The 288,358-nt window shown below is 32.6% G+C and overlaps 1 protein-coding gene, 1 long non-coding RNA gene and 1 pseudogene across 10 annotated transcripts; 1 reads left to right on the top strand and 2 right to left on the bottom strand.

Annotated features, from left to right (window-relative positions):
* Positions 1–11,909: 11,909 nt before the first annotated feature.
* On the bottom strand, positions 11,910–237,398 carry LOC127735303 (sacsin-like). Of its 9 annotated transcripts, none has more exons than XM_052245437.1 (8): positions 237,325–237,398; positions 227,948–228,010; positions 227,590–227,739; positions 226,460–226,561; positions 225,948–226,095; positions 223,577–225,082; positions 211,667–217,359; positions 11,910–13,463 (listed from the first exon to the last, which is right to left on the bottom strand). In XM_052245437.1, the coding sequence occupies exons 3-8, from the start codon at positions 227,707–227,709 to the stop codon at positions 13,392–13,394; spliced, it is 7,641 nt and encodes a 2,546-aa protein (XP_052101397.1). In that variant the 5' UTR covers positions 227,710–227,739; positions 227,948–228,010; positions 237,325–237,398; the 3' UTR covers positions 11,910–13,391. The 9 variants fall into 8 exon arrangements, 8 of the variants coding, with proteins under 8 accessions (XP_052101397.1, XP_052101398.1, XP_052101401.1 ...); XM_052245436.1 differs by lacking the exon at positions 11,910–13,463 and adding an exon at positions 207,501–209,133 and having other exon boundaries at positions 227,590–227,720; XM_052245433.1 differs by lacking the exon at positions 11,910–13,463 and adding an exon at positions 207,501–209,133.
* LOC127735308 (uncharacterized) lies at positions 146,365–150,043 on the bottom strand. Its single transcript, XR_007998231.1, has 2 exons — positions 149,541–150,043; positions 146,365–147,635 (listed from the first exon to the last, which is right to left on the bottom strand). It is a non-coding gene; the product is annotated as an uncharacterized LOC127735308 (long non-coding RNA).
* A 14,496-nt stretch (positions 237,399–251,894) lies between the features above and the next one.
* LOC127733678 (complement C1q-like protein 2) lies at positions 251,895–264,903 on the top strand (annotated as a pseudogene).
* Positions 264,904–288,358: the final 23,455 nt, after the last annotated feature.

A 288,358-nucleotide genomic window follows, 5' to 3' on the forward strand; every position in this document is an offset into this window, starting at 1 on the left:
CAATTTTGTAAGAAAACATCTTTAAGACTAGTCCAAATAATTATGACGTTTTGCAAGTGCAAGGCTATTTTACTTTTTTCTGTGACGCCTTCGTAGGAAGACGTCACAGAAAAAAAATTGCTAGACGTCATAATTATTTGGACTACTCTTAGACTATGAATTAAATTTCTTGTGTGACTTGATATGCTAGTTTTTGCACTTATTACTGTAGCTTATTTAATAAAGTCAGAGATAATCATATAAGCGTGGTTTTTAACTTATAAGTATAATTAACTGACCTTCATTTCCTTTTTCATATGATTTTTTCCTCCAGAAATTTTGCAAGGCATCTTCTCTTGCTATTTTTTGTTTTGTTTTTGTCCATTCATTGATTTGTCAGATTTCAATGACGTAGTTTCAAACACAATTAAGATGATCTTTGTTTCACTTTTCCAATGTGTTAATTTTTACTATGCACATGACCCTGGCACATATTTTGTTAACGTTATAAGACGTATGTTGAAAAAAGAAAACAATGTCACCGTCAATTTGTGTAGGGGATCAAGAAGGGTTTTAGTCACTTTGAAATGGAGGTATCGTATGGAATTGTGAAAAACAACAATTCTGAATTACAATTTCATTCATATCTCTAATAAAATCAGTATTTTAGAGTACTTTGGAAACAGGTACAATGAAAAGAAGCTGAACATTCACTGTTTTTAACAAGAAAATCTGTCAAAACAAGCTACAAATTGACATGACTGGTGGTCACTAAAATTGTTGTATTAGAGTAAAAAATGATGGCTTCATAATTGTGTAGAAATTTGAAATAGGTTACCCGGTTTCATTTAAGATTTTTAACGTTCTATTCCGTATTTGGATACGCAAACGTCAAGTTATATAAATTCGATGTTTTTGGCGAACAAAAAAGATGGCTGATAATTTTTAAAACGGACAGGATAAAGTAATAGCAAATAAAAGTTATTTTCAACAATGTTTCAATGTCGTATTGAAACTATATTGTTCACAAAATCTACAAACTTTAAAAATCAATTATAATAAAAGCATGACAAGTTGAAAAAATAGTTTACACGTCGATTTTTTAGCCGATTTATTTCGCGGACTTTTTGACCGTCACCGACGACTGTAGCGCCACCTAATTATTTTCCCTACTATTGTTGCTGATAGAGCTTGACGACAACGGACGTTTCCAAGGACTTGCTTTCCAACTGAGCAGGGGCAGATAATAACGTTTTTAAAACTTTTCATGTTGTTTTCGCGACGTTGTTAAAAAGAACGTTGTCATTTCCCGATGTTTCTGATAAGAACGTTAACATTTCGCGACGTCGCTTTAAACGAAGTCACATTTTCGCAGAAAATTCACTGACGTCATAAATCCGGTTGCGCGATTTTCAAAAAAGTACCTGCTAAAAAAAGCAGCCATGCCGTTTCTAAAAGAAGGAGAAATCCGCCGAAGAGCAGGGAGATCAAAGGAAATACTTGAGATGAACAATAAGAAATTAATTACAACGTTGCCTGACAAAACAGAAGAAATTATGATAGACACAGAAGAAAACACTGATACGATTACAAGGAAAGACGGAAGAAGAATTGTGGAGCTTTTCAGTCTAGCAAAATCGTTGAATAATTGTCAAAACAAAACTGCACGGCCCAGCTGAATGTTCTCAACGTATAGAAATAAAAAAATGCAAGGATTTGGGAGCTCACTTGCTATTCGCTGTTTAAACTGCAACTTGATAAATAACATACTTACAAATAAGACTCATTACGGAACAAAAGGACCTGCTATTTTTGACATCAACACAAAAGCTGCCATAGGTAATTATGAGTTTTGATAGTTGCTTAACGTCCAGCGGCAAATATTATAAAATGCATATTTATGACGTCTACATGTTATTTTAATGAGACAACAAATAAATTCCCTGCTTTGTACAAGATCAACACACTGAGTATATTTTATGTGCTTCTCACAAGATAATACCAGTAGTTCGTGGGAATAAAGACGTTTCACTCTACTCGGACATATTATTATAACTCCGAACTGAGCAGTCATTGTTTATAAATACCATTTAAAAAGTATTGGTTTGAAGAAGCCGAGTTACGAACAATTATGGATAGAAAACCCAATTACAAATACCCACCATAAAATAAGAAGATAAGTGTAAGAATACATGTAAATGGTACTGAAAGAATGTCCATAACGGTCAAAGCAACGATGAAGTACGGCAACATGCTAAAGGAGTAGGCCCGGTAAGACCCCTTTTTCGCACCAGACTAAAGAATTTTTGAAATTGTTAAAAAATGGGCACGCATCAGGCGCTAGCATCATTTATTCATGAAAAAGTACTGTACACAATTTTAGCATTTGTGCTAATTTTAAGACGTTTTTTGTCTAAAACGGAAGTGGCCGTACTTGTGTTCAGTCTTAATATTTAAATACATGTTGTATTTGATGATGGTACATAACATATATTAAGGGGACACGATTGCGGTCACTTACATTTTAGACAAAAACCGTCTGAAAAGTGACGTTTTATGGCATATTTGATAGATATTTCATACTTAATCTTAACTTTGAGCGTCTTTAATGACCAAATCAGCTCAAATCTTTTACATAAACTTATTGAATCGATTGAAGTAGACACTTAAGTGTTAAAAAAAATGTCAAAAATCATTCATCAGATATACTTCGAATTTTAGGCCAAAATTAGCCCATACCGGACCTTCTCCTTTACAAACATTTTCTTCGATTCATGGTTTAAGAATCTGATGCATTGTGGAGGATGAAATTTTATAATTTTCGAATTGATTGACATCGTGTCATACATATTTACAAATTTCATTATATAAATTTTGGCCTTGTAAATATTCGCATGCTTATTCAAGAGTTCTAGAAATTATTGGTAGTTTTGAGATCCACAATTACCTTTTGGATGCTTCCTGCGGTAAAAACATACAAACATACACATAAATAAAACACATATTCTGCGTCTCTTTATCTTTACGCACAAAACTATTGATTTGTATACAGTATACAGTTTACATATAAATTTGTGTTGTCGGGTTTTTGTGTCATTAATGCAAACTAAAAAAACACCATTAAGTAATTATTTGCAGGTATGATTGAGGCTGGCATTGGTCCTATACAACTTAATAAGTTTGTTACAGCGCTTGGAATTTCAGGAGCTACAGCCAAGACTCTAAATAAACGGGAACGGGAGATTCAAAAGCCGATGTCGGAGATTGCAAAAACATCATGTGTCAATGCAATTCAATAGGAGATTGAGAAAACAAGGTAAATTAATATGTAAACGGATGCATAATGGATATAACTTCGTATCTCGACATTTTTTGTTGTTGAAAACCGCCATTAAGACCTCTAGATATCCTTTCTATTTTGTGTTGTCGGGTTTTTGTCTCATTAATGCAATCCCTATACATCCGTTTATTCATAACGGTACACAGAACTATTTGTACAAGTTTGGTAATTTTTCCTTTGATCTCCGAGTGAGTTAACTTCTGTTATTTTTAGAGGAGTGAATTAACTGAATAGGTTTTTAGTTATTGCACTATCCGATACCACCATTAACTGCTTGTCATAGGAAAAGCATAGAATGGACGGAGCTTTGACGAGTGCATTAACTTCCATCTCAGAAGTTCTTATTGCACTGTCTGGGCTCCGCCTCCTTGGACTAGTAATTAATGAAGGAATAAAACAAAATGTAATATTTCCATATAAATTTAAATAAAATGCATACACAACAAATTATCGTTCATACATAAATTGGTTTGAGGGGGGGATGAGGGGGGGGGGGGGGTGAGAGGGGCTTTAAACTGACATGCTAAACCTAACAATAGTAGTCTAATTAAAAAACCTATAAACCTTTATCTAAACAGGGTTCCATAATGAATGGCCGAGAGGAGATACAAAAGAAAAACACGGTCTATAAACGGAGAGGCGATATTGATAAATTGATTTTTAATAATTTCAAAATTCTAGAAATAACAAAACCTAAATACAGATAAAAAGGTCGCACATACCTAAACATATTATTAAAGGAAAACCATGTCCTCGTTTATTTTCCTTTTCCTAGCGACCGCTCAGTATATTTAAAGGTGAAATTGATATACCTGTTTTTATCGTGTCAGAAAAAATATATGTCACCGGATGTTTAAAGTCATTTCCTACACTTTACAAAGGTCTTTCTCTGTGAAGTAACCATGCTTCAAATATTTTTCCCTGGACCATATGCAATCAAGAACCAATCAATTAGTAGATCTTTTTCCTGTTGTTGGGAATGGAAGAATACCTTCACAATTAAATTTGAAAAATGCTTCCTCTTATCACAACCTTACACTCCTCTGAAACTATATTCTTGTTTTGAAAGCAGGTATACATCAAAAAAGATTTTGCATCTATCCCCTCAAGAACACTATTCAATAACACATAAATCGATTTCGAGTCTGTAAACCTCATTGTAAATCCCACGGCAACAATTAACTTACATGTATCTGAAATACAAATCCTATTGGAACAGATGGACGGACAGACAATGGATGATATTTCTAGTGAATATGTGTTTTTTTTTATGAAATGGATTATACATTTGTTTTTGTTTTCCTTCAATTATAGGGAGCAGCCTACTGTAGAAAACTCAAATGACACTAACATTCCTAAATTAACGGCTAAATACGACATGTGTTGGCAAAAAAGAGGCTCCGGTCGGTCATACAGTAGTCACTCAGGTGTTAGATCTGTAATTGGACAATACACTGGAAAGGTTTTAAATTTCAAAGTATGTTCAGACCACTGTCGGATATGTATAAAAGCAAAGCAATTAGGGAAAGAACCAGATAACCATGAATGCCAGACAAACTGGAATAAATCACCTTAAGCAATGGAGGCACATACTGGAGCTGAACTTCTAAAGATATTAGAAGATATTGGGGGAGTACAAGTCGGTGTATTGCTTATGGATGATGATTCCGCCACACTTTCACAAGTAAAGGAACGCTTGTGACATCCAGTGGAAAAGTGGAGTGACATTAATCATTCAAGGAAAACGGTTGGAAACTCAATGTACAATACACTTCAGAAGAAACACAAAACTTTAACTACTGCTGTCATAAAATACTTTTAAAAACGCTTCTCATATGCAATATCACAAAACAGAACCCAATAAACACACTTAGGGAAACACTTACCGCCATAGTTCCTCACGCTTTCGGTCATCATGAAAAATGTGGACATTGGTGCAAAGCGGGAAATGAAAATTACAGCTTCAAATCCCTTCATGGTGGAAAACCTTTATCTGGTGCCAATCTTTACGATGATTTGTATATTGTGTTTGAGACAATGTCAAATAACTCACACAAACTTGCCCCAGGTGGTTCAACAAAAGATGTTGAGTCTCTCAATGGTATGTTTGCGTCAAAGACACCAAAGAGAATATGTTATAGCGCCAGTGAGAGTTTAAACAACAGAGTTGCCGCTACAGTCGGACAGAAAAACATTGGATATCATTACATTTCAGAACTTCATTTAGAGGCTGGGTTATCGCCTAACAAAATAACAAAGAAACAAAGCGAATGTTTTTTAAAAGAGCGAAAGCGGCAACTGATTTATAGCCAACAACCAGAGGTGAAAAGAAGGAGAATAAAAACGAATAATGAAAAACAAACAGAAATAGCAAAGAAAGAGAAAGTAGAAGGGACAACGTATAAGAGTGATGTTGCGCTGCCACTTGTCACTGAAATAAATTATATACCCGGGATTCGATATCGTCCTTACATAGAAACCGTGTCCAATTTTTATGGGAATTTTGCTATTTTTGATTTAGAGACCAGTTCGTTACAAGAGGACTTTGAAATTCTGCAGATTGCGAGTAAATGAAACGATAATGAATTCAGTTGTTACATACAACCAACCAAGCCTATTTCAAAGATGAGTAACAAATGAAGGGGTGTCCTTTTCCACAACGATAAACCAATCCGAGCAATCAACAGAGAAGCAGCATTTCAAAGTTTTGTACTTTGGCTTAGTCAATACAAACCTGTAATACTAATTGGTCAAAATGCCAAGTTATTTGACTCTAAACGTCTAATTTTGAATATTTTAAAGAATTTTACATGTTTTGCTGAATTCAAATCAGTCGTAAAGGGATTTGTCCATACCTTACCTTTTTAAAAAAAAATTTCCGGGTTTTCCAAACTATAAGCAGACCACTGTGTATGAAAATGTTTGTGGAGGACAGTTTGATGCTCACAACGCAATAGGAGATGTTTCAGCATTGGACTGTATAATAAAAAAAATCAGACATTGGTAAGAAAAAATTCCTTTTACATTCTTTTAGTATTGAATCCCTAATAGAGCAACAGAAATTTGACACAGAAACTAAAAGAAATGAGAAAACGCTTGAACCAGTCATTAATGACAAATTGTTAACAAAATCTATGGCGGGTAGGGTGGCTGAATCGGGTCTGGTGTTGGAAGACTTGAAATCAATATATAGAAGTCATAACTACCGTGGTGTACAGCAGATCTTCACTGAAAAACGTCGAAATGGAACTCCAAGAGTAACAGAAAAAACAACAAATTTGTGCAATATTTCTCATGACGAGAACAGTTATTTTCATTCATTGATAATGAAGTCAATAATATTATCTTGAATTTAAAAAAAATCAGAATCAAAATTTATAATTTTGTGTGTTTTTAATTTTTCTTATATATGACATAAATGAAAAGATGTAAATAATAATACGTCAATGGGAAAGAAGCCTATTTACGCAAAAAGACCAGTATAGGTAATTTATGTATCAACGTACTGTCTTCATCAATATATATAGTATCTATACCAGTTGGCAAACTCTAAATTGTATGGAGAATTGTCATTGTACGGATAAATTTAACAGACCATCAACAAAATAACAAAACTGACCTTGAGAGACCCTCATGGGTAGACAAGGTCGTTAGACACCCTCTATTCGTAAATAAAATAATAAAATAAAGAGAGCGCCTCATCCTGTTCCTGCCTTGGAATAGGTACGTTAAAAATTGCGGAGTTTAACTGATTTAAAAAAAAAAATCCAATGGAATATATATGTGTATGTAGAAAAACTGTCAAAAGTCATTTAAAAAGACACAGTTATATCAAACTGGATATAATAGACCAAAACAAGAACACATCCGTTGACGTGCTGTCAGGAGCCTGTAATTCGGTGGTTGTCGTGTGTTGCTGTATATCATATTTGTTTTTCGTTCATTTTTTGTACTTAAATCAGGCCGTTAGTTTTCTCTTTTGCATTTCATTGTTCTACATCTGTCATTTCGGGGCCTTTTATAGCTGACTATGCGGTATGGGTTTGCTCATTGTTGAAGACCGTCGTTAACTTCTATGTCATTTGGTGTCTGGTTGAGAGTTGTCTCATGGGCAATCATACCACATCTTCTTATTTTTATAAGAATATCCTTATTGTACTTCAACATGTTGAGAAATAAAAATCAAAGTATTGACACTCAAAAATTGAGTATCTGACAGATCAGAAAAGTGTACACATTAAAACTCAACGCTGTCCAGCTGCTACGCAAATATGAAGTCAAACAGTTAGCTATAGGTCGTTTCTGCGAAGAGTAACAAAATATTTGTTGGACGATCGGACAGACGGACAAACATGGTGGTTGAAATATAGCTCATCTCCTAGACAAACAAGTAAGTCAATAATCATATATATATATATTGTATGGCTTTCCAAATACTGTTTCGATTCCTAACATCACTGAAAAGACATTAATTGTCGAAATCCGGATATAGTGTACAAAAACCTTTGCACCTTTTGTTTGCGGTATACCATCTTTTCCGCAAGTTTATCGTTTTCTGATTAGTATTAAATTTATAATTAAGATCCATTTATTACATCGGTGATCCGTTTATTTGGCAATCGCCAATGGCAGTCAGCAGGGTTTAAGAACATTTTTTGTTCGACCTGTTAGTCAAATGCGTTTTGTTAAAATATACTTTTTCACTTTTTTGGTCTTTTGGAAAATGTTGTTTGTGCTGTATTTAGACTCCTCTAACAAGAAATTTGTTTTGCATGCACACGTATAAAAATTGCGGTTTTTATCCAACGCAATCATAAGTTTGAACGTAGTTTTCAATTTAGACTTGTTTATCATTTTTCGTTTGGGCTTGTATTATATTTGCCTTCGGGTTTATATGATCCGTTCATCCTATTTTGACTTCTCAAAATTCAAGAGTCTATCCTAAATTGAGGTAAATTATATGGCTTTCCAAATACCGTTTCGATTCCTAACATCACTGAAGAGACATTAATTGTCGAAATCCGGATATAGTGTACAAAAACCTTTGCCCCTTTTGTTTGCGGTATACCATCTTTTCCGCAAGTTTATCGTTTTCTGATTAGTATTAAATTTATAATTAAGATCCATTTATTACATCGGTGATCCGTTTATTTGGCAATCGCCAATGGCAGTCAGCAGGGTTTAAGAACATTTGTTGTTCGACATGTTAGTCAAATGCGTTTTGTTAGAATATACTTTTTCACTTTTTTGGTCTTTTGGAAAATGTTGTTTGTGCTGTATTTAGACTCCTCTAACAAGAAATTTGTTTTGCATGCACACGTATAAAAATTGCGGTTTTTATCCAACGTTATCATAGGTTTGAACGTTGTTTTCAATTTAGATTTGTATATATATATATATATATATATATATATATATATATACCGTATTAAAGATTACACTGAAGACAAGATAAGGTAACTTATCTATTGATATAAAAATCATGCAATATTATGCTCTAATACCTGCTGCTGTACTTCCTATGAAATGTTATACTACAGCGTCATGTTCTATTGAGGCAATTGTGACATGAAATTGCACGAAACAGCTCTAAATATAAAAATAAGAAGATGTGGTATTATTGCCAATGAGACAACTCTCCACAAGAGACTAAATGACACAGAAATTAACAACTAGAGGTCACCGTTTGAATATTCACTAAATATTAACTTTTTAAACATGTTCAGAGTAGTTTCTAAGCTATCCCCAGTTAATGTTGGTTTGGTTGCGCGTAGGGATAAAATTTACCATTCATGCTCTCATATTCTGATTTTTTTCAGGAAAATTTGTCAACTAAATAAATGTATGTGTTGTTATTGTTTAATAACATGCATATCTTTTATTTTGATAATTCTGCATTTAAAGTACAATGTAGCATGACTTTATATCAATCGAAGGCTAGGAATTCAACATTATCAATGGGTAACTAATTTCGTTGACTCCGTTTGAAAAGGAAAACCAGCAATTCAGCAAACTTATATTTCTTTTTAGGCTGCTATGCATGCAGAATTTGTCAAAACCGCGAGATCAAGTGTCCACATATATTCGTTTTAACCTCAATTCACGTAACTTAATCAATCTACACTACCAAGTTTCCGAAGATGAACATTTTAGTTGATTTATATCTTTTTCTCTCCTTGTAATTAAAGTTTGAAAGATGATTGTCTTTTAAATGTAAAAGAAAAGATTCAACGGATAAAGAAGTTCATACAGGAAACGTAGCTGACTATACGTGGGTTTTGTCATTTTACAAAGTAATCTACTCAATGATGATCAAACATGAGAAAGAAAACAGTCTGTTATAGCAAAACAAAGTATGATATGAATAGCCTTAAACGATAGGCGGAACTCGAAAAAAACCTGGCAATGTCATGCCAAAAAAAAGAAAAACGATCAAAAGACACACAACAGTATACAAAACACAACATACTTGATTATTTAACATTGGAGTATAAGGTAAATGAAATGATTAATTATAATAGGATAATATACAATTATTGACTTTTGATGAAGTTCAGTGATACAATGATTTATCAATCCTAGAGAAACCCGTCTTAAAGAAATAATCCACAATGCTTTCCTCCATAAAAAAAGGTTTTATACGCTACAAATTTATTGTTTTTGGATATGATATAATTCTACGTATTTTGTTAAAAATGAGCCCGAAATTAAACAATTCCACACAGAAAAGCAAGTGATCAGTAGGCTGGAGTTTGTCATTGACAACATATTACGTAGTAATAAATAAACGGTACCAATTTTTCTACACTAGATGAACATTTCGACAATTAATGTCTCTTCAGTGATGCTCGAGGCCAAAATATTTGAAAATCCAAAGCTTATTAAAAAGATGAAGAGCTATAAACCAAAAAGGACAAAAAAGTATAGCCAAAGTCGATCAAGGAATCAGATCTTTGCATTAGAGAGATATATTCCTTCATTTAAAATAACTTCCACAATTTTGTAACAGCAAATTTTAATTACACAAAATCCGTATTTTCATGCCAGTACCGATGTACTAGCTACTGATACCCTCGGGGGACTATCAGTCCACCAGTAGGGTTATCGAATTTATCAACAGCAGTCATCTCAGTTCAAGAGTTAATGACAAACAAGACGATTATTAATTTTGAAATTATAAGTTTTGCTAACCTTAGCAGCAATATATCAACTTTAACCGCATATGGAGTAATAATTTATTAACTCATACGATATTCAACAGTTTGCAGCTGTTACTCAGACTTTGTAAAACGTCATCGGTCTCTGAGCAAAACATTTATGAGCCATGTTTTTGTAAAATAACGTCTGGTCCTTTTTTCTCGAAAGGTTCATTGAAGAGTGATATATATATATATATATTGAGATTCTACTTCACAAAGATGCTGAATTTGTGTATCTTTTTTTTTTACTTTAGTTTCCTCGTTATTTGTCTTCGTGGTAAAATGTTTTTTTTTTGTTTTTGTTGTTGTATGACTTTTGACGTGACTAAATATTTATGCATCCCACAAGCGGGTTTTGACTTTTTAACTTTGAACATGTCATGTGCAGGTGGGTCCTGAGAAGAGATTCAGCCACAAAGGGTTTTTACAGTGTTGTTTCTTTATTGTTTACCCTTGTTTATTGATATTTACTCTCTTTTTACTTTTTGAGAACATGTATAATCTATCAACGACAAAAACCTTTTTGTTGTTGACGTCACTGTCAAATTTACCTATTATGTTTGTATGTTTTGCTCACTCGTTGTTGTCAATATAACGGAATTTTATGCGACTGCCATACAAGTGAGAGGTTTAGCTAGCTATCAAACCAGGTTTAATCCACCATTTTCGACATAAAGAAACGACTTTGCCAATTCAGGAATAAGACAGTTGTTTTCCAATCGTTTGAGCTTTTGATTTTGCAATTTGGTAAGGGTGTTTAGTTTTGAATTTTCCTTGAAGTTCGGTGTTTTTGTTATTTTACTTTTTAAACCTTTTTATCTGCGTCTTTGCACATTAATATGTATGTTTGTTTGAATTTTTTGGTCAGTTGTGATGTATTTCTGTGGTGTATGTTTACACAGTTTTGGCTGCTGTATCCCAATTATTGTTCCATTAACCAATAATGTCTGAACAGCAGTATATACTACTGTTGCCTTTATTGCTCACCCAATTTTGTCAATATAACGGAACTATAAACAACTGTCATACCATGAGCTATAAAACCAGGTTTTAACCACCATTTTCGTCGAAAAATGCCTGTACCAAGCCAGGAATACAGCAGTTGTTTTTCATTTGATCCGTTGATTGGGAGGGTTTGATTTTGTCAGTTGTTATGGACATCCCCCTTTTGAATTTGCCTTTGAGTTTGGTATTTTTGTTATACTATTTTCGAATATAATAATTATTTATTGTAAATTGTCATTATTTATTGTAACGTTTTTTTTGTATCAATTTTCCAGAAAACGAACCAAAAGAACGATCAGATCATGATACGACGAGAGCATAATTTGTCCTTGTTAAGTAAGACAAGACAAGATCACAAACATATTATTCGTTAACAACAATTTAAACGCATTGGTACACATAATTTAATTTTATATATTACAAAATGATATATTACAAAGTCTTGCACAATCAAGATGAATAGGTTCATTTTTTACCCATTAAATATTAGTATAATGTTATATTTATAACCAGAAGGATCAATTTGTGAATTTACAAATTTGATTATTTTTAATATTATCATAGCTTATATGGTTTACAATTTTCAATGAGAACCATTTAAAAAAGAATTGAAAATTTTGAGAAACAAATATTCATTTAAAGCAGCAAACAACATTTTTGTTTGGTGAGAATTAACAATTTATTTCCTTTGTTTGCAATAAATAAATCATGAAACATATTCAATTGACCTTAATGGTCTTCTGATGATTCGGGCATGAACAAATAATGTTATGTTTAAACTCAGCTGATTTTCTATTTCATCTGTTATACAAGTCAGCCATTTACATTATGAACTGGAAAAATTACTCAAAATTATCTCCACAGTTAAAACAAAAAGGAAAAAAAATGCAGAACACAAAAGTTATAAGCCGAATATTTAGATTTAGACATATACATATTAAAATTGTTATTGTTGTTTATAACATTACACAGTTATTTATTTAACAGACTGCTTCGCCTAACAGTGCCAAAGGCTTTTGGGCACTCTATAAGGGAAAACGTTTTCTTTTTTTTTGATGTTCTTAAATAGACATATACTAGTAAGATTAACAAAGAAATTGGCATTAGTTCCATGACCACTTAAAAAACTTGTTTTGTTTTCACAAATTCAATTACATGCAGATTCATTAAAATTCTTTTTAAGTCTGTTATTCAAAACAGATGTCAATAACTTGCCAAAGCAGTTGATGATAGTAATGGGGTCTAGGCTATCTCCTTTAATTTTGAAAATAGGCATATCATGGAGGACAAGCGTTAAACAATATTCCACTGTTAAATATTATTTTACCGAGTTTTACATAAACATCATAAGACACCTTTCTGAATGAATATTGGATAAACTCAAGTTTTAGATTCCAGTCCCTACAAAAGTTATTACAAGTTTCGTAACTGAAAAATACAATACGAGAGTTATAAATGTACATTTGCAGTTGCGCAAGGAATGTTTTCTTTGTATCATTCAAATGATCCAAACTTTACCATATGATGTGTTGTCTTTTCCATTGGCACTTCGTATATTTTTACTTTTATTTATATAAACAAACATTCAGACATCCTTTTTTTATCAGAAGTTACAAAAACATAATACTGTTCATGTCTATGTTGCAATTTCAAACAATCAAAATTCTATTACGGAAAATATTTCAGGGATACATAATTAACAATTTCGTTTGATATTTGCAAAGCTTTCCTAACTGTGTCTCGTGGATACCTATCTGCTGGAATGCCTTGAAAATCTGGATATCTCAAACGATTAACGTTTCCACATATGTCGTCTAATTGTAGGGCTAAATCTCTCAGTTTCCCATCAAAATCGGGTACATTGGCAGTTAGACAGTGTGAAAGCCCAAATGAACAGCATTTGTGGCATATCTTGCACTTTTAATTGCCTTTTCTGCAGCCTGTAATGGGATAATTTGAAATATAGAATTTTTTGAAAAATTTGTGAAATCACAACAACCATAAAATAACATATAAATAGTTGTTAAAACACTTTGTCCGACGAATATCACCTCTTACAACTAAAAAGAGTTATAAAAGTTTTGTTACATCCAAATTTGTTCCAAAAATCCCGCATATTCGAAACAATGTTCGACGGGAAGACTTCTTCTTTTGTAACCAAGAGAGAAAACACCAAAACAATTATACCAAACGCATAGATGTTGTAAAAAAGTTATAGACAATTAATTATTGAATACCTATAATATGTCCTACAGGTAGTAACCTCGCTAGATGACTCTAGTGTGGGGTTTTAAGAATCCGAAAAAGTGATAATTCCTTTTTCTCTGTTAAGCACGCGGCATACAGAATAACAGCAAAGGCGATTTGGTCGAAGTCAGAATAGAAACATTACATACCAGTTTCATTTTGCAAATCAAACGGATTTCTTCTACATCTTTCATCAGGTTTAGTCAGACAAAAAGCCAAATAAATTTAACTTTATGGTACACCCAAAGCAAATTGCACAATCTGTCAGATTTAATAAATGTACGATTTACAGTTTATAATTTGAAATTCCGGTAAAATGAACTCTATATATATATATATATATACAGAAATAGTGAATGATAATTAGGAGCAGAAATGAATCAGTAGTTATATCGATCCAGTGATAGACTTCGAATACAAATGAACGATTGTAATTTTACTGCGCAAGACACTTATTTCAAGAAAAAAACAACATCCTCTAAAATGAAATGAAAAATCTACTTTATCCTCATAACGGTATCATTGTGAGACAGAACGACGATTTTTCAATCCAGCAAGGAATTTTGTTCTTGTACAACTCAAAGTTACTATCAATACACATAAATAAGTAATGGCTTCAAAATTTGCCCGATCAATTTAAAACCTCAACCCACTGGTCCATCAATCTATATCATGTATTAATGAACAGTGCATCTGATCAATGTAACAAATTTTTTAAACAAGATAACATAAATATAAACCAACAAATCAAAGATTCAAATTAGCAGTTTCCAAAAAATGATGCTGAAGCAATTGATAAATATATCAAAGGAATTTTGAAATACTTGTAAATCGAAAAATAAATAAATGTAAAATAGGAGGAGAAACCTTAAATCAACTCCATGAATAAACACAAAAAACGTCATGCAGCAGATTTCCAAAATGTTTAGAGGTTTTAAGGATCTGTGTCGAAAACTGTAGGTGAAGTTGAATACCGAAATAAGTACCATCTCTTTAATTTTTTACCAAAAAATTACTTGAAAAAAGGAAAAAAATCCTGATACAATTCCAAAATAGCATGTGTACAACTTTAATATATGTGTAACCAATTTATGCAGTTTCTTGTATTTTTGTTTGAAAATGAAATTGATTAGTACTCTATTGTTAATTCTGGCGGATAATGTCTAAGTTCTCAAGTCAGGAAAATATGAAGAAAATCCTCAAACAATTCTATATTAGCAGGTTCACATTTTCAATATTTGTGTTAATTATTTTTCATTCTTTTTGTGAAGTGTGTAAAATGAAAACTGTGGGAACTGTTGAGCACATAAATTAAGTGCCCATTTCCCCGTGATCCCGACCGCCCGACGTTATCATACTTTTTTGTATCAAGTTTTGCCCTGTGTTTAACCGGACCAAAAACCGAAAATGTGTTTTTAGAGTAAGATTTATGTATGGTTCTTCGCCGCACAAACATATACGTGTATGTGTGGTTCCGTTGGTGTTAAATTATATTTGGCATCGGTATTTATATATTGTAAAAAAAAACGGCAAAAATAAATTCATTTTTTTGGGTAAATAATTACCTGTTGACACTGAATGCAAACCCAGTTATAACCCTTGAAGGGATCGCTCTCTATTCCATCGAATGTAATTGTACCAGTCTTGTAGTCATATATTGCTTGTTCAAGCAACTTATGTCCCGATTGGATTTGAGGATTTGATTTTCCGCTGCTACGAAAACTTCTTGCAGAATTTGAAGTGCTTTGGTAACTCGAACTATATGTATATGATGATGACGATGACGCTGACGACTTTTTGCTATCCTGCTTGGTTTCATTCTCAGAACATCCTGTATCAATTTCAAGAATTTTGTCCTGCTGAATGGATTCTAATCCATTCACCTTATCACCGGCATTAACACTGTAAAACAATATTCCAGATTTATTTGAAATATCTGCAATAATTACATATATATATTGAAAATATTCGTCCTCGTCAAAATTGTTCGTAGGATATTTCATTACTGCATATTCTTTGACTGTAATTGGTTGTAACGCCTTACGAATAAATGAATACAAGTCTACTGGGACAAACGACCCCGGACTAGGCAACCACGCTTCATTTATAACCGCATCTTCAATAAAAGGCATTCCGATGTTTGTTAATCTCTCTTGGATCACATTTAATTGAGCATGCATATTATAAAGGATTTTTAGTAAACTTCCACGCAAAATCTTATAATTGCAAATAATCCGAATCACTTCTTCAAGTTGAACATCATAAGTTTGTAACCAATCATTTGTTCTTAAGGTTCTGTCATCAATATACATCAAATCATCGGGTTCCAAGTAGAAACATACTTTTTCTATGCTCGAGCACTCTAGCCCATCTCCATCTACCAATGATATTTTTAACTCTGATACTGCTATTAGGCGTATACGTCTTAGCCTTGCAAAGACAGTTTTCTTTGTATTTGTACTGAAGTCTTTTTTCAACAACTGCTGGTCATGTTTAACAAATCTTAAAACAGCAGTGATAAAAGTGTCACTTGTGAGACATTCCTGAAGATCCAAGACAGTTTGACTCTCTTTTGTAGCAAACGATGTCAATTTTTCTGTAAGAATTGACTTAATTGATATTGGGCGATGTTTTTCTGGCAACATTGAGAACAAATCTGGTAACTCAGCTACGTTAAAGCCGAGACATTCAAGTTTTGCTATAAAATATAAGTTTGCGTTTCCTTTCAAACTCTCTCGAGGAATTTCTAAGCTGTCGTAATATAAGTTATTCGATGGCATTAAAAGATTATTTTCTGACAACAGGTACAAAACGTTCACTTCAAGCTCTGTAAAAGGACTTTCGAGATTTTGTAATGACTTCATTAGTCCCTGCATTGCTTTTTTCGTACATTCAATTTCTTTAGGGCTTAGATGTCTTTCTTTGGTATGCTGGTAAATTTGTTCTAATACTTTACAGTACGAATTTATATTTGGATCAGTCTTCATACCAAGTTTTGCAAATAGTTCATGGTAAGTTCCATATTCAATTGGCAATTTAACCAAATAAGGAACGATCTCATCATTTTCTACCAAATTTACGATTAACTGGTTAGCTCTAACAAATGTCTTATATTTTCTAACATGCACAATCGGAATGTAGTAAACAGTATCAATTTTGTCGAGATGTTTGCAGAAATATTTGTATACAGAGCTCAAAACATCTTTAATAAAATTCTGATCATGTTCCTCACAAGTCTTCACTAACGTCCAGCATATTTTTGTAGCGTGTTGTACAACAGTTTGAAAAGCAGGTTCCCTAATATTTAAATGGTTTCCAATTTTGCTATTATATGGCATTGCATAACTTGGTAAAATGTCCGCTGACGTCCACGCCAGATTAAGAAAATGATAGGAAATAGCAGTATTATATGAAACTAGTCTAAGACCGGTTCTGTAAGACGGATGAATACTTTCATAACGGTCCTCGTTTTTCTCTACTGCTATGAATTCTATAACGGATAGTTCAGATAAACAATGAACATTTATTTTACTTGTTTGTACATGATTAAGGAATGCTTTCACTATCATTTTACTTCGGTTGTATGTGTCTTCTTGCAAACCGGATTCATCAATTCTTGTCGCAAAGCGACATATAATGTCGCCAGATATCTGAATTTTCATGCCAGCACTGATCATGAAATTTCTCCAGCGTTTGTTGCAAAATGGATGTGGAGGAAACTCAGATATTGTACACATGGCAACAAATAACTCATTTTCCCTGTCAAAAAAATCACTGGCCTTTTTGAAACAACTTCCGTTGAAAATAACACTTGCTGAGGGTAAACGAGATTTTAAATCATAATCATCGAGAAGGTTGTCTCTAATAAATTCCAAGTGAACAATTCTATTACTCTCATCTGATAAATAATTGAAATATCTCAAAATGTAACTACCATACAGAGTACCTGCATCTATTCTCTCACATTCGAGAAGTTGATATAAGAATGAAACAGAAATGTTTTCAGAATCTTGGAGCACTATCAATTTCTCTTTTTCAAACAAATATGCTAATTCATTTGTCGGTATCGTAATTTTATTATCAAATATTAAGATTTTCTTTCCTGTCACGGATACTGTATCCCCATGTAAAGTTGGGAACAGTGGTAAGTCTGTTAATTTCCGAATTTTCTCTTTTTCATTGGCGCGAACACCTTTAACGAGGTACGAAAGAACAATCAAGCATTGTTCCCTCGTTAAGGTCGAATCGGGATTAATTTGATTTTGCCAGAAACTGAGACAGGCCAGTGTTGTTTCTATGTCACGGTATTTTGCTTGAAGATTCCTCAAAACTGTAGACTCTATATCGGATGTTGGTAAAAACATTGCAGATAAAACTGACTGAAGTTCCGGGTTCGCGCCGAAGCTGTTGATGTTAATTGTAAGACTACACATTTTAATTGGAAAGAGATATTCGGTCGACTTCCAGTTCACAGGTAATAAACACCACGGAAACAGATCCGTAAGAGGCAAACGTTCAAAATCGATATATTTCCAAAAATCATGAAACCATATGCGAGGAAAACTTTCAACCATGCGTATCGGTCTACCAAGTTTAAATGTACTACTGTCTAGAGATTTTGGTAGAAGTTCAACAAATTGTTTGATATTAAAAGCTATAAAACGATCTTTGTAAATCCTTAAAATATCTACTAGCGATTCATGAACGAACTTATCAGGAGACTTTAGAAGTAAATAATAAAAATCCGTCAATATAAGTTCATTTCTGTCCTTTATCTCTAAAATGTCATCCTTTTGACTCAATAGCAAAGGAGCACCACAAAGTATGTATATCTGATTTCTCTTAAACAATATTTAAAAACTTGTTTAATCTGGTTGACTGGTTTTGATTTATTGAACCTGTGTATGTCAAATCTCCCTCGTATGTTATGCTTATATGATTTGAAAAAGTCCAATGTGGCTTTTGGAGATATGCTTTCAATGCAAATGCAAGTTTTTGCGTCTGGAATATGACTAGAAACATATTGTTTAGCATACTTTTTATGATAAAAATTACATGCGTGCATCACGGACTTTTTCACAAAGCTTGGAGAGCAAGTCAACTTCATTCCTAATTCAACACAAGTTGTTCTTAAACTACAGGCGTCCTCATGTTTTATTTGATCGGACAAATCGTCAATTAATATGGGCATCTCCCCTTTAATATGCAGACATGTCCAACTAGCTGTTTTTAATTCTTCATCAATATTTGACATTTCTTCCCCTCTAGATGAAATACTTGGACAAATGGGAAATATTTCCAATCTACGTACTTTGCTTTGTAGAAAAAAGTGATAAATAAGCTCTTTCCAAAAGTCATTTTTAGCTTCATTGAAATCGGGAACAAATTTGAAGTATTGTCGAATATCATACTGAACATTTTCTCTGTTAGAAAAGAACAATTCTGTCGTGTACTCAATGCAACTTGCGTATGCAAATGCTATATTAGAACGAATTAGCTCTACGTTCCAAATACCACGGACATCGCTTGAAACGTCTGCATCAGAACCCCAAAGCTTATTTCTCGACATGTCAACACAAAAAGACCCATTCACGTGACAAGTGAGTCCCGTTTCTATATCAAGTGGAAGCAAACAAAATGCTTTTGATTTAAATTCTTTTATACATGATGCTGGCCTTATTTTAATAGCAACGCCACCCCTTGGGATTATCGAAATTTCTTTCTCTTTCAGACTTAATGCTAACCGATGATCTATCATTTCTGGTTCGCTGAAACCTAATGTTTGTACAGCCAACCATTTTGAGGATTCTTTGCTTTTAAAATTTTCTACTTGGTGAAGATATCGAAACTCCTCTAAGACAAATGACCGAATATCACACGTTGGCTGCTTAATAAGATCATTATATTCTTCAAAACGTTTCTTAAAATTAAGATTTGTCCTTTGTATATCTTCGGGACCCAACAGATCTACTCTATTCAAAATATCATGTTTTCCTAGCTGATTTACACGTGACACCGTTATTCTTTTTATGTTTAGTAGAAAAAGCAAACTTTCTTCCATGTCGCAACTCATTTCTTCTAATAAGTATTCCATGTCATTCGAGGTGAATGGCGTTTTTCGTATGTCAGATTTTCTAGCCATTTCATCATTCCTTAAAGGCAGGCGAAACCAAGTACCATGTTCACTTTTCAACTCCCCAGTAGTAAGGAAAGCATCAAAAACATCAGGGTATTTTTCTTTCAGAATGCTCACCTGAAGACATAAAGGTAGGTACGTCTGTTATGTGGTAAACTGCATTAAAGCCAATTCCAAATTGTCCTATTTTTGTTGCTTCCTCGGTTTTACTTCCAACACCAAGGTCTTCTATTCCCACCACATCATTCGCAGTAAAACATGCATCATTGAAAACACATAAGGAAGGCCCTTGAAGGGGTTTCCAATCATCGCTGAATATGTATCTAGTCTGATGGTAACGCATATCGTACAAAAAAGACTATACATAAAGGTTTTGTAAGATTTCTTTGTTCTATTTTGAAAAGATTTCGTCTTTCATACTTTGTGTATTATCTGATGAACATTATATTCTTTCTGCTTATACCTTTTGTCTACTTGAGATAAAAAAAAAATAGAAGGGACAAAATAGCATTATATTGTGAAAATTATTCTGATAAAAAACAAAAATAGAAAGTGGACAAAATCATTATATTGTTAGCATTGCGCGAAAATTTCAGAATATTGTAATAAGGAATAAAGGTTAAGGTTTTGTTACTGATATACAATGGGTATCTCAAACTAGAGGCTCCAAAGAACCTGTGTCGCTCACCTTGGTCTATGTGCATATTCAAAAAAGGACACTCGCCAACATTTGTGTAGACGAGAAAAGAATTCATGACAAAAATCTCTGTTTTGTTGATCTTGTATTGCTGATGATTCCGCCTGTTTAGTTTCTCTCCATCTTTTTTAGTTTTTGCACAAAACACAAAAGAGGGTAAAAAAAATCCTCATTTAAGGGCAATCACTCCTATAAAGTGATAGTCTACTTATTATATCGGCAAAATTTGACTTGTTAAGAGATCTTGCCTTGCTGATCATTTTTGTGATTTAAAGTGTCTATTTATCTATTATAATTTTTATGATATAAGGCAAAATGCAAACAAAATTGTAAAAATCGTCATTAAAGGGCAATAACTCCAATAAGGAGATGGCAGACGATTTCCTCCATATGTCTTAATTGTAGATCTTGTCTTGCTGATCATTTTTGCTTATTTAAGTTTCTATCTATCTATTATAATTTTTAAGATATAAAGCAAAAACGCAAAAAATTGTTAAAATCATCCTCAAAGGGCAATAACTCTAATAAGGAGTCGACTGACGATTTTGACCATCATATTTATTTGTAGATCTTGTCTTGTTGATCATTTTTGCAATTTAAAGTTTCTCTCTATTTATTATAGTTTTCAAGATATTAGGCAAAAATGAAAAAAAAATGGTAAAATTTGTCATTTAAGGGAAATAACTCTGATAAGAAGTCGTCTGACAGTTTTGACGTATATAGACAATTGGTAGAGCTCAACACTGTGAACATTTTTGTTCTGTCAGATTTTCTGTATTTATAACGATTTTCAAAATAATAGACAAAACTTGCATTTTATCCCTATGTTCTATTTTTAGCCATGTCGGCCACCTTGGTTGGCAGGTGGGGTCATCAGACACATTTTTAAACTAGATACCCTGTGATGATTGTGGCCATGTTTGGTTAAATTTGGTCCAGTAGTTTCAGTGGAGATTTTTGTAAAAGTTAACGGACGACGACGGACGACTGACGCCAAGTAATGAGAAAAGCTCACTTGGCCCTTTGGACCAGGTGAGCTAAAAAGCAATGGCAAAGTCCATGCTTTGGAAAGTAATTATGATAAGAAAATCTTTATAGGAAGTGCACAACGGTTTTATATGATTTAGATTGTGAAAACGATTCAATTAATTGTAATAAGGAGTAGTTGCGGACACAAATTGGGTACTCCTACCAAAATAAAAGCAACGCCAAAGTTCATGCTTTCGGAAGAGAAACCCCAAAATTAATTCGGACCATGAAACAAAATAGGAGATGCACAATGTCATTATATGGAAAAGTTTTTAAGAAAGTGTCATTAAATTATGATTAAGGAGTGGAAAATCGGTAAAATACTGTTGATTCTTATTAAATTTAACTATATTATTTTTCAATATTTTAGTCATGATTACGACATTACACAAAAGCTAGGTGGAAAATTACATCTAATATTTATTTTGTTACCCTTACATTTATATAGCACATGCTGGTAACGACTGTAAAATTCATTGAACTTATTCAAAAGTAACTTGTATACGAAAGAGTAACCCTTTTTAATGCCAGAATGCGCTCGTTAAGTCAGGTTCATAGGAAAATATTCTATCAATGTGTACAAGTTCTTAAATGTACACGCCATAGGATGCGGCAGCAAGAACATCCTTTCCAAAAGGGGAAAGTTTATTATGACAAAGTTGAAAAGTGCGCAATGGAAGACGTACATCAATTGTCGTCTCCAAAAAATATCAGCAGAAATGGCTATGTTTATGCTCTGATGTTGGATACCCGAAAAACAGCTCAGAGCATATAGCATGTTCACAATGTCATGCCCTTACGAAGAATCTAAGAAAGTTTGGTTGAATTCTGACAAGCCAAGCTAATCCAGGGAGTTGCGGTTTATCACACTGATATAATCAGGAATTGTTAAGAATGTTCGCTGCTCTGTTTCAAAATAACGGACTTTTTAAAAGACTGTTATAAATTTGATAGTCTATGTATTACGGAACTAAAACAGCAGAAAAAAATGCATGGTCCGTGTCCTTGTTTTTTGAGATATAAGTTATTAAAATTCTGGAGGAAAATGATTCTCTCTAGATTTTCGGTATCTTTTTTTTTTTTGAAAAACCAAGAAAAAATAACACAGATTTCATACGATTTTCAAAAAAAAAAATGTTTAGCTATATGAAATGAAATTATGAAAAGTAAAGTAGGAATTAGCGGGCAAAATATTTATTGGCACCTCATGGATAAATCCAGAAGATTCCGAAAACTGGATAAGCGAACATCTTTAAGTCGATGTTTTGGTAAGAAATTAACATATATCACTCAGATCAAAAATTGGAACTTCAAGTCTTGAATCTGTGCAAGTTTGGTTTCATATTTCCTAGGCTTTTTAAATGAGTTTTGGATTAATACAAAATATGACATGGACGACGATGACGATCCAGGACGACAGTAACCATCCCAATGTGTCGCTAACTACAGGTTAACGCTTTCAAGTGACATAATAAGAAAAACTCTATTAGATAAAAATGAGTGGAAATGTAGTGTTGATAGTCGAACAGTTATATATGTTAATCGAATTAAAAGGACCATTAAAAGCATGTAATATATAGATGTTTTTACTCTCCAAAAATTAAAAATTCCATTATTTTGAAATTCCTCATTTAAACAAAATAATGATGATTAAGTTCTTAAATAGAAGTCAGGAAACTAGATAAAATAACAGAACGATTATTTGTGGAATACTTACTAGAAGCGGAGATGAAACGATGTTTGTTGTGTTTTGTGTAGTTCAAGAAAAATATATAATAGGGACCTTCAAAAGTTTGGAGGAGGCCTTAAGCTTATAAGATGCTGTAATGCTATAATTGTCTACTATTTGACTCTCCATGGAGCGCCAAACATTGATTGTAGAAGAATTCATAATTTCATTCTCAGAAATTATCATGTAGAATTCACGTCATACCACTACCGCATGGTTGGCTGCTTTTAGATCCATACGAACATAAAATGCTCTCCGAGTACTTGAAGTTTATTTTTAATCTAAGCAATGGACGTATTATTAACCCTTTTATTAATACCTAAATCATTTTAGAATTATATATATTTTCTACATTTTTTTTTATATATGTAAGAGTCAAGTAATTTTTAAACCAATTTTTTACACCAATGTTTAAACAAGGCATCTTTAATTAATTAGCGACACTTTTTCCAATTTATTTTCGATGTTGGAAGATATTTTATAGGTCCTTTTTCCAGATAAATTATAAACTTTCGGTTTTAAGTTTAAATTATTGCCTTTGGTTTTATAAATAGGAGAAGATATGATAAGTGCAACATCATCACTTCAAAAAAAAACCTGCCATATATGATATCACTGTGACATCATAAACATGTTATTATTGACAACGTGACCAGAATGCTTTACTACCTTTTTAGTAACATAAATTACTCCAAAACGTTATTTATCCCGTTGATGAGAAAGGCGTCTCTTTGAAACTTTAATACATGGATAAAATGAGATGTTGGGTATACGCAATGAGACAGCGACCTAACAACATGACAAAACAAAAGTAATTTAGATGTCAACAGAGAGTTTCGAAGAATATCGAAGCTACAATTTTAAATAAACCACTGATATGAATCTATACAATATGCTTAGCTCCAAATTATTCAGAATTTAAAAAGGGTTGTGAATAAACTAATCAAAGATCTGCAATCAGCATCTAATTCTGAACAATCATACAGATATTTACAAAATACAATATAAATGTCTTGTTGAAATCATATTAAATTGCTTATTGTTTTGTATATACACTAGATCAGGGGGCCTGTAACCAACTTTCACAATTTAAAATTGAAATACTTTCTTTTTCATGTGTGACTGATGTTAGATGACAAGACAGTAAAGTAAAACAAATCATGTCTAAACGTTCCGTTTTCTAGATTAACCTAAAAGATTATAAATTCTTCATAATCATTGTGCCATTATATACTTACTTTTTGATGCCATTAACTTTAGACTTTTAAATAATCCGTCAGGCAGGTCTTGTGAGATGAATCTATGTTCAGCACCAGTAAATAGATTAACTTCTTCAGATCTGTGTACAAATACTTTTTCTGCTTCTTCGTTGAACGTTGTAAACTTACAACAATGTAATGGTAACAGTTCCAGTCCTTGGAACTCTTTTCTTGGGTCGCAAATTAAATAATTAAGGAGCGCAACTTTATTTTCCCATTGCAGATTCAAATATGATAGTGAACTGTTTCTTATCAAAGTAACTAATTCACAAGGCAAAGTCTGTCTTAAATTTCCCTTTTTAACCAAAACCATCATGTTTTGTCGAACATCCACTACAGCTTTTTGTAGATTAAGCAAAACATCTTTAACTGTGGTTTTAATTCTTTGCTGTTGGTCAGGGGAACAGTTCAACATTCCGTCTATATTACATGTGATGGCTTCTTTTTTTGTCACCCACGTTCCATTATGGCCAAGATCAGAAAAGAAAACTGGCTTCTCAATTATTTTCAAGTATATCCTGTCTACTAGTGTCTGCCATATTTCTTCTGTAACGTCCAAATTGGGTAAGCATTTATAAACGTCATTAATTAGTTCTTCTGTATTTTCATTTCTCCGACTTTTTTCAATGAGATCACCTATCAAAGTCATGAACGATTCGGATAAAACTTCTTCAATTAAACCCTCGTTCCATTTAATGCACTTATCGGCAGATCGTCCGTCGGATAATTTCAAATGTCTTCGATTCTGACTTAAAGCAAAGTTTCCGTTTACATGAACAGGAAGATGAGTTTTACATGTAGCTGGCAATGGCAGAAGGTTAAAAACTCTCCCCGAATGGCAGACAGCTAATGACTTCTTATATGCCAGGCCAACATATGGGAGACACGCAACTTCTTTGTCACTTGCTAGTTGGCTTAATTCAAAGGACATATCAGAATGACTTGCATGATAGTGGCATATAGTCCATTGTTCTATCTTTGCCCCTAAAATTGTGGATATATGTATATCGGCGTCAAATACGATGGAAAATGTTCCAGTTGCTCTGTCTTTAGTTTCTGCATTTTTTTCAATACTCTTCCAAAACGATTGTAATTCAGATCTTTTTTCATTTTGCACACAGTACATTTTGATATTTATGCAAGTGTTTGACAACTGTGTAGAATTATGAATTTTGATATTTGTTAGATATTTCATAAAAAGTAAAATAATAGCTGCATCTTCTTCGAACAATGATAAAATCTGTGTCATTTTGACGTCGGTGCAAACGTTTTCAGATAATTTACTTCCTTTTGTTCTAAGTGGAAACCAGAAAAGAGTTGCCGGGTAAAACCCATCTTTGATAGAATTACAATTAAAGCCAAAGGATTCAAATATCCCAGTATTGTTGATGTCTCCAATTTCAGATAAGGATACACTGGCACATTCTTCATTGACCTCTAAAGGTTCAAGGATCAACATGGTGTCACCACTGACAACTACAGGGTTATCTATATAAGTAAAATAACAAACTGGGTTAATAAAAAAAGATTGTGACTTCCTACGTCTTGTATATTATCTTACGTTGTTTCTGTACAATATAGTTTACTCTAGGGATTCCCAAGTTTTATACCAGGCCCAAATATTCAAATTCATCGTAGCTTGTTAAAATATGTGGATAATACATGCCGAAACATGTCATAAAGACATCAACTAAATGTATTCAATTTCTCTGAATCAAATTAATCCGTTAAGAAAAACTTCACTTTAAGTGTTGTGTCTAAATATGTTAAGATATAAATCCTCACAAGTCCAAACAAGTAGTGAAGATATTTTGACAAAAGCTGAGCTCAAGCCTTGTTTTACATGGGATTAATTAGTGAAAAGATGTTAATATATTTGTGAGTGAGATACATTTGTTCGATTGTTTTTCTTGTATTTTATAAAATTTGACACAAATTGTGTTATCATAGGTTTACAAGATCGAATCGGTTCGCAGTAGCGCACAATTATACCAGATGTTTTTACGGTATCAATCCACCATTTCACAAATATGTACTCTATCGAAAAGTTCAGTACCATGACAATTTTCCGCTAGGGTTTTCTAAAACTTAATGTAACTCTAATCTGTTGCATTAGCCATGCAAAAACTTTAATGTTGTTTTCCATTGGCACAAACATTACATAATTTGTTCCCCACGGAATAAAGGGTATAGGATATGTGTCCCTACAGGAACAGATATTATGGCATTGTTTATAACAAAGTTTCCAGGGGAACTCCTGTTAGGCGGAACAAATATACGTTGACAGGTGAATATTTTTTATAAAATTTAGTTTTTAAGCGCCATACTATACGATTTAGTAATGCTAAATAAAGATAAAGTTCATAGACATTCGTTGCAATATTACCTCCAAAATGTAGTTAAAATAATTTTCACGAAATTGTATATACGGTAAACCGATGTTAACTTTCAACAAATTTGTTTAAGTTCAACTTTACAAATTCATTGTTTTTTATTCAATTGAGCAGGGAAATTACAAGATTTCTTTTTTATCATTTGCATTTTTCTTTTCATCTTACCATGTAACAGTAACACGTGATATTAAAATTCGTTTTAAGTGGAAATTTTGATGATTTAGTAGATCGATCAATAAGTGACGGTAACTGTGCTGGTATCTAGAAAATTTCACGTAAAAAAACGGTAACAGCCTCGTTTTGGAATTGTATAATTGTAGAATATATTACGCTTATTGTATGTGGACGAAGTCCTCAAAAACCGTAGAAAAATCAATAAAAGGAAAAATCAATATACTAACGAATAAAAAATCTTTCAATTTCAGTTATCAGACTTTTGCATTTGCGCAGAAATCCTTTCCGGAATTGTTTCTCTCGGGTAATTTGCGTAAAATATAAGAAAGGAGCATAGTGATTCCTGTAATTTTGAATATCTGATTACATAGTACCAACATGTAATTTGAGGCATCTGCTTCCTTGGAAAAAGGTCAAATATTATGTGTGTTTACAAAAAAATGCGTCTTTTAATCTAATGCTTTAATGCTGATTCAATTAAAAGTTTTATATACAAAATGAGGTATTAGAGAATTTATAAGATGTAGTGGATTCGTAAACGATAATCAACGAGCGAATTTAGTCGCAAGTTGATTATCATTTACGAATTCACTACTTCTTATAAATTCTCTAGCTTAACCAATTTCTAGTAAAATGACTGTCTGTTTTACATTTTGGCAATAAATCAACGGAATTGCATAACGATAATTTCATATTTTGTCTATAATAGTTGGAAATTATATTATATCCACACGGTTCACATCTATATTTAGGCATTCGACAAGATAACAAAAGTTAAATATAACTTAGAATTTCAAACATCTGTTACGGGTTGATTCTGCAATTGTTCAGAGATTAATTTCAATCATAGCTGTAAATCATTTCGTATAACCAAGATTTAAGTCCCAATTTCATATTTGTTAATGAACATTTCATTTAATGTTTAATTATTACAAATTATTTAAATTGAATAGATTTTGGTATTTATAATAAAATTGAGAATGGAAATGGGGAATGTGTCAAAGAGACAACAACCCGACCAAAGAGCAGAAACATCCCAAGGTCACCATATAGCTTTCAAAAATAAGCAAAACTAATACCGAGTAGGCTCCGAATGGCAAAATGATTGAATGCTAATCCCGGTTTGAATTGTGAAATTGCGGAAATTTGTTTTTCAATCAATTGATCAAGCAAAACACATTATCGTCCTGAATGTTCGTATAATGGACCTTGGTCATGAATTCTTATCATCTGAAATCAACCTTTCTAAATTTAAAAGTAAAGATCACGCACCCTTATTGTTCAGATTGATAAAGTCTTTTGCATCCGTCATCATTATCTTCGATTAAAGATCTGATAACGATAACCACAGTGACTGTGCATGTATACTTTAACGACCGGGGTAGTTTTCTTATAAGTTTTAAAAAGTAGTAACCTCCCTTGTTAATGTGATGTTGTAATCAATCTATTGATTTGTACCATCTTTATATAATATTATATTGTACAATTTAAATTTATGATTCGTTTAATATTTAAATATAATAATTTATTTTCTATTAAAGATATCAAAAAGGTAATTTGAAAGGCTTTGATTCATTTATCACCGTAGTTCAATTCATAAGTCAGGCGGTCTATTTTGTCTACATTATATTGAAAGAACACCGGGGTGTTTACATTGGCATTACTTACTATCAATGACTGTGAAACAAGAAAGGAAAACATTGTACATTATAAAACGAGAAATAATTAAAATTAAATACAAAATTCTTGTTTAGTGAAATCAAAAACGAAAAACGGACACTTTAGATTTTCATTTTGGTTTAAGAGAAATCAAAAACAAAAAATGAAAACACTTTCGTTTTCCGTTTTGGTTTTTGAGAAATCAAAAACGAAAAATGAAAACACTCTCGTTTTTTGTTTTTTGTTTTTGATATTTCAAAATGAAAAACGAATGGACGCAAATATACACGGACCCTACTAGCAGTTACTGACATGCCAGCTCCAGACCTCAATTAAACTGATTGAAAGATTATGTCTTCATCATATGAATATCAAGCACAATCCCTCCCGTAAGGGTTTAGTATTATTCCATCATAAAATATATGAGAAGAACATTACTCGTATCATGCCAACAACTGGTTTTAGAATAAATGTGTTTATTTCCGATGCAATAATTCCAAAATATGCCATCTTTAATGACCTGACAACAGTATCGCAACTATATCCCTTCTGAATAAGTCTGTTTAAAGGTGAATGACGACATTTTTGATCTTTGTATAGAATGTTACCATAAAAGATTGGATGTGAAATACCTTAACGTATAAGATGTCTGCATGTTGATTTATATTTACGAATGATGTCCTTGTACCGATGATAAACTTTAGTAAATGTTTTGACTAGTTTGTGATATCGAAAACCCTGGTGTAATAATTTTTCAGTAAAACAGTATAAATGTATTTATAAAGACATTTATTATTATAAAGATTTTATTTATCTTGTTTTGAAATTTTTTTTAAATATTGATGACCGAAATTTAGAACCATTGAAATTTGTATATGTTGTATTAAGCTATCTCTTTTATGCCTTACCGACCGTGCAAGACCCTCATGGGTAGTCACGGTCGTTAAAAAAACCCTCGTCATTAATGCTTGCCAGCTAGTCAAGGTCGTTAAAAACCACCAGATAGTTATTCATGTCGTCCGACCATGCGAAATATTCATGGGTAGTCAAGGTAGTTAAATATTTAAAAAAAAAACCCTAGTAGTAGTATGAAATTGTAAACGATATCCGGAATAAACTCATTTTTACATATAAAGAAAATATTTTATTCCTATGTCTCTCGTTGTCATTCTATAATTTCATATTGCTATATGATTATACTCAAGAACGTTCAAATGTCGAACAAAATCTTCCTTAAAAATAATACCCAAAATAAAACAAATCAAAAAAATTTGAAAAGAACATGAACAAACGAAGACTTTATATTTCATAAATTACAGAAGCTTATTTACAATGAGACAGAAATCTAGTTTATTGACATGTATTGACAGTTATAATTTAAATATTGATTTATGTAAGCATTCGTGGTCTAGTGGTATCATGAATAGACTGAAGCCTAATGATTTGTGATGAAAATACGCGCAAGTTCGAACCCTTCATATGAAACTCGTTTTTGAGAGGATAAAAGATCGTAAGTTAAAAGTTATATATAGTATCTTAACTTAACACAGTGATCAGTGGATTCTTAAAAAATAATCTACAGTTAGAACAATAGACAGCCGTCAGCGAAATGGGTTACTTTCAGGATTTTTTTGTTTTTGTTTTTTTTTTGGGGGGGGAGGGGGTAAATAAAGATTGACGACAATAAATACCGAGTGTCTATGTTTTCATAGACAATAACGTCATGAGTAAACTGCTTTTAAAAAAAAACTTAACGAGCAACGGGGGCAATTCCGAATCACAGCTTGTTTTCAACAGAAACTTTGCAAGACATTTGGTAAACCTGGTTATTTTATTATTAAGGCCTAAATTATAAAGACAATGACATATTGATTATCCACTTTCTTATTTCTAGTTATTGCATATGATTTTTGAAATGTCATTATGATAGGTTTGTTTTTTTTTATTTTAAAACGCTCTTTGCAAGTTGTTTTTTTTTTTGCTTTTGTGTTAAAAAATATTTTGTTCTGATTTTGTTTTCCTGTTTGAAAGATACAACATCATTGTTTCTATTCTGAATTGATATTTTCTTTCGGTTGGGACTCAACACCGCTTCGCACTTTCTAATAATGTGTCATTCAAATAAGACATACTTTGGTGGGAGAAATTGTTTGATTACAGATGCTAAAGTGTCTAGGGACATCATTTGTTTACTTTTTTGTTTAATTGAGTCACAATTTAATGTAACAGGTCATTTAAGAATGTTACAAGACTAGTGTCTGTATTTTTACTTCTTTGGGTTCGTGCCGCTAAATTGTTTAATCTGTAATATTCTGAGTAATGCTGTTTGGACCTCTAATCGATTTGTCTTCGTCCATACTGTCATCTGCTATTGTTTGATTTGCGGTTTCTGATAGCCACTTTGTATCTTTACAAGGTTCAAGATGATGTGATTTGGATATATTCATATTCAGATTAAATTTTCAATCACATTAATTTTGAAATGTAATTTAAAAGTATATTTTCTAAAAAAGCTTTAAAACCTGCTATCGATTTTCTGTGAAAATATACCCTATGGAATTTGTAGTGATATATTTTAATAAAATACAGAGTTCTTCTACATTTAGGGGAAGAAAAAAAATCTCAATAACACATAACTGTCACTTAAAGTATTAAAAAAAACACTTTGATAATATTATTACCGATGTAAATGCATTAAATAATTACAAAAAATATTATGAAAAGCAGTACACAGACCATTATGCATAAAATACAGTACTAGCATTTAAAACTAGATTAGTGTGTTAAAAAGAAATATAATATGAAAAAAGGTAGAGGATAATTTAAATGTTAACAGCATATAGGATAAAATCTAAGCTTTTGTAATGTCAATATTCTTAAACACGAGCGAGATATCAGAAGTCCATTCAATGACATAACTGTACCTGTAAGATGAAACACAGATTTAAACCCCTGTCCAAATCGTCCGATTTTGTCCGTTTTTTCCTCTTTATGACTGAGACAAACACTTTGAATTCCATCCCAATCTTCCTCATCAAACACACGATCATTATATACACAGAGAGCGGGTGACTGAAATAAAAATGGTAAGCTATATGTATGTGTCTGGGAATAATGTACGCATGACAAGAGCTAATAGTAAGTGTTATACGGACTTTTTTATGTGAGTCTATGATTAAATTTGCACTGCACTGCAAACGAACATGCAACCGTAAACTATGACGAGAGAGAGAGAGAGAGAGAGAGAGAGAGAGAGAGAGAGAGAGAGAGAGTTTGCTTCTTCTATGAGTTGGATATCTTATAATTAAAAAAAGAAGTTAATCATTCGTTCATCTATATTATATGAACAAAGATTGAAACAGATCTAAAGTAGTAAATGTCACAAGTCTAGTCTATTTACTGAAATTTTCTGAATCACTTATATTTCCAAGAGACATGAAAAATACCCCCATTTTTGACAAGAGTACAGAGAAAATATGAATAATATGTAAATACCAAAGGCCAAACAAATTGATCATGTGTTTATCATCTATTGCTTTCAAAATTCCAAAAGCGTTTAATTGTCGTATGTTACCCATTTTTGTACCCGAGATCCAAATCAGTTAAAAAGATATATGTAAATTCAAAACATGTTAAGTTTCCAATATTTCCTGCCTGGTGGAACATAAGAATAAAGGGCATCATTTAAACATTACTGTTATTGTAATATCGTATGGAATGGAGCTAGAATACATCAAATTGTTTTGAGGGCTTCAAGGAAGATTAATTTTATAGCTAATTGTGTAACCCTCTTTCAATAAATGATAATAATAATAATAATAATTATTATTATTATTATTGAATAAGTGAAAGTAAGTTAAGATATGAAAGAATATATTCTAAAATATTTAAAACACAAAACAAATATATATATTCCACATACACCTTTAGAAAGATAGTAATAACTGAATACCAAAGGCTCATGATTCCAGATAGGATCATACTATATCATGTACCCTGTGGACACAACGGTCGCGCTCCTATTGGAGTTCATTCGATTCCCTCAGTTTTTGTTTGTTCCTCTAAAATTCGTTTTATGATATTTGAGCATCGGTAAAATACTTTTGTCAAAAATTAAACATGTGTGTGAGCGTTCAACCCAATATAGGACACTTCATTGCTAATTTTATCCCCTAGCCATTATCAGTTAGTTTAAATAAAACATGAGTTAACAGTAAAGATTTGTGTGTACTATAGAAAATAATATAACTGCAATACAGTGATTTAAGAATTTTCAGGAACTCTTTTTTTTCAAAAAACAATGTATAAATTTTCTATTTATATATGTGTTGGCGGTCGGATGTTCTTTGGAGTCGTGAGGTAATTTTTTTTTTACACGAGGGTGTCATCAGCTCAGTAGTTAGTACTTCGGTACTGGCATCATTTATAACATACATTTCTTAAATTGTCCGTTTCTAAATTGATAAAATATCGAGAAACTAATGTTCCTACTCCACCAGGGAAAGTTGACCTTGGATTGATCTTGCTATTATTTTCAGTTTATTCTTGTTCATAACTCTCTTTGTCTGTTTTCGGTTTTCATATATCCTTGGCTTTCAAACATTGGGCTTTTAGCATTCCTAGTGAAGTTACATGATCCAGAAAAGCACTTCGAACGCATACATTTTTTTTTTCATTTTTGTTTTATTAAAATATATGTACGATATTAACTGTTGCAGTATACAAAAGTCACCTGTAAAAATTTCCCTAAGTCACCAGGAGGATTTATCTGACGCCTGTCATACATTATCTCCATAACTGACGCTTTAGCATCTTCTGCATTCTGTACGAGCTCCTGAAAGTCGGAAAAATGGACAGGTAATTCGAGTTTCTTTTTTTTTTTTGTCTTTGTAGTCGAGACCGGATTGTTCACCGTCGATCTCTTTCAGTAAATGAAATATTTACTTTTTTTGTTTGTAATAATGTCATGTTGTTTCCTTTGTGAATTAGAGATTTTTTCTGATAAGTTTTTAATTATCGTTTGCTTTTATTTATTGTTTCCCTTTTGGCTTTTCATGAAGGATTATGGCGAGGCTCGCAAACCGATATACATAACTGATTCTGTCAAAATCAAGAATGATAAATATCATTGTTATATATTTTGTATTCTTATTGTTAAAATTGTTGTGATATTTACTTCTGGCTAAGTTATCAACTTTGCTTCTACCGTCTTTCAGATTCACAGCTCATGTTGAGCATTGATTATCATACGTTAAGACCTAATTCGATTATATTCTATATACTTAAGGATGAACCCTATCTGAAAGATATGTAAATATAACAATCATTTCATAAACCAAATATAGTTGACCTATTGATTATAGTATCTGAGAACAGGAGAAAACTAGGGAAGATTTACTTTGATCAATAAACCATGCAATTGAGGTCAATGCTACATGGTAAATGCCAGACAGACATGTACTCTTTACAAAATTGCAATCACCAAATATAGTTTACCTACTGCTAAGAGTATCAGAACAGACCTAATTACGTAAAATTTATCTTGATCCATAAAATGAGGTTGAAATCAAATGAACCCTGTCTGATGGATATGTTGATATTACAAGGTTCCCATATACCAAATATTATTATCCTATTACACATAATAAATGTAAAAAGAGGCGAAAGATACCAAAGTGTCATTCAAACTCACAAGTCGAAAATAAACTGACAACGCAATGGCAAAAAACGACCAAAAGACAACCAACAGCATACAAAACTAAAGACTGAGCAACACGAACTCCACCAAAAATCGGGGCTGATCTCAGAAAAATTCGATTTTGTTCATTCGCTGAACAATGAAAATGAGGTCTAGGACAAATGATTTATAAACAAGGTTTGAAGCAATAAAGAATTTTACCTTCTGAATTATAAAGCTTTATAAGGAACCTGATGTTCAGTGGTTGTCGTTTGTTGATGTGGTTCTTAAGTGTTTCTCGTTTCTCGTTTTTTATATAGATTAGACCGTTGGTTTTCTCACACTAGTCGTTTTTGGGGCCCTTTATAGCTTGCTTTTCGGTGTGAGTCAAGGCTTCGTGTTGAAGGCCGTACTTTGACCTATAATGGTTTACTTTTACAAATTGTGACTTGGATGGAGAGTTGTCTCATTGGCACTCATACCACATCTTCTTATATCTATTATACAAAAATTTTACGAAGCCGCCGTCGGATTAGCATCCCTATGTGTCGCATTCTTCGACTCTCGTCTCATGCGAGACAATAAATACAAAAGAGACTAAGTACCGATCAAAGAGTTCAAAGAGTACTCGCAGTTACTGAAAACAAGTTCAAAGCCAATCCAAGACATCAATAAGTGTACAGGGATTGTAACTAAATTGCGTGTAATTTTGATGACTGAGATATATAGTTAATGAAATATGTTTTTTATGAGTAATAATGAATTAATAAAAAAAAACGAACATGAAGAATTTGAGCATCTCTTGGGTATTCCCGCATTATATATTGAATGCTTTGTAGTAATGTGCGTTGCTTCATTGGACAGCGCCTTATTCGGACACTCTTAGAACTATCGTAAGCCATCCTGCAGTATCCTGAAAAAAAAAATTGTATGTCGAAAAAAAACCCATTATACAACAAATGTGGTTATGTTAAACAAAAAACATTCCATGCTGGCACTTCTTACTACCTTTTGAAATGAAAGCAGCATGTGTATACGGATTACAATTTTGAAATGTATTCAACTTTTTCTCAGCGGTTGCGAAGCACCTTTTCCAAAACAATTTAGTTTTAAATCAAGATGACACAGTCACTATAGAAGAGTAAATAGTAAATAGCCTTTTGATGTTCTAAGACAATGTCACAAAACTATGACAATGTAATTTACACTGTTCAAGCATCACCGCACGTCAAACTTTGTACAGCAGAAAAGCTGAATTAGTGACAATGTATGGAACGCCACAGCTGTCTTATGTGGAACTCTGATATTACTTTATGTTGTTTTATTATTACTTGATGATATTTTGTCTTTACTTAATATGGTTTTGACATTACTTAATGATGTTTTGATATAACTCAATATGGAATAGTCATTACTTAATGATATTTCGATATTACGCGATATGGTTTCGTATTGACTTGATATAGTTTTGTCATTACTCAATATGGTTTTGTCATTACTCGATGTGGTTTCACCATTATTTAATGTGGTTGTGTCATTAGTCAATGTGGTTTTAACATTACTGAATGTGAATGTGACTTAACGTTATGTAGTTGTTTCATCACATGATGTGGTTTTGTTATTTCATAATGATGATTTGCCTATTCTTTATATGGTTTTAACATTACGTAATGATGTTTCAAAATTTGACAATTTTACACTACATGATGTGTTTGTTTCATTATTTGATGTGGTCCTGTCATTCTTTGATGTGGTTATCCCATTACTTGATGAGGTAAAATCACGTGACCATATCGGAAAAAATATGTTCTATTTTTAAACAGATTTCAATATATCGTTTGTTTAATGTGCTTTGGATATCGCTATCCATTGAGTTAAAGTTCAAATTAAAGTTCGAGTGGTTGTTCAGAGTTATTTGGTATGAAAAAGGGGAACGGCAGACAATAATAAAAAAAAAGTATTAAAAAGTTTACAGTATTTCGGACATCATTGGGATATCCCCAAACCACTTGGTCCTGTTGTTTTTATCCTAAGTTCTCAAACGGAAGCAGTATTTTTGTAATAAATTTGTAAAATATTCCACGGAACCCCGTGTCTCGCCTGATATTGCTGCTGTAAGTGTAAAAGTGGCATGTTGATCGGCTGTACATTTATCTATACATTTATCGGTAAAAAAAAATTAAAAAAAAATGTTTTTCTGTAGATGCTTTTTCTTGAAATTGAGGAATAACTCCTATACAAGTTTTAAAACACTTCATGGAGGTTTACAAATTTATCATGTCAAAACAGTTTAATTCGGTTTTATTTAACTAAAACAAAACTGTATGGTTTTCAACAATGAGCAAAACCCATACCCTATAGTAAGCTATAAAAGGTCCCGAAATGAAAAATGTAAAAAACTAGAAACCTAACGATCTATAGATAGATAGATAGATAGATAGATACTTTATTCTCTAAAAACTAAATACAAGTTTACAGAGAAACATACAATATAAATACAGATACAATAGTCGAGGTAAACAAATACAGTATGATATTCTAAAAGTACAAAATTATGATGGCATACATGTTTAGTAACATGTATAATGAAAGGTTAAACTCAATAGAAATAAAAAAAATGGAGATGGAGACGCCGACGCCACTATCGACGACGAAATATAGGTTTGTTGTGTCTCACTGCCGCTACATTGATGTCGCAGGCTCGACACAAATCAAAAGACTTGAACTTTATTGTTAACAAATGAAACACTTCAAATCAACTCACACTAAAGTCAGGGAAACGGGGGGAGGGGGCTCGGACTAAGCGACAAAGCACCAATACTATAAAATAAGAATTCACCGAATTTTTTTTAGCGTAAATGATCATTTGAACTTATACGAATATCAATCTTTTATTTGTTATCAATTGAATTCCCAGATCTACCTCGCACTAATTGAAAAATAAACTTTTTGGAATATGTGACGACGGACATGTTCCAGTGGTCGTAAACATAATACCGTCATCTTTTCCTTGAATGTAAACTACCAAGTAAAACCAAATCACTGGGTTGGTACTTTCTCGAATAACACGACGGGTGCCTTTCTGGAGCATCCGAGATCACCCCGATGGATTTATATTACCCAGTCATACCGATCTATTGAATCAGCCAAAATGAAACTGTTTTGTATGCCACCGCAACTGAAAGTTGGGGGGCATATTGTTTTACCCCTGTCCGTCCGTCCGTCCGTCCGTCTGTCCGTCCCATTATGGGTATATAGTTATTCCGCATAACTCCTCCTACAGTTTGAATCCTAGGAAGTTTTCTCTTTACTGTCTGTTTGTACATAACTTTTTTTTTTCATTTTTGGGGTATAAGCGGTTAAATGAGTGCGGGGGCATCGCTTTGTCTAGTTTAAATTTTTTTTTCTCGTGTTGTGCTGTTACACAACTGTAACAGTCCGATGTAAGGTTAGGATTTAGCGCTCACATACATGTAAAACGCCGCCACGTGCACTTTCTTTATGTACCTGCCCCAAGTCAGGAGCATGAAGTTCAATTGTTGTCGTTGTATAAATGTGTGTCATTTTTTTTTTGTAGATTGTTTATTTATAAATAAGACCGTTTGTTTTTTCGTTTGAATTTTTTCACATGGTGCATGGTGGCCTTTTTTAGCTGACTATACGGTGTGTTGAAGGCTGTACGGTTGCCTATATATGATTTCTTACATCCACTGCATTTAAACTCTGGTGGATAGTTATCTCATTGTCAATCACACCACATCTAACTTTATTTCAACTTCTATGTTACGTTTTGTATACTGTTACATTGTTTATCTTTTGTACGCATACCCAGGAGCCCTCTTTTTGGAAGCCCGAGCAAAAGTCCTTGTTCCGCGATAGAAAATTTAATTACGAACTCATATAAGATAGCTCGAATTTCAACTCAAAATCTTAATTTCTAAATGAGACTTAAATTCGAATCTTACTCAAACTCTACCTCAAAAAGTGACTCAAATTTAATGTTGTAACTAGAACTCTACCTTTAAATGTGACTCAAACTCGAAGTCCAACTCGAAACTCAATGCTAGCTAAAACTTTAATTCTAATAATGACTTGAATTCGAAATCGAAGACTAACTCAAAGTTTAACTCAAACAGTAACCCGAACTTTAATTTGAACTCTAATTCGATGGATGGCCACACTCATCCAAGGCACATACAACATGTAAATCTATCTAAAAATAAAAGTTTTTTCCGAAATAGTCACGTGATTTTACCTCATCAAGTAATGGAATAACCACATCAAAGAATGACAGGACCACATCAAATAATGAAACAAACACATCATGTAGTGTAAAATCGTCAAATTTTGAAACATCATTACGTAATGTCAAAACCATATAAAGAATAGGCAAATCATCATTACAGAATAACAAAACCACATCATGTAATGAAACAACTACATAACGTCAAGTCACATTCACATCAAGTAATGTTAAAACCACATTGACTAATGACACAACCACATTAAATAATGGTGAAACCACATCGAGTAATGACAAAACCATATTGAGTAATGACAAAACTATATCAAGTCAATACGAAACCATATCGTGTAATATCGAAATATCATTAAGTAATGACTATTCCATATTGAGTTATATCAAAACATCATAACGTAATGTCAAAACCATATTAAGTAAAGACAAAATATCATCAAGTAATAATAAAACAACATAAAGTAATATCAGAGTTCCACATAAGACAGCTGTGGCGTTCCATAACAATTTGTCACGCCCTCATGAATGGGCATCCTATCAACGACCTTCAGTAAGCATTCATTAAAATTATTTCATACACAAGTTACAGTATTTTCTAAACAAAACAAAAATTTTAATACAATTCATTTTGCATTGAACATGTAACGAAGCCACCGATTCATAACCTTAAAAAATGTTTCACTAACGGATGATAAAATGTAGTAAGTCTGAATAGAAATATAAAAATTATGTCCTATACGCGTTTAAAAACGTGCCCTATTCGGACATTTTAAGATGTTTCAGTGCTGTACTTGTGTTGTGTGTAAAGAATTGTAGAGGTCAATTGGACAATCAGTTGGATTTTCAATTTCAATCAAAGATGTGTTGGGTTTTCTTCTTCTTTTTTTAAAATTTATATCATTATTCTCTGATATTTCCCATTATCTTCTGAAATTTTGTTTTGAAGGTGAATGATTTAACATATTTATACCAAGCAATTAAAATTTTACTCTTGGTTTTTAAATACCATTGAAAGTACAATACCTAACAAAAGATAAACATTGCTAGAAGAAAATGAGCCACTCATTCTCAGGTTGAGATGGAATATGTCCGTCATTTGATTTTATGAGGTAAACGAAAAGTGGTGAAACTGAACTTCCAACAACGAGCGATGATTTCTAATCATACAGTACTCTTGCAATGGAATTTTTTAAATGCAATTTAAAATTTATCAATTTAGACATTTTTATCCCGAATTACTTCTTTGTTAAAATTATAATACATTATTTCATGGTACACCGACTAGAGAAGTAAAATGAAATATGGTAATTGTTTCATGATATATTTTGGCCATCATTTGTGACTTTCAACAAGTGGCATTCCCTTTTGGTCACTTAAAACACTGCACAATGTTCATTTAACATATACGTTTATACATGAGATTTAGAATGATCGAAAATGAAAGAAAACAAAAACGAATTGCAAAATGTTAACATTTTGTTTTTATAAGGCTTAATTTTATCTAAATTCTAAAAGTTGTGGTTTACTTAAGACTTAGAATAATTCTATTCAGAGTATAATTTAATTAAATACTTGTAATTCGAAAAGCAAAGTAAAATTTCAATTTCAGAATGTCAAAAACTACAGTTTTCAAGAATCAAAACTTCATTTATAATTTTAGCTATTGACTTTAAGTGGCTAATTTTTCTGCGTATAAATTGAAAAAAGTTTGAAATACAAATTAAGCAGGCCTCAAAGTGTGTCTTTCAGATGAAAAACAGCAATAAAGGCACTGTTCCTAAGCCTTTGGAATTGCCAATTGCTTGTAGGGATTTTGCGTTGTGGATTAATTATTTATACACCATGCATGGTCCTTCTTTTCCAGTCAATAATTATTCAGATTTGAGTAATAATATACACGTAAATTGAAGTTTGTTCGTTTTGTTTTACATCGAATAATTCATGTGCCATGGAAGCAGTTTGGGCCATATATTATTGATTAATTTAGCCAGTTAAACATACATATTTTCCTTCGATTCCAAGGAGAATGGAAATTGGGTCTGTATTTTGATTAGGTTGTTTTACTACTAAATAAAGTAATTCGTTCCAATCGAAATTGTCTACCACATCTGCTTATTTTTATATTAAAAAAAAAAACAAAACTAATGTTTCGCTTGCTCGTACTTCTTTCTGTCGTCCATAGAACATTTTGTTTTTCAAATTAATTAAATTTCAAGATTTGAACAATTTCATAACTCCGGGCATATCAGAAAAAAAAATTCAAGCTATTTTGTACTTGCGGTCATTCTTGTCGAGCTTGCTAAATTTATTTCGCGAAAGCGAGACAAAGCGATCCTAGATTCCGTCGTCGGCGTCGGCGTCGGCGACGTCAACATTTAGGTTCAGTCTGTGGTTAAAGTTTTTTTGGACATCAATAACTTTGTCAAACATACATGGAATTTTATTAGATAGGGACAGAAGCTTATTTCCGTATTTTACTAATAATGGACTTAGTCTTTTTAACAGTTAACTACAGATTTTGTCTGAGGTGAAAGTTTTTCAGTCATCAATAACTTTTTCAAACCTTCATGGAATTTTATAAAATTTGGACAGAAGCTTGTTTATGACCAAAAGACAATATCCAGAGCAAAATTTTAAAAATGTTTATTTTCATTTTTCCGTATTTTACTGATAAATGGACTGAGCTTTTTAAAAGTTAACACTCAAGCTCAGTCTGAAGTTAAAGTTTTTCAGTCATCAATAAGTTTGTCAAACTTCATGGAAATTTTGGCAGAGCTGACTTATTTGTAGATCTTATTTTGCTAAAATCTTTTTTATTTTTTTCTCTAACTATCATAGCTTCTGCAAAAAAACAAGAAACGAGTAAAATTGTTCTTTCAAGGACAATAATGTCCGATAAAAGGCCAATTGAAGATTCGTTCATTTGACTTATTTGTAGATAATATTTTATTTGACATTTTTACCATTGGAAGATTTGACACAGTTGTTTTATTCCCATTTTAATGAACAGTTTTACTCAATTCATGTTGCAATATTCTAAATGGTGCCAGGTTAAGCAACTCGTAAACTACATCAAAATTAGACATATGGATGATCGGCACCACAGTCCAGATTTGCGCGCAACACAGAAATTAAAATACTTATTTGAGATGTGAGATACATACCAGTTAGGACAAATTTCTCGTGTAATCTTTTAAAATTCGTTGGGGTTCATGTCAAAACAGATCTGTGAAGACTTTGTGTGTCCCGACTTTGTGTGTCCCATATGTTTTTATTGAACTTTAAGCTATATATGAATATATAAATGTGAGATGATATTTTGGATATTAAATATCTTTTAAACTTTTAACCACATGACTTTTTTCCGAAAACACCACAGCTCATATGTTATGGTGAAAAAGCGCAAATGTCCTGTAGAAAAAGCAAAAATGTCCTTTCTGTAAAAACGCAAATATCTAAAAAATTGAAGTGCAAATATGCTACTAAAAAGTACAACTTCCCGAGCCGGAAATTAACATCGTACATGTATATGTCTTTAATTATAAACACGCAATGTCTGTTCTTAAGTCTTTGTTTTGAATCGGCACTCGAAGCAAGCATGTTATGAGGCAATCTTGGAGATACAATTGTGTGTCCGGATGAGTAACTTCAGACACAGTGCTACCTAGTAGGCAAGGACGTTAATACATAGATATAGAACATAACAAGAACTCTGTTACCCCGTATAATATTTAGTTTTAGTTTTTAAAGTGGTTTAAACATTGCCCGGTTTTCTGTGTGTCGGTTATTGTTTGCAAATAGTTTATGTCATTTTTGGAGTCAGACTGAAATGATATCACGATCGCAAGTGTGTTGTCTTCTCGATTTCCGACTTTTTATTATCTGCTTCTCATATTTTCCTTGGTGTATTTAGAACCCGATACAATGATTCTGAGTGATTGATTTCCGTTACTTAATTTAAACTCGAAATTATAAGAGGTATATACTTACTTATCCCTTTAATTCATTATTTCTGTTTCTTCTTAGGGCGTACCTAAAAATACAACCAACAAACATTTTAATACATTTTCTACTATAACAAATAATATAAACCGAAATTGCCCAGGGACGACCATTAGATAATCCGTTTGGGGGCAGCATGATTTTTTATTTATTGACTATTTATTTTCATCTATCATTGTTTGTGCATGCCCTTTTAACTTTTGTACACATCTGTTTCTTGCGTCTTGTGTTGCAGAATACTCAATTTTATCCTGTCATATGTGAATCCTGGTATCTATAATAAGTTTATGTAAGGGTATTTATTTTCAGCTCATACAAGCTGGCCAGAATATTAATTTTCAAAATCATCCTGACATTTAAGACTCTTTAGACCTAAGTTTGGTCCTCTGCTGAAGACAAACCATGAGTTGCCCACCTGGGCCTTTTGGCCCATTGGATCTTAGACCTTGACCTATAATTTGAACCTAGTGTGTAAACAAGTATTTCCGTAGGGTATTTTTGACAGACTTTGAGAATGGGGGTAGGCATTTAAAACTCTTTTTTACAAACCTAACGTTGGACCTATGGTGAAGACAAACCATGATTTGCCCCACCTGGGCCTTTCAGCCCAATAGACCTTAGACCTTTAACTATCATTTGCACCTAGTGTGTAAAAAAGTATTGCCGTAGGGAATTTTTGACAGAATTTGAAAAATAGGGAGGGGGGTAGGCATCTAAGAATCTTTAGATCTAAGTTTGGACCTATGGTGAAGACAAACCATGTATTGCAGAAGGGATTTTTGACAGACTTCGAAAAATATGGGGTAAGCATTTAAGAATCTTTAAACCTAACTTTGGACCAATGGTGAAGACAAACCATGAGTTGTCCCACTTGGACCTTTTGGTCCAATGGACCTTAGTCCTCAACCTATCATTTGCACCTAGTGTGTAAAAAAGTATTGCCGAAGGGAATTTTTGACAGACTTTAAACATTAGGGGGTAGGCATCTAAGACTCTTTAGACCTAAGTTTGGTCCTCTAGTGAAGACAAACCATAAGTTGTCCCAACTGGGCCTTTTGGCTCAATGGATCTTAGACCTTTAACTATCATTTCACCTAGTGTGTAAAAAAGTGTTGCCGTAGGGAATATTTGACAGATTTTGAAAAATAAGGGGGTAGGCATCTAAGGCTCTTTAGATCTAAGTTTGGATCTATGGTGAAGACAAACCATGAGTTGTCCCACCTGGGATTTTTGGTCCATTGAACCTTAAACCTTTACAAATCATTTGAACCTATTGTGTAAAAAAGTGTTGCCGTAGGGAGTTTCGACAGAGTTTGAAAGATGGGGGGGGGGGGGGGGGGGGGGAAGGGTAGGCATCTCATACTCTTTTAACTTAACTTTGAACCTATGGTGAAGACAAACCACGAGTTGTCCCACCTTGGCCTTTTAGCCCAATAAACATAAGACCTTTACCTATCATTTGCACCGAATTTGCAAAATAGTATTGCCGTAGACAATTATTGAAATATTCTAGAAGATAGAGGGTAAGCATGTTTGACTTGTTAATACATGTGTAATATGTTCTTCTGTGATGGTTGAATAAATTGGATATCTTGTGAATAGTCACCTTGCCTATTGAAGTAAGGTAAAAGTATTGTCTTCTTAATAACTGATGAAATTATGTATTGATAAGGAAGAAAATTGTTTAATTTTCATTCTCGGTCATTTTAAAGATTTACCTAGGGGGAAATCATGTCATTTAATACTAGTGTGAAGTTAGCCGGCGTTAATATTCATGAGATGAGACCGCGTTCGATGAAATGGTGTGGTTAATTAATAGATTATGACAATAAAATTACTTTTTGCTGTAAAAATCCAATATGGTTCTACTATTTATAGCAATATAAAATCTTAAAAATATAGGTGTCTTCTGCAAGGTCTACGTCTTTTAACACCATTTAAAATGAAAGTAAATAAAAAGGTTATAATGCCTCAATAGACATAAAACCAAAAAACGATTCATTGAAATTCTGTGATAAGTGAAATAATGTAAACTGAAATTACAATAAAAAAAAAAAGGATGATTAAATATAGAAATTTAGCGATAACTGTAAATAAAGAAATTGATCAAAAGCGATGACATATGCATATGCTTCTTCAAAATGGGTCATACACTCAAACAAGCCATATAAATACAGTTCTTATAAATAATTATCATCTTTGACTTCTCGAATTGTTTAAATATTTGACATAAGTGATTTAACAAATATAATTTACACATACACTGAAAGGAATTAAAAGGAAATAAATGTCATATGATCTGTGTTAGTCCCAATATATAGTCCCATCTCAAAATACTACATGCCATAAATACGACCGTATATCTTCGATTTTAAACAGATCAGACTATCAAGAAGCTTAAGATTAACAATTAATGAAAAATAAAAACTATCAGTTACTATTTCAATGACATATTATTTTTTCAAAACTACGGAGATCAATCAGAGTCTTTAATCTCAACATTATCGCAAAATGATAGTTAAAGGTATAACGTCAAATGGGCCAAAAGGACCAAATGGGACAACTCATGGTTTGTCTTTACCATAGGTCCAAACTTAGATCTAAAGAGTCTTAGATGCCCACCCCCTTATTTTTCAAAGTCTGTCAAAAATTCCCTACGTCAATCCTTTTTTACACACTAGGTGCAAATGATAGTTAACGGTCTAAGGTCCATTGGACCAAAGGCCCAGGTGAGACAACCCCCATCTTTCACGTCTGTCAAAAATTCCATAAGGCAATACTTTTTTACACACTAGGTTCAAATGATAGGTTAAAGTCTAAGGTTCACTGGGCTTAAAGGCCCAGGTGGGACAGCTAATGGTTTGTCTTCACCATAGGTCCAAACTTAGATCTGAAGAGTCTAAGATGCCTACCCCCCTATTTTTCAAATCTGTCAAAGATTCCCTACGGCAATACTTTTTTTACACACTAGGTGCAAATGATAGTTAAAGGTCTAAGATCCAATGGGCCAAAAGGCCCAGGTGGGCAACTTATGGTCTGTCTTCACCAGAGGGCCAAACTTAGGTCTAAAGAGTCTTAAATGCCTACCCCTAACTCCACCCACATCATTCAAAGTCTGTCAAAAATTCCCTACGGCAATAATAAGTACTATTTCTAACCCTTACAATGAGCAACACAATTGGACGATTCGGTTATCCCGTAGTTATCATTATTCTTCGATGAGGAACATGTATACCTTGAAAAGGCAATTAAAATATATAATTATTCATTTAACATCTTCTTCTTCTTAATTTTACAATTGCATAGCTTGATATATTTTAAAAACAATTCTGTTGAGTTTGAATCTTATGCATCTTTTGGGTTTTTAGATTTATCTTAAAAGTGGCTGCTAGCGTAGTGGCTGCTAGTGAGTGGCTGCTAGCTTGAGCTGGTTAAAACAAATAGGTGAAAAGTAGTCTGGACTTATGTTCCATACTGATCTTAGCCTACCAAACATGACAACCCACAAAAAGTCGATATCAAATCAATATTACGTAACATAAAATGCTTGACAACAGTTCTGTTAGTCAATTTTTAAAAATTAAATTTGCGTGTTCTTACAGATAAAAAAAAGGCAAATGCATATTTTATGTTCTATTGTGAAAGAAGATCACCGCCATATGCATTATCTTCTTTTTTATATTTTTATTATTCTATATACCTTAATGGTATTTCTGCCAGCATGTTGCTTGTCTTAAGGCTTTGTGCATTTGACTTTTGATGATTTTCTTTGCTGCTTATTTTGTTTGTGATTTGATGATCGAATGATATTATATATTAGTCCTTAATATTTATACTGCAAAACGCCGAATGTTTATTGTTTCATTATGACGACAGTGGACATAACGTGTAAATAAATGATTCTTGTCTGGTCCGTCAATCTTACTAATAACAACTCAAATATAAACAACAAAATGTAAACTCGTAACCACAGATAAATATATGCATATACAGAAAAAGAGAAAGAAGATACAAAGAAGTCAATGAAATTTATAAGTCGAAGAAGGAAAGAAAACATGTCGACAAACCAGCCGAATAACACTGTGGTGGTATACAGGTGCTCTATGAGGGTACTAAGCTGTCCCTGCACCACCAGTGTGGCTCATGACAAGTTTAAATTGGGCGATGGGGAACATATATATCCGTTATTCAACCAAAATCATGATTGCGTCGGTAAATCTTTCAAAGATATGACTTCAAAATCAAATTAGAATCGATTGAAGAAAATTTGCAAAACATTATTAATGCCCAATTTATCTCTTATTGGCCTAGTTGTTTCAGAGAGGAATATTTTTCTATAGAGTTTTAGAGGGAAATATATGCAACCAAATGCCGCCACGTTTGCCAACCGATCAAAGTTTAAGGTCTCCTAATACCAATCTTGTAAAGTTTCAAAACGTGTAGCCATTTAGTTTCATAGGAGATCCTTCGTCAGAAAATTAGCTAATACTAATCAATAATTGCCATTGGCGGCCATATTATCTGTTGTCATCTGTGACACAGATGTTCAATAATGAACAACCAAAAGCATCATTGCGTAACAAAAAGTTTCAAAGGTATGACTTCAACTATAACATCAAACCCTTAGTTTCACACTGTTAACCTTCATGAGTTGGTAATGATCATAATGGCTGAAGTCTGAGATCAAAACCAAACGAGGATAGTTTAGAGAGAACGTACCAAACTTCATTCCTGTCAAGTTTATTTTAGATTGGTTTAATTGGTTTCAAGGACGATGATGAAATTTAAAGGTTATTTTCCTTTGAGTTTCAAATGTGCTTTTGTAAATCATTACTATTCTGAGATACTTCCGGGAAATGTATCTAAATTAGAATTACATTCTTTTAAAATTCAATTAAGGAATGACTGTAATAATTTTTCTGTTTATTAAGAAATAACATTAAAAATGTAGTGCACACGCGTAGCGGGTTATTTTAAAGTGTGCACCACATTTCTAGGTTATTTCGAATAGACAGAATAGACAGAAAAAATATTCCAGTAGTTCCTTATAATTTGATTTTAAATTCTATTTTTAAGGGGTAAGTCATGTTCCACGTTTCAAAAATGAATGGTTACTAAGTAGTTGTCTTCAAAAATTGTGGGCCTGATAGTCTTTAAAGAAATTTACCAAATTGGAAATGAAAGAGCAGTTGTATTGCATGAATTATTTGTTTCACGATACCAAGTATAAACCTGTGAAAATTGGTACTGATTGAGGCAGGAAGGAATTATAATAAGACGTAACATTGTATAATATTTTGAAAACAGTCTGAAAAAGTATATTTTAAGTTTCAATAATACAACCCTACCTATTTCGATCTCTCCAAAATACACATCAAAAGCAATAGTGGATGTCATCCCAAATTTGTAGTTTCTATAGCAAGAAAGGTCATTTAAAACGTTTAAAACACTAAAAGATACATAGAGGCATGACGGGTCAAATTTCTATAGTATTTCATTAAATTTATAACATTTTTCAATTTTTCACACTTTTCCTGTTTCCATGGCAACGGTGGCCATTTTGACAAGAAGAAGAAGAAGACTTTACATTATTCATCACAAACAGTACGTCTAGCAGAAAACAACTCTTCTTTTACTTCTAACAAAAAATATCGGACCCATGATGCTTCTGTAATTTAAACACATTTAATGCTGCTTTTCATCCACTTGGCAATGTCAAACGAAAACAAGACTTTAAAAACAGTTGTATCCTTTAACAATTATATTTGAATGCGGCTTAATTAAACGTTTTGAATAAAATAAATTCTTAGGTGAAAAATAGTCTGTACTTACCTTCCATATTGATTTGACGGTATTGTTTATTTCTTAGAAATGCAAACCATGACAACCCACAAAAAGTCGATATCAAATCAATATTACGTAACATTAAATGCTTGACAACAGTTCTGATAGCCGATTTAAGTTAACATTGCGTGTTCTTATAGATACAAAATGCAAATGCATATTTTATCTTGTATTGTATAAGATCACCGCCATATGCATTATCTTCTTTTTTATATTTTTATTTTTCTATATACCTTTATGGTATTTCTACCAGCATGTTGCTTGTCTTAGTGCTTTGTGCATTCGTAGTTTTGGGGATTTACTTTGCTGCTTATTTTGTTTGTGACTATATGATCGAATGACATTGTATATAATTAGTCCTTAACATTTTTACTGAACAAAGTTGAATGGAAACATGTAATGTTTAGCGTTTCATTATGACGACAAATGATGGAAACGTTGTTGTAAATAAATGCTCCTTGTCTGGTCCGTCAATCTAATCAATAACAACTCAAATGTAAACAACAAAATGTAAACTCGTAACCACAGACAAATATATGCATATACAGAAAAGGAGAAAGAAGATACAAAGAAGTCAATGAAATTTATAGTTGAAGAAGGACAGAAAACACGTCGACAAAGCAGCCGAAACACACTGGTGGTATGCATGTGCTCTACGAGGGTAAGCTGTCCTTGCACCACCAGTTAGGCTCATGAAAAGTTCAAATTGGGCGATGGGGAACATAAGTGTCCGTTGTCAACAAAAATATTCAATAATGTTCAACCAAAATCATGATTGCGTCAATAAAACTTTCGAAGATATCACTTTAAAATCAAATAAGAATCGATTGAAGAAAATTTGCGAAACAACATTAATGCCAAGTTTATCTCTCATAGGCCTAGATCTTTCAGACAGGAAAATTTTCTATAGAGTTTTAGAGGAAAATATATGCAACCAAATGCCGCCACGTTTGCCACCCGACCAACGTTAAATATAAAAATAAGAAGATGTGGTATAATTGACAGTGAGACAAATATTCACAAGAGATCAAGGGACACAGAAATTAGCAACTATAAGTCACCGTACGGCCTCAAACAATGAGCAAAACCCATACTGCATAGTGAGCTATAAAAGGCCCGGATATGACAAATATAAAACAATTCAAACCAGAAAACTAACGGCCTAATTTATGTACAAAAAAATTAACGAAAAACAAATATGATAGCCAAAAACAAACGAAAACCACTGAATAACAGGCTCCTGACTTGAGACAGGCACATAAAGAATCTGGCGGGGTTAAACATGTTAGCGGGCGCCCAACCCTCCCGCTAACCTGGGGCAGTGGTGTAACAGTACAACATAAGAACAAACTATGAAAATCAGTTAAAAAAGGCTTAACCCATCAGATGGATACAAATAGAAAGAGATCTAACAAAAACACAGAGTAGACTTGGCAGGGTACTTACACATCCCCACAACAAAAAGACACTTTAGTTTCCCATGTTACGTTTTGTGTATCATTGTTTGTCTTTTTCTTTTTGAGCCATGGCGTTGTTAGTTTATTTTCGACTAATGATTTTGAATGTCCCTTTGGTAGCTTTCGTCTCTCTTTTCTGAGTACAGATCTGAGAGTACTCGCAGTTACTGACAGCTAGTTCAAAGCCAATAACAACTAATAAAACAAATTATGCATCTAAGACTAAAATATCAATCAGTACACATCCAACATCCAATGGATTTAGTGTAAAGACGTCATTAACAGTTGGAGAAAAACATGACCTTGTGCAATGCCAAGATAAACGTATCAACAGATTGTAGAGCCATGAATGTGCATATGTATATAAAAATAATATTTAGTTTGATTTTAATTTACTGATAACAAATTCAATATTAATACCAATAAAAACAATATTTAAATATATAATTACAGTGTTGAATTGGTAACCTTTTAGAATAAGTTTATTTAAAGGATCGATAAGTTTACCTGGATCGTATCTTAATTTCCGGGCTCGGCAAACAACATCTCCGTGAAAATTAGGATGTGCTATCCCGTTTTAAAAAAAGTAAAATCACAAAAATAATAAATTTTCTACAGGTAGAACCAAACTTCAAAACCAAATCTTTATATCTATGGAACGATTTAGTAAAGGTTTTAAGTAATTTGTGGTAACGAAATCCCTGACTTAATAATTTACCAGTAATACATAGATTAGGTTCATTGAAATCCAAACGTCACAACAGACACGCGCGAACGAGTTGTGATATATAATCACCGTAAGATGGTGCCAAAGGAACATCACCGTCCCAAAAAGGAAAATTAGCAATAGGGAACGAAAAATTGTCCCTTTTGTCGTAAATTTTAGTGTAGAGTTTCCCGTGTAAATCTGAAATATATAAATCTAGGAAAAGACATTTATTACCGTTTAAATTTGATTTATTTTAAGTAAGTTCCTTTGGGTAAATTTCGGCAGTATATTTAGAAAAATGTTGATTATTTAACGAAAAAATACCATCAAGATAACGGTTAGTGTTGTTGTATTTATCAAAAAAATACAATATAGACGGGTCTTTACTGAGTTTGGTCATCAACTGTGGTTTATAACAGTACAATAACAATTCTGTTATTAAAGGGGCACAGTTAGTGCCCATAGGAATACCTACAACCTGTCGATAAACTTTATTGCCGAAATGTGCATAAATAATAACAAGGAGAAAAAATAACAGCCTCAATCATCTCATCACACCTCCAGTAAGTATATCTAGCGTAGTTACATTTCTCATTGGAGAAGAAGGCTTTAAAGGAGTTGCAGCAAATATATGTGCATTCATATTTACCAAACGACCATTTAATAACACAGGAAAACATTTATAAAGGGTCTCCTAAAAATAATCTTGTAAATTTTCAAAACGGGAGGCAATTTAAGTTCATAGGAGGTCCTTCGTTAAAAATTCGCTTATAAAATTAACGATTGCCTTTGGCGGCCAAATTATCTGTGGTCATCTGTGAAAAAGATGTTCAATAATGAACAACAAAAAGCATCATTGCGTACAAAAAATTTCAAATATATGACTTCAACTATACCATTCAAACCCTTAGTTTCACACTACTAACCTACTTGAGTTGGTAATGATCAGAATGGCTGAAGTCTGAGATCAAAACCAAACGAGGACAGTTTAAAGAGAGCATACAAAACTGCATTCCTGTCAAGTTAATTTTAGATAAGCTTAATTTGTTTTAAGGTCGATGACATTTGCAAATCATTAATATTCAGAGAGACTTCCGGGAAATTTATCTAAACTAGAATCACATATTTTTGAAATTCAATTGTTCATTTTGCTATTTCCAAGGCAACAATGGCCATCGTGAACATGTTGAAGGTTTTACGTTACAGGTAACATGTAAAAAGTAAAATAACAAAAAATATCAAACACTCCAAGGAAAATTCAAATCGGAAAGTCTTTTATCAAATGGCAAAAAGTTTCAGTGATCTGGGTAGAAAATTGTAAGGGAATCGATCATAAAAAAATGTGTACCTTTTTGGTAAATTTTGTTGAAAAATACCTTTTTTCCAAAAAGTCTTGAAAAATGGGGAAAATATCCTCAACCAATTCTTCATTTACATAACAAAAGGTGTAAACTATATTGTATATGTATGTATTCTTTCTGTGAAGGTTCAAGGATGTTGATTATTCAAAAAAAAAGTGATTTATTCAAAAAAGATACCAACTTTCCACTTGATTTGTGTTTTATCTGCTAATTATTTGTTGCTTTATTAAAGAATTTGGAAGAATACAAATACATGTAGAAGATAAGTAGTTTGGACTTACCTTCACATTTTGATTTAATGAAGTTCTATATTTGCTAGCAACCCTTACCTTAACAACCCGACAAAACACTAAACAAATTACTCAGTATAAATAGTAAATGTTGACTCAACTGTGCCAAGGGCATACATGACTTCCGAACAATGCAATGTTCGTTTAAAATGAAAGTGTAATACGGGTCAATATTGCATTGACAAAATTAATTGTTAAATACTTAACAAATTTCTGCCAATATAAATGAGAATAGTTGATATACGTATTCAACATTTTAAAGATCATTTTACTCCTAACAACAACCATAATAGCCCAATTTCCCGTATCAAACATAAGCTAAAAGAACTCACCAAGGAATATCTTTTCGTCCCGGCTGATAAAGCTGCTAACAATATCATTATTGTTTGACGTAAATTTTACATTGATGTTCTACAAAAGGAAATCACGAATTCACCAACATTCCAACTGACTCCATTTTCGGAAAATGACATCAGTAATAAACATAAACTTTTAGCTACAAGTACAATGAAAGTTTCAACTATGTACTGGCTTCCAAAGCTGCATAACACTCCTTACAAATATAGATTTATTTCGTCTTCAAGCCACTGTTCCACTATTAAACTATCTATTCTACTTACAAGTACACTTGGTACAATAAAAAACCTGGTAATAAATTAAGACCTGAAAAATTATTACACCAGGGTTGTCGATATCACAAACTAGTAAAAACATTTACTAAATTTTATCATCGGTACAAGGACATCGTTCGTAAATATAAATCAACATGCAGACATTTTATACGTTCAGGTATTTCACATCCAATATTTTATGGTAATATTCTTTACAAAGCACAAAAATGTCGGCATTCACCTCAAAAGCTAACCAAACCTTTAAACAGACTTATTCGGAAAGGATATAGTTACGATACTGTTGTCAAGTCATTAAGGATTGCATATTTTGGTATTAATATTGATTCACTCATAGGGTCTTTGCATCGGAAATAAACACATTTATTCTAAAACCAGTTGTTGGCATGATACGGGTTATTTTCTTCTCATATATTTTATGACTGTATGATACTGAAAACCTTACGGTAGGTATTGTACTTGATTTTCATATGACGAAGACCTAATATTTCAATCAGTTTAATTGAGGTTTGGAGCTGGCATGTCAGTAACTGCTAGTAGTCCTTTGTTTATTTATGTATCATTGTCATTTTGCCTAGTTTCTTTTGTTACCTATTCTGACATTGGACTCGGACTTCTTTTAAATTGAGTTTTACTGTGCGTATTGCTATGTGTTTCTTTATTCTACTTTGGCTAGAGGTATAGGGGAGGGTTGAGATCTCACAAAACATGTTTAACCCCGCCGCATTTTTGCGCCTGTCCCAAGTCAGGAGCCTTTGGCCTTTGTTAGTCTTGTATGTTTTTTAATTTTAGTTAATTTATATGTTTTGGAGTTAAGTGTGACATCCATTTTCACTGAACTAGCACACAATTTTATTTAGGGGCAAGCTGAGGATCACCTCCGGGTGCGGGATTTTCTCGCTGCATTGAAGACCCATTGGTGGCCTTCGGCTGTTGTCTGCTCTTTGGTCGGGTTGTTGTCTCTTTGACATATTCCCTATTTCCATTCTCAATTTTATTGTATGTTCCTATAGAAAAGGGACAAATGCAAGTGATCTCTTCTATATAGCGAAATTTTCAATTGCATTTTTTCCAACTTCAGTTTCTAAATTCTATTTACATTTACTTAAGGTCATTCTGTTACTTTAAAAAGTCTACTTATTTTAGTGTTGTGTGCCCGTGATGTTTATTCAGCGTTCAGGCATTTGTTGGGATTTTTTATTCATTCTGTATTGACAAATTATATATAGAATATATTGGTACTAAACGTGTACAAACAGCACAAAGTCGAATACAAAGGTAAATAATGAAATGATTCGTGTCTCATTATAAAACTAGTGTGTGGAAAAAGTGTTGTAAATAAAATGATCCACGACTGATCTGTCTGATTTCCCAATAAGGTCCCAAAAATATTACTAGTACTATAGATTTGCTATGCATTAAAAGATTTTTGGGTTTTTAGCTTCGCAGTTTAATCTTAAATAATCAACAAAATGTCCAAACGCTGTCGGGGCCTTAAAATAACCGACAATACGGTATGGTTTTTCTCATTATTGAGGGTCGTAAAGTTGCCTATAAGTGCTTACATCCACTTTATTTGAACTTATGTGGATACTTGTAATATTGTCAATCATACCACATCACCTTATTTTTATACTTCTATAGAAAAACCAAAAACTTGGATATATACTATATTTGCAAATATCCTTAATTTCTAGGTCAACATAAAAAATATTTCGTAGAATATGAGAATTAAGTGCAAGACTAAAGAAGGGTTTGCAGGTCATACGTAAAATCGTGAAATTCGTATATTAAAAAAACGATCTAGTGAAATTATAATTGTTAATTTACAAAGATTTAAGATATATTTACATAAACGTACCACCCCCTCCAAAAAAAACAACAACAACAAAAAAACTAATTTCCAACATTATCTAACGTTTACGCGCTGAATCCTACGAACGAGCTATCGATTTGACATGTTCTGAATATGATTCGTTTCTTTTCAGTTATTCTCATGACCAGGAAGATGTAACGAAACTGGCTTTATGTAAACCGATGAGTATATGAAAATTGAGTGTAACACATTGTGGTATCTTTATTACATATTCGTTACATTTTTCAATACTACATGTAGTTTTCCGTATTACACGGCGTTACAGGCTGAATTTTCTGATACAGTGAAACCAACTATCGTCATTAAATTCAAAATGCTAAGTAGAAAATTGGTTCTTTCTCTCATTTGTCTAATTATGTAGGAAGTATGATCCCAATACAAGAATTTGACACCTTTCGCTGGAAATAATCCTTTAAAAAGCACACATCGATTATTATCCTTCAAATTGTCTCTTTATATTGATAGCTGTTTTTCTATAGCATTGAAATACTAGTAAATGAAACCAAAAATCGATCAATTTGATTTTGCTTGCCTACCCACTAGAGGCAAACATTTCACGAATATTGATTTTTTTCAGAAAATGTCGACAAACCAGCCTCCTTTGCATTCTTGGAGAATCCTGCAGTTACGTCATCAGGCAGAGAAGTTATCACGTTTTACGATGTAGAGTTTAACAAAGGGAACCACTACAAACCAACAGCGGGCATGTTTACCGCACCAAGAGAGAGAATTTACCAGATATGATGTACTATTGTCGGATTAGATACCCACGCGTTCCAGTATCATATTACATTAAAAGGCACCCCATATACTTTGGGCAACACAAGCAGTGGAGGAGCATGGAATTCTCAAACTTCTATAGTTTTGATGGATTTGAAGAAAGGGGACCAAGTGTATGTGGAACATTGGGGTCCATCCCAGTAAGTTCATGGTCACACCAATTCTTATTTCTCGTGTTATTTATTGCAATAAATAGTTCTAAAAGATGAAATGTTCGTCTTATTTTCATCAAATGGCATAAAAGATGATACTACATTTAGTGCAACAATTTATTTTTTTGTTCCTTTATTCAACAATAATAAAGCAAGATGTTACAGTACCCTGTTTATGCTTAATCGGTGTTGTATAAAGATTATTGATATTGTCATTAGTATGATAGTCTGAATGTCTTGTATTGGAGATATTTGTCATGTCTTGTGAGTAAGGGACACCTGGCATTTCAGACGACAAGAGCATTACAGAAAGAAGCATTCAATTCTTAAGACGTATGTTCCAAAGGGTTTAAGTGAACTCATGTATCTCAGCAAGTTGCATACTAAGGATAAGGATAACATGTTGAGTTTGTGTTTTTCTTTAAAAAGGGTGAATGTACATATATCTTAATAATATTTCCAACTATAAAGGCAACTTTTCTTATTTTTCAATAAATAGGGGTTTCTTTATTTCATAATTTTATGTAGATTGTATTTTTGAAAAACCATTCTTGGAAGATAACTGTATTGAATATTAGTGCAAATTAACCCCTTTTTGGATTATATAAAAAAAATATATCAGGAAACAACAGTATCTACCTTTATTATTAATTTTATTCACTTAATGTGACCAGTCGTAAGAATGTACAAGAATTTCAATTCTATCTTCAAGATTTTGTTTTAAGAAGGTCACATGATACTTTACAAATCATAAACTAGAACTATGAACTTGAAAACAAACCTGTTTAGGATTTAGTTTTCACGTAAACAACGAGTCCCCCACTAATCTATATGAAACCTGATATTCTGAAAGAAATACCTACCGATAATAATTAAATTAAATTTCAAATGAATACGGGCCGCTTACGCTATTGGTTTAGCAAAATTAAAGAATAATATATCGCATATATGTATAACAGTGTCTATCCGCTACTATTGATTTAATCATTCAAATATACATATCGTACTGAATGTACATGTAAGTTTTAATTTATATAATGATTCTTCGGCTGTAAACAATGATTGTTTGTGTGCATGTATAATATATAAACATGTTTATATTTATTAAAAAAACAAAAACATTTATTTGCTAAAGGTTGTTTTAAACAATAATCTTAATATTTTAAAGGTTTAAAGGCTACTGCTTTTCCAATTGCTATCTGTAAAATGGTAATTGTTTTACAAATCTGTCAGTTGTTACATGTTTATAATGTCAGAGACATCAAAATGACATATCTGTTAGTTATAAAATGTTCATAATGTCCAAGACATCACAACTGACAAATATGTTAGTTATGACATGTTCATAATGTCAGACACATCACAAATGACAAATCTGTTAGTTATGACATGTTCATAATGTCAGAGACATCACAAATGACATATCTGCATAAATATTTTAAGACTTTGCCATCATGCTGTCACGACTCATTTGATAAGGCGTTACAGAAAAGAATAAAACCAACATTTTACTTAATGAAGTATATTTTACGAAAGAGAGGCTGGGATATTCAAACTCATAAGTCGAAAACGAACTGACAATGTCATGGCAAAAATCGAAAAACTTCCAAAAGACAAATAACAGTCTACAAAATAACAAAATAGAAAACTAAAGACTGAGAAAAACGAACCTCATCAAACAACCTAACAATCTAGATATGAAGCAGACCTTCTTGGGCCAGTATTTTCCTTAATGTCACGTTAAAATGAATATATGAGATGTAAGCACAATGAAATGTGAGCTATTGAGTGAAGACCTCACCGGACTACCTTTACTAAAACATAAAATTAAAGAACCTGGTGAGATGCTTTTCTTTTAATCTTTGCGAAGGTTTTGTATGAGTTCTGCTCCATATGAAAACAAAACTGGTCAGCCTGTAGGGATGCAAAATTGTTACGATATGAAATATCAGTCCACTAAACTCGACAAATTTGTGTTCGATCATGATATTCAGCATTTTGATGATAAAGTTTTTGGTGTATTTGTTGTTGTAATTAGATACATAATTCGATGTCTCTAATAAGGATTATGACAACCTCTGGCCTGACTTAATTTTTGGTCGATTTTTTTCAGTTGGTTTGTGAAATTTACAAAGATATATAAGATATTTTTCTTTTGAAATCTACATCTTTTATTTTTGAATCTAGAAATTTCATACTTTTGTTTGTCAATTTAAACCAAATAGTCCAGCGGATATCGAAAAAATTGGGTCAAAAGTAAAATAACAAAAATACTGAACTCTAAGGAAAATTCAAAACGGAAAGTCACTTATCAAATGACAAAATCAAAAGCTCAAACACATCAAACGAATGGAAAACAACTGTCATATTCCTGACTTGGTACAGGCATTTCATTATGTAGAAAATGGTGGATTAAACCTGGTTTTATAGTTAGCTAAACCTTTTACTTGTATGACAAACTCAAAGAGATCTGACGATTCATTATAGGAGTTTATGCCCCTGAAATATCCGACTTGGCTATTTTTAGCTATTTTCTTGAAAACTATAGAAGGTAGCTTGTTAATGTAAATTGTAGATATTACCAGCAAATGTTCATCAAAATCGGACTACCGATCAATGATAGCTGATCAATTTCATTGCAAAAATGATCATTGTGACAAGTTCTACAAATGGTCAGCAAAATCGGACTATCGTTGTAAAAGTGATGATTCCTGAAATATCCAGTTTTTTCAGTTATTAGATCATTGCTATTTCTAGAAATGATCAGCATGGGGAGTCCTACCTGTCTACAAATTTAAAGTAAAATTATACTACCATTGTAGAAGTTATGGTCCCTGAAATGTCCGAATAGGCTACTTTTGACTATATTCTTTAAAAAAAATTGAGATACATGTAGCATATCAATGTTAATTGCTTCATTTAATTCGCATGACAAATTCATCCTTTCTTCCAATTTTTAGCAAAACTGGAATACCTTTGTAGGAGTTATGGCACCTGAAATGTCCAACCAACTTTTCTGTTTTTTTTTTTTTGCTATTATCTTGAAAACTATTGAAGATAGCTTATCGATTATCAATTACAAACATGATCAACATGATGAGTTTTAAGTGTCCACTAATTTGAATAACAAGACTGCTTAGAGCTTACTCATTCTAGGTGAGCAATTCAGGCTCCTGGTAGCCTCTAGTTTGAAGTCGGCAAACTAGATTCAACAATATGGGTTCGGCCGTCTGGGAATGTCGGTAAAAATTCAAAATAACGAAACTGTCGGCAAACTGGAACTCGGCTATATGGACTCGCCAATTTGGGAATCGACAATATGGCATTCGGCTATCTGGCACGAATTCGGCAGACTCCCTCAACAAAAGAATGTGTTTTCATAAAAGTAGCTTGGTTTTTTTTTCACACAAATTTCCACATTTATTTTTCGCTCTTTTGGAATGTCATTTCGCTGGGTAGAGTATGGTTACATTGTTTGTTTTAAATGCATCTCTTCCTTTTGTATTGATATTTATTCGGACTTGAATCTCCGGTGAATATATTAACCATTCACATGCATTTGACTTGTAATTTCACTTAGTACTAGTTAATGTTACAGTAAACCTTTCATATGATCTTTTTGACGAATCTATGGCTCAATTCTAACTTACTTATCTCTATAAGTTTGAAATTTTCGTTTGTCACACTAGAAACCAATTTGTCACTATAAGCTAATCCGAAAAGAATTCATTACTTGTCGTTTTATATGTTGTATTTTTGGAGTTTTATTTTGGGTCTGTTAGGTGGCGACCATTTGATTCTGATGTGGGGGCCTTTATTGCTTGATATCTATTCGAGTTATTTGATATCAATAAAATAATAAACGAGCATTTGGCGAGTTTATTAATTTATTTGTTATTGAAATTGAATAACGAGAGTTAATAACAAGCGATAATCAATTTTTACGAGTTAATAAACCTTTTTCTCTTATGAAAATTATCTTTGTGTAAAAAAATCCGCAAGATATTGTTCTTTTCATTTGTACCTAAACGTGTTGATCTCATAAGTACGCTTACGATGTCAAGCATTCACATCAGGCAAGGAAAACGTATTCCTTTGTGACCTTTGAAAGTCATCATTGACCTGACGAATAGTCAATGAAATGTTGCAATTTCAATATACATTGCAAATGAATGACAGACTTAACATTTTGAAGTGTAAATTTGGATCCAGACGCGGACCTGCATTGGACCATTGCTTTAAGAAGAAAAAACTTTACAACACGCGATGAATCTGACGAACGAGCTATCGATTTAGCGTCCCCTGAACATGGTTCGTTTCTTTTCAGTTTTTGTCATGCCATGGAAGAAGAAACGACACTGGCTTAATGCAAACAAACTTGTAGCAGAATTATGAAGCTGATTATTGTTCAACATTTATTTGAAGTTGTCAACAACTAAACTTCATCTTATTTTGTCAATAATCCTCAAAACAGCACACGTGCAGGTCACAAAAGAAATTATTCGCTTTCTTATTCTGCACAAATGTTCCCAGTATTTACATCTATAAATTTAAATAGAGCTTCAAAATCAGATAAAAAAAGACGATAGACGATTTGAAGGAAGCCAGCAAAATTATATAATAGATAATGATCTGGCTTTTGATATTCTTTATTCATCCAAATGGAAAACAGAAATTTTTCAATTGGGCAAGATTTTACTACTGCTGTATTGAGGACATTCAGATTCATGTCTATTTAAAGAATATAACATCTCACATGTGGTATTGAGACATTTACATTGACAAGTCTGAAAATAATTTCTGTTACACCAAATCGCTTTATTGATGTATTTTATTTACGCCATAACAACATTCCATTTTTTTGTATTATTTCTACTATTTGGAAACTGGAATTTTGAATAATCAGGACATTTTTGAATAGTGGAGGATAAATGCGCTTATCGTACTTGTTCTTTGAATTCATACTGCATATGAATAATCCATTATACGCATTTTTGTTCTACCGACCAGTATACAATGTATCTGTTGATAGATTAACTCTTAATGTTGTAACAACGGTTATGTTATCTGTAATATTCATCATTTTTAATTTTAATAAAAGAAACATTTTAAGAGATCAATTCTCTTGCAAAATTTACTTTTTTATAATTGTAACGCAGATATCTTTCTGTTTAATCGTTTCAAAGATGTACATTTCATTTGATAGCATTTTTTTCTATGTCTTATTTAACAAAAATACGTTTTAAAAATTTAATGGTATGGCACAAATACGATTTGTAATAATTTCATTTAGCATTCATCCGAAATTAATTCCCCCACAACAGTAGTAAAATATCAAACAGATGGGTTAAAAAAAATTTTATTTAATGTTGCCAGGTCAAAGACTATATCTCCGTAATATGAGTATATGTCATATTCAATTGGACAATAAGCAACCAAATAGTAACCAATGTAATCAGTTCTAAAATTACAAGGTGCATGACAATTGAGTGTAACATATTTGGGTATTTCTATTACATATTCACGGAATTTTCCAATCTTACATGTAGTTTTCCGTACTAAACGGCGAAAACGGCTGCATTTTCTGATACAGTGAAAACAACTATCGTTAGCAAACGCTAAGTAGAAGATTGGTTCTTTCGCTCATTGTCTATCAGTTGAATTTGGTAAGCAATTTCACGTTTCATAATTTTAATTGTTTTAGTTCAATCGTTTCGTTTGTTTTTCATTCGTTTGATGTGTTTGAGCTTTCAATTTTGCCATTTGAGAAGGGACTTTTTGTTTGGAATTTTCATTGGAGTTCAGTATTTTTGTTATTTTACCTTTTGTTGAAAAGTGAAGCATTGTTTTATCTATAACCTTTCATTTATCTTTTGTTGTAGGCTTAAAGGTGTCTTGTATCAGGGAAGATCCAATTCGAAAATTTCTGGCGACAAAGAGGCCATGTAAAACAGGTAATGATTTTTTTTTTAAATGTTTAAATAAGCCTTTTTTTTAGTGATTTCAAGTGAGTTCTTCTGAGCTTAATCATTTATTAGTATGCCTGTGGGGTGTTGAACCCTCTTCTCGCCTGTTTGGTTATCTCCCGGCTAGTATTTTGTGTCGATATAAGGGTGAGTTATATGATAAATTATGTCAGCAAAAATCAAGTTCATTTAGGTATATGTAACTTTAATAACACAAAGGTTACAACTTCATCAGTCAAAGTTGTTTGTCTTTTCTGATTTTGGTCCTTTGGGACTTCAAAACATTGGGTCTCGTGCTTACCTGATTAAACTCTCAGAAATATGTATTGCGACACGAAAATCGTATTTAACCTTTTTACGTAACACCTTGAAAATTTTTACAAATTACAAATACAGAAATGACTGCAACAACAATCAATGGTAAAAACCTCTATTTTCTTTCTGGAAAAGTAAATTAGATGTTTCCGGTAATTCTATATAATATTCTATAAAGGTTCCTTACCCAGTAGGCAAGAGTTGGAATCACTTTAAATTGAAAGATTGTTTTTATTTAAAGAAACCTGATGTTCTGAATAGTTTTAGATAATTATGAAGAAACATTAATTATGAAATGAAATACTATTAACGAATGAGTGTACACGATTGTCATTTATTTTACGTTAAGATTTACTTAGCATAGGGATTTATTTAGGAAGTATGATCCCAATACAGGAATTAAATTCAACCTTTTGTTGAAAAAAATCCTTTAAAAAGCACAAATCGATTATTATCCTCAAATCGTCTATTTGTATTGATAGCTGTTTTTCTATAGCATTGAAATGAAAAAAACAAAAATCGATCATTTTTTCTTGCTAGCCTTACCACTAGAGGCAAACCTTTCATGGATATTCAGGACGGACAAAACCAAATATTCGGTAGACCACATAGTATACTTATTTTGAAATATTAGTTGAATTGATCGTTTTTTTTTCTTCTTTTTTTTTTTTCATTTCAAAGCTATAGAAAAACAGCTATCAAGACAAAGAATGAAAAACAACTGAAACGATTGAACTAAAACAATTGAAATTATGAAACGTGAAATTACTTACCAAATTCAAATGATAGACAAATGAGAGAAAGAACCAATCTTCTACTTAGCATTTGCTAACGATAGTTGTTTTCACTGTATCAGAAAATGCAGCCGTTTTCGCCGTTTAGTACGGAAAATTACATGTAAGATTGGAAAATTCCACGAGTATGTAACAAAGATACCCCAATATGTTACACTCAATTGTCATGCACCTTGTAATTTTAGAACTGATTACATTGGTTACTATTTGGTTGCTTATTGTCCTATTGAATATGACATATACTCATATTACGGAGATATAGTCTTTGACCTGGCAACATTAAATAAAGTTTTATTAACCCATCTGGTGGATTATTTACTACTGTTCTGGGGAAATCAATTTCGGATGAATGCTAAATGAAATTATTACAAATCGTATTTGTGCCAGACCATTAAATTTTTAAAACGTATTTTTGTTAAATAAGACATAGAAAAAAATGCTGTCAAATGAAATGTACATCTTTGAAACGATTAAACAGAAAGATTTCTGCGTTACAATTATAAAAAAGTAAATTTTGCAAGAGAATTGATCTCTTAAAATGTTTCTTTTATTAAAGTTTAAAATGATGAATATTACAGATAACATAAACGTTGTTACATTATTAAGACCTAGCCTATCAACAGATACATTGTATACTGGTCGGTAGAATAAAAATGCGTATACTGGATTATTCATATGCAGTATGTAAATTCGAATTCAAAGAACAATAAAATTGAGAATGGAAATGGGGAATGTGTCAAAGAGACAACAACCCGACCATAGAACAGACAACAGCAGAAGGTCACCAACAGGTCTTCAATGAAGCGAGAAATTCCCGCACCAGGAGGCGTCCTTCAGCTGGCCCCTAAACAAATATATATACTAGTTCAGTGATAATGAACGCCATACGATAAGCGCATTTATCCTCCATTGCCACTATTCAAAAATGTCCTGATTATTCAAAATTCCAGTTTCCAAATAGTAGAAATAATACAAAACTAGAGGCTCAAAAGAGCCTGTGTCGCTCGCCTTGGTCTATGTGCATATTCAACAAAGGACACTCGCCAATATTGTAGACGAGAATAGAATTCATGACAAAAATCTCTGTTTTGTTGATCTTGTATTGCTGATCATTAAGTCTGTTTAGTTTCTCTCTATATTCTATAGTTTTTGCTCAAAACACAAAAGAGGGTAAAAAAATCCTCATTTAATGGCAATCACTCCTATAAAGAGTGACAGTCTACTAACTATATCGGCAAAATTTGACTTGTTAGTAGATCTTGCCTTGATGACCATTTTTGTGATTTAAAGTGTCTATCTATTATAATTTTTATCATATAAGGAAAAAAACGCAAAAAAAAGGTAAAAATCGTCATTAAAGGGCAATAACTACAATAAGGAGTCGTCAGACGATTTCCTCCATATGTCTTAATTGTAGATTTTGTCTTTCTGATCATTTTTGCTTTTTTAAGTTTCTATCCATCTTTCATAATTTTTAAGATATCAGGCAAAAACGTAAGAAATTAGTAAAAAAATCCTCATCAAAGGGCAATAACTCTAATAAGGAGTCAACTGACGATTTCGACCATTACACTTATTTGTGGAACTTGTCTTGCTGATCATTTTTGCAGTCTAAAGTTTCTCTCTATCAATTATAGTTTACAAGATAAAAGGCAAAAATAAAAAAAAAGGTAAATTTGTCATTTAAGGGAAATAACTCCTATCAGAAGTCGTCTGACAGTTTTGGCGTATATGGAAAATATGTAGAACTCAACATTCTGAACATTCTTGCTCGTGTCTGATTTTCTCTATTTATATCGGTTTTCAAAATAATAGACAAAACTTGCATTTTGCCCCTATGTTCTATTTTTAGCCATGTCGGCCATCTTGGTTGGCAAGCGAAGTCATCGGGTACTAGGTACCGCAATGATGATTGTGGCTAAGTTTGATTTAATTTGGCCTAGTAGTTTCAGAGGAGAAAATTTTTGTAAAAGTTAATGACGACGACGACGGACGACGGACGCCAAGTGCTGAGAAAAGATAACTTGACCTTTTAGGCCAGGTGAGCTAAAATGGAATGTTGTTATGGGGTAATAGAAATACACCAATAAAGCGATTCTGTGAATCAGAAATTATTTTCAGACTTGTCAATGTAATTTCTCAATACCACATGTCAGATGTTATCTTCTTTAAATAGACATGAATCTAAATGTCCTCTATACAGCAGTTGTAAAATATTGCCCAATTGAAATATTTCTGTTTTCTGTTTGGACGAATAAAGAATATCAAAAGCCAGATCATTATCTTTTATAATTTTTTTTTTTTTTGCTTTCTTCAAATCGTTTATTGTCTTTTTCATCTCCTATTGAAGCTCCATTTAAATTTATAGATCTAAATACTGGGATCATTTTTGCAGAATATGAAAGCGAATAAGATTCTTTTGTGACCTGCACGTGAGCTTTTTTGAGGATTATTGACAAAATAAGATGAAGTTTAGTTGTTGGCAACTTCAAATAAATGTTGAACAATAATCAGCTTCATAAATCTGCTACAAGTTTGTTTGCATTCAGCCAGTGTCGTTACTTCTTCCTGGTCATGACAGAAACTGAAAAGAAACGAACCATGTTCAGGGGACGCTAAATCGATAGCTAGTTCGTCGAATTCATCGCGTGTTGTAAAGTTTTTTCTTCTTAAAGCAATGGTCCAATGCAGGTCCGCGTCTGGATCCAAACTTACACTTCAAAATGTTAAGTCCGTCATTCATTTGCAATGTATATTGAAATTGCAACATTTTATTGACTATTCGTCAGGTCAATGATGACTTTCAAAGGTCACAAAGGAATACGTTTCCCTTGTCTGATGTGAATGCCTGACATCGTAAGCGAACTTATGACATCAATCTGTTTAGGTACAAATGAAAAAAAAAACAATATCTTGCGGAATTTTATTTTTTTACACAAAGATAATTTTTTTTAAGAGAAATAGGTTTAAAAACTCGTGAAAATTGGTTATCGCTTGATATTAACTCTCGTTATTCAATTTCAATAACAAATAAATTAATAAACTCGCCAAATGCTCGTTTATTATTTTATTGATAATAAATACCTAGAATAGATATCAAGCAATAAAGGCCCCCACATTAGAATCAAATGGTCGCCCCCTAACAGACCAAAAATAATACTCCAAAAATACAACATATAAAGCGACAAGTAATGAATTCTTTTCGGATTAGCTTCTAGTGACAAATTGGTTTCTAGTGTGACAAACGAACATTTCAACCAATAGAGATAAGTAAGTTAGAGTTGAGCAATGGATTCGTCAAAAATATCATATGAAATGATTGAGTGATAAGGATTACTGTAACAATAGTTACTACTTAGTGAAATTACAAGTCAAATGCATGTGAATTGTTAATATATTCACCGGAGATTCAAGTCCGAATAAATATCAATACAAAAGGAAGAGATGCATTTAAAACAAACAATGTAACTTTACACCACCCAGCGAAATGACAATCCAAAAAAGCGAAAAAAAGTGGACATTTGTGTGAAAGAAAAAAACAAGCTACTCTTATGAAAACACATTCTTTTGTTGAGGGAGACTGCCGAATTCGTGCCAGATTACCGAATGCCAAATTGTCGAATCCCAGTTTGCCAACAGTTTCGTTATTTTGGGTTTTTACTGACATTCCCAGATGGCCGAACCAATATTGTTGAATCCAGTTTGCCGACTTCAAACTAGAGGCTACCAGGAGCCTGAACTGCTCACCTAGAATGAGTAAGTTCTAAGCAGTCTTGTTATTCAAATTAGTGGACACTTGAAACTCATCATGCTGATCATGTTTGCAATTGATAATCGATTAGCTATCTTCAATAGTTTCCAAGATAATAGCAAAAAACACTCAGTAAAGTTTGACATTTCAGGTGCCATAACTCCTACAGAAGTAGCCCAGTTTTGCTGAAAATTGAAATACAGGACGAATTTGCCATGCTGATTAATGAAGCAATTAATATTGATATGCTACATTTATCTCAATCTTTTTTCAAAGAATATAGCCGAAAGTAGCCTATTCGGACATTTCAGGGATCATAATTTCTACAATGGTAGTCTAATTTTACTTAAAATTTGTAGACAGGGAGAACGCCCTATGCTGATCATTTCTAGAAATAACAATGATCTGAAAAACTGAAAAAAACTGGATATTTCAGGAATTATCACTTTTACAACGAAAGTGCGATTTTACTTACCATTTTTCATTTGGTCATACCTGCAATTTACATTAACAAGCTATCTTCTATAGTTTTCAAGATAATAGCTAAAAATAGCCATGTCGGATATTTCAGGGGCATAGACTCCTATAATGAATCGTCAGATCTCTTTGAGATTGTCATACAAGTAAGAGGTTTAGCTAGCTATAAAACCAGGTTTAATCCACCATTTTCTACATAAGGAAATGCCTGTACCAAGTCAGGAATATGACAGTTGTTTTCAATTAGTTTGATGAGTTTGACCTTTTGATTTTGCCATTTGTTCAGGGATTTTCCGTTTTGAATTTTCCTTAGAGTTCGGTATTTTTGTTATTTAACTTTTTCGATATCCGATGGACTATTGGGTTTAAATTGACAAACAAAAGTATGAAATTTATAGATTAAAAAATAAATAAAAGATGTAGATTTCAAAAGAAAAATATCTTATACATCTTTGTACTTCACAAACCAACTGAAAAAAATCAGAACTTTCACAAGAAATTAAGTCAGGCCAGAGGTTGTCATAATCCTTATCAGAGACATCGAATAATGAATCTAATTACAACAACAAATACACCAAAAACTTTATCATCAAAATGCTGGATATCATGATCGAACACAAATTTGTCGAGTTTAGTGGACTGATATTTTATATGGTAACAATTTTGCATCCCTACAGGCTGACCAGTTTTGTTTTCATATGAAGCAGAACTCATACAAAACCTTTGCAAAGATAAAAAGAAAAGCATCTCGCCAGGTTCTTTAATTTCATGTTTTAGTAAAGGTAGTCCGATGAGGTCTTCACTCAATAGCACACATTTCATTGTGCTTACATCTCATATATCCATTTTAACGTGAAATTAAGGAAAATACTGACCCAAGAAGGTCTGCTTCATATCTAGATTGTTAGGTTGATGGTGAGTTTCGTTTTGCTCAGTCTTTAGTTTTCTATAGTTTTTTTTGTAGACTGCTATTTGTCTTTTGGACGTTTTTCGACTTTTGCCATGACATTGTCAGTTCGTTTTCTTCTGATGGGTTTGAATATCCCTTTGTTATCTTCAGTCTCTCTTTCGTAAAATAAACTTCATTAAGTAAAATGTTGGTGTTGTTCTTTTCTGTGACGCCTTATCAAATTAGTCGTGAAAGCATAATGGCAAAGTCTTGAAATATTTATGCAGATATGTCAGTTGTGGTGTCTCTGACATTATGAACATGTCATGACTAACAGATTTGTCCTTTGTGATGTTTTGACATTATGAACATGTCATAGGTAACATATTTGTCAGTTGTGATGTCTTTGACATTATGAACATGTTATAACTAACAGATATGTCATTTTGATGTCTCTGACATTATGAACATGTAACAACTGACAGATTTGTAAAAAAAACTAACCATTTTACAGATAGGAATTGGAAAAGCAGTAGCCTTTAAACCTATAAGATATCAAGATTATTGTTTAAAACAACCTTTAGCAAATTATACAAGTTTTCTTTTATTGATTAAATATATACATGTATATATATTATACGTGCACACAAACAATCATTGTTTACAGCCGAAGAATCATTATATAAATTAAAACTTACATGTACATTCAGTACGATATGTATATTTGAATGATTAAATCAATAGTAGCGGATAGACACTGTTATACATATATGCGATATATTATTCTTTAATTTTGCTAAACCAATAGCGTAAGCGGCCCGTATTCATTCGAAATTTAATTTAATTATTATCGGAAAGTTACTCATTTCAGAATATCAGGTTTCATATAGATTAGTGGGGGACTCGTTGTTTAAGTGAAAACTAAATCCTAAACAGGTTTGTTTTCAAGTTCATAGTTCTAGTTTATGATTTGTTAAGTATCATGTGACCTTCTTAAAATAAGATAAGTTACAGTAACTGTAATAGCAAAGGATAAAAGATAAAATTGAAATTACTGTCGTACATTCTTATGGTTGGTCACATTACGTAAATAAAAATACCAATAAAGGTAGATGCTGTTGTTTCCTGATATTTGTTTTTTGAATAGTCCGAAAAGGGGTTAATTTTCACTAATATTCAATACAGTTATCTACCAAGAATGGTTTTTCCAAAATATAATCTACATGAAATTAGGGGAAATTAAGAAACCCCTATTTATCGAAAAATAAGAAAAGTTGCCTTTATAGTGGGAAATACTATTTAAATATATGTACATTTACCCTTTTTAAGGAAAATTCAAAAGGAGATATAATGTATACATTTTATAGTGTCAATCTATATTATTCATAATCGTCCTGAAATATGTGACACTCGGTACGTTTAGCAAGCATCAACCAACCAATAATTATTTAGAAGACCAGGCAAGTCTACTTACATTCAACCTCTGAAACCACTTACAAGACATAACTATATTTAGGGGCAAAAAATAAGCAAAATCTAGATGCTTCCAAACTTAACACAAACAAAAAATGTTATCCTTACCCTTAGTATGCAACTTGCTGACATACTACTTAAGAATTGAATGCTTCTTTCTGTAATGCTATTGTCGTTAGAAATGCCAGGTGTTGAAAACAAGACATTCAGATCATCATACTAATGACAATAGCAATAATCTTCATACAACACAGATTAAGCATAAATAGGGTACTGTAACATCTTGCTTTGTTATTGTTAAATAAATGAACAAAAAAAATAATTTTTTGCACTAAATGTAGTATCATCTTTTATGCAATTTGATGAAAATAAGACGAACATTTCATCTTTTAGAATTATTTATGGCAATAAATAACCAGAGAAATAAGAATCGATGTTAGCATGAACTGTCTGGGATGGACCCCAATGTTCCACATACACTTGATCCCCTTTCTTCAGATCTATCAAATCTGTAGAAGTTTGAGAATTCCATGATCCTCTACTGCTTGTGTTGCCCAAAGTGTATGGGGTGCCGTTTAATATAATATGATACTGAAACGCGTAGGTATCGAATCCGACAATAGTACATGATATCTGGTATATTTCCTGTCTTGGTGCGGTAAACATGCCCGTTGTTGGGTTGTAGTTGTTCCCTTTGTTAATCTTTACAACTTGATAACTTGTGTACCTGATGAAGTAACATCACTCTTAAGAATGCAAAGAAGGCTGGTTTGTCGACATTTTCTGAAAAAATTCCAATTATTTCAAAATCAGTATATTGTGTGGTCTACCGAATATTCGGTTTTGTCCGTCCTGAATATTCGTGAAATGTTTGCCTGTAGTAGGTAGGCAAGCAAAAACAAATTGATCGATTTTTTGTTTCATTCATTCCAATGCTATAGTAAATCAGCTATCAATACAAAGAGACAATTTGAAGGATAATAATCGATGTGTGCTTTTTAAAGGATTATTTCCAGCGAAAGGTTGTATTGAATTCCTGTATTGGGATCACACTTCCTACATAAATCCTTATGTTTTCTATAAAAGTAAGAAAGAATTGACGAACTTAGTACATTTCTGTAAACCTGTTGTAGATCCTTAACCTATTAGAAAAGCTGAAAAGCTGATAAAACCAAAAAGGAGCAAATGTAAAGCCTAACCCGAGTAATCACAGCTATGCACGAAGGAGATACATACATTAAATTAAGATAATTACCAAATTTCAATAAAAGAGTATCCGTATTTCCATGACTACTGGGCTGGTGATACTCTCGTTTGAGAATACTTTTTGCTAGGTTAATCTTAACGTAAAATAAATAACAATCATATACACTCAATCGTTAATAGTATTTCATTTCGTAATTGGTCTTTCTTCATTGTTTAAAACTATTCAGAACGTCAGACTGGTTTCTTCAAATCAATAATTGATATGAATTTTGAAATGAGCACACATTTTTGATGGATTCTCCATATGATTTAAATGGTCATAATACTATGAACTTAAAACATCCCCCGTAGAATAACAGTGTTTGTAGTTACCTTGAAGTGAGGCTACTCGGCGATGTTTGTATTTAAATTGATTTCATATTATATACCATAATTGTATTTTAGGATACTGGATGCTTTTAGCATAGCTTTTATTATATAAGAAAATGTAAGTAATAAATAAGAGTAGTTTGCCGTTCTTCAAATTTATTTTGAGTATACAAACCAAGAGAAAAGAACATGCGAGGGAATCGCAGGAACTAAAAATGGGGCGAGACCGTGTTCACCACCCGCAATACAAGCTCATTTGACTGCCAGACTCAGAAAATTTGTCGTTAAAGAACCATTGCAACAAGTCTTTGAGGGGTCCGTATGTGGCCTGGTGCAAGGCAAAATTCTGTTCTGATCAAAATCCATTGTGAATATTTCATATACATGTAGCAAGACACCTTGTAAAGAACTAAATTAATTGAGATTGGAAGCTCTTGTTTGTTTTGACCAAGATTTTCTTATTGATTTATTGTTTGTTGTTTGCTTTTAGTCCAGTGTCCACTGTCCATGACGTTAAACACTAAATCCCTGGGATGTGTTTTAGTTGATTTTAGTCTCTAATGCATGATTTTTTATTATTAATTGTTTTTGGCTTTTAACTAGCTTTCAGTAACTGCGAGTACTCTCAAATCGTACTTTCGTGTTAATTTGACCTGTTGATACAATTTGTAATGTATTTTTGTTATTTAATGTTTACTTATTCAGTGTTATATCTAGTCTCACTATTTTTAATATATACCAACTGTTTAGTATGACGATAAATTTTCACTTTTGTTCTCGTACTAGGAACAAAATTATTTATTTTGTAAAAATTATTTCCGTACTCCATGTATATCTTACAACAAAATTATTTTTATTTACCTGTGTACGTTATTTAATTTGGCGGCATTTTGTCCAAGGTTATAGTTGTCTTTTTGATATTGTTTTAAATCTAACCCCCTTGTTTTATTATTTTTGTATTTACATTGTGTCAAAGATCAAATTTATTTGTTCAGTGTATGTTCACTTGTTTTTGTTAATATGTCTTTTGATAGAGTTAAGCCATTTCAATTGATATTTTATAGTGTGTCTTTCTATGTTGTGATGTTACACTATTGTTTCAGGTAGGGTGAAGGTTGGCGCCTATCAAAACGTTTAAACCCGCTGCATTTGTTTGCACCTGTCCTAAGTCGGGAACCTGATGTTCAATGGTTGTCGTTTGTTGATGTGGTATATAAGTGTTTCTCGTTTCTCATATAGATTAGACCGTTGGTTTTCCTGTTTGAATGGTTTTACACTAGTCATTTTTGGGGCCCTTTATAGCTTGTTGTTCGGTGTGAGCCAAGGCTCAGTGTTGAAGGCCGTTCTTTGACCTATAATGGTTTACTTTTACAATTTGTGACTTGGATGGAGAGTTGTCTCATTGACACTCATACCACATCTTCTTATATCTATAAGACCACACATTTGGTCTAAAACACAGACATTGGAAACAAATGTCCTAAAAACCATGTATTTTAGTCAACAGAATGTGACATACATGTATATAATATATTATATTGGATATAGACCATGTATGCGGTCAAATGGTTTTAATTATAGGCCATGGATTTGGTCAGATGCTGTTATTTATAAACCATGTATTTGGACCATGTTTTTGGTCAAATGATTTTAATTATAGACCATGGATTTGGTCAATAGCTGATATTTATAGTCCAGGTATTTGGTCATCATGGTCATTATATGTTAATGATATACCATGTATTTGGTCAAAGACTATGTGTTTGATCAATAGATTTTAATATGGACCTACACTATGGTTTTCATTAACCTAATATAATTATTGAGCTCATTTATTTTGTTATTACCTTGTATATTATCAGGATGCCTCCTAAATGGAAACCCAGTGAGAGACAAGCTAAAAGACAGAGACTTGATCAAAACATACAAGAGAATGTCATGACGAAAGAAGACTCTGCAGCTGTTACTGCCAAAGTTATGGAAAATCTGAAAGACAATGGCATATTGCCGCAGTCTCGTGAGTCAAGCACTATCCCTGTTGATCTGGATGTCCGTGTGCATAACGAAGGTGAATCCTCAATGTCTAACAGTATAAATACATGTGAACTCATACAAAGTTTGTCACACATGACACAAACTTCAAGTTACAATTCACGAGAGAATATGTCAAGTTTTGGCACTCAAAATTCACAGAAAATTTTTCAAATTCCTGCACAGAGCTTGGTTACAGGTTTAAATCAGATTAACTATGGTACAGCAACCTATAAACCATTATCGCACCGCGGGTAAGTTATGACGTTGTGATTGGTTTAGCGCCGTCACGTGGTGACCAAATTTTTTTCATACAGATTTATCCCCAATCTTAAGTCATAACCCAATGAAAAGGACTCATACCTACAACAATGCAAAGCCGTTTCTAAACAGCACCCCTTGGCGATTAATTTGTCACTTGTCGTACCCAGCCAATAAGTCGTATTCAGTTAATGCTGGTATTTCTGACGAATCTGCTGCAGTACATTATGCAGGCTTTACATGCACTCGACTTCAATCTTAATTGACTAGGATTGTCAGAACTCCTCTTATTTTGATTTGAAGATATGTTTTTTATATACTGGGTGATTTAGTTTGATTAATTATGACATTTTTTGCTTAGTTGACCCCTTTTCTAGGCCAAGCTATTGTATTATGTAATATGTTATTATCGTTTTTATGTATTTTCATTCATTATTATCTTGTTGTACAGGTGTATAATATTATGTATTTTGATATGAGAAAATATTTTACGAATAAGTAAAAATTTTGCAATTTACTTTTTGTTTCCATATTCATTTATACATTGCCCGTATAATGTCGAAAGAATTTCTTAATGAATTCTGACAATAATATCTTATCAGATGGTTTATTTCGGTAGGAGGATAACATAAATTATATTAACATTTTCATTTTCATGCTGTACTTCAGCTTATAACAATGAAGTCGAATATCAGCATAGCATCATAGGTATCAAAACGGAATACCAGACACTCATAAAGGATAAACAGCAAGTATCATCATTTATAAAACCTCTACCTTCAGAAAGAAGTCGTATGATGTAAAAAACTTGAAAAACGGACGAGAATTGTTCAACCTACAACAGTTTAGCATGGAAAATTGTACTTAATTTAGCATATTTTTGCTTTTTACCGTTTGTTTTAAACTGTTCTAAAAGTATTTTCCGGTTAAAAGCGGATCCCGAGTAAAACAGTTAAATACCGATGAATCGATCAGGTTTCACATGATGTTGAACAAAATAATGTAGACAGATGTAGACATAGAATATTTTACTGTTGAAATGTGCCAAGTTTATCGAGATTTATAAAAATATTTACTTTCAAGTAATTGATTACGTTATTGAAACTGGATAATTAAAATCGGGATCATAAGTTCGTAAACATGTTAAATTTTTATCTATTTTAAAAAGTGTTTACAATTGAATACTAATATTTATGTAGCACGTTACAGCAAAAAGAAAATCAACCATACAAAACGAGCTTGACGCTATCTGTCTAACCGCAAATTTATTTTATATGAATTTGTTTATGTACAAATTAAAGAATAGAAACGTTTAAAATTGTGAATATTTAATTTGCCTGGTATACACGGAAGACTTGGATTATTCGTATTTAATAAAAGGGGGTCGAAAAATATTTTTTGTACAATCATCTTCTTAACTTTCAGAATGGCTTCTTAATTAACTGGTTTTAAGTATTAAAATTGAAAATGATCCACCCCTTTTCTTAAATTCAATATGTGATAACTGTCGGCCTAAACTATTAAGATCGAAAAAGACATAAATAGGAAAAATAGACTAAAATTAACATTGAACGACTGACTCTATTCGGTAGCGTACAGCAGCGGAATGTAACGAGTGAACTATTCGGGTTACTTCGTACGTACATACGACAACAACTGGTCTATTCGTAATTTTCCGGGAACACGAAAATGACCGAAAAGTGTCAGTGATTTGATCTATCACATGCCGAGAGTCAATTACCATGCCATATATTAAACCAATTAACGAGTTATCGAAAGATGGGCGGTAACGCAGATGAAACCTTTGAACTGGCGTTGTAGTTATTCCTTTCAATATTACTTCCATGGTCAGGCATACAGTTTATGTATACTTTATACTGGTTGTTTGGTCTTGAACTAATTTACTTCTCATTATCTGTTCGATCATAACTTGTTGAAATTTCGTGAAATCTTCTTTTATTTACGTTTACGTATACAGCCATCAGTGCTACAACATTAGCATTAATAAATACTAAAAGGTATGTCATGTCTTGTTAGTGTCTTCTTCTATATAAACCAAGTAACCCAGCAATTGTTGATAATACAGAATAAAGGGGGAATAAGTCATGGAATACATAAGTAGTCAGGTATGACGGTTACACATCGTGCTGCATTAAATAAGGGTAGGTAAATATATTAATTTAAGTTTATCAAAAAGTTTAGATACCCGAGTTCAGAAAAAAAAGTGTGTTTGTCTGTCTCCAAACAGGATGGGAAATTGAGGAAGGGGATATTTAGTTGGTTTTATTATATTTATTCGCAATAGCTACTTATTAGCACATGTCTTACATAGTACTTTATTTTGACATTATTTTATTTTTTCCAATCATGGGCCCTGGTCAGGCAAGATACATAAAAACATCATGATATTAGGATAATTATTATAAAACATGAGATTTTTTAAGTGAAAATACACAATACACAAAGAAATAAAGTAAAATATGAGCAATATAGGATATTTTTAATACAGAATAAAGTGTTAAGTGTAATGAGGTCGATTTTATAAAAATAGATATAAAATATATATTTACAGGAAAATAATAGAACAAGAAATATACTTTCATATTTTGTAGTTCTTCACTTCATGACCAGTGCACAGCAATGAGGAACTTTACTTCACCACATTGCAGAGATCATCAAGGGGCGGTCGTTCAGAACCAGCTACAAATATTATAATAAGAGAGGGACGAAAGATACCAGAGGGACAGTCAAACTCATAGATCGTAAACAAACTGACAACGTCATGGCCAAAAATAAAAAGACAAACAAATAATAGTACAGATGATACAACATAGAAAACTAAAGACTAAGCAACACGAACCCCACCAAAAACTGGGGGTGATCTCAGGTGCTCCGGAAGGGTAAGCAGATCCTGCTCCACATGTGGCACCCGTCGTGTTGCTTATGTTATTACAAATCCGGTAAATAGTCTAATTCGGTAAGTCACATTCGTGAAAAAGGAAAGGTATTGTAATTACGACATAAGGAACATATCCGATATCATCTGTGAAACGGTTATTCCATATAACGGTCAACCAACTCGTGATGGCGTCCGTAAAATTTACGAAGGGATGACTTCAACTTCACCATTTGGAACTCTTGGTTTAATAGCTTCCTTGTGAGCAGCAATCTTCTATCAAGGAAATCATGATAGGAAACACAAGCCCGGGAATATCGTATCAATTGGGAGATATATACTCCGTATGCAGGCGCTGCTGGAATGTTGCTACATAGAAATGGAAAGTTCACAATTGGAAAGCTGAAATCATCTCTTTTGTCGTAAAGTTTTGTTTTCAACCGACCCTCATTGTCAATTTCTAGATGTAAGTCAAGATATGAGGCAGACTTAACTGTATCTGTAGTATCCTTTATCTCTAGTTCGATGGGATAGATTCGTTCAACATAGTCACCAAATTTTGTATTATTTAGTGAGAGAACATCATCTATATAGCGGAACGTAGAGTTAAAGGATATTGCTAACTTCTTATCTCTCTTCCTAAGAAGCTCCTGTATGAAGTCAGCCTCATAATAATAAAGAAACAAGTCGGCAAGAAGAGGGGCACAATTGGTTCCCATTGGAATTCCGACAGTCTGTTGAAAAACACGTCCTCCAAACGTAACAAATATGTTGTCAATCAAGAAATCAAGCATCTTGATAATGTCAGTTTCAGAGATATTATAATAAGATTATCCCCAATAGTGGTTCTCCTCATGACTAATGTACAGCAGCAACGGGTAAGACATTGCTACTGTGCAAGATTCATCAAGGGACGGTGCTCTAGAACTCACTTACGGGAATTTCTAAAGTTCAAGTGATAAGAAAAAGAGAGCGATTATCTTATATTATCGGACATATAGTCACTTTCCAAAAATAAAGGATGCAGACGGATGTGTTTGTTTCAATCCCATCAAAACTTTTCATATTTCTTAATGAATATGCATAATTCTGATAATAGTTTCTCATCTTCATTATTCATTAACCATATCAGGTTTTTGGTGGGGTGTAGACTTTTAAAATTCTTGCAGCAATTATTTATCATTTTTGTCGTATCTTTTCGTTGGTCAGATAGACTATCACAGTTAAAAAGGATGTGTGTTTTACTTCGACCTCATTTCTACAACGTCTTTAACATATTCTATTGTTTCGAGGAATATTATTATATCTACCTCTTTTTATAAGTTAATGGTGAGCAGATATGCGAAATCTTGTTAAACTGTCTTTCTTCAAATTTTTTAACACTTTAAAGATATTTTTCGCAACCATAATTGGATTTAAAAGTAACATATGTGCTTCAGCTGGCCCGTAAACAAAAAATGTGTACTTGTTCATAGTTTATTTATAACTTAACGAGTGTTTATGTGTCAACTGTTCTTATTGGTAGTCCAATGTTTTCTTTATTTCTTGATAGAATCCATGAACTGTCAGTTTTGAAAATTAAATAATTTATCTCTAGACTAATTTTCAGTTTATTTAGCGTCGTAATTAACTGCTGAATTTGACTGAAATTTTCTTAGATTTTCCCCTTGTTATTAGTACAATGATGAATCAGTTTTCGGCTATCAACGGCAGAATGAAAAACTTTAATTCCTTTAAATCACATGTCTATAAAGGAACCAATCAAAATGCATTGTTATGTTATAAAATTCATAACAAGTTGTATCATTAGCTAAAAGTAAAGAACCGAAATAATTCGAACAGTATAAAGTCTATTTCTTTAATCTCCAGTCGCCAATTATATATTTTTAATTAATTAAAAAGAGCACAATGAAAAAAAAATATATACATTCTCCATATAAATAGTTATGTGTGGGAGGGTGGGTTAGCTGCACTAAAAATGAGCTTCAAATGATTATAAACTGTAGCTTGATCAACAAAGAAATCTATTCCCGCTTTTGAAATTCGTCCAACATAAGTTGCAACTTTTAACACAAAATTTAACATAAGTTAAAGATCAAATTTGGATCAATGGTCAATGTTTATTAAAATAAATAAACTCATACACGTGTATAGGCACGTGTATTAGATAACAGGAATAAATACATTTGTATTAAACAAAAAAAATACGGTAATACATAATACAGAGTAAAGAAATAAGAATTATCGATGGAGACGAAACTTACTTTCAAAGAACTTGCTTAAACAAGACTTTCAAAAATGTTCAAAATGCAGACATGAATAAAATTTGTAAGGAATCTTGTATGATTTAGGAAATCAATTATTATTGTGAACTATGTTGTATTCAATATTAGTTTTCAGTTCCGTCGTTATTGAAACATTTTTATTTGCAATCTTTTCTTCAGCAGAAACAGAAGCTATAAATAGACATGTCAGTTTATATATCATGTATACAGAACTACATACGGAAAACAATCTGTTGGCCACTAACACAAATCGGTTTTTTGCGAGTATTTCAAATTTTTTTTCCAGTCATAATATGAGTGTCGGTGATTAACAATGCATATTTATATAAAAAAACGTTTATGTTCATCCCCTTTATCTGTGCATTAAATATAATCCTATCAATATCCAATTGGCTTCTGTGATTTCGCTATGCTTATTACATGTATAAGAGAGACATGATAGATCTGAATTTTGATTGGCGAGATAGTTTTAATAATGCTACTATACATCGCTACTAATTTTATTGTATATCCAATAACCGGACGTTGCTGTTGACACTAAACCAATGCACTGGTCTCTCCAACAACAGAATCACTAAATAGAAATTGAGGAGAAATATACGGATCACCACGATAACACACAGTAGTAAGTGTTTCTGAACTAGCATTATGATAAATAACTTTCTAAAATTCCCCGTTGATAAATTTAAATATTATGAAGAAACTATGGTAACAACTTTGTCAGGCAAAGTTTACCTTAGGTGGATGTAAAGATTCTTTTTATATCACTTTTGTTCACATATATAAATCCTAAAATATTCAGTGATTATATATCCTTTGCTTTAAGTATTGGCGTATGAGTGTCTTGGTTATAGACATTTCATATCTTTTGGATAGTTTTGCGGTGTTTCGTAAATTATACCGTAGCTTTTGTTGTAACCCCCGGTAACAACCTCACGAGATGAAGTCCAGTAAGGTTGCCGAGAGGTTTCAACAAAAATTCTCCCCAAAAATGGAACATCTGTTTTAACCTATCGCATTTTTCGCTGTTTAAAATTTCATAGTTCATATATTTTTTGTTTGTTTACTTTTGAAATAATTTTGATAAGAATCAGTTTAATTATCCTTTTCGGGCCTTACACATAAAGCTCCGCCTACTTTCTAAAATAAGCACGGGGAGAGTGAGTGATGACCAAACATGAATACGACGAAAAGACAAACAACTACACCACCATCTTATTTCAATGGTATGCTAAATCTTCGTGGTCTGTGGAATGAAAAATAGCAATGTGAATCTGTAAAATTGTTCCCAAGACGTCAGTCATTCTATCAGATGTCAGTTTTAAATTTTGAAATCTTCATCTTAATTTGAAATAGCTTAAATGGATGTAAATAATGGTATGTAAGGGGTGAGGGTTTGGATGGGGGTTTATAGAATAGAAAATAATGGGTAAAAAATATAAAGAATAGAGAATAATGGGGTGCTAAAATATAAAGAATAGAGAATAATGGGCAAAAATATAAAGAACAGAGAAAAATGGTTTAAAAAATTAAAGAATACAGAAATGACGGACCCCCATCCATACCCTCAGGGGTCGATGTACGTAAAGATAAGAATACGGATTTTGTTATTTTGTAAAGTCCTGTTGTAATATTAGTTATCTTGGTGTAATCAGGGGTGTACAGAATTTTACACCGTTGTTGAAAATTCATACACCCTGAGGCGCAGCCGAAAGGGTGTATGAATTTTCAACAACGGTTTAAAATTCCGTACACCCCTGATTACACCAAGATAACGAATTTATTTCTTACGAACAATTCCTTTTCTCATTTTAAAACCAGGATGTAAAATTGAAGAATGGTAATGAAAAATTTCCAGTGTAAAATTTTTCAACATCGATGTTGCTGCGCATTGTCAAATACTTTTTTCTTTATTTTGGGGAAAATTCAGAAAATTTTTGTGTTCTTTTGAATTTTCGGGAGAAAAAAAAATTTTAAATATTTTTTTGAATATTTTTTAATTTTTGTCCTCAAATTTATTTATTTTTAATTTTAAACACAAACACATATTACAAGAACTCAGATGCCAATGAAACCAAATTCAATAACTCCGATTTATGTATCTATTATGCTTTTGTCACATATTTTTATTTATCATTTTCACCAACTAACAACAACAATATTTCAACTTTATGGTGTTCAAAACTTGTTTGTACACTACAAAGATTCCTTTCACTTATTCCTTGGGGTCTTTGATAATTCTCAATATAACTACTAGGTAACGATTACGATACCACTAACCATTTATAGTATATTTAAACTTTTCCTGAAATATTTGCTGATGGCCGTAAAAAAGTAAGGAAAAGTTCCTCAGCTGATTTAATTATCTCATAGAGAATTGTTACCGTTTTAAATGTGAGTATAGATTAAAATAAAAAACCAGATGCTAGTGATAATTAAATAAGGAGAAGTAGGATTGCCAATGAAACAACTATATGAGGCGGATTAAAGCATCTTTGTATTGTGCGCTGTTGTCCGTATTTGATTTGACCAATAGCTATATGAAAAATGATTGTTTCTAGTTCAATATGTCAATTATTTCTTCTGAGGGACGCCAGTGGCCAGGTGGCATCACAAACAAAATTTATTTCACTTGTATGCATATATTTATTTATTTATCATAATTTTGAAAGGACGGGAAAATGAGCAATTTCAGTTATCAAATAATGACGTACATCATCCCTCCTCCTTTTTCGTTTTTAAGGTTGCAATTTGTACACTTTTTGAAATGTTTGTAGTAACTGTGTTCTCTGCACATAACTGTGATGTTGGATGGATTGTAGACTACAGCAAATGTTATTTGATTCACTAAAAACTATTAACATGGGATGAAGCTATTGTATATACTTAAAGACTAATTGGTCACTTGCCCGTTTTTGAAACACATGTAATTCCTTGATGTTTTCTCATAGAAATATTCAGCATTTTTAATCAGCTGTTTTAAGTGAGCGCTAAGCGCACAGTTTAAGGACCGGTGTAAAAAAGTGAGTGACCACCGATGTGAAGTTACTTAAGTTCAGCTTATTGACAAGCAATGAAACATTAATATGAAAACGGTAAGCAAACTCTGACATGCATAGATACCATAAATTTATGATGCCAATATATAGGCCAGAAAAATCACATGGTGTTTAACATTGTTTTTGTTAAACATATTCAAATTTGAAAAATACGATTTGTTTCATTTTTTTTTTTATCATTGAAGTATAGTTGTACGTTAATCACATTTTCCCGCTTTATTGTCAGTATCGTGGAGGGCATCTTGCAAACATTGAAACAGAACAGGAAAGAGGTCTGATTCAATCAATAATGGAAAGATATAATAGGAGTATAGGTGTTCTTTCTCTTTCAAAAGCTAGTTAATGCTGTTATTTAATTGTAGCTAAAAACATATGTGAATATAACAATATGGAATCTGCAATCACCAAGTCTATATTTCCCGAGAGCTTTAAAAATGTTACCTGCTAAAATTGAAAGAAAAAAAATCAAATGAAATCGAATCAATTTTAATATCTTTATGTATTGTTACCAAAGTTTTTTTTAGGATCATTGAGAATTGAAAAAAGTATTGCATCAAATTGTCTTCAACAGAATTATCTTACACTCTTTATAGCATTTGAGATCTTCAACATGCTTATTATGTTTATAAGCCTTTTTACCGTTTATAATCGGTTGTTATTGGGCATAATTATCACTCTATCCTGGAAGAAGGAATACGGTTCATGGTTTTCTTTTAAATTCTAGATTTTCTTTGAAATTAATGATCGGTGAATTGTCCGCAGATGTAAACTCGGTATTTACACACTAAAGCTAGCGAATAATAGCTTGACTCAAGCAAAACTTAATGCAAACGTGTGTCTTGCACTATCAAAGATTTACAGCATATGTAGAATGATAGGGTGTTGTATAGATCGGTTGCGCGGAAGCGAACGTCATAATTGAGGAGACGTTGTCATTGTGACGGCACCTTCCTTCACTACAGAGTTTCATCTGTACCATGACCGTTCGAAGTTATTAGAAAAGAAGCGAACATAATTGAATTATTTCAGTCCGTGTTTACAAGAAGTCACAGAAGAAAAAATGAAGAATCATCGGTATGCATATTTAGCCTAATTTAAGTTAATATCCATTTAATATAACGTTATGTAGTATCAATTGTGTCTATTATTGACGGACGACAACAGTTACACTGGATGTTCGAAATGTTACACTTATAGCACATTTATATCATTGCCATTAGTATAACTAATTGAATATTGTAAATACAGCCTGCAGTCAAACAAGGTTAGAAATACCAAATGGATTGTACACAAGTTATGACAACATACACCAGATTTTCTCAAGTAACAAAAAACAAGCAAAAAGACTTATAAGACTGACAAATTCTAAAGATAAGAAAGTATGTCTGTGTTGCAGTTGTTATTTTTGTGTCAAGGACCTTTTATATTATTGTTTATGGAATTCAGATGTGGCCAGAAAAAGAAAGTTAGACACACATTTTTGCGTATCCTGTGCTAATAAGTAAACAATTGTATCGGCTGCACTAAAGCCGTAGTTTTATTTTAAGAATAATATTGCATGTAATTGATTTTCCGCACAACAGTCCTACAGAAATAAGATGTAATTGCTATTCCGCAAAATATAGTTCTATGTTGGTCAACGAAAAGAACGTGGTCGAAATTTGACTCGATTTAACTTTCCTATATAGGTATATGGGTATCGACATTTATATGCTACATGTAACTAGCAGTATCTTTCGATCCCACATTTAACAAAAAATACACGTAACATGTTATACCCTTGAGATATACCACATCCAATTACCGGCTGTTGGTACTGCGGAGGCAATAGGTAACACAGATCAAAATAATTATGCTGTACTCAATTGCAAAATCTTTTGTATTGTAATGGCAATTGGAAATAAAGACCAAAATCTGCGGTACACGTTAGCATAAACAATAGTGTTTAATGATGGAAATGTAAAACACAAATCCTATAGAAACTGTCGTTGTGATAACTAGTATTAGGGTATGTATACGTCCATGAGATATATATACATCAATGTTTAAAAGTTACAAACCATTGTTTTAGGCGGTATCTAGCTAAACCTGACGTATTTCAGCCAATTTGGAAAATACTTGTTTTTTTTTTGTAGTGATCATGTAGAAAATATTATACCTAAAATGCAACTTGGGATCAAGAAGTCACAAGAAAAAAGTAAGTTGAAAAAGCGTGTATTGTAAATTCTTCGATATTTTAGGCCATTTTGAATAACTAGAGGATATTTTTTTATTGGATACCGACTTTATGAGCAAGTTACTTTCAAAAGGGAACATTAGAACACGAGAGGCCTATATTTTCACTTTTTTAGTATTTTAATCTCGGAATAGTTGCATGAACTTTTTTTGCCTAATTAGGTAGCCGCTACAACATTTCGCCAAAAATTGTTTTCATCGGGAGACGAGTGTAATGTATATAAATTTGAAAATAAGGTCATAGTTGATAGGACAAAACATGCGTTACAAGAGACCACGAGCGTTTGTTTGTAAAGGACCTACAAGAAAAGTCCAATAATTAAAGTTTTTAAACCTGATTTATATGATTATCATTATTGCAAAATACTATAAGTACTTTTATGTACATTAGGTTGGACTAAATCTAAATAAATTTGAGATAAGAACACTATTGTGTTACTCGGGGATCATAGTTCTAATTTATTTCATTTTGCAGAACACCTTAATAATCTTAACTTATTTATTTAACGGTCAAAGGACATAAGAGTTATAGCTTTTGTCGCTTGTTTTAACTATGAGTTGAACTTCATAAATATAAATTGAAAAAGATCAGTACCATGATTTCTTTCTTTCTATTTCTTTTTTTTTGGGAAAGGGGGGGGGGGGGGGGGGGGGGGTTGGGTTGCTGTCTCGTGGACATTCTCCAAAATTTCGCTATAATAAAGCAGAAGTATTTTGTTTTCAACATAGGCTACGATCATGGCGTGAGCAATGGGACTTTTAAGATTCAACACTGATATATATAGTTACATATTTCGATGTTGTCATGATAAAAGAGATGATTTTTCATTTCCTATTGTTAATTATCCATTTTAGATGGTGACGTTCCCTTGTCACCATCTTATGGTGTTTATATATCTCAACTTGTTCGATTCGCTCGTGTATGTAACAGCGTATTTGATTTTAAAGAAAGAAATCTCTGTATTACTGAAAAATTATTACACCAGGGTTTTCGCTATCACAAACTAGTCAAAACATTTACTAAATTTTATCATCGGTACAAGGACATCATTCGTGAATATAAATCAACATGCAGACATCTCATACGTTCAGGTATTTCACATCCAATCTTTTATGGTAATATTCTTTACAAAGCACAAAAATGTCGGTATTCACATCAAAAGCTAACCAAACCTTTAAACAGACATATTCAGAAGGGATATAGTTACGATACTGTTGTCAGGTCATTAAGGATTGCATATTTTGGTATTAATATTGATTCACTCATAGGATCTTTGCATCGGAAATAAACACATTTATTCTAAAACTAGTTGTTGGCATGATACGGGTTATGTTCTTCTCATATATTTTATAATGGTATGATACTAAACCCCTAACGGGAGAGATTGTGCTTAATTTTCATATGATGAAGACATAATCTTTCAATCGGTTTAATTGAGGTCTGGAGCTGGCATGTCAGTAAATGCTAGTAGTCCTTTGTTATTTTATGTATCATTGTCATTTTGCTTAGTTTCTTTTGTTACCTATTCTGACATCGGACTTGGACTTTTTTTAAACTAGGTTTTACTGTGCGTATTGCTGTGTGTTTCTTTATTCTACATTGGCTAGAGGTATAGGGGGAAGGGTTGAGATCTCACAAAACATGTTTAACCCCGCCGCATTTTTGCGCCTGTCCCAAGTCAGGAGCCTCTGTCCTTTGTTAGTCTTGAACTTTTTTTCAATTTTAGTTCATTTATATGTTTTGGAGTTTAGTATGACGTCCATTTTCACTGAACTAGTCAGTACACATTTTTATTTAGGGGCCAGCTGAGGCCCACCTCCGGGTGCGGGATTTTCTCGCTGCGTTGAAGACCCATTGGTGGCCTTCGGTTGTTATCTGCTCTTTGGTCGGGTTGTTGTCTCTTTGACATATTCCCTATTTCCATTCTCAATTTTATTCGATAAATACTTACGGATATTACTGCTCAATCTTTCACATAGCACGTCCGCTCAGTGATGATATAGCTTCTTTTGATTTTTGTCGGATCGATCTTTGTTGTCCATCTATCCAGCTAGTGAATGTTCTCAATGTACGATATAACCAACAAAATGTTTTCATTTGAAATGCATGGTTTATTTATGAATACTAATTCAACTTGAATTAAACAAAGACTGGCAATGGAATGAAAAGCTTCAGATCTTCAAAACAAAAAAAGAAAGAAAAAGAAATGGGAGGACGAAATGCAGAATATTTTAGTTGGTGAAGGAACATTTGAACATTGATCGACATATTTAACTTTGTCTGCAATCAGCAATTTTGCTATACAAATAAAGGTTGGCAAATAAATTTATGCAATATTCGTACATTATACAATATGGATTTCTTGGATTTATTGAACTTTCAGCTTGCTTTCGGTAACAGGAAGTTTTTTAAAGGTTTAATGTAATATTGTTTTACTTATACATGTAATTATGTTGTCTGTCATACCGTATTTGAAAATTAATTGCTTTTTTAACTGATTTTTATTGTATATTCTATACAATTTTTATTGATCCACTGATCATACTGCATTCTTTTCTGAAACAAATCTTTGTGTTTTTGAAGTCACGTCAAGGAGCAAGAACCTCAGGATAGATTATGATACATTTGACATAGTAGACAAGAAAGGAAAAGAGTAAGTTTTATGTAGTTTGCATAAAAAAAAGGGATAGAATATAAGACAATATTAAAATATTTACCGAGTAAATAAAATCTAAATTATGAAGTCCTGCAAAATACAGCTTCGCATGCAATGTATTCAACTAAAGCAAGCTCCCACGCCTCATAAATTTCAAGCTATGTGATTTCTATAAAGCCTTACTAAAAAGAAACGCTGGTGAATATCACCAACAAAAGGCGAGAAACACAAATATTGGCAAATAACATTTGAAACTGGTTTAATTTAAAGTTCAAAGATTTGTTCGAGAGAAAATAATAAACAATGTAGGACTTAAACATGGCATAGAACAAAGATAGTAAATCGTTTGGTAACAGGCAAAAAATAATATGTCATCAGTAAATAATATGTGTTGTCCTTATATCAGGGTCATGAACTGATGGTCTTATGATTTTGTAAATATAGCCACTGAATACTGATTTTGTTAAAATGTTTTATTAATACTTTACAATGAATTCTTGTAAAACATGAAGAAATAATCCATTTTTTTAAAGTGACATTTTCATGTAAAGAATTATCTTTTGAATTATTTTTACGATGAAAGAGACTTTTTCAGTAAAACTCTGTAAATATTTACACTAAGCAATAATACAATATTGTTTTAGGTTGCTTTCCAATTGGAAGTTATTACTTGAAGAAAAGGAGCACGCTATCGAAACAACCTTTAACAGACTATATAATATGCAGCCAAGCAAACTATCAGATAATAGAACCAGGCAAGAAATAGAACAACACATAGATTTTCATCAGGCTGACAGGCATGTTATGAAGAAATGCATGAACCATCTGCAATGTTCAATGAAAGACCGGCTTAACTACTTAAGAAAACAGAAAAAGTTTCTTCTTGATTATCAGAATACCCTAGAAAATATATTTTACACAATTGAAAAAAGCAAGCGTTCAAGAATTCCAGATCCATTTCCAAAATTCATTCTTGATGTTAAACTCAATCATTACCATAAGTTCAACGAAGAACTTCTTATTTCATCCAACGAACGCACAAAGAAGAATGCCAGACGTCTACTAGAGCCCAACACTATCAGCATCGGAAATACCAATGTATATATGGGGAAAACGGGCAGAGCAAATGTTATGACACCGATTCACGAAAATGAATTTGAATTGGATAAATGTTTAACAGGCCAGTGTTTCGAACCTCACTGTACATGCTATCGGTCTGACTCAGAACTTAGTTTTGAAAACCATGAATTTAATATTGAATATAAGATGTATGAAGCTGAAGAAGATAGCAAACGAAATGAAAATATTTCTAAAAAGGAGATGCTTACAAACGTGTTGCAAAAACAAGTTCGGAAATCAAAAATTCCGATTCCCGTAAAACAACCATCACATTTAACTAAATATAAACCACTGTTACCAAATAAAGAAATAAATCACATGAATGAATCCTCCTCCACTCAACTGAAACTACCACCACTATTACCAAACAAAAATGTGAAATATGCGGAAGAATCGTCCTCCGCACTTCTGAAATCACCACCATTGCTACGAAATAAGATGATAAAATCCTGCCGGACACCTCTGAAACTACCACCGTTGTTGCCGGATCGACAGCAAAATTTCAAGGAAGAAAAATCCTTCACTTATCGCTCTGTTACTCCAAAAATGCTTCAACCTTTAAAGATGTTGCCACAAAACTTGACAAGGTCTTTAATCATAAATAAGGTCAGGGACGAAAAGAAAAAGAAAAGCAAAGTCATGTCAAAGAAATCAAGGCCTAAATCAGCCCAGCAACAGACTGCTGATACATCAGCTTCCAATGACATTTTAAACGTAGGCTCAGAATTAGCTTTAGATTTAGTAAGCTGGAACAATGTGCCCCGTGAGAGAAATTATCGATATTCCAGGCTTCAAAAGGCCTCGACTAAAGATTGCTTTATCCCTAAGGGTCCAAGTGATAAAGTCAGCAAAGTCATTTATGAAAGATACATCAACACAATAAAACAAAATAGCAATGCCAGGAAGCAAACAGAAAGGGAAAAATCGGATAGCTACCTAGCATCCGACCAATATCCTACTAAACTGGATATAGAAGTCGCTGATAGATATGCGGTCGAAGACATTTTTGACAAGCTGTACGACCAGCGTACCACAACTGTTCAAAGCAAAGGTAGTGACGTGAATGATTTTCAGGATACGACAGAACAATCTCTTTTTTCTGAATGTCAAGTAATAAACATCGGCTCTGAAATAGAAACTAAGACACGATTTCGTCCTATGCCACCTAAAACACCAAAACCCAAAACACCAAACTCCAGACTTAATCAATACAAAAGGAAAACAATATGATTATGATGATACATGTAACAGCATTTTTCAAGAAACTTAAACAAGTATAGTGATTATTCAATCTATCAATAGAAGATATGTGATGCACACCTGAAAACATGTTTGGTTAGCTCATTGACAAGTAAACCAGTTTGGCTAGCTAAAGTAAATCAGTTGTGTTATAAGGATTCGTCTGCCATTCTACATATCTTGTAATAAGTAACTTTACTAATCTGTTTGAAGTAATGAAAACAAGGGCTGAAACAAATAGGAAGGACCAAATTATATGCATGGCAAGCATATCTATTATAGTGATGGCATATAAAACAACTCATTGACTTTAGATTATTATCTGTAATAACAACAAAAAGACAATCATATTGCTCATGTGAACATAGAACTAACATAGTTTTGGACTCAAACATCAGTACCCACTATTGTTCCCATTGTCTCACTGTAAATAACTTAATAAATAATTATGTAAATAAAGTATGATATGTTCTTCTTCTTTGGTTATATTCAACAACATCCTATTCGATTAACTAATTCATATCAGCGGCTTAGCTAGCAAAACATCACAGAGGTGGTTTTAGGGCAGGTGGTTTTGGGACCCCCCAAGGCTCACAGAAGCTCTTAACTAAATAATACAAAATCCTGTTATCTAAACATTTCCCAGCATTTGAACTAATGCCAGAAATAAAACATTTCAAGGACAACATCTTGGGTTCTGAAAAATTAAATATTAAGTGGGGACATTCTTATAAATGCATGTAATTCATCACTAGTCATTGTGATACCTATAACCACAATGCACGATTCTTAAAGACAGTTTAGCCACTAAAAAGACATTAAAGATACAAATGTAAGACCAGCAAGGTTCACATGGATTCCCTGTCTCATGTCTCATCAGCAGTCGCACCCGAATCTCAATGAATAAGTTGTTCATTTAATAAGGCTTAGCTCAAACATGACATGTGGAAATTTAATAAATAACCTTTATTACATCCTTATTGTTATAAGAATACTCGATTTATTATGTTATATCCCAGCAGGCACACAACATTGATTAAACATTGAATCAATGTTTATTTTCTATGTTGAATCAATGTTGAATTATTATTAGATTTTGCAAATTTGTATCAACGTTGAAATCCTACGTTGAATCAACGTTGATGTTCAACTTTGAATCAATATTGAATAATGGTTGCTTCAACATTGTTTCAACCAATAACTTAATTTGAATTCAGATTGAATTCAGGGTGAATACCATACTCAACACGGAATCAAAATTGGTTAGTGGTTGTGTTCAACTGTGTTTCCACCTAAAACTTTAGTTTCATTCATTCTGTATTTTCTATTTGTTGCATTCCATTATTTTATACTGTAGCAATATTCAAGCTAGTGTCTTCTCAAGGCACTCAACATGCTAAATGTCATAGCAACATTCTGCCGCAGGAAACTTTATTCAATAACTGCTCCATCAGACAAAAGTATAAAAAATAATCTCAGAAAAAAATTGATGAACTGTAAATAAAATCATTGTCTGGTCATATTTGACATGGTGTGGAATTTTGCTCATTGTTGAAGACTGTGGTGACCCAAAGATATATAAATAATGTTCTTTGGTTGATGGTTGTCTTGATAACAATAGGTAACAACAAAAAGTGGATGGGTGAATAGATGCCATTGACCGTCAATTACTCGTAGAAGATCAGTTATTTTCAACAATTAAACTGAGTGACAACATTCTTGTGATGAGAGCATGGCTTGACCATGATGATGTCAACAACCAATCAACTGAATAACAAATATGTGTGTTTAGAGCTTTCCTACGAACCATAATTTTACCCCTAGATTGTTTTAACATTTAACGATATGCATATGAAAACACAAATTATCATCCCAGAGAAATATTGAAAAAATCAGAAAAAATAAAAATAAAAAAGTATTTCCAATATTGACCTATCCTAATTTTTGAAAGCACACCACCCTTAATACACATATTTGTTTCCCAATGTCTATTTTAAATATCTGAGTGATCTAAATATAAAACAAAGTTTATTGTTCCTACCCCATGTATTCTACTGTCCAACCACTGATTATAGAGAAATATTCAATACAATAAAATTGAATTAAATTTGTTTATTAATAGTGAAAACTTCAACTTCTTTCTTCTTCCACCCTGTCTTTTTGGGGCCCATTTTTGAAAGTTTGTTGTTTTGTCAGACACTTGTTGTTCCGTGATTCCATATACATAGGTCTTCATGATGACATCTACAAAATCAAAAGTTATAACATTGTTAAGTTTAATTCTGTTCAACACATTTAACTATTAATAATTTCATAATGATGATATTTAAAGTATATATAAATCAAAAGCATAAGGCCAAAAAAAATAATACATGTGTTTCCGCTAACCCTACCTACCCTAACACTTTTTATGCCAATTTGGAACAAACACTGTTAAAGTCCAACTGTTTCCCTAGTAGTAACCAGCTAAAAAATGTTTGTAACATAAAATATTGACTACCTACCTACCCTTTTTTCAGCATGTTAGCAGATACACATGTATTATTTATTTGGGCATAAGAACTTGTGTAAAAGCTAAATGATTGTTAAACTTCCATCAAAGTCTCTAAATACATTTCCTTTTATATAGACCAGAAGGTATAATCTGCAAGAAAATCCTGAACAAATTGAAGGTTTATCCACTTATGTCTTTTTCTGTATTACTTGTGCTGCTGCATGGATATCTGTCTAATTGACATATACGAGGGTGGTAAAGAGGGGTTCTTATTACAGAAACACCTGAGGTAAAAATCCCCCAAAACATTGCACGGAAAATAAAACTTGGAATAAACGAAGAAATAAAATCGTAAATGTTAAGGAAAGAGTACTAGAAGTTATTACTCAGTCGTTCTTGGAGATCACACAGTCATGATAATGGACTTAAAGACCCTGCGGTCACCTTTTAGCTTCCGCTAGTAGCATCCGATTGGGAAAAAAAATAAAATTATTCATATCTTGATAGCAATTAATATCCTGGGAACACATAACTTAAAACACTTGGAATTTAGTCCCAGTTTACTTTTTTATCAAATGTGGGACAAGCACGAGAAATAAGAGTACCAACACGAAACACGGAAAATAAATAAGGGGAAACACAAATAAAGCATGTCGAACCAAATACAAGAAAACGAGAAATAAAACGTCAAAACATGTGAAATAAAAAGGCCAAAAACGTTGCAAACAAATAACTCTTTACCACCCTCATATAAACCCTTCATCTTAGATTACCTTTCCAAAACACTACTTCAATTTTGACAGTAAAATATTAAAGGTCCAACCAACATGGTGAGCCATATAGTTTATGACCTTTCTATCCCAATTTTGGGAACAAGCCCCCTTTTTATGAGATTTCGTGTTACTGAATTAAACAGGTAAATAACGATAACATTTCTTTTTACTTTTGATTCAATCATGATGAATTCAAATAGTCAATGATAAAATTCATGAGACATTGCAAGGTAAATTGGGAATGGTAACATCCCCCTTTTCCTCGTGTAAAATTTCAACTTTTCAACAGTTTTCATAACAACCTGATATGCTCACACTTATTAAATGCGATACTGTATTTACTGTAATCACAACAATTTATATATACTTACGATAAAAATGTTAAAGCTGTAATGTATACAGGAAAGATATTGATAAAAACTCTGTAGAATCGCCTTGAGGTCTCGAAAGCGGATATTCAAACTTTGGCAACAAAAACAACTGCGCATGCGCATATCTGAATTTGTCTTAAAATAGAAATGTTAAAAATGCCGCGAAAATTTAAATCACTATTCCAATAGATCTATCAGTTGTTTATATTACAAGTTGTCAACCATTGATTATGTGCTGGTGTACACGTCTTTTCTTTAGATTGATAAAAAGAATAGAAAAGAAAAAAGGAATGAAAACAAGATATTTGACATCAGCAGCCACGGAAAAAGGGGGGCATGATATTTTTAGGGGAAGGGGTTATTCACAAATATTTATGTTTACTGTATGATCCTGTATGCCTGCTGGTTCTATTGTTATGTTTTGGGGTGGGGGTGAAATTTGGGAATTTCTAGTATTTGGGGTGCAAATTCATGAATAATTTATGCTGATATACACTGCGATTGTTTTATATATAATTATGGGACTATTATACTAGTATAATAGTCCCAGTATAATTCTATAATCACCACGACAATTAGTGATAAATCTACTGAATATTCTATTTTATGTGAATATCGTTGTCAATTTAAAAAGAATTGTGATGTGCTCAATACTTCTTTTTTGACAATTCTGGTATCTACAACTACTGGGTTTTATATATAGTTTAGCCAACGTTGATTCAATGTTGGTATTTCAACACAATGTTAATTCAACGTTGAAACAATGTACTAATTTCAACGTTGAATTGTTAACGTTGAATCAATGTTGAATATTTGTTGATCAATGTATAAACTAAAATCAACAAAGATTCAACGTTGATTCAACAAAGTGTGCCTGCAGGGATGTACAAATGGCTTTGATCCGACAATTAAAACTCGATGGTGACAAACGAAACAATTTTCGATAACACAACGGATCTTTTATTTTACTAATTTGAATATTCCATGGAAATCTAATATAATTTGTTCAAAGCATTCGTTTTTATTCGTACGACGTGTGGACGGACAGAAGAAGAGACGGGCATATGGACGGACAGACAATTAACTTTTCCAAATTAAAACTCTTTTGTTACAATTAAAATTTGGTGCAACTGAAGGTTAATTTATTATAATTTCAGTAAGTGTTCTATTCATACAAATACTGAGTCTCTTTTGTTGGATGAAAGACGAATCATTTGAATCTGTCATATGATTTAATTTCGTATGAAAACATCGCATGCCGTATAAATGCAACCTATGCTGTATGAAAGTAACCCAAGATTGTAGAGTTATTAGCTCCGTCTACCTTATAAATAAACATGTTTTTTTACATTGTTCGTGTACTTCGTATGTTTCAACCAGGAGCAAACTATAACTTTCCGAAAAGAAATACGCAGAAAAGAACAGACTGCTTCAGAAAAATTGGCTGATTCGATATGACTTCAAAAGAAGAGATTGTGCTCTATTTAGGGTTGACAATTTAGGAACCCTAGCATACAAACCATCAACTGATATGGCACATGCTTGTACTAGACTAAACGAACAGGGAGTTCAAACTATGTTAAACAGCCATGCTGAGGTAAAAGCCAAATCAATATTGAGAAAAAGACGGTCGATTAACAAACTTTTATTGATGCATTGAAACACGTGCATTATAATTTACATTTAGAACATGATGTCATCGTTGGCACGTTTGCACACAGCAATCCACGAAAAAAATGAAATTGAAATTAATTGTATCAGTCCTGTTTAACCATTTGCTGTAATTGTTACTATTTTCATAACATTATTATCAATAAAACAAAATTCATACAAATTTTATATAAGTTCGTAAGGTGACCTCCCCCCTGATAAAATTTTGGATCCGCCCCTTGTACAGGTGCACACCGAATTTAAATGTTCAACGAAGAACAAATGATCTATAGGCCTGTATGCAGACATTTGCAAAACCATGAAATCAAATATCCACGAGTATGCAAGTTTTCCTGAATTCACGAAAATTGGTACTCACGAAAATAAATGATTCCGCCTTGAAGAACAAATTATTTCGCCGATTATAAGAATTGAAGTCTGATAAAGTAAGTTAAAGGCAAAATAGAGAAATATATGACCTGCCTCAAAGTTGAAACATTGACGGTCTGTTAGATGCATTACCATCCTTACCCTCAGAGGCCACAGCAAAATTGTATTACTATTGAATTATTTACTTCCTGTACTCTAATTCATCAACAGCTTTTTCATATCCAGCGACCTTAACCATGACAGATGGCGTTAGAAATTCGTAAGTACAAGGGGCAATCCGTGATAAAACACATGTGGATAAAATATAAGTCTTAATTGATTTTGAAGGAAAATCATTTAACAACTGTTATGACAAAATTAAGTTAACAAATAGGAAGGCAAGGAAAATAATAAAAAAACAAAAATAAAAATAAATATCGCTCTTCATGTATCATCTGATCTTATAGTATGCCCGTGCTCCATGATTCTGTGTTGATTGTGTATCATGGTCACGATCGATAAACTTCGTCACTAAAGTCCGAAAGCTAATTAGCAGGCAAAGCTATCAACAATCACCGAATGAAATACCTTTCGTCGATTATACGTTATAGATTCGTCATAAATTGAACAAACGGTGTACAGAGGACTTAGTTTAGTATATAATATTATGCATGCATTGGTTCATTATTTCCTTAACACTGTAATAACCAGAAACTTGCTTCATTTGACTTGAACAGAATTAACGATTGGTTATTTCTACATATTCACTAAGTGATCAAGTTTAACAATAAACTTTCTCTTTTTTTTTTTTGGGGGGGGGGGGGGGGGGGGGTAAATAATCTGAAATATCGGATATAGTCTTTTACACCAGTCCACAGAGATGATACTTATCCTATATCTCTTTTTGCAAAACCCTTTCTAATTGGGGTTTGTTGTCAAAATAGACTTAAAATATGAACGTAAACCGTCTTTACGTACTACTATACAAGACCGTTAGTAAGGAAGTATCCTCTGTGGTTTGTATGGGGTGAAATATCGGTGCCAATACCTCTTATATTCCATTTCGAAACAAATCATGTATATATATTTTTAGGAAATCGTATACTTTCAACATGATAGCCTCCGTTAACAGGGGGTATACAAGTACAAGTTGTAAAAAGATTAAAGATTTTGGATTTACTAGGTAACGTATATATTGTTATATTTTTGTGAACTTCGTCCTCTATTTAAAATTATTTATGTATATACATGTATATAAAAAAAAAACATACATAAAATATGTCATTCTACATGTAATGTAGAAAAAGAAAGAAAGATGCACTTATATATTACTTATAAGTAAATATACTGTCTTACAGTCTGACTGTGATTGTCCTGATTTTGACTATTTTATGATAGTTATGATTTTAAGTCTTTACCATCAGGACCCATTTTTAGGGTTGCGAAGGTATCTAAGGATTATGACGTTCTAAGATGGCCTGCATATGAATTGTTATTTTTTTACATTTTCATGATGAAATAGCTGTAATGAATTTAGAAAAGAGGGGCGAAAGATACCAGAGGGACATTCAAACTCATAAATCGAAAATAAACTGACAACGGCATGGCCAAAAAAAAAAAAGAGAAACAGACACACAATAGTACACAAAACACAACATAGAAAACTAAAGACTAAGCAACACGAACACCACCAAAAACTGGGGGTGAACTCAGGTGCTCCGGAAGGATAAGCAGATCCTGCTCTACATGTGGCATCCGTCGTGTTGCTCATGTTAGTACAAACCCGGTAAATAGTCTAATACGGTAGGTCACATTCGTGAAAAGGGAACGGGATTGTAATTACGACATTAGGAATATATCCGCTATCATCTGTGAAACGGATATTCCATAAAGGTCAACCAACTCGTGATGGCGTCCGTAAAATTTACGAAGTGATGATTTCAACTTCACCATTTGAAACTCTTGGTTTAATAGCTTCCTTGTGAGCAGCAACCCTCTATCAAGGAAATCATGATAGGAAATACAAGTTCGGGAATATCGTATCAATTGGGAGATACATACTCCGTATGCAGGCGCTGCGGGAATGTTGTTACATAGAAATGGAAAGTTCACAGTTGGGAAGCTGAAATCATCTCTTTTGTCGTAAAGTTTTGTTTTCAACCGACCCTCATTGGTGAGCAACTTCACATAACTCACACACAAACTTTTTGTAGTAAGAGACAACACTTTTTTTAATATTCAGGCTAAAAGTATATTTTAGTATTTGTGACTTTGAACTCAGAGGTGTTGACCTCAAAATCTATATGAATCTTTGTCTCATTATTATGTGATCAATGAAAAATTAATAAGAATTAAAGAGAAATTTTGCCTTGTATCACTTACCTACGAAATCTTTAATGAATTGTTGAAATAGTTCTTAAACGTGTAGAAGGCTTTGCTTTCTACCTACAAGAAGCATTGGATTTAACGTCCAAATGAAATGGTACGATTTTGGACAAAAATGGCCTAAAACCAATCATATTTACTATTTTCATGAAATTAGCCTACGTTGTTCTAAAATTGGATAAATTGTTACTATGTCGTCAAAACTAAAGGCTAATCTAGTATTTTCAATTCAATAAAGGCTATCATTCAGCAGATTAAAATTGTAACTAATAATAATCTCATCCAATCATTTTATTTTCGATTCATTTACAGAGCCAAAATACAGCCCTTAATCGTCCTTCCAATCGGACGTGACTGCGTATCTATACATCACATAGAATCGCCAAACGGACACCCCTCTATGCAGTTACCATGACAACAGTGCTATACGTTTTACGGAACTTTTGCACTGGTATTATTTTACTTTGATATGAGTTTGGTAGGTTTCCTCCACTACTAAAAACCGCCGCCATAATATAGCCAAGTGTGTTAAAAGTGGCATTATAAAAACCAACAATCAATCGATAAAAAAATACTACTTTTGGATTTCCAGGGTTTTGGTTTGCAACACCACTGATGAGAAATTCTCATACTTTTGGCATCTTGCAATTCATATTTCAATCTCAATACCCACTCAGGAGGGAAACTATGTACATATGTTACTTTTAAATCCAATGTTGGTTTGAAAAAATATCTTGATATTGTTACAACATTTGAAGAAAGACAGATTCTACATGTAACAAGATTATCTGCTCACCATTTACTTATAAAGAGAGGTAGATAAAATTATACTCCTCGACCGAATAGAGTATGTCAAAGATGTTTTAGTAATGAGGTCGAAGATGAAACACATTTTCTTTTAAACTGTGATAGTCTATCTGACCAACGAAAAGATATGATAACAATGATAAATAACTGCTGTAAGAATTTTAAAAATCTGAACCCACTCGCATGTTCTGTAATAATTATTGTGCTGTGATGTTTATATATCTTGCCTGACAAGATCCCATGATTGGTAAATAAAAATAATGTCTAGTGTCTATTTCATAGAATTTTGCATGCATCTGGTCTGTATGTCTGTACTTCTTTCTTAACCCTACCAGGATATTCATGAAAAAGTGCGTGATAAGTATCAGTTAACACTCATTGATGCATGGTTAGAATAATGTATGTGAAGTTAGCGGCCGGTTCATTATTCGTCATTCGATATTCAAATTTCATAGTTGAAAATGAAAAAAAAAAAAAAAAATCGATAACACTAAAAGCATGATAGTCATAGTTAAAAGGAGTAAATAAATTTGTAGGAAATCGTTTTATGACCCTTTCAAGCTGTCGCAAGTTCCCGTTTTACTCAAATATAAACCCTTATGTAAATCGCACATTTGTCTTTATGAAGTATAGATTTTATCAATAAAATACAATAAAAGTAGTACTTTTATACATGATATTTCTAGAAACAAAAACAAACGATCACTTTAGTAACATTTAAAAATACTTAAACACATCCGCGAAATCGCGGGCATTTAGAGCGTGGTTGAAAGTATGTAAACTGTTGTAGGATGAATTTTTGTAAAAGATTTTATGACTGGAGAATTTCAGGAAAGGTATCAAAAGTCATAGGTACTTGGGGACAGGACAATTTTTTTAGCCCTCCCCCTTTTTTTCAAAATCCGTTATTTTTTCTATTAATTTTAATTATTTTCGCGTTTTTCTGTATTCTATGAACAGACATATACAATAATTTATATATAATATATGACCGCCGTTGATAGTAAACTTGGAATTGATAGTAAATAGCAAATACACTTTATTATAGTATATTTATGTTCATAGTATACAGAAAAAGCGAAAATTTTTTGTCCTGTCCCCAAGTACCTATGAAAATTATGTTTAATTTAAAACAGTCCTAAACGGAAGTCTTGTCTATGACTTAAAAGTCCGTCCGATGCAGAAACAATATCCGGACGCCTTTATTTTCGTTTTCCTCCCAAAATAACCCAAACGGAATAATCATAAGCGAGGATGACAAATGCTACTATGCATGGTACCTATAGGACACAAAGGCATGATGATTAAATCATTATGGAAGGAAGAGAAGCGACACACAAAATGAGGTCTTCTCATTTAATAGTATAGATAATAGTTATGGAAAGCATATCAAAACGAAATTGTTGAAAATTCAGGTAAAAGGACACAAGGCGATGGCTAGACCCCCTGATCTCTCAATCTTCATAAAATTATGCAGATAGTTAGTAAATATAATGATACTAATGACACCAAAAGGAATTTCAGTAAACTTCTTGTCTTCTATGTTTACAGAGGGCTCAAAGTGCCAGTTTGATATTCAAAATATACATAGTGAAAACCTAACGGAGACCGCTTAAATGACGGTGAGACCCTCCTGGTCTTTCAATGTCCATAACATTGAATGATCTTTTAGACTATGTATATATACAGATCGTAGTAAAAAGCATTTCCAGAATAATGTCATCTTCAATATCTACGGAGGGCTTAAATTGTCACTTTTCAGCTAAAAATTGACGAAAATTCAGGTAAAAGGGCACAGGACGATGGCTATACCCCCTGATCTCTCAATCTTCGTAACATTATGCAGATAGTTAGTAAATATAAAGATACAAATGACACCAAAAGGAATTTGGGTAAACTTCTTGTTTTCTATGTTTACGGAGGGCTCAATGTGCTAGTTTGATATTCAAAATATATAGTGAAAACCTACAGGAGACCGCTTAAATGACGGTGAGACCCACCATGTCGTGCAGTGTCCCTCCCGGCATTTCTCTGTTCATAAAATTAAATGATCTTTTAGACTATGTATATAAACAGATCGTATCCAAAGGATTTCCCAGAATAATGTCATCTTCGATTTCTACGGAGGGCTTAAATTGTCACTTTTTAGCGAAAAATCGTCGAAAAGTTATGGTAAAAGGGCATAGGGCGATTGCTAGACCCCCTGATCTCTCAATCTTCATAAAATTATTCAGATAGTTAATAAATATAAAGATATACAAATGACACCAAAAGGAATTTGGGTAAACTTCCTGTCTTCTATGTTTACGGAGGGCTCAAAATGCCAGTTTGATATTCAAAATATATAGGTAAAGCCTACCGCAGACCGCTTAAATGACGGTGAGACCCTAGCTCCTGGTGTTTTCATTGTCCATAAATTTTGCATGATCTTCTAGAATAAGTATATATACAGATCGTATCAAAAGGATTTCCCAGAATAATGTCATCTTCGATATCTACGGAGGGCTTAAATTGTCACTTTTCAGCTAAAAATCGTCGTAAATTCAGGTAAAAGGGCACAGGGTGATGGCAAGACCCCCCTGATCTCTCAATCTTCATAAAATTATGCAGATAGTTAGTAAATATAAAGATATACAAATGACACTTAAAGGAATTTGGGTAAACTTCTTGTCTTCTATGTTTATGGAGGGCTCAAAGTGCCAGTTAGAAATTCAAAATATGTAGTGAAAACCTAGCGGAGACCGCTGAATTGACGTTGAAACCTTCCCGGTATTTCAATGTCCATAACATTTAATATTCTTTTAGACCACGTATATATACTGATCGTATCAAAAGGATTTCCCGGAATAATGTCATCTTCGATATCTACGGAGGTCTTAAATTATCACTTTTTAGCTAAAAATTGTCGAAAAATTAGGTAAAAGGGCACAGGACGATGGCTAGACCCCCTGATCTCTCAATCTTCATAAAATTATGCAGATAGTTAGTAAATATAAAGATATACAAATGACATCAAAAGGAATTTGGGTAAACTTCTTGTCTTCTATGTTTACGGAGGGCTCAAAGTGCCAGTTTGATATTCAAAATATATAGTGAAAACCTTCCGGAGACCGCTTAAATGACGGTGAGACCCACCATGTCGTGCAGTGTCCATAAAGTTGAATGATTTTTGAGACTTATCTATATATACAGATCGTTTTAAAAGGATTTCCTAGAATAATGTCATCTTCGATATCTACAGAGGGCTTAAATTGTCACTTTTGAGCTATAAATAGTCGAAAATTCAGGTAAAAGGGCACAGGGCGATGGCTAGACCCTCCTGATCTGTCAATCTTCATAAAATTATGCAGATAGTTAGTAAATATAAAGATACAAATGACACCAAAAGGAATTTGGGTGAATTTCTTGTCTTTTATGTTTATGGAGGGCTCAAATTGCCAGTTTGATATTCAAAATATATAGTGAAAACCTACAGGAGACCGCTTAACTGACGGTGAAACCCTCCTGGTCTTTCAATGTCCATTAAATTTAATGACTTTTTAGATTATATATATATACAGATTGTGTCAAAAGTATTTTCTAGAACAATGTCATTTTCGATATCTACGGAGGGCTGAAATTGTCACTTTTCAGCTAAAAATCGTCGAAAATTCAGGTAAACACCAAAAGGAATTTGGGTAAACTTCTTGTCTTCTATGTTTATGGAGGGCTCAAACTGCCAGTTTGATATTCAAAATATATAGTGAAAACCAACAGGAGACCGCTTAAATGACTGGTGAAACCCTCCTGGTCTTTCAAGGTCCATTAAATTAAATGATCTTTTAGACTATGTTTATATACAGATCGTATCAAAAGGGTCTCCCAGAAAAATGTCATCTTCGATATCTACGGAAGGCTTAAATTGTCACTTTTCAGCTAAAAATCGTCAAAAATTCAGGTAAAAGGGCATAGGGCAATGGCTAGACCCCCCAGATCTCTCAATCTTCATAAAATTATGGAGATAGTTAGTAAATATGTAGATATAAATGACACCAAAAGGAATTTGGGTAACCTTCTTGTCTTCACTTCTTGTTCTCTATGTTTATGGAGGGCTCGAGGTGCTAGTTTGATATTCAAAATATATAGTGAAAACCTACTGGAGACCGATTAAATAACGGTGAGACCCTCCTGGTCTTTCAATGTCCATAAAATTAAACGATCTCTTAGACTTTGTATATATACAGATCGTATCAAAAGGATTTCCTAGAATAATGTCATTTCGATATCATCGGAGGGCTTAAATTGTCACTTTTCAGCAAAAAATTGTCGAAAATTCAGGTAAACACCAAAAGTAATTTGGGTAAACTACTTGTCTTCTATGTTTATGAAAACACTTGAAAGCTATGGAAGCACAGCACCAATATGATGACAGTTATGCTAAAGAGAAGTATTACAAGTCTAGTACTTCAGACAATCCAAGTGAAAAGACGAAGAGACAGCCTATATGTAAAACATGTGGCAAACCCATGAAAGGACATAAAAAACAAACTTACCGATTAAATCAAAGTTAATGATATAAAGACAAACATTTTCAAATATTTTTAGTGAACACATTTCTTTCTCTTTTCAAATCTAAATAAGTTACAATTGTTTTATTGTGTATCAATATCAATTTATTTTCTCCACTGAATGTTTTTTTCTCAGCCACAATACTGCAGAAAATCTCCATTGTCACAGGAAATGCATCCTACAAAAAAAAAAAAAAAATAAAAAAAATCACTATTTAACAAAAATAAATTTGTTCATTTATTTCTTCTTTTTTTCAACTTGTTAAATTTGAACTAAAATATACAAAATGTGAGTGAACTTATTAAATGTTCGTAATAGATTTGAAAGGGGGTTCAATTTGCATTTATAATTTCAAATAAAGTACATGTACATTATAACATATTATATTTAGCTGTGATATAAATGTCAGTGTCAGCTGTGGATAGGGTAAACATGTCCTGCTGTCCCACTAATACTATTTTGATACAATGTAAAGAGATAATTTTATCCATAGATCTACATTTCAGCCACAAATCAGTTTATCATCTCACATTTTTTATCTTTCCTTTGATGTCTAGTGGTGCTAGAGAACGAAGATGGTTTAGCACCACCTTTGGCCATGCAATTGAGCATCGTCTGGTCCAATTTCAAAATCCTGTTGTATAACAAACAAATTATATAAATGAATTAAAATATTAAATGAGATTTAAGAAAACAATAGTGTTCTAATAAAAAGATATTAACAACACAAGCCCGGCGTAAGTAAAGAAGGAATAACAAAACGGGCAAAACAAACCATAATAAAATTAAATTTACTAAGTCAAAGGCAAACAGACAAACTACCTGAACCCCACACGCTCCTTTTCCACGATAATGATATTTTTTTCAATTTAATTGCTTTTAGCATTAGAGTTCTATGAATGCTGAAAAGTCAAAGAAAGACTTATTGAACAGTTAGACAATCTACTCATTTTGCAAGTTACTTGATAATTAAAACTTTTAAAAAAGTAACAGAGTCTTATCTTCAAAGCAAAAGCCCAGTGACAGTGTGTAACCCATCTTAATTTTCTGTCCCCCCTATTTCTTCTCTCTGTGATTACACCTCCTCTTGTGGCAAGTTGGCAAACATTTCCCCATCATATCCAAGAAACATTTTTATATAGTTATTTTTCTATTTAATATCATAATTAATCAATAAATGAACATTATCATTAGATACTAGCATCATTAACAATTGTGCTCACATGTAGTTTAAACTGTTTTACTTATAAATTGAAAAAAACAAACATTAAAAAGTTAAAGTAACTTACCCAACATTTCTTACTGCCAGTATAAATTCTTCTCTTTGCTCTTCTACATTTAAATGATGAGCATGTCTTCTGTTAGGAGTTTTAGGCATTTTAACCATTAAGTTTTTGTGAAATTTTTCAATTTCCATAGCTCAAAAATCATGTGGGACAGTCTATTTTCAGGAAGAGGATGACTTGATATTGTCTTTTTATGAACATATCTTTTATTGCACAATTTTAATGTTCTAGCTAATTTTATAGCATATTTCTTTTTAAACAACAAAATTGATAAATATTATTCTTTATAGTGAGAATGATGATGATACATATTGATTATATGCAGCTGGTCATTCCTGTTATTCTCTTATCTTAGACTGTCTGGACAGAGGCGGAGCTTTGCCTATATTTAAATACTACATAACAGATGTTGGTAAAATCTATGACGTCAAACTCCCGCCAAATGCCAAGTTAGTGTTGGACAGTGCACAAATAATTCAAAATTTACTGTCTAAGAGTATCAAAGACACAACACTGTGTAGTTCTATTGATAGAATAATGGTGTCAGAACACTCCTGTGGTGTTTTCAGTGGAATTTTTATATTTATGTTGCATTGATAGGGGTTCTTAGGGGGAAATTCAGTTTTTATGTGATTTTTCAGTATAATTTTTAATGAGAATTGTTAGCAAAAAATGAAAATAGAAACATTATGGGTACCCCCTTTGTTTTGGCTGTGATGTATGTGATTAAAGGGAGCATTTAGTACAAAACTATGTCCCAGTTTTCGAATAATTTGTTTCTTAACGAATTTATGGGTCTCAAAAGATGAAAAGTGAAATGAGGTATGGCACTCAGCAGTTAAATCAATATATCTTCTAACTAGAGGCATATATCAAAAATCTGAGACACAGTTTTGTAGCTTGTGTTAGAAGACCATTTTTTTGGAAATTAATGAGCTATATTTTAAAATAAATCATATCAAAAATAAACTTATCTATAGATTCAGAAAGAGACATATTTCAGCTTTAAAATGAATCAAAGATTTTAAAAATCCTTTGATTAGTTTTGAAGAAATTAATCTTTAAAGACTGTTGGTTGGAGTCAGAAAACTCTGAATGTAGTGTTACCTGAAGCGGTGTCTGGTAGGTTTTCACTATATATTTTGAATATCAAACTGGCACTTTAAGCCCTCCGTAAACATAGAAGACAACAATTTTACCTAATTCCTTTTGGTGTCATTTGTATCTTTAGATTTACTAACTATCTGCATAATTTTATGAAGATTGAGAGACCAGGGGGGTCTAGCCATCGCTCTGTGCCCTTTTACCTGAATTTTCGACGATTTTTTGCTGAATGTGACAATTTAAGCCCTCCTTAGATATCAAAGATGACATTATTCTGGGAAATCCTTTTGATACGATCTGTATATATACATAGTCTAAAAGATCATTTAATTTTATGGACATTGAAAGACCAGGAGGGTCTCGCCGTCATTAAAGCGGTCTCCGGTAGGTTTTCACTATATATTTTGAATATCAAACTGGCACTTTGAGCCCTCCGTAAATATAGAAGACAAGAAGTTTACCCATATTCCTTTTGGTGTCATTTGTATCTTTATATTTACTAACTATCTGCATAATTGTATGAAGATTGAGAGATCAGGGGGGTATAGCCATCGCCCTGTACCCTTTTACCTGAATTATCGACGATTTTCTTTTTTTTTTTGGCTTTCTATAATTATTTCTTTTTATATTTTTAAATGTTACTAAAGTGATCGTTTGTTTTTGTTTCTAGAAAGATCATGTATAAAAGTACTACTTTGATTGCATTTTATTGAAAAAATCTATATTTCATAACGACAATTGCGATTTACATAAGGGTTTTTATTGGGAATTTGCGAAACTTTGAAGGGGTCATAAAACGATTTCCTACATATCTTTTTACTCCTTTTATCTATGACTATCATGTTTTAAATCTTATCGAATATTTAGATTTTTATTATTTTCTACTAATAAATTAAAATATCTGCTAGCAGCAGGTTGGATATTGAATATCGAATAACGAATAACGAATAACGAATAACGAACCGGCCGCTAACTTCACATACATGCTTGTGCAATGCAATGCAAAAATATAAGTAAACAGTATCGACAAAATGTAGGATCATACAAAATCATAACTGTACATATATAGCAATATATATTTAAATAAGATGTGGTATGAGTGCCAATGAGACAACTATCCATTCAAGTCACAATGTGTAAAAAGTAAACAATTATAGGTCAAAGTACAGCCTTCAACACGGAGCCTTGGCTGACACTGGACAGCAAGCTATAAAGGGCTCCAAAATGACTAGTGTAAAACAATTCAAACAGGAAAACTAACGGTCTTATCTATATAAAAAACGAGAAACGCGAATCATTTGTGAACCACACAAACAAACGACCACCACTGAACAACAGGCTCCTGACTTAGAACAGGTGTATACAAATGCAGCGGGTTTACACGTATTAACAGGCGCCAACCGTCACCCAAACCTGATAACAGTAGTGTAACATAATGTTTAGTTATATTTCAATTTATCAAAAACAAAATCCATGTTAGTGCCGATAAAACAATATTGAAAGAAATAACAACGGTGTTTAATGATAACCTTTAAGAATAAGTTTATTCAAAGGATCAATGCGTTTACATGGATCGTATCTAAATTTACGGACTTTATTAACAATATCAGCGTAATATTTAGGGTGTGGTATCCAGTTTTTAATCAGATTTCTACAGGTTCAGCCAAGCTTCCTTACCAAATCTTTATATCTATGGACAAATTTAGTAAAAGATTTAATAAATATGTGGTAACGAAATCACTGACTTAATAATTTACCAGTTAAACATAAATTACGTTTATTGAAATCTAAAAGGCGACTACAGACACTGGCATAACGAACAAATTGTGAAACATACACACCGTATATAGGAACATCATCGTCCAAAAACGGGAAATTAGAAATAGTAAACGAAAAATCGTCTCTTTTTGTCATGGAAGGTATTAGCTTTTTCAATGAAAATCGATTCTAAAATGATATAAGTGGTAACTGTAAAAAAAATAAGAGGAATGCACGAGAAATGATGCAACATTTGACAATAGTTATTTATGAATTTGTCAATAAGAAAGCACACGAATTGACTTGCATTTTGTGATTGAATATAAAATAAGAAGATGTGGTACGATTGCAATTAGACAACTATCCAACAGAGTCAAACTGACAGTGATTTAAGCAATCCATTTCCCTCGATACAAGGAATTTCTGAAAACAAGCAATGTATGCATTTACTTTTGCAAAAAAAATCAATTTTGCATCTGATGAAATCTATTATTATGTTTTTTCCTTAAAACGCTGATAAAGTTTAGATAGAATAATTCATGTTCAATATGGTATGAGTATCACTGTGAATTTTAAATCTGTATCTATGTTTATGATGGAGAATAATAATCCGTTTTTTCACGATTAAATACGTGCGTTAGATAATATTTATATCGAAGAAAGGAATTATCTTTCTCTTAGTGCACACTTAAAATGTTGTAATTGCTCAAGTTTCAAATGATCTCTTGATTGGTTTTGATCAAGCATATACTTATTGGTCACCGTTAGTGCAATGTATTTGAGTTCCTGCTTATCCACTTCAGTTATGAAATGGTCATAGAAATTTCTGACAAGAATATAAGAAGTTCCTATGACCACTTTATAACTGAAATTTGAAAAATTGTGTTGAGACATTAAATTACACAAAAGAACTATTGAATAATTCAAAACTTAAAAACTACATATCAACCCTTAGTATATATATAGTACATTGCACTCTCAACACGAGGCATCAGATATAACATGCATTCTAATAAAAAGTTAGAAACATTAACTAATCCGATTCTAATGTCTTTATAAATTAGGATGTCATGAAAGAGTGACCAATTTTTCTTAAAAACAAGGACGAGACAAATCCAATTCAGCGTATCCTCCTAGTCCAAAGCGTGTTTAGTTTTTCATTTTCATTTTCGTTCTTAAATTGACGTGTCTTTCGAAACCCTTTTTTGTACAGATTATTTTCTAGAATAGTCAACAAAACTAATAAGTGTCTTTGCATGAATTTTTTCATCTCATTTGTAAATGCTTCGATGGTCTCGTGTTAGCATGCTCGCCCTGAGTGCGGGAGGTTGCAGGTTCGATATTACCCTGCTGAGACTTAGAAAATGGTGTATGCTGCTTCTCCTCTAGTAACGCGTATTTAGAAGTAGAGGGAAGACTGGTCAGCTAGGAGTCAGAATAATGTGTTAGAGTTAGGTGATATGTCTTCCAACGGACTGTTGCCTGGTGAATTAGAACGTTAAACATCCGGCTCAACATGTAGGTTTAGTACACAGCAGCTGGGTTCATATTCATTTCGCATTAACATAACTGAATATGAATTAATTTTTCAATTAGTCGTTAAACAGCCATCAATCATTATCATCATCTTCATATTTGTATGAATGTCCACGGTCTGAAATCTATGGACGGTTCAAATATGTCTAAGTAGATAAGGTAAACAATTCAAGGGACAGCATGAAAGCTACTTATGTTTTTTTTTCTCATTACCGTGCATGTTTGCGGTTGAAAATTAAAACGCACACTGAATAATTGAATAGATTTGTAATACCTGTAATTACAAAATCCACATTTCTTGGTAATGATGTACTAAACATATTATTTTATAAGATAATACGGCTTGCGACGCACAGTTCATAATTCTATTATGCTGTATTTGTGTACTGTCGTAAATTAATTTTAGGTGTTCGTTGTTATTCAGTGGTTTACATGTCGAAATGTACTTATATATTATTTATTTATGTATTTCTCTGTCCTGAGTGTTTTTGTATTTATTTGTATTGTATTCCTGTCACGTAAAGATGTCATTTTAACGGTATTTTTAACATTGCCTTATAAGCGGGAGGTTTTGCTAGCCATAAAACCAGGTTCAACCCAACATATTTTCTTAAAATGTCCTGTACCAAGTCAGGAATATGGCAGTTGTCATCCAATAGTTCGTTTTTATGTATGTTGCATTGGCGTTTGTTTTTGTTACACTTCAGTGTTTCTGTTGTTCCGTTGTTTTCCTCTTATAGTTGATGTGTTTCACTTGGTTTTGGCTTGTAACCTGCATTTGTTTTCTCTCAATCGATTAATGACTTTTGAACAGCGGTATACTACTGTTGCCTTTATTTATTACGCACCAGACTGTTACACAATTTACTCCAATCTAATCATTTTCTGCGTTATTACATGCTTATTGAGCGAAAGTATTGTGAGATAATTGGGAAGAAATCAAGGTAAAATTCATTATTTTTTATGTTCACTAGGTTCCTTAAATTGAGAAAAAAAAGCCATATATTTAATGTATCTTAAAGAAATTAAACAGTATTTGCCATTTTAACGAAGAAAACTTTTATTTCTATAATAAATATATTTGTTTCTTTGTTGTCATAAATCCATCCATCCAACCTACGAGATTATATTCTGAAGTAGTATTATTTTCTCCTAATTTAACATTATTGATTTTGTTATGCATCTGTAGCAAAATATTTCTTCACTGCTACAATTGAAGATGTTTTCAAGTTAAGGCAAAATTTATTCTCTTTTATTATGAAAAAAAGTAAAATAACAAAAATACCGAACTCCAAGGAAAATTCAAAACGGAAAGTCCCTTATCAAATGGCAAAATCAAAAGCTCAAACACATCAAACGAATGGACAACTGTCATATTCCTGACTTGGTACAGCATTTCCTTATGTAGAAAATAAACCAACTACCGGTATCTGATTGTCCCTTAGGGTAGGAGTATGTAGTAAGGGGTTTCATCCACCATTTTCTTTTGATTTTGCCGTTTGTTAAGGGACTTTCCGCTTTGAATTTTCCTTGGAGTTCGGTATTTATGTTATTTTACTTTTTATTAAGGTGTTTTAATTTTCAAAATTTAACTTAGGCAGGAAAAGAGTCGTGTTGTTCTTATTTCAGGGTCTTTTTTCACTTTTTAAAGGGACGTGATTGTCACCTACGCTCAAACAGCTTTTTGCTATATGTTTAAAGGATTTAAATCGTGGTGTCCTTATATTTCTTAAAGTGTATAATAAGAACATTGTATTAATGACTTTTATTATATCAAAAAGTAAAATGTAAAATGAATAATAAAAAGTCATAGATAACAAATTAATAAAAGCGTTACTTGAATAGAACACCGTACATATTAATATACCCAATCAATGCAAGTTAAAAAGAAAAAAAAACGTCTTTTCAGGGAAAAGAGAAAGACCTGATCTATAAATGACAACCAGCATTATATTCTTGTGCATGGTATCAATAGAATAGTGAAACACAAACACTTTACAGTAGAATCAAACACACTCAAGTATCTATGACTGATCTACACATTGATGTATCCTTTGGACTGCTGTTTAGTAAAAAGTTTTAATTAGCTTACACAAAAACCTAATCTGTCTATCAATGTCAGCTTTTTTCTTTAAACTCTTGATAAGTAGTTCTTTCGATAATTTTAAAATGAATGTGAATCCTCAGTAAACCTTATCACAAGCCGAAAATCTCTTCATGTAATACACATACGATGGATAAACGATACTTAAAAATGTCAAATATATTAAAATATCGGTTTATTTACCTTGAATACAAAGTCATGAGGGGTGAATAGGTTGGTCCTCTATCCGACACGTCTTAGAAATTTGACCAAGGACTCTAACATGTGCACGCGTCATGGGCTCGAGTCATGGGGTTCTTTACGGAAAGTAATAGACACAAAAAAAATGAAGGCCATATATATGGAACGCCACAGCTGTCTTATGTGTAACTCTGATATTACTTTATGTTGTTTTATTATTACTTGGTGATATTTTGTCTTTACTTAATATGGTTTTGACATTACGTAATGATGTTTTGATATAACCCAATATGGAATAGTCATTACTTAATGATATTTCGATATTACACAATATGGTTTCGTATTGATTTGATATAGTTTTGTCATTACTCAATATGGTTTTGTCACTACTCGATGTGGTTTCACCATTATTTAATGTGGTTGTGTCATTAGTCAATGTGGTTTTAACATTACTTGATGTGAATGTGACTGAACGTTATGTAGTTGTTTCATTACATGATGTGGTTTTGTTATTTCGTAATGATGATTTGCCTATTCTTTATATGGTTTTAACATTTCGTAATGATGTTTCAAAATTTGACAATTTTACACAACATGATGTGTTTGTTTCATTATTTGATGTAGTCCTGTCATTCTTTGATGTGGTTATCCAATTACTTGATGAGGTAAAATCACGTGACCAATTCGGAAAAAAATATGTTCTATTTTTAAACAGATTTCAATATATCATTTGTTTAATGAGCTTTGGATGGGAATCGCTATCCATTGAGTTCAAGTTCAAATTAAAGTTCGAGTGGTTGTTCAGAGTTATTTGGTATGAAAAAGGGGAACGGCAGACAATAATAAGAAAAAAAGTATTAAAAAGTTTACAGTATTTCGGACATAATTGGGATATCCCCAAACCACTTGGTCTTGTTGTTTTTATCCTAAGTTCTCAAACGGAAGCAGTATTTTTGTAATAAATTTGTAAAATATTCCACGGAACCCTGTGTCTCGCCTGATATTGCTGCTGTAAGTGTTAAAGCGTCATGTCGATCGGCTGTACATTTATCTATTCATTTATCGGTAAAAAGAAAATTAAAAAAAAAATGTTTTTCTGTAAATGCTTTTTCTTGAAATTGAGGAATAACTCCTATACAAGTTTTAAAACACTTCATGGAGGTTTACAAATTTATCATGTTAAAACAGTTTAATTCGGTTTTATTTAACTAAAACAAAACTGTATGGTTTTCAACAATAAGCAAAACCTTTACCTTATAGTAAGCTATAAAAGGTCCCGAAATGAAAAATGTAAAAAACCAGAAACCTAACGATCTATAGATAGATAGATTGATACTTTATTTTCTAAAAACTAATTACAAGTTTACAGAGAAACATACAATACAGATACAATAGTCGAGGTAAACAAATACAGTATGATATTCTAAAAGTACAAAATTATGATGGCATACATGTTTAGTAACATGTATAATGAAAGGTTAAACTCAATAGAAATTAAAAAAAATTGAGATGGTGACGCCGACGCCACTATCGACGACTAAATATAGGTTTCTTGTGTCTCACTGCCGCTACATTGATGTCGCCGGCTTGACACAAATCAAAAGACGTGAACTTTATTGTTAACAAATGAAACACTTCAAATCAACTCACACTAAAGTTACAGGGAAACGGGGGGAGGGGGCTCAGACTTAGCGACAAAGCATAAATACTATAAAAAAAGAATTCTCCGATTTTTTTTTTAGCGTAAATGATCATTTGAACTTATATGAATATCAATCTTTTATTTGCAATCAATTGAATTCCCTGATCTACCTTGCACTAATTGAAAAATAAACTTTTTGGAATATCTGTTTCACATGTGACGACGGACATGTTCCAGTGGTCGTAACCATAATACCGTCATCTTTTCCTTGAATGTGAACTACCAAATAAAACCAAATCACTGGGTTTGTACTTTCTCGAAAAACACGACGGGTGCCTTTCTGGAGCATCCGAGATGACTCCGATGGATTTATATTACCCAGTCATACCGATCTATTGAGTCAGCCAAATGAAACTGTTTTGTATGCCACCGCAACTGAAAGTTGGGGGCATATTATTTTACCCATGTCCGTCCGTCCGTCCGTCCGTCTGTCTGTCCCATTATGGATATATAGTTATTCCGCATAACTCCTCCTACAGTTTGAATCCTAGGAAGTTTTCTCTTTACTGTCTGTTTGTACATATATTGAAGGTGTGCATGTGGTCAGGGTTTAATGTTTATTAATATTTGCTCTTTTGGGAGATAGTTGAACTTTTTTTTGTAATTTTTTGGGAAATTTACTTTGCATCAGAAGAGCGTTTCCAGATATCTCCTCCTACAGTTTGAATGCTAAGATGTTTTCACTCTTCTGGCTGTTTTTACAATTATTGAAGGTGTGCATGTGGTCCGGTTTTTTATTTTTTATTATCTTTTACTCTTTTTGGAGATTGGAGATAATTGAACTTTTTTGTCATTTTTGGGGTATAAGCGGTTAAATGAGTTGAGAGCGGGAGCATCACTTTAAATTTTTTTTTCGTTTTGTGCTGTTACACAACTTTAACAGGCCGATGTAAGGTTAGGATTTAGCGTTCACATACATGTTAAACTCCGCCACGTGCACTTTCTTTATGTACCTGCCCCAAGTCATGAGCATGAAGTTCAATTGTTGTCGTTGTATAAATGTGTGTCATTTTTTTTTTGTAGATTGTTTAAATATAAATAAGACCGTTTGTTTTGTTGTTTGAATTTTTTCACATGGTGCATGGTGGCCTTTTGTAGCTGACTATACGGTGTGTTGAAGGCTGTACGGTTGCCTATATATAATTTCTTACATCCACTGCATTTAAACTCTGGTGGATAGTTGTCTCATTGTCAATCACACCACATCTAACTTTATTGCAACTTCTATGTTGCGTTTTGTATACTGTAACATTGTTTATCTTTTGTACGCATACCCGGAGCCCTCTTTTCGGAAGCCCGAGCAAAAGTCCTTGTTCCGCGATAGAAAATTTAATTACGAACTCATATAAGATAGTTCGAATTTCAACTCAAAATCTTGATTAATCTGAATGAGACTTACATTCGAATCTTACTCAAACTCTAAAAGTGACTCAAATTTAATGTTGTAACTAGAACTCTACCTTTAAATGTAACTCAAACTCGAAGTCCAACTCGAAACTCAATTCTTACTAAAACTTTAATTCTAATAATGACTTGAATTCGAAATCGAAGACTAACTCAAAGTATAACTCAAACAGTAATCCGAACTTTAATTTGAACTCTAATTCGAGGGATAGCCACACTCATCCAAGGCACATACAACATGGAAATCTATATAAAAATAGAACATGTTTTTCCGAATTGGTCACGTGATTTTACCTCATCAAGTAATGGGATAACCACATCAAAGAATGACAGGACCACATCAAATAATGAAACAAACACATCATGTAGTGTAAAATCGTCAAATTTTGAAACATCATTACGTAATGTTAAAACCATATAAAGAATAGGCAAATCATCATTACAAAATAACAAAACCACATCATGTAATGAAACAACTACATAACGTTAAGTCACATTCACATCAAGTAATGTTAAAACCACATTGACTAATGACACAACCACATTAAATAATGGTGAAACCACATCGAGTAATGACAAAACCATATTGAGTAATGACAAAACTATATCAAATCAATACGAAACCATATTGTGTAATATCGAAATATCATTAAGTAATGATAATTCCACATTGAGTTATATCAAAACATCATTACGTAATATCAAAACCATATTAAGTAAAGACAAAATATCATCAAGTAATAATAAAACAACATAAAGTAATATCAGAGTTCCACATAAGACAGCTGTGGCGTTCCATACATATACGTCAATAAATATGTGACCCATTACCTCAATAACTATAACCCACAATAACCCTCTAAAGGGCAAGATACGGTCTACCTAAATAGACATGTGTCTCTTTCCTGTAAATACATGTATATGGCACTGAGGATTATATGCTTTTAGTCATATGGTGACTCATATTTCTATATAATAGATAAATTGCAAAAGCATTCGGAATTATATGCAAACTTTTATACAGAGTGAATAAAGGTTTTTATTTCCACAATTGTCATCTTCTCATATTTGCAGCAGTAACATGCACTCTGCCCAATCTGGTGTAAACATATTGCAATTAATACGTTATGCTCAAGCATGTTCACACTATGCGAACTTCATGCACATGGGTGTGCTCCTTACACAGAAACTGCTCCTAAACAGTTATATAAAGAACGAACAACTGAAATCGACACTACAGAAGCATGGTGATTGGACTGTTAATATCAAATTGTTAAAAAGAGATCTTTAAATGTTGCAGTATTTGCTATATTCATTTTCCTATCTTCGCATCTGACCGACTAATGTTTTGTGAACATCTCACGTCCATTCCAATATATTAACAAACATTTTATTTTCTAAGATACATGTATGGTTTCAAGTGAAATAAACAGACCATTTTGCACCATACCAATACGTTTTGTTTTACGCAAAACAACCAACGACTTAACTTGTTGCTTACATTTACAGAAATATTCCATTAGTATGGCAAAATATGAAACAATTCAATCAAGAAAACCAAGACAAGACTAGTTATGAACCACAGCATCATCAAATCATTCCATATAATAAGTCTAAAAAATGGATATGCCAAAAAGATGCTAAAATACTTTGTTCAGAAAAGACTTACGACAATTATCGTTCTTCTTATATTTTAGAAATGAATATAATTTAGTAAAGATCGGGATTGTAAAGAAGAAAGCAATCTACCTTATAATACAGTGACAGACTATTTTGGCATTTTTAACTGTTTTGCATTTATGTAAGAAGTGTGAAGCCCTAATGCCAATCTGTAAGACAAAATTCAAGATATAAATACTAATATCCGACGAACTAAAATCTTATGGATATCTGAAGAATGTTATTTTAGAATGTTATTTGGTAGACTAATAATACTTTTAGATTTTCGAATCCAAGGGGATAAATGTGGCCTTGCAATAAAGAGAAAATTACACTTTATACATTGTATACGTATAAGTGCTTTTCTGGATTAATCTTTATCAGGGAATCTCGAAGCCAAATATTTTAACGCCAAGAATGTATAAGTACATGAACACTTGTGACCTATAAAGATCGAGACATATTGTTTCCTGCTATTTCAAAATCTAAGATGACGGAGACACCAGATCTCCATAAAGAGCCTTTGAGAACCAGATGTGAGCATCGGCTTGCCAACTTGTGTCTTTATTCCTATGCGTATGAGGAGGACTTCATACAAAAGCTTCTCGTGAATAATGAAACAGTATTATCCTTTGAATTCACTTTCCACTACAAAGATGATGTCCTATCACTTAAGTTTGGTGACTATGTTGAACATAACTATCACATCGAACTTGAATTCTATCGCATATCTTAATTTCAATCTAGAGAATGAAAATAAGGGGCGATCCAGAACAACGCCTCTACATGGAGTACATATCCCAGGTGATACGATATTTCATGTATTTCGCTTCCTATTATGATTTTTTTGATATAGGGTTGCTGCTTATGCTTACATGGAAGGTATTGAATCAAGGTTCCCAAGAGGTAACGGTGAACTCAATCCCCAAAAACATTTTATGGAGGACATCACGAGTTGATTGACCGTTATGGAATATCTGTTTCACAGATGACCACGGATTTGTTTAAATTATTTTCACCACGATCTTGTCTTCTTTTCCTTGACTGAGACATCACCGATTGAGACTAATCATCAGATTTTTAATTACCATACGCAACACGTTTGGCACAGGATAGATCAGGATCTAATGTTCCTTTCGGAGCAACCGAGATCATCCTAAGGGTTCCTGATGCACCCTTGCCTTATTTTTTTTCTTTGTTGACATATTTGTTTGTGTTTATAGTGATTAAGAATATAACACAATGTTGACTGCTGTACCCACTATTTTTGACATGTTTACCTATTATGTCTGTTTGTTTTGTTCACACATTGTTGTCATTATAATGGAATTTGTTGCTACTGTCATACAAGTGAGAGGTTTAGCTAGCTATAAAACCAGATTTAATCTACCATTTTCTACATAAGAAAATGCCTGTACCAAGTCAGGAATATGACAGTTGTTATCCTTTCGTTTGATGTGTTTGAGCTTTTGATTTTGCCATTTGATTAGGGAATTTTCCTCGGAATTCGGTATTTTTGTTATTTTTACTTTTTGCATGTTTTCTATGTAGTTTTTTGTGACTTTGTTTGTCTTTTCATTGTCTCCGGTTTTTCTCCTTGATGTTTTCGGTTTCTCTTAACCTATAAGTTTAAACGAGCCCTTGCTATCTTCTGTCTCTTTTAAATATGCGTGATCACTTCTCACGACGACACTGGAATGGACTAAAAATTTCATTACAATTTTACATTCTGTAATTTTATTTTCTCTCATGAAAGACAATTTCCCCATTTCTGTTTTGTTCAGACCTAAAGGGTGAAGTGAGCTTATGTCTTTAATTGGCGTCTGTCATCCGTCGTCTGTTAATCATTTACCAAAATCTTCCCCCAGAAATTACTAGGCAAATTACAACCAAATTTGGACACAACCAACATTGGGTATCTTGCAATTGTAACATTTGTCTATTATCTTGAATAATAAAGATATAGAAATCATTCAATTAGGTCGAAATCGTTAGACTCCTAATAATATAGGCTCCTTATAATATTTTTTGCTCTTAAATATAAAATTTTATAATTTTATGGGGGCATTTTTGCCTATTGTCTTGAAAACTATATTAGATAGAGAGAAACTTTACGAAAAAAAATGATCAGCAATGCCAGGAGGTTTGGCATGCCACAAAACCAGGTTCAACCCACCATTTTTTTCTTAAAATGTCCTGTACCAAGTCAGGAAAATGGCCATTGTTATATTATAGTTCGTTTCTGTGTGTGTTACATTTTAATGTTGTGTTTTTGTTGTGTCGTTGTTCTCTTATATTTGATGCGTTTCCTTCAGTTTTAGTTTGTAACCCGGATTTGTTTTTATCTCTATCGATTTATGAGTTTCGAACAGCGGTATACTACTGTTGCCTTTCTTTATCCAGAACTTCAATAAGTTTTTACATTCCCTTACTCAGTCGACTATTTATTTCCTTTAATTGATGATTTTATACAAATTTTGTGTATCGTCTATTATCTTGAAATTTTAATAGACAGGTAGATAGATAGAAACTTTGAAAGCAAAAATTGATGAGCAAGACAAGATCTATAACTAAGTCCGAATGATAGAAATCGCCCGACGACTGCCTATTGATATTTTGTTCATTTTTGCCTGTCGTCTTGAAAACTATAATAGAATAAAGAGAAAACTCCAGAAACTTTATATAGCAAGACAAGCTCTACAAATAATGTGATATTGCCAAATGCATTAGACGGCTCATAATAAGAGGTATTGGGTTCGACGTTTACCAATTGTTTTTTGCATTATTGCCTGTTATCATGAAATTTTAATAGAAAGATAGAAGCTGTAAATAGGAAATATGACCAAGAAGACCAGGAGATTTACTTGAAGATCTGGAGTCGGTTTCACAAAAAACTTACGACTGAGATTGATCGTACGTCAATGAACAATTCAGTATACTTACGATCAATCTTAGTCGTAAGTTTTTCTGTGAAACCGACTCCAGATCTTCAAGTAAATCAAACATGGCCAAAATCGTCATATTACTTTTTATAGTTAATGTTCTTGATGATTTTCACAAATTGTTGAGGTTTATTTTTTTGCATTTATCCAGAAAATTACAAAAAAGTCAACATAACCGGAATTGTCAATCGACTCTTAAAGGACAATTAATGACGATTTTTACGCTTTTTTGAGTTTTGGGTAAAACTATAGAAGAAAGAGAGAAATTGTAACAAATTGTAACAGAAAAACTGCACAGACATTAAAAAAACAAATCAGCACAAAATACGACACTGAACACTCAAACAACTGTACAACGAAATCCCCTTAAAACGAAACCGGAACTCTAAAAGAAGCGAGACCGTGAAGGAGTTTCCTGTTTGCATTAACAATAGAAAAGTGTCAAAAAATAAGTGTTATTCGAGATTTTACAAATTTAGGAATAACATGACAATCTTTCATGCAATCTAACTATGATTTGTACAATGCAATCTATTAACATGACATATTATTTTTCGGATATCATACTTTAACTATGACAAGGACAAATTACAGTTCTAATCATTTTATATCACAGTGCATAATTGCATGTACATGTAATTTCTTTGATGAACCAAAGCCTGTAAAATGCCACGATTTTTATTGTTGTTTCATTTCTAATATACCATGGAGCAGTATGTGTGCACGCTTTTCTCCTGGACACAAGTACTCCGGGAAAATCTGTAAGCGGATCTGTTTTTAACGTGAGCACCGACACTATTCTGCAGTTATTGAACTTTTAATGGACAAATGGATTTCCAGACCACAGGACTATTCAGTTGTTAACTAGCAGGACTTGACCTTATTTCTGTCACAATCAGCTCGCATACAAACGGAACAGCTATCTTTTACAATAGCTCTGATATAGTACAGACATATACGTATGACAAAGAAAGTAGCATTCTAGAGACCACAACAGTACAGCAGTATCAGCACTTGTCCTGAATGTAGGCGATACTGTCAGTGTTAGAGCAGGTGAATCTTCTTTATATGAAATGCAAGACTATACTCAACAATAAATAAATCAGCAAAGTTCGACTTGCTTGAGAAACCGATTCATCCTTGGAAGAATATTCTTTAATGAAACTCTATTCTAAAATAAAAGTAATGGAAAACAGTATAGAGATTAAAGTGTGTACACTTGAAATGATCGTTAATTTAACAATTAATTTATTTGATTTTATCAATGAAAAAGCACAGGGTTGTACATGTATTTTGTGATTAAAGCCCTTTTCTTCAATACATATCCTAATACAAATGAGTAGGAAGGTATTTAACAAATACACATGTTTAATGCAGAAATACACTAGTCCTGTCTTTATACATGTTATATTGTATGTTTCATTAAAATTACCAAAAATTACGTAACTTGGTTAAGTTGATGTCAATAATTTTTCAATTTCTATATCTAAAATTTACATTTCCTTTAAATCGAGTCCAGAATTTCTAATTGATAATTTATTCTCGATAAACCGAATGGCAGACGCGTCGAGGGGCAACGTTTTTTGGTCTATAGTAGTTAATAAATATCTTCCTGAATTTTGTCACACAAATAAATGAATATACCTAGCTATGAGCAAACCCGTGACATCTGATGTAAAAGTTGAATATAGTAATCTGTTTAATAAAACACTACCTTTCAATAAAATGTAAAATAACAAAAACTGTGAAACAATCAGCTGTATTATTAAAAGGCGGAAAAAACCTGAAAAATCAAATATATCTGCTCAAATAGTTCAATATTTTGATTAGTATCTGTGAAAAATCAAAGTTTTAAAGTTCTCCGATTTTACAAAAATAAATAAAGCAACTTGCTTATCATCATTTCGTTGACAATAAACATACACACACACATGAATATTTGCAAATATATAGAAATTACCATTTTTTACTTTTCTTTTCACATTTTCCATTAATATCGTTCATATGGCTCTTAAAACTATTTTATGATTTGTTTATTCACAAAGTTTGGAAAATTGGAATATTTATATGAATTTGAAATTTCGGTTCGTTAAAGATATCTACCGCATTTTGATGATCGTGAACAGCATCGTAAAAGATCAGATGCCGATTATATTACTTTGCCAAAACTCTTGAAAGAATTCAAATCATTCTCTTATTTAAAGATTATGTATCATTATGATTTGTATTCACTTTTTTGGGAGTAGGGCTATGAGTTTTCTTAACGCTGTTAGATCTGGTTCATTAATAAATCCACTCAGAAAAGTCGCTGTTGCTCTATAGAAATCGCCAAATGTCTGTCCGTCCGTCAAAACTTTAATAGCGTATAATAAAAAAAATAGCCTTATCTATAAGCATAACGCCTATATCTATAAATAAAAGGCCCATATCGATTTGTGTCAAAATTAGAAATTGTTGTGGTTAAAACTGATATTCTTTTGATAAAAAATAATCACAACTTTTGAAAAATATCTTTAATGGTGTTTCGGTGAAAGTGAAATTTAGGTAAAAAATGCTTTTTCAATTTGATTCTTGGAATGACACGACATGTGAAAATTGGGGGAAAACGTGGTAAAAACTTGGTTTGGAAAATAGCACAAATTATACGAAACATCTTTGTGTGCTAGGATTTCAAGAAGAAAAAAATATATTTAGGGAGCACCTGAGATCACCCCCAGTTTTTGGTGGGGTTCGTGTTGCTTAGTCTTTAGTTTGCTATGTTGTGTCTTGTGTACTATTATTTGTCTTTTTATTTTTTAGCCATGGCGTTGTCAGTTTATTTTCGATCTATGAGTTTGACTGTCCCTCTGGTATCTTTCGCCCCTCTTCTTTTTTTAGACACGTTTCTGATTATTGATTCTGGTCACTCACAGTCTTTGACAATCAAAATAATGCGTTGCCTCACCTTTCGTGGTAAAGTTTTATAAAACATATATGCAATATTGTATTTTTTCAAATAAAAACTTAACCTTTTCAAGGAAAATCTACATTTACATTTTACTGTACTATCTGATATACTAAAGATTTCGTTTCAAATACATCATACAATATTGGAATGTTACCATTATAGATTGATTCAATACGTGTTTTTCTTTAATAATTCGCAACGGATAATGTGTTGCATTTTTTATTTTCTTAAAACTTACTGCAGCTTTCTTTACCTTAGTTCTCAGTCAAATTGAGGAATACAAATACATTTGATAGACTCAATTCTTTTTTTCATTTTTTTCCGCAGGAAGAACTGTTTTTAATTGCATTTACGATCCGATACCAGATCTTTCACGATCCGAAAAATACTTAACCACCTTAACTCATTCTTTCAAAATCATTTTTCTCGATATACCGAGAAAATCCGTGCTCAGACTATAATAGTCTGACATTGTATCATTTTACTGTAGCTAGTTCCAGTTTTAGGCCGTATTGGATTCCATACTAACTGATCAGTCCCCCAGACGTTACAAAACCGGCTCAAAGTTTAGTTCAATGCGGGTTTCATTTTCATTTCTTCAGCTTCAAAATGTCTTAGTATGAGTTTTTGAAATTTACCACTGTTTGTGAAACAGCCATACACGATTCTCATCATTTATTTGTAAGAAGTGCAGTTTCTGAAATCATTGTAAGGTGCAATATGTCCAAGTTGTTTAGATAAAAAAAGTTAGGGACTCACTGAATTTGAAAAGTAGTCATGTTTTCCTCAGTACCATGCATATATACGGTTGGAAATCAAAATTTGAAAAGATTTGTAATACCTGAAATTACAAAATCTTCATTTCTCTGTGACCTTAATTGTTTAATGATACAATGTATAACATACATATTTTTATATGCTTACATAGACATAAAAATCTGGATCATATGTTGTCTTTGGAAATTCTCCAGATACATATGCGTTTTAAATTGACCGACCTCTCTTAGTATGATTATATATGATTTGTATTGTTCTCGCAAGTTGATTCTTTGTCGATTAGATTTATATTTTGTAAAATGATCATGCATGATCGTAATTTACTATAACTTCAGTTTATTAAACAAAAACGAAAATAATTGTGTATTGTCCTCTTACAGAACCTCGGTGTTCCAACTTAAAAAGATCTGTTCTCAACAGTTAATGTATATAATTGTGTAATCTTTCGCTTGTCTGAGTTGTGATTTATAATTGTTTTTCCACAATTGATTGTCGCTCACGTTACGTTTTCGATTGTCACTTCTCTATGATTTATTTGTCTTTTCAAACTTTTGCTGGAACATTATCCAAAATCTTACATAATTCACAATATCATTGTTTGTTATTAAATGTATTATATCTAATTACCGAACCTCAACATTTCAGCCTAAGGGGACAATTTCCCAATTGCTAATGTAGTTATAATTTCTATATTAATAACACAAAACAATCGTAGTAGAAAGTAAAATAACAAAAATACCGAACTCCAAGGAAAATCAAAACGGAAAGTCCTTTATCAAATGGCAAAATCAAAAGCTCAAACACATCAAACGAATGGAAAAGAACTGTCATATTCCTGACTTGGTACAGGCATATCCTTATGTAGAAAATGTAGTACAGTTGTTTCAGTATTTTGTTATATAAACCATAGGTCTAATATAGATATAACCTTATGGTGGCACTGTAGTATTTACATTCCGGAATTTAGGTTGCTCTATTGTGTACCTTACTTAAGTCAATGTTCAAGTTCAAGTTCAAAAGCTTTATTTATAGACGAAATCAGTATACAGTAAACATAAGCTCTATTGAGCTTTTATATCGTCTTATTACAAACATGCACATTTAAAACATGCACATTTAAAACAAAGCAATCATGCTACATACACAAGAGCTACGCAAAGCAAATCATTACATTGAAGCATACATATACAATATTAATGATATGAAGAAGTTAAATATGTTATACTATGCAGAAATATTATAAGTACCGTAAGAAATCAATATTAAAAGCATATAAAGCACTTTAAAGCACATAAGCAATTATAGCACATTAAGCAGAAAAAAGCACTAAAAATCAAAATCATTAATTATTTGCAGGCATTGCATTGGCATGAACTACCATTCCAGGTAACAATAAGTTTAGAAAATTGGAAAAAATGTTTTCTTCTCTAAAACTCTGGCGGCGTTTTACGTTTCTGCATTTTGCCACTACGTTTCCGCATTAAAATTCCTACGTTTCCGCATTTTTATAGTACTCTTTTCCGCATTGTTTTTACATTGATTTTGTTAAAGGTTATTTACGTTTCCGCATTTTAATTTTTAATGTATGCCTCTTCCGTTTGCCAGGTAAACCTGTTGCCCCCTGCTCACCAAGGGGAGGTGGAAGTAGGACTTCGAGCAGGATAAGTCTTTATGATTAAAATGAAACTATCAACTTAAAGTAATAAAAATCATACATGGTCATATATCAATTAAAAGTCAATGTTCAGCACTGAAAGTTTATATATACAGATCATACATGGTCATATATCGATTAAAAGTCAATGTTTAGCATTCAAAGTTTTCCAAGCTGGGGAATGAATCAGGTGTAGAAAAATATAAAATAATTTAACATGCAGATCAGAGGCGTAGCTTCCTTTGTGGCAATGAGGCAACTGCCTCACTTAGTGTTTTTACCAAAAATAATAATAAGAAAGATGAAACGTACAATTTGTATTTCGTAGAATAGGATGATTATAAACATTTGCCTTCTCTAATGTTTATACATTTATTTCCTTCTAAACGTAAGAAAGATTGAAAGAATTAGTTCAACTTTTTAAATAAAAGATACAACGTCGATACTAGTATTTCGATAGCAAGGGACATATACCTAATAAATACCACTAAAACAAGAAGTTCTTTAAAACAGACATCATAAAGAAGCCACTGTTCATTCACAACAAATGGATTCGTTTGGTCGACGTGTTGTATGACACATACTTCATACAGAGGCTTCTAAAAAAGAATGCAAATGAAACTAGCTGCATTATCCTTAGTATGTTGATCGCATATTTCACTTTGAAATTGAAATAAACGATCCCAAATATACAGTAAGGACTCTTTCTTATCTTAACTTATAGAATTTGACAGAACAATTGAGAACTAAACTTTATGACAAACGAGACGATTTCTTATTTTCATTTTGTGATCATTCCGTTTTGAAGCATTCTTTAGGCACCTGAGTATGGAGTATATATCTCCAATTTATATGATAGTCAACAGCTTGTTTTTCTCATTAAATTTTGTTATTTCCAATGGAGCTGCTGAACCCGGGCTTCTTAATTGTAAATTTTGAGTAATAGTTTTTTTTCTGACACCATCATGATTTGAATAATACTTATAAACAGGGCTTTAATTGCCTTGAACAACACGATATGTGTCATTACTGGAGCAGAAACTACCTACCGTACCAATGCACCTGTTAGATTGTCATTTTTTGGTGTGATTCGTGTTGCTCATTCTTTCTTTTTCTAGTTTTTGGTTGCCAATTGGTATCGTCACGCCTTTTTTGTTTGTTTATATACGACTGTTTGTTTCCCTTTAACTTCACTTCAGTTAAAAAAGCAAATGCATATCCTTATTTAAAAAAAAACGACGAATGTCATAAAAAATAGTTTTTTTTAAATGAAAGCATTCATTTTTCTTGACAGATAGGTCAATGAAACATTACAGCAACTTCTTTGCTGTATGATGCAATGCATTTGAATGCAACATCATGCACAGTTAAAAGGGCAAAAATGAAAGATAAAAAGAAAGCAAAATGTCACCAGAAAAAAATTAAGATTGAAATCTTGATTCCAACCTCATCTATCTAAAAATAAGAAGATAATATTGTATGATTGCCAATAAGACAACTCTCCACCGGAGACCGAATGACGTCAAAATTAGCAACTATAGGTCACCGTACGGCTTTCAGCAATGATCAAAACCCATACCGCAATAAGCTATAAAAGGCCCCGAAATGACAAATGTAAAACAATTCAAACGAGGAAACTATCAATTGTGATTTATGCTACTTGTTCTGAAAGTCCGAAAAGTCCACCTTGCAAAAAATAATGATTTTTTCATTGTAAAATAAATTGTAAGCATATCTTTAGTGTAAATGCATCAGTGCAGACAATGGACCACAATGCTGCTTTTGGAGGGGATGATTCAATAGCAAAACCCTCGCCCCAAAAGAGTTCTAAGCATTTATAGATAAAAAGGATGATGTGTAACTCGGTAAACGTCTAGCGGCAAACATTCCGTGCATATTCAGGACTAGAACAAATTAACAAAAAATCCATAAGGTAGGCTCTTAATGAAATGTCCTCATTCTGACCAGAAGTGTTTGTGTATTCATAATTCCATTCGCATAGCCAAGTATGGGTTTACCTCCGGGCGGATTGCCATATTTTTATACCGAACTCCATCCACATTTGGAATCAGTATCATACTAAAGATAATGCGAACAAGTTATTCTATCATGAACAATCATTAATTTTTGCAAGGTGGACTTTTCTGACTTTTAACAACAAGTAGCATGATCTAAGTTGTTAATTTCCTCGTTTGAATTGTTTAACATTTGTCATATCGGGGCCTTTTAGGCGTGACGATACCAATTGGCAATCAAAAACCAGAAAAAGAAAGAATGAGCAACACGAACCACACCAAAAAATGACATTCAAACAGGTGCATCGGTACGGTAGGTAGTTTCTGCTCAACTAATGACACCTATCGTGTGGTTTAAGGCAATCAAACCCCGGTTATAAGTATGATTCCTTGGATAAAAAATTGTTGTCATAGACAGTTAAAACACCCTTGGCCATATGTGAGAAAATATTCCATAACGGTTAATCAAATCATGATGGTGTCAGAAAAAAAAATTATGACTAAAGATTTACAATTAAGAAGAATTTTTAGAAGCCTCTGTATGGAGTATGCGTCATACAACACGTCGACCAAACGAAACCAATTTGTTGTCAATGAACAGTGGGATCTTTGTGATGTCTGTTTTGAAGAACTTCTTTTTTTAGTGGTATTTATTAGGTATATGTCCCTTGTTATCGAAATATTAGTATCGACGTTGTATCTTTTATTAAAAAAGTTGAACTAATTATTAGGTCTTTCCACCTTTCTGTGGAAAGACCTATTGGTTTTCTTCTGATTATTTTTTTTTTTCTTCCGCCTAATTTTTTTCTTGCGGTGTATTTTTGTTTCAAAAGATGTCGCTTAGTTTTTTGGTATATGATATCATACAGTCTATACGCTTTTGAAACTGACCCTGTTTAACCGAACACTTTTCTTTGTAAGAGTTATCTCCCCAAACACTGTTTTTCTTGTTATGAGATCTCCTCCGCAACCGTAAAAGAAAGCGACAAATTTATTTTTCCAAATTGCTCGTTATATCCTCAGGATGTTAGGTTTTATTTAGACCGAAGCTTTACGAAGACTCCATATGAGAGTTATTTCCCCTTTTGTATTTGATATATGTGAAATGTATTTGTAACTGGAAAACCATAAGTGATAGAGGCGTAGGGTCTTTTGATTTGAGGTCCTTGGTCCATAAAAATGAAAATGAGGTCAAGGTCAAAGGTCAAGGTCATGTTAAAATTTTGATTTTGGCTTGTTATCACTAATTTTCAGAAATCTTATAAGATATCGACAACATATTTTTATAGAATTGTTAGTTGCGACATGTCGTAACACGTAAATTTTAGTTGAAAGGGTACGTAGACATTTAATGGGAGTTTTCGCCCCTTTTATATCTAATATTAGCTGTATGGTAATATAACTCATTAACAATATATAGTAGAGACCTAGAGTGTTTTGATTTGAGGCCCTTGTTTCATGACCTTGAAATTGGGGTCAAGGTCATGTACACAGAGGCAAATTATGTGTTTTTGGCACTATTTAAAGAGTTTGATTGTGTTTTAATGCTTTTGTAGGTTGACATTGACCTTTAACCTTACAACTTGTTAAGTGATCTCTCAAAAGATAAATCCCATGTGTTTAGATATATAGTATCTAGGCTTTCAATTCCGTTTTTGCAGGATCCAAGTGGATCCGTTCTCTGTGTTAATCAACTAACTAACCAACCAACCAACCAACCAACCAACCAACCAACCAACCAATCAATCATTGCACGCCTGCATGTTTCCGTCTCATGTGTTTAATATGGGGTCCAAGATCTTTTCGCTTGTTTCAAGAGACCATATCCCACATGTTAAATTAATCAATCAATCAATCAATCAACCAACCAACCAACCAAGCAATCATTCATTGTATGCATGTTTCCGTCTCATGTGTTTAATACGGGGTCCAAGATTTCCTTTGTTTCTTTTTTTCGCTTGTTTCAAGAGACCCTATCCCACGTGTTTAATCAACCAACCAACCAATCAACCAACCAATTCAATCAATTAATTAATCAATCAATCAATCAATAAACCAACCAACCAATCAATCGTTCATTGTATGCATGTTTCCGTCTCATGTGTTTAATATTGTATTTACATCTCTTCTGAAGAAAAAAAATCCACATGCTTGTTATCAGATGTTCTAAGAAACTACATGTCCAATTGACCCCAAATTTTGCAGTCAGCAGAGTATAGTATACATGTATTGAATCTTCATAAAACAACGTGGTGCAGATATCTCTCAAGAATTTTCCTAGAGAAAAGAAATTGCAATGCCGTAAAAATCGCTTGCTAGTTCCGTAAATCTCAGTGAAATCCTACAATAAAATGTCCGCTCCTAGATTGAAATACAAATCTGTGTTACAAACTGCTGCTGAAAAATGTACATTGTATGAAAATAATCGATAAACGTGTTTTAAAGTTACACAGGATCAATTAAATCCAAAGCATGCACTGCTCGTGAACTGTGATCGAAACGTCAATTACCTACAATGACAAAAGAAATACATTGTGTGTATTCCGTCGCTATACATGTTGTCTGTCCAACGTCCCCACCTAAAAAGAAATAAAAATACTAAGTTTTCGCTAATATAAAGCCTCGTCACGTGACGCCACAACCTGGCGCGAGACAAAGACGCGCGCGGACCCTGAAATAGAATAAAAACTTTCCAAACTAAATATAGAAACTTAACCAACACACTAATATGGACCCTTTAAAGAAAGAAAAAAAAAAACCAAACAAACAAACAAACAAATAAACAAACAAACAAAACAAACATACAAATATATCAGTCAATCATGTTTCAGGTGGGGGAAAGACCGTTTACAATTGCTTTTTAAAGCAATTGATTTATATTTTCAATCTGTCTTACGTTTAGAAGGAAAAATTTGTGTAAACATTAGAGAAGGCAAATGTTTATAATCATCCTATTCTACGAAATACAAATTGTATATTTTAACTTTCTTTTTATTATCTTTGGTAAAAATATTAAGTGAGGCAGTTGCCTCATTGCCTCAAGGGAAACTACGCCTCTGAAATGCGCTACGGTACATGTCTTTATAACATGAATTGTAATGTCCGAGTGAGTTAACTTCGTTTATTTTTAGAGGAGTACATTGACTAGACGTTTTTTTTAAAGTTATTGCACTATCCAATCCCGCGAAGCGAAGGGATGGAGGCTTTAAAATAAAACTACCGAATACCTTACCCTTATACTAGTTCATAAGTTAATACACGTTTCCCTAAACTTAAAGCAAATGAGAGTCCGAGGGGAGCTACCAAAAGAAAAAACGATGAGGCGATATTGATAAATTCCTCTATCAACTACTTCGAAATATTATTAGTTACATAGTGTGCTAGTGACCTAATACGGTATATATGGGGTCAGTAAATTCTATATGGGGTGAGAGCGAAACCCCATATGGAATTTACTGACCCCATATATACCGTATTACGTCACTAGCACACTATGTAACGAATTTATCTTACCGACTATCTTAACGTGTGAAATTTAGAGTAGTGACCTATCAAAATAAGCAAGTCTTCAATACCGTTAGTATTAAGAGCCTACTTCCATTGGTCCTACAAAAACAGATGCTAACAATAACAACTTGTTAGGTTTAAATGTGTTTTATGAATTTATTTCAATCTTCATCATCAATTTCTTCGTCTGTTGAAACCTTTAAGATTTTTTCTCAGTACCGTTTTGTTTTTATAAAGGGACGTAACACCACTACTAACCGTGTATGAAATAAGCCCCGCCTCCCTACTAACCTAATATGGAATATACACGGTCTCCACGCGGACGCTTTTAACCAATCATATTCCTAGAAATGTATAGGAGGTAAGATAACTAGAAATATCAAAACCTTGATTCAGATAAATAAGTCGCACGTACCTAAAAATAATTTTTAAGGGAAACCATGCCCTCATTTTTCTTTCCCTCTTCCTAGCGACATCATCAGTGTATTAAAAGGACAAACAGATCTCCATCCGTCCTTTTTTGGTTGGATACCTATTTGTATCGTATTAGAATAAATATTCCAAAAAATATGTCACTGGATGTTCAGTCATGTCATTTCCTCCTATTTTCGAAGGTCTTTCTCCGTGAATTGAGCATGCTTAAAATATTTGTTCCTGGACCTTCCGCAATCAATAACCCATCAATTAATGAATCTTTTTCCTGGTGTTGGGAAAGGAACAATACCTTCACAATTGGTATTGGAATAACAAAATTGTTTCCTCCTGATCACAACGGTTAACTCTTCTAAAACTACACGTCTTGTCTGTTTCAAATGCATGCAACAAAATATTCATGTATAAAAAAATACTTCTGTAAAATTCTGCCATTGTAAGCGCCAATTTTTATGGACAAATCACCGATGATGTTTGTTAAATTAGTAAATACAGCTGCTTGTTTGTCTAATTAATTATTTCCAGAGAAATGTTATACAAATGTAGAGCATACGTATGTACAGAAAATATTCCAAATATTTTTTTATAAAACCCTCTTGTGTTTATCTTTTGAGACAAACAAGTAAGGTATGTCTGTCCAATGGATCGAAATTTAAAAAGAACCAAAAATTTTGAGTAAATATCTAAAATTTATAATTTCTTCTTCCCTTCAAAATTAATTTATATCAGCATTGTGATGATGACAAGTGAATGCAGTCAACTTGGTTTGTATGAAAGTTTGCTTTGTCGTCTTTCAGTTTTGGAAGACGTTAGATATTTGTTCCAATATTACTTTTTTTTTCTGAATTCCCACGGAGTACAATTTAGGGAAAAGTAAGCAAATCGACATATAAAAAATAAATAGCCTAACGAACTTAGCGCATGATATGAAATGCTCCAAGCTTACATGCCTTCATAAACTATAAATTACCAAATAGGATTATTTTACTTTTTGCCAAGATTTTTCCCAAAATGACCTTGTTCTCCACAATCTAATTTAATGTTTCAATATATCAAGAAAGCTGCAGATGTTTTTCAATACACAAGTTGAGGATAAATAATAAATATTCATCTTAAAGCAATAAATGTGCACTTGAAATTAGTAAAATATATTCGAATTTAGAAATGTCATTGTGTTCTGATTTATATCTTTAAAACTATTTCTTCTCTCTTTTTTTTTTGTATATATTAAAGTAAACATACACCAGAAACTTAGTATATATTACAAATACCACTTTTTGATTGAATTAGTACAATAACCGAGTCACCGGGGTCAGGAAAATGAATAATCAATACCAGTGTCTATGACGAGATGATTTCAATTTTGAAAATATAAATTTTCCTCACCAAAACATCAATTTATCAACTTCATCTGCGTATGGAGTATACATTTCTCAACTCATACGATTTTCAGGAGCTTGCAGCTTCTACTCAGAGTTTGTAAAACGTTATCAGTGCCTAAGCATAAATTCAAACAAATGCGCACGACTTACAAAATAGTGTTCATGACTTTCAAACTTGTGTGCACGAGTTTCAAAGTCGTGCGCACCAGTTCTTGTAAGTCATGCGCAGCACAGTTTGAAAGTCATGCGCATCATTTTTAAAAGTCGTGAGCATGAGTTTGAAAGTCATGCGCACCAGTTTGAAAGTCGTTCGTTCCATTTTAAAAGATATGCGCACCAGTTTGAAAGTCATGCTTACAAGTTTGAAAGTCGTGCTAATGAGTTTCAAAGTCGTGCGAACGAGTTTCAAAGTCCTGCGCACGATTTTGCAAACTGGTGCACACCAGATTAAATCTCCGGCAAACCAAAAAATATATATTTACATGGCACTTAAGGGGCTCCGTAATTATGCTTTACTTTACTGACTATCATCAACTACAAAAACTTTTTTGTTGGCGTCTTTGTTTGATTTATTTGCAAGTGTGTAACTTTGTACTTCTTTGGCTTTATAACTATTTTGATCTGAGCGTCACTGATGAGTCTTATGTAGACGAAACGCGCGTCTGGCGTATTAAATTATGAGCCTGCTACCTTTGATAACTATTGGAACGTTAAAATCAGTTGTGTTATATGTCTGCGATGTATGTTTACACAGTTTTGGCTGCTGGATCCTAGATATTGCCACGTTAATCAATTACATCTGTTTAGGTTGCTCACCCGATTTTGCAATATTACGGAACATTAAACAACTATCATATAAGTGGGCGTATTAGCTAGCTAGAAAACAAGATTTAACCCACCATTTTCATAGAAAAATGTCTATGCCAAGTCAGGAATATGACAGTATTTCCTGCATTTAAAATTGAGAATGGAAATGGGGAATATGTCAAAGAGACAACAACCCGACCAAAGAGAGCAGACAACAGCCGAATTTATTTGTCAAACAATGTTTTCTCTCTCCATTTTTGTACAAAAATCAACAATGATCTTCGTTTTATAGATATTACTGTGCATAAAAATTAATGGAAATCAGATGAGACAATCTTAACTTTTCAAACGACATAAAACTTATGCAGGACGGATAGACGGACTTATATTGTTATAAGAAAACTAGTCGGTGTGGTATTATCAAATAATCAGATCCAATGGCATTTAACCATCATATCCTATTCACAAACAAAAGTGAAGCGGAATAAGTCATTCAAATCCAATCTTTTGTTAAACCAATTACAAATAAAAATTATCATGTGTTTAAAGAAGGATTTGATCGTTTTCGTGGATTATTGCAATTACAAATAAACGGCAACAGATCTTTAACGATCCTTTTCACGATCATCAAAATGCGGTATCCGATCTTTCACGATCCGAAATATCAAATGTTTACAAAGATTACCATTTTTGCAAAATTGTTGATTAAACTGAAGCAACATAACTTTAAGAACTATTTTAAACAGTAATATTGAACGATATTTTTTAAGAGAAAAGCAGTTTATGCATTAGAAATTTGAAAAAAAATATGTTTGTTTACATTTTTATTTCTTTGAAATTTCGAAGAGCAATCTGATTTTTGTTGTTCTGTAAAAACGGTGTACGTTTGAGCCTTGCTTTTTCTCGAATACTGATCATAATGTTGAACAGATAGTTTTATTTTTCTAATATTTGTCATTATAATTGATTAAATTAGATTATTTACTGACGTTGCATGTGTCTTCTCGATAACATTTCATTCACGTCCTATACCAGATCTTTCACGATCGAATCGCAATGCTTGACTACTGTCACTTGTTCTTTCACGATCATTTTTCTCGATATACCGAATGAAAACCGTCATAAGGCAATCAATTAATCAGACAATCTTTCATTCACTTAAAAAAATATTCATTGCACACACATACACAATTTATATTACGCAACTATATAATAACACAGCAAGATATAATATTTGAACTAAGTTCGTATAATTTATGTCAAAATTATCCATGTGGTATGCAGTTAAGCAGTTAAAGTAAACAGATCAAAAAATGGATCTTGGAACACTTTTGATATGCACTTCTTATCGTTAAATAACTATGTTGCAAATGACAAGTTCTACCACGATGAAAATCTCTGGGTATTTGTAACGACAAAGATACAAATATAGTGAGATATAAATTTTGAGATTAACATTTTGATAATTATACAAAAGTAAAGGAATAAAACGTTTTTTTGTTCTTATAACTGTGCCTTTCGATAAACTTTTTTGTATAGGTTGTTGTTCCCTCACAATAATCGACACAGCTTATGCATGACAATGAGGAAAACATGAATAGCTTTCATAGAGTCAGTCCCTCAGTTTTTTGCCTTAACTGCTTGGACACATGTTGCGCTATGCAAAGATTTCTGGCATTGGACTTATAAACTGGATAACAAAAAATCATTAAAAAGCAATTATTCATTTTTGCGGTTGGAAATTAATACCTGGAATTACAAAATCCACACTTCTTGGTGTTCTGAATTATTCAATGATATACTTAACTATATTATATTTTAAAAAAAATCGGTTTCAAAATAGTCTGTTTAATAATATACTTCAATCTAATCATTTTCAGCATTATTGCTTGCTCATTCACTGTTTTTAAGGTGGGTCATTGGTATATATTTCCTCAGATAGAATTTTCTTTTACTTTGCCAAAATGTAGATTTAACCATGCTTTTTCAAAAATATAATAAAAAGTATGGGTCACCGTGCTATTATGCAAGCTATAAATCGTGCAAAATTTACCAATTTTGCTTAGATTATTCATGAAAAAACACTATTTTGTGAAAAAAAATCTAATAGATGGAATTTAAAAAAATATATATATAAAAAGACAGGTTTTATAAAATGCTTTAAGAAAATGAAAAGAAATATGGTGTCACCGCACTTGATTTCTTGCTACAAGTAAAAAAATGAAAATTTCTTAACTTTTCTTTATAACATTTTTACTATAAGAGTTGTCTCCCCTGATATGACTAAGTTGAAAAATTGATTCGAACAAAAACAAATATTCGGTATTTGCTACAACAGTCTGAATACTGCAACAAATCACTTATTTTTATTGGATTGAATAAATAGTCTTACATATTAATAGCCAATCTGTCTCAAAATTTGCAGATTGAAGCAAAGAACTAGACCGATTGTGTACTGCTGTTTTACAATCCCAGATGGCAGTATATAGATAATCTACCTTAAACTATCCCTGCAAAATTGCTTGGACTCAATAGTATTTGATATCCAGTACAATGACGGACCACTTACAATGCTCCACCATTTTCTACATAAGGAAATGCTTGTACCAAGTCAGGAATTTGACAGTTGTTATCCATTCGTTTGATGTGTTTGACATTTTGATTTTGCCATTTTATGAAGGACTTTCCGTTTCGAATTTCCCTTGGAGTTTTGTATTTTTTGTTGTTTCACTTTTTACAGACAGAAAACATGTAGGATTTCTGTTAAATTATTTGGTATTTGTGTAAAATTGTAGAAAACATAAACACATAATACTGTTTTCGTTTACGACAGCGACAAATATCACATTAATAGTGTAACATTAGATCATTGAACATTAAGGAAGATATACACAAGCGGAAAAGATTTTGAAATGATATAGTAGTATGGTATTATTATTTATTATTGAATAAATGGTAATAAGAAAATGTTATGAACAATGTACTTATAAAGAAAACACGGGGAAAAACATTTTTGTTTTCACTAAAATTTCAAGTTTTTAAAGACAGAGATGAGATAAAATAGGCAAAAGTACCAAACATTATGTTGCCGAATAATATAAGTAATTCTTACGTCTAAGCGATAAACTTATGATATTTCATATCTGATTCTAAAAAACATATATAATATAAATTCAGTATAGATTTAGACTGGTAAATGCTCCCATACATAGTTTGACGTAACGTTATTAGTTAACGACGTTTTTCTCACAATGACGTTATACCTCCATAAACCTGGAAATGTCATGGCGGATCACATACATGTAAGGTGAGATAGTGAGGAAATTGAAGGTCATGGGATTAATTTGGTCTAAAACTGAACATGGCTATAAGATTACGATTCCTAAAGAAAAGATTTAACATATTGTTAAACATTTATGACACATTTCATCTGACAGAAACCGTGACAAAAATGGAAGCAAATGAATGAGTTGATTCAATGAAAACTCACGTGTCTTAATAGTATTGGACTTTGAACAACGCCAAACAGCCATATTGAGCCTGGATTTATGTGATGTTTCGTGGGGGAAATTGTAAAACACATAGACATAGACATCACGAGATATTACCTTCTGACATTGACAAGATGATAGTTCAAATGTATCAAAACATACACTTGACCAACGTCAAAAAAATATATAAACATTATTCAATGCACGATAATCAAGAACCGTTTATTTTTTGCCCATTATTCTCTATTCTGTATATTTTAGCACCCCTTTCTTCTCTATATTCCTTATTTTGTTGGTCCATTTTTCTCTATTCTTTATATTTTTTTCCCATTAATCTCTATTCTGTAAACGTACTTTAATTTGCGTTATATTCTTGTTGTAGAGCCTATTAACCATAACAGATACATTGCAAAACATTACGCATAAGTTATGTTACTAAGACAATTGCAGCATATCCGGGGATATATGTAACACGGATATTTCACAACCGTCAACAACCAAATCATCATTGCGTCGGAAAAACATTCACAATGATGACTATAACTTTACAATTAAGAATCCTTGGTTCAAAGCCCATGTGTAGGCATCAACCCTTTTTTGATGAAATCTTCAAAGGAAATTAAAAAGTTGCCACCATTTCGTCAAAGGTAGAAGTAGGGATGTCTGTCAAATGGAATAAGCAATTACAAGTCTTATATTCATAAAAAAAAATCTATTAAAGTTCTAATGAGATTTTAAAATCGACCAAAAAATATAACACCACATTTCGGCATGCACATTCAAATTAATGTATACATTACATCTAAAGACAGAATGATGTAACTAACAATGACGTTTTTTTTCAATTTACTAGTAGTCACTGGAATATTGACGTATACCCAACATCTTCTTTATCAATTTCAAACTTCATCAGTAGTCTACTGGTAGCCAGCTAGACTCTTGTGCAGACAGTCGGATGTCAATTTATATATCTGTTGAACAGAAAGGCTTTATACTTTGTGATTGCTGTCTATTTTTCAACAACAACACAGGGTTTAGGCATCTGCGGATAGTATGCTCTCTAGAGAAATATCTAATATATACATTTATGAAGGCAATTTGCTGTGCCGAAATACATGTCAGTACGATATCACGTCATCTTATTCGTAGAGTTCGTTATCTTTAACGTTGCACAAATCGTTACACTTGTCTAATGGTTTCCCTCCTCGTAAATTAAGACGACCCAATACATATTACATTGACTGATTTGTTGTTTTCTTTTTATCACATATAAATGCATGTTTTATGGGAACGGCTTTTTCTTATTTCCTTGAATTTAAGTCGCCAATGTAAAGAAGCCACTTTAAGTTTCACAATTTATAACTTGTGATAGTTGAAAACTTTGAATAAATATCTATATATACATACGTTATAGCAACAATCAACGTTTACAGAGTGAATGGTGATGTGTATTATTAACCCTTAAAACCTTGATACCTAAATGTTTATAGTTTCTCTCCGATTTATTGTCTGCTGCTGGGGTCAAACATGTCGATTACCTGGATCGGACTATGTATATGAATCCCAAGAATGTCCCGGCTGGGCCACAGGAAATTGTTCGTCAAATCCTTTATTGGAACGGCTACACCTTTGGGAAAATAAACTAGCATCAACTAGTTATCTATGTAAAATACAAGAATAGTCTGTAATCAAAGAAATATATCTTAAAATAGAAACCACAATTACATCTTACAAAGTTATCAAATGTCTAAACACGTATCGATATAGAGAAAATATTCACAAAAATTCCTCAAAATCACATATTTACCTGTCACACTGAGTTAACTGCTTTACACAGTTAAGTTGGTTCAAATGAAAATGGCATTCACTATTTTGTAAACAGTTACAGATCACCACAGTTATAACAAAATAATATAACGGCGTTGTTTTAAGTAACGCAACCATACAAAATGCTTTCAAAGTTGTTGGACACCAAGGGTGAATGGGGGAAAGAAATATAGATATAATGAATACTTTTGATCTTCTTCCGACCGGCAGTAAAACCCTTGGCAAAATGGGCCGTCTACTTGGCTGTGCTGGATGTAAAAAAAAAGCAGCCACGTCTGGTCATAATGAGAACGTTACCTCCGATGCCTTGTGAGGAGAGAGTGACATGTGAACAATTGCAACAATCCTTGACGGATCCGAAGTTAGTTGTTGCAAGTCTTAATTTCTGACCCTATCAAATATACCCACATTTTCCAGTGGCAGCCAAAATATCCCGCCCTTAATCCCGGTCGTCCCCATTTACAGGACCTACCTATTGTCCTTTTTGTCAATTTGTATGCAGTTTTTGGCACTAGACGTAAAGCAATGACAACCAATCAATCAATCAAATTCTTTTGTCGAACTGGTTGGCGTCTCCTTGAGTGTTGACACACACCTTCTTTGATTCTTATAAGGAAAATAGTTGATATGTTCTGTTTATAAGAAAGATAACTTCATATGCAAACGACGAACAAAACAAAATGTGAAGATGTTATTCGAAATTTTTTGAACCAAATCAATACAAACAAGGGGTATTTATTCTTCAGTAAAGGAATAACGATTTTTGAATTTGCAATATATACAATTTTACTTCATCAGATTTTAATATACATTTCATGTTTTGAGATGATTCCTGCATTTGAACTGTCAATAAAATCACATGACATTCGGAATAGCATTATGTTACTTGTTTAATGGTATTTAAATCTTACAGGCGAAAATGACATATACTTTTTAATGCATTGCATGTGCATAAAACATTCACATAAAACGTACCCGGTTAGCGATTTCATTTAACAAAATGTCCAAAGATTGTGATTGTATAAAGTTAGATGAACATTTTGACCTATTATCAGGCTTGTTATCTTTTTTTTGGAAAACAATTCAAATGTTTTGGAGATCGTCATAATCTAAATGTTACAGGTTTACGTCTTATAGTTACTGCCATTGATAGTATAGCTGAACTTATACTTTTGTGCGTGCAGAATTCAGACTCCTTTTTAACCAGCACGGCATCGAAATGTCTTTTTGGAGCTATTGTTGGTTTGAACGTCTTTTTTTGTATAATAGTGATCTGCATTGCTGCTCATTGGCCAAATGAGGACATTATTACTAATGGAATTCATATCTCGTTCTTTTATAAAATTGCCGGTTTTGTGATTGGAGTATTGATGGCTGTTTACGCAGGTATTTTATGGGCTAGTTTCGAAGGAAGCACATTCGTGTTTGCAGTTGCTTTGATTGACACAATTTTGGATCTGATGGAAATAGCGTTGATGTTTATCCATTTATTATTGAACCATGAATCAAAAGTAGGAACAGAAAATGGTCAGAAAAATGAGCATCACTTCACAGGATAGAATTTACAAGGCTACAAAAGGAAACATATAGTGCTTTGTGAGGTCATCTTTATAAAGAATTTTCAAAGCCATACGCAAGGTCTGACTTATAGCACCATACTGTTACGTGCAATTGATTTGACCGCTTATATTGTCACTGTGGTTTTAATTTGTGTAAATAACATAGTTGTGTTATATTTTTCCCGTGGTCTTCGATCCACACTTGATACATGCACATGTCCGTTGATGTGTCTGTTAAATATTTTTCAGAAGGAATTATAGCTTACTTGGATCTAACATTATTAAATGACTTCGTTTAACCTACGTATCAACTTTAATCATGAGTGTAACTGTTATTTGTTGTATTTGTTTATATTTACTTTCATGGTAACGCGTAAATATAACGTTATGTGTTACTGTTCTTGTTTATTACTAACTGTTGTATTACATCGCCAGTAAATTCGACTTAAGTATACTAGTAAGTAGCGGAACGCATGTTCCAAATTGGAAATTCAATCTATGATTTGCGGCACCAATTGGCAATACTTGGTGTAAATATTTAAAACATGATTATCAAAATGCTGACATATAGTTTGCTCGGGTGAGCTATTTACTATGAACTCAATATGCTGAGTATTGGAATCAAATGCTACAAGTAGATTTTTTTAACCGAGTGGTAGTGGATACTTTTATTAAACTCTTATAGGAACAAATAAATCTTTAGTTATTATAATATTGATCTCTTTTCGTGTGTTTTATGAACCACTATACATGGTATATTGATAATTACTCATGCAGCACATACTTCAATATATAAACTTCAATTATGAATTTATTATTATTTTTTTCACCGGAGGCCCACATAAGCAAAGCCGGGAAACCCAACTCGAAAACTCAGGAATGTTAAAATAAATAACTTATCCTTTAATATATTTATAGGTAAGTATACGGTATAAGTTTTGTTCATTGTAGAAGGCCGTACGATGACCTATAATTAATTTGATCCACGTTATGTAGACTTAGTTGGATATTTGTCTTCTTGACAATCATACCACAACTACTTATTTTATATATAAACATGTAAAGCGCTTCGACAAGCTCATTATTCATATTTTACGATGTATTTGTTACCTCTCGCTTAACATATATATATATATATTTTGATGAAATGTTCGTCTTAGACACACATCGTCGCTTGGGTCGTGTTTTTGTACTTTGTTAGATTTCCTATTTACATTTTGATTGACCCTCTGTGCATAAATACACAATTTTTATTCTATTATATAATTATGATTACAATTGAAAAGCAAAGACATATGTTCTGTCAGGGCCCTTTTTGGCCCCGAATATTAAGTCCATTGTTTCAAGATAAAAAAAGTGTTTCAAGTGGATGAATAGTCGTGTAAGAAAGTGAAATAGAGTTATTTGTGTCGGGCTTTTCTAATAAAGTGTTGATATCTACACCCGAAATAGGGCAACATGGCCATTCTGGAGAAAGTTGACCAAGTCCTTTGGATTTAAACCCCATTTTGTCTAGGAAACATAAAGCACAGTGTTCGACACACAGTAAGAAATGTAATTTGACATAACAAACATAATGTCAAAAGACCTTTTTTGAAGACGCAAAACGTCTGACCTGTATGTTTCCGGTCCTAAAACGCATAGAAAATGACCTGTTTTCATTGAATTTCAAAAATTCAACCAAGTGTGCTATTTTTGGCGTCATACACAAGTGCACATATATATTACTGAATTTTTCAAATTCATAAGTTGCTCCAGCGTTTTGTGGTTTGCACGTGTCATGTATTTCTGTCATTGTTTAAATTAAAGTAACGTTTATGTTTTCTTTCATGATTTTAATATCATTAATCTAATGAAAATCCAAATCCAAATCCAGAGATCAGCTGGATGTCGACACCAATATCATTGAGGGTGCATGGAAGCACTGCAAAACTATTGCGAGGTTATTTTTATACATTTAGTACATATATCTGATAAAAACAGTACATGATAATATATCCTTAAATAAACCAGTTAACATTAATTCTCAATCGGTAAAACAGAATCTCATATGAATGTTTGATAAATAGCATGAAAGCGTATAACTGCCGTACTATAAAAAATATCTTATATTTAAACAGTGCAAGTGCAAATTCTTCAAAATCTCTCAGACACTCTCAATAGTTTTATAAGGTGTTACAAGGTATCATTTGTGTAACGAATTCCTCTACCATAACGAAGAATGGCAAATAGATTTCGTGACGTCATCAGCGTTGCTAAAAAGCCCCTTTTTAACCAAAAATCACGTAACCTGAATAATAAAATCAACCCAATTATGAAATGTAATTATCGATTGTAATTGGGAGCGAAGAATATATTTTGAACTTTTTAAACTTTGGTTGCTAAAGGATGCCAAGTTTGCCAATAAATGGTTTACATTACAGATTTTACAGCATGGTAAATTTTTGTAATTCATTTGTTTTTATAGTAAATTCTATCAAACTCAGTTGTTTCAAAACGATGAAAAATTTAGAACATTCTTTTTTTATGACCACTTCCCCAATCATGGCTTTAAATTAAAATATTGTACGTTTCGCCAGGAATATTATAGGATAAGGCATCGGCTAACAAAAGACAAAACTAATTGGTCGATGCATCAAATATGACTTTCATGCTTCAATTGAACCATAAACAATGCATTTTTATATCTTCATTTCTCCTAAAATTTTATTATAATAAACCAATCATTTTTGTATTTCCTATACGATTATTGCTGTATGGAAAGTCTTTAAACAAAGGCTAAGTTGACAAAAATCACGATAATTGTCTAGATTTCTAATCATCTCTTATATCCGAATGTATCGGATAAATCAAACGTTTTCAAGTACAATTTGAAAACTTGTGTATTTGCATAGTCCAAATTATTTGAGTGTGTTATGTCTTTTGCTAATATCTGGGTTTCTTCGACATAATTGATGATGTTATAAAAAGTTTACAGCTACATCACTGTTAACCGAAAACAAACCTCATCTTATTTAGAAAAATCATTGATGATCTTAAACGGTTCACCTCATAATGTTATATAGGAATTAATGTTTGCATATTTTGCCATCTTATCGCTCCAATGTTTTAAACGACTTTAATAAAATATTCTATAAATTCAAAAGTAAACAATACGTTGAAAACTGATATCTTAACTGAAACTACTTGGCTAAATTTAACCAAACTCTGCCATAACCAGCAATGGGGTATCTAGTGTTACAAATTTGTCCGATGACACCACCTGCTGACAAACATGGCCGACATGGCTACAAATCTGACGTAGCAAAATGTTCAGACTTATAAGATCTACCTTTTGTCTGTTGACACCAAAACTGTCTCGATAATTATAACAGATATACAGAAACTTGAAATAACAAAAATGATCAACAAGACAAAATCTACAAATAAGTACTTGAAATGCCTTGTATCTTGAAAACTATAACAGAAAGATAGATAGAAATTTTAAACATCAAAAATGATTCGCAAGACAAGATCTACAAATAATCTATCATAGCCGAAATCTTCAATCGACTCGTTATTGGAGTTATTGCCCTTAAATCATAATTTTTACAATATGTTGCATTCTTTTTCTTGATATCTTGAAAACTATAATAGATAAATAGAAACTTTAAAAATGAAAAATGATTAGCAGGATAAGATCTACAAATGCGTCAACATGACTTAAATTGTCAACTCTTAACAGAGTTATTCCCATTTAATGATGATTTTTACTCTAAAGTGACCTTTGTTGAGGATGCAGGTGAACGACACGGGTTCTTTAGAGCCTTTTGGTTTATTCCACGTTAATAATGTATTATGAAGTTATTTGTGACAAGACTGTTCAATTATGTCCTAGTTAAAATACTTTTAATTTAATGCAATAATTTTTATTATTTGCATACTGCTTCTATTAAATCACTTATTCAGACTATAACCGCTACCCAAATAAGAGAGAGTTTCACCGTTCTCGTCTTTGTGATTATAGTAAGTATCCAACATTTAAAGTAAGACATAGGAAAACGATAAAAACATAGATATGGTTATCGGTACAAAAATAATCTTGTTCTTGAACACAACATAAGAAAACTAAACAGTTCAAATGAAGAGAAGGACAACTATTTTTGTCGATATAATATTTATTCAAGGCCAGTTCCAAATGATTTATTTACCCAGTATGATTAAAGGATTCATAGAGAATTCTTGATAAATAAAAGCAAAAATATCGTCAAGGTTATCATGAGTGGTATTGCCTTTTACAAATAAATGGAATTAATATAGTCCGGCAGATTGGTGAAAAAATTGTGGGTTTGATTAAAGCACCAAATGTGGCATGGTAGTAGTCCTGGGTATTTCAAAAAATTCTTTTTCCAAGAGGGCCGCCATAAAACATCGAAATCAGCATATATCACTTATATAAGTTCAACATCTTGGCCAAATTTGGCATGACAGTAGTGTGGGGTGTTTCAAAAATATAAGCTATGGACCCACCTTGCAATTTCAGTATGGCGGCTTTTTCAAAGATGGCCGGCATAAAATATCAAAATCAACAATTTTTTTTTAATATCACTTATACAAGTTAAAATTTAGAATTTTAGTAGTGCTGGATGTTTCAAACAATATTACCTATGGACCAAAGTTGAAATTTCAAAATGGCGGCTTTTTCCAAGATGGCCGCCATAAGATATCAAAATCAACACATATACCTTATATAAGGTTAAAAAGTGTTTTGGTTTTACGTACCATAAGTAACACTAAGTGCCCTATGTGTATGCAAAATATGTACCCAAACAACATCAAAACATTTTAGAAGAAGATATTGAAAATCGTAACTACGGTACCATTTTTGCTGAAAGGTAGTCTACAACGAGGGATCACGTGTAGATACTGGCGTTATTCCAATATTTAAGCTAGCTTAGACTTAACTAGAATGAAAGCTTCTCGATTTGAACAGATTTCTTTATGATTACTTAGAAGGTGGAAGAGGACATAGTAATAATCTAAACAAAATTGCAATAATCTGAAGCAATTATACAAGCAACCGCAACACTATGCTTGTATGACAACGATACGTAAATAAGCTGCGCATACAGATACAAAAAGACATAATGTAGGCTTTCACACAGTCATCAAAAAACATTACTTGAATATCGTTTGGGCAAATATTCAAATGCACTCAAATTATTCCATTTAGACAAATACGACGCTATCTATTTCGGAATTACTTCTATTTTATTCTTTTATAATACTACATTCAACTCAGGCCGCACTTAAACATATTTTGGTTTGCCCAAACCCTACCCAAAAGGAGAGACAGTGGGTAGGTAGGTAGGCATTTTCTTTTTTTCAGCAAGGAGAAATTGAAGTGTCAGATGTATTTTAGTCTTCACGCCTATCTGATTAAAAAAATCCACTTTTTCACATCAGGACAATAACAGATTTTAAATAGGCATCTGTTTTCTGGGTATGTAGGGTTAGGGCAAACAAATATATTCTTTTTTGTGGCTTCAAGTAGAACCATCTCTTAATTTATATGACTCTTCTACTGTATGCTAGGACCAGTAAAGGAGGTACTAAATAACAAAATGTACAGTTTACATTAGTCGTTTATGTATGATCCAATTATTCATTTATCTACAGTGACTGTACTAGAATATTCCATCTATGAAACATTTACTATTGAATATGTGGATCCTTTCGCGAATGCTGGTGGTTTTACATCAGCAGCCATGGACAATATTGACAACAGCAGGAGTTTAACTACGGCTAAATAATCGTTACATAGAACAAGTATTTTCATATTTCAGCATTTTTCAGTCTAACTTAGATAATTTGTCATAACCAAATACTTAAACTAATATATTAGGCGACAGCACAACTGTTATTATTGCTATAACTTAGTAACTAATAACATTAGTATAGACTCAGATATTTCCTAGCACTAACCAAATATAGCATTGCTTTTCATACTTACATCTAGTAAAAACCGTTTCATATTGAACAGCGGTATACTATTATTGCCTTTATTTATGGACTTGCACTTTGTCAATTGTTTAACTAGAAATACACGTATGCCAACCTGGTATAACTAGTCAATTGTGCAACTCTATCCTTATATGGTATACATAAGTTAACAAAATGATAACATATATGGGTTGAAGCAGATGATAATGAAAACATTAAGTATGTCTGGACATCATTCCTCGCATTAAAGCCAAGACAAATGGCCACCCGCCTTTACATATCAGTCTGCATTGAACAATGTTTCAGGAAGAGATTGCTAGTCGTCCAGCAATGTGTTAATTATTTTTCGAGACATTTATCAACTATCACTTGTGATCAATCTTTTTTTTTTTTTTTTGCTGTTGCCAAATCGGAAATATGGAACTGGGAAAACACACTTAAGCACACAAAAGAGTTGTTCAGGTATTCATATAGGAATGACATTGTTTAGAACCTTACGTGATTGGTTAGAAAGCTGTAACCGAACAAGTCCACTTAATCACAACTGATCTATAACATTAATGGTTGACCTGGACATTTTGATGTGAGATCATACTAGTAGTTAAGAGGTGTAATTATACTACTTATTCAGTGGTTTTTAGCATTTTCTCATCCTAATTATCCTAGTACCCGTGTGCGATATTATGCGATGTAACTATACAGTTCAATTGTACTTAAACATGATTTGAAAATGGTAAATTTAGATCAAGCCATGAGTAGAATTACACACTTGTAAAAAGAGAAGGTTTGGCAATCGAATTGAATGTTATTATTAATATGACACAAAAACAGCATATGAATATGGAGTCTTGTACAGAAATGGATATAGTAATTATAAAGTTTCAATCCACCTTATAAGCATAAGAAAGCTTTAGCTTAGGGAATGTTTCGGTCTTTAATCCGTAGTACTACTTCAAGTGAATGCGGATGGCAGATACCTTATTGGATATTTATCACAAAGGTATCAGCATTTTTGAATGACCTAATAAAATGTGGTTGAAAGATATTGAAACGGTATATAACAATATGCGAGGACAATGACGTTATGTACAGTGCTTTTCAAATGTGGTGAAGAGTTGTGCAGAACTAAATGGGATGTCCTTGATAAACATTTTGAAAACTGCTGTGAAAATATGTTGTTGTTTAGATGATAAAGAAGATGAGGAAGACACCATGATACTAAACAATCATTAGAAAAACAAAACCAGACACCAGCATGGATAAAAAACACGAAAAGACTATCATCATTCAAGACATCTCTACACAAAAATATAAAAATTGAGCAATACCAACCCCTCATAAAACAGGGGAAGATCTCAGGTGTTCAAGAAGGGTCAGCATCCTAGATGCTATTGTTTAAATATCTTTATAAGTTATATCCAGTATCACAAAATTTAAAACATGTTGGTATATGTAAAGTATCTAAAATTCGACTAAATGTGAAAGTTTCAAATGAAATAATGTTTTCTATGTCTGTACGATGAAAAAACACGACTTTCATTGATTGACAACACATATGAAAAAAAGAACAAATAACACAACATTGATAGCATGAACAACACCAATAACTTTTAATCGAAACTAGCGGTCAACGCAGGTTTTCCAGAAGGTGGTGTAGTTTCTGGCCATATGTTAGCACGAGTGGTATTGCTCATTAGTAGAAAATTGGTAATGAGTCGTATTTATTAATCATCTCGATCCACAGTCGAGGAAAAAGATACTTGGAATGTGGCAAGGAGAAGTGGAACATACCGTATAAATTATCATTTGTGACTGAGATGGTACACAGTGAAATAAATCCTAAAGGCGTCCTGAAAACGTTCGAATGTTTCCGTCTATGGGATCTTTGATTAAACTGTCTTGCAAGCAGCATCGATGTATCATGGAAACAAAATCCCTAGAACATATTATGAACTGCAAATAGCAATTCGAGGAAAGGAATACAAATGATACATAGTACACAACTGATATACTGAAAAATGGAAAACTTTATTATGACAAACAATGTTTACGTGTCAAAAAGTCACACACAGTATTTAAAACACTAAACAAGTCCAATGCTTCCCGAATAGTGTGTGGAACAGGGGTATAATCTTGTGGCAAGCCTGTCAAGAGGTTAACATCTTCAATGAAATTTGCAGAACATCCCCTGAAAGGGAACCTTTCTGTGAACATATTTCCCAGTTCACTTATTGCTTGATCTGTACATGGCAAAGGGAAAGACTGATCGACTTTACCAAATAATTCAGGTTGGTAATATAATACATCTGGTTTGCCAGTAGGAGTTTATAATTGGTTTCGACGTTGAGCACGAACAGTGTGAAAGTTCCATGATGTCATAAAATCTTGTAGCTGAGACTGAATAATTGGAAGAAAGTAATATCGTATGCATTCAATATGGATAGGATTGTGATTATTCAGGACTCCAGTGTTACTCATTTCAGCAAACACATTCCTCCAAAACTGTGTAAAATGCATATTCAGCGTGCCCCAAAGTCTTTCGATTCTTAGATTGGCAGTTGAAGGCCCAACTAAAAACCTTTTTCTCCCAGACATCCTATCACCGTGGTCCAGTCGTAGAGCAATCTGTAATCTTGCATGATTACATTTTCTGTTCCTGCATCTGATCTGATAATAGCCGGAATGCGGCGATTTTCCTTGATGAAGTTGATGTAAAAGTATGCAATGCATCTGTGGTCATTGTTTAAAGGCCCAGCTTTTAGCCACAGGACTTTTCTGGAAAATCCGTCGATCCCCCATGAATTGCGATTCCATATGGTTTAAGTTTATCGTATCCGTCCAAGTGTATTAAATAATTGGGACCCAGACTAAAATACTGCCTTCTTATAAGTCTTCTTTGCGACCTTAGGGCGACCTCCCCTCTATCTATTTCTCTCATGCATATTCGAACGATTTCTTGGGACACGTGTATACCTCGAAAAATATCAAGCTATCGCCACATCGCTCAATATCCCGGATTTACTAAACATTGACAGCGAAGTTCAAAAATACAATTGATCACTGTTTGCAACGGTATTTGACGTCTTCTCAGGTTCAGGCGTCTTTTCATCCGCTCAATTGTTGATATACTAAAATACATATTATGAACTAACATCAAAAATCCACATATTTCTTTCGTAGTGTACCGAAGATCATGATAATAGCGAACAAGTTCTTGGGTGTTTGCAATGTCTCCGGGCATACCCCAAGCAAGACAGAAATGCATCACAAGGAATGTTACCTGTAAAAAAATACATAGTTAGTCATATACATTATATTTAGACATCTGTAATCTTGCAACAGCACCTTGAATCCATATATGTTAATACAAACCTTGTAATATGTGCATATTACATTTAATAAAAAAAATTAACAAAACTTACCGTTATCTTGATGATATATTTTCGTTAAATAATCAAGAATTTTCTAAATATACAGCCGAAATTTACCCAAAGGAGCTTACTTTAAATAAATCTAATGTCAACAGTAGTAGTTGTCCATTCCTAGATTTAGATATTTCTATTTATCAGGGTAAACTTTACACTAAAATTTACGACAAAAGAGACGTTTATTTATTCCCTATTGTTAATTTTCTTTTTCTTGATGGCGAAGTTCCATAGGCTCCATCTTACGGTGTTTATATATCCCAACTCGTTCGCTATGCCCGTGTCTGTAGTGGGGTAATATATTTCAATGAACGTAATCAGTGTATCACTAGTAAATTATTGAGTCAAAGGTTTCGTTACCACAAATTTCTTAAATCATTCACAAAATTCTTTAATAGATATAAAGATTTGGTTAGAAAATTTGGCTGTATAAATACACAGACAGGCCTATTCAAAAATTTGTTTTATATACTTGTTATTTAGCTATAGACATATATATTTATAGTACTATGAACCCATACGGTCCTACGACCTGTCTTTACTTTTATTTTGGCATTGTACAATGTCATGTCTTCTCAGGCTGTTATGACGTCTATACACTAACTACTTTGGATGTGTATTGATTGATATTTAGTCTAGAACACATAATTTCTATATCATTTGTTTTGGGTTTTGAACTAGCTTTCAGTAACTGCGAGTACTCTCAGATATCTACTTCGTTTTAATTGTCCGATGATACTATTAATTTCTTATCATTTTCCTCGTGATGTCCTTTATGATTAATTGTATTATCTTACCTGTGTATTCATTGGTTGGTGACTTTATGCTACATGGTAAAGGTCTGATGAGTTAAACCAATTTCAAAAGAGTTTTAAATGTTTGTTATTCTGTTGTGCTGTAACACCACTATCCCAGGTTAGAGGGAGGGTTTGGATCCAGTAAATACGTTTAACCTCGCTGCACATATACTATATGTACCTGTCCCAAGTCAGGAGCCTGTAATTTAGAGGTTGTCGCTTGTTACTGGGTGTACTATTTGTTTTTCGTTTATTGTTTTTATATATAAATCTGGCTGTTAGTTTGTCCCGTCTGAATTGTTTCACATTAGTAATTTTTGGGACCATTTATAGCTTACATTGCGGCTCAAGGCTCCACACTGAAGGCCGCACTGTGACCTATAATTGGCTATGTACTCTGCTTTTGGTCTTGAATGGAGAGTTGTCTCATTGGCTATCATACCATATCTGTTGTGTTTATATAAGTTCTACACTACAGAAAACTGACCAACTACAGATATTAAAGTGCAAAAATTACAATCAAAATTTAACGCTGTTACATTTATAATGGAATGCTATGCGACTGTTATCCAAATGAGAGGTTTAGCCAGCTTCAAAACCAGGTTTAATCCGCCATTTTCTACACACTCAAAAATGCCTGTACCCAGTCAGGAATATGACAGTTGCTTTCCATTCGCATGATGTGTTTGAGCTTTTTATTATTTTGTCATTTAATTAAGGACTTTCCATTTAGATTTTTTCTTGGAGTTCGGTATTATTGGTTTTTTTTTTACTTTTTACAACCCATGGTATATCCTAAGGAGCTTCTGCAGATTTGGATATTAGTTGTTCGTACTATTAAAACATTGCAATACCATTGACTGCATATTTTACCGGTAACACCTTGTCAAATATGGCAATATGTATTTGAACTTTCACGCGATCCTAATTCGATATTTAGTATTGAGAAATGGATAAGCATACCTTGAAAGACATTGTCCGAAGCATTGTACCCTTTCCACTAGCCTAGCAAAGATCTGTAGAAGCACCGTAACTTAAGACTGCATGGCTCGTCTTTAGAATTTATAGTCAAATTCACATCATATATGCTAATATGCTGTTATTTTTAAGACAATCTGACTTAGAATAAGTATATATATTTTAAACAACACGATAAGATGACTTGTTACTTGTCCACTTGTTGAGAAGTTGTGTCGTCAAAATGAAATTTAAAAGTAAACAAGATGAAAACAAATCATATACTACACACAGCTAAAGTCATATTTTACCAATGATATTTAATGTATACTTTATTCACTCGACATGTATACAAAATTAAGTTGATTTTTAGATATTAAGAGAGATATCAATTCAACAAGAACCCATATTTAAGTTAACTTGTAAAAATGTTGTATAGATTTTGACTTAAATATGTCAATATGAAATATAAACTTTTGACCCATTTAAGCTTCCATAAATAACCACCAATAAATAAATATTTCCCAGCCACGTCCCTTAACTTATTACGAATATTGCCAAGTTACCACTTTCAATCTGACTTATACTGTTCTTTGAAGAAATATCGTATTTCGTTTTCTTCTTAACAGTAATAAGGTTACGTTTCAAATTCAAAATATTCTTTAAATCTCCATAATTTCGGTTGTCAATTTCTACGTTTCTTTTGCCTATTGACCGATAATCAAACTAGATTCTATAAACATATAATTCTAAAAAAAAATCCACGGAAAAATAAATAATTAGATTTAATGGAGTAGTGGATGCATTTATAAGAAAGATAAGACCTTGAACATTGATATAAGCTTATACCACCAGATTTGATCTCTAGAGATAAGGTCATAAAACTTCTTTGTAAAGATATGCATCCGGTTTGTACCCTTGTTCTTGTCAAAAGACCAAAAATACTGATACTTTGTCATACTAATAGTCAAAAGTAGTTATTATACATTGACAATTTGTTATAAAGTTATATTTTATTTTGAGTGAATGAAAGTTATATATTGAAACTAAATAATAAACGTTTGTACAAAGTATTAGAGAAAAAATATGTTCGTTTTAAAGATTTAACATAACTATGTTTACCTACATGTACGTGTATTTCAATAAGAAAAGTTGGAAAATCCCTCCTATTTACGATACTTCCTTATAGCAAATATTTCTCCGAAAACTTAAGTCACTCCAGTACAAAAAATGGATTTTTTATTGGTTATTTTAACAGAATCGCTGTAGTTTGAAATATATATTTTTCCTTTTAAAAGTTTGTTCATGCATTAATTGTATTGTTGTGTTAATTGTTTTAAAACCATTCATTATTGTATGTTCAGTGAAGTAAAGAGGCGTCATTTTGAATTATCATTAAATTCTTATTTCTTTGAAATTGTCCTCAAACTGTATTAAGTTTTTCAACGTAAATGACTTTTATAGTAATATAGATAATGAATAACATACTTTGTATCCTCCAATAAGTAAACTGTTATACTAATAACAGGTATACAATCTTATTTTGCTAGATTTGTATATTAAAATATAAGGTCTAAAATTTACGGACACCATCACGAGTTGGTTGACGGTTATGGAATATCTGTTTCACAGATGATGACTGATATGTTCCTATTATCGTAACCACAATCTGTCCTCTTTTCCCCGAATGTGACTACCGAATTAGAATTGTTCTTATATGAGCAACACGGGTGCCCAGTGTGGAGCATGATCTGCTTACTCTTCAGTAGCACATGAGATCACCACCGGTTTTGTTGGGTTCGTGTTGCTCAATATTTAGTTTTTCGTGTTGTGTTTTGTATACTGTTTGTCCTTTGGTCCTCTTCTTTTTGACATGGCGTTGGTAGTTTATTTTAGACTTATGAGTTTGAATGTCCCTTTGGTCTCTTTCGCATCTCTTTCAAGGTACACGAATAAAATTCGCCTATGGTGAGCGAACGACAATGATCAAACTACTGTTGGGGAGGTCGTGTTAAAGCCATGTTGATTTCTTTGAAAATGAAAGACAACGGTTCGGAATACAAAATATAACATTATACCACCAAGATCAAAATGCAGGATAAAAACTTGTAAAGGTTATTGTAGGAAAATAGAACTTTTACTTGTTTTTAAATAAAAAAAAAATCCCTCTATCTTTTTTGTGTCCTTGTTCTTTAGTTAATTAAAATAAATTATATATTTTCCAACACTGTAGGTAGACTGTTTATGTACATACCCCTCCGTGTTTAATTTCCCTACAATCTAAGTATAATACCGTATTTTCAAACCGACTCTCCAACTATTTGAACTGTAAGCTTAGAGGATTAACATGTAATTAGAAATACGCAGCTATTTTTGCAAGTGTACTTTTTTAGTATCATATCTTTACAGTACTAAAAATAAACCTAAATAATGTATGATTTATTAAGGTACCTTCTCAGTACTTTAAAAGTATAGTACTTCAAATGTACACATGCAAAAGAAGCTGTGTGTTTTGTACAAATTAATCCTGTCATTATGATTTTATAATCAATTGTATTTAATACCTAGTTTTACTTCAAATTACTGTAAAAATAGGAAGATTTGGTATGATTACAAATGAGACAACCATACCTTATGGTAAGCCATAAAAGGTCATCATATAACAATTCAAAATGTAAAAAATATTATACGAAAAAACCACAGACATTATTTCTGTACAAAAACAATGAACTAAACACAAAGGTAATTGACAGCCACCAACGACAGCCACTGAATTACGAAAATTACAGTTGTTCCTCATTTAGATTAAAGATAAAGATTAATACAGAACGTGGCTGGAGAAAACATGTTTGTAAGAGCTTTCCCACCACCTGGAACAGTGAGGAAATAGCAAATCTTAAGAATAAATTGTAAACATTTGAACAAATCTTGACTCAACATCATCGAGCACAAAATACAACTAACACTAATTAAAGATACAAAGTGCCGATCTAAGAGTATATGAAGTTACCGAAAGCTTTTTCAAAGCCAGTTTAATAATAACATTAACGGTACCAATTTTACTGCTCCAGATGCACACACAAATCAACTTTCCCACATTAAATACATTTGCTCTCATCAGCCTCTATTACAAAGCACTGTTATAGCCTTTCTTGTGAAATTTACTTGTATTAAAAAATAAAAGATATCCGTCATCATGTTGATGCAATGTATCTAAACAATTTTAGACGTGCAATTATATATTGAAGCCCTTTAGAGATGTCTGCTGGTTTTTGTCGGTGTAACGCTGTCGTATTGTCCTAGACCGCATATTTCATTTTATCATAGTTGTTTTATTTTAGAAGGGTTTCGCCGGAACACAATCTCTTTTTTCATAATTGAACCTGATAATTGGAGTCTTTGTATTTCGGTTGCAACTGTAATGGTTAATTTTTTGGCAGTGAATGACTCTGTGTAATACATTTGATCTGTCACCTTCTGAAACAAATTGAGGAAGAAAACAGTTACATTTATTATAAATCTTTCTTGAAATATTTGAATTCACATTTCAGACAGATTCATTTTCAAGATAACTTGTTAGACTATCATTTAAGTTTCATACTAATGATTATAAAACATTATTCGTTTTATTGCAATATAAACATTTTTTTTACAAACATTACAGACATTATTTTTTTTATATTAAAGACACGATAGACGTATTTATATCACTTTTACCAGTAGTAGTTGCGTATTCACACAAAACTTATTAAAACGAAAATAGTATTATGAGTTTGAATATCCCTTTGGTATCTTTCGACTCTCTTTTTCACCACACACAGCTATAAGTTAAATACTAGAAAATGGTTAATCGTTCAATGGTCAAGCGAATAAATTGAAGTGCCTCATTGGTCGCAATTATTGAAATACCATGTATAAAAAGCATGACAGTAATTTAAGACAATATATTATGTATATCATATCACTGATACTATCAGTAAAATAAATGGTACGTAAACTAATATAACCGAATAAAAAGAAATAGAATTCTTGAGAAAAATCGAACAGCAAAGTCGTTTAATTCACGATTTTTTGTAAATATTTACCTGATGTCACGTATATGGTATATTGTCTGATGTTAGGGTAACGTCTAGTAGTAAAATTCAAGATGGGATAGGTTGAGTGGTATTGATACCAAACATCATGGCTTAAATCAAAATATAGGGGGAAATTGCAAGTTTTGTTTTTTATCTTGAAAACCGCTATATTTCGAAAAAAAACAAGATTAACAAATAACTTAACATGGCCGAAATCATGGGTCGACGCCTTTTAGCCCCTAAATGACGAAGTTAATAAAGAACAACATTTAAAGCAAAAATAATCCTCAGGACAAGATTACAAATTTGTCAAATAGACAAAATCGTTGGTCAGCCCTTCATAGGAGTTGTTGCCCTTGAATGATGTTTTCCCCCAATTAGGGCGTTTTATGCAACAGTTTTAATTGGTAAATAAAGCTTGAAATAGCAAACAAATATCAATAGGAAAAGATCTAGGAATTAGCCACGATAGAAGAAATCATCAGTTGACTGCTGATAGGAGTTAAGGCTTTTCAAGAAGATTTTGTTTTAACACAATTTTTGTAAATTTTTCAAAACTATAATATATCAAGAAACACTGTAAACATGAACAATGATTAACACGACAAGAACTACTATTGATTCAACATGGGTTTGGTAAAAGCTACAGAAGATAAACAGCAAATATTATCAGCAAGACAAGATCTACAAATAGGTCAACAAAGCCGAAATTATAAGTTCACTACTTTTTATTGTTATTGCCTTTCAATGAAGATTTGTTCATCCATTTCTTGTATTTTGGGCAAAAAGCATAGTAGAAAGGGATAACCTACAAACAGAATGAACAATCAGCAATACAAGACCAACAACAAAGAGCTCTTAATTTAAAGTAATTTGTTTAGAACGATAACTTTCATTGGATGTTGGAAGGGTAAGATTCCACGTTCTACCAGTGCGTAACTAAATAAAGCCACCATTTTGAATTTCGATTTTTTTTTGTATGTAATTTTCAAAAGGAAAACAAAAAAAAAATCACGGCGAATTTTGGTCTTGTTAATTGACTAACTTATTATTTTAGATTAAAAAAAAAAAGAGCATGCATATCTAAAACACTTTTTTTACTTTAAAATATCATCAATGATCAGATGTTTTAACAAAACAAGATACTTCCATGGCTATTATTCTGTGAATTGCACCAGTTTACAACATCAACATACAATCCTTTTTCTATCTTCCTCGGAAACATCATTTGCTTTGGCACTTATACCGCTGACACCTATAAGTATCATATAGACTGCAATGTTGACACATTGAATTTTGTATTTCAATTATTTCTGGACAATGCGATCTGGGAAAAATTGGCTCAAAAAGATAACAGATTCTCCTTGTTTGTATTTCATACCTGAAAATATACAAAAAATAGTGTCATGTGCTACGGATAAAACATTGTTCTTTTTATTGCATACCTGATCATTGTATGGACTTGCATACCTGTTATTTATATTATCCTGTTATTTGCATTAGTTCTAATTGCCAACCAAGTCTTTTTATCGCTTCTTTATAAAACCTATCTATTATGACCATGTCAAAACAACAATTCCTGTTATTAAATTGCAAAAACACATTTGAAAAATGATAAAAAAAATTACTGTTTCGGAAAAGAAATGCATGTTATTTTGAAATTTTACTAAGTGCGAATAAACACATCGGAAATTACAATATATTTTTTTTAAGATTTGTTTTGTCACAATATACTGCTACTTGTTTGTATTTACATAGTCCCGAATAATGTCAGTCGTTATATTTAGCTGATTTCCGGCTGATGGTAAACTATAGGCCGCTAATAAATCGATTTATATTGGCATCAAACGTCTATGATTAGAATCTGAGTAGTGTTTTTAACTATGAACAAAGAATTTATTTCTTTTTTATTATATCTTTTTTGCTAGTATTTTTATATTTTCCTTGATATTTTGGCTAATGTTAAGATGAGAATTTTTACCTAAAAACATTAATGGAACTGCCTTGGTTGTCACATGGTAGAATGCTTATCTTAGGTGCTGGGGTAGTCGGATTGTTTCCTGGCTCTGTAAAACTAGACATTTTGTATTTGCTGCATTGAAGCTCTGCCACTGAGGAGTAAGAGCAAAGACTGGTCAGAGGGGAATCAGAATAACGTGTCCTGGAACTATCATACAGTGAATATGCATATGAATAAAAGTTTTTATTTTGCTCTATAACTTTCAAACCCCTTTGAGTTGGGTAAAGAAAATGGGAATGATTATTCATCATTATTAATAGATTTGTTTGGTACAATGTCGAAAATCGTGCATTGAAAGTCATTGTAAATCATTTGGTTTAACTTAGAAAAATGTATCTGATACAGCTCTCTAATTTTAAAGTCATATGAAACGAGTTTTTTTGTTATTATAAAGTTAAGGACAGTATTGAAACGATGCATGCATCTATACTAAACTAAGTTATCTTTGTGCGTTTTTTACATTTATTACAATTCCATACCGTGTATATATAATCAAAAACTGTTGTTGCTTAGCAACTTTTGGGATTTGTTGCCGAAGTTTATCGATCATGACCTTAATAAACAAGATAATTGAGATACAAGAGTGATGTTTCATTTTTTTTTTTTATATTTTCCATGCGTTTACATTGTGAATTAAAACTTTGTTATAACAGTTGTTAAATGATTTGGTGTATTAAAATCTTTCTTCAGAATCAATTTACACTATCTACCGTAAAGTTCCACGTTTGTTTGTCTTTTCTTTATCATGATTTGCCCATCGCACTGTGCGTTTGCCGCAATTCTGTCTGGAAGTCTGGATGTTAAACTATGGTCGATTGGCCCGAGAATACAGTTTTTCGTAGTGCATTTCTTTTAGACAATAAATGAAAATCAAAAAATAGCATTTGCGCTTTCTCAATGATATTTTTACAGTGTAATGTACTACTTTTGGGACAATCTATACAAGTATATCAAAATTATAGAAAACTTCATCAACTCTAACTAAAAATATGAACAATTTTACGTTAAGGGGGTCTTGAGTTCGGGTTGACAGCTTCAGACATACTAATTTTTAATGTTTGTCAACTGGACCAAATCACTACTTTACTTTAGAATTCATGACTCAATTTTTTTCGGTGTATATTCATCTCCCTACTTGCAATCTGAGGCATAAAATATGAAGAAATTAGAGAACCTTAGTGAGCACGCTCACATACCCCATGCCCCCACATTGTCACTGGGTAAACAAAATCTCACCGGATTCCTAAATTCAAAGAATCATAACTACAACAAAAGTCAACTGATAACAATTTCTTGTGGCTATGCACATTTACTGTGGATTCATTATTATTCGTTGGATACCAATTTTCGTTGGTTTCGTGGGTACAGGTGAACCACGAATTCAAATGTTCAACGAATTACAAATTTTCTATATGCTTTGTATGCAGAAATAGGCTAAACCACGAAATCAAATATCCACGATAATACAAGTTTTCCTCAATCCACGAAAATTGATACCCACGAAAATAAATGAATCCACAGTACATATTATGTCCTTATAATCTACAAAGTTTCATGAAATTCTATTTTGTAGTTTCAGAGGAGTTGCGATGACAAACTGTTGCAGTAGTATATTGAGGCCAATAAGTGCAAAGGGGCATAACTCCTAGAAAAAAAATTGAATCATAATATCCTGTCGATATACACGTCTACATAGTATGTCCTTATTATCTACAAAGTTTCATGAAATTCTGTTGTGTAGTTTCAGAGGAGTTGCGATGACAAACTGTTGCAGTAATATATTGAGGCCAATAAGTGCAAATGGGCATAACTCCTAGAAAAAAATTTGAATCATAATATCCTGTTGATATACACGTCTACATAGTATGTCCTTATTATCTACAAAGTTTCATGAAATTCTGTCGTGTGATTTCAGAGGAGTTGCGATGACAAGAACAGGACTGACGGACGGACAGACAGACGGACGGACAGACGGACGGATCAAAACCATTATACGCGACGCAATAAATTGCATGGGGTATAATAAGAATCATTTTTTTTCGGTGTAATTTCATCTCCCTACTTGCTACCTAAGGCATAAAACATGAAGAAATAAATTTGAAAGGAGTATGAAAAAAATTGCAAGTAACTCACTTTCCACACTAGGAACTTTATTTGTAGACAACAAAAATCCAAGGACGATAACTGTGTAGTAAATTTATCCATTCAAGAAAATAAAACATATTTGCCTTTTTTTTTATTTGAAGTATAATTTGACTTTAAAACCCTTGGAGTTTGAGATGAGTTAGTGGTGCATTCTGACTTCTGTCGGAATCAGATATGTTTTAAATCGAATAACCCTGAATACTTCTTATCAACATCATAATTTATTTATGTACTCTAGCCGAGTTCTCTAACTTCCTTTAACATCCTCTATTTCTATTTGGAATCAGATTTACTCCATGGCATAATATATTTAAATATTCTGGTATATTTAATGAGTTTTTAAAAGACGTGACGAAATTTAACAGAATGAATAAGGCAACATAGAAATTAAATTCGGTTACCTATGTTTATTCAAAATCAACGAGGCGTTCAACCTATTGATGAAAACTGTAAAGCGTTATTGATGACAGCAACTAAGATATATATAATAGTATCTACCAACAGTAGTTATTTGTTGGAAACGATACCGTCAAACATGGAGTCATTTCAGTATGTTAAGACTTTGTGTCAGTTGCAAAAGGCTGTAGATATCATTTTTAAATATACAAATGAACACAAATATATAGCTGTTGGATTTGAGGGAGGAAATATTTCTAGAAAGGGAAGTATTTCGTTATTGACAATAGCAACCAGAAGTGACGTCTTCATTTTTGACATTTTAGAATTAGGAAAAGTTGCATTTGAGCATGGGATTGCATTGATTCTTGAAAACGATTTATTGTCCAAAATAGTCTTTGATTGTCGCGAGCCAGCAGATGCGTTATATCATGTATTTGGTGTAATGCTAACAAGTGTCCTAGATGTCCAGTTATTGCAGTGCATAGATGATTATGATGCCAGACGTTCGAAGAACTGTGACAAAAAACGATGTTGCCGAAAAGGAGAAGTTGTTAGATTACGATCTTTATTGTCATCATTGAAATCAAAGAAGATGAAAAAGGTTTCAGCTAATCTGAAAGAAAATGTTTGGGAGATAAGGCCATTGGAGAAGGATGTCCTAGCTTTCTTTGAATACACTGTACGAAATCTCTTCAAGTTATTCGACAACCATAGATCGTGGGATGAAAAAATGGATCGACTGGAAATTGCATCGGCAACCTATTGCAATTTAAGAAGACAAATGCCAAGGAGATATTTCGATGGATATGAACGGAACACCTTTCTCCCTATTGATATCATTCCCGAAAAGGGAAAAATGAAGATAGGAAAAGGAAATACAATATGTACAGGATGTGAACGAATGTTTCCGTACGACGAATTTGTAAAGAAAGAGGTTCGCGATCGTGAACAAAAATGTCGGGTATGCAAAATTGTAAAAAATCATCTACAACTTGACGGGACTTGGACAGAGCAACGGAGGGAAAGATATTGTCGTCGTAAAAGAGTGCATAGCGTAATTGAAGATGAATATGAAGATTACAGCTATGAAGAACATGATACACCACTTCAAAGTCTAAGATTCAGGAATAGAGACTGTACAAGTGTTACAAAAACTGTACTCTGCACAGCCTTGAATCAAACTAGTACTGGTAATCGAAATGGTCATGGCTATTACCCACTCTCAGATAACGATGACGAATTAAATGACAGCGAAGACGCTAAAATTGTTGAAATAGTTGAAAGGCTAGAACAGCATAATTTGGGTACGCGAATGAAAAGAAATTCGTTTGGGAAGTTCACGAGGAAACACGAGGTAGAGCAATGGCGTCATATTCCAAGGAAAAGTCGTAGAAATAGGAAAAACATGAAAAGATGTCGTTCATTGGAATAAATCGACTTTTAGAGACGGTCTGTACAAAACTTTTGATACAATGTTTTATTCCAGGCTATAATATTTTGATCTTCACTGCTGCCTACCATCTTGTTGGCTGTGACTATTATATTCAAACTTTTATGTTTTTAGCTGTCGAAATTACTTTGCAGGAATGTAGCAGTATAATATTTTTTAAGGAACATGTTTCATGTGGAGTCAAAATGGTTGTAGTGAATCGTTCATCATATTCATGTAACTAGGTTTTGCACCGTTACAGACGGACTAGCAGTCCTTGAGGTACCGAAACCATTAGCAATATAGCTAATGCTTTAGTGCTTGCATACAGGGTTTGACTGATACATTTTGATTGTAGATTTATAATATATTAGTTTATTCATATGTGTACTAGAATTAAAGTTCCTAGAGACATCAATTGTTAAAGTACGAACGTGTTGTAGTAAAATTGGTACCATTGAGTGATTTTTAACTCACCTTGCCTAGCCGTGCTTTTGTCATCACTTGGCGTCAATCGTCGTCAATCGTCTGTTGTCCGTCATCCATTTGTCGTCGTAAACTTCTTTTAAATCTTCTGATCTGAAACTACAGGGCCAAATGTTACCAAACTTTAGCTGAATGAAAGGTATTTCGTTTAAAATTTATCCCGGGATTTGATCAATCAACAAACATTATTAATGTTGCGAAATATATAACATAGATGTTAATTCGGTTTTTGGCTTATATTTCAAATTCTAAAGCAGTGCAGAGCAAACCTGACACTAGAAAAATTGATCATTATCTCCTGTAAAATTTTCAAAAAAGTCACAAAACCAATTATGGTACTAATGCCCATGAAATGAATTTTTTGAAAATTTTAGTTTTGGGCTAATATTTCAAAAACTAAAACAGTTAGAGAAAAAATGACAGAATACAAATGATCCGGAGGTCAAGGTTTATCTCCTGTGAAATGATTTAAAAAGTATTGGACAATCGATCTTGGAGTTTTTGCAGAATTTTTTGCTGAATATCTTGATAATATAGATAGATAGAGAGGCATTTTGAAGAGTAAAAAAAAGAAGATATAAACCTAATTTTTGCATTTTTTTTTTTTTTTTTTAGCGGAGACGATCTTTTAATAATCCAACATGGCAAAATCGGCAATTAAACTCTGATAGGAGTCATGCCCTTGAAATGATTTTACCCTTTTCGACGAATTCATGATAGAAAGAAACCTTAAATAGCATAAATGTTCAGCAAATTAAGATCTGCCAATAGATCAGAGTATCTGAAATGTCAACTAATTCCTTATAGGAGATACTGCCCTTATATAACCATTCTTAACCATTTTATGTAGGTTTTGTTAAACAATAAAGGTCGAGAAACACTACATTAGATGGAGTAAAATAGAATCTAAAAAAAAAATTAGCATGACCAAATCGTCGGATTCCTTATAGGATTTATTGCCCTTAAGTTACGAATTTTTACTATTTTTCATAAGTTTGCTAATTACCTCGAAAAGGTAGTAGATAGGTGTGAACTAGTAACAGTAAACATAATCATCAAAACAAGATCTACAAAATAGGTAAATAAGACTTACAACTAACCTAACTGATTGCAGTACAGGTAAAAATCAAAATGTCATAGGTTTATCAGGTGAGCAATTCAGGCTCTTATTTATGGGAGAAGTTTTGTTCGTATCAAAATCAGTTTAATTCTTTTTTATTCTGACATCCGGATCAACACTGCTGACTATGGACTATCAGTGATTATCATTCGCCCTGTTGTCAGTGCCGTGGAATAAATAGAAGTTCAGAGTTCAACTTTGAAGAAGCTTTCAGTAACAACGAGAACTTTGGTTTATTTTTTGCCTTTATTTTGTTAGATGTTTTTTTTTTTTGGCTTCGTGCCGATCAAAGAAATCAAGCTATTTACAGCATACTTTTATACTTTGTTCTTATGTTGTAATGTAACAACACTGACCATGTTCAGGGGAGGGTGAAGCGTTCGTAAAAATATTAAATCCCGTCACATGCTTTATTTGCCTGTTCCAAGTCTGAAGCCTGTAATTCAGTGATAGTCGTTGGTAACTGTAATATTTGTTTTTCTTTTATTGCTCTAGCATATAAGATATTATATGGTGGCCGGTGTTCTCTTGTACTTTCACATTTTGTCCTGTTGGAACCCTTTATAACTGACTAAACGGTATGCGTTTGTTCATTGTTGAAGGCCGAACAGTGACCTATCGTTGCTTACATCATCGTTATTCAAACTCTGGTTGGAGAGTTGTTTCCTTGGCAGTATCATCATATCTCCTTTTTTATATTCAAAGCAATTTAATGTGTTCAATTGACTAATACTTTGGAAGAGCAGCATTTAGGATTTGGTATCCCATCTTTAATAAGTTTCCTCATAAAAAAGTGTTTTCTCTTATTCTAATGCTATTTTGTGAGAAAAATATTTCTCGTCTCTAGAGAAAACTTTGTTCTCGGAAAATGATTGGTCGAAATTTAATTATGACGCCTAATTTTTTAGTCTCTTTTACATTTCCTATTGTGACATCATGAAAAAGGCGACCATGTCTGATGACGTCACACATAAAGAACACAACTTTCTGGAAATCTTTGAAAAGGAATGATAAACTTCGTTTAGATTGCGTCTAAGAATCATTTAGAGAAACAGTGTATTACGACATTTCTTCAATCTCAACAGTTAAATTCTCGCGCTTTAAGTATTAAAATTTAGCTGTCTCGAGTGGTGAAATATCGTAACATACTTGGTGAAGTGGAGGAATCTATATTTCTTCAATTTTAAATGGATCTGAATCTGCGCAATTATTACTTTAACGGGTTCAATTGGTTAAAAACTAACAGACCAGAATCTGTTAAATTCTTACATTAACGGGCTCAATGCGTTAAAAACTAACAGACATGAATCTGTGAAATTCTTACATTAACGGGTTCAATACGTTAAAAACTATCCAATCTGAATTTATATAAATTCCTACATTAACGGGTTCAATGCGTTAAAAACTAACAGGCATGAATCCGCCAAAACTGTATATCGTAATCTGATAAAAATCATATACATTAAATTTGTTTTCCCAAACGCGTTTATCCGGTTGTCAAAATAATACTTCTGTGTGTGTGTGTTTTTTTAAACCGACAAATTAATCAAGAATATCTTATATGTGAAACTAATAAAAGTTTCTATGTACATTTGTAAATATTGGTACAATGCCAAATATTCTCTTTATTTACCTTTAACCACCTCGTTTAAACCTTCTAAGGTTGTACTATCTGTTTTGTTCTGACTAAATTGAATACTAAATAAATAAAAAGAGAAGGTATGATAATGCACATTTTCGCCCCGTTGAATTTTATCATCATTGTAAATCTACAAGTTTGTCTGATAAGAATGTTTGAAAATGAATACAGCAAAAACTGCAACAATTTCAGATCTGACTAAATTGATATGAGCAGGCTTATTCATTTCTTTTTTTTACGAGATTGGCTATATCATTGCGACCAGGATTTATTTGCGGGGTCAGAGTACGCGTACAGAACTCTCGGCATGGTAAACCCCCAATCCTTGTCAATAAAGATTGGAGTCGAACACATCTCTTCCAGAGCAGCTGCATATCCACAACGTCATAGTGGGCAAGATGTGATCAGTGTAGGTAAATTATTAAAGCCTGTCAGCTATTGATGTCCTGTACGGAAGTCGTTCAGTTTAAAGATAGTGATGTGAATCAACCATATTTTTAGTAAGAATGTTGCTCATTTTTCAATTTACCGAAAAATGTAGATAAATTGTTCATATATGGCCAAATATGCCAACTGTGACATGTTAATGACGTCAAAGTGTTATAAAGAATGCGTCTAGGTACGAAATTGCAAGACTATATTATCCTTGTCAATGCGTTTAACAATTAAATAAACATAATTTGAGAGCGTTTATCAATGTAATTATTTTTTTTCAAATTGGCCGATTCATATGTTTTTTTGTTATTTACCTGATGTGTCTCTTCTTTATGTGGCGTTCACACAGTGCCGATTGTGACTCCCGTTTGAGATCAGACAGCGTTAAGACATGAAATGTGAAAAAGTCGGATTACTATCCTCAATGATCTGGAATGTCCTATCATTGTCTGAACGCAGTATTATACGTTCGTAACAGATTCCCACGGATCGGGAATGGTCTAGAGAGGTCGGCCAAGGACGCCTGACAGTTAGGTGCGTGACTATGGCGTGACAGATTTTGCAGTATCGGATCAAAATTGTAACAATGTTCTGTGTTTTCTGGACGGTATCCTGTTGAACGTGCATGATCTGGAGAAATTTGTCATTGCTGTTGTTTTTGCCGATTGAGTCCAGATTGAATCCAGATCTTGCCGAATGCGAACCGTCTTTGTCGAAACCGTTCCGGAACAGTCCTGTTATTAATACGAAATTCGGCAATAATACCCACGTCAGAGTCCCGACAATTACAGAACACGATACGACTAAGTCCAGAGAAAGCCGCTTGCAATGCGGTACAGCAGACTGTGATAGGATTGCGTTACGACAGTACCCGATCATCCCGAATATGGCGACAGTTATCTAACGGGTATCTTCCGTCAGCGTCGGTTAACAGTCTGGTCACTGTCGAATCTCCCTCGGCAGAATCGAGACGCTGTCGGGACAGATTAGGTCGTTTTTTACCATCCGAAAGATACAAATCGGATTAGAATCGGATTGCAAACGGGATAATCGTGACAAATTCGTATGGAAACGGATAAATTTGGACGTTTCCTGAACAATATCTGATTGTTGTCGTGATTAAACAAATGTTTTTACAAATTTTGAATTTCCAGTCACGATTTACAGGATCATGATCAGACTTTTGACAAATGGGAATGGCCCTATCAAGGACGGCAGTAAAAATCGTGAATGTGTGACCCCAGCTTAAGCGATTAACGAGCGATTAACGAAATTCAACATCTGTAAACTACTGTAAACTGAATTTATTATACTTCTTCCTTTGAGCAGATTTCAACTAAGAAAATGTAACGATCTACAATTAAAGTAATCTATGGAAGTGTTTTGCACTGGATAATAATACCAATAATTCATATTACTGTATGGGTATCTGCGTGAAAGAATTTGTTTTGAAAGAAAACTGATTGCTTTTTCTTTACAATTTCTATCGTTTTTTATGAGACGCTTATCTTATCGACATTAAATTTATATAATTAATGGCTCCTTTTGCGTTTCCTTTGCGTTGCTGCGAACAAATGAGCTCTGATCCAACTGTTCTTAATGGTAAAGTACCAGTCATCATTTGAAATGCTTTGCCGACGCAATCATGATTTGTAATGGGCATCATTACCAGATCATGCAGATTGTACTTCCTATTCCGGAATTCTTCACCGATTGTAATTGAATTCATTGTAATTGCTCAATCTAAGATCTATATCTATATCTCTTCAAATGTTTCGGTTCTTATACAGCATTGGCTTTAAATTGGCTTGATGTAGGTAAATTCAGAAAAGAACTTCGGATGCATGCAAATTTTAAAGAGTTGTTTTCATTTCTTATGATTTTGAACTTCTCTCGATGTCTTCTAATTTTGTTCCATAATTTAATCTCTGGCATATGTTATTTTTCTTTAATTTGAGAATGATTTATTATCGTTGCAAGATTAATTACGACTATGTTATGTGCTAAAACCAAATCCATTGTTGACTTGCTGGTTGACTAAAAATGCCATATTAAACTCTTTTTAAATTTTTCATGTTCATTATTTTCGTCATAAAGCAAAGAAATTATATAAAGAAAGGTACGTGGAACAATTTTTCTTATATTTTACAAATATTTTATAGCTCTACTTGTTCAAAGGAGAAGTTATGTATAGGCCTCATTTGGTCCTTTTGTCTGTTGGTGAATACGTTGTCTTGAGATAATCGTGAAAATCATCTATTACTGTTTAGCCGAAAAAACACTTTTAACATAATTCCATTTGTAAAAGTATTGACAAAAATAACGAACTCCAAAGTAAATCAAAAAGAGAAAAGTCCATAAAACCTGACAAAAAATGCAATAGTCTACGAAATAGCAAAATCGCGACTTTCTTGCTTCCCATGTTAAATATTGATTATATTAACAATTCAAGACATCCTCCTTTATTGAACACGTCGGTGAAGAGATTTCATGCAAATAGAGAAAATTCTTTTTGCGCTTACGCGAATTTTTTTCTTTCTTCAAAAGTTATAGTTCAGTTATTTTTTCTTACATATGCATTTGGAAAAGAAAGGTGTTAAAGAATATTTTGAACACAACGAAACAATCTACCTAGGTCATAACTATTATTTTTGTAGAACAACAAAAATGTAAAAACTGATCCTGCTAGTGGTAATTTCTGCTCTTATAACAGTCACCTGATATTCAATAAAGTTTAAAATATATGCAAACTATTCAATGTATATTTTTTGTATCTTTTTTGTAATCAACTATTAACTATCCTTAGGTTACTCCCGAGTTGTTTACAAGTTCTCCGCTGCAAATCAAAAGAGGTATTGCTATATAAAAACAAGAAGTTGGTTAGGTGAATTAAGGTTTTTTTTTATTATTTGTTTATTTCTTTTCTTAAATTTAATATATTTATTTTTTTAAGTTTTTTTTTTTTTGGCTTCTTTTGTTCGATCGTTCGGATTTTTTTTCGCTGTGTTCAACATATAAATGATATTTGATTTATACATACCTATATACCTAACGAAATTCTGGTATGGTTTCGAAATGTCCAGCATTCTTATATATAATATATAATTATTTTTGTCAATTTGTACAAAATTAAAGAACTGGAATGTAATAAAAAAAAAAGTAATGAAGCTTACCGTGAACTCTTCTGGTCATTAACTTTAGACTCAAAAGCCATGTACTAATGCAGAAAATGATAAGGTTGAAGTACATTGTTAATCGATCTGGTATCTAAACAGTATTGACTTATAAAAATATTTGCTTATATACCATTAAACAATAAAAATTACCAAGAAACGAGGGATAATTTTAATCTTGGTATCTATGATAAGTTTATTGTGTGTGGTAATTGCAGGTATCACATACCTTTTCAAGTTTTAATCTCCAACAGAAAATATGCAGGACAATAAAGAAAAAAATGAATAGCTTTCATATATTTTTTACCTTAACCACTTGGACATATTTTCACAGTGCATATACATTTAAACACTCCTCTTTTCTTTTATCACCACTCAATATGCTTTTTTCAATTCCAGTAACACAGACGATATGCATACTAGGAAAGAAATAGCAAGATCAGATTCCGCTAGGTCTCCTCCCTCGTGGGAAGGCTAAGGAATTCATTCACAACCAGAATTCGTACTCGTCAAGACCAAAAACACTTACAATTACGTGCCCGTGTGGCATTTTGTGAACTTTCGAACAATTGAACATTTGAATTTTTGAAAGATTCTTAAATTTGTATTTACGTAATAAATCATTATTTTATTTCAAACTCGACTTCGTTATAGATGATGATGATGACGATTCCGCCTAGTGGCAAATAAAATTCATATTCAGCACTAGAACATGTTGATGCGATATGAATATTAACCCTGCATTATACTAAACAGACACACAGTTTTTAACGTGTTTGCTCACATTGTAACAGTTCGCAGGAAAACATTTTACCTTACTCTGACACATTATTCTGACTTCGTTTCGACCGCTCTTTGCTCTTACTTTTTTATGCCGCGTCCACAGCGGAGAAGCAGCACATACCAGTTTAAGCTTTTGGTTTGACCCGGTCGGTGATCAAAAAAGCGACCTCCCCCACTCGAGGCGAGCAAGTTAGCACGAGACCTACGAGGCGGTTAAATTCTATGAAAAATAACTTTCAAATACACTAACTAATTATAGACTATTCTGTGGCGGAAGCAAACAATCTGTACAAAAAGGAATATCGGAAGATACATCAATAGAAGAGCTAACATAGGGAGGTTTTTTGGTTGTTTTTTGTTCTCTATCTTTCTAACGATAGACCCACCATATTGCAAATAACAAGTTCTTCAACACTGAAGATCTCTGATTAACATTTAAACTTACCAGTACAAAACAGTAGTGTTCCAAAACCCAATCATTATGTATTATTTGCTTTTACTACATGCCACATGTGTCAGCTTTTTCTGGTTTTATTTTCTCTCACTATAATCATATGCGTTCAGTTCAGTTTAGTATATATATATATATATATTTGCCTTCGGGTTTATATGATCCGTTCATCCTATTTTGACTCATCAAAATTCAAGAGTCTATCCTAAATTGAGGTAAATTATGTGGCCTTCCAATAACCGTTTCGATTCCTAACATCACTGAAGAGACATTAATTGTCGAAATCCGGATATGGTGTACAAAAAATCTTTGCATCTTTGTTTGCGGTATATCATCTTTGCCGCAAGTTTATTGTTTTCTGTTTGGTATTAAATTTATAGTTAAGATCCATTTATTACACCTTGTGATCCGTTTATTTGGCAATCGCCAACGGCAGTCAGTAGGATTTAAGAACATTTGTTGTTCGACCTGTTAGTCAAATGCGTTTTGTTAAAATATACTTTTTTCACTTTTTTGGTCTTTTGGAAAATGTTGTTTGTGCTGTATTTTGACCCCTGTAACAAGAAATTTGTTTTTGCATGCACATGTATAAAAATTGCGGTTTTTATCCAACGCAATCAAAGGTTTGAACGTTGTTTTCAATTTAGACTTGTTTATATATATATATATATACAACTTTCTGTGTTATTACCACGGAATTGATTTATATAAATCGCGTGTGTTCACTGATAATTGGTTATGTGAAATGATTGATTGCTTGGTTAATTGATTAATTGACTGCAGAATGTCAAGTGGCACCAACAATGTCCATATTCATTACGTTCATTTTTTATTTCACTAATCAGAAAAGAAAATAGATTTCTGTATTTTGTTTTTATTATTTCTAGTTGTAACTAATACATTACTTTTCTTTCTTGTTTCAAAGCCATCGACTTAATTATGGGCCGGCACTAAGCCGGTCCATCATATGATATGGGTTTGAGATTGTTACATGATTATCTGCGGATCTATATTATTTCCTGTATATGCAAAATTAAAAATCTTAGGTAATTGAAATAAATGTATTTTTATTAATTTTTATAAAAGAAGAAGATGCCAAAAAAAAAACTTAAATATATTTATAACAATAAATGTTCATTGTTTTTTATGCACAGAATGCGTGACTCATATAACCGGGTTATTTTTAGAAATGTAAACAAGGTACGTACCATAAATGATTTATAGTTTGCGTTTTTTTTTCTCAAAATAATTATTTTATATTCTATTTTAATGATTATATATACAGTTTTCATCACTAAGAAAAATAATCATAATAAAGATATCTTTACTTTCAACGTAAACGATCTCGGGAGTTTTTATAGGTAACATGTTTCCATGTTTCGCGGATTTTTCACAAAGACACATATTAAAATGTCAAAGTTCAAGCCATTCGTTTTTTTTTCGGAGATTATCATCAGTCCAATCCAGAAGCAACGCACAGATACAAGTTGCTTTCTTTAAAAAAAAAAAAAGCAACACGTGAAACTAAGACCGCTGACTGGTCACCAAAAAATTGTTGCTGAAAACAAATTGTTTTCTTTTGAATTGGAATAATTGACTGTGAATAGAATAAGATAATAATGATGTTAAAACAACTTTATTGAAAAGATGTAATTGTGTGTAGATTTTTGCACAAGTCATTTGAAAGAAATGTTGGATATTTGTACAGCTACTATTTGAATATACATTTTAAGGCTCGACTATTTTATTTATTACTTGGGAATGTACATCATTTTTTCATAACCTTTTTGCAAATCCCAGTTTCTACAAACCGGATGCAAATTGCTCAAACCAATCGCAATATAAATTTAAGCACTCAATTTGCTTTATAAACTGGATGCATTTATTTTATCTATCATATCTTCATATTTTTTCATTCACGACACTGTTTAAAATTTAATTATTTAGCTACCTTTGGGTACGCATCCCTGCTCATTGGTGCTCATACGTTGCATATTATTTTCATAAATGTAATGACTGTTCAAACCTGTGAGACCTAATGCACGTATATATGACTATTTTAATCATATTCTATTAAGAATAAATTCAGTCTGAGTTTAAACTTAATAAGAATATTCTCTTAGTCTGGTAGTGTCTATTAATAAAAATATATATATTTTAGCAGAAAATTCCTTTTGTTTGATTATCTTTCTGCTTTCCGACCACTGTGTTTCCGACCTAAGATAAATATTTTTAACAGAAATATCGTTTTCTTAATTTTCATCATGCCTTCCGACATTTCCCCATGCTATGATTGAAATACAAAATATCAAATGATAAACGTTCAGAAATAAACAGTTTATTCTGGGACATTATATATCAATAAACTATTCCCAGGTTTATAGTCACAATGCACAACGTGACGCTATATTAAATGCTACACACACAACGCGTACAGGGACCGTCTCAAAGCATGAGGTATATAATTGCGTTTTAATTATATTTGATATTTAATAAACATTCACATTATTAAAACACATGTTTTGTCGAAAGGCAAATAGGTTCTAAACATATAAATGATTTTTTTTACTGCAACCTAGTCTTTATTGTTTTACTTTCCAATCTACAAAATTAATTAACTTTGATTGTTGAAATATAAAATGTCACGTGGTAGCCTATTCACAGAGGGACCGTATCAAAGACATAGATAACTACCTGTATAAATGATCAAAATTTTCGAGACGTTCCGAGAATCTTGATTCTGAGGATATCGAATGACCCATAGACGCGTCGAAAACTCACCAATATATAAGCGTGAAACCCTCAGGGGGTTCACGCAAAAAGGATTTTTAACTTCAGTAACTGAAAGTTATTTACAAGCCTCTCAAATATCCACTTTGTGTTTGTTAATACTTTGCAATTTTACTGCAACCCAACAGAAATAAAAACATTTTGTCAAGGATTTCTCAGCTGTTACGAAGAGAATAATTTGCTATACTGTCTGAAGCTTTCTGATTTTTAGTTGTAGTATAAAAACAATTCTTAGTCTGTCGTATACCCAATGAAAATATGGAGGGATATGGAGTAAATGTACATAAGACAATATTAATATCAATACATGGTAAAACCCAAAAATTGAACGTTTTTATTGTTGTCATTCATCTTCAAGTCACCATGAGGCATTCAACAATGAGCAATATTCCTCATAACTGGTAGTAAGTTCCAGTTGACCCGTCGCATCGGTTTGAGCAGAATTCATTGTTAAATATCATACAAAGCTACATCCATATTTTAATGTCTGTTTGTTCATACTTTAAAATTTGATCAAAACCGAATAGAAATGACAACATTTTGTTGAGGATTTCTCAACCTTTACTGAGAGGAATACTTTGACATTTGTTTGGTTTAAGATTTTTATATCTTTTGTCAAACGAAGTTGGGGAATAGATATAGTGTTTCATCTGTCCGTCACAAAGTTAAAGTCCATCTATCTGTAGAAGTATAAGTCATAGTCCATGAGATTTTGTTCATAGATGGGGTCCTGATAAAAATATGGTCATCCTGACCTACATTTCATATATGAGTGACTGATTAAATTTTGCGTTAGAGTCCATATGTGCAACTTTGATAGTCACGAGTTTCAAAATCAAGACTTGAAAATGAATTAAATGATATTCCATTTCATCAACTGCACTTAAATGATATTAGATTTCATCAACTGCACAATTTAGTAATATTTTATAGCATTATCATAACTAATTGGATTGGAACAGTTCTGGCAATTGAGGATTTAAGTCAACTCAATATACAGATTGTTTATATAAGCATTTTGCACTTTTTTTACACCAAAAACCTCCTTACTTCCGGCCCAAACATTTGGTGGGTGCACCTTTTTACTCTCTTGTAATATGCTAATATAGTTCGGTTTTTCCCCGTGGTTACCCCCAATGCTCTTTCAACTTAAAGTAGAGAAAATAGACCACCTGACTTAGAAATTGAAATAAGGTGATAAATGAATCAATGACTTTCAAATGTTCATGTTTTTATCTATAATAAAAAATAAAATTGTTATATCTAAATATTAAATGAGTTTCAGTTTCAATTATAGGTATAGAACCACTAATTAAGGCCCGGTCGGAAAGAACATACAAGAAAGTAGTACATATTTTAAACAAAATAGTTCCTACGCATAGCTGTATCTTTGTCAATAGGTGGAATATTTGGGTAGTTTTGGTATCAAATGAAAGCTTGGGGACTTGGGATCACTGTAGAACCCGTGTTGCAAGTTTCTTTTGAATAATAAAGAAGTATATACAATTTTAATAGGAGGGCACATTTGCCCTGTTGTTCAGATCAGAAGTACCTGTTTTTGTACTATCAAACTTCCGGGAACCAGTACGCTCTAAAATGCAATTAAAGGTATGTTGAATTTTTCAGCACAAGTCAGGATAAGGTATAGTTTTGACATGAAATAACTGCTACTTTATTTGAACTTAAGACAAATTAGCCATTAATGCTTGAAATTGCAGAATTTAACATAGAAAGCAATGGGGCTATGAATTAGTGGTTTTATACCTATACAATGAAATATTATATATAAAGATGGTAAAAATATATATATTGATTACTACATAACAAGGGAGGTTACTACTTAACAGATAAGAAAACTAGTCCGGTCGTTAAAGTATACACAGCGGTTATCAGACCAATACTATTTATCAATCTCATCAATAAGAGTGCATGATCTTTACTTTTAAGGTTTGAAAGATTTGTAATCTAAGATGATAAGAATTGATGACTAAGGCCCATCGGCCAATATATAACACGAACATTCAGGACGGTAATCTAAGACTAGTTTGCTTATTAAGAACAATTGATTGAAAAACAAAATTCCGCAAGTTAACAATACAAATTGGGGATTAGCATTTGATTTTGCCATTGGGGACTATTCGGGATAAGTTTTATCCATTTGTGAAGGCTATACGGTTACCTATCCTAGTATGTTGGCTAGATCAACGTTATTTGGTCTCTGGTAGATAATATTGTTATTGGTATTCATACGTTTTCTCTTTATTAGTATGCCTTTTAATTAAGAAACAAGCTTCAATAACTTGCCAGCGTATGGATACTTAACTTCTTTTGCTTCCTGGTGACAAAATGCGAAAACTTTATTAATCTATTGCGTCCGAAGCACTTTTCGAGTTTTATCTTTATCAGGAGGTTTAAGCAGGAAAAAACTGTGACAACCCCACCCCCTATCCTGGCGCAAAATATTAAATGGTCGCCCCGTTATGATAATTAAAACAATAATGGAAAAAACATATTACAGACAGCTACCGAACACAATAAAAAAATCAAAGGCCAGGTCAATATGATACTTCCCCACTCTCACCTGGGTGGTATAAAATCAGTTCGTAAGAACAACGTTCAAATTGTTTTTCACATATAACCACGTAAAACATCTGAATAAATAGGGACTTTGAATTTTTTAAATGAAATAAATACACAAAAAAGTAATCAATTCTTATCATCTTAGATTACCAACCTTTCATAACTTAAAAGTAAAGATCATGCACCCTTATTTTTGAGATTGATAACTACTATTGGTCTGATAACCGTCGTGTATACTTTAACGACCGTGCTAGTTTCTTATTAGTTAAGTAGTAACCTCCCTTGTTAATGTGATGTAGAAATCAATATATATATATTTTTACCATCTTTAAATAATATTTCATTGTATAATTGAAAATGTAATGCATTTAATAAATAAATATAACAATTTTATTTTTTATTATAGATAAAAACATGAAAATTTGAAAGTCCTTGATTCATTCATCACCTTATTTCATTTCCTAAGTCAGGTGGTCTATTTTCTCTACGTTAAGTTGAAGAAATATTGGGGGTAACTGCTGGGAAAAAATGAACTATATTAGCAAATTATAAAGTCGATGGCTTTGAAACAAGAAAGAAAAAAATGTACTATCTACAACGAGAAATAATAAAAACAAAATACAGAAATTGAATCCAAATATCTATTTTCTTTTCTGATTAGCGAAATAAAAAATGAAAAACGAAAATACTTTTGTTTTTCATTTTGGTCTTTGAGAAATCAAAAACGAAAAATGAAAACACTTTCGTTTTTTGTTTTTTGTTCTTAATTTCTCAAAACGAAAAACGATTGGACGCAAATATACACGGACCTAAGCCTAATACCAAATCGGATTCGTAAATTTCTCTTGTCTAACTTCTTATTTGAAATGTGCATGGTATATCTGATGCTTCGAGTTGATAGTGCACAGTACCATATAGAAAGGGTTGATATATATTTTTAAGTTTAATTATGTCATCGTTCTTTTTTGTCATCTTAACAAATGTATAAACACAATCATTCAAAGTTTCCAAAAATATAAGAAATTACTTTGACCAGTTCATAACAGAAGTGCCCTAACAGGAACTCACACGTTGATTATATACATTGCACTGACCATGAAAACAATGTTTCATTTAAACCAACCAAGAGGTCTTTAGAGACTTGAGCAATTACAAAATGTTAAGTGTGTAAGAGAAGGATAATTACTTTCTTCGTGATAAGTATTATCTAACGCTCATATTTAATCATGAAAAACGGATTATTATTCTCCTACATATACATATATGAGATTAATTAATTCATATAAGAAGTTCAATGTAATGAGTATCACTAAACTACAATGTTCTATCATTTTGTTCTTTGCACAAGAAAAGATGTCAGTGTGTCTTTAATTATCTTTAGGAATGTCTGACTGATACGAATGCTATATTGAACTTCTTACATCAATTATTTAATCTAGAACTTATCATCGTTGTTTCTATGAAATATTAGAATAATAGACATCTTCAGATTATTGTTTTTTAGCAAAAGTAAATGCATACATTGCATGTTTTCAGAAATTCCTTGTATCTAGGAAAAGCCCAAGTAGCACAAAACACTTTCAAAACATTTTTATAAGGTTGTATAAATGTCTTTTCAAAACGTTGTCGAAAAAATATTTTCGTGATGTTATGTAGATATTTTTTCTTGTATTTTAAAAACATTTATTTAAAACATTTTTTGAAAATGTTTTTACAATGATTTAAGAATATTAATGAAAATGTTTTCAATAACATTTTTTAAGATATTTTGTTTGAATGTTTTATAAATGTTCAGAAGATATATTGGTTCTACCTCTGAAAAACATTTTAAAAGCATATGAGTAAAACATTCTTAACAATATTGCTCCGATGTTTTTAAAACATTTTCTAAAAATGTTTCATGAAATGTTTCAATAACATGCCTTTAAGATATTTTAACAACATTTCTTCATAATATTTGATGAAAACATTTTAAAAACGTTACGCATTTAATATTGAGAAAATGAATTTATAAAACATTTTGTTGCTAATATTTATACAACATTTTAAAATAATATTATGAATACATTTACCCAAAAACATTTTAAAAACGTTACGCATTTAATATTGAGAAAATGAATTTATAAAACATTTTGTTGCTAATATTTTAACAACATTTTAAAATAATATTATGAATACATTTACCCAAAAACATTTAATAGAAAATGTTTAAACAATATTTTGCAAACATTAATTTAGGTTATGGAAGAAAAAATGTATTTCATCAAATGACAGTGATTGACGCGGTACTTCATATATAGCCTTATATAGTGCACGTATTGCTATTTTCCAGGTTTTCTGTTCCAGTACCGACAACAAACGTTTACACATTTAAAATCTAACTGTTCCCGATGACCAACGAACATGATCAGAAGCAATTTTGGAACCAGTTACCGGAAGTTTTATTTACCGCCATGCTGTAAACAAAGACAAAGGAAACGTACAAAATAAAGAATAACCTTATCATGCGTTAAAACTGGTAAGATATGACACTAGTTCACATTTATAAAACATTGTTATGCTTCTGGAAATATCTTGGTTAATTTGATTAATATATTCCAAGAATTAATACGAGTGTAACTGTAAGCAAGCACAATGCAAAAAAGGTGGGGGTGATGATTAAGTCTGCCTAGATGTTATGATGTTTATGTCCAGTGAACATTACGAATTATACAAAAGGCCCTCTTCATTGTAAGATCCAAGGAGATGAGATGGTACCGGATAGAGATCGACCCGGTGATAGGAATGGTGGAGAAGTACTATGCTGCATTAAAGAGGAAAGCCAATACCATCAGGCCAACCGACATTTCCACCATGTCCCAAAGCGGAACACCAGTTTATGGAGAAAAATTTTATATAAAGCAACAGATGTGTGCTGATACACTAAACCTCTCCCCTGCCTTGATAACCAGGATCGAAAGAAGACCAGACATCTTCTCCTCCACACCAAAATCATCAGTCACCAAGACCAAACCCACCATGGCTCCAAACAACTCTCCACTCCCTATCGTACCAACCAACCAGTCTCTACATTTTATATCCTAATCATCAGAGCCAACATTATCTGCATCTAAGCCTGCATTATCTGCATCCAATCCAACATTTTCTGCATCGAAGCCAACATCTTCTACCCCCAAGCCAACATCTTCGACCTACAAACCATCATCTTTGACAACCAAAACATCATTTTTGACAACCAAGCCAACATCTTCTGCATCCGAACCAGCATATTCAGCATCCAGTCAGAATCTTCAACCAACAAGCCTTCCAGTCGTCCTACCAACTTCAACAGATTTGACAGCCGCAGAGGAAACCATTACCCAGAAGAAAGCCAGGGAAATCCTAACCCTGGGTTCCATGCCAGCCATACCACCTGCCAGAAAGGATTGGAAATCAACATCCATTAAAATCCCAACTGGAGCAATATACTTGGAGTGGCCACCTAGGGATTGGGAAACCCTCACACCTAATTGCAAGCTGTTGGCCTGGGAATTTGCGGCGTCCCAGTTGGAGTATCACTCCACTGGGAAATTTCCACAACTAGACAGAGTGGATTTATTGGATAAATACAATTTCATGGCCCTTCCTGGCACAAAAGAACAGAAGATAAAAGACAAAGAAAATCTGGTGAGGAAATGTCGGTATTACAATTATGAAATTCTCAGAACAATCATCAATAAAGACAAGCCTGAATTCCAAGTCATAGTAGACCAGCTGTATACAACAAGGGACCTGAGGAACACTTCAACTGACAAAATTATTGATACATGCAACCGTCACAAAATTTCGTTACCCCTATTGTAAAAACGTACTACCTTTACCTATGCATCAATAGAAATATAATGATCATGTCAATGGAGAAAACCTTAAATCTACAGTGGAAGACATATATATTTTTCGTCTCTAAATAGTGTGTCAAACACTAACTGTATATCTAAAATTCAGGAGAATTTCCGTTTCTAAGGAGGGGATAGTGTAATAACTGGAACAAATTACATTAAATAATTTTTACAACCTGGAATTTACCATGTCAACAGAAGAAAGAAATCAACTACATATGGATATAAACTTTATTTGGTGATAACCTGCAACAGAAAATATTATTGACTTTATGAACATTAATTTGAACTGCACATATTGTAACATTTGCATCTTTTAAATCTAAAAATCTTAACTTTATCCATTTTGTTTTGCAAGTGCCCCCTTCCACTTGTTTACCAAACTCGTTTTACTTGATAACATATTTTTTAAAGATCGTAAGGTGTCTGGCATAAATATTCATATACCTGAAATTATATTTCAACCCATTATAAGTCCTGAAAGTGTCTAAGTTAGGAAATATTTAAGATTTTACTATCGGTCAAAACCATGTTTCTCGTTTCTCTGTGTGGAGACATTTTTACTGATCATGTGACCGCTGTAGGAAATAATTTTGTCGTTAACATTATACCTTTAATATCAAAAGTAGTCTTTAAGAGTAAGAAATAAGGCATTGTATGAATAATTTTATTAAATCTTCAATGTTTATACCTGTAAAAGAATAGTTTATAGGAATTATATTGTTAACCAGTTTACCGCTGGAATTTAATATAAGTACTCCCGTCGTCTGCTAGTACTACGTACTGCTAGAACTTGGAAACAAGTCTATTTACAAAGTATTAAGCTTCTAACTATAAAGTTTAATAAAGGAAAACTTAGGACTATGGCCCATTCATATAATAATTAAAGAACAGGTATTTTACTGTCTATTTTATATTTAATTTCTTAATGTGCAGGTTTTCCTGTCAGGCTCCTATTTTGTCCGACATTTTCCTGTCAGTCCTGACAGGGTTTTCATTGGCCCTCAGGGACCCCTGGCTGGATCCCTTATTTTCGATTGCCTTTCAGGGATCTCCAAATAGTATAAATAGGGCTCTGCTCAGTGAAATGGCGGATAACTTGTTAGCTCAAGCCTAACTAGTAAGCTTAACAATCTTCTTGAAAGATTATCATTACCAGACCAATTCGAAACAGAAAAGCCAAGCAGGTTAATATACTTTAATTTATTATGATAAGATGAAGTATTTTTAAGGAAAAGTAAATGTAGCGGCAGTTATCCCCATCACACTGAGTGGCCTAAATGTCCTGAAAATGATTACTAACTAAGGCGTCTGCATTTGTGTATATATATATATGTAAATAAATATAATATACGTTAGAACTTGTATTTTACAACTCAACTATGGAGTATAATGAGTGCATTGCCTGGCATCCATTCGTCGTCGGAGGTAGAAAATCCAAGATGCAGTATATTCCTGACGAGAGCATAATGGGCCCTAAAATTGTCAACAGACCGACCCTTCCATAATTACTCGGCCTGTGGCGGCGGTTTGTTACAGTATATAAAATGTAATCCAACGTTTCTAGTTAGTCATGGTGGTATATTATACCTTACAACCTTTCTTTTTGAATGGAGGAAATTTCAAAATGGCCGTCAAAAAGTGAAAATGAACTTAATTAAGACAAGGCTCTAAATATAGACATTGCCTATCTGAATGACTCTTAACCATTTTACAAACTCTACACAGCTGATCACCTCTACGTAATTGATTTTTCGAAAACGCATCACCAGGAACGAGACTCTGACAACCAGTACACTTTGTATTGCATTTGGTAAAACTGGTCTGTCCTTTGTCAGGAATGTTGTCGATAGGTAGATAAGGATTGCGTTCATATTGATTAAATCTTCTCATGATCATTGAGCGCTTGGTGTTGCAATATATTTCAGAAGCATCGTGCAATCGGTTCATTTGTTCTCCATCAGGTTTAAGTGTATCATAAAGGGGGAAAAGACAATTTACATCATATGCAGCGTATCTAAGCAGGGTATCAGCGAGAGGTCTTTCCTCCCATAGGTTTTTCTGGAATTTCATTTTTCTTTCTACGTTTTGTTTTATTCGCAATATGTCATTGTCTTTTTGGTAATGGTACATGCAAGAAATGAGACTTTCTAAGCGCACAATCTCGTGATCTCTTAAATTTCGCTTTTTAATTCCACTCACTCTGTACTTTCGCTGTAGCTTGTGTTATAATTTCCAACAACTGGATATCTAGTACTCCTTTCAGATTGACGTCAAACAAATGCCAAAGGGCATCTGAATCCTCTCGGCAATCAAACAGTAGTTTATTAATCGCATCATCTTCAAATATCTCCTTTAGACGTTTGTCAAACGTAGCTGGACCTAATTTTAAAACACTCAAACAGATATACTTGGCCACGCGTAACAATAGTTAGAAGTGTTATTGTTCCTGATCTAGATAAATTCACTCCTTCTAAATCTACAGCAATAATATTTTCCGTAGACAAAGCATTCTTTATTTCATGTACCGCGGATTCTTGTTCTTCTGTGTTTGAAATATATTTGTACAGTTGTTCCTTGCCGCCTTCCTCACATTTCTGGGCAGTTACACTTAGGCATTTTTCATCAACTTTAAATCCGTCAATTTTCTCCACCAGAGAATCATCTGCAGCAAGTATATTCCGGCTTTGTGACCAATGTTTATCCTGCATTAAATAATAAAAAAAACCTCATAAACGATATACCTATCTTATGATTTCGTACGCAAAATTTTGTTAACAAGCGCATCGTATATGTGTGCGCAATATTGTGTCTATTACGGCGGTTTCAGGGATTGTTTTGTTTTCGTTTTCTGTCAGGGTACTATACGAGTTATGGAATTTAGTTTCTCAAATGCTTAACAAATTGCTTTTTCTTAAACTTATACACAGTTCGAAGCAACTGTCAAGGTGCTGTGGGTCTTTAGTTTTTTTGCAGTGTTTTGTAGACCGTTGTTTGAGTTTTCGTCGTTTTTCGTTTTTGCCATATTTTTATCTGTCTCTCTTCGATGTATGGGTTTTTAATTCTCTATATTATTTCTTGTCTCCTTTTTTTCACTTGCAGTATTATTGTTTATTAGATAATAGTCATGCAAAATTAAATGATGTGAATGTCAAATTAATGACGAAATGAAATTAAGGAAACAATTAAAGATGGCGTCAAATTAACATCATGTTTTTGTTTTTTTGAAAAGCCTCTAAAAGGAACGCTCATAGAAAAAAAACACGTATCGTATGCCAAAAATTAGGTATCACAAGATATTCATTGAGGAATCATGATAACTATTACCTTTTTACAAAACAGGTCAATCAATGTTTATGTCAAATTACAATTCCTTATTAACAGCTATACTGAACTACTTCTTAAATCAAGGTAACTATGCATTTTTGCTTTAAAAACGATACGTATATATAAAAAAGAAGATATGGTATGACTGCCAATAAGACAACTCTCCACAAGAGAACAAATGACACAGAAATTAACAACTATAGGTCACCGTACGGCCTTCAACAATGAGCAAAGCCCATACCGCACAGTCAGCTATAAAGGGCCTCGAAATGACAATGTAAAACAATTCAAACGAGAAACCTAACGGCACAATTTATGTACAAAAAAATGAACGAAAAAACAAATATGTAACACATAAACAAAAGACAACCACTGAATTACAGGCTCCTGACTTGGGAAAGGCACATACATACAGAATGTGGCGGGGTTTAACATGTTAGCGGGATCCCAACCCGCCCCTAACCTGGGACAGTTGTGTAACAGTACAACATGAGAACGAACTATAAAAATCAGTTGAAAGAGGCTTAACTCATCGGATGGATAAAAATACAAATACTACAAATTCAAGTGGACGTGGCCGGGTACTTGTACATCCAAACAACAAAAAGACACTAAGTACAGATCTGAGTGTACTCGCAGTTAAAAGCCATAAAAGCAGGAGGTTTGGCATGCCACAAAACCAGGTTCAACCGACCATTTTTTTCTTAAAATGTCCTGTACCAAGTCAGGAAAACGGCCATTGTTATATTATAGTTTGTTTCTGTGTGTGTTACATTTTAATGTTGTGTTTTTGTTGTGTCGTTGTTCTCCTCTTATATTTGATGCGTTTCCCTCAGTTTTAGTTTGTAACCCGGATTTGTTTTTATCTCTATCGATTTATGAGTTTCGAACAGCGGTATACTACTGTTGCCTTTATTTACTGACAGCTAGTTCAAAGCCACTAACAACTAATAAAAAAATCGTGCATTTAAGACTAAATAGTATAGTTTTCATAACAAGTGAAAACTAACAAAAAATCTTCTTTCTGACGGATTTAAACACTTTTTCTCTAACGACAACAACTTATTTTGCGTTGCCGATGATTTGTTTCGTCATCAAGGTAAAACGCGAATAATGCGACACTCATTAATGATAAAACGTTTTGCCAAGTATTACTTCTGGTAAAATTGAGAATGGAAACGGGGAATATGTCAAAGAGACAACAACCCGACCAAAGAGCAGACAACAGCCGAAGGCCACCAATGGGTCTTCAACACAGCGAGATCTTCATGTCGTTATATAAGCGCACTCGGACTTCTTCCATGTTGACTTAGTCAATGATGGCTCAAGCAAATATAATGGTTTGAAATAGAACTTTACAAATGTACTGCTTTGAAGCACCTTAGTATCTACCAAAAATGTTCAGAGCTTAACTTCAGAAATAAAATGATGTAAAAATACAGCTAATCTTCACTGATAATAAATAAACTACGGTAATATTGTACTAAGAGCGGAAATCACTATGTGATCCGTGTAAACTCATCGAACCTTTATACAAACTTATTAGTAAAGGTTATCTTATTAATGTTGTAATAAGATCTTTGAATATTGTTTACATTGGCTCAAATATCGATTTTGTCATCAACAAATTCAAACATAACTAAATGTGTATTCTTTTCCAATGTTTTTTTTTTTGTATATATAAATACATATCCACGTTCATTTTCTATATAGAGATTGCTTTATCTATATATAACATTATACATATTTATTATAATGTTAAATCCAAACTATCCTACTGCCTGTTGTTACTTTTATTTTAGCATTACACAAGTCATGTCTTCTTTGACCGTCCATGGCGTAAAAATACTAAATCCCTGGGATGTGTTTTAGTTGATTTTAGTCTCTGATGCATGATTTTTTATTTTTAATTGTTTCGGGCTTTTAACTAGCTTTCGGTAACTGTAAGTACTCTCAAATCGTACTTTCGTGTTAATTTGACCCGTTACACAATTTGTAACATTTTTGCTATTTGATGTTTACTTATTTTGTGTTATATCTCGTCTCACTATTTTTAATATGTACCACCTTTGAGTATTTAGTATGACGATAACGTTTCACTGCTGTTCTCGTACTATGAACAACAAATTTATTTATTTTGTATAAAATATCTCCGTACTCCTAACAACAAAATTATTATATTTTGATTTACCTGTGTACGTTATTTTGTTTAACGCCATTTTGTCCAAGGTTATATTTGTCTTTTTGACATTGTCTCACAGATCAAATTTATTCGTTCAGTGTATGTTTACTTGTTTTTGTTAATATGTCTTTTTGATTGAGTTAAGCCATTTCAATTGATATTTTATAGTGTGTCTTTCTATGTTGTTATGTTATACTACTATTTCAGGTTAGGAAGAAGGTTGGCGCCTGTTAATAAACCCGCTGCATTGTTTTGCACCTGTCTTAAGTCAGGAACCTGTTTCAGTGGTTCTCGTTTGTTGATGTGGTTCTTAATTATTTCTCATTTGTCGTTTTTTTTATATAGATTAGACCGTTGGTTTTCCTGTTTGATTTGATACCGAATGTAAAGATAATTTAACCATATTATTAACTGGAGGCACTAATGACTTTCTGTATGCGTTAAATCAAAAGTTTTGATACGTCATTATTGTATTACTAATATTTAAATTTATTTATTAAAGTACACCACTAAATTTCCGAAAGTAAGTAATCATTTACAGGAAATTAGTATACTATGCAACACAAATGTATTCCTTACGATGTAGAAAATAGAACTTACCTGAACAAATTGAACTTTAAATCTAATAAGCGCACGTATGTATATCGATCACTTGATATGGATATACAGTATGACTGATTTTTTGGAAATTTAAATGTTTACTCATTTTGATATGAATATTATGTATACTATATGTTCGTTGATCCTTATCAAACATACGCTATACAAAGATACACTGCATGTTAAAAACAATGGAAGAACATGTCAAGTTTGTACCAAAATGATGTAAAGCCAAACTTTTGAAAGCAAACGATTATAAATAAACGGGTTCCAGATTTTGAAATGAGACCTAAACGAAGTAAAGAATATGAAAATAGAAAGATCTGGAATGATTGGAATTAAAACACACCTTTCTACAAGAGACAAAATGGCGTAGATGTTAGCAACTACAGGTCGCCGTACGGCTTTCAACAATGAGCAAACCCCATACCGCATTAATAAAGCCCCGACATGACAAATGTGAAAATATTCAATCGAGAAACTAAGGGTCAGGAGTATGTACAAAACAATAAACGAATAACAAATATGATGTATAGACGATACAAACAATAACCACTGAATGGCAAGCTCTTGACGACTTGGGACAGGCACATACAGAAAAAAATGTTAAAAGCTGAATACGTTTGCGGACGACGAACCCTGTAATAACCTGGAGCAGTTGTATAACTGCACAATATAAAAACATATACACATCATTTGAAAATTAGTCATCAGATCGAAGCACACAAGAAAATAAAACTAGAAACAAATGGTAAGACACAAAGTACTGACCTGATCATGAGAGTACTCGCAGTTACTAAAAGCTAGTTCAAAGCCAATAACAAGTAATAGATGAACAAATCATGTCTCCAAGCCTTAACTAATAACAAGTAATAGAACAAATCATGTATCCAAGCCTTAACTAATAACAAGTAATAGAACAAATCATGTATCCAAGCCTAAACTAATAATCAGTACACATCCAGTGGAGTTAGAAAAAGAAGTCATAAACAGTCCTAGAAAAACATCATCTTGTGCAATGCCAAAATATAAGTATAGTCAGAATATAGAACCGTAAATGTTTGTACCTGTATAGCAATGATATTAAGTTTCAATTTATTGATAACAAAATCAATGCCTGGAAGATGGGGGACAAATGAACTTCACCGTCAAAAAAGGAAATAAAAAGTTGTGAAAAATAAATATTCAAGAGGAAACATAACCATTAGTTTAAAAAAATAATAGAATACAATTTCAGGAAAATCTATATTTTTAGGCAATAATTAGTAGATAATGCATAAAATGAATATCTGGAATAACAAAACAAATTGTTTCAACAGACCACATCATCTACAACCACCTGATTCTTCCGAGAAAGTTGACGTTCAAAACACTGTGAAACGACAATGGACACCAAATGGTTACGGTATCCTGAATTTCTACAGTTACAAAAATTGTTCGAAAAGCATATCATCAAAGATACCAGACTTATAATTTGGTACGCCAGATGTTCGTTTCTTCTACATACGAGTCTTCAATACTCGAAACAAAACAGTAAGAAATCCAAATGAAATAAAAGTTAAAGAGAATTAATCACCAAAAATTGCAAAATGTTGAGCAAAATACAGCTAAGGTAATCTATACCTGAGAGAGTGGGAATAAAACCCTGAGTGGTTGAATATTTTAACATTTTAATGTCAGCAAATTTAGAGAAAATGAACATATCAATGGTAATTCGTGTCACCACAAAAGTGCTAATTATTGCTCTTACCAACGTCTACAAGCAGTGGCATTGTAAAATTGTATATAAAAAAATAAAGATTCAGTTGTAAATGCATACACCATGTTTGATAATATAGATCATGTGTAGTAATAGTAAAACACACATTATAAAACTAGCATGGACAATCTACAAACGGAATGATCAATAACTTAAACAAGAAAATAAAAAAACGGCATGTATTTATGAGCGTTAAAGAGACATATTCGTATATTCTTTTGCTGTGTGGACGTTGTAAATGTGGTCAATATGAAATGTTGAATTATTCTGACACTAAAGTTTTTTTACTCCCAGCTATAGATTGCCATAGCTGTATTTGTTTTTTTTTCTGGAATTTCTGTTTTGGAAAATGCCTGTACCAAGTCAGGACTATGAGAGTTGTTTTGATTGGTTCCGTTGGTTGATAAAGTATAAAATTTGATTTTGTCAGATTTTATGGACCTTTTTTTTAATTCATTTTTGGGCTCGGTATTTTTATTTTTGTTTTCACAAGTGCACGATCAATTGAAATATAAATATCGAACAACATATAATATGGATATGCATTTGTAATGTTTTGTTTGAAGTTAAGATATAAACTTTTATTCATACAAATGTCCTTCATACTGTACATGTATATTGTACGCTGGTTATTAATTCTATGTTTTAAATAAATATTATAAATGTACAAATTTGTGAACGATGATGAAGAGAATAATACAAACGGTAGTTTGAAGTAGATTTAGAACTTACAGAGTTAACTGCTTCGAAACACTTTTCGATGTTAGTTCTCAAACAGAAGTATGTATAGCTGAAATTCAGAGACCCGGAGTTGTAACAACAAGAGTTTCTTATTTCAAAACAGTGCCTAAATATAATATACACATTGTTAAAAATTAACTGAAGTTTGACCCTTAGTGTTTATTTCAAAATATATTGATTGCTTCTTAGTCAATTTATACTTTGATTCACTAATTAGTAGATAGACGCCTTCCTCGGAAAATATTTAAACCAGTTGTAGTTTCAACCCTGTGGTTGTGAATAAACTTTATCATATATGTTTACTTGCTTTGCATGTGTCATGTTTATATTTTTCAACAAATGAAAGTAATTTGAAATGGCGACCAAAATACATTCTATCTGCATTACATGAAAACATTAAAATGTAAATTGCTATATCGCTGATATTTTTACTCAATTTATCCAATTAATCACTTGAATTTCCGAAAATGAAGTAGGCTTTTAGACAAAATGAAAGTAAGATGGAAATAATACTTGCCTGAACAAAATGCATATCCAGTGTAATAAGTGCAAGATATCGAGCGTGATATGGATATACACTATAAATGGATTTTCGGAAAATTAAAATGTTTTACTTGAATCGATATGAATGTCATCTATACTATAATAACATTCTAACTCTAGCGTTTTAAAACAATCTTTTGAATTAATATCATCAATACACAATATAATTGCATTGGACGAACTGCTCGGAAGCACTCTCTGTATAATTCTAAATTAACCTATAGCTGTGCAATGAACCTATGGGAATGCAACCCGAGTATAAATCTCAATAACCGAAAATTATACCATAGATATCTATGGTATAATTTTCACAATTATACCATGGTTTTGTTGTATATGGTCTTCGAGAAAAAGAAAGATAGCAAGACCTGGCTGCCCGATTTATTTGACATTTGAACAACAGAGTCAGTGCGGGGCCACTAAGCTAAACTGCCCGCTTTGCGCCAGCCTATATAAATGAATGTCTAGGGTGGGAATCGAACCCACGTACACCAACACAGGCACTTGTGTCAGAAAAAAGTTTCCTATATACCTTAATATATTAAGGTATATAGGGGGAAATATTCTGAGACAAGTGCCTGTGTACACCAACTCTGTTGTCCTATATTTTTAAATGAAAAAAAATCGCTCCTAGAACAAATAAACAAACAAATAAAGTTTTAAAAACATATATAAATGTGTATATATTATACTGGAAAATAAGTTGATTTTCGGTTATTGAGATTTATACTTGGATTGTATTCCACATGCTCCACTGTACAACTACATGTACAGGTTTGAATTTGCCGAGGTGGCTTTTTTGGGGGAGGGGACACGGAGCAAGCCCCTTTTAAGGAGCTTCATATATGGTAAATGCATAGACTTTTTCATTGTATTACTCCAAATGTTGGCTTAGTAGATCCCCCTTTCTGTATTCTGGATCCGCACCCGATTTGGTATACATTGCTGATATCTAGACTTTAACGGGTTGCTCAAGTAATTACAATAATGTTGAGATGTTAAAATTAGATATAGTCTGGTTTTTCTAAATGAAGCTTAATTTTTTGTGTAAATTATTGCTAGTCAACATGTGATTTAAGTCATGAACATTTTGAAATCCCTTTTAATTAATGTACGACTTGGGCTTCAGGTACAAATTAAAATGCGGAATGATCAATCCAAACTCTCAAAAAGATTCTGTTGAAATTAATTTCCTCAGAATTATAAATGAATATTAAAAAATTTAAACATTCGAACATTTTGATAAAATAAAAAAAAACTAACCCTTTGCAGTTCAACTTTTAATCTGGGGTCTCTTGCGTCCATATCCAGAACATCTAATTCCTTTAACATTTGTTCGTCTGTAAAGTTATTCGTCACCAATGTAAATGTGCATCCATCGCTGTCGAAACATCTCGTCTAACTGATTTTCCCGCTGTTTCAGAAGCCCGTGCTTATTTTAGAAAGTAGGCGGAGTTTTATGTGTAAGGCCCGAAGTAGTGTCAAAATGAGAGTTCTGCCCCATTTTGCCAACAACATGACAACACCCCAATTGGAGGGAAGATAATAGTGAAAGAGACTATGAAGGAGCTTCGACAAACTGCAAAGACGGAGGGTCTGAAAGGGTACAGCAGGCTTTCTAAGGGGAAATTGGTAAAGTTAATTGAGGACAAAACTACCCATAAATATACCCGCGAAGAGGTTTTTACTAAAAAGGAATTGAAGACCATAGCAAAAAGACGGGGAATTACCGACTATTCACGACTTGGGAGAACAGCCATAACTGAAGTAGTGAAACGGAATACTGTGGATTCATTATTATTCGTTGGATACCAATTTTCGTGGGTTTCGTGGGTACAGGTGAACCACGAATTCAAATGTTCAACGAATTACCAATGTTAATTTGGCTTTGTATGTAGAGATTGGCAAAACCACGAAATCAAATATCCACGAAAATGCAAGTGTTCCTCAATCCACGAAAATTGATACCCACGAAAATAAATGAATCCACAGTATTGAAAATACTCCAGTGGAAGACGAAATTGAAATTTTTGACCGGCGGGGTGCATTGAAAGGTGTATTTGGCACATTCGTCATAAAACCACCCAATCAGCATGATTTGGAAACGTTTTTTAAGATAAGTCGAGGCACCATTTCCAATGAAATCGAAAGTTCCCTCGCCCAAAAAGAAAGCATTGAAGGTGCAGATAGTATTAACAGTAGAGTTAGTTAAATCAAACCCTGCAACCGGAGAGAATATTTACGTATATCCCATCTTCAGATCATATCAGGTTACGATCACCCAATCATCAGACCTTAATTTCGAGATTTCGCTTATGGTAGAGAAGGTTAAGGAAAATTTGGCAAAATACATCCGAGAAGGTAGTGGATGGACATTTGGAAAGATTGATCAGCTAGAAATCCACTTGAACCAATCTAAACCTCTGGCCAGGAGGTCTTTCATTTCACTCCCACAGAAGCTTACCCAAAAGAAAGCTATCATCAATGTGAGAAATGAAGATGATCACTGCTTCAAGTGGGCAGTGTTATCAGCGCTACACAATTCGGAAGTTTACAGGAAACATACAAACCGAGTCACAAGTACAAGCAGTGGGTAGGCGAGCTTAAATTTGATGGTATTGAATTCCCAGTTTCCCTCATGACAATTAACAAATTCGAGCGAAAAAAATCAGACTTAAATTTCAACGTTTTTGGCTTCGATGGTGTGAAGAAAGGTGAAGATGGGGAAGAGGATTTCCAACTATACCCTTTGAGGATTTCCAAGAATACTGGCACACAGCACATAGATATCCTGTTTTTGACCAGAGATGACAAGCAGCACTACTGCTGGATTAAGAGCTTATCACGCCTTTTGTCGTCTCAGGTGACAAGTCATAATGGAGAAGCATTCTTCTGCCGCAGGTGTTTGTGCCACTTCACCAGACTGGAAATCCTAGACGAGCACATGGAATATTGTAGTCAGAAGAAGCCGGTCAGAATTGAAATGCCAGAAGAAGGAACCTTCATCAGTTTCCGAAATCAGCAACGTCAGATGAGGGTACCGTTCACCATTTACGCAGATTTTGAGTGCTTTACGGAAAAGATGGACACCTGCCAGCCAGATCCATCACGAGCCTACACCATGGCATATCAACTGCATCAGCCATCTAGATTCTGCTACCGCATAAAATACGTCCATGGTGACTACAAAGATTCAGTCGTTTACTGTGGAGAAGATGCAGCCAAAAAATTCGTGGAGTGTATGAAAAAGGAAATTGATGAAATTGCCAAAACCTATGAAACCAAAATTGCGATGGTGATGACAGATGAAGATAATGAGAATTTCGCGGCGAGCACACTTTGACACATTTGTGGTAATACTTTAGGTTTTGATAAGGTTCGGGATCACAATCATCTCACGGGTAAATATCGAGGTGCAGCACACAATGAGTGTAATTTAGCGTTTCAGCTACCCAAATTTGTCCCCATCGTTTTTCATAATTTGAGTGGGTATGATGCCCATTTATTCGTGAGGGAATTAGGATTCGGGGAAGGATCCCAAACACCGATGAAAAATATATCAGCTTCTCCAAGAAGGTTGGAGATATCGAGATGAGGTTTATTGACTCCAACCGATTTCTACTCGATTCTCTTGAAAACTTGGCAAAGAATTTGACCAAGGATAAATTCATGGCGACTCAGAAGTGTTTCGGCAATCGTACCGAACTGATGATTAGGAAGGGAGTATGTCCCTACGATTATGTAGATGGTCCCACCAAGCTGGAGGAAACACAGCTACCACCCAAGGAGGTATTTTTCAACAAACTTAGCTGTGAACATATTTCCGATGAGGATTACGCTCACGCCCAGCTGGTGTTTAAGGAATTCAGTTGCCAAACAATGCGAGATTATCACAATCTTAACTTGGAAAGTGATGTGGCTTTACTAGAAGATATTTTCGAGAATTTCAGGGATAAATGTATGAAAACTCACAAGCTTGATCCTGCACACTATTTTACATCCCCAAGACTATCCTACGACGCGATGCTAAAATTCACCAGGATCCGACTGGAACTTCTGACCGATCCAGATATGTTGATGATGTTTGAAAATGCGACTAGGGGAGGTGTGGCCATGATATCTCACAGATGTGGAAAGGCTAATAGTCCATACATGAGCAATTACGATCCATCGCAGCCAACCAAGTTTATACCCTACCTGGACGCGAACAATTTATATGGGTGGGCCATGGCACAACCCCTTCCCACAGGAGGGTTTGAATGGGTAGATCAAGAAGAGATTGACGAGCTCTTAGAATATCCAGAAGATTATAGATATGGCGAGTGAGTAGAAAGTGACCTAGAATATTCTCAACACCTTCACGATAGTCAAAACGACTATCCTCTAGCACCGGAAAATGTAGTAATTGATGAGTTCGTAAACTGGTACCACATCTGGGCAAACGTGTTAAATATACCCTCCATCTTCAGAACCTTCAATACTATCTCTCCCAGGGAATGATCTTGAAAAAGGTTCATCGGATCATCATATTTGAACAATCTCTATGGCTCAAATCGTATATCGACCTGAATACCGAACTCAGAGCTCAGGCTAAAACCGATGCTGAGAAGGATTTCTACAAACTCAGTGTTTGGAAAAACTATGGAAAATATTCGGAAGAGGGTTGATGTTCGACTGGTGAACAGTGAAAAACAAGCCCTTTAACTCGTGTCCAAGCCCAACTTTGATCGCCGGGTTATATTCACCGAAAACTTGGTAGCCGTTCACATGAAAAGAACCAAGCTAAAATTCGACAAGCCCGTCTACTTGGGAGCATGCATCCTAGACATCTCAAAGCTCCTGATGTATAAATTCCATTACGGTTTCATACGGGAAATGTACGGTGATAACGCCCGGCTGCTTTTTACCGATTCAGATAGCTTGGCCTATGAAATTCAGACCGAGGAGTTTTACAAAGATATTACCCCACACGTTCAAGAAAAATTTGACACCTCAAACTATCCAGCTGACCACCCTTCTGGAATTCCAACCGGTGTCAACAAGAAGATAATTGGAATGTTTAAGGACGAATGTGGTGGTAAGAGTATGACTGACTTCGTGGGACTTCGACCAAAATTATACGCCTACAAAATGGATGATGGTGAGCTACCAAGAAAGCAAAGGGAGTTACAAGGGCTGTCATTAAGAAGAATATTACCTTTGACCACTACAAGCGATGCTTAGATACCCAGCAGGAAATATATCAGTCAATGAATATTTTCCGAAGTTACCGCCATTAGATCTACACCCAGGAAATTAACAAAGTCGCTCTCTTGGCCAAAGATACCAAGCGACACATTCTCCCCGATGGAGTTAGCACCCTTGCTCACGGATATTATAAAATTGAGGAACAACACCGCCTGCTATAAAAAAAGTATGGGTAAAACTCAGAAAAGAATAAAATACCTCGAGGTGCACAATTTTGTTCTTCCCCACAAGCCTCTGTCGAATAAGGAATTGGAGAGAGCCGTCACAGCCCTAGGAATCCCAAGTTTCAGAGGGGTGTTTATGCGAGATAACCCTACCACCAAGCCCGCGCCGCTTCGAATGTGGAATCTTGAATCACGATAGCTGGGAGGGTCCTGGAACGCTGGTATAAACGTGGACCGGTAAAGTATTACTTTGACTCCTATGGATTGCCACCGCCTGCAGAGATGGTAAACTACTTATGGTGCGAAGTACAAAGGAACCCTTGGCCTCTGGGAACTCATGGTGAAAAAGAAACCAGAATCGTTCGAGCCCGACGACCTTGACGACTATGCAGAGATCCTGAAAAGTTCTGGTGCCATATATCAAGGCAATTCCACCCTCTCGAGAACCCCAAAGTCGAATAAGAGTTACAAGTGGAAGGGAATCGTGTCCCACATCTACCAGAAGGATAAGTTTGGCAGTGGGCTGCAAACCGTGTTTCTTTTTTTCAACTTCAAGCAGCTTCTCGATCGCTTGGAACTGTGTGCCGCCGCCTACCAAGCAGGAAGTAATGGTGTGCGCAACGAAATTGTGTCGATTATCGATGCTATGAAAAAGGGTAGACATATCAGCATCGAGGAATATAAGGCGCTTCATCATAGCATCCTATAAATAAATGTTACAAATCAAGAAAGGATACGCTCGAAAGTACGTCTACGATGGTAGAGGACTATTTGACACAATCGCCAGTTTGGCAAGACGCATGTTTACTTCCTCTGCCGCCAAAGCCCTAGGAAGTAAGGCCGTGAGTGTTGCCACCAATGCAGCCTTGAAAGGTGTTGCAAAAGGGGCCTCTTAAGTCGTCGACCATGTGGTTGATAAAGTGACCCGCCCCAGGAAACGTAGTATAACCCCTCAACAGTCTAGTGTTCAACGAAGGAAGCCAGAGCAAGTTCGGTAGAACAATCTGATCTCCGGCTCTGGTATCAAAACCATCAACGACTTCGTCCAACGCTATAAATGAATACATTATGTCTGACATCCTTACAATCACAGAAGGGTTGACCTTCGACGAAAGTCTCCAGGAATATCAGGATCGAGAATACGAACCACAAGCCAGTGCCCACCTGAACAATGCCGGTACTGAAATCCGAATCAACATCGAAACCCAGGATTTGTTCCTACACCCCGCCGAGAGTTATCTCGTGGTGGAAGGTCGACTTCTCAAGAATGATAACACAGCATATGCCAATTTAGATCTTGTGTCGCTCGCCCATAATGGTATAATGTATCTCTTCAAGAGCATCAGTTACAGGCTTTCCGGTCAGCAGATCGAACATATTAACGACCCCCGCATCGCCACCACTATGCTTGGAATGTTAACCTACCCGACGACTTCTCCAAATCGCAGGGTCTCAACCAACTGTGGTATAAGGATTCTTCCACCGATGCTGAGGCTGAGAACACTGGATTTGCAGCCCGCCATGGATACATTATCACCAAGCCCACCAACAAAGGATCGTTTTCGTTTGCAATCCCCCTGAAACATATTTTTGGATTCGCAGATGATTACAACAAAATAGTGTACGGGTTCAGGCACGAACTCTCACTCGTTCGCGATTCAGATGCCAATGCCATTCTGAGAGCAGCTGCCGTCAACGATGCGGCAAAGATCGTCCTGAGTAAACTATCGTGGTTCGTCCCTCACGTCATCACCTCAGACGAAAATAAGATGCGACTGAACAAAAACCATCCAGAGTAAATCCAAGATCCACTGCGGATTTCGCATGAGACAGTGCGATTCCATAGCCGTTCCCCAAGCCTCACTGTTTAACTGGCGCCTAGCTGCCAAGAGTGGTCGCGAAAAGCCTAGATATAACCTTCCAAACCGACAGAAGTGGTGACCAAACCCATAATGCTTCCGTGCTCGATCACTGTCGATTGCGAAATATCCATGTCACCCTCAACGCTGAACGTTATCAAGCAGTCGACTATAATGCAGCTTTCAACGAAAATAGGATCGCCAGAGTGTTCAAAGAGGCCTCCGACTTTAGAAAGAAATAATCCCCAAAAACCGTCAACCCTTCACCTTGAGTACTCTTTTCCCGCCGTAAAAGTCTCACGCCGTAATACTCTTTTCCCGTCGTAAAAGTCTCACGCCGTAATACTCTTTGCCCGCCATAAAAAGTCTCACGCTGTAATACTCTTTTCCCGCCATAAAAAGTCTCACGCCGTTATACTCTTTTCCCGCCATAAAAAATCTCACGCTGTAATACTCTTTTCCCGCCATAAAAAGACTCACGCCGTTATACTCTTTTCCCACCATAAAAAGTCTCACGCTGTAATACTCTTTTCCCGCCATAAAAATTCTCACGCTGTAATACTCTTTTCCCGCCATAAAAGTCTCACGCCGTTATACTCTTTTCCCGCCATAAAAATTCTCACGCCGTTTTACTCTTTTCCCGCCATTAAAAGTCTCACGCTGTAATACTCTTTTCCCGCCATAAAAAGTCTCACGCTGTAATACTCTTTTCCCGCCATAAAAGTCTCACGCCGTAATACTACTTTCCCGCTATAAAAGGTCTCACACCGTAATACTATTTTCACGCTGTAAAAACCTGTGGTACAACAAGATTTAGACTCTTTTATTTTAATGAGGGTGGTCCCTAAAAGGACCGAGATATTCATGTATTGATTCAATCAAAAGTCACTATTCAAGTTCAATACATATTTCATGTAACATATCGAGATGTTTGAAATGTCTCTTACTGGTAAGTTACATTTCAATATTTTCTGATGTAGATCAGCAATCTGGTAAATTTTGACCAGTTTATAAATATAACTAGTAGAATACACAAGTTCGTGTTTTGCGAAGTAGGGACACAACTCATCCTTATGTAGCTTCAATTTTGTTCCGAACGTATAGAACAGTACATTTCGTCTTGTGTGATCAATTTTCTTCTGTAGATTTTTAATTCTAGTGATACAGTCCTTTTCATTTCGCAAATCAGACGGTAATTCTGTTAAATCATCATCGTCTTGTTCTTGGTAACTTTCCATCAATTTTCGTTTGAACATTTCCCTTTCTTCCTGCTTCGTTCGTTTCTGTGCAATTTTTTTCCTCTTTTTCACATTTTGATATTTTCGCTGATTTCTCAGCAAAGCGCTCGAGTTTTGTCCAGTACTCGTTCAATTCCTGATCGCTAGGATAAGCGTTGCATACGTAGTTTCTGAAATCATCCATTATTGTACAAAATACCTTCCAGTCTTCTCCGTTCATTGCTGTATAACCAAACAAGACAACGTCACAAAGGCAGTTAGCAACACTGCAAGACGATAACGTCTTAGAGCCCGCGTAAAAAGGACTATTGACGTACAGGCTATACAATAAGGGCATTATTAAAATCGTGTGCGTATCGAATGAGCATGCGCCGTAAAAAAACGTCACACATCGTTCCGTTACGCTTCACTTCACGATGTGCTCCGTTTCAAACATAAAAAAGAACTTTCCGATCCGGCAGAAATGTCGGTTTGGAAATTTTTTTTGTACCCCACCCAACCCATTTTTTTTTTTTTTACTTAATTTCTTACAAGGTTGTAAGAAAAGTACTCATGTTTGGTCTTTTTACTAACTTTGAAGCGTGTACCTCTGACAAAAGCTCCTTCCAAGGGGTCCTTCTCTCTGTTCAAACCGCTACAGGCCCACACCCTTGTCATCTCTCCTTCTCTAGTTTTCAAGGTAAGAATTTTTGACTTACCAAACTTTCCATCTACCTCTACCATTTCTAGAATTTTATAAATCACTCCGTTTGTGAGTTCCTTCCATTTCAAAGTTTCCAAACTCTGATCCTTTGCCTTTTCCTCAAAGACATTATCGTTAATAAAATCTTCGTCTGTGTTTGATACAAAAGCCATTCTTGTTTCTACCCTAGGATTAGATCCCTTTAAGGTGTCCCTACAATTGTTTACGAAAGCCATATTTTGTTTCTACCCTTAGACTAATTGAAACTCAATGTATTTGCATTTTATATTTGAGGTTGGGGGTCCCTATGCAGGATTTACCCTTGAAAATAGAAAACTCTCATTTTGACACTACTGCCCGAAAAGGGTTATTTAACTGATTCTTATCAAACCTATTTTTAAAGTAAACAAACAAAAATATATGAAATATACAATTTTAAACAACAAAAGATGCGATAGGTCAAAACAGATATTCCATATTTTTTGGATAGTTTTGCGGTGTTTCGTGAATTATACCATAGTTTTTTGTTGAAACTTCTCGACAACCTCACCCGACTTCGTCTCGTGAGGTTATTGCCGGGGGTTTTAACAAAAGCTATGGTATAACTTACGAAACACCGCAAAACTATCCAAAAGATATGAAAACAATTACCAGAGTTGAACTTTGAAGGTTGACGCTGTCTAAATACTTGGGATTCTGAACTTCCAAACGGGACATAAAACAGATGCAATACATGTAGGTAGTTTGAACCTCAGTTTTGGTAATACAGTGATGAATGTATGTGAAGTTAGCGGCCGGTTCGTTATTCGTTATTCGATATTCAATATCCAACAGGCTGCTAGCAATCGGTTCGATATTCAAATTTCTTAGTTGAAAATAATAAAAATTTAAATATTCGATAACATTAAAAACATGATAGTCATAGATAAGAGGAGTAAAAAGATATGTAGAAAATCGTTTTATGACTCCTTCAAGCTGTCGTAAATTATCGTTGTCAAATATAAATCCTTATGTAAATCGCACATTTGTTTTTATGAACTATAGAATTTTATCAATAAAATGCAATCAAGATGTACATTTATACATGATATTTCTAGAAACTAAAATAAACGATCAATATAGAAACAGCTAAAAACATAAATAGAAATAATTATGGAAAGCCAAAAAAAAAAAGAAAGAAATTGTCACTTTTCAGCTAAAAATCGTCGAAAATTCAGGTAAGAGGGCACAGGGCGATGGCTAGACCTCCCTGATCTGTCAATCTTCATAATATTATGCAGATAGTTAGTTAATTTAAAGATACAAACGACCCAAAAGGAATTTGGGTAAACTTCTTGTCTTCTATGTTAACACAGGGCTCAAAGTGCCAATTTGATATTCAAAATATATATTGAAAATCTACCGGAGACCGCATAAATGACGGTGGGACCCCCTGATTTTTTAATGGCCATAAAATTAAATGATCTTTTAGACTATGGATATATACAGATCGTATCAAAAGGATTTCCCAGAATAATGTTATCTTTGATATCTACGGAGGGCTTAATTTGTCATTTTTCAGCTAAAAATCGTCGAAAATTCAGATAAGGGGGCACAGAGCGATGGCTAGACCTCCCCGATTTCTTAATCTCCATATTATTATACAGATAGTTAGTTAATATAATGATACGAATGACACCAAAAGGAATTTGGGTAAACTTCTTGTCTTCTATGTTAACGGAGGGCTCAAAGTGCCAGTTTGATATTCAAAATATATATTGAAAATCTACCGGAGACCGCTGAACTGACTGTGGGACCCCCTGGTTTTTCAATGGCCATAAAATTGAATGATCTTTTAGACTATGTAAAAATACATTTTTAAAATTAATTCATTTTTTTTTTTTTAGATTTGAAATTGAATTCAGAGAGTGCCATTTCTTTTCTCTTCTCTAATCTCTATAAAGAAATTTATTTAAAAAAATGATATTTAATTATTTCTAAATCAATATTTTGATATTTAAAATGATTTTACAGTGTTAAATTCTGTCTAGACGGTAAAGAAAAATGAAGTCTGTTAATTATTTTTCTAACTCTCTTACATATTGTTATAGAACCTTGACATTTTCATGGACCACATTTTGTTATTTAAGAATAATCGGGAAAAATTAATTCATTTGCAGTAAATATAATCATGAAATAAAATGGTCATCCCATACCCCATGTATTCTAATTTTAAGTTAATCTTGAAGAAAAGGAATGGCTTCTCTTAGATTTATATGAATGACAAAAGATGTCTGCTACAATATTAAACCATAAATTGAAATCATACAAAATTACAAATTCGGATCCAACCTTTGTTACCAGGGCTACATATACAAAAAGCATGCTACAAGAGAGAATAATCAGTGATGGAAGTGTGTAAAACGGTCAAGAACAGGATGTAAAGTTCACGTTCTACCACACTGCAGAATGAAAACTTACTCCAGGCCAATCACGCAACCATGTTCCAAGTGACAACAGTATTAAATACATCCGTGAAAGCCAGAAATGCCATGAAAAACCAGGCCACTAACACAAGAGATCTTTTGATCAGACTTTGCTCAGGTTGTATCCTCATGTGATGATGATGTCCAAGCTATGATGCCCAGAGAAGACAACTGCAAACGCACATTCGTTACCAGCATCCCGCACATCCAGTTCCACAAACTCTCCAACACGTTGATTTGACAGATGAGTACACAGTCAACACTAACAACCAGCAATTCCTGCTTTATGACAACGGCCCTGATTACCAGAACAGAATGTTACTAGTAGTTTTCTCTGTTGCTCAAAGTTCTATGTAAAAATGTTAGCTACTGCAGTGTATTCCATTCTGCAAAAAAAACAATGAATTCTTCAGACTGTTTTGTGGTATGATGTTTGGTCTTGTCTTCTTACCAGTAGCTGATCTACCAATGGCGTTCATCTTCTTAAGACTTTGTATGCTGATAACCCACCACAAGTTGTTGATCTGCTAAACTACTTCGACGCAACCTATGTCAGTTGGCCACTCAGACCAAGACAGAATGCCATACACGATCAAGCACCACGATTGGTACTACGACGCACTCTATCAGACCTTTTTTTTCCACATAATTAATATCACCATAATTAACAAGTTCCGGGTCGAATCCGATAACGATACAAATAGTGCCTGTTACATGATACCTAATCTATACGTTTCACTTCTGTCAGGCGCACCACCAAACGGTGTATTTGGGATTTGCTATATACACAGGTCATAGTCACACCTAAACTTCGTCATTATACAGAGATTGACACTACTAAATTCAATCATTGACCAAAATATAGATCTACAAGTAGTTTCCGGTTGTAGTAACAAAACCAGGACGGATCCAAACAGAAAGATTTTGAAAGCAGCTGTGCACCTTATAATCGGCATGACTTTATCAAATGACAGTACGAATACTAAAATTTCAGGCCGAAAATAAGTCGTAGGTACTTTAATTCAGTCACGGAACCGCGATGTCGCGGGTGTGTTCTAGGGCAAACTGTAAAACATGGTATGTACGATGGTATGGTATGTGTTATGGTATGGTGGTATGGTACGAATATCACCATACCATGGTATGCATGAATGGTACCATGGTATGGTATGATGGTATAGTACAAATTACTATACCATGGTATAATTTGATGATATGAAGCATGGTATGGTTTTTTGAAGTAGGAGATTTTTGAAAAGTTAATTAAGGTAATTTGAAACATGATTTTTTTTTTAATTTGTTTATATTATGTATCTGGTTTTTTTTTGAAAACAAAATATTACTTAAAAAAGAAAGTGGATGTAGACAAAACAGATCACTTACATAAAGTTGTGAACAGAAAACAAGAGAAAACTCAATTTAAACATCTCAGATAACCATAAAGTTAAGATAAGATAAATATTATGTCCCGGCCTGACACATTGAAAATTTCTGTGAATTATTCTTTTAAATTTTGGGAAGTGCTGCATATCTTATGATTATAATCTAGATAATGTAGTTAAAGTTTTATTGCTTAATCTTCTGTCAATGACCAACTTTTATATTGTTTTGAAACTTTCAGCAGTTGCATATTCTGTCTACATGTATGCCCAAGAAATCACATTTAAAAAATGTGAATGAAAAAGTGAATGCATCTCATGCATCAATTAAATATTACCATACTTTCAAATTAAACTGTCACTCAGATAATACTGTGATAGTTGATAGATACCACATGTTTTTATATGTAAAAATTTGTAAAAATTTTTGCATGAAGGAATAGTTTATACACAATATCAATCAAGGAATGTGTCTTTTTTTATAATGTGCGATATTTTTTAAACAACTTTATTTCATTTTTTTTAATTAATTGCAAAACTGGAATATTTTGTATACTATATGTAATAATAATTAGACAACCAATTATATCTTGAAATTCAGGATAAACAACAACAAAGAATACTGTCAAAAAAAAAAAGCACAAAAAATAAAAGGGTGTCCATTACACATGTGTCTGTGAATTTTCTACGACTCTTAAAGTTTAACAATTTTTTTGTTTTAGTAATCTGTTTGATAAGTAATAATATCTGTCATCTTATCAGCATGGTAAGCTATTCTTAAACATTTTATAATTGAAAGAAGATATGCAACTTTCACTCTAAATGTGGTTTCTTGGGCAAATATGTAGGACTGTAGAAATGACTGTTTGCTTATGGAACTATAACATCAAATATACTATAGCGGAAGTATGCTGTTTTATAAAAACGAAATTCATAATTGTCTTGCCATTTAATGTTAGTCATAGTGATTTTAATATTGTAGTGGCTAGAGCATACTCTGTTACTACATGGCAGAGCTATATAGCATTCAACTTGTCTGTATGTCAGTCTATTCGTCCATGTTTTCCCCAAACGTTTCTGATATGCTTCTAAACTGAATAACTTATATTTGGTGAGCAACTTATTAATCTATTAAAGTGTTCATGCTAACAGGCAAACTGAAAACTCCCAAAAGGAAAGAAACCAATAATTTTGGCCATTGTGAAAAATTTGTAGACCCTGTCTTGTGATCATTATTGCTATTAAAAGTTTCCTTTTATCTATTATGGTTTTGAAGATACTGAGCAAAAATGTCAAAAATTGATAAAAACTCATCATTGAAGGGCTTTAACTGCTATAACTTAGCTCTTAAAACATTCCAGTCGTACAAAACAGGGTCAACATTCATATCTATTTATCTACGCTCGTCCTGAATATGCATTTAACTTGACACTGGACGTTAAACAACCATCCATATATCCATTTATTTTAGCCATGTCAGCTATGTTGGTTGACTGGCATGATCAAAGGTTAAAAAAAAAAACCAATGTTATTGTGGTCAAATTGGTTCCAATCTTTGGCTTAGTAGTTTTAGAGGAGAAGTTTAAGTTAACAGACGGCTACGTACGACGTACAACGGTAGCCAAATGATAAGAAAAGCACACTTAACCCTTTGGGTATGTTGAGCTAAAAAACAAACAAGCAATGATATGTCCAATGCATGAAATAATTGTGAAGCCAGAAGTGCATAACTAAAGTTTTTTTTTATAATTTTAGTCATTTTCTTTTGTATGTTAGAGGCAGGTCCATAATTTCAGTTAAGGGAGGGGCGCTTCATGCTTCATTTATTGGTTTTATTGATTTTGATAATTGTGTAATGAGATGGTAACCCACAAGATCGTACAATCAAAATTTTAGACAATATTGAGAAGAGATGACTTTATACGACCGCAAAATATTAGGGGCCAAAAAAAAGGTCAGTTTTACTGGTTCATAAAAAATAAATTGTTTCGCAGACAATAACTTTAGTATAAGTGTATGGATCCGTATGAAATTTTAACACAAGGTTTCATTCCACAACAGGAGGGTTGGGTTTGATTTTGTGGGTTAATGACGTAGCTGATTTGTAAAAAAGGGCCAGAAAGGGACCTAAAACAATTATTTGTCTGGTTTTAAGACAATAACTTGAGTATAAGTGTATCTCTATTTTAAAAATGTTAGCACAAGGTTCCACGTCACAAGTAGGAATTATGGGCCAAAAAGAGCCTGACAAAAACAATCATTTGTCTGGTTCACAGACAATAACTTGAGTGTAAGTGTATATATCTCTATCAAATTTTAACATAAGATTTCATACCACAATAGGAAGATTGGGATTTATTTTGGAGGTACTTGTCAAAGTTGTTAAGTAATTAGGGACCAAAAAGGGCCCAAAAACAAACATTTTTCATGTTTAAGGACAATAATTTGTGTATAAGAGTCTAGATTTCTATGAAATTTTACCACAAGGTTCCATACTTCAAAAGGAAAGTTGGGATTGATATTTGGGGGGTCATGGCCCGAACCATTTAATAATTAGGGGTCGAAAAGGGAAAAAAAACCCAACTATTTTTCTGGTTTGAGTATAACTTGAGTATAAGTGTATAGATCTCTATTAAATTTTAGCACAAGAATCTGTTTTGTCTACCTCCACTTTCTTTTTTTAGTAATATTTTCTTTACAAAAATAAACTAGATACATAATGTCAGCAGATAAAGAAAAAAAGTGTTTCAAATTACCTTAATTAACCCTTCAAAATTTCCTACTTCAAAAAACCATACCATGCTTCATACCATCAAATTATACAATGGTATAGTAATTTGTACCATACCATCATACCATACCATGGTACCATTCATGCATACCATGGTATGGTGGTATTCATTCCATACCACCATACCATAACACATATCATACCATCGTACCATACCATGTTTTACAGTATGCCGTGTTATAGTGATTGAATGAGACGATTGTCTACTAGTATATCGAGTCAATGACAAGGAAATTCGATAAAAGGTAACTTAAAACTTCATTCCACACTCACTGTGATGGCTTATAACAAAAAGAAAAAAATATACAAGAAAACTGTCAATGATGATAAAACAATGAACATCCACCAGGTTAAGAGATTCTATATATAAAATCAATAAGAAGAATTGTATTTATACGTCAATCAGACAGCAATCCAAAAGCAAAAAACCTCAAAAAGTCACATTCAATTCAACAAGCTTTCAAAAGTACAGATTCTATATCAAAACTCTGAATACATTCAACATAAACAATCAACGGTCTGCCATCAACACCAAATTCTCCAAATAATGCAAAACATTAAGATATGACATACCATAACAATTGAAAAGCTAGGTTCCTGACTTGGACAGGAATATGATTATATATGTAGTAGGGTTAAAGTAACTGTTTATTTTTATGGATCTGAACCTCCCCCCAAAAAAAAACACTATGTACATTAAAGAAGATAAATTGTCACCGTAACAAAAGCACATAATGAATAAAAAACGGAAAAAACAAAGAGGAGTTTACCTGCACTGTGTTTATAATAAAGGGTTACAAAAGATACTTGAGGAGTAATGTGTCAATTACCACTAAAAAGGTAAAACAAAATGCTGTTTGTCTGTGACTTTATTTCATGTTAGATTTGTGATTTTTTTTCTCTGATTTTTTTCCTACCAATTTTATGACTCTTTTCCGTTTATCTATATTATATGTCTATGATGTACGGAAAAAGTCAAAAATTATATGTAATTAATAATACTAGCTGAATGGACAAATGTTTCAGAGTATTTCAACATATTTTGATGACATTCAAGGAAATTGAAAGAATGCATTTGCAAATCCTATAAAGCTTTGGATATATCTGGTGGTTTAAGAATCGTATGGATTTTATACAAATTGTTATTAAACCCATTCGCTTTCTCTGAATGAACTGATTGAATGCATTTTCCAAGATTACAAACAAAATGTTGTGGATATAAATGTTTTTAAAAAGAATTCATTATTATCTAATTAACTGACTTTAATTTATTATTTACAATTCCTGTCAATCGTCTATTATTTTGACAGTTGTAACAATGGAAATTCCATATAGCTTTTGAAAAGAGAGAAACATAGAAGACGAAAAGATTATCCGAATTCCGTTTGATGTCATTAATATCTATATATTACCTAACTATTTGCATTATATTATGAAGATTGAGAGATCAGGAAGATCTAGCCAACACCCTGTGGCCTTTTACCTGAGTTTTTGATGATTTTCATTTGAAAAATTACACTTTAAGCCCTCCATACATATCGAAGATGACATTATTCTGCAAAATCCTTTTGATAGCTTCTGTATATATACAAAGTCTACAAGAATATTAAATTTTATGGATAATAAAAGACCAGGGGGGTCTCACTGTTTTTTCAGCGGTCTCCGGTAGGTTTTCAATATATATGTTGAATATCAAACTGGCACTTTGAGCCCTCCATAAACATAGAAGACGAAAAGTTTACCCAAATTCCGTTTGATGTCATTTATATCTATATATTAACTAACTATCTGCATAATATTATGAAGATTGAGAGATGAGGAATATCTAGCCAACGCCCACGGCCAACTTTCCTGTGTATAGTTTGATTTTAGTCAATCGAAAATATCTCCTTATTTTTTGGTCTTCCATAGTTGTTTCTTTTTATATTTTTAAATCTTACCAAGGTGGCCGTTTGTTTTTGTTTCTTGAAATATCATCTTTTAAGTGTACATCTTTCATTATATTCTATTGATAAAAATCTGTATTTCATACAGAGAAAAATTCGATTTACATAAGGGTTTTAATTTATGATAACTTAAATTGGTCGTAAACAGATTTCCTTCATCTCTTGATTTTTACTCCTATCATGCTTTTAATGTCATCAAAGTTAAAATTTTTATTAAATTCAACTAAGAAAATTTGAATATCGAACCGACGGCTAGCAGCCGGGTGGATATTAAATATCGAATAACGAATATTATTCCACTGTTTAAACATATTATTAGTTTAATCAATATTTGATTGGTTGAGACTATCCCACGTGTCATTGAACAAATCTTCATATTCCATTCTGAGGATCATATTCCCCTCTGAAATGTCGGGATTACTTCGTGCGACGTTACGCGCGGTTAATGTACATAACGTTTTGAACTTCTTATTCTTCTTAAAATAGCGATAGCAAAAATCCTTATCATGTTCAAATTTATTTCAGACGATAAAACAAAAAGACTTATAGTTTAATTTTGATCCTTACTGTTTATCAATGGGTATGTCGTGTTTAGTTTGACTTACAAAAACAAGCGGATAAGAAAAAAAATGTATGCAAAATAATATTTAATGTATTGATAGTAAACAAAGCATAGGCAGTGGAATAAGACATTCATTTCCCTTTGCCTCGGGAGATATGAAGATTTGCTCACCCTCGAAAAATCATATTTCCCTCGGGCAGAGCCCTCGTGAAATATGAATATTCTTGGGTGAACAAATCTTCATATCTCCCTCCGGCACGGGAAATAAATGTATAACGAACCGGCCGCTAACTTCACATACATATTAGAATAAAATATGATCTTTGATTAGCGTACGTTATATATAAAAGCAGTATTCCGTGAATAAGCAAGTGAAGGAATCAGCTCACTCATTGTTCAATGCGTACAGAGTGAATGTGACTGAAGCCTTACTTACATATAACAAGCTGCTGCTCTGTATATACAAATACCTGTGAAGTATAAATATCTGTTAAACTTGAAGAGATAATTGATTATGGTAAGCGAAAACAAGATTTTTTTCAAATATGTCACAACAGAAAAATCAATACTAAAAACTATCTATTAACATTAAGCAATATTTTTAATGCAAGTAATTGCTTTTTTTCTGCCGAAAAAAAAACTAAAATAGTACAAGAGGAACAAACAAATGTTATTGGAAGAAATTAAAGGGAAGAAACTGCATCTCAAAACGTCATCTCGAGAAACTAACTACTTGCAAGTAATTGATTTATGTATGTCAATGCAAGAAGGTCATATAACCTCCTTAGTCAATGTATCGAACCTTTTAAAAATCACGCTGTACATTCCAATGTGTTAATATTACATAGCAATTATCTATCTGTCTTTGCATTGTTCATTAGTGAGTTTATAGTCTTACACTTCTGTATATAATATCACGGCGTCGGGTTTGTTTTTTATTTGTAGAGGAATTAACATAATTGTCACAATAATGCGAAAATCAATAAGCTCAATATAAAGTGGGAAAGCGGAAACCTGAATAGAAAACAGCATTTTTAAAACTAGATGATCTGGAAAACAATCTCATAGAAAATCAAAACATTAAATGCAAAATATCCGCAAAATTTATGAAAGGACCGTTGATAATAGTACAACAGACGAAGTGTACCAAATACTCCAACATGGATTGGCGGCTGGCCATAGTTACATATACTCGCTACGTTCATTATGATACCAAGGGAATAAGTCGGTATGGCTTCAGCTATGCACTTAGCCACGTATTACTAAGAGTTTCACAAGTGTGGCTGCATTTGATGAGGTAAGAAGGGTGGTTTGCTGTTGTTTGTTTTTTGTTTATTTTTTGTTGATATATTTGTTTTGGGGGGAGAGTGTACCCATATGCCACATAGTTCAACTTAGCTATTGTATGCTGGTCATACTATTTTGAGGAACATGTAAATAAGGTCCAGATTGACATGGCTACTTCTATGCAACGTACCACAATTAACATATGTCTTCAGGAGTCTGGCTGCAAAAGGGGGGTTAACCAATATGCCACATAATCCAAATTGATTATTGCCGACTGGCCATAATAGAAGTTTTCCATGTTGTTCATTGTCCAAGTAGCAGTATGTGTAGCCTCTACTAAGTGAAACTTACATTGAACTTTGACCCGATGACCCAAAATTCAATATGCTTCTATCCCTTTCTTTTATCTTCCATCAGTATAAGTTTCATTTCAATCAAGCAAGGGAAACTCAAGCTACCATCCGGAAGCCATTTCAAATAATATATATTTTTGGGTACAGTGCCCCTAAAATCGAAAGTGTCTTCACGCTTCCTTTAACTTTCATATGCGTATAAGTTTCATACCAATCTACGTAGGAAAATCACGTTAACATCCGGAAACAATTTATTTTGGGTCATATTGGCATTACCGTATTGACCATAAAATAAAAAAAAGTTTTCGTTATATCTTACATTTTTATAAGGTAATGTTTCATTCCAATAGACCATATTGCTACTTAATTCAATCCGGAAAAAAACCCAATTTCCTGTTGTGGTAAAGTGTTGTCAAAATAAAGGTCATCAGTAATGATATAAGGGAGGGAAAATTTAAGAAAGGGAACACTTTGAAACTGTGAAAGTTTATGAACCAATTTTTAAAGACAAATAAAAGTAATAAAAATGCATAGTTTGAGGTGTTAACCTGTTAACGGTGGTTTTAAAATGTATCTTTTGAAAAAGTTTTGTGCCCAATGCATGCATAATGATTTTTTAATAAGGACACCAGTTAGCTTCAACTGGTTTGTGACGTCATGAAAAAGTTGTGTAATTCAGGACTTATCCAGATCGAATTAATGTCGATAACTGAAGGTACTTTTTTTTCGTCGTATATTAATCAGCTGAGAACTGTATAAAGTCATTATCAAGAAGTTTATAATAAATGATGAGTTGTACCGATGTCACTTCATGTTTGACATTACTTTGTATTTCTTATATGTACTGAGCAAGAAATATTGCGTCATTGTCTAATAAAAAGTGGGTATATACTTTGCAGTTCTTTTTATATATAATATTAAAGAAAAAAAGCTAAAATAACGATCAGAGGAACATGAGGCCAGTTCTACGTGAATTATCTGATCAGCTGTTGAGGGGTTATAAAATTTGATTTACGATTTAAATATGTAAGCACGGGAGATTTAAAGCAAAGTCATGAGGTATGTGCATGTAAACTTGGGATGTATTTTTGTCTAGTATATAAGATGCCTGGATGTTTGCCTCATTGGCCGACCGCGTGATGCCTTTATAGCCAGTCAAGGTCGTTAAACATGTTAAACACTCACGTTGTTTTTAATGCCGTTAGGTAAACCATCTCTCATTTGTTTCATAATTGTGTATGTCTGGATACATGACTATGCGTATAAACATTTATTTGTGCATGTAAAATATTTCGATTTTCAATTGCCGGTGTGTACAATAATATCTCTACATACTCTTTTGTGATAAAATGTCGAAAGTTAGATAATTTGTAATTTCTAATATTTGATTTTAAACATGACTGGTACGTAACAAGGCTTTGTAAAACATAAATGAAATATATTTAAATATTTATTCCACCACTTGACTACAGTTTTACATGTATATTGATTGCATATTTAATTCAAACTGAGTGTCAATAGAAACGCAACACCTAAATGAATTTTCTGATTTTTAAGTATTTATACTAATATCATCTTTTATGGATGTTGCCGTATCGTCCTAAGATTTTACAGACCAGTGAAGATTTACATAAAGAACATTTCTTGCAATTGTCAGTTGGTTTCGTATCTTAATATTATAACGGGAAACAATTCAATTTCTCAATTTTTAAAGGGGCATTAGCTTCGAGACATATATAAAACAAAATATGATTTTCTTTTGTTCAATCATTGATGGAAGTGATATAGTGAAATACTAATTCGCTTTTAGCAGCCAATTTGGTTCAATTGTCAAAATAAGCTAAGAACCATCGCTGATGAATTATTCACTTGAAAGTGAATAATTCGACCTCATTGAATCTGTATTCATGTGATCCCCAACTTAATTCCTTAGCTGGAGATGGGTTACGCATGTATTCAGCTATTAAAAGAAAAAGAATGTCAACATTGAAAGTGAAACAAGGATGAAGCAATTGGTTGACTGATTCTATCCACAATAAATCATTCTTATACAGGTTAAAACGATTATAAATATACTTTTTAACCTACAATATTAAATCAAACAGACCTTGAAAAATCCAATTGCACGTGGTCGCTATCTGTTTATATTTATATTTATGTTTATATCGGGTTATATGACCGTCGGCAGTCTTCGGACGTATCTCGATGGTTAATTAGATGACGTCTAGATAAAAAAATACACACGAAATGTTGATACTTATTATCGACTCCATGCATGTTTAATTTAGATTTTTTGTAATTTGGACATACGTTTTAGTATGTTATAAATCAAGCATGAGAATTTGAGTCAAATCGGTGAACATTAATTGGACAGCTAATGCCCTTTAAGTAAAACTTTTTATTTTCACTTCGACGAAAATGAATCTCTTCAAGAAAGAATATAAAAATTGAGAAAGTGGCCCAGTATGATCACTTTTCCTGAGAGTAATGATTCTGACGCCTAAAGGACTGATCGAAAGTTTTCGAACAGAAGACAATGTGAGACCAAACTTATAAATTGACGCGAAGCTTAATGTTCGAGGAATACAATATCAAAACGATTTTGTATCGTTATTTAAAATTGGACAGAAAGCTTCTATCCATACGATGTGTTGTGTCGATATGGCACTCAGAATTTTTTTTTACCCTTTTACGATATATATTCATATACAAATTTATACAACGCTTGTAAAACGATCACTCCTAAGTATAATGTTTAATGAAATAAATGTACAATTCTTAAATTTTATATTCAATTTGGAAAATATTTCCTAGATATATATTGAAGAACTTCATTTGTAATTTGAAGAGCTTGGATAGCGTTGTCTCTTGAATATCGATCTGCTGGAATAGTACCCTGATGATCTGGGTATCGCAAAAGATTGACGTCTTTCAGTATTCCTTTCAGTTGAAGAGCCAAATCTGTCAGTCTACCATCGGAATCGGGTATATTATCAGTCAAGTTGTGTGAAAACACCAAACTGTCATAATCAGTGGCACATCTTGCACTTTTAATTGCCTTTTCTGCAGCCTGTAAGATGACAATTATTATTTACAGTATAGAAATTCTTTGTAATATAGTTCATTTTTTTCTTTATCTTAAAAATGAAATTCTTTTTTCTTCATATGCTATTTCTTAATCTTGAAGAAGCCTAATTGTAAGTGTTAAAACATTTCATGAAGGTTTAATAAAGTTACTTATGTTTAAAAAAATGTTATTCCAGACTTTATGTATTTGTTCACTTCAAACGAACTAAGTCAACTTATCTGTAAAATACGGAAAAATACAACAAAATATAAAACTTTGATTCAGACATTATCTCTCAATCATAAAATGTTTTCTGCCAAGTTTCATTCAATGAAGGTTTGATAAAGTTATTTGGTGTCTAAAAATCGTTTAACCCAATATTTTAATTGCCAAAAACTAGGTCCTTTTATCAATAAAATACGAATATGAAAAACAATTTTTTTATTGGGATACTGTCTTTCGATCATAAAAAGCTTTTGTCCATTTCCCCTAAAATTCCATGAAGGTTTGACAAAGTACTAAGTAACTGATGTCTGAAAAACTTTAACCTTAGACTGTATCTTAATGTTAACTGCGCAAAAAAAAATCATTTCATTTATCAGTAAAATACTGTGGAAATAAGACAATATTTTCAAACTTTTATTCTTGAAAATATCGTTTGATCATAAAAATGTTTCTGTCTAAGTTGCATAAAATTCCAAGAATTATCTAAGGTTTGACAAAGTTATGAAACTTTAAACACAGACTGAACCTAAATTTCACAATGCCGACGACGGAATTTAGGATCGCTATGACTCGTTTTTGCTACACAATGTTGCAGGCTCGACAACAATGAATATGACATGCTTATTCAAATATACATCTAAGTGGTCTTGGGATGTTGTACTCGAAGACTCTAGTGTGGAAGCTCATAGATCTGACCTCATATATCTAATTGTTAAACCAAAGATATGGCCATTGGTACATAACGCAACACCAAAGGACAAATAAATTAATTTGTTTGTTAGCATCCAAACCAAATAAGGTCAACAATTGCATTATGTTGCTAGTACTTTAATTACAGTAATAAAGATAAGTTTTTATACAAGTAAAAAACATTTAAATCATTAGCATTTGGTGGATAGCTACCCATGGATATGCCAGAAGCGATATCTACCCCTTATCCTAGATATAAAACGGTTTCAGTGCACAAGACGCGTTTTTTTTTTTCAGAAAAAGAAATCGAATTGATTTTGAGATTCTTTCCTTTGGACTCCATCCTTACTCTACGTATATGTTCCGGACCATAAAAGTATGTGAACCATACGCGTATAATCATGACCATACGAGTATAGTTTTTATACTTATATGTGTAAGACCATACGCGTATGGTCCAGGTAATTAAGACGATGAAGGTTAAATAAGCATGTATATAGTAAGACTTAGTACTTACTATGTAAATCCTTTAAGTTGGTTTAACGTTTAATACTGTAACATAAATTTTATTGAGTATGACACATTGATTTGACATAAAAGAGGTATACTAATTTATAAATTTGAAATTTTGGAAGAATTTATAAAAATGTACACATATTATTTAAATTTTGATCCTTAAAATCATTATTATGCCATGATACGGTAATAATCATTTTCATGATGAAATAAATAAATTGACAATGAATGACCCAGTAAATTCAATTCACAAGTTAAAAGTATACTAAATTTATTTATTTGTGGTCCATTTGTCCTGACGAATGAATTTGGAAGACAACTTCAAGAAATATCTAAATCAAATATTAAACAAAATGTTAACTGTTTTACTAATGCACGCTTTTAATTGACAATTTCATAACTAGCGAAGGCTCTAACCCAGATGCAGAAAATATGTCTCAGATGAAAAATTTCGGTTAGTTAGGTGTATCGTTTTGGCTTTGGAGAACGAGATGTGTGTACCTGGTTAAAGAAAATAAATGTGTATCTTTGCTATTTTTTTTTTCATATGAAATAATGAAATTTCAGGACAATATTTCAAAACGTGTTTGTTTCGGGTTTTGTTCTTTGTGCCGTCGCATAATTAAAAGCACACAAGTAGGAATATAAATGAGCATGCAATATTGGATAAAGTTTGCATATTCGGAAAAAAATACCTATATGGTTAAAATACTCCGGTCCGCTCAGTTAATAATTAAATGAGTATATACTCATATGGATGGTCCGACCACATGACTATACGCACATGGTCATTATTATACGCCCATTGTCCAAATACTCATATTGTTCGGAACATATACACATAAAATACTCTAGTCTTATTTATCACTGTTTGTTTATAGACATAAAATATTCAAGTTTTATTTACACACATGTATACAGTTTCATAGATCGCGGAAGCCGCATTTGTACCGTTAATGTTATATACATATATATATATATATATGTATGTGTGTAAATTTAGTTGAAGATTGAATTTTTCTTTGGCTATGGTTATACTATTTTGAAACCGCATACTATAAAAAAAAACAGCAAAGAAGAAAGGCGTTTCTGAAAAAATGATTACCTGCTGACATTGAATACAAATCCAGTTATAACCCTTGAAGGGGATGCTCTCAATCCCAGCAAAGGTAATTGTGCCAGCCTTGAAATCATAATTTGCTTGTTCTAACCATTTTCGTCCTAAATGTATTTGTGGATTAGGTTTCCCACTGCAATGAAAATTTCTTGCAGAATTTGAAGTACTGTGATAACTCGAACTATATGCAAATCCTGATGACTTATATGCAGACGATTGGCTGCTTTCACCCTTGGTTTCATTTTCAGAACATTCTGTATAAATTTCCAGAATTTCGTCTTCAGGAATAGGATCTGATCCGTTGAACTTATCACCGGCATTTATTTTGTAACACAAACTTCCAAATATATGTGAAATACTCGTGATAATAACATATATGTATTGGACATTTCCGTCTATATTGCAGTTGTTCCGAGGGTATTTCATAACTGCATATTCTTTGACTGTAATGGGTCGCAATGCCATACGAATAAATGAGTGCAAGTCCTCTGGAACAAACGAGCCAGGACAAGGAAACCAAGCTTCATTTAAAACCGCACCTTCAATAAAAGGAATACCAATTTGTGTTAACCTTTCCTGAATTACATTTAATTGAGCATGCACTTTATTTAGGATTTTTAGTAAAGTGCCACGTAAAAACTTATAATTGCAAATGATCCGAATCACTTCTTCAAGTTGAACGTCATAAGTTTGCAACCAATCATTTGTCCTCAAGGTCATGTCATCTATGTACATCAGATCATCTGGTTCCAAGTAGAAGCATACTTTTTCTGTAGTCGAGCACTCTCGCCCATCTTCATCTACCAAAGATGTTTTTAACTCTGATACTGCCAATAGACGTACACGCCTCAGTTTAGCAAAGACTGTCTTCATTGTACTTGTATTAAAGTCGTTTTTCAATAACTGCTGGTCATGTTTAACAAATCTTAAAACAGCAGTTATAAAAGTATCACTGGTAAGACATTCCTGAAGATCCAAGACAGTTTGACTCTCTTTTAAAGGGAACGATGTCAATTTTTCTGTAAGAATTGACTTTATTGATATCGGGTGGTGTTTTGCTGGCAACATCGAGAACAAATCATATAACTCATCTACGTTAAAGCCAAAACAGTCAAGTCTTGCTATCAAAGATAAGTTGGTGTTTCCTTTCAAGCTTTCTCGAGGAATTTCTAAGCTGTCGTAATATAAGTTATTTGATGGCATCAAAACATTCGTTTCTGATAACAGGTACAAAACGTTCACTTCAAGTTCTGTAAAAGGACTTTCGAGATTTTGCAACGATTTCATTAGTCCCTGCATAGCTTTTTTCGTACAGTGAATTTCTTTAGGGCTGAGATTCCTTTCTCTGGTATGTTGGTAAATTTGCTCTAATACTTTACAGTACGAATTTATATTTGGATCAGTTCTCATACCAAGTTTTGCAAACAGTTCATGGTAAGTTCCATATTCAATTGGCAATTTAACCAAATAAGGAACTATCTCATCATTTTCTACAAAATTTACGATTAATTGATTTGCTCTAACAAATTTCTTATATTTCCTAACATGCACAATCGGAATGCAGATAACATTACTAATTTTATCGAGATGTTTGCTGAAATATTCGTATACAGAGCTAAAAACGTCTTTAATAAAACTCTGATCATGTTCCTCACAGGTCTTCACTAACTTCAGACATATATTTTTAGCGTGTTGTACTACAGTTAGAAAATCAGGATCCCTAATATTCAATTGTTTTTCAATTTTGCTATTATATGGCATGGCATAACTTGGTAAAATGTCGGCTGAAGTCCACGCCAGATTGCGACAATGATTAGAAATTGCAGTTTTATAGGAAATTAGTCTAAGGCCGGTTCTGTACGACGGGTGAATTTTTTCATAACGGTGTTCGTTTTTCTCTACTGCTATAAATTTAATTACGGATAATTCAGATAAAAAATGAACATGTATTGGACTAGTTTGTACATAATTTAGGAATTCATTCAAAATCATCTCACTTCGAGAGTATGTCTCTTTTTGCAACCCTGAATCTGCAATTCTTTTCGCAAATCGATGTATGATATCTTCAGACATCTGAATTTTCAAACCAGCAGTGATCATAAAATTTCTCCAGCATATGGTGTTAAACGGATGTGGTAGAAACTCAGGTGTTGTACACATGGTTGAAAATAACTCATTGTTTTTGTCAAAAAAATCACTGACCTTCTGAAAACTATTTCCATTGTAAATCAAACTTGCTGCGGGTAAAAGAGGACTTAAATTTAGGTCATGAAGAAGGTTGTCTCTAATAAATTCCAAGTGAATAATTCTATTCCTCTCGTCTGATATGTAATGGAAATGCTTCAGAATGAAATTACCGTACAAAGTCCCAGCATTTATCATCTCACATTGGAGTAGTTCATATAAAATTGAAACATGAAGACCTTTAAAATCTTGCAGCACTAGTATGTTTAAATTATCAAATAAATCTAACAATCCATTTGTCGGTATTTTAATCTTATTATCAAATATTAAAAGTCTCTTTCCTGACACAGATAGAGTGCCCCTATCTAATGTTGGAAACAATGGCAAATCTTTTAATTTCTGAATTTGTTCTCGGTTGTCGGAACAGATGTCTTTAATGAGGTACATAAGAACAACCATGCATTGTTCGCTCGTTAATTTTGAACCAGGATTAATTTCTTTTCGCCAGTAATGTAGACATTTCAGTGTTGTATCTATATCATGATATTTTGCTTGCAGATCAAGCAACACTCTAGACTTTATACAGGATGTAGGTAGAGACATTGTCGATAAAACTGAATGCAGTTTCGGGTTGACGTTGAAGGTGTTGATGTCAATTGTATAGCGACACATTTTAACGGGAAAGAGCCATTCGATAGACATTAAATTCACTGGCAATAAACACCACTGAGACAGATCCGTGAGAGGCAAACGTTCGGAATCGATATATGTCCAAAAACCATTGAACCACTGACGACAATCACTTTCAACCATGCGGCGAGGTTTATCAAGTTTATATGTACCTATTTCTAATGTTTTCGGTAGAAGTTCAGCAAATTTGTCTATACTCAAAACTATAAAATGGTCTCTGTATATATTGAAAATTTCTAAAAGTGATTTGTGTACGAATTTTTCTGCAGACTTTGGAAGTAAATAATAAAACTCCGTCAATATAAGATCATTTCTGTCTTTGATATCTAAAATATCACTCATTTGATTTAACAACAAAGGAGCACCACAACATATGTCCCATTTTTTTTCTTTTAGACAATATTTCAATATTTGTTTAATCTGGTCAACTAGTTTTAATTTATTGAAGCTGTCTTTTTCAAATCTACCTCGTACATTTAGTTTGTATGATTTGAAAAAATCTAATGTTGCCTTTGGAGATATACTCTCAATGCATATGCAAATTTGTGTAGTTGGAATATGAGCAGAGTCAGACTGTTCGGTATATTTTGCATGATGAAAAGTACATACATTTAACAAAGTATCTTTCACAACCATTGGTGAGCAAGTCAACTTCATCCCCAATTCGACGCAAATTGTTCGAAAACTACAAGCGTCCTCGGAGTTTATTTGGTCGGATAGATCGTCAATTAATACGGGCATCTCTCTTTTAATCTGCCGACATGCCCACTTCGTTGTTTGCAAGTATTCATACAAATATGATTTAACATATGAGCTGGATGTAATACTTGGGCATATCGGAAATATTTCCAATCTTCGTGTTTTGCTTTGTAGAAACAAATAGTAGATAAGTTCTCTCCAAAAATAACTTTTTGCCTCATTGAAAACGGGAATAAATTTTAAGTAGTGTCCAATATTATACTGGCGAGAGGAAATTTCTTTCATGTACTCAAAGCAACTTGCGTAAGCATAAGCTATGTTGAAACGAATAAGCTCTAAGTTCCAAATACCACGAACATCGCTAATAAACTCTACATCAGAGCCCCACAGCTTATTTCTTGACATATCAACACAAAAATGTCCATTCACGTGACCGGTTAGTCCCGTTTCTATATTCAATGGTAATAAACAAAATGCTTTTGATTTGAATTTCTTTGTGCCTGCTGTCGGCAATATCCTAATGGCGACCCCACCTCTTGGTATTATAGAAATTTCTTTCTCTTGAAGACTTGTTTTTAGTCGATGGTCTATCATTTCTGGTTCGCTGAAACCCAATGCTTGGACAACCAACCATATTGATTCTTTACCTAGTAAACTTTTTATTTCGTGAAAATATCGAAACTCCTCTATGCAAATCGACTTTATGTCAATGGAAGGTTGCTTTAACATATCATTATATTCTTTGAAACGTTTCTTAAAATTAAGATGAGTCCTTTGTATATCTACGGAATGTGAAAGCTCTACTCTGTTCAGAATGACGTGTGTTCCTTGCTGATTTACATACGACAACGTTATTTTTTTAATGTTAAGTAGAAAGAGCAAACTTTCTTCAATATCGCAGTTCATATCTGAAAGTAGCCTTTTCATGTCAGAATGTGTGAAGGGTGTGTTCCTGATGTCAGAGCTTCTAGTCATTTCCACATTTCTCAAAGGCAAACGAAACCAAGTACCATGCTCCCTTTTAAGCTCTGTAGTAGTTAGGAAAGTATTAAAAACATCAGGGTATATTTCAATTAGTTTTTGTAGTTTCATTAACATACCTGGATTATCAAATCTTGCTGTCGGTGCATATCGACAATGTGGATCAAGTACACAATACATTCCACCTAAAGCAGCATGGTCCCCTTTAGACATAAAGGCTGGTGCGTCTGTTATGTGGTATACTGCGTTGAAGCCAATTCCAAATTGTCCTGTCTTCATCGGCTCCCCGCTTTTACTACCAATACCAAGTTTTTGTATTCCTTCCTTATCATTCTCGGTAAAACATGCATCATTAAAAACACATAAGGAAGGTCCATGAAGGACTTTCCAATTATCACTGAAAATAGTTTCAGTTTGATGTTGACGCATATCGTACAAAAAATGAACTTCGGAGGCACCAGCATCATCAGCATTTTGAAGAATTTCTTTCAAGACCGAATGATTTTTTGGATAATTTTGTAATATACTTTTTAGTCGAGTTACTAGTTCCTCTCGCTGTCCAAACGGAATGGCGGTAGTATCCATAGGTAGATACATATTTCCCGTAACTCCAATATAGGTTACATATTTCTTCTTTAGATCCGGACGTTGTTCACAAAATTCTAATATACCCCCTTCTGTTGGATATTTGATATAACTTCCGATAATATCAGCATCATCGAGGATTGAGTTTGGGTTTAAAATTGCAATGCCTTCAGCTTCAAGCATGGCTATGATATCGACTGGCAATGGTTTAGACATACTAAACCCTTTGCCTTTATACTCTTTAACAATATAATCTCCTTTGAGGATGTTAAAATTTTCTATGCATGTTTCGTCTGCAGTCAGTTGTGGTATTAATGGTATATTATCGAAAGATCCCATTTTGCTTGTCCGATTTTTATGAGTTAGATTTTTATAACGAGTTATCATTTTCCACACATCAGCGATCCAAACTTTATTAAGAGGCGATGGTTTGCATTTTGGAATGTACTTCCCCTTTTCGGAGATGTAGCAATGGTTATTAAAAACATATGTTAACAACGAGGAAATGTCTTCAAGTTTCAACGTTGTCAACTGAAACATATCTGTAATTGATAAAAAAAAAAATACTTGTCTATAATTGATAAAAAAAAATCATGTAACTATGTAACAAACTAAAATTTCAATAAGCAATATTATTGTGGTTTAAAGTGGCATCAGCTACAATTTCGACAATATGAGTTGAAAATTAATAATGCACTTTGTGTGTTTTGTTTTTAAAATTCACAAGAACGGAATATTGAACTAAGATTCACTATAAGTAGTCATTTTTGTTTAATACTGTCCATATAAGTTATAATAAAAACTTCGCTGATGCATAAATATTATTGTAATACGAGATATTAATTGAATTTATTCGACCTCATTTTGATCAGTATGCACGCGACCTATGATGTGACCTCGGTTGAAGATTGATTGCTTTTGTGCTTAACGAGCTTATATTGAAAAGACTATCAAGTGAGAAGTTAAATTGGATAAACCAACAGGAAGACCGAATTCGTTGACTTATTCTCCCCGCAAAATATCATGTTTATACAGGTAAAACGATGATTTACAGTCGGGTTTTAATTCCGTGACAAAAACCAAACAGAACTAGGATCATCGTCATTATACTATTGCACGTGCTTATCTGTCTACTTATATCTATATCGGGGTCACATATCCATCGGCAATTTTTAAGAGGTCGTGTCGATGGTTAAGGATGTAGTTAGGTAAAATTAATAAAAGCTTGAATTTAAAATTGATACTATAAGTCAGAAGAGCATTAGTTAGGGAATAAAATAACCTAAAAATATTAATAGGTTATGGAACTCCTTTTTGGGATATTTGATTTTTTTAAAATGGTTGGAAAAGGCTGACTCGTTCTTTAACCTTTAACTTAGCATTGGCATTTTTTTGGGTCTCAAATCGTCAAAAAAAAATCTAGAATCTGTATAAATTTTGGTAATTACCTTTTTATGAGCTGTTAAAGTCTTCTATGAAATAAAAAAATTGGGTGAAATTGGGCAAAATATTTTACCCTGTATGGTAGAAAAAAAACCAAGGAGTCCATTTTGACAAAAATTCATAAACCTGACCTGAGTACATCCATAATTCGAAGACGTTAGGTCCGTAATACGAACTTAATATTGATACTTTCCAACGATCCCATGCATTGCTTATTTTTTCTTGTGGAACTTTTGTAATTCTGATACTTTTAATAATCAAATTTGAAAGTTTGTGCTAATTCAGCTTACATGAATTTGGAAGCTTGTGCCGCTTTAAATCTATGTACTGTTTACGTGTTTTAGTTTGTAAATTACACCTTTTAATAACATGGTTTCAAGATACATAAAAAAGGATTCAAATAGATTAAACAATCAAAACTGCTATTTTCAGTTTTAAATACTTTAGAATTAGGCTTATAAATCAATATTAAAGCTGGAATATTTTATTTAATATAACATGGACTGTATTATGAAGAGCGACCATTGGTTTCTATAACGGTGATCGATTGCGTTGAAATGTTTGAAAACCCCGTTTGTACCAAGTCAGAAATATGGCAGTTATTTTTCACTTGTTCCGTTGATTGAAAGCGTTTGATTTTGTCAGTTTTTATGGCCTTTTTGAAATTACCTTGGAGTTCGGTATTTTTGTTATACATTTTTGCAAACTTTCAAACGTTTAATTTTACAGTAAGGTTATATTCATTTCTTAAAGGTTACCAATTCAACACTGTAACTGGATCTTTGAATGTTGTTTTTATTGGTATAAATATTTATTTTGTTATCAGTAAATCAAAGTCATACTAAATAGTTTTGTTATACACATATGCACTTTAACGGTACTACAATCTATCGATATTTTTTTTTGCATTGCACTGACTGTTAATGACGTCTTTACACTAAATCCATTGAATGTTGGATGTGTACTGATTGATATTCTAGTCTTAGATACATGATTTTTTTCATAAGTTGTTATTGGCTATGAAATAGCTGTCAATAACTGCGAGTACTCTCAGATCTGTACTTAGTGTCCTTTTTGTTGTTTGGGATGAGGTATGAGGGATGGATAAATTCCCTGCCAGGTCCGGTCTGTGTTTTTGCTTGATTGTTCTGCTTTGTATCGAACTGATGAATAAAGCCTTTTTCAACTGATTTTTATAGTTTGTTCTTATGTTCTGCTGTTTCACCACTGTCCCAGGTTGGGGAGGGTTGAGCGCACACAAACATGTTTAACTCCGCCACATTCTTTATGTGCCTGTCCCAAATCAGGAGTCTAGTTCAGTGGTTCTCGTTGGTTCATGTTGGTCATATTTGTTTTTCGTAAATTGTTTTGTTATAAATTTGGCTATTAGTTTTCTCAATTGAATTGTTTCATTTCTTTATGTAGGGACCTTTAATAGCCTACTATACGGTATGGGTTTTTTCTCATTGATGAAGTCCGTACGGTTGCATATAGTTGCTAACATCCACTTCATTTGAACTTTAGCGGATAGTTGTCTCATTGGCAATCATTCCTCATCTCCTTATTTTAAACAGAGAACTTTCAGTTACATTGCAGGGAAACAATGTGGCAAGATGTTTTTCTTAAAACTTAGGTTATTTAAAGAAGTATGGAATGACAAAAAATAATAAAGATGACATCAGTAGTACCCTACATAATAGCCAACATCACTATTTTCACTGCATTTATCAAGAAAACAGACTAAATTTACCAAATGGAAAATAATGGAGCCAACAAAGTATGACATGTCGCAGTCACTTAAGCCGGGTTTTTAAAGCTTAATATGGTCTTGCAAGAAATGTCAGCCAAATTTTCATTGAAAATTTTCCATTTAAGAAAAGAAAAGATATTCCGATTGTCTGGTATACATGAACATTACGAAATAAAGACAAACAACATGAGCTTGCATAAGAAGGTATTGAAAGTATGTTAACAGATAAATATTTATTGAATAAAAAAAGGTCCAAGAATGTAGGACAGAAGTCACAGGACAATCAGTCACGGACAAAATTTCACAATTCAATTTTTTCAATACACGCCTTTTTTTTTTTTTTTTATTTTTTATATAATTTTCTTAAAATTTAATATATTGAACAACTTTGTAAACAGATTTATTAAATAATGAACTAATAAGAGTTAAGACAAAAAGATAACTGGTTGCAAGGTGTTAGATGGGTCTGAAATTTAAATCACCCGATTGGTTTTCAAGAATATGGAGAAATAAATTATTATTATCACATGATTGTCAGTACACGGCAGACCGATCCAATCAATCTTGGGCTAAACTACTAATAAATCTAAATAGCTTGACAAAGATTTTCTGATATACATACATTGTATTAAGAAAACAGATTGAAATTGATCAGTTGTTTTATTTTGAGATTTCACTATGCATAAAGTCAAGCTGATGATAGTTCATGTATTTATTGATCCATTTATGAATCAGAGCAAGTACAAACCCAATCCAGGAAAATAAAATGTAAAGACGTTGAAACAATTTTACAGTAAAGTTTATAAATAAAAGGAACTGTGGGGTAAACGTCATCAGTCAATGACAGAAAACAAAGCAAAAACAGCAAAAGGACTTTAGGAGGGCAACATAAAGTCAGTTTCAACAATTGGTGTCTATACATTATGTTATTAAAGTTTGTCTTGAGATTAAATTACACAAAAAACAATAAAAGAACTGATATCAACACCAAAATCTCAAAAGAAGAAAAACAAACAAGTCAGAAAAGACAACCACTGACGAGATTTGTTCACCTGTTTACCATCATTGATCATGGAGAGGTGGAAGTCAGTTCAAGTATCAAAAAGTGGGCATGGAAAGCATTCGATATATATTCATTTCCTATCGTTGGTTTTTCTAGTGACTATTAGCTTTGTAATGAATAATTTCCTTTATATTTTACATCTAATAGAATTAATAGGCATGTCTTTTTTCAATGTAGTTTTGTAACAAATGGTGTTCAAGAAATCAACTTTTGTCTAGTATTACAAAGTATATCACTGGATTGAGCACTCTGTCTTAGTGTAGTACTAAAGTTTGTTTGCATTTAGCCCAGTTCATTGTGATGCATATGCATACTGTATGAAATTAAGATTTGAAAATAGACAACCAATATATTCATATGAAGTGTCAGGTAAGATGGTTGGAAAAACAATCATGATCTAATTAACAACTGCCAGCACAAGATATTATTAAAACATAACATTAAGTGTTAAGGGAGATCAAAATGTTTTATTCCCATTTGAATCTGCCAGGCAGTCAAATAAAAGAAAAGCATAATTACACACATAAAAAAGCGCTTACTGCAATATTAGTATTTTTGAAAGACATGTTTAACCATCAGTACTGCCTATCGAATAGAATGGTCATTCATTTACACATGTATTTATGTTAAGGGACGACACTCACAATGCCTTGCTGACTTCTAGAGTTATCTTACATTGTTCACCTCACATCATCATTTGTAAACAAAATTATGTTAATGGTATTTACAGCACTGCTCCATTTTTATTTCAAAGCTAAAAATTGTATACTCCTATTTTCATCAACTTATACCATTGTTTAAAAAAATCATTATTCAAATCTTTCTCAACATAACAAAAACTTGCAATACTTTTACCTTTTCAAATACAGTAAAATATCATAGTTTCATATTTCTTTTAAGTCTACACATTCTATCGTTATTGACTTCTCTACACCTATTAGCACACTTAGCCAATAGGGTTACGCGAGGTGTTCTTATCGTCTGTAAACTTTTCATTTTGTAAAATCTGTCTTGCCATTCAAAACCAAACTTGGAAGGAATCTTCATATATGAAGGTACTTAACAAAGTTAGATTTGTTGATGTGGATTTGAATTGGGATATCAATTTAAAATATTGTAGCAATGATACTTTAATGGACCCATAGTCTAATTCCCAATCCAAATTCAAGATAGCCACCACCATTGAACAAAGTTTAACATAGAACTATGAGAAATATGTATATACATAGCTTCTTTTAGACGAAATATTGCACTAATGCTATTGGGAGGATACTACTGCAACAGTTTACAGTATACAAATTTCTGTTTTGGAGCCAAATGTCCTAGCTATCTACAAAGTTTCATGAAATTCTGTTGTGTGGTTTCAGAGGAGTTGCGATGACAAACTGTTGCAGTAGTATATATATAGGACAAAATTATAAGTTAAAGGGGCATAACTGCTAGAAAAAAAATTAAATCATAATTTCCTGTCGATATGCACATCGACATAGTATGTCATAACTATCTACAAAGTTTCATGAAATTCTTTTGTGTGGTTTCAGAGGAGTTGCGATGACAAACTCTTGTACTCTTGAAACCACACAACAGAATTTCATGAAACTTTGTAGATAACAAGGACATTGAGATAAACAAGTGTGGACTCATATTAGAAAGACATAGTAAAGGCTTCGAAAACATCTGGTTGGGCACCACCATGCATACACTCACTGGAGAAAACACTGTTAAACATAATGACCCTAATGAACCAATTAATAACCACACTGATATGTGTCCACACTTGTTTATCTGATAAAAGGGAATTATTTCAAGACTTATGACAGGTACACATGAATAAGTAGCGGGGTTAAACTAGTTTTTTGTTATATAATTCAACCCTTTCTCCTATAGTCAAGATATGTGTACTTACCAAAAGTATATAAAAGATATATAATAAAGATCAGTACAAGAACAGGTCTCAGTTAACTCTATAAAAACTGTGTGATTAAAAACAAATTTAAAAGTGCAACAAAACAATTATATACAAACCCATAATTAATTCTAGCATTTACTAATATTTATCTCAAAATATTTAACTTACTGATATGCAATCTAGTCGTCTTAAACTCAAACGTAATTTGGTTGTACTTCTCAAAATCATATTAAACTGTTAATTGCTGTCTTGTTAACACTTTGTGCCCCTAAACTACTTCAACAATTTTACGTTTAAGTATTTTCTGTTTCATATGAAAATAAGAAGATGTGGTATGATTGCCAATGAGACAACTCTCCACCTTAGACCAGATGACATAGACGTTAACAACTATAGGTCAACGTACGGCTTTCAACAATGAGAAAAAAACCCATTATCGCATAGTCAAATGACAAATTTTAAACAATTCAAAAGAGAAAACTAACGGCCTGTCAGATGTTAAATCACATGACAGTAATTTACAATATTCAGTTCAAACAGATGTTTTTTCAAGATTATATTATCGTAAAAATAAATATGTCATAATATACTTACTTTTTAATGCCATTGACCTCAGATCTTTAAATAATCCGTCAGGCAGGTCTTGTGAGATAAATCTATTTTCAACACCAATAAATAAGTTAACTTCTTCAGATCTGTGAACAAATACTTTTTCTTCTTCTTCGTTGAACGTTGTAAACTTACAACAATGTAATGGTAACAGCTGCAATCCTTGGAACTCTTTACTTGAGTCATCAATTAAATAATTGAGAAGCGCAACCCTTCTTGCCCATTGCAGATTCAAATATGACTGTGGACTATTTCTTATCATTGTAACTAACTCATGAGGCATAATGTGTCTTAAATTTCCTGTTTTAACCAACGCCATCATGTTTTGTCGAACATCCACTACAGCTATTTGCAGATTAAGTAAAACATATTTAACTGTGGTTTTAATACTTTGATGTTGGTCAGGGGAACAGTTCACCAATCCGTCTACATTACATATGATGGCTTTGTTTTTCGTCACCCACGTGCCATTATGGCCAAGATCAGAAAAGAAAACTGCCTTCTCAATTATTTTCAAGTAGATCCTGTCTACTAGTGTCTGCCATATTTCTTCTGTAACGTTCAAATTGGGTAAGCATTTATAAACGTCATTAATAAGTTCTTTTGTATTTTTATTTTTCTGACTATTTTCAATGAGATGATGTACCAAAGTCATGTACGATTCGGACAAAACTTCTTTAATTAAACCCTCGTTCCATTTAATGAATTTATCGGCTGATCGTTCGTCGGATAGTTTCAAATGTCTGCGATTCTGACTTAAAGCAAAGTTTCCGTTTACATGAACAGGTAGATTAGTTTTGCATGTAGCTGGCAATGGCAGAAAGTTAAAAACTCTCCCAGTATGATAGGCTGCTAATGACTTCTTATATGCCACGCCAACATATGGGAGACATGCAACTTCTTTGTCACTTGCTAATCGTCCTAATTCAACGGACATATCAGAATGACTTGCATGATAGTGGCATATAGTCCAATGTTCTTTTTTCGTCCCTGATCTTGTTGATATATGTATGTCGGCGTCAATAACGATGGAAAATGTTTTAGTTGCTCTGTCTTCAGTTTCTGTATTCCCGTCCATACTACTCCAAAACGATTGTAAATCAGATCTTTTATTTTTTGCATAACATATTTTTATATACTTGAAAGGATTCGGTGACTGTGTAGGATTGTGTATCTCAATTTTTGTTAGGTACTTCAGAAAAAGTAACACAATAGCCGCATCTTCTTCAAACAATGATAAAATGTGTGTCATTTTGGAGTCCGTACAAACATTTTTCGATAATTCACTTTCTTGTGATCTTAACGGAAACCAGAATAGAGTTGCCGGGTAATAATTATTTCGGATAGCATTATGATTAAAATCAAACGATTTAAATATCCCAGTCTTGCTGATGTTTTCGATCTTGGATAAGAATACCATACCACATTCTCTATCGACATTTAATGGATCGATGATCAACATAGTGTCTCCACTGACAACTACAGGGTTATCTATGTAAGTGAAATAATACATTGAGTTAATATATTTTGTTTTCACTTTCATAAGGCTTGTGTATTTCTTACATTGTTTGTGTAAATTGGGAAACACTAGGACCACATCTTTTCCGCTCAAAATATTCAAATTAGCCGTAATTTGTTAAAATATTCTAGAATAATCGATGAAATATTTTCGAGAGACATCAACGAAATGTTTTCACTTTTTCTGTCTGCTAAATAAGACTGGATATATACGTTAAGTTTTAAATCGTCAAAAGTTTAGAAAATTAGTGGAAAATTGGAGTTGAGAAACGAGTCATATGACATTGTAACATGAAGATATTTGTTTTTTTGGCGTCAAACTTTTCCAGGGACTGCAATAATTGGAAGATCGTGTATTGAAATCAGTTTGTTTCTTTACAAAGTTTTATTTTCCTCGACCTTACTGTAGAATCTTGTATTGGCGAAAGCATTCTAATAGAATGACAATTGTTCTCTAGATGCCTTTTTGTTATTTTGTGGTTTGGTTGCAGTCCTATTAACGTATACTCCATATAGGAATACAGTATGGTCTCCCGTTACAATAAATACGAAAAAAAGATGTGAAGGTAGCGGCAATGGTACACCAATTCAATGACACAAAAACCATAAGATATGCAGATGTTAATGTACGGTAAAAAAATATCGAAGCTTCTGTGTTGGAGCAGAAATCAAATATGAAAAATCTGGACTTTCACACTTACACAAAAATATGTTCATGTTTAAAAAAATAAACAGACTGAATATAAATTTAAGCTTTCGGAGTGCAAGCATTCCTATAAATGAACGGGATATCAGAAACTCCAGTATATACGTAATTGAAAAAATAACTACACACTACCTGTAAGGTGAAAAACAGATTTAAATCCCTGCCCAAATCGTCCGATTTTGTCAGTTTTTTCCTCTTTATGACTAAGGCAAACACTTTTGATTCCATCCCAATCATCCTCATCAAACACACCATCATTAAATATACATAGGGCCGGAGACTGAAATGAAAGTGGTAAGCTATATTGTGAATAACCAGCATGTGTACAATAAGATGTATGCGAAAGAGCTAAATATAAGAAAAATGCTACTTTTCAGTGATTTGTTGGTTCAAAATATCAACTCTGTATGTAGGACGTTAACCTTAGACCAGAAATCAGAGCTTTTATTTTATTTTATGTTTAGCATAATAAGTACATTGATTTTATTATTTTTATTTTTGCTCATTTTCGAAGACCGTACGATGATCGGTAATTGTTTATATCTTTGTCCTTGAGTCTTAATGAAAGCTTATCTCTGTGGCATCAAAATTCACAATGTCAGCATGATAGAATAGGCACTTCTTATTTCAAAATTCTTTTTTACCTTTAAGAATTTTCCTAGTTTACCCGGTGGATTTATCTGACGTTGGTCATACATGATCTTCATGACTGTCGCGTTAGCATCTTCTGCATTCTGTACTAGCTCCTGAAAGTAGAAAGAATGGACAACAATTCAAAGACATGAAAGCCATTACGTATATCCGTTGAGGTGATATACTGATTGGTATCAAATCGACCGTAATTTGTTATCGAAAAATTTGCTCAGCATTGATCTCAGGCTTTACGAACTCATTAAAGATACCCGGCTTATTATTTGAAACGCTTTACGCGCGTTTCGTCTTGATCAGACTCATCATTGGCGCTCGATTTAAAACGATTTGAAAATCAAACCAAATCGAAGTTAATGAGTTAAAAACCGTAATTTTTTAAATATTTTCGCTAGATTTGGGTAAAACCATATATGCCTGAGAGTTAAGAAAACTCACTGTTTAGAACAATTCATCATTTAATAAACAGTAAATTTACAAAATTATTATAATTTAGTACGACATACGCGCGTTTCGTCTACATAAGACAAATCAGTTGAGCTTGAATCAAACCACTTGGATGACCAAATAAAACGAAATTGAAACTCTTTCAAAAATCTAAAATTCCAAAAAGTTTTGCCAAATATGATAATGGTCATGTATGCCTGAGAAAGGCAAAGCTTTAGCCAATGTACTTATTTCCTATTTGTATGTAATAATCTCGTGTACAAGTATTTATCTTTATGAATTAGAGATCATTTCCTTGAAGGTTTTATCTTTTGTCTTTATTTATTGTTCGATCGAAGAATAAGGAAAAAAAGATACTTCGTAAAAGATAAAACATCACTGAAGTCAAAATAGTGGGTGGTTGTCTTTGCAATATATAAGATATATTTTCGTTTTTATTGTTATGGGTTATAACTTTGGATAAGTTTACAATTGTGTCTACTTCCTTTATCACTGTACGTTGTCCGGATGGTATGAGTTTTGATCATCATCAAAGACCATGTGCATCGTTTGATTCTAAATAATATTTAAATAATTTTCTGGAATATTCATTCCAAAAGTCGTTTTTCTTTTGTAAAGTTTGTCCCACTATAATTTGGGGAATAAAGAGGTAAAAAATTATGAATACTAAACAACATACATGGAGAATTTGAACATCTTCTGGATATTCCCTCATTATATTTTGAAGCTGCTTAAGTATTGGAGGTCGCTTCATTGGACAACGCCTTATCGGGTCTCTCTCTAGACTTTTATTAGCCATCCTGTATGTTCCTAAAATATTGAATTCTGTCTACAAAGTACAATACGACAAAGTTAAATTCTTCCTTATTATATACAAACAATCTACCGGCCAGTCTTGGGTTACTAAAATCCAGTATTATTTCATTTGTAAGCGTTTAAATCCAATTAATGAATCAAGACTTCGTATGCAATGCAGTTTTCTGCTAATTCAAAACTATATGACATTCTTCTGATCTTTGAGATACATACTTACTTACCCCTTCAATTTAGAATTTCGTTAGCATTTCTGATTCCTCAAGGGCACGTACAATGTAAGTTACCTAAAAAATACCATGTACAAATCGTTTTCACTCATTTTCTACTATTTCGTCATCTGATACCACTAAAGTTCAACAGTGCAAGATAACAATGACAGACAAAATTACTCGAATATTGTGAGTAGGCGCTATATAAAAAAACGTCAAATAGAGCGTCTGAATAAATTCAAATTCTGACAATCATGCAAATCAATGACTTCTTTTAATTAGGTTCATCATTGTGTCCTATGGAGCATAGCGTCTCTTGAAGCTTATTTTGATTTATTGCGAATTTTAAACGTCATTAACCCGCTGCTTATCAACAATATTTGCGACACAAATTAAAAAGCAAGACAAGGACTTATTTGCATTTATATTATTGAAAACTGATGGTTGACACAAAGTTGTTTGCGAGTACGTTTACAGTTGAAACGTCCTGGTATTTTTCAAAACTTGTCCAGGCATTACAAATAAAAGATAAACAAATATAATGCATTTGGCGCCTTTAAAACTGATTTGTTCGTTTTTGATGAGGAAAGGCGAAAAACCTACGTTAAAGAATTTGTTCAAAAGAAACCACCGATCCATTTAAGGAATAGGTAAGAACCTCAGACATTACAAAAAAGTTGGTCTGATAGCTTTGAACATGGAAACTACTAATGAAACACTATTGGTCAGCACCTCTCTCAGTCAAACCTGCAAATATCTTTACAATTTTACCTAAACAAAGAAAAATCCAAACATGAAATATACAGTGATATGATGTTAAAATGTATCCATGAAACAATTTTGGTAAAACACTATTGATGTTGTTAAATGATTCTCTCTGAGAAATAATGTTAGTATTACTTGTCTCAAACTTAAAGCTTAAATTCAGATGATTATATGATAAACAATAAAATAAATAATTTCTAAGCTGTAATCTCTTATAAAATAACAAAGATAGCAACAATAAGAAATGAAATATGCATACACCATGATCGTTTAGATATGTTAATGTCTTGTGCCAAGATCCGTAGATATAAAATGTTATATCGCAAAAAAACAACAACATCTGTTTGAACGGTGAAAAGGATACTAAACATTTAGTATGGATCATTCCTTAAACGCTGAAAATCCTTGTTACCACCCAGCAAAATGGTAAATGAAACAGCAAGTACGTAAAATGTTTCAAAGAGAACACGCATGTATCACGCTGAATAGACATGACAATACACATCTGAATCTTTTTATGAATTGTGTAAATTCAGCATTATCAGACTCGTTTACACCAATTGTCTTGTGTGTACTTTCAAAGGACTAACTTTATGTAATCCTTTTCGTTTTATTTTAATATATTAACAGATCACATTTAAAAATCCATCAAAATTGTATTTATTTACTCGATTAAACCTTGACGCCCGTAACACCGGAATTTCAAAATTAATTTTATTTTCAAAATGTCCTTTTTTCCTGCAAAGACAAGAACAAGTTTTTTTGTAAAGTGTCTGTGAATGAAAGGAAATTAATATTCCATTTATGCATTTCTTTTGAATTTGCACCTGACAAAATGTATATGTAAAGGGGTTTATGATTGTTTACCTTACTCTATTTGTTTACATTTTACATAATATTCACGCGAAATCCGTGATCACACTCGACAAAACCCAATCACATTGATAGAAAAAAAAACACATATCCAGCAGAACACCATATCTACTGTGATTTATATTGAAATGATAAAAGTTCCACAGAAGTATTTCGTAAAAAGAAAAATAATACGAAGATAGCTTTTGTTTTTTACAAATCGTGAAATAATTGCATCAATTAATGAAAACTTAAAGGTATCTGTATAAACTTTGAATAGACAAAACAAGAGGCTTGAAAGTTCTAGGACAAAACTTAAAAATTTTCTTAACTTAAAATCGTACTGTTAGGCGTAAAAATCAAACTATTTAAAGTAATTTTTCTGAAATTTCAACTTTGCATTTTAATTCATTTTCAATGATCATGACAATTCTTTGATTTAGCCATGTACTCTTCCAAGCCACCATCATACTTATTATCAGTTGTGTCTTACTAAGCATTTTGCTGCCGTATGTCAACATGTATAATCATGCTTACTGTATGATAAGCCTAATGCGACATTATAATGATATAACACCTTGTTAGCTTAGCTTAACATATGTCTGCACTTTCAAGTTGACTGAATAATCAGCATATCGTGACGTAATTATGATATAATACAGTGATAAATGTACCTTGCTGCACATTTATTTGTGCCAAGTCAACAGCATAAAGTTTAAACACTATATTTTATTTGTCGTCATAGCAATCGAATTTGATGACTAAGCATTACATTCAATTGCAAAGGAGAGGCAACAGATATCAGAGGGACATTCAAACTCATAATTCGAAAACAAACTGATAATGCCATGGAAAAAAAGACAAAAAGACATACAACAGTACGTACACAAAACACAATATCGAAAACTAAAGATTAAGCAACACAAACCCCATCAAAAATCGGGGGGATCTCAGGTGCTCCAGAACGATAAGCAGATCCTGCTACACATGTGGCATCAGTCGTGTTACTCATTTTAGTACAAACCCGGTTTGAAAGTCAATATCATGTAATGTCAAATTGATATCATGTCGTTCCAACCGAACGTAACGTGTAATAAGACTATCATACCAACACTTATCATTGTGCTATAACAACAAGTCAATATGACGCAGACTCAACTCAGCATATTAATATTTATAGGTAATAGTTTGATGACTCGATTCATCAAAAAGCTGTCTTAACTTTACATCAAACCTTCAGCATAACGGTTTGTAAGTCTTAACTGTATTACATCTCATGCTTTCCATGCGCTATTGTTAAAATTTAATATGGATAACTTTCATAAAAGAAAAAAATTCAAAAATTCTGAAAAGTCATATATTGGACAAACTGCTATCATTTGATTACCTGGGTAATGGTTAGTAACCTTTTTAAAACATAGTCAACGTAAATTATAAAAGAGAAAACATGAACTAAAAGGATCAAAGGTACCTGTTTACTTTGAACAAGTGAAATGTAACAACAGTAAGAAGTGGCTTATTCGTAAATGATATTATACCTCTCTAATGGCAGAACACCGTTGCTTTTTTCCAATCGGAACCAAACGATTTCACAGAAAATTCACAGAGTTTCAATGGGAACCATGTTTCACAAACGCTGTCATGTTTTACACCCGATCATCATTAAATGAGGAGAGGGTCTCCTGTTTATCAATACTATTATTGCGAAAGAAATGATACTTTTCCACAGAATTACTTGATAGTTACCTGTCAATTTAAACTTTTGTAAGTTCTTTTGTCCCATCAAATAAATACAATAGCTTTTGTTCTCTGTGGAGTTTATTCAATGGGACCTTTAAATTTCTTCTAAGAGAAATGTATCACTCATTGATTAATTTGCCTGAGATAACAAAGTATCTTCTAAAAGATAAAAATACATGTTTAACATTAAAAAACTGCATGGGATTTTGTATTTATTCAATATCAATAATATATTTACCATCTGTTGAATGTAAACAGTGATTCAAACATTAATAAAGTTTATTTCTGACAAAACAACTAAATTAAAACAAAACAAAATGCAAATTTCAATAGGAACAATGCTTAAATTTTGTCAAAAATCAACTTTTTCTGATTAAATCAGTGTTTATTTTGAACAGATTGAAAAAAATATTATTGATATTGAATATATACAAAACCACATGCAGTTTTTTTATTTGAAACATGTATTTTTATCTATTTAGAAGATAATTTTATTACTCAGGTAAATTAATCAAAGAGTGATAGATTTCTCTGAGAAGAAATTTAAAGGTCCCAGTGAATAAACTACACAGAGAACAATAGCTATTGTATTTATTCAATGGGACAAAAGAACTGCCAAAAGTTTAAATCGACAGGTAACTATCAAGTGAATCTGTGTAAAAGTTTCATTTGGTTCGCAATAAATAGCAAAATATTTTGCCTTTAGACAAGAACAGTTTTTTTTAAATTGTCCTATCAGACTAAATATAATTTCCTGTTGCGGCAATGTTTTTCGTAAAAATCGGAACAACTTAAGCATCGACTGTAGAAGACATTTCAAACTCTATTACTGTTAAGTTAATGTTACAAAGGCTAGTGGTTTCAGATCCTAAGGTAACTATGTACCATAAATGCAACAATGATTGCCAACAACTCAACATTAAATGCAGATCGTTTTTAAAATCCGCAATGCTCTTAAAATTCGTACTTTTTTTTGGCCTTTTTATTTTTTTTATTCGAGCGTCACTGATCAGTTTTTAGTCGACATCTCGCGTACAAAGTTATAAGCATGGTAATTTTGATGAGTTCTTTTTATAGATCTAAAGGGTCCTCTAATCGTTATTCTAGTAAAATTTCAAAACATTTTGTTTTGTTGTTTTAAAATTTGTCACCATGCATCAAAGGTTTCCGTCAAATCAGAACAGCGTGAACAAAATTATAGATGACCTTCTATAAATCATTCTTGTCAAATTTGATAAAAGTTGATCATGTGGTTTCAGAGGAAAAGTAAAACATTTGAAAAGTTTATAGACGATGGACGCCAAGTAATGCAATAGATTTAAAGGGTTTTTATTTGGATGACCAATTTATGTCTAAAATATGCGACTGTGCGATGCACTTTTTTGGATAAAATTGCATGTGACGGTAACTTGTACTCAACCAGTACTAAATAAGAAATTTTGATAAAATCGTTCTGAGCAAATCCTGTAAATACATTTCATATAATTTTAAAACACAACTACAACTTTCAGTTAAGCAAAGGGTTAACTTCTACAAACTACTTAAAAAATGATTGGCTGAGATTGGCTGGCTGAGATTGGCTATTGTTGACATAATGAATATATCTAGATCGAGATGATCGATAAAGCTTCTTAGGGCCCCTTTCAAAACTAATTAAGCAGCTTTATTTAACAATTTAAACTGGATTTCGAATTTTATCTCGAGAAATTCAACAATTTAATGCAATTTTTATGTAACATTTTTTTCATTGGCTAAAATTTACCATCAAATCCACGTTGACATGTCGTTACTAAGGAGTGATAAGTCATATTGAATTGCTTGGATCAACAAATGTTTGATTACAATATAATCGAAAAGTAAACAACACCTACACCAAAACCGCCGTTTTGATGTATTTTAATCCGAATTGAATCGTAAAAGTAACGTAAAAACCTTCAGTTTGAACGTTGTCATTTGTATGACGTCACGTTTAACCATGAGATTTATGCGCCAAAATCATTCATGAATTTTCACGGAATTTTATTTTATTTCAAATTTAGAGATATTCTTCAAGTTCTAACGTATTATTTTTTTTGTAATGCATTACCATTGAAATAACAGTACTGTAGTTGAAGAGTTAATGTCGTCAATTGGGATTTGATGGTCGGAAATATCCGTTTTACTGGCTCTGCTACGCGTCGCCAGTAAAACTGTATTTGCGATCATTAAATCGCCATTTGACGACAGCAACTATTTAAATACAGTACAGTTATTCCTTAATTGTAATATAATAAATGTATGAAAATATTCATGTAAATCCTTTTTTCTACTGTGACTTGTCTATAGGTGTTGCTGTTTACCTTTAACTATTGTTCAACCAGATTGTAAAATTGACAATACAATTGGGACATTTAAATTGACCAGTTGGTATTGTTAGAGTTGAATCTACCTTGATGCTACCTGTACAGTTTTTTATTCACCTAACCCAACCTTACAGCATGCTTTTTTCCTGAAGTTTTTCTTCACCTAGGGTTATTTTAATATAAAATTGATAGGGAAGAAAATATTATTAATTTTCATTGTTTTAAGTCCCCAATATAGATGATAAATCGAATTTTTACCCAAAAATTTAAATCAGTCAAAGATTTTCTTAACAGCATGTTAATATGTATGACAGTTAACAATGTTTTTAAATAATAAATGAATCTTTAAATTATTAACCCTTATACATAGTATTGTCCACTTGTCAGTGAAACAAGAAATAGCTATTCAGGTGTTTTCAGTTTCAGTTTTCAGATGAATATGTTATGCATTTCTTCATATATCCCTTCACATTTTTCATTTTGGATTATTATTCGCAGTGTTTTAAATCTATTTGAATCAATGTGCATAAAAAAATTGGATTTATTTTATTTGAATTCACTTCTTAGATGCCATTTAATATTGCTTCTTAAAATGTGACTTTGACTGGGTTGTCATAAATGTATCAAGGAGGAAATAATTCATTCAAAATGTTTTGTGCGGCTTTTACATGATGATGTACATGTAAAAGCCAAAATAATTTTGGAGTATAGTTTGCAGTGTTTTTCTTTGAAATCTATGAGGATTTTTGTGCATAAAAATACTGTGTTCACTCAATGGAATTCACTTTTTATAAGATGGAATTTAGTGAATCTAAAAGGTAAAAAAAATCAAAACTGGAATGCAAGTAGGAGAAATAAGTTCAACCACCATGTTTCTGTGGCTAAAAAAGAGGAACGAAAGATACCAGAGGGACATTCAAACTCATAGATCGAAAACAAACTGACAACGCCATGGCCAAAAACAAAAAGACAAACAGACAAATAATAGTACAGATGACACAACATAGAAAACTAAAGTCTAAGCAACACGAACCCCATCAAAAACTGGGGGTGATCTCAGGTGCTACGGAAGGGTAAGCAGATCCTGCTCCACATGTGGCACCCGTCGTGTTGCTTATGTTATTACAAATCCGGTAAATAGTCTAATTCGGTAGGTCACATTCGTGAAAAGGGAAGGGTATTGTAGTTACGACATAAGGAACATATCCGATATCATCTGTGAAACGGTTATTCCATAACGGTCAACCAACTCGTGATGGCGTCCGTAAAATTGACGAAGGGTTGATTTCAACTTCACCATTTGGAACTCTTGGTTTAATAACTTCCTTGTGAGCAGCAATCCTCTATCAAGGAAATCATGATAGGAAATACAAGCCCGGGAATATCGTATCAATTACGAGATATATACTCCGTATACAGGCGCTGCTGGAATGTTGCTACATAGAAATGGAAAGTTCACAATTGGGAAACTGAAATCATCTCTTTTGTCGTAAAGTTCAGTTTTCAACCGACCCTCATTGTCAATTTCTAGATGTAAGTCAAGATATGAGGCAGACTTAACTGTATCTGTAGTATCCTTTATCTCTAGTTCGATGGGATAGATTCGTTCAACATAGTCACCAAATTTTGTATTATTGAGTGAGAGAATATCATCTATATAGCGGAACGTAAAGTTAAAGGATATTGCTAACTTCTTATCTTTCTTCCTCAGAAGTTCCTGTATGAAGTAAGCCTATTTAAATGTTAAATATGATTTTGAAAATAATCATTATTATATTCTGGATCTAATATGAAGATGATTCACCTGTTTAATTTTGGATATATATCATGGAAATGAAATAAAATGTGAATACAGTGGATATAGTCAAATCTAGTGATAAAGTAAATAATAAAAGTAAAATATTCCCAAAAACTTCATAACATGAGGATAACAATTTTGAATGTGACATTGGAAATAATCATTATAAAATTCTGGATCTGATATTGTTTTATTGGGATATATATCATGGGAAATAAAATAAAAACTGAATACTGTGGATATAGTAAAATCAAGTGATTTAAGGGAAAATATGAATAATATATCCCAAAAATTTGTAATGTGATATTGGAAATAATCAAAAATTACAAAATTCTGGATCTAATATAAAGACTCTGCACCTGTTAATTGGGATATATATCATGGGAAATTAAAGAGAATACTTTGGATATAGAAAAAAATCGAGTGATATAGTGAAAAATGTAAGAAAATATTCCAAAAAGTTAATAGATTTAGGGAAATATTTCAAAATTACTTCAAATAATGAAACTGGAATACTAGATGGAATATCAAAAATCTGTGTCAATAAATAAATGAATGAACAGTTCATTCATAACTATTACTTTTTATATTTCACTATGCATAAACACTTTGCACAAGGCTCATGTCAATAAGTATTGAACAAATGTTTAAATGAAAGAATGCACACATTTGTTCTGGTGTTTATTAATCCTGGAAAATTATGGAAATTAAAAAATAATTAAGATTTACACAAGAGTTAAAAAAAATATTTTGAGTTATCTCCCTTTAGAAAAAGCCAAAGAGATGAAAAAGGACTTTTCAACGATATAAAAGAAATCCAAGCACTCATAGTATTTGGCTATGAAAAAATTAAGAGGAAATGTAGTGCATTATACACATGTTATATGACATGCAATTAAATACCCTGCAAGGGAAAAAACATATATATTCTTGTTCTGGCTTGCTCACTCCTTACATTTGAAAATGACAATAAAGTAAAAATCTCTCGTATTCCTTCTAAATGTAAAATTGTTTCTTTGGCAATTGTATGGCCATTTACGAATACATTCATTTCAATGTATATTTCCTTTACTTATTTTAGGATTCTCTAAAGAAAAACATAGGGGAAATGAAATTAAAAAAAAATCAGCAGTTTTTAGCAAAAATTAGAACATGGAATCGTTTGTATATTGTGGCCATACTCAAGCTTTTTTCATACCATATACAGTGTATGCTAATTTAAACTGTAGGCATGTCATGTTATTTACTGAAATTAGCACTGGTTTTATAATTTCAGATTACAAAATTACTTAATTGATCATGTACTATTTATTTTCATTTCAAAAAATAACAGATTTACATTATTATTGTTGTTATCATTATTATTGTTATTGGAATAGATGAATCTTTTTTAAAATATCAAATGATATTTTCCTGAAAAGTTGCTGTTTTCATCTATAAATAAACAATAGTCAGTTTTAAGTTTGAACAAAATTTAACCACTTCATGAACCTTTCATAGGTAAATCCATCAAGGTAGATTCTTACTGGTTCAGTGAGATTTAAATCTGGCAACTGGTCAATTTAAATGTCCCGATTGTACTGTCAATTTTACAATCAGGTTGAAACAATAGGTAAAGGTGAACAGCAACACCTATAGTCAAGTCACAGTAACAAAATTCCACTCATCTCATTATGTGGTTTCCCTTAACAAATATCACAAGTTGCTTTAAATCTGTCGGGTAAGTAAATTTATAATGGGACATTAAAAAGTTTTATCCTTATGCACCCACCCTCTTACTTTTTTTTATATCAAAACATCTGAATTGTTCTTTTTAATTGATTTTTTCTTAATTGCTGCTTTATTAAAGAATTAAGATAAATAAATATAAGATATTACTATATTGGACTTACCTCTTCCTTTTTTGATTTGATGTAGTTGTATATATCCCAGTAGTCCCAACCATGACAACTGAAAAAAAAGGTAAGCAAACAATTTAAATACTGATGTGTCATTTGTGTCAAGGGCATATTTGATTTTCGAAAAATGCAGTGTTCATTTAAAATGACAATATAAATACATTATGCATTGAATTACGCATTATAAAATTTATCTTATCTAGATTAAAGAGCAAATTCAAATGATCTATTTTAAACGCCATAACTGTATGCATTACTTTTCTTTTTACTTATAGATTATTCTTTCCGCAAATATGTTATTTCATACTTAAATTACATATTACATAATAGAGTTTCGTGCCTTCGTGTAATTTTTTCTCTAGCTAATTTCTTTCTCATGAACGATTTTGTTTAGATTTTTATGATCGTATTCACTCCGTATTGAAATCATATCTACATTGGTACTTACTTAACATTGATATATCACACATACAAAAGAACGGGTAATGGTAAGGGTTTCGTTATGATGACAAACGATGGAAAAGTTGGTGCAAGTAAATGTTCCTTTCATGGCCAAACGTACTGCCATGCAACAACTACCAAAATATATACTCCTTACCAAAGATTGCCACTACTTTGAAAATGGTTTTAGCACTGCAGTGATATCTAGATGCTTTGTGTTTTCATCAGTAGCAACACACAAAAAATTGATAAACTTGTTCATCAAATCTTTTCTACGCGAGTTCGCAGCATCGAAAAAAATATACAACAGGACTAACCATCCTTATCTTGCAACATCTCTCCGTAGACAAAAGGATTAGACTACTGGATTCGAGGAATGGCATCTGCGACACCCTTCAATTTCAATGACAAAATATGTTGTATAAGTATTCTATCTAGTCCATCCAGAAACTCGGTTATTGTGATGAATATTTTCAACTCTGCTCCTCGTTGTAGACACAGCAATGCCATCGTCATAAACATCTCTTCTATGCATGATGTTTCCAGTGATGACGTTTTGCCGTTTATGCAAAAGTTATTGGATATTCATCACATCCGAATGAAGCTATATTCGCTATCACTCTCGAAAATTCATTTTCTGTACAACCAATGGTCATTAAGAAAGATAGATGTTACGGAGAAACAATCTTTCCTTACACTTTCTTTTAATTTGCCAATTTCTTTCCTTAATAAACTTTATAAATAGTTAGTTCAAAACATTGTTTTGTTAGTCAATGATTTATAGCTTTGTTTTTTTAAAGCAATTCCTAATCTGCTAATGATAAAGGGAAATAATTTCCATTATATAATCAGCAAAATTTTGTTCTGTCAACTCTCAACTTCTTTCATATTGACATTTTATAAGTAAATTGTTCTTAACATTATGTCCATGTTTATAAACTATTATCATCTGTTCTTACATTGTAAAAGAACACAGAAATCTTTTTTTAAGATGATTAAAATTTTGAAAAAAAAACTATTGAAAACATCTTATGGGACACATTCAAAGTCAATGTATAAATCATACATATTCCTATGTAAATTAAGAAGGTATCACCAGCCCAATAGTCAGCAATTCTGTGTTGACATAAATTATCATTCATATGGTCAAAATTATGAATTAACTGTTTTGCAAAAAATTGAATTGTCCAAAATACTAAGGATTTTCTACACTTGAGGATTAGATTACTTATAAGCAGTATTTGGCAAAACCTTTCGGAATTTTGTTTCCTCAATGCTCCACTTCGTACTCAATTTGGCCTTTCAATTTTTTTTTATTCGAGTCTCACTGATGACTCTGCTGTTGACAAAACTTGCGTCTGGCATACAAAATCATAAACCTGGTATCTTTGATTATTTTTTTTTACAATGACTGAATAAAAATTATTTTCCTTTAATGCCAGCAGATCAGAAATTTTCATAGAAAAAAACATCAAAATTAAAATTACACAATAACGGCCTGTTAGAAAACAAAGCAATAAATTATTTATAAAATCTCATTAGAATAGAAATTTTCATGTCAAAGTCAGACATATTAAACAAATGCCTTCCTTATATTATAGTAGATGGTTATTTCAATTCAATTTCCTTTCACAGACATTAAATAACTGAAGTTGGATGGTAAGCATTATTTTTATTTCACTGCACTGACTTCATACTAACAACCTATCACTGAAGCAATTAGCTCAAATATTTTACCAGTTGATCAGTTTGTTGAGATGAATTCAAACTGCAATTTGGTAAACTATTTGAGCAATTGGTATTGTGATAGGCCAAAGCCTTCAGGATAAGCACAGTAGTAAACACGTGTTCAGGACTCAATGTTGACTACTTCCAGTCTAAATCTCCTGATTGCACCTCTGCTAGTATCCCATTCATTTATATCATGCGGGACAATTTAATACTGGTCACCTGAACATTTTCAACAACACTTATCTTCATAATGTGTTAACCAAGGACCGAAATACCGTGAGCCTGAATCCATAAATTGGAAGATCATTTTTAAAATACTAATGGATTCAGTCGAGGACTATCTGAGGCAATGGGCTAAACACGAAAAAGAAGACGTGGATATTGTTTAAGAATAGGTTATTATTAACAATCATGCTACATCTATCTTCAAAGATCTAACGTTGCTAAACATCTGTTTTACCTCAACGACAAATATATTTCTTTGTAATCTCAGGCAAAGATGAAGAACTTCATCTTCCTTCATTGTACTGGATACCAATATTACATAAGTGTCCTTACAAACAACAGTACATTGCTGGGTCCGCCAAGTGCTTCGTTAAACATCTTTCCAAACTATTAACATCAGTTGTATCAGCAATCAAAGCCGGTCTTTAGAGTAACTATGAAACGATGTGGGGCAATGTGAATGAAATGCGGATACTAAAAGTTTCGAAAGATATGTAAGGGTACATAATACATTATCTCCCTTGATTTAGATGGTCGATGTTTTGAAGCTTATACAAAATATACAATTTTAACAAGGATTAATAGAACCTGTGAAATTTTGGAATAGATGATGTGCTTCCGTCATAATTCTACATTGCAGTGAGTGTTGATTTTTGCTGTTTATCACAATATAACAAGACTTAAACTATACAAAGCTTATTGAAATTTTTGCATTGACATAACTGAAAACAACTCACTAACCAACGTATGTTAAAGTAAGAAACTTAATACCCATAGGCCATTTGTCATGTAGTTGGACTTTGCCATTTAAATGGGTAAAAAGAATAACGGTAACGGTAACGGTAAACCTAGTGAAGAATCTACTCAGGACAAAACTAAAAACAATGGAGACATGGATAGTAATACCTAAGATTATTCAGTGAGTGTAATTGGTGCGATCACAAAAGCACATAACGTAATTTACCATAATGACGAAACTCTGTTCGGAGATCTGTTTGACAATAAGCAATCTCAATCAAATAAGTTTAAAAGAAAACTTTCAACATTCAGTGACAGCGAGTCAGATTCTGTAAAAACTACGAAACGACAAAAACGCACTAAACATCTCTAGGTAACAGTCAGTGGTAGTGCTGAGGGTAAAACAACCAAGTCCGTGAGTAATGTAATTACGGAAGCTGAAGGACATGTAGACCCAAGTATATCTCCTGATTTGCGCATTCTGAGCCAAATGCGCAACATGTTTGGCGATACGAACACACGCATTGATAATCTGGAAACAAACTTTAAAATCTAAATGGGTCTATGAATACCCATGCTACATCAAATGTTGTAAAACACCTGTCCCACCTCCATGACAAATATGTTGTCCCCGCAGATAAAGCCCAAAACAACATCGTTTTTGTGTGTACACATTACATAAACTGCTTGATAAATGCATTAGGTATTGACAATTCACTAGGAAACTCATCATATACCCCCGCGACACTTACCATGGAGCAAATCCTAGATAATCATAGGTCTGTTCTATGTTCCTTTAGAATTTCAACCAAAGATGAAAAACTGGATCTGTCTTCACTGTATACCTAAACTACATAAGTGTCCTTACAAACAAAGTTACATAGCAGGCTCTTCCAAGTGGTCCACGAAACCTCTTTCTAAATAATTAACATAAATTTTATCAGCAATCAAAGCCGGGCTTAAAAGTTATTGTGAAACTATCTATTCTAGTGGTGGCGTGAATCAGAAGTAGATACTAAAAAAAATTCCAAAGATCTTTTAGAGTACATACAATTTAAAACTCTTTCATCTTGCAATAGTATTACAACATTAGACTTTTCTACACTTTACACAAGTATTCCCCATTCCAAACTAAAAGAAAAATTGAAAGAGATGGTCCTGCTTTGTTTCATAAAAAGGAATGGCCTACGTAGATACAAGTTTCTTGTCCTAGGGAAGGGATAAATCGTACTTTGTAACAAATCACTCGGATTCATACAAAAAGTTCTCTGAAACTGACATTAACAAAAGATGCTTGATTTCTTGATTGACAACATATTTGTTATGTTTGGAGGACGTATTCCTATTCTTGCCGACTTGTTACTTTATTCATATGAGGCTGACTTCATACAGGAACTTAATAAGAAGAAAGAAAATAAGTTAGCAGTATCGTTTAACTTCACTTTCCGCTATATAGATGATGTTTTTCACTAAATAATTCAAAATTTGGTGTGACTACTAGTATGTTGAACATATCTATCCCATAGAACTTGAGATAAAGGTACAACAGATACAGTTAAGTCTGCCTTATATCTTGACTGAAATCTAGAAATTGACAATGAGGGTCGGTTGAAAACAAAACTTGACGGCAAAAGAGATGATTTCGGCATCCCAATTGTGAACTTCCTATTTTAATGCAGCAACATTCCAGCAGCATCTGCATACGGAGTATATATCTCCAAGTTGATACGATATTCCAGGGATTGTATTTCCTATCATGATTTTCTTGATAGAGGGCTGCTGCTCACAAGGAAGCTATTAAACCAAGAGTTCCAAGTGATGAAGTTGAAATCGTCACTTCGTAAATTGTACGGACCGGACGCCATCAAGTGTTGGTTGACTGTTATGGAATATCCGTTTCACAGATGACAACGGATAAGTTCCAATTGTCGTGACTTCAATCCTGTCACCATTTGCCCGATTGTGACCTACCGAATTAGACTTATCACCGGGTTTGTACTAACATGAGCAACAGGACGGGTGCCACATGTGGAGCAGGAATTGCTTATCCTTCCGGAGCACCTGAAATCACCCCTAGTTTTTGGTGGGGTTCGTGTTGCTCAGTCTTTGCTTTTCTGTGTTATGTTTTGTGTACTTTTGTTTGTCTGTTTTTCTTTTTCTTTTTTATACATGGCGTTGTCAGTTTATTTTCGACTTATGAGTTTGAATGTCCCTTTGGTATCCTTCGCCTCTTTTTTTTATAGTGAGGTTAAAAAAAGATAATATTTGTATGATATGCAAGAGCAATTACTCTCTGAATCCAGCAAATATCAGCATATGTTTTGGAAAAAAGATTGGTGAAATAGGTATTGCAGAAAGCCGTAAATATGTAATTTCTATTGAAGTAATCGATGATGATGGTAATGTAATTTCTGAATTAACAGATGTTCTTGATAAAAAGTAATCTAAATATTCACAATAGCTTAACCAGCAGAATAGTTTGATTAGGGTTTCTAATTCTTGTACCAATATTAATGAAGGGAGTACTTTCAATGATTTTTGTTGACGGAACAGAACATGTTATTGAAAAGACAAAAAGGGAAAAATCAGCTGGCATTGATAACCTACCGGGGAAGGTTTTCTGAACCAGAGTTCAGCTTTATTTTTGTACCATTTATTTAATATTTGTTTTAGATATGGTAATGTTCAAGATTCAAGGAATAGAATTATATCATTATAAATCATATTCCTAAATCTTACGACACTATACAAAGATATATTTTATGGAAAAAAATATATAAGATTGGTTTTTTTTTTTTCTGCTATTTAGTCAATTTGTACAAAAGTTTTATGTTCTGTAAGAATAAACGGTAATGGCTTGATACAAGGATGTCCCTTATCGCCTTTTTTGTTCGATTGTATATGAATGATTTAGTTACATTTCTAAAGTCCTTTGACTGCGGAATAAAAATAGGTGATGAAAAACTGCTTATTTTATTAAATGCTGTTATTATAGCAAACGATGAAAAAGAGCTACAACTTTTGTTACATGCTTTATCTACATGATGTGAAGACAATTGTATGACAATTAATAAAAATAAAAGTAACGTTGTACATTTTAGACCACCATCTACACCTAGATCTGATGTAGTTTTTAATTGTAATGATCATATTATTACGTTTTTTAGTCATTAAACTTATCTTGGTCTCGTTTTAAAATAGTATTTAGACTATAATATTACAGGAAAAGCCGTTGCATCTTCAGCTTGGAGCTTTAGGGTTGGTAATAGCCAAGTGTAAACTTTTAGGTGGTGTTTGTTTTGATGTATTTGTAAAATTATATGAGAATTTTGTTTGTTCTATAATAGAATATGGAGTAGTTATATGGGGTGTAAAACATATTCTTGAATAAATTCCATACATTATACGGCCTGTGGATTTTATCTAGGCGTTGGAAAATATACACCAAATGCTGCAGTCACTGTAGACTTAGGTATAACACCTATTTTTAATAAGCAGTGGAAAAATATTATTAGTTTATGGTGTAGATTAAATAACATGAGCTCAAATCGGTTAAATGCAAAAGTTCATAAGATATGAGTATTAAGCATAAGTGTGTTAAAACCTGGAACTTTTTAGTGAGGAAAACCTTTTGTGAACTGAATGAAAATCATTCACTGTGTCCTGAAAATATGGACACTAATTATGTTGTAAAACTTTTTATGTCAAAATTACACGATAAACATGTCGATAATTGGCATGCTATTTTACATTCTGATAAATCTATATCAAGTAGAGGTGGCTACGAACGTACAAATAGTTCAAAGAAAATTTTAAACCCGAAGAATACTGTTAAATAGCTTTTCCTTTCAGTCACAGAAGTGCTTTCGCCAAATTTCGATGTGGTGTAGACCAATTGCGGATTGGAACTGGGTGATAAGAAAATATATTTTAGAAAACAGAGTGTGCCATATATGTGATTGTTTTGTTGAAGACGGAGCTCATGTCTCATTAAGATGTCCTCTTTATGACGATTTGATAAACCATTTATATTATGTTGCTGAAACTTTTAATGAAAATTTACATATTTTATATGACACCCAAAAATGAGTGTTTTTATTCTCGAGCTCAGATGTAAATAGAATACGTGTGTGTGCCAAAACCTGTTTTTTAATTTTAAGAAGACGTAGACATTTTATTTATTGTAAATAGTACTTTATTTCATATTGTTTAATGTAGTATATCTATGCATTTTAGTAGTCTCTTATAATTCAGTATAGAATGGCTCTCGTTTTATGTAGAATTGTTTTTTTTCAATTTACAACTATCGATTGTACTTATTGAGAGATGAGGTTTTCATACAACATTGAATTGAATTGAAATAGAATATTAGTCTCTTTCCTCTTGCAATAATATAAAACATTTGAATTATCTACCCTTTGCTCATGTATACCCCATCCTTAACTAAATGACAGATTGAAAGAAATAGTCCAACTTTGTTTCAAACAAATGGCCAACGTAGAAACAAACATCTTGTTTAAGGAATGGATTTGTGATACTTTGATGCTTATTGTTTTGATTGACAACATATTTGTTACGTTTGGAGGACGTGTTTTTCAACAATCAGTATTCTTATGGCCTTAATTTTGCTCCTCTTCTTGTCGACTTACTCCTTTATCAATATGAGACAGACTTCATATAGGAGCTTCTCAGGAATAATGAAAAGAAGCTAGCATTATCCTTTACTTTCTGCTATATAGATGATGTCCTCTCACTAAATAATCCAAAGTCGGTGACCATGTTTAACGCATCTACCCCATCGAAATAAAAAATACAACAGATACAGTTAAGTCTGGCTCATATCTTGATTTACATCTAGATCTTGACAATGAGGTTCGGCTGAGGTCAAAACATTACAACAACAAGATTGATTATTGCTACCAATTGTGAACTTTACATTTCTATGTAGCAGCATTCCAGTATAGGTCGCTGCTTACAAGAACGCTATTGAACCAAGGGAATATTTAATAAAAAGAAGAGGAAACCAAAAGAAAAAAAGAAAACAAAAAAAAGGTTCATTTCCAAGCGCATGTGGTATAGAGTAGATAAGTCAAATGTTGTTTTTATACTATTGTATGGGGAGAGGGATTTTACTTCAACAGATCTTTTAATTTTATTGGTAGCCACATTTGATTCACTCAACCCTAGAGTCGGTAGTTTCACACTTCCTCTGAAGCTAGGTTTTGATTGCTGATGATCAAATAGAGGATGTTAATACAAGTATAAAGAGTAAAGAGGTCATTTTTTTTTATATTATTCCATGAGAAGAGGGACTTGGATTGTAAGTATAATAACGTATCTTTTATTTTTTTTTTTAAATAAACATCTGCTTCACACCACCCGTAGAGTAGATAGATGTAAAGTAACTCAGAAGGCTGTATTTGATTGCTGGTAAAGTAGATGTTAATAATTGGAAAGATGTCTCGTGGAGAATTAGACAGACCCAACTATTCAAGTGTGATGTTGAGTAACTTTTGAAATATTGGGGACCCATTAGTGTGGAAGATATCGGAAGATCAAGTTCTTCATCTTTGATAGAAATTCGAAAGCAATATAAAACCGTCCTATGATTGCTCAGGATTTCAAGTGCCGTGGACGTTTAATGTTTGATTTCTAAGTGAATAGTCAACGCCTAATTCCTTTACACAAACAAAAACGATATATTATGGGTTGCTTGTCTGTCTGGACAACAACGTTTAATGATTGTATTTGATGGCTTCAATCGCTTTCAAACATAATAACCGCCGTTACTGGTAAAGTGACCGTCAGAAACTCATAGTTTTTCTTTAAATTATATTGTTGAACAGTATTCTTCAACAACTCCCTCAAAAGCAGGACACCCTTAATTGCCCTGACTAAATCAACATACAGAATGATAACAAATAAAAACAAATATTTGTCTGAAGTAAACGACTGGATGTGGTTTTATTTTTACATTAGCTGATAAAATACCAGGTAACGGTAGCTAGTATTCGATCAGTACTAAAACAGAAATTTCAATAAAACAATTCAGAAAAAAGACAATTATAATACAGTATCTCTAGCGAAGGTCGGATCAGTCCTTTTAAAAAATATATGATAACTATGTACCTTTTTTAACTTTCTTAAAAAAATAATGTATCCAAGAGCCTTTACGGAAAATTACCATATTTGGCATCAAAATAGGGGCAATTTGAATAATTTTGAAATGCAATCGTTTCAAGTGAGTCTCATGTTGGTATACAAAAATAGTTTAGAACTAGTGTGTCATTCAAAACATGATAGTTTAATCTCTTCTAGAAAATATAATTGTTTTATCCCACCTATTTTGTGGTCCCCTTTGTTTAAACAAAAAGTATCAATGCACACCTATGAATGCTGACCCAACACAATCATGAATACCAAATTTAAAAATTCATTTCAACGTGTAATTGGTGTACCAACAGAATTAACCATAACAGGCTCTGTAATAACGAAAAACAAGGCTGGGAAGAAGAAAAAGAAGAAGAAGAAGAAGACACGGACAGACGGGACAAACATAATAATCCTTCGATTCTTCGGGTTTGTTCGAGTTTATAACAATACGAAAGAATTCAATATGTTAAGCGACTTTCCTTCAGGGTGACATAATAACACAGACACGAAGTAATAGCAATGTGTATCTTGATTCTCGTTCGGGGTGGCATAACTAGATTTTGTATATCAAGCAATAGCGAAGGGTACCCCGAAGTAGCAGTAACCATGATTACAGCAGCCATTTTTTTAAATGTGCAAGCCCTTACAAATATATAATGCATGAAATGTTACATTTCTGTGAAGTTAAATTCAGTACTGAATTTGTTTTTATTTTTCTCACTTTTGCTGTTTTCATGACAACAATAACCATCTTGAACATTTTGAAGATTTATTCCTTTATTACATCTTTAATTTATTTAGCCACTGCAGTGTAGCTGTAACATCATCAAACTAGAGCTAAACGTGTCTTTGGATGTCACCAATATTGTGTTAAAATTTCGAAAAGTATAATTGCGGCAAACTAAGGTTAATGTTGAAAATCAAATTCCAATGTGGTACTTTTTGCATTAAGTAGAAATGAATCAAAAACTTAAATATCGGGGTTGACTAGAATGCTTCTAAACAATGGAGAACGGTCTATAATACATATCATTAAAAGAATGCAAAAAAAAATGGAGATAAAATCTTTCACCAATTAGTAGCAGGTGCATACCTTCCATAGTTGTGCCAAACTTATATATATATCTTTTAAAAATGGGGTTTGATACTGTAGCAGGAATTATTGATTACACAGAAAAGATACAGGCCTCTGCAAATTTTGCTTGAAAATGACTCAAATGGCCATATCTGGAAAAAGGGAAAAATCTTCAAACAATTCTATTACACTGAGGTGCACAGTTCGTTATGGGTGTAATCTTTATGTGCAGTTTCAGTGATCTGGGTTGGTCATAAAAAAAAATAGTTATGGTCTTTTGTAAACTTTTCTGAAAAAGTACCTTTTTCCGAAAAGTCTGGAAAATGGAGAAAATAGTCTGAACCAATTCTCTACAGATGTACACTTTAATGAATATGTGTGTATTCTTTTTGTGAAGTATCATTGATGTCGGTTGATAACTAGGAAATGTTTATTTATTCAAAATAGGTACCAATTTTTTTCATTTGATTTGTATTTTTACAAATTGTTGCTTAATCAAAGAATTCAGAATAATACAAATACATATGGGAGATAAGGAGTTTGGACTTAAGTTCCCATTTTCATCTAATTTAGTTCTATATTAATAAGAACCCCAACCATAATAACCCAACAAAAACTGGGCAACTGTACACAGCCATGAATATGAGTGGGTCTGGATAGAGTTTACAGAATATAGAGAATGATGGGCAAACAGTGCAGAATAAATGGCAAAAATATAAAGAATAGAGGAAAATAGGTAAAAAAGATAAGGATTAGAGAAAAAATGGGGTGTTAAAATATAACGAATAGAGGAAAAGGTCAAAATAAATAAAGAATAGAGAAAAACGGCTTTAAAAGTTAAAGAATAAAGAAATGAACGACCATCCCCCCATGGTAATGAAGTCGGTATTGTAAAATGTTATTTTTCGCGACGTCAAACTTTGACATATTGGGAAAAGATATATTTTCAACTGATTTTAAAAATAAGATTGAAAACAAACGAGTACATAAACTCCTCTTCTTTAAAATGGCATTAGGCTTGATTATGTATGAAGATTTTTTGTACCAACGGTTATGAACATATCACCGATGATTTTTTTTTAAATTAGATAAATGTATTATAGCAAAACATGACTTTTATTTTTAAATCATGAAATCTTAATAAAAACAAATTATTTCCAAAGACATTTTACACTAATTAAGAGCATACTCATGCACAGAATATATTTAAATTGTTTTACCAAAAATTCGCTCGTGTTTATCTTTTGAAACAAAAAAGTTATGTGTGTCTGTTCAACGGATAGAAATGTCCAAGAAAACGAAATTTTGAGTAAATGACTAACATTTCGACCCCATTTATCTCTAAAAGTGGTGGGTGGAGGTATGTTTTTAATTACATATATGAATCATGACTAGGTGAGGTAGTTTGCATAAAAATAATCACCGTGAGACCAAAACTGTATCGTATGTCCTTAACGTGTATAAACAGTAGGAAGCCAAATAAAAAGGTAAATAAAGACAGTGTGTGGAGAAGTAAATGCAAATATTATGTTCCTTGACTGATCTGTCTTGTATATTTCAATTGTACAATATTTCACCAGTATTGTTTAGGGGACAGTCAGATTTACGGCTGTGAGGACAATATGTGAAATGCAGTTTTGCGAAATTTATATTGTCAATTCTGAAAATCATTTCTGATTCACCAAATCGCTATAATGAGGTATATGACGTCATAACAACATTTCTTTTTAGTATTTTTATGTATTAACTCTTCTATTAGGAAACTGAAATCTTGAATAATCAGGACATATTGGAATTAGTAGCTATGGAAAAATACGCTTATCGCACATGTTCTTTGAATTCAAATTTGCAGACTGTTTATGAATATTCCATTATACGCATTTTTGTTCTACCAACTAGTGTATCGGTTGATGGTCTAGCACTTAATGTTGTAACAACGCTTTTGTTATTCATTATTTTTAATTATAGAATTTTGTCTTGAATCAGTTGCATTTTTTTAATGTTCAGTTTTTTACAATTGACAGTTCGATTTTCGTCAATCTTTTCAAGATTCAGCCACATTATTTTTAATAATAACTTTCAACATTTCGATAATCAGAATATAAATATGTATAAAATTTGTTGCAATCGCAATATATACTATCTTAGTAGTTAAAATCACAATTAATTAACATATATGTTATTTCTCTTTGTCCATTATAAACTGTAACATTTGATTCTACCCCTCATTATAGTTCTTCCAAGCGTAATCATTTCCAAAGCAGACATTTTTGATAGAACAATTATCTTGCAAAACTTACTTTTTTAATAATTATAACACACATGTCTTTCTGCTTAATCGGTTTAAAGATGGACATTTATTTGAGAGCGTTTTTATCTATGTCTTATTCATCAATTTTACTTTTTATAATATTTATGGTTTGATACGAACAAGATTTGTACCAATTTTATTTAGCATTCATCCAACATTAATTTTCCCACAACACTTAGAAAATGTCCACCAGATGGGTTAAAAAAAGCTTTATTTCAGGTTGCCAGGTCCAAGAATATATTGGGCTTATTTCCTCCCTTACTTAGGAAAGACGTTGTTTCAGTTATAGATAATGCATATTTTCAGGTTTTTCTTGTCGTAGAACACACCGAGGGGTGTCAGGATTGATCAAATGAAAGACCGACCGTAGGGAGGTCTTTCTTTAGGCAATCCTGACACCCCGAGGTGTGTTCTACAAGAAAAACCTTAAAATATGCATTATCTGACTTATATACCGTCAAAAAAATATTGTTTTTTATAAAGATTTGCAAAATTTAGCATCCTATTTTACCGACCACACTAAAGTGGGATATTCCTTTCTAATGCGTTCAGGTTTTAATACGCCCTACGGGTCATTTAGAATGTGAAATAAAACTCACTAATTAATCTAGATATACACCTTAGAAATTATTAGCCATACATAATAAAAATATTACTGCAACTGCATGAAGTAAGACACAAATGAATTGTTACCATCTGATAAAGGTGTATGAAAACTACAAGACACTTTGTAAGTAATTTATTGTACCAACTTAGTTTATGGAAAGGGAGATGCTATGTTTTTTTTGTCTATTTGTAATGACATTTCATCGCGGAAAAGTGATTATTTTTTCAACAATTTTAATTGAATCGAATGAAATACTCAGAATGATTTTCTTTTGAATAGCAATAAAAATTTTTAACAGATAATCCGGATATAATTATATACCCTCCCCCCACTCGACCGCATTGTGAGGTACGTGAATGTTATTCAATAGAATATAAGAATATTTTATTAGTTAATCATTTGATAGAGTAAAAGGTATACATAAATGTAAAAAGTTAAGAACTGACACGAAGGGAGCACGAAATCGTGATACATGTACATGTTACACGAAAACGAATATGAATACGTGTAGGTCACAGTATGATTTCCTATTCAGTGTGTATCGTCCTGAACATGCATGAAATATTTGCCACTGGACGTTAAGTAACCATCAATCAATCAACATATTCAGTGTGAATCAATAAGATTTTCAAAATCTTACACACAAATATGTCAAATCTGGCTTTATTTTAAAGTGTTATGAAAGTTTTACATTAAAATTTATCTCGCATATATGATAATGTCTCTGTATTGTAGCGATAAATTAACAAAACTTCACATTATTTGTTTCTAAAATTAAATTTTTTTATTACACCTACCATAGATTGAACTTTAAAAAATAAATTCCCAAATCGGCAACAGAAACTATCAGACGAATATAATTTTGAAGTAAATTATAGTTTGCATTTTTATCAAGGAAAATAATGACCTCACACAGGTCATTATTTTATGCCTTGGAGCATATTTCATTGAAACATGGTATCGTCCGGGTTGATTCTTCGAAAGAATGACCTATCGTTCTGAAAGAAAATAACTCCATATAGGTATATAAAGTGGAATATTGTCCGTTCTCCCGTTGAGATAATATCTAGAAATGCGCTGATTGATATATTTCTTATTTTTCAATCTCCGTAAAATTAGTATATTTTATATTCCATAGGACAACAAGCAACCAAATAGTAACCAATGAAATAAGTGGGGATAGTAAATATCAATAACATAACCTTGTAATATTAGAACTATTAGATTTCCTGGAATATTATTCAGGACATCTAACAGATCTAATATTACAAGGTACATGACAATTGAATGTAACACATTGTAATATCTTTATTACATTTTCGTTAAATTTTTCTATACTACATGTAGTTTTTTCATATTAAACTGTTACAGTCTGTATTTTCTGATACAGTGAAAACAACTGTCGTTAGCAAATTCAAAATGCATACTAGAAGATTGCTGCTTGTTCTCATTTGTCTATCAATTAACATTGGTAAGTACTTTCACATTTCACAATTGTTTCAGTTCAAAGTTTTTTGTTCGAAAGTTTATCATTTTTTTTTGTTCGAAAGTTTACCATTGTTTTATTTTCCTACCATTCATTTGTCTTTTGTTTTAGGCGTAAAGGCGTTCTGTATCAGCGAAGACCTACTTCGAACATTACTGGCTAAAGGGTCATGTAAACAAGGTAATTACGATTTTTTTTCTTTTATCAAATAAGATTTTAAGATCGTTATTTCAGGTGAGTCTTTCCACGCTAAATGCTAGGTCGGTACCGCTGCTAGTGGAATGTTAGTCCCCTCTTTAACATTCAGTAAAGTGCTTCAATATGAGCGTTATCTTTATGATACATTATGTCTTAAAAAAATCAAGTTCAATAAATTATGTGACTGTGTTAAATGAAAACAAATGTAGTAAGAAAAATACTGAACTCCTAGGTAAATCCGACAAGGGGGAATTCCGTAAACATGACAAAACCAAACGTTCGACTATATCAACCAACCGAACAACAAGAAAACACCTGTCACATTGGTAAAGGTATTTTCAGACACCGATGGTGTTTTAAAAGTCTAGTAGCACTTTCAGCTCTTTTGTTTAATCCTATCAAACGTTTTATATTTTTGGCTTTCAAAGCATTTGGTATCGGGCTGGTTGTGCGCACGAAAATCATATTTCATTTTTATACTAGTATAACATTTGGAAACGTTCAACTATATCAACCGATCGAACAACTGGAAAACACCTGTCATGTTCCTGAATTAGTAAAGGAACTCTCCGAAGAAAATAATGTGTTAAACCCGGTTTTATAGGAAGCTAAGCCTTCCACTTGTATGACAGTTATATATTGTTCCGTTTAATTGAGATAAGTGTGTGAGATATTCAAACAGACATAACTGGTTAACGTGACAATTATTGGCTGCCCAATCAATCAGAGGTTAAAGCCCCTGATTTTCCTTTACTTTCTTTCAAAGTTGTAAACTCTAGAAAATTATTTGTTTTCGGTAACTCTTTTTGGTATAAAAGTCCCAGCAGGAAAAATTTACATATCGCTTTAAATTGAACGATCGTCGATTAGCGTCAATTAAAGGTAATTTCAACACAACTTATTCTACAGCGTGATGTTTTTAGCTATTTGAGCATTAAAATCCATTAATTGTACAAGCATAACACAAGCAAGCATTTATACTCATTTTAAATCTTTTAAACTTGTTGAAAATAAAGACCAGACTGACGTTTGAATAAGCTGAAAAGAGATAGGCAAATAACATATTCAAATCAAGTATCAAAACCCGTAAATTGAATATTTTTAAATAATGAAAATAGATCAATTATGGAATGAAATACTGTTTACTATTGAAAGTTAAATGAGGTACTTGATTGTTATTTATTTAACCTTGATAGCATGAGATGAAAATAATATAAACAAACGAGGGTATCATCAGCCCAGTAGCCATGAAAATACGGATACTGTTTTATTGAAATTTGAAAATAATTTTTAATAAATCAATTTATCTCCTTTATGGATAGCTCAATTGTCCAGGTTTGGCTCCTTTTTGGTTTTATCAGCTCTTCGACATTTCTTATAGGTTGAAGATTTACAAAGAATTTGACATGAGCATCACTGAAGTGTCATTAATTTTAGAAATGCGCATCTGGTGCAATAAAATTGGTACCGTTGATGTCATCAGCCCAGTAGCCAGTACCTCAGCACTGGAATACATTTAAGACAGCTAGTTAGATACCATAAACATACTAATGTATTCACAGGCCAGAGTCTGAGCTTGTTTTGCTATATGATATAAAAACAAAATTGACGAAAAAAGGTCATTTATTCAAAATCATAAAATGCAAAAAAAAAACATTTTGCAAATAAAACATTTGACATAAAAGTTCATAATAAATATGAAATTATAATACATAATTAATACGAAATTACATCAACCTAAAATCATATCAATTGAATAAATGACAAAGAGTAGCAAAGGTGGGGAGAAAAATCTGCCCAACTAATAAACATATATACATATCTACTTCTAAAGATAAAATTAAGGGAGTTATGCAGGTGGGAATTTTTCGCAAATTGTTTGATAAGAATAACAAGTTAACAAATCAAGAGCTGATGATAAAAGGAAGTGCCCAAAACGCACATGTATACACGTGAACTCGTGCTGACCCCGCAAGATCATTAACCAATAAAAAAAAGATGTAATCCAATCATGCACTGGTCATTAGTGAAATTTCTCTACACGTGAAAACATGTTATTTAATTTCAACAATTTATCGTTTAATTAAGTATGACAAATCTGACCAATTGACCAGTACAGAGACATCATAAATCTACAGTATAAGTAGCTCACTTTTTATTTAAGTTTGAGTAATAAACAATTAATACAGAATTATCTTCCCTGCTGTCTTAAATGATTTTATTCAGCTTACTTTTCAATTAGAAAATAAAATTGGTTTTAAGACAGAGAGTTAGATACCATAAACATACTAATGTATACACAGGCCAAAGTCTGAACTTGTTTTTGCTATATGATATAAAAACTAAATTGACGAAAAAAGGTCATTTATTCAAAATCATAAAATGCAAAAAATACATTTTGCAAATAAAACATTTGACATAAAAGTTCATAATTAATATGAACTTATAATACATAATTAATACGAAATTACATCAACTAAAATCATATCAATTGAATAAATGACAAAGAATAGCAAAGGTGCCACAAATCCACTCTTGGCTTGAAAGAGTGAATCCCTCACCCGAGGACTCTGGCGACGTGAATACAATTTATATATAACTTGTTAGAATTTGGAAGCATGACAATCACATACACCAAAAAATTACACTATATTTTTGTAAAAAGTTTCCACATTGAGATAAAATATTAAAAGTTCATATAATCATAAACCTACATATATTACTTTTAAATTATCTCTTGCTGATAAACATGATGAAAGGTGTAAATCTTTTTCTGGTCAGGACCACAGCGATAAAGTTACAATAATCATCGTTATTAAGTATATTTATTCACATTTCGTCTTACATCTAGACATTTAATAACATAATCCCCTAAATATTTTAGTACAGACAATTTGTATTAGTACAGTAATTAACCAAAAACAAGTTTGCCTCATTTGAGAGATCTGAAAAATCTCACCATAATCATTGTATACTGGACAACTAATAATGAAATGTTGTTCATCTTTAATTTTCAAAAAAAATAAAAGTACATTGTTACAAAGCCCTGACTTCTTTCTATATATGAAGTTTTATATCTGTCTCTTTCTATTATGGGATCATGGGCACTGATTCTCATTTTACATTTGGCATTTCTCAATCGAAATTGTATAAAAATAGATAAATTTCTAAAGGAAAACAAGTTTTTAGATTGAAATAAGTAAATAATTATCCAATTTAGAAGTTTTTTACTCTCAGTTAATTTTTGTTGTGTTCCCAATTGATTTGAGTCTTGAGAAGGGTTTTTGCGTAAGTGATGACTTGATAAAAAAGTTAGGCTTTACATCTGAATTTTGAATATTCAGCTTTTTATAAATTTAATGAATGGATAAATACCAGCATTCGATATTAATAGTTATAATTCATATTGATAATACCACTATCAAATATAACGGGAATCTACCGAATTTATTTAGCACAGCTAAGCTAGAGGAATTTTGATTTACACTTAAAATATACTTCATATATCAAAAATTTGATTTCTAAAAATTTTTTAAAAAAAATTAAAAATTAAAAAAAAATTTGATAAATATAATTTCACTGCTATACATTTAAAAAGGTTTTTATTGTATGGTCGTATTTGAGTGGAAATACTTGGACTGAAAAATGAAAAATATCTTTGAAATCTAAATACAGCTTTTAGTGATTTTTTTTGTATAATTTTTAATTTTTTTTTACCTTGCGTTAAAAGTCCATGAGACATTCAAATTAAATAGGCAAACTGAGCCATAAAATTAAACAAAAACAATTCCATAGTAGCCTATCAAATTTTAACACTGACAGTGTTAATAATGCGTAAAGACATCAGGAGGGCAGGCAATACTAAACCCCATCCAGACACATATGCACAATTTGCATTTACCAAAAGCAAAGCTATATATTTATAAATTCGAGAAAGATCATAATTAAATTGAAAATACCATTTCTCATTACAATATTAAACATATACAAAAGTTTCTTCTTCGACAAATCAACAGATAGTTGTAATTGTATGAAATAAATATCATAAACGTTTTGGCAGGCAATGCTGACCCAAAACAAGATAGTTGTAATTGTATGAAATAAAGATCATAAAAGTTTTGGCAGGCAATACTGACCCAAAACAGAAGCATAGAATTTTATTACAAAAGATCATATAAACGTTTTGGCAGGCAATGCTGACCCAAAACAAGATAGTTGTAATTGTACGAAATAAAATCATAAACGTTTTGGCAGGCAATACTGACCCAAAACAGAAGCATAGCGTTTTATTACTAAAGATCATATAAACGTTTTGGCAGGCAATGCTGACCCGAAACAAGATAGTTGTAATTGTACGAAATAAAATCATAAACGTTTTGGCAGGCAATACTGACCCAAAACAGCTGAAGCATAAAATTCTATTACTAACTCAATCCTTTTTATCCTGTAAAATTCCATAAACGCATTCCGACTTCAATACTTGAATCACGGAGACGGGAATACCATCCATTAGCTGCAGAAGTCTTTTTACTAAAACTAGGTGCTGTATAGTACCGAGAGTCGAAACCAATTAACGACATAGCCAACTTTAAAGAGGTGGTGAAATAAGAGCGTGCAACTGGTGCTTCAGACTTACATTGGCACTAGGGTCCAGTTGTGTATCCAAATGCTGCTCGAAGACAACTTTTGTAAATTTGTATTGATAAAACAGTTAAAGAAGACTTTGGCCAGTCAAGGATTATTGTTGATACGACTCGCACGTCCAGATCAAAATTCTAATCTCAAAATTAAGTATGTGTCATAAACGTAAGTGAAACAGCAACTCATCAACATTGGTATGTTTGTATTATCGGAACTATGGCATACCACTGATATATAAAAGTATATGTAAGTTGTTGATATCACGCTTTATTGCATATTTCCTTCAATGTGCGAAAGTTCTTACGTAGATAAATGCCAGACTCAGCGCTCTTCGTCTATAGTTATAAAATATGAAATAAACAAAATTAAAATGTAAAATAATGAAAAACAAAAATCGTCATCATATAACGAACTCGATCTAACTCTAGAACAACAAACATAACACATGTCAAGGTATAATATGCGATAATTTTTTTTCTTCAATCAATCAACCATTAAACATATACATCATGTATTAAATGGAGAGAATGAACTTTAAACTATTATCAATGTATTGATAACTTATGTCTTGTCCATTGTTATTTTTAATAGTAAAACTAATATAAATTATAAGCAAACGACCTTACAATGCTTTAGTATTGGTATGAAAATTATCAAATAAGTTCATTGCAACCTAAAACTATATAAATTATACTAGTAAACATAATTTAACTAATACATTAGAAACATGTATTAAAATACTGGCAAACATTTGAAACTAGCAACATGTCTTAAAATACTGGCAAGTATACATGTAGCGAATAGGATTAATTACAAAATAATTTGTTCCAAACCAATCACCATGACGAAATTAACAAAGTAGCATGAGTTTCATGACGAAGCATAAAACAATAACCACTAAATAATAACATATTTGCAAAAGCAAATACACAAAGTTCACAAGTCCAAGCTACCACGACCTCTGCAGAAAAAAGTAGCATGAGTTTCATGACGAACCATAAAACAATACCCACTACAAAATAACATATATTCAAAAGCAAATACACAAAGGTCATAAGTCCAAGCTACCACGACCTCTGCAAAAACAATTACACAGATGACATTAGTACAAGCAAACACGAAATCTGCAAAAGCAAATACACAGAGGTCATAAGTTCAGGCAACCATGACCCCTATAAAAGCAAATACACAGAGGTCATAAATCCAAGCTACCACGACCTCTGCAAAATTAAATACACAGAGGACATGAGTACAAGCAACCACGCCCTCTGCAACAATTAAAATATTGTCCACATTACCCAAACAGGCAAAGACAGGCAAATTGGTTTGTAATGAATGAGCATTGGGTTGCGATACATGTGAGAGACATATCCTTTTTATACCGTTAACATAAAGCAAACAAGGTACACGTGCATACATTAAAATACTGACAATTATAGCGAATAGGCTTACTTACAAAATTATTTGCTCCAAACCAATCATCGTGACGAGATTAACGAAAGTAGCATGAGTTTCATGACATAGCATAAAACAATAAACACTACATAAAAACATATCTGCAAAAGCAAATACACAGAGGTCATAAGTTCAAGCAACCACGCCCTCTGCACCAATAAAAATATCGTCCACCTTACCCAAAACAAGTAAGGCAAATTGGTTTGTAACACAATAAACAATAGCTTATTACTTAAACTGTCTGCCTCTTTCATATAAGAGTGTTTAAATGAAAGGAATAGTTTAATAATCTCATATATAAGTATGTAACTTTGCATTCTGTCATGTATATTAATATCGATACTATTATTATTATTATCTATATATATAGGTCTTAACCATTCATTGTTAATGAGCGTAGGACAATAAGTTTTTGTATTTGTATTTAAATGAACCATCTCTCATACAGATACGTAAGGCGGATTTTATATGTTCTGCAAACATTAGGATGCCTTTTGCATTTAAATGTACAAAGTCATATGCTATTAAGGAGGATTCAGTAACTTGTAAAAATACAACATCGGGTTTATCATCAGCTATCATTTCCATAAGTATGGTCAATAAGTACATTTTGATCGCAAACGCACAATGTTATCACCAAACCCAGAATTGATTTTACCCAAATATCTCTTTCACAAAGAGATTTATTTGACAAACTGCTACGTGTATTGCATAAAACAAAATCGTGTAAACTATACGAATGAAAGAATGGTCAAAACGCAACTGTACGTTTGTCCAGAATGTAAGCATAAAATAGCTAAAGCATAAAAGTATAGTTCGATTTTACCTCAAATTGCAAAAAGGAAATCACTCCAGTCCAAAAGTATCCATAATTTTTCACAAATTGTTTGATAAGAATTACAAGTTAACAAGTCAAGAGCTGATGATAAAAGGAAGTGCCCACAACGCACATGTATACACGTGAACTCGTGCTGACCCCGCAAGATCATTAACCAATAAAAAAAAGATGTAATCCAATCATGCACTGGTCATTAGTGAAAGTTCTCTACACGTGAAAACATGTTATCAAATTTCAACAACTTATCGTTTAATTAAGTATGACAAATCTGACCAATTGACCAGTACAGAGACATCATAAATTTACAGTATAAATAGCTCACTCTTTATTTCAGTCTGAGTAATAAACAATTAACACAGAATTATCTTCCCTGTTGTCTTAAATGATTTTATTTAGCTTAATTTTCAATCAGCAAATAAAATTGGTTATACGGATTTTGTTTTAGTGCAATTGTCTTTTATAAAATTTTTGAAATCATTTCAAATTAAGGAATATATATTCCTTTATGCTTATCTTATTCCTTGTCCGGCTTTTGCTTTACCTTTTGTCCCTTTTGGTTTTATCAGCTATTCAACGTTCCCAATCGGTTTTGGATTTTCAAATATTGTGGCTACGAGTATCACCAAAGAGTCATTTATTGTCGAAATGCCTATCTGATACAGTGAAAACTCATTAAAGATATACAGACTGTAATTGATACTGTTAATGTTTTTCTACAATTGGGTCGACATCTCTGTTGGTGGAGACTGTAAGTTATCGAGGGTATCACCAGCATAATAACAAGTTCTTCAGTTCTTGCATGGAAATACCGTTTGTTTCATTCAAATTTGATGATCTATAACTTTGGATATCATTTTAAGTTAAGGAATGTATCTCCCTAGTGCACAACTCTGATTCCTTGTCCGCATTTTGCTTTTTTAACATTAAATGTCGAAATGCGCATCTGGTGTAGTTAAACTGATAATAACATTGCTTTCATTTTTAAATTAATTTAGGATTCAGGCGTACAAAATTATAAGCTTGATATCTTTGATGAGTTTTTTTTATAACCACTGGGTCGATGTCTCTGCTGGTGGAGGTTTCCTCCTCGACGATATCACAAGTCCAGAAGTTATCACTTCTGTGTTGACATGAATTATCATTAGTATGGTCATTATTATAAAGTAACTGTTTCCCATATCTTAGAATTGTTCGAAATATTAAGGATTTTCTACACCAGGAATAGATTACCTCAGCTGTATTTGGCAAAAACTTTCGGAATTTTGGGTCTTCAATGCTCTTCAACTTCGTACTTTGTTTGGCCTTTTAACTTATATGATTGGAGCGTCACTGGTGAGTCTTTTGCACAGGAAACGCGTGTCACGTTACAAATTAAGGTAACAAACAAGGTATTGCATGAACTAATAGTCTGTCGAGATCAAAATTACTCTGACTGGTAGTATTTGTCCAGCACATGAACTTCGTAATGCATTGAACAGAATCCAATTTTGTATGATATAAAGAATGCCAAACGATAGAATTAAGATAAAATAAGAGAAGGATGCTCTAATTATGTGCTTTCAGAAAATAAAAAGAAAAATTGAGGTCACGGGACTAGCTTTCTTGCTAAAAAACGAAATTCCTTTATAAAAGTTACATAAGCTGAATTATCTCCCCTCATATGGAAAAGTTGATGAAAATTGAATCAAACAAAATTAATTCAGTATTTGTAAAAAAAAAGTCAAACAATATGATAAAACACATAAATTTATTCTTTAAAATGAAATGTCTTACAAATAAATTGCATTCATATCTCAAAAATTTGCACATTTCATTAAAGTCCTAGACCGATTGTTTTCTGATATTTTACAATCCAAGATGGCGGAAGACACACGATATGCCTCAACAGAACCTATACACGTTTACAGTATCACCTCCATAAATTTCACTTTTGTAATGAAAATAATGCTACAAAATCAGCCAGAATAGAGGAAAAAAAGAGATATCTGAAAAGAGGTACGCTCAAATCTAAACATGTGAAAGCCAGGGATGTATGAATACGTAAAACTTTATGAGCTATATCACCAAAAGGGACATTAAAAGAATAGCCAAATTCATTCAAATTCTTCAAAATATTTCATAAATTATCAACGGGGAATTTAAGAAAAAAAAAGATGTTATAAATCATATCAGTATCAAAGCACCGACTACTCAGCTGATGATACCCTCGGGAACTTATAGTCCACCAACAGTGGTATCATTCAATTGCTAATAAATGAAAATGGTATCACTTTTTAAATTTCGTGCGTCCAAAGAGTTTCCGGATTTATCTTCATCCGGAGACTCAAACCTTAATATTTAAAAGTAGGAATGTATAAGGTCAAGATAAAGTAAATGGGCTATGTCATAAATTTTGATAAAAGTTTGCATACATCTTTGGCTCGTTGAACTATAACTGAAAATCGAAAAGAATATGCATTTATCTCATTTATTTTCTGAAATAATACTGAATTAGTTCTTTTAAAACAGGTGCACATGTATATGGAAAGCATATAAAATCGGCGAATAACGTTCTACAATTTGTCTCGAAATCATCAAATCTCCAATATCAATTTCATAGATTTTTCTTAAAAATTGATATGTTGTTGATACATAAATCTTCGTTTGATGATGTAAAATAATCATAGTCACCCATTTCGGTTTTTTTTTTTGTGTGTATTAACCAATCAATTATCGAGTTGGAGGTGAAATACGTCAAAATTCAACGTTTTACTACTTACAACGCAATGACTTTACGCTTATTTCGATGTTTTGTGGTAATTCTTCACCTCGAACACCACTTTGAATGATGTATGCCGTAAAAACAAAGTCGGCGACCCTACGATTATTTTACATCATTAAACAGAAATTTATATATCAACAACATATCAATTTTTAAGAAAAATCTATACATATGTAATTGGAGATTTGAAATAATAAATAAAAAAGATAAATTCTTTCTATTTTCAGTTATAGTTCAAAGAGCCAAAGCTGTTTGCAAATTTTACTAAATTATGTGACATAGCCTATTTACTGTACCTTGACCATAAACACGTAAAAATTTTAGGAGCTAAACGACCTTAAGTGACATAAAAAGAATAGCCAAATTCATTTTACGTCAAATTTTCCAGAGAGAGTTTGAACCTTAGTTTTTTTTAATATTTCTTCATGTATCACGGAAAATTTTAAAAAATTAATGTATGTAAACGTTGAAAAAGATTTGTGTTCGTATCGGCCGACAAATCATCCCACAATGTGGTAGTGGTATGACAGAAATGATACAAGTTCTTAAGAATGAAGTTATAGTTTTTTCAACTTTCAATGCCGTTAACTCCTCAGAACGTCAAACAGAAGACAATCATATCATCACCATAACTCAAACTACCGTCAAATATCATTTTATCTCGGGTTCTAGTAAGTGTATCACAATTAATCTATATGTCCTTTATAATTTGTTCCCTAACTACTAAAATACTTGGGGTTTATTTTGTTATAAGGCATATCAAAATAATGAACCTTTGAATTTTCAAGTTAAAAAAATATTTGGATTTTTTAAAAATTAATGACGTGCCTTTAATGGTCCTTTAAAATTGGTTGATAGTTATGACTTTTCAACAGTCTACACTACAGTTTACCACATTCCCATCAATAAGATGTTTTGTTGTTGTTCAATCAAACTTTGCTTCAAAAATTCCGAGTAATTAATTTCCTACAACTCATACAAAACCCTTTTTCTATAATGAAAAAATAGATATACTTACTTGGACTGTGATAAGAATTGTTGCTTACAGCTATTATGCAAATCCACGTTGACAAAAGTTTTGTTAGGATGTTTATTTAAGTATTTTAATTCAGATTTACATCTGCAGACAATGTATAGGCGAGTTTTCAATATACAGCAATTTGACAATATATATTACCATACTGTGTCAAATCAGGATCTTGACCTTGAAACACATTATAATAATACACATCTTTGAAAGCTATAGTATCAATGTGGAGAATTAAATAAGGAAAAATAAAGCATAAGTTAAAGAGGATATGGGAAAATAAAATAGTTGGTTAAAAACTGAACCAATTTCAAAAACTTATTTTAAAAGAGATGGATCTACAGTTCAAAAACTCCCCTCTCCACCAGTTGGTATACGTTTATTTTTAGTAAAATTAATCAAAGAATTGTATATCTCAAATATACAATTATTCCTTGGGTTCGCTTTTTCCATCAACTAAATGTAAATTTCTTGTTCTTTTGCATTGTGGAAAAACTGAAATTGCTCATGTTGATGTGTTCGAAAAGATTACAAGTATTTGAAATACTTGAATTCTTTAAACATATAAATCACGTAAATTCTTTCACAAATCTATCATTTAACAGACTTAAATTGTTTATTAATGGACTGAAAAGGTAAAGCTGGTAGAGTTCTAATGTCTCATTTAAGTTTTTTATCTTACAGATAAATAAAGTGCGTAAAAATTTTATTTCTTGTAAACAAATCATGTGTAATTTAATTTGCAATTTTATCCAAATGATATTGGATGTTATTTGTCATAATTATTTTTTAATTAATAAGGTATATGCTGGGCCATTGGTTTTCTCTTTTGAATTGTGTAATATTTCGTCATTCCGTGGTCTTTTATAGCTTACTATACCATATGGATTTTGTTCAATGCTCTAGGTCGTAAGGTTACCTGTAATTGTTCACATCTTTGTCAAATAATCTAAAGAATCGTTGTCTCATTGGAAATCAAACCACATCTCCGTATTTTTATAATGTAATGTAAATTTAGAGCACTCTATATTGATATACTAGTACTGAACATACAAACGAAAAAGATTGGCATGTTGTAAAGACACTTGTCTTCTAAATATATATATAGCTGATCAGAATTTTTCCAACAGGTTAACAGAAATTCACTAAATTGGTCAATTTTTTCTTATTTATATCGAATACCTAGGGAATAATTTCGGAAGTATGATCCCAATAGTAGTTTGATACAATCTTTTGCTGGAAATAACCATTTGAAAAGAACACACCGATTACTATCCTTCAAATCGTCTCTTTGTATTGATAGCTGTTTTTATATAGCATTGAAATGAATGAAACAAAAAATCGCTCAATTTATTTTCGCTTGCCTAACCACTAGAGGAAAGCGTTTCATGGATAACCAGGACGGACGAAACCGAATATTCGGTAGACAACATTATATACTAATCTTGAAATTATATTAGTTGAATTTATTTCAGAAAATGTCGACAAACCAGCCTTCTTTGCATTCTTGAAGAGTGATGTTACTTCATGAGGAACGCAAGTTATCAAGTTTCACAATGTAAAGATTAACAAAGGGAACCGCTACAACCCAACAACGGGCATGTTTACAGCACCAAGACAGGGAATTTACCAGATATCATGTACTATTGTCGGATACGATACCCACGTGTTTCAGTATCAGATTACATTAAACGGCAAGTCATTCACTTTGGGAAACACAAGCACTGGAGGATCATGGAACTCTCAAACTTCTACAGTTTTGATGGATCTGAAGAAAGGGGATCGAGTGTATGTTGAATCTCGAGGTGGATCCCAGAAAGTTCATGCTAACACTAATTCTTATTTCTCTGGTTATTTATTGCAATAAATAGTTCTGAAAGATGAAATGTTCGTCTGGTTTTCTTTCAAATTGCATAAAAGATGATACTACTTTAAATAAACAATTGAGTATTTTTTTTTATTCCTTTATTCAATGATAACAGAGCAAGATATACCCCTTTTATGCTTAATCGGGTTTGTATGAATATTATTGCTATTGTCATTAGTTCGATGATCTGAATGTCTGGTATTCGAGATAGAGGTAGTCCAATAACAGTGTGGACAACCGTAATACTCATGTTTTTAATAATACTGAATCATTTACCTTTAACTTGTTTGTCATCGGCCATCGATAACAATGATTTTACGCTCACTCGGTCTGTCAGGGGCTTTCCAGTGGGGATCTAAATAATCACTTGTTTCACATTTCGATAATAAAATTAAACTTTCTTTCAACAAAATTTAAAAGGAATTTGTTTTATCATCACACCCATCAGTTTCACTTGAAATAACAATAAATGTGCAGAGCTAATATCATTAAATTATAGAAAAATATATTAAATGTAAAACATGTCGATTTTTCAAGTTTATAGGATGATGAAAAAAAATGTCTTCCTATTTTTCGCATGGCACATCATTTGACTCGTTCAATCATTTAGAAGACTCGTACGGTCATTTTGCTTTGGATATTCTATCATATTAGACTATTCAATTGTCTCTATCTAAGCATATTTCTAAAGATATATCTGAATAACTAAAAGACTTTTCTATTTGTATAATGCTTTATGTAAAGGGGAAACTGGAACAGTTTATTAGTATCAAAAACAGAAATTGGAAATGAATAGATAAATTAGATAACAAAAGAAGTAACAAATTAACAAAAAGAACCCTATCATTTTTCAATTCTTAGTCCATTTTACGGAAATTTGATAATCGCTTTCCCAATTTTACTGTATAACTGAAAAGTTCATGTGACTCCCGTTTTCGGACCCTGGAAGCCTCACCTATTTGTCTTTTGAGTGTTTATGTCTTTGTCAATTGGGTTTTTATTTGTGAACGAATATATTTAGTCTGTGTGTTCATCCTTGTGGTTGTGAATTTTCTTTGTTTATATTAATAGTATTAGTGTCTATGGTTCGAGTATTTAAACACTTTTTTCATATACAATGTATATAGTAACGAAGTAATTATTCGTGAATTTGAACACAGAACAAAATATTTTGTATCAAAAATGTAAACACAAACGAAGAAAAGGTATAAAGATGAATTCTTTTTCGGCAATGTGTTAAAAATTGTGTTGTATGTCATGCAGTTATAAACAATTGTAAACACATAGTAGTCCATCATGCATTGCAACTCACTCAGTGGATTGGTCGGTCAATCGCCCAGAAAAAAATGCAGTATTTGATACATGTATTGGCGGAAGCATTAGAATGCTAAATATTGCATATCCGTATAAGGAAATCAGATTCAGGTCCAGTATTTTTAAAAGGAAGGGGGGGGGCAAACTAGACAACGTTAGGAGAAGAACAAATAAAAAGTCTATGCATTAACCATGTATGAAGCTACATAAGGGGGGGGAGGGGGGGGCACTTAAATCCGCCTCTGGAAATGTCCCGACCTGTTATCTGCAGCAGTTGAATCACAACAATCTAATTAAGAATTGTATTTACATTTTGTTTTAATCTATCCATGCATTAAATAATGTGTACCAATATCTTGGTAGTAGAATAATTAACCAAAAGCCTCATACAAACAGATTAATTGTAACACATAGGTTATAACACTGTTACGGGGTTTTGTTGACGTAGTAAACTACAAATTGTCAGGTATTACAGTTCATCAGCTCTCCGTTTGATATTTTAATTTGAGCATACAACTTATGCTTAAATAAACGTAGACACAAACGAAGAAAAAGTGAGGTGTAGGTCACTGAAAAACACACTATTTCTCGATAAAGTACGTAGTAGTCCATCATGCATTGAAACCCATTCAATGGATTGGTCAATTCTCTAAGTCAATAAATATTGCATATTATGCAACCAAACAATTATATTAGCGGGAACGTTAGTATGCCAATGAATGATAGTGTACCCGACCTGATTAAATGTATTTATGTTTCGGAGGGATACATACTTTTTTAAGCGGTCCTCAATCATTCAGGAAAAAAAGGTAAACAAACGAATTAATATCAATTTAGAATTAGGGACAAAAAGAAATACGACACTGTGATAAAAAATATTGTACCTGTATATTCATAAGAAACGAACCAATGCCCTCCATCCCTCCCCCCTCCCCAATGAATTAAATTAAAATAATAAAACGCACTCTCAAAACAAATGAGTGGTATGTGCGTAATCATGAATTCGGAATACGGTTCTGCAACCAAGCATGGGTTTTCATCAAGTAAAGTGTTTAGCAGAAAGATTCCAGTTTCCCATTCATAAAACTATAATGTATTATTCTAAATAATCTACTCCGAATGCTGAGTCAGTCAGTAGAACGTTGGACCAACTAATTTGAATTCTAGCTTTCCAGTAAATAAATTTATTCAACAATTAATTATATTTAGATATTGAATTTAAAGATTCTTATTTCATAAAGTAAATGCAAATTGTATTAAGCTAGGTCCAAATACATGTAACTTTTTACTGTCCTATATTTTGCAAGTACGAAAAAGACCGTACGAAAATATTTTTTTTTCATTTTTTTTAATTGCACCACGATTTAAATTTATCGTGCATTCGTTCTAAAAATATATACTTTTAGACAAGATAAAAGTTGACAGATACGAAGAGCCAGTACAAATTTTAGAAAGCGACAATTGTAAAATCGCCTTTAAGTCCAGAAAAGGGTTATTGCTTACACATTCATTACTACTTTTGAAGCTAGAGAAATTTTATTTATATGTTTAAAGAACGTGCGGTATGATAAATAACTTGATTATCGAATGTCGGTGAAGAATGTCAAAATATTCAATGTTGATCAATACGCCTGTAGTATTTTTTTAGAGTTACTTGTTTTCAGGCGTTGAGAAACTTTTGGTGACCCCGTACGTTTAAATGTCCCTTGTAAAAACAACGTATTAAGTAGGCGTAACAGACAAACGGTTACCTGATCTGACCCATTCAATTGGAGAATTGAGAGCGCCAACGAATGGTCTCGTCACCACTGTTATGAATTTGATTATATTTGTCATGTCTTGTGATAAAGCGCCACCTGGCATTTCAGACGACAATAACATTACAGAAAGAAGCATTCAATTCTTAAGTATTATGTTCAAAAGTTTTAAGTGAACTCATGTATCTCAGCAAGCTGGATACTAAGGGTAAGGATAACATTTTACGTTAGTGTTAAGTTTGGAAGCATCTAGAATTTGCTGATTTTGTTTCTAATATAGTTATGTCTTATAAGTGGTTTCAGAGGTTGAATGTAAGTAGACTTGCCTGTTCATGTGAATAATTATTGATTGATTGATTGATTGTTGCTTAAAATACCCTGTATCAAATATTTCAGGACGATTGTGAATAATATAGATCGACACTAAAAAATGTATACATTATATATCCTTTGGAATTTTTTTTTAGAAAGGGTAAATGTACATATATTTACCGGTAGATAGTATGTCCCACTACAAAGGCAACCTTTCTCATTTTTCGATAAAAAGGGGTTTCTTAATTTCATAATTTCATGAAGATTATATTTTAGAAAAATCATTCCAAAATTGGTCGATATTTGTATAGAATATAAGTGCAACTTAAGTCCTTTTCGGACTATTTGAAAAATATCAGGAAACAAAAGCATCAACTTTTTATTACTAATTTATTTTACTTTTATTAATGTGACCAATTGTTAGAATGTACGATAAAAATATCAATGCTATCTTTAAGATTTTGTTTTACAGTACCTTATATTATTTTTTGAGTGTATGCTTTACAAAATCATAAACTATAATTATGTACTTAAAAACAAACCAGTTTAGGGTTTAAAAGAAAGGCGAAAGATACATGTAGCAAAGGGACATTCAAACTCATAAGTTGATTTAATTTTCGCTTAAAAAACGAGCCCCCTACTAATCTATATGAAACATAATATTTTGAAATTCATACTATATTCACGCCATCTTGAAATTATTACGTAACACATATCGGGTCTCGTTGGTTGCCTTATGATGTGGGAAAGATTCTATTGGCTAGAATGAGATATAGAATTGGGAACATGTCCCGGACAGGAGAAGATATTAAATATGGACAAAATTCCAGTATGGTTATTATAGATCCGATCCGATACCTAATCAATGAATAATTTTGCCTTAACTGGTTTACAATGCTTTATAATGTCGTGTTTAATTCATGTGACTTTATATGCATATACACCAAAACTAAAAGTACATATTACTGCCAATGATCTTCAAGGATTTTGTCAGAATATAATTTTGTATTCCATGTTATAAAACCAAATGATATATAAAAAAAACAGATACGCCAAGACCACATGGTAACCCCGAATTGTGCATTTGAATTGTTGTGAGAATGATCTGGAATATTAAGGAGTCATCTGATATCAATTTAGTTAAATGGCTGTGTAGGAATACATGCATGAGGATATCGATATGCAAATAAATATTGCGTCATAAATGAATAAAGACGCGCTTAAAGTACCACACTTCGAATGAGATAAGTAACACCTTCCACATACTTAAACAACAATATCTTACTTAAAGGTATGATACAGCAAATCGCTCCAAAGCTTTAACGAAAGCTAAAACTTGTAATTAAATCAAGTTAAGAATGAAAACGGCAACGTGATTTTTTGTTTTTATTCAAAGAATGATATATTGCATATGCACAGCATTGTCTATCCGCTACTGTTGAATTAATGACTCCATATCGTTTAGAGTATGATACATTTTTTTTGGCTACTTGTTGGCATGAAATATTAAAGCACTGTGTATCAGAAAATCTTTTCGTAAGCGGAAACTTCATCAAAACGGAAAAAATGGTTTAAATTAGAGGAATTCTTTCCTTGTTTATTTATTTTTTCCTTTCTCTCCACTTCGTTGGTACCCAATTTCCGGTGGCGATGATACACAGTGATACCAAAGGCCAACAGACATTCTTTCCCCTAACTTAAATGTAGCCTCAGATATAATATTATTTGTGGCGTAACATTTTGCACATTTCTGATTTTTTTTTATATATGGGATATTTGAAATGACAGACTTTGTCTAAATTGATAATTTTGCTCGTGTATGTACTGTAAGTTTATTCTTGGAGCTCCAAAAAGAATAACTAACTTTGCTGTGTTAACTAAGTTGGGATGACTACCAATTCATTTTAACACGATTAAAGCAATGATTAAATACTATAATTACAGACTGAAAAATCTGGCACTAACTTCCCATTGTTATATAATGCTTTCTTTGAATCTAAGAAACCGTCGCGGTACATGTCGTCTGAGAAAATTTTTTCACTGATCATTAATCGCCTAACATCCTCTAGCAGGGGTAAACCAATAGACAATAGGAAACTTAAAATTGCCATTTTGAAAGATTGGGGGGAAATCGCAGTAACCACTCAGTAGGGAAACTATGCACATATGTTACTTTTAAAATCAATTTTGGTTGCGAAAAATATCTTGATAGTGTTAAAAAAATTGAAGAAAGACTGTTTAACAAGATTTCGCATACTGCTCGCCATTAACTTATATAAAAAGGTAGATATAATAATACTCCTCGACACAATAGAGTATGTCAAAGATTTTGCCTGACAAGGGCCCATGATTGGTAAAATAAAATAATGTCCAATGTCTATTTCATAGAACTTTGCATGCATCTCTTCAGTATGTTTGTACTTCCTTCTTAGAACTACCAGGATATTCATGAAAAAGGGGCGATAAATATCATTTAACACTTAGTAATGCATGGTTAATATAAAAACATAAAGTAGCATCTTTGATTTTCGTTATATATAAAAACAACATTCATGGTCATGTAGATGAAGGAAACAGTTCACCCATTTAGAAATGTGTACAGAATGAATGTGACGGAAGCTTACATAAACCAAGTTGTTGCTTACCTGTACATGCTACTTGTGTAGTATAAATATCTGTTAAACGCGAAGAAATACATCGATATGGTCAGCAAAAACAAGATTTTTTTCAAATATGTCACACCACAAAATCAAGTTGTAAAAATTTGAAATGACATTAAACAATATCTTTAAAGCAAGTAATGGCTTTTTTCTTCTGGCGGAAATAATTAGAATAGTACAGAAGGAAAAGTAAAACAGCATGGGAAGACAATAAAGGGAAGAAGCTACATCAAATAACATCATATCGAGAAATTAACTTCCATCCAAGTAATTGCTTTTTTGTGTCTATGTATCGGACCAGTTTAAAAGCACATTCCAATTTTATCTTAACTTTTTAATATTTACATAGCCAGATGATTATCTGTTTTTTTGCATTATTCATTAATGAGTTTATAGTCTTAGATTTCTGTATATAATATCACGGCGCTGGATTTGTTTTTATTTTTAGAGAAATTAACATAATCGCCATGATTATTCAAAAATCCATGAGCTAAATAGAATGAATTTCATAACAGCGTGGACATGGACACATGGTAATTGAATGTTATTGCTATTTTACGAAATTTTCCTTTGATCTTACTGACTGATAATTTCCTTTCTCAGCACAGTAGAGTGATATGAAAAATTATCGCTAGAAACTAAGGGCGCACGTGCCGTTGTCAATAAAATTAACAACGTAGTCATAGGTAAAATAGCGATAAACAGATTATCGTGTGTATCACTGGCTGTCGACAACAAAGACTTCACGCAATTACAGTATGTCAGGGGCCTCTCAATGGGGATATACATAATTACTATTTTACACATGTCCATTCATAAAATAATTTTTTTAGCATGAAGTTTATAGGAATTTGTTCTGAATATATTTATATACTCACAACAAAAAGTTTCTTTTGACAGAATGAGTATATTCAGAGGTGATATCACCAAGTAATCGAGAAAAAAAAATTTATGTTATTTCTTGCACAAACGTTCTGTGGCTCCTTAAAAAAATAAGAAAACATTTATTCGTACGAGTTGATGTAGAGTAACCTACGATCTACTTTCATATTAAGATTATTTTTGTTGGTTATAAGAACCCCGGACCTTCATAATTAATTTTAGTCCTCTGGGCTGCATAATGTTTTGCACGGATCATATTTGAATTCCCATCGAAGACTCTAACGATCAGATTTTCGTGAACATTTAAATATCATTCTAACAAAAAATAACTCGTGAAAATATCAAAAAGCATATGAATCCGGTCTTGAGTGCAAAATTTACATTGGTTGGAGTCAGAGTAGCTTTGGTGGAAACATTGATATTTATTTTAGATTTTGTTATACCTGAACACGTATAACAAAAGTAACGGGATTTATATTCTTTTACTACAAATTACGCAGGTAATTTCAATGAATTTGGTCTTACTCAACTATTTGGGTTTTTTTTTTTTTTTTTGAGGACGCATATTTGAGACAATTCTGAGTAAACGTTTATTTGCAATTTTATTCATGCTAAATTCAAAAGCCTCTTTCATAGCTACCCCTCCCTTATTTTAACTGAATCAGGACGCCCCCTTACAATTTGAAATTGTAATCACATCTTTTTCGGTTTCTGTGTTTCAATATATATCCATGCATTTAATGATATGTTCACAATACATCCTTTTTGGAATAATAAATCATTCGCACAAGACTAAAGTGGTCAACTGTAACACAGATAATGTACAGGTTATTATGACAACATAACAGTGTAATAATAACCTTTAAACTGGGTGCACTCGTTTAATTATTCTAGTATAAAAGTTATTGTGAACATATTTAATTCATGGATATATACTGAAACACAAAAAAAAGATAAGTACAATTCTAAATTAAATCGCTGTGGTCCGTCCATTCGTTTTTCAAAACAACAGAACAGCTGCATTTAACAGGTCGAGCACATTTCCTTATACGGACATGTATTATTTAGCATACTTATGCCCCCGTCAATGCATGTATTAATGTTTGTTTACAAATAAAGCATTTTTTATATTATTTTGGCGATTGACCAATCCACTGAATGATTTGCAATGCATGATGGACTACTTGCCTATAACTGACACACTACTTAATTTTTCACTTATTGCCAGAAAAGAATTTTTCTTACTTTTTTTCTCTTGGTTTCTTGGTGATATCACCTCTGAATATACTCATTCTTTCAAAAGAAACTTTGTGCTGTGAGTATATAAATATATTCAAAACAAGTTCCTATAACCTTTCATGCAACAAAATTTATTTTATGAATGGACATGTGTAAAATAGTAATTATGTATATCCCCATTGAGAGGCCCGTGACATACTGTAATTGCGTGAAGTCTTTGTTGTCGACAGCCAGTGACCGACACGATGTCATTTAATATCAGGTGTCCATGTCCACACTGTTATGAAATTCATTCTATTAAGTGGGAAAGCTGAAACCTGAATATAAAACAGTATTTTTCAAGAAATTGGCTAAGTAGATGATCTGGAAAAAATTCTCATAGATAATCTAAAAAATTAAATGCATATTATCAGCAACATTTATGAAAGGACTGCTGATAGTAGTATAACAGACTTTCGGTGAGGGGTATACAATGTGTGTCGCGTACTCCAACATCGATTGCCGGCTAGCCATACTTAGAGAAACTCGACGTTGACCATGATACCAATATGGCATATAGCCTCAACTATGCACTAAACCGCTTATTACTTGGTTTCACGAGTCTGGCTGCATTGATTGGGATAAGAAGGGTGCTTTGTCGATGTTTTTTTTGTTTTTGTTTTGTTTTGTTGTTTGTTTATTTTTTTTTTTGTTGTGGGTTGGGGGGTTCCCGAAATGCTACATAGTTCAACTTAGCTATTGCATACTATGTTGCGAAACATGTAACAAAGGTACAGGTTGGCATGGCCTCTACTATGCAACGTACCACAATTACCCTATGCATCAGGAGTCAATATGCCACATAGTCCAAATTGATTATTGCCGGCTGGTCATAATAGAAGTTTTCCATGTTGTTCATGGTACCAAGTAGCTTTTGGTATAGCCTCTACTAAGTAAAACTTACCTTGAACTCAGACCTGATGACCCCAAATTCAATATGCTTCAATCCCTTTCTTTTATATTCCATCAGTATAAGTTTCATTTCAATCAAGCAAGGGAAACTCAAGCTACCACCCGGAAGCCATGTAAATGCCATTTAGGTACAGTGACCCTTAAATCGAAAGCCTTTTTCCCCCTTTTTTTAACGTCCATCTGTATAAGTTTCATTCCATCCTAGGTAAGAAAAATTAACGTTAACATTCGGGAACAATATATTTTTGGTAATATTGTCATTACCCTATTGACCCCAAAATCAAAAAGGCTTCGTTATATCTTACATTTTTTATAAGTTTCGTTCCAATAGACCATATTGCTACTTAGTCCAATCCGGGAAAAAACAGTTACTTTAACAATTTCCTGTTGGGGTAAAGTGTTGTCAAAGTTAGCACTCCACAGTTAGAAAATAAAATTAAAATTAAACCACAAAATGTTTAATCATCTTCTATTCCTGGTTTTCTAATACATTAAGCCAACTGTTTGTATCATACATGTGCATATGTATGTAATCAGTATCTTCCATTGGTTTGATTTTAAAAAGTTAAAATGGTGAAAAATAATTCCTTTTTTGTGTATCCATGGCAACATTCCTCATTTATTTACCATAAAATATTGCAAAAAGGGGCATGAAAATGTCACATATTCCCCCAAAATTTGGTTTCAACTAGAATTTCAATGCCTTTGAGTGATACCTTTTCTGAAACTGTTGACATTAATCTACCGAATGATCAAATAAAAATTGGGTGTCTTTCGCCTCATTTTATCGTAAAATTTAATCACAAAGTTCGTGCGACAAAAAGTTGGAATAAAACATTACAGTAATTGCCGGACCGATGTCTGGTATGGATATGAAAATACGGACTGTCATACAGAAATCAGCCCATAATACATACATTACACAGTCTTGATGATCCTATAAATCCACTATGAAGGCTATATTAATCTTCAGCTATCCAAAAATTAATTTTATTGCACACTAGCTCCCATATTTGAAAAATCCACAGGGACCAAAATGCGAAACTAAACACCTAACTGTGGAGTGCTACCATAGCCAGAAATTAGTAGTACTTTTGCTAATTTATATTCATAATATGTAAATGAGAATTGTACCACGTGATAATAGTTTGAACTGGACTGGCTTGATATCATTAAAATCTTTAAAACACGGATATTATAAGTTGCCCGTCAAAGAGTCCTTGTTTATAATCACTCTGATATTTCCGTAAAGTTGTCAGGCGGTCAAAATCAAAACAATGAACGCGAATTTAGTGAATTTTTCGTGTTTTCGTGAGTTTATTCTTCTTGAAATAGGGGCATTTTAACTTTACGTGGGAACCTAGAGTTCAACGACTACACATACAAGGTTTGGACTTGCTTATTCTTTGGACATTCGAGTTTCAAGTTTCATCCCTGCAACCTGTTTTTGTAATGACCTTGTTACAAATTTGACGTTTCAGACATTTTAGCCTGTATTTTATACTGCAATGTTAAAAGCCTCTCGCTTCGATTTTTAAAATAGCTCAGGAACCTTTATTTTTGCAACGACAGTCAATAATCATTATGTTTCGTTTAAATGGTGTATATTGTTGTGTATATTTATTTTCTGTCCCCGCAACCTGTCTATCACTTACATTATAGTTAAAACAGACATTTTTTTCTTCAAAATTCCCTATCATTTCAATATAACTTCCGTGACCCGTATCCGATTTCTTTAGTATAATATTCAAATAAGATAAGTGGCGTTGATTTCTGGATATGCCAAAACAATGGTCATCAGTAATGAGAAGAGGGAGGGAAAAGTTTAGAAAGGGAACACTTTGAAATTATACTAGTTTATGAACCAATTTTTAAAGACAAATAAAAATAATAAAAATGCATAGTTTGAGGTATTAACGTTGGTTTAAACGTCTCTTTTGAAATGTTTTATGCACAATACATACATAACAGGATCCCAGTTAGCTTCAACTGGTTTGTGACGTCATGAACAAGTAATTTCAGGACTTATCCGGATTCGAGCTAATGCCGATAAGGTCTATCAAGAAGGGATACTCGAGTTATTATCCGGAAACTAATGGTTTCGGATGGACGGCGGGATAAAGGGATTACTATACATTACCGAAATTTTTTTCGAGAGGCAGAATTAATATAAAAAAAATAAAAAGAACAGATGTGCAAGTACACGAGCAAGGTTATCACATACAGGTATGGAGGGTTGAGATCTCACAAAACATGTTTAAACCCGCCGCATTTTTGTGCCTGTCCCAAGTCAGGAGCCTCTGGCCTTTGTTAGTCTTGAATGTTTTTTAATTTTAGTTCATTTATATGTTTTTGAGTTTAGTGTGACGTCCATTTTCATTGAACTAGTACACATTTTGTTTAGGGGCCAACTGAAGTCCGCCTCCGGGTACGGGATTTTCTTGCTGTGTTGAAGACCCATTGGTGGTCGTCGGCTGTTTTCTGCTGTTTGTTCGGGTTGTTGTCTCTTTGATACACTCCCAATTTCCATTCTCAATTTTATCTTATAAATATTTTTACGTGTTGCCAAAATATAAATCCTCTTATAAAATTTCGTCACATATCGGGTTCATCCCCTCTGTTATCCTTATAGCAGTTTTTCAACTAATCTTACTTCATTGAAATCTAAAGTGTAACAGAGACATATTTTTAACCTGATATAACTCTTTTTGATAGTTGTTTTAGTATTCTTTTGTAACTTTTCGTAAATTTAAATAGTTCTATTCTAATTCGTTACCTCAAACGAATATAAAGTATTTATGAAATAAAAACAAACACTTGTTTCATAGGAATAGCTCGCCAGCATGTGCAGCTTACTATAATTATTTTATTAAACAAAATGAAATAATTTGAATCCCGATGTCATCATGATACGGCAACACCGCTGCGTAGTACACGACAGCCTACAAAATAGAAAATCAAAGTGAGAAATCATGTAATGTAAATATATATATATATATAGGTCTAAAATATTAACAAAACAATGTCACACCGTTAGTATAAATATCTATCTATCTATCTATGCGTAAAAACATTACAAAAAAAACAAATATTCATTTGGGGGAGGGGGAACCCCTTCATCTAAACTTAACTGCACTGCACTGTAAACGAGCTTCGAATGACAATATTCCTTCACTTAATTTAACAAGAAAACTATTCGCGCTTAGAAAATCCCTTGCAATTTACATATCAAATATCATACTCAATATATTTTTACGCACTGCGACAAATATTGACCAATCCGAAATATCATATATTTAAAACACAAACCTGTTTATTTAATATAAACATTAAATAGATGACCACTATAAAGACACACACTCACGTGTGTTTGTTTACATAAATAAAAACACGTGTATGCTCAACTTTAATAAATACATTTATATTCTAATTCGTTACCTCAAACGAATATAAGTATTTATGAAATAAAAACAAACACTTGTTTCATAGGAATAGCTCGCCAGCATGTGCAGCTATTTTCGACAAAACAAAGAAAGGCGCAAATGTGTGTTTTTAAATTCCTAAATGTTTAGTTTCTGTCAGTCGTTCACTGATGCTCTCTTTGACGTATCCGTCCTTAGCCCGATCTGTTTTCCAGCGACCATGTTTTTTGAAGATACGATCTTCCACATGCGCATTTGCAGCGGCAGTAGTGCCTCCGGACCTCAATCTATGCAGACCAAAATACTTTTTGTCTAATCCAATAGATGCTAAACAAAATTTCTCTTTCAGTTGTATAAGAAAGCTTACCATTTCTTAATGTGTAACCATTTACAGATTTACAAAAAGATAAAGGACGAAAAATTAAATCATTACTGCAGTGTATATAAAGTGCGAATCCAGATAATTCATTTTCACTGTCATATGCGAGTATTACTATCGTAGAATAAAGGTTGATGGGAAAAACTGTGTTTGTTTTACGTTTTGAAAACACAAAATAATTGATTTGAATGTATTTTTTAACACATTTTCTTTAGAATATGACTTTACAATGCAAAATAGTATGAATAAAGTCCAAAAATATATTATTAATGCAACAGAATCTAGAATGAAATTATTGAAAGCGATTCATTTCGACATTTGGTGCGATGCATTATCACTGTAAGTGCGATCATTTCTGATGTGGGTTTTTTTTTAGGTACGATGGATTTTCGTTGTGGTTTTATGTGATAATTGGACATGCAAAAAACTGACAATATCCATTTGATGATTTAAATATTGATGATATTTACAATTTTAAAATCCAAACTTATCGTACATGCTTAACCACCATACAGTTGATTGCGGACGTTGTGTGTTTTTAAGCGACAAATAACAAGCTGAGAGAAACCGATATATGATATCAAAAATATTCTGATTTATGGACACATTTTGTATACAAAATATATTATACACGTTGTATGCATGTTAAGTCATCGATATTAATTAAAGAATTCGAATTTTAACGCGAACTGTACGTACTGAATGATTACGCTCGTATGTTTACAAACCTTGGTCACAAAAACTCGCTTAAAAATGCTTCACAAATGCAAACATTAAATAACTTTAAATAACAACTGATACATGTGCAGGTTAGTGAGCGTTATAAATAATCTTCCTCCAGAATATACCTCATATACCTAGTGCATTGTAATTATTATTATTTTCTAAAAAAAAAAGTCATCAGTTTATGAAATTGTTTATAATGTACTGCTCGTTGCGCGTTTTTGTAACAGTACTGTAGCCTTCGTTGCTAAAAATATCGAGAAGAAAATATCTTGTCTCCTTTGAAATACCCATCTTTTACTTTTTGTAACGACTTAACAATTTGACATTTCTAACATTTTATATTGAAAATTACCTGATTACAATCAAGTTTTTGAGAGATTTCGCAAAAATAACTTTAAAAATCTAGTATTTTGATCCTGAGGTAAAAGTCACACGAAGGTCATGATGATATGCGACACATCGTCCTGAGTTTGCTACTAGTGTGTCGGGGATTCGAAAATATTCGGGAGTAGAAAATCTATGAGTGCAACGTATTTTTACGGCGAATTTTCCTTAAAAAGTTGTAATACTTGATTAAACAAGCTTTGAAAAGTTGTCAAGCGGGTATTATTATGTTATACACATATTTTTACCATATTGATCGGCTTTGAGTTGTCAAAATGCACAACAAACAGTACAAGGATTTGCAATGAATGGTACTAAACAAAAACAATATAAAGACAACGAAACATGACAAAATTCGGAATTTGGTCTTTAAACATGTATAAATGAAATATAACAACGGGTTTCTCATTTGTTGTGAATATTTTAAATATGCGTGTGTATAAATTACTTGTAAACATCGCGAAACAAAGATTCTGTGTAACACAAACTTGAATAACTATAAATAAAAGCATGGTATGTTGACTCGAAAACTAAATGTGACCATGTGTTTGATTTTTGTTTTTGTTTACATTAATAATGGGTGATCATGTCTTATAAAAAAAATGAACAATGCTGTCAGGAAGCAGTAAACTTTGTTTCCCTAAACATGTTTTACCTACTGTTACGGCCATAAGTCTTTGAAGAAAAATATTTGAACGTTCTATCTACCAACTTCGCTTTGCGACACAGCAATGTCCGAAATCAACTGTACGGTGGAGATACCAGTGATATAGAACCATTAAAACTTGTAACAATAAACTGTTTTCAATATGTCATTGTAATTTCAAAATTGCGTATTATTTTTATGTCCAAGATATACGAACTGATGAAGTTGCATCGATACGTGATGTATAGCTCCTTAGATTTAAACATAAACTGAAGTGAAAACGTAACCAGTCACCCAAGCGTAAAATGTAGGTCGTTGTGTGAACGCTCTTCATTATCCAAGAAGCATTCATTAATGACATGTGATGTATAGTGCACTAGATATAGACCGAAACCCAAAATTTACGCATAGTTTTCGGTGGCCGTTATTGTGCTTAACTGTGCAAGGTATATGCATTAAATGATGAAATGTCAATGGAATGGACAAATTTAACCTTTCATGTATATCCTGATGAATTATCAAAAAAATTGAATTGAATATTTTTAGCAATAAATGCTCTTATTTTTACGGAATTCCTTTTTGTAATTTTTGAGACTTTCACTCACAAAGTAAGCATTATCAAATCCTTCTGACTTTATTTAGTTTGTCAGCAAGTCGGCTGAACTAACATTCTATTTGATGAAAATGATAAAGATTCCTACTGTGAAAATGCACCGCATATACAATAGAAATGAATCGCCCCTACAGTGAAAATGAAAGTATTGTATCATTATTCGACAGTAAACATGAATCGCATAACGAAAGCAGCATAGTGGAATTTAACTTAATATCAGCAAACTGAATAACAAAACCTGTTTAAAGTTATACAAAATTTATGATTATGTTAAAAGGTTTATTTTTCTGAAAATAAAACTTTAATGCTGCTTTTAAATCTCATGCACGTTCTGTTCGTGAAATATTCTTAATATATACTTATTTGTGTCACACCTTGACCACTGCATGTGCGATATAAACTCGTCTGCATGTGTTACCTATATCACAAGTTCATTAAAACTATCTATTTGATATATTATTTATTATTCTATTCGAAAATCATAAATTTTTCGTCTGTTTATTTATCATTCTACATTAGAAATGTATAGCATATTCAGTGAAAATGGTATTTCAGGATTCGCACTTTATATACACTGTACTGTCCGACTTGACATTTGCTAAATTTGAATATCTCATTAACATTTTAACAGGACATGTGATTTTGTCAGTTTTCGAAATGAGTACCTCTCTACCCTCACGGTAAATATCAGTTTTACTATTGTCTTTCAGTAAAACAATGTACGAATCATGAAAAACAATATGGTTTCTTCTAAGATTTGCTAATTTGGAATACCTTACAAAATTAGAAAAACTTATGAGGCACATACAAGCTATTCTTACATCTTTACGATTCGATTTCTCGTTACCATATAGAATAACAGTTTGATGCAATTTCTGGTGTAATAGGTTCTTTTTTAACAACAATGTGTCCAACAGATCTCAAAGATCCTTCTTTCATAGAAATAACCAAATCCGATTTACACGGATTCTCAACCCCAGCTAATCTATGAGCCGTACTTTATGCTGCAAGTAGATTTACTAATATTTGTCAAATAAACTAAATATGATGCAACAGAAATATCTGAAGCAGGTAATGTGTTTGAAATATTAGTAGATAAACACCACTTACAGAAAGAGTTGAAAACATATCTATACTGTCGTTGAGGTTGTCCGCTCTAGATAACAAACAAAAGGATGGTATCTGATTTACGAGGAGCTGCAACGATTGTGTCTGACGAAAAGAACCAATATCAATTCATAGTATTCATAATTATAATAAAATGCATATGACATAAAAAAAAAAACAATCGACCGTGTCTACTACAATATCAGACTACAACATATGATACTAGGGTCATGTCGCTAAAAAAAAACCTTCATCTTCTACATTCTCAACTGGGTAATATAAACAATAAAAAAACTCATTCACCATGTCTCTGCAATACCAAAATTGATATCAGGACCATGTGATAAATCACAGACTAGAAAGGGGGACAAGCCAATTATTTTCTCCATGCCAATTTTGTGTAAAAGCATCTACAGCTTCTGCGGTCGGATTCCAGAAAAGTGAGTTGAACCTTTTTTGTCTTGTTAGTCATCACGCTAGCGAACCTACCAATAGTAAAAGGTCCCATAAACTTTCTAAAAATTCAAAAATTGCCAATCCTTATGATCTCTCATTTTGCTAAAGTAATCTGCCTTTTAATTCAATGTGCGATGAATCCATTGTAATTCAATGAATATATTGTGCTCTTTACAAATACAAAATATAGAATAGGCAAGATTTTGCAAATCTTCCTTCATGCCTCCAGCTTGTACTATACATACACAGTTTTGGTTATCAGTAAACCATTTCAAACTTTTGCCCATAAATAAATTACTTAATGACAATAAGGCCTGTTCGATTGCTCTCAGCTCTCTCCAGGTGAAGCTTTTACATCTTTCTAATTCATTCCACATTTTGTGAAAAATCTTTTTTTCTAATTCTACAGTATAAGCACCACAGGCTACATTACTAGCTTCTGAAAAAATTACTATCGAAGAAGGGCTATACGTAGCCAATTTCTTTTTATTCAAAGTAAGCACATTAGATTTCCAGAACTTAAGCTCATTCAAAATCTCACCAGGATAAATTATTTTTAATGGTCTATCCCAACCAAATCTTTGCACGATGCACAAGTAACAATATCTTGTCATTAATCTAGTCAAATTTCCGAACACTGGTGATAAAGAAATAATCTTACCAGTCACTTGAGCTGATTGCCTAGCAGAGAAAAACAAAAAATCTTTCTAAAATTTCATCTATAGACTGTAACAAATCATTTAATCTTCTTTCGGGAATTGAAATGCAAAATTGAATAGAATCTCGTGAGATGCCTAACCATTCTAATTTTTGGGTTGGTTCAAAAACAGATTTATCTATATTGACTAAAAAACCAGCATCTGTTAGTGATTTTTTCAAAAAATCAGAATCTTTCCGACATAATTCGTTATCTGAAGCCATCCCGAAACCGTCGTCTAAATACAAGACAATATCAATTGAATTTTGTCTCCAATATTTAACCATAGATCTCAAACATTTTGTGAACAAATAAGGGCTAGAAGCCAGACCCAAAAAAAACTGAAAAACAGTAATATACATGTTATTCCAGGAAAAACCAAGAAAAGTTTGTTGCTGCGGACAAATGTCAAAATGATGATAATCTGACTTTAAATCAAACTTAAACAGATATGAATCTTTTTTGAAAAATTGAATTGCTGTTTTCCAGGCTTCAAATTTAAATCTCTCTTTTTTGACTGATTTATTTAAAATTGAAATATCCAATATTTACCTCTTTTTTCCTGATTTATTCGTGGCTACCGACAAGGGATTTACAATATAAGGCGTAAAAGGAACTACATATACACATCCAGAATCAACTAATTCCAAAACGGCTTTATCAAAAAAATTGGAGTTAGAAACAGCAGATTTATTGCTTTTCGTGTGCATACTGGGGGAGGTATTAAAAATGGGATAACATAACCGTTTTTAATTGTATCTAAAACAAAATCACTAGCTCCAATCTTAACCCAAAAATCGTAATGATTAGCAATCCTGCCTTTAACACCTTTAAAATTTTGACTTGCAGAAAAATCTAATTTTTCAAGACATGAACTTGTGACATAAATTCGTCAAGTTCGTCATTATTGCTATCATAGCAAGAAGATAAAAAAAAACATAAAGCTAGATACTTATCATTGACAGTAACTGGATCATTGCTGTTTGGCTGGCAGGTTACTGGGTACAGACGCTGTGGCTGACTTGAAGTTGAGGGGACAGTTTCTTCTCCAGTGACCATACTGCTTACAGTAGTGACATATGTCCAGTTGGTACGGCTCACGCCGTGCGGTGCTGGCACGAAAGGGCTGTTGATAGCGACTGAAATCGTCAGCTGGAGGAGGAGAAGGGGCAGTGGCGATATGTTCAACTGCAGGAGTTATGGTCCTTATGCAATTTTTGACAATTTGCCGACCATAGAGCTATTGATTATTCCTTTGTGAAAACGTTCGGAATTGCGACCCATGTCCAGGTGTGCGAGTAGCTTGTCAATGTATTTAATTCGTTTCGTTAAATATGTTTCTATGATATTACGTACGTACCTATGTATGTTTGAATATTCATTTCCTTGACACTCTTATATAATCATTTCCTTTTTCGTCTGTTTCTTTCAACCATTTTGAATTTCGTCGTGACTTCATTAAAAACAAGAACTTAATAGACTAGTATGTTGAAAGACTATGAAGTCCAGGCATTGATACAAGTAAACAAACAAAGTCACAGGACAGAGAGTCCCAAAATTCATAGGACAAAAAGTCACAAATTAAACGTTAACAGTCGTTTAAATATATAGCAGATTTTTGCAACTGTGACGTTTATGCTTAGATTTTAAAACCCCTAAGTAACATTTAGAGGCAATCAATAACGAGGATATACAACATATGAAGTGCAAAAAAATATCCACAATTCGAAGAAAAAAACTCATCACAGATACCAGGATTATAATTTTGTATACCATGATCAAAAGAAAAAAGAACAAGCAGGCAAACAACTGTTACATTCCTGAAAAAAAATTCATAAAAACTAAAGATTTGTCAAAAACGAGCCTGGGTCAACTTTACTGGCGTCTTATTGCGAACCCAATGAAAGTTTTCCACAGTGCCATCTCTATCTTGACCAGGTATTTAAACTTTTGTAAGTTCACCTGTTCTATTGAATGAATACAATAGCTATTTTTCTCTGTGTAGTTTATTCACTGGGACCTTTAAATTTCTTCTAAGAGAAATCTATCACTCATTGATTAATTTACCTGAGTAAAAAAAAATTCTTATATATAAACAAAAATACTTTTTTTATACTCATTAACTGCGTGTGATGATGTATTTATTCAATATTAATAATATATTTTCATTCAGTTTAATATAAACATTAATTCAATCATAAAAAGTTGATTTCTGACAAAACTTTCAACATTGTTCCTTTAAAAAAAAAATTGTTTGACATGAATAAGAACTTGAAAATAATGATGTTTCAATGTTTCAAATTAAGATCTTCTTTAATGTATTCTATAACTAAACAAAAAAGAAATCAAATTTCAATAGGAACATTGATAAAACTTTTGTTAGAAATCAACTTTTTATGATTGAATCAATGTTTATATTAAACTGAATGAAAATATATTATTATTGCGAACCCAATGAAAGTTTTCCACAGTGCCATCTCTATCTTGACCAGGTATTTAAACTTGTGTTAGTTCACCTGTTCTATTGAATGAATACAATAGCTATTTTTCTCTGTGTAGTTTATTCACTGGGACCTTTAAATTTTTTCTAAGAGAAATCTATCACTCATTGATTAATTTACCTGAGTAAAAAAAAATTCTTTTATATAGACAAAAATACTTTTTTTATACTCATTAACTGCGTGTGATGATGTATTTATTCAATATTAATAATATATTTTCATTCAGTTTAATATAAACATTGATTCAATCATAAAAAGTTGATTTCTGACAAAACTTTCAACATTGTTCCTTTAAAAAAAAAATTGTTTGACATGAATAAGAACTTGAAAATAATGATGTTTCAAATTAAGATCTTCTTTAATGTATTCTATAACTAAACAAAAAAAAAATCAAATTTCAATAGGAACATTGATAAAACTTTTGTTAGAAATCAACTTTTTATGATTGAATCAATGTTTATATTAAACTGAATGAAAATATATTATTAATATTGAATAAATACATCATCACACACAATTAATGAGTATAAAAAAAGTATTTTTGTCTATATATATAAGAATTTATTTTTACTCAGGTAATTTAATCAATGAATGATAGATTTCTCTTAGAAGAAATTTAAAGGTCCCAGAGAATAAACTACACAGAGAACAATAGCTATTGTATTTATTCAATAGGACAGATGAACTTGGAAAAGTTTAAATACCTGGTCAAGATAGAGATGGCACTGTGGAAAACTTCCATTGGGTTCGCAATAATATTGAATAAATACATCATCACACACAATTAATGAGTATAAAAAAAGTATTTTTGTCTATATATATAAGAATTTATTTTTACTCAGGTAATTTAATCAATGAATGATAGATTTCTCTTAGAAGAAATTTAAAGGTCCCAGAGAATAAACTACACAGAGAACAATAGCTATTGTATTTATTCAATAGGACAGATGAACTTGGAAAAGTTTAAATACCTGGTCAAGATAGAGATGGCACTGTGGAAAACTTTCATTGGGTTCGCAATAAATTTCACGAAAAACGTTACAAATTTGCTTTAATATCAGCATCCTGTGAATATTGAAATAAAAAGCATTTCTACTAAGCTGAAAAGAAAACTCCTGACTGATATGAAACGTCTAGAGTGTAAACATTGGATATGCAAGAACAATTAAAAAATGGGTTTTTTTTTTTGGTTGGGTAATATTTATCATATCAGTTTTGAAATAATTAAAAAGTAACACGCGGTTGTGCGCTAGTATGAAGGACACTTTGAATAGATATTCATGATCATTTATAAGCCAATTCATTTTTATCTTTTCTAATTTAAGTTTAATGAATTCAACCGTATATAAAATATTTTTTTTATGATTCAAACAATTGTCGTTAGTGTTTATCAGAGATTCTAATATGATGTGCTTCTTTCGCTTTGTAAATAACACCGTGATAAAATTCTCGATGTATTTATACTTAGCACAGACTCAGAGATGTACATAATAATTGCTGTTACAATATACCTCCCATGTAAATCCACATGTATCGTAACCTATGTGCAAACGCTATGCCGATTTCGCTGTGTTAAAAATTGCTATTGAAAATAACATGCAATAGATCTCGAAAAATGTGAAAAAATCAAATAAAGATAAAATCCCGCGAAATTCCATATTAATGCTTTGGCGCATTTAAGTCATTTCAAAACATGATGCCATACGAATGAAAACGCTAAAGCTGATGGTTTTTTCCGTTACGTGAACCCTCCAAATTTGGACAACAATCAATTTGCATTAAAATGGAGTTTTGAGGTAGGTGTTGTTTTATTTTCTATTCTATTGCATTATTTGCACATTTACTGATTTCAGCAAGTCAACATGGCGGCTCCTTAGTTACGAAATGTCAACTGTGGATTTGACGGTAGATTACGAGAAAAAAAATGTAAATTAAAAATGGCAAATGTTGGGGTTGAGAATAAAAAGAATTAAACACATTTTTTTCTAGCGGATATTTGATAAATAATTCATGCAAGCTATAGATTTATCTTACAGGGGTAAAATAGAACAGCCACACAAACGGCATACCCACCCTCGCTTCAGTTTTTTAAATTACCGTATCTGTCCTATTAGAATCGAAATAATTCATGGAAGCCATAGCTGGGTCATGTGTAAATTTCCAACAAATCTATGGCTTCCATGAATTATTTCTTAATTTTCCGCCATTTTTAATGTTTGTAAAACTGGGTTGATGTAAAGGGAGACAAAACTTATAACATTAGGTATCGGAAAACGCCCGAATTTGTTATTGTCAGTAAAAATTGATTACACGGAATACCCAAAGATCTGTACGGGACTAGTTTGCAGACTAAACAACGGTACACCACAACTGGATACGACTTCACAACTAAGTTCCTAATATGAATATTTGTGACTCTGAAGGATTCTAGAAAATTGTATGGTTGAGAGAATTTTATAAAATTTTCAAAAATGCATACAAAATGTATGTGTAAATAAACGCAAACAAGGTTTATATTCTAATGCGAGAACAACTTGCACAGTCCAAACTGTATCTCTTTCATTTTGAGCCACGAGTTTTTGAAAATTCGGCAAATTTGTTCCCTTAGTTAACCCACCGAATCTTCACTTTTTTGATCGATATTTTTTTCAATATCTATAGATAATGGGAAGACATACACTCTCTAAAAATTCAGATGTGTATATCAACTGAACTTGCTCGTACCAAATTCAACTTAAAAAGTGTCTACTTTAAAACACTATGACATCATAATTTTTCACGGTAATCTTCAAACCAAAATTTATGACAAACTATGGAACGCCATTACTGCCTAATCAGAAGAAACTACTATGACATGATTCAAATGTTGCTTACATCATGTCAAAACCCTTTTACTTCATATGAATTCGCACTTACTTTATCACTTGGTATTGAAACACTATTACATGATGAATACCTCATTACACGATGTTAATTCTTCATTACGTGATGTGGTTACTTCTTTAAGTGATGTGAATTCTTCATTACGTGATGTGGTTACTTCATTTTGTGATGTGGTTACTTCATAACGCGATGTGGTTACTTCATTACGCGATGTGGTTTTTTCATTACCTGATGTGAAAATTTCATTACATGATGTGAAAATAAAAACATAGTACATGATGTGAATACTTTAATATATGATGTGAATATTTCAGAACGTGATGTCAGGGGGTAGGGGCAGTTATCCACGGAAGTTTGGATACATTCCAATTTGCGGAATCCCAAATTGCTGGTTCCCAGAATGCCGCGTTTGTTTAGTTGGCTCCCGACTTTTTTCTGATTTTATTTAATTAATTCGATTCTAGTTAGCCGAATCCATTTTGCCGATTTCCAAATTGCAACCTTCTTCTTATGTCGATTTTTTTTTCATGAAATTCAATATTATA

The sequence above is a fragment of the Mytilus californianus genome, unplaced genomic scaffold (genome assembly GCF_021869535.1).
Source record: "Mytilus californianus isolate M0D057914Y unplaced genomic scaffold, xbMytCali1.0.p SCAF_3, whole genome shotgun sequence".
NCBI lineage: Eukaryota > Metazoa > Mollusca > Bivalvia > Mytilida > Mytilidae > Mytilus > Mytilus californianus.

What these genes read in the sequence shown, in the direction of transcription:
- LOC127735303 (XM_052245434.1), bottom strand. Translation starts at nt 227,709, where the DNA reads ATGGCTAATAAAAGTCTAGAGAGAGACCCGATAAGGCGTTGTCCAATG. An exon ending in ATCTGTTTTTCACCTTACAG is followed by an intron (nt 225,083 to 225,947) that starts GTAGTGTGTAGT and finishes TCACTTACATAG; the next exon opens with ATAACCCTGTAGTTGTCAGT. An exon ending in GAGGTCAATGGCATTAAAAA is followed by an intron (nt 217,360 to 223,576) that starts GTAAGTATATTA and finishes TATCAATTACAG; the next exon opens with ATATGTTTCAGTTGACAACG.